This window comes from Emys orbicularis, chromosome 22 (assembly GCF_028017835.1).
Source record: "Emys orbicularis isolate rEmyOrb1 chromosome 22, rEmyOrb1.hap1, whole genome shotgun sequence".
Lineage (NCBI taxonomy): Eukaryota > Metazoa > Chordata > Testudines > Emydidae > Emys > Emys orbicularis.
In genome coordinates this window covers 8,830,409-9,096,764 of record NC_088704.1, presented here as the reverse complement: position 1 = coordinate 9,096,764, position 266,356 = coordinate 8,830,409, and the positions used below count along the sequence as shown (strand labels likewise).

The following is a 266,356-nucleotide window of genomic DNA, read 5'->3' as shown; positions in this document are numbered from 1 at the left end:
TTCTCAGCACCGATGCATTTCATGGTAGTCATGGTGCCCCAAGCCAGACCCTCTGGCGGATGTCTGCACAATCTAGCGAACTCGTGAAGCCGTGGCAGCATGGGCTAGCCATCTGAGTCATTTCCCAAGGTTCTGGATGTGTTTGTACAGCCCGGACTGAAGCATCCACTACCATGGCTTCACAGCGACCAGTACCCCAGCTAGTTAGATTACAGCTGGCTTGAGTGTGTCTACATGGGCTGCAATCACATACCAGGACTTCAGTGAGGACATACCCTAAGAAACCCAGGAGCCTGCTGTGTGCAAGGATCCTCTAAGCTAATCTGATAGATGCTATAAAGCCAGCAGAGGGGAAAGCCAGAATAGTTGTGCTAGGACACGGAGGATAATCTAGCTACCCAGACACACCGTCTCCAGATAGCAAAGGCCAGTCAGGACATTGGGGAAGTGAGATCTGCCAGGTCGGGGAGGAAGGAGGCTGAATCACCTGCCCTAAGGAAGGAAAATGGAAGAAAGAACTGAGTGAAAAAGGAAAATAGAAGGAAGGAGACAGGTTAGAAAGGAGGACAGAGGAGTAAGCCAGGCCTGGCGGATGAGATTTCTCTGCTGTGCCACATTGGAGAGGGGGGTTCAGTCTCCAGTCCTGAGACCTGATTCCCCCCTCACTTATACAAGTGCAGCTTCATTGGCTTCAGCGGAGCTACTCCTGATTTACACTAGGCTAAGTGGGGTCAGAATCAAGCGCCTGGCCTCCTCTTCTGACCGGGGGAAGCTGGGAAGGAGCTCCCCCCGAGGAAGGAGCAGCTGTAGCATCGCCAACAGTGTCTTCTGTGCCTGCTTAACTCCAGCCAGCACATAGGGGCCCTGGGCGGTGAGGTGCTAAGAGGCAGCACAGGCTGTGTTAGAGAGTCAAGAAGAGCTACAGGGGACATTTGCTCCGTAGCGGCCTTGTCTCGCATCCTCCCAAAGGGCCAGACAGAGGACGCGAGACAACGACAAGTGCAGGGGCTTAAAGGAGGATGAGATCATTTATATTAGCTGCAGCCACCACAACTTCTAGTGCCATGGTTTGCTGATTCACAGTCCCTGAGAGCAAGAATCAAAGTGCTCTGGCCAGAGTGGAGGTGCATGAGGGTCTGCAATGAACACTGTCCCCAGCTACCTCAGAGAAGCAGGACAGCCGTGATTCTACTGCTGGGGGAGAATGTAGATGGATTCTCAAGGGCACATGTAGATTGTCAGCTCTTTGGGGCCTGGACTGTCTCTTTTGTTCTGTGTTTGCACAACGCCTAGTGCAACGGGGCCCTGTGTCAGGACGTGGGTTCTTAGGCACCATGGTGACGCAAACAATAACAATCCCATCTGGGGAGAAGGCTGGGGGCCATAATTATTATTATGTGTAGTATGACAGTACTTAGGAGCTGCATGCAGCCTCAGGGCCCCATTGGGCTTGGTGCTTACAATCCATATAGACAAGCCTGGGAGAAAGGGAGGTGTGATGGGATCTATAAACCCCACCCTGCAACCTCTAATAAAGGGTTAAGAGACCTTCTCAGCTGTGGCTAATTGGCAGACCATCAACAGCTGGGGAAAGAGCTGCAGACCAGGCACAAAGCAGTGGCCAGGGAGCCTGAAGAGGACTCTGTATCAGCTGTGAAGTGGGCAGGAAGTGGCTAGCACTGGAAGGAGCCGCTCTGGGAAATGGGCCAGAGGCAGATGAAGGTAGGAAGGGGCCCAGGAAAGCAGCAATGAGTCGGAGGCAGCAGACCTTCGCTGCTTAGTCCAGGGTCCCTGGGCTGGAGCCCATAGGCGAGGGCAGGTCTGTGTTCTCCTCCCTGCCAGCAGGAAAAGAGGTGCGAAAGCTCTCCTGTTGCAAGGGGTTATGGGCTGCTGGGCCCAGGGTGGGGCTGAAGACCTGGCATAAGGTCATTAGACTGTCTGGTTATTGGACTCTGTAGGGGTGGGGACTGTAAGTGATCTGTCTGGAGGGTGAGTGCTGAGAAGGGGCAAATGGCCACAGGGGTCTCTGACAGGAGGTGCTACTGTAGCAGAGGCTGCTGTGTCATGCTGGCCATGAGGGGATGGACTGGCTGGTGAATGACCCCTCCACAAGAGATCTTCGTCCTCCTCCTCCTCCTGGCTTTACAGCTGGGGAACTGAGGGGATGTCTACCCTGCAGTTAGACACCGGGGCTGGCCCATGCCAGGTGACTTGGGCTCGTGGGGCTGTTTAATGTGGGTGTAGACGTTTGGGCTCAGGCTGCAGCGTGAGCTCTGGGACCCTCGAGCTCGAGTCAGCTGGCCTGGGCCAGCCGTGGGCGTCTAGTCACAGTTTAGTCGCACCCTGAGAGAGCACGTGACTCTCACACGTGGAGTCAGTGGCTAAGCTGAGCTCCTGCATTCCAGGCCACTGCCTTCACCACAGGCCTTCCTCCTGAAGAGAAGGGGATGAGAAGTGGGGGGTCCTCCCAGCTCCACCTACATCCCCCCCGCTGCTCTTCCTGTGCACCCATCGCTGAGAGATAATGAAAGGGAAGCCTCTTCTGTACCTAGGCATGAAAAGGCTTCCAGGCTGTGTCTCTGCTTTTCCCAACCTTTCCTGGTGGCCACGAGGGCTGGTGAATCCTACTAGCGTGGAGATATAAACTCCCCGGAGCAGACACCACGCTGCCTGCGGCGGCTCTGCTCCCCGCTGCGGCTGTGAGCGGCTGAGTGCTAACTAAGTGCTCCTAGCGCTCAGAGCCATTGACAAGGACTCAATGGCTCTCAAAAGAGAAGGATTTCTCATTTCCCCCCCCCCCCCCCCCCCCAGGGCCCAGCAGAGCAAAACACTCCTGGGCTCATTCACAGTCAAGTGGGCAGCAGCGACAGCATTCCCGTAGCCGGCTTCAAACCCGCGTGCCCCATCAGTCGTTCCCAAGCGGTGTCTTTTTCATTAGGCTCCTACTGGCTTCCCTTCCTCGTCCCATCCCCCTCCCTTCCAGGTCACACCAGTAGCTACAAGGACCTTTGTTCTTCCAGGGGATGAGCCTTCTTTGTGGCTGTTACCAGAACTGAAACATGAACATGTTTTACTAGCCAGGCCTGAGAGGCTTGGAATAGGCAATGCCTCAGGCCCACGCCCACAACACGGGCCTCCTTTCTGCAGGCCCAGCCTGGGAGCTAGGGAACCAGAGAGAACCACAAGGTCTGTCTGTGTCCAACAGCCTCACTAAAGAAACCCATTTCTAGGCATGACACCCAAGTCCTGCCTCTTATGAGGGGGATGCTCAAGCTGCAGCCAGGTCTGAATTTGGGAGCGACAGGTGGAAGTATTCAGATTGACCCGGCACTGGGAGCCAACCTGCATTTCTTCCACCTCCTCAATGAGCCCACTGGTTCCCCTCCCCCAGCCAAAACCCTCCTGTCTGACTCTGTACATCCCTTTTCCCCTGCAGCAACTGTCCTGGTTTGTCACTTGGCGAATCTGGTTGCTGTAAGGAAGCTGGGAACCCACTGGAGAGGTGTGGGGAGAGCTGGGGGCAATGAGAAGGTTGAGAAGAGAGTCAGGGTCTATTGAAAGAACTGTGGAGATGGAGCTCCAGAGACATGGGGACTAGCTACGGGCAGTTATTCAAACCAAGCCTCTTAGAACCCTGAGATTCCTCCATCCCCTGCTGTATAAACGGCTGTTTCTATCCATGGCCTGCAGGAAGGCATTGGCATGCTAGGGCTGCAGATTACCAGCTTTTTAAAGCTCTCCTTGGAAAGAGGCGCCAAATCCACCTGCAAACCCATTCAAACCCTCCGTTATGTGTTCAAGGGAAGGGGCTGTTAATGCGTTTTGAATAGGTTCAGTCTGTGGCCCCTCTCCTCCCAACCCGGATGAAGCATTTAGGATCTTGGAAAACAGAGAAGTCGCTGCTGCACAGGGCAGCAGATTCCCATGTTACCTAACATGAACACAAGCCACGGCCCCACCACCTCTGTGTTTGACCAATTCCCCGCCTGTCCATTGCAGCCTTGTTGTTGTTAGAAATCCCCCGTGCGCTAGGTGCTGCACAAACTCATGGCGAGAGACAGTCCCTGCCCCAAAGAGTTCACCGTCTGAACAGACCATAGAGAGGGAAAGTGCCTCACCCAGGGGCACACAGCAGAACCAGTTTTAGAACATGGGTCTCTTGACTCAGGCCAAGTCTACATGGGTATAACGATGAGAAATCCACACCCCTGAGCTATGTAGCTATACTGACCTACCGCCTCTCGGGGAGGTAGATTAACTACGCCGACGGGAGAAGCTCTCCTATCGGCGTAGTAGCATCTTCACGAAAGTGCTACAGCTGCACCACTGTAGCGCTGTACATGAAGACAAGCCTCGCAGTCTAATGCCCGATCCACGCTGCCTCCGTAACCAGCCTAGGATAGGACTGGTTATTATCTGCCTCAAGCTGCTCTCATCTGTGAGGGGCACCTCCTCAGACCTGCATTAGGGCTCTAGCGGCACAAACGCTGCAACGTAACCAAGGAATCGCGCCGACGACTCTTTCCGCTGCTTCACCTTCCAAGGCCCTTAGTACAGCAAAGAGACTATGCCAAAAGCTGCTCTGCAAGACACCGTGCAGCTGATCACATCTGAATGGAACGACTGCGTGCTGCAGATTGTGTCAAGCATGCCATCAAGTGTATGCACGGGAGAGGAGAGAATAGGAGGACTAAAAGAGAGAGAATGATGGAGGAAAATGATGGGAAGGATGGTTCTACCCTTCTCTGAGTCCTCAGTCAGACAGCACTGCAAGGGATTTTGTAGTGACTTGGTTAGGAGCAGTGGATGAGAAACTGCCCGCTTCACTCTGCTCTCCGCTAGCTAGGAACTCTGCCTACCATGCTTCCCACTGTGCTCTCTGCTTCTGCACTTTGCTGTCTGAGCCCTACGATTGGTACCTTCTGGCCTCGTCTATGCTCCAGACACTGAGCTGGCGTGATAGCCGACCTTCCCCAAGAGAGCAAAAGGCAGCCCTATTCCACCCAAAACCACGGAGCTGGCTGTGTCCTTGCACGCTCCCTTTTACCGGGCTCCCCTAATTACACATCCACCAGGAGATACAGATTCACTTACGCGCGCAGCAAAGACTGAGTGTAGTGCTGGGGGAAAACGTTTCATTCAAATTTGGCTTTGGGAGGGGGTTCCAAAAAATGCAGATTTGGGTCAACTGCAAAATTCTGTGAATTTGATACAAATTCACAGAATTGTTTCAGTCAAAACAAACAAACAAAATCTTTTGACATTTTCTAAGCAAAAATTTTCAATTTGCCACATCTATTTGTCTTGAAATTGACTTCAATTTTTATGTAATCTTTTTTTTGTTTGTTTAAAAAGATCAAAAACATCCAAAATATTGCATTTGACCCAAAACATTTTTTTTTTTTGTTGGCCAAAAACTTGCTTTCGTTTTTCTACTTCAATTTTTCAGTTCAGCCAGTGAACTAACTGAAAGATCAGTTATTGGCACAGCTGTAACCAAAAGTAAAGTAGGGATGTCTGATCGGCAATGACTGTCCATTGACTAACACAGGGATCGTCATATCTACCTGCTACATTTTGCATAACAGAAAGTAAAGGGAAAAACTCAATGAAGATTCAGTGCTCCAGCAGCTGGACTGGCATTCCCTATACACAGCTGGCCAGCATGCTCCATACATCAGGCATGTTCCATGAATCCACTTTCAAACTGATGGTGAGGAACTGCCAGTGGGGCAGTGAAGTGAAGATTCACTTGTGGTTTGTCAGTCAAACTTCTGGATGCAGAGATGTTGCTGAGGTGCCTTTTCCTGTATTGTTAATGGTCTGATCCTCTGCATACATAATGGTGAGGGAGTTCTATGGAGATGTGAGTTATTGTGCTTTTCATGTGGCGGGGTGACACTCCGGATGGTTTTATGGTGGATGGATGTTCCTCAGGTGGGGGAGTTTTATGGGCATGTGACTTGATGGATTGATATGCGAGAAGGGCAGCACTGACGTGCAAAGTACAGAGCCTTGTTTTCAATAATAAATTTTATTACACACTAACAAGCTTGAAAGTAGCGTTTTATGCCCACTTTGCACAGCAGTGAGGGCCTTTGCCAGTCACTGAAGTCTTTCTAGTGACTGCAATGAGCTTTGCATCAGGTTCTAAGGGCCAGGTTTTTAAAGGTTAGTTGCTTATAGATGCAGATGGGTGCACTTTTGAAAATCCCATCTGCATCTTTAAGCCTTTAAAAATCTGCTCCTAAATGTCTCCTCTATTAAAGAGAGAGGGTACAGCAATCTCTTTAGGGCTTGTTTGCTTCCATTAAATGTCAACAGAAAGACAGACTGGATTGTGATTGCAGGTAGGGCAAGAGCACTTGGTCCTCGCACAAAAGAACTTAGGCTTTTTGTTTTTTGTTTGTTTCTGTTTGCACAATGGGTCCTAGATGCTACTGCAGTACAGTTAATAATAATAATGGTGCCACAGCCTAGCGAATGGGCCAGTAGATACAATGGAGTGTGACTCCTCAGGCAGCCAATATGGGATTGCTTGCAGGAACATTCCCTTATGTTTTATGCTTTTGCCATGGTGGCTGCTACGTTGCTTTCTGAATGGCTGGTCCTGCTTGCAAGCTAAGCCAGCCACTGTGCACCCCAGTCTGAGTCCTGCCCCCCTAACTGAGGGCAGCAGCTGAAAGGAGGTGGTCGGGGAGGATGCCAGAATTTAGGAATGGCAGGGAGAACTGACCCGGGGGTTGGTTGTAACTGCATCCAGGCTGACCTCTCCGCTTTGGAACGGCAGCATTAATAATCGAATTGATAACTTTAATATTTGCAACTGAGCTAGCATTTAAAGTGAGCCCTATTCTGCTAGTCTGTGCTCAGGATGATGGGACAGGACGGGACTTTTAGACCCTACATCAACCCCCCTTCCAAAAATGCATCCTGCTGCCTTCAGCATTTCCTCACTGCTGCCCCCAGCCTTTAGCATCAGAGGAGGCAAAGATGGAAAAGACCCTGATCGGACAAGGGCCTTGTCTTCATGTATACTTATCCAGCACCTAGCACAATGCAGCCTGATCCTGATTGACTCCTCAGTGCTACTGTAATATAAGTAATACAAAGGTCAAAGAGTCAGAACACCAGGCTTTTGGCTTCCGGTAAAGAGCGGATCTGATATTAAACTGTCTCTGTGCATGAACTAAGCCACGCAATGCCCGACTGGCCCCTGCCACGAGCCACTACGTTGCCACACCTCTGTGATTTTTCTGGGCTCCGCACACACTACAGCCGCATCTCCCTGCTGAGCTCTGGGAACCAGAATTCTACTCTCGGGAGTAACTATTTCAATGGAACCCCCCCAGTTGGAATTAAATGGAGAAGGGTCGTGGGCCACATCACAGAAATGCAGCCCTTCCTACAGTGGAACCCAGAAGCTCTTTAACAGCACATGAGAATGCTATGCAACAGTTTAGGGCTGTAGGTGAAAAATACTGCATCCAATTGAAACTACAGGGGAAGTTTTAGCCAGGTGGAATATAATTACCCAGCCAGAAATAGGCCAAGATACCAAGGCTATTGTTCCTACTGTTGCAAAAAGTTCATTGGGATGTTTAATTACCACAAGCACTCGGGACCTCCATTGTAAATCTTTTCAGAAAGATGAGCCCCATGACAGCACAACACCTCCCTAATGCCAGGCTGGGGTACTGGATCAATAATGACTAAGGGAATAGTGGCTTCATTAACTGTACCGTATGGGTTTCCTCGGAGGTCTCTTGTCCAGGAACAGACCAGGCATAGCCCTGAGATGTGAGGAGATCACACCTCCAGATCTCCTCCACATTCAAGCTGCTTTGATGAAGAGAGAGACAGGTTTTCTTCTGCTAGGTAAATATTCCTTCAGCTTCATTTGTATCAATCAACACTGACATCCAGTGGCTTGTCAGGATGATTACAATCAGGCATTTCTTGTGATCTATGAGCATCTCTCCCGGGTTCTGTTGTCTAGACTAAAAACAGAACAGACCTGATGCATTATGGCCATTCATTATTACTGTCATGTCAAAGTGAATTCAGCGGCTGTTCCCACAGGATGGGACTGGCAAATGAAGCCCTATTCATCTGCAGAACCAGTAAAACATAGGCAATAATTGCATAAGCTTCCCGCCAGGCCAATGCACCTCAACCCTCTTTTTGGAAAGCTCACCCCCTAGGGATGAGAGAGAAGTTTAGTCTCCAAAGCCACTCAGACCCTTGCGGCCGCCAGCACGGATGCCAAATGGTGCCTTTGCTATATAGCACAGGATGTTCCTTTCAGCCATTCGTCCTTGTCCGAAGTCGGAGGTAAGCAAGGTCAAGCCTTGCCAGATGCCCAGTGAAAAGTGGAGCTGGAAGTCTCATTTCCAGCTCAGGTAGACACACCCATGCTAGCTCGGATCCAGCCAGCACGCTAAAAATAGCAGTTCAGCCCTGGCCACAGGGGGTGGCAGGCTGCGCTAGTGCCCCAGTACGTACCTGGGGATTGCCCCAGGGGCGGCTCGCTTGTCCTGTCACCTGTGCAGCCGCTATTACACTGCCCTTTTTAGCACACTATCAGTGCTAGCTAATATCTACCTCAACTGGAAACTACATCTCCAGCTCCACTGTAGACCTACCCTTGGGGGAGGACTGCAACGCACGTGAAGATGTGATTGTAGTCTGGGAAGGGACACCCGGGCTAGCTTTAAATTTGCTAGCGGGGTAATGGTAGTGTGCAGGCGGCAGCAGGGGCTTCACTCCAGCACAGGCTAGCCACCAGACCATGTCTGGGTGAGCTTGTTAGCCCCTGCTGCCCTGCCTACACTACCCTTATTACCCAGACGAGCTGGATTAGAGCTAGTGCGGGTATGCTTACTTGTGCTTGCAGTGTAGACAAAGCCTGAGACTCGCCTTGTAGTTTTGCTTGGATATGGTATCTCTGTGTTGCCGTGTGCTGTTAAAAACAGCTGCTGTGTTTCACCTCCCCAGCAGGAGCTGCATTCTAGTGGTGGGTCTTGTAATACGGTGACATGCTGACAAAACAGTAACAACACAGGGCTCCCTTAAAAGTTTTCTGGGTCAGTTGGTGATGCATGTTGTCCCCTATGGTGCTGGCTGGCCTGGCGATGGTCCCCTGCCTGATCTGGGGAGTGGATCGCCACTGACTGAGGTCAGAAGCTGCACATGCTCCAGGCTCTTTCCCAATACTGATTCTTCAGATTCCAGGGTGGGGTGGGGTGGGGCAGGCAGGTGCTGATGGGCAGAGCAGCAGGCTGCAGCTACTGCAGGCCTCCCCTTCAGTGCCATGGCAGCTTGGCCTCCTCTCCTCAAGTTGCTGGACATGGTGGAAGGGGCAGGGCCAGGACTCTGTGCTTTGTTTCCCATGTGCTGCGAGCCAGCGGTGATGATGGTTGGTGGAAGAGGCACTTGAAGCATTGGATTATTTAACCCTAGGCACCTTCTCCCCTAGATCTATCCCAGGCCCTGCTTCATAGTGGAAAGCGGTGTGCTCCCTGGGAAGGGTCATTGCCAGGCTGTATCCCACAGAAACATCTCTAGGAAGAGCCCTGCAGACATGGTTCCTGGCTGGCTTCAGTGTCTCTCTTCCCGGGCAGAAGCCCCTCTCCAGACGTATGCCCTGCTGGAAGGCTGCCCTGGGCTGAGTCAAGAGCCAGGTCTGTTATGTCACTTACACGCTGGCAAGAGGAAGGGGGGGTGGCACACCTGTATGCCCATAAGGCACTAGAGCCCATGAAGATGTGGGGCGGGGGGGTGTCTGGCCCTTCAGTGCCAGCCCTGCCCCAGGTGGCCTGACTGTCGGTGGGAAAGCGAGTCTTTGCCAGCAGATTTTCAGGAGCAATCTGCAGCCTCCCCGGGAGCCCCTGCTCTCCAATCCCAACCGTCCAGCAGCCCTGCCCGGACCTAGCAGGGGGGCTCTAGGCTGCTGCTGCCTGCTGGCCGTCCCTGCAAGCAACCGGGCTGCGACATGCTCTCTGCGAGCACAGTGGGTGTCATTCATCTCTGTCCTGCGGGGCCAGCCTGGTTCCCAGAGCCAGGCACCTGCAATAATCCTGCGGGAACAAAGGCAGGTGTGTCCCTGTGCAGCCAGCTCCTTTGGGATGCAACTGGAAAGCCCCGGGCCTCAGACCCACGAGAGACTGCCCCTTCAACCATCGCTTAGCACCAAGGATGGAGCCACTCGTCCCCCTGGATCAGCGGCCACCAATGTTGGTGCTAATTGGCCCCCTGGAAGGCTAGTCTAAGCAAAGCACTCAGGGCCTGATGGGGCCCAGGAGACGGGCTTGTGCTCTCACCCTTGTGTGTGTGTGTGGGGGGGTGTCTTTTCAGGACAGAGGTGAGGCTCCCTAGCTAGGGGGAGAAGCTCCATCACCTGTTGCCTGTGGGCTGTGTCTGTCCTGCCCAGGCCCTAGGTTCAGCTTTCAGGGCTGCCAAGCAAGCTTGCCACGGTGGGGATTAAAAAAAACTGCTGGGCAGCATTCCCACGCCACGCTGGATGGCAGCAGGGTGCTGGCACGCTCCTGCAGAAGCCAGGCCCTAGTCACTGCAGGGGGAAGCCAGCTCTTGGCCCCAGCGGCCCGCAGTAGCTGGCAGGGGCAGAGGATTCCTGAGGGAGGATGGAGCAAATCAAGCCCCCCTGCAAGTAAGGCCCTGGGGGGGGGTGGGGAGGGCTGCTGGCCAGGGGGAGCCGCTGGCCAAGTGCTGCAGGAGCCAAGCCTAGCAGCACTGTGTGGTGGGGGTGGGCTGCCTTCCCTTCCGTAGCCCGGCCCTGCTCCACCGCCCTGGGCTGGCTCCCAGGGCTCGTCCCCAGAGCTGTGTAATGCAAACCCGCCGCTGCGCTGCGTGATGCGCCCTGGCACGGTCATTGCGCGCCACGGGGAGCGCAAGCAGTGCCCTGGGCAGAGCCTGGCGGCTCCCCATCTACCCCCAACACACACACCCCAGCAGGCGCTAGTGAATCTAACCCCCCCCCACACACACACACACACACACACACCACACCCCAGCAGGGGCTAGTGAATCTAACCCCCCCCACACACACACACACCCCCAGCAGGGGCTAGTGAATCTAACCCCCCTCCCCCCCCCACACACACACACACACCAGCAGGGGCTAGTGAATCTAACCCCCCACCCCCCCACACACACCCCAGCAGGGGCTAGTGAATCTAACCCCCCACCCCCCCAAACACACACCCCAGCAGGGGCTAGTGAATCTAACCCACACACACACACACACCCCAGCAGGGGCTAGTGAATCTAACCCCCACACACACACACACCCCAGCAGGGGCTAGTGAATCTAACCCCCCCCACACACACACACACACCCCAGCAGGGGCTAGTGAATCTAACCCCCCACACACACACACACACACCAGCAGAGGCTAGTGAATCTAACCCCCCACCCCCCCCACACACACACCCCAGCAGGGGCTAGTGAATCTAACCCCCCCCACACACACACACACACACCCCAGCAGGGGCTAGTGAATCTAACCCCCCACACACACACCCCCCAGCAGGGGCTAGTGAATCTAACCCCCCCCCAACACCCCCTCCACACCCTGCAGGGGCTAGTGAATCTAACCCCCCACACACACACACAACCCCCCAGCAGGGGCTAGTGAATCTAACCCCCCCCCCACACACACACACACACACACCCCAGCAGGGGCTAGTGAATCTAATCCCCCCCACCCCCTCACACACACCCCAGCAGAGGCTAGTGAATCTAACCCCCCACCCCCCCCACACACACACCCCAGCAGGGGCTAGTGAATCTAACCCCCCCCCCACACACACACACACACCCCAGCAGGGGCTAGTGAATCTAACCCCCCCCACACACACACACACACCCCAGCAGGGGCTAGTGAATCTAACCCCCCACACACACACACCCCAGCAGGGGCTAGTGAATCTAACCCCCCCCAACACCCCCCCACACCCAGCAGGGGCTAGTGAATCTAACCCCCCCACACACACACACACACCAGCAGGGGCTAGTGAATCTAACCCCCCACCCCCCCACACACCCCCCCCCAGCAGGGGCTAGTGAATCTAACCCCCCACCCCCACACACACACCCCAGCAGGGGCTAGTGAATCTAACCCCCCCACACACACACACCCCAGCAGGGGCTAGTGAATCTAACCCCCCCACACACACACACCCCAGCAGGGGCTAGTGAATCTAACCCCCCCCCACACACACACACCCCAGCAGGGGCTAGTGAATCTAACCCCCACACACACACACACACCCCAGCAGGGGCTAGTGAATCTAACCCCCCCCACACACACACACACACCAGCAGAGGCTAGTGAATCTAACCCCCCACCCCCCCCACCCCCACCCCCACACACACCCCAGCAGGGGCTAGTGAATCTAACCCCCCCCCACACACAGACCCCAGCAGGGGCTAGTGAATCTAACCCCCCCCCCACACACACACACACCCCAGCAGGGGCTAGTGAATCTAACCCCCCCCAACACCCCCTCCACACCCAGCAGGGGCTAGTGAATCTAACCCCCCCACACACACACACAACCCCCAGCAGGGGCTAGTGAATCTAACCCTCCCCACACACACACACACACACACACACACACACCCCAGCAGGGGCTAGTGAATCTAACCCCCCACACACACACACACACACACCCCAGCAGGGGCTAGTGAATCTAACCCCCACACACACACACACACACCCCAGCAGGGGCTAGTGAATCTAACCCACCCCCCCACCCCCCCACACACACCCCAGCAGAGGCTAGTGAATCTAACCACCCCACCCCACCCCACCCCCACACACACCCCAGCAGGGGCTAGTGAATCTAACCCCCCCCACACACACACACACCCCAGCAGGGGCTAGTGAATCTAACCCCCCCAACACCCCCCCACACCCAGCAGGGGCTAGTGAATCTAACCCCCCCCTCCACACACACACACACACACCCCAGCAGGGGCTAGTGAATCTAACCCCCCACCCCCCCACACACACACCCCAGCAGGGGCTAGTGAATCTAACCCCCCCCCACACACACACACACACCAGCAGGGGCTAGTGAATCTAACCCCCCACACACACCCCAGCAGGGGCTAGTGAATCTAACCCCCCCACACACACACACACCAGCAGGGGCTAGTGAATCTCCCCCCCCCCACACACACACACACACACACAAACACACACCAGCAGGGGCTAGTGAATCTACCCCCCCCCACACACACACACACACACCAGCAGGGGCTAGTGAATCTAACACCCCCCCCCCACACACACACACACACACACCCCAGCAGGGGCTAGTGAAAGTTCATTCTCCGCCCAGCGAGCGGGCAGAAGGCGAAGCGAAGAGACGGTTGGGCTTTTCTTACCCCCCACCCTCCCCGGTGGTTGTCACCGGCCCGGGGGCTGGGAGCACGTCCGTGCCCTGCAGCGGGGAGAGGCAGGAGAGCGGCACTTTGCCAGGCTGGGCTCGTGCGCGCAGAAATATTGTGACCGGGATTTTGAACAGCACGGCGCTGCGCTGCGCGCTGCGACGAGGCACCGCGCAGCGCCTGGGAAATGCGCCCACGCTCCCCCCCCCTCGGGCCTGCGGAGCGGCCAGCGCGCTCCGGGAGCGGGCGCGGAAAGTAGCCGGCTGCTTCTCCTACCTTGGCTGGAGGGAGGAGGGGTGGGGAGGCCGGGATCAACTTCACACGCGCCTGCCGGCTCCTGCCATGGTCCGAGCCCGGCTGCTGGGGCGAGCGGCTGCCCAGAAAGCCCGGACAAGCCGGGAGGCGGCAGCAGGCACCGCTTCAGCCTCCTTTTGTCTCTGGAAGCCAGAGAGACAGACCGATCAGGAGGCTGACAGGCATGGGGTGCGGGGGGGAGGCGATCTCTGCACACGGAGAAACCTCAGCAACATGTGGCATTTAGCTATCCCAGCAAGCTTTCCCCCCCCTCCCCCAGTGCGCATCTTGCCCATGCTCCCAGGGGGGTCCTGGCTCCATTGCTACCTCCACACCCCACCGCTAAGTCCTCTGGGTGCCGGGGCTGCCTTACCCTGCAAGCTGCAGCAACATGTGTCCCTCTGCGAAAGCTCTACCGTTCCCCTCCAGCTCCTGGGGGCTGTCTGTGATCCTGTGAAGGCTTCTGCTTCACATAGCAGGGACCTAGCTCCGCTGCCAGCCAGCTGATTAACACACACTTTTCCATAGCTGTTTGGGTGACCATCATTAAGTGGTGCCATTTGTTTTGTCAGAGAGAGAGGTAACCATGACAATCACCCTGTACACACACCACTGTCTTTCTCAGCACCTTCTCCCCCTCCCTCCCCCCCCGTCCCCATCTCTTAAGGACACGGAGCAAGTCTCCAGTTTGCATCATTTCTCTCTGCTTTGTTTGGGAGCATTTAGCTCAGCAGCTGCAAGGGGACAAGTAGCTGACACTCATTTGTGTGTCAAAATGGCCAGTCTCTCTCTGCAGCATTCACACATCTGTGTAGCCAGAGGAGATGAGACCGATAGAGCTAATGTACCTATGGTTCAATAATGTACCTCTTCTGACCATGGCATCTGGACAGATAAGATAAGCAAGAAGGCAGGCTGGTTGAGAAAGTAATAGCAGACAAATATTGCCCTTGAAATCGAGGATCAAGGCACTTCTATCCCAAGGGTGAGTTTTTTCATAGCAATCTATCAGAAAAAAAAACACCCCAAACATTCCTTTATTACATTTCTCCTCCCCCCGCTGCCAACACTCACCCTTAGCCTTTTAAAATAAAAGTGCTATAAATCCTCCCAAGCAGGATGTGTCGGCCATTATTGGCCTCCTCTGAGACTGTCTTGAGACCAGGAAGTTTGGCAAAAAATAAGATCTTCCCTCCTTCCCTCACCACACCGTTCCCTGCTTTCTTCTGAAAACCCATGCCGTCCTGTCCGTGTTCTTTGTCTCCTGGCTTCTGCTCAGTCAGCTGCAGCAGCCACTCTTTGCTTCCTAGACCTGTCCCAGAATCCTTTGCGTGGGATGCAGTGGCTACTCTAAGGAGGCACCTCAGCGGGCAAAGCAGAGGATTGTGGGGCACACGTGAGATCCAAGGTGTCCTCTCCATCAGCGGAAATTATTTCTATTCCAGTAGCACCTAGAGGTCGCAGCCAAGATTGGAACCCTTCTGTGCTGGGTACTGTATAACCAGGCCGTCCCTGCCCTGAAGAGCTTACAGGGCAAACCAGACAAAGGATAGGAGGGGAAATAGACACAGGGAGGGGAAGCGACTTACCCACAATCACACAGCAGATCAGTGGTACAGCTGCGAGTAGAACCCATTTCTCCTGACGCCCTAAATGGTGACCCACTTAATAGGCTGCCCGCCTGGGAGTTAGGGGGCCTGGATGCTCATCCCAGATCTGCCATGGCCCTGCTGTTTGATCTTAGGCAAGTCGCTTCACCTGTCTGTGCTTCTATTCATAGGTGCTGGAACTCGGGGTGCTGGGGGTGTGGCCGTCCCCTTGGCTTGAAGTGGTTTCCATTCTATCCAGGGTTTACAGTTTGGTTCTATGGCTCTCAGCAGCCCCCCACTATACAAATTGTTCTGGCACCCCTGCTTCTATTTCCCTTCCCACCTTTTGCATGTCTTGACTATTTCGACTGCAAGCTCATCAGGGCAGGGAAGGCCTCTTACGATGTGTCTCTATGTGTCTAGGTGGAACTGTAATATAAATAAAATAGTATGGAAGTTGAAAGGAAGTTTAGTATCACTGACGATGTTACCTCAACGTCCCTGTGTTTCCTTTTGGACTAAAGAGTCTCAAAGGCAGCAGAGATATATGGAAGGGCTGGTTTTTCTCTCTTAATACCTGCGTAAATCAGAAGTACTTCTGCTAAAATCAGGGGAGAAAAAACAGTGTAAGGGCCTGATCCAAAGCCTGCTGATATCAACGGAAGTTGTTCCACTAACTCCAATGGGCTTCGGATCAGGCCCTAAGTGAGCCCTGAGTCAAGCCTAGATTCTCCAATCCACCTGTGGTTTCATGGGGCTATTGCTGGAGCTACCCTGGATGGAGCAGGAACAAATGGTCAATGAGAGGCTGTTCTTCAGAACTTTGAAATTTAAATGGATGCTGCTCACACTGTAATGAAAACATGGATTTTCCCGATAAAATCGACCAGTTTATATCTCCTGGCATGTGACAATCCTTGCAACTAAAAACACTTTGCCACTTACTGACCATTTAACTGATTGGGCCCCTCTAGGATAGATTCTTCATGCACCATGGTGTTCTCTGTGCAAGACCATCTCTCTGGGGCGATGTCCCCATGTCTCTGTTTCTCAGCACTCCTTGTCTCTCCCTGATTCTAGGGCTCTCTCGCTTTCTCCCCCTCCGTTTCCAGGTGTGTGTCTGTGCCTGTGTCACAGGAAAACAGGAATTGTCATAATGGATCACACCAGTGGTCTGTCTAATCCAATATCTGGTCACTAACAGTGGCCAGAACAATATGATTCAAAGGATAATGCAACAAATGTTGTAGTGGGCGATTATGGAATAAACTGCCCTTAGAGGAAGTTTTCTTCCGAGCTCCCATCTGTTAGAGGCTGGCTTATGCCCTGAAGCATGAGAGTTGATATCCTTTATTAGATAAATAAGTAAACTCCTAGAGATAGCCCAAGTCACATGTTCCAAATGCTTGCTAAATATTTGCTTATTAAGTCTTTTGGCTCAAACAGAGGAACTAACATATGTCAGAAGAAAATCACTGGGATCCATACCAACAAAGCTGGCACCCGTGCCATATTTATTTATAAAACAGACTGGAGTTTGATGCAGGGCCCCCCCTCCTTCTTTTGCTGGGATGTTGTTGTTTGCTCTCCTCCTTCTTCTGTTACTCGTAGAACATTGCGCGTTAGCGTGTGCTGGTGTCGGGGAGACGATGGAGAGGGTGCATTTCCAATGCTTGCTGCTGATCCTTCTTATGCATGAAATTCAGCTGGAAAAAGCATTTGATTCATATATCTGGAATGGGTTAAACAAATCATTTTAGGGTATAGCAAACATTTCATAATGAGGGATAATGATCAATCATGATTCTTAGCGCTTTGTACTTCCAAAGCTCTGGACAAACATCCATGTCCTTATTTTCAGAAGCACTGAGCATCCAGCGCTCACCTGGACCTATTTGGTGCTTATTACTGCTATTGTTTATTTCTATTGCCACAGAACCCCAATCAAGGATAAAGGGCCCTTGCGCTAGGCACTGTACAAACAAACAACAAAGAAGACAGTCCTGTCTCAGAGAGTGTATACTCTCGGTATCAGAGAGGTCACAATAGGTGGCCAGGGGGTTAGAGATGGCTTGGGAGGATGAGATAACAATACAATGGACAGAGTTTAGCATAAAAACAAAAGTCGTAGGGGAGACAGTGTGGCCTAGTGGATAGATAACTGGACTGGGACTCAAAAAAACTGACAGAGTGGATTGGCCCTTGGCCTGTTAGCTGACCTTGGACAAGTCACGTCACTTCTCCATGCCTCAGTTTCCCCACCTGTGAAATGGAGATAATGATACTGACCTCCTTTGTAAAGCTCTTTGAGATCTACTGATGTAAAGCTCTATATTAGAGCTAGGGATTATTATTATTAGTTCACCATTTGCCTGCCCCGTGCAGTTGTGAGTGTGGAGCATCTCTGAAAATCAAGCCCTGACTCTCCCCCTTGCAGAAAAGCATTTCCAGCCCCATTTTACAGACTGGGGGATGGAGATGTTATATGATTGTCTCAAGGACACACAATGAGTCAGTGGCATAGCCAGAATTAGAATGCAGACTTTCCTGGCTTCCTGCCCAGTGCTCATTTAATTAAATCATGCTTCACTGTTACATGTATAAGCCGTATAGGTCCCTAATGTTTGTATATTCCAAACGCAATCTGTGTCAGATCACTGGGTGGTTTGGGGTATTAAAAAAATTCCTGGCTCTTGCTGGATAGACAAGCAATCAGTAATTCTGATCAACAGTATTTCTGGTTTGTATGTAATGCAGTTTTTCTAGTCTTGGAATGCTCTGAAAAATCACCGTCTACAAGAGGCAGTGGTGGTGGTAAGGGGCAGCAAATTGGTAACCTTCGCTTCCCTTCTCCCCCGGATTTTACACATCTGCCAATGAGGATTCCCCCATTCCATTGTACAGGATCACCCGTGATTAAAATGAAATCAGTGCATATAGATATAGCCAACAAATGGGCCTGAGTAGCTCACAGAAATAGGAGTGATCTATAGAGTCTTTCTCCTCCAGCTTACTGGTTCAAATATAGCCTGTAGTTAGCAAGGGATGGGAGTTATTTATTAGTCATATGACAGTAAAGTCTAGAAACCCTCCCAGAGATCAGGCCCCCATTGTGGTAGGCACTGCACAAATAGCAAGACACAATCTTTGCCCCAATTATCCTTATGGAATAAGGCTCAGTTCATTTTCTAACAGACATAACAGCATAAATCACAAAAATAACCACTAACTGTCACACTTGTTGACAGTCTCTGCGGAGAGGGTAACTACTGAGTGTATCTTCTCCCCCCTAGAGGTAGTCCATTGGTGAAGCGGTGTTCTGCTGTTGCCAATGGTGTGCTTGTTCTATGCATGAAGGATTCCGGATTCAGAAAGCTACTTAAGTATTGAAGTCAATGGTTTGGTATTCGTTGTGGATGTTTAGAGTGGCATATGCTTTAAGCACTTTGCTGAGTCAGGTCCAAAGATAGGTGTCCAGGGCTGCCAGTCTGGTACCTTTCACAAACTTAAATTCCCTGTAAAAGAAAATACATACCAAAAAAGGAAGAGACCATTTTTACAAAACGATTTGCAAACCCAACTGAACCCACCGCCAGTCACCTCTGGGACTCCTCTTTCTTGACCTTCCCTTTCTCTCTCACTTTAGACTCAAATTGATGTTCATCTCTTTCACAAATATGGTGACGCTGCACTTTTATTGCTGTAAATATCGACATCAGAAATTTGCAGAATCATGACTGGTGCTTATGGACAATGTTACTTATGGCAAAGGAACTAACAGTCCTGCCGCAGGTTGAGCTCTCTGCAGCAGTGATTCTCTTCAGCCCCTCGTTGTGGGCCTGAGTTGTGCGTTGAGGATGAAATTCACTCCCATGCAAAGAGCCAGCCCCTCTTAATCTCCATGTTGAGGGCTTATGTGGCCCTGAATTGGTGTATAAACCTCTGGGTGAATTTCACCTTGTGTCCTGTATTTGGGGATCACCTAACTGTCCCGTTTAGGGACTCCCTGAATGCAATGAGCCACATTACCAATTTTTTCACTTCCACGATACCCAGACCTCCACCACCTGACTTTGCCCAGAGGAAAGCATGGGATGGCAGCAGCAGTCTGTATCAGTGAGTGTGTCTACACTGCAAGTGAAGATGTGATTGTACCATAGCTAGGCATACCCATGCTAGCTTTACTCAAGTACACCCAAGTACATATCCAGATTCCCTAGAGGGCTTTGAACTCATGCCACCGCATCTACACTGCTATTGTTACCCCTGCTAGCTAGATTAAAGCTAGCACAGGTATGCCCACCTGGGCTACAATCTCCCCTTCACTTGCAGTGTTGACATACCCGGTAGAGAGCCTTCGGCCATTCAGAAAAGTTTCAGCTAACTTTTTTTCCTATATATGGATCAATTATTTTTATTGCACATTTCCATGTACTTGTAAGTTTCAGGTAGGAGCGAAGTGGCAGAAGCACTAGGGGAAAGGTTATTGTCAAGGGATTGCCAGCATAATCAGAGTAGGATGTGCCTGCAGTCTCAAGGGCACTGGCTCTACTGTGAGATGCAGCAGATCAAAGATATGACAGGTCATCAGATAGCTGCTGTCATGCCAATGGGCTCCAGAGGCTGTAACTGTGAATTTTCCCTCCATACTACTCTTTTGTGAAGAGATGTTATTTGGGCATTCATTCAAAAGCAACGAGCTGATCAGTGCGTCCAACAATTACATAACATTTTGAGATGGCAGGAGACAACACAGACCAAAAGTTGTCTATGGCATTTAGATATACAATTCCCATTGAAATGAATAGGGATCATGCATCTAAAGCCCCTGCAGAACTTTGAAAATCTCAGCCAGTAACTATAGCTAGCCCAGAGTATTGGGGATCAGGGCTCCTGGGTTCTGATCCCAGCTCTGCCATGAACACCACATGACCTCAGGTAAGTCACTTCACTTCTCATACCTCCAATTTTTCCCCACTTGTCAAATGAGGATAACAACCTTTACCTACCTCATGGGGAGATGTGAGTCTTAGTTACTGAATATTTAAATGGAAGGTGCTATTAATATATCCCAACCACCTTTTATATTTTTCTTCTAAGAGTTCTGCCCTTCACCTTTAAAGCAACTTGGAAAGGTCTAGGAGATGGAGCAGGATTAATATGCAAATGGCAGAGGAGAAAATGCAATGCGAGATGAGATTTTGCATGTGAAAGGCAGAGGAGGTTGCAAAGGGTCCATGCAACACCAGAAGCCTTCTGATTACAAAGGTAAGATCTCATCTGTGATTTCCTACCTTTCTAATGTTTCCTTTCTTCTTTTTTCATTCTTAATTTATTACTATTATTATTTTTGGCCTCTCCTTTGTTTGTTTGCTCATTTACCCTGTAAACGGTTTGGTTCCAATTGAAAATCTCCTTGTGCGCCGCTCTTCAGCACCCTCTCAGGCATTGCGATGTGTTGCCATGGAAAGGGCCATGATGTCACATCTACAAATAAATTCAAAAGCCCCCCAAGTTCACTTGTGCAACTGGGCAGAGATTCAGAAGCCCGGGAGACACAGTGGGGTGGTTTGCTTAAAAAATGAAACTTAATTAGGCGAGGGAGAGTAGATTAGAATACAATGCACTCAGTGGTCACAGAGCTCTCCTCATTCCAGGTGGCAAATATTGCCTTGCAGAGAAAGACTGGGAGAGAGCGATTCTCAAACAGGCAGAGAAGGGGAAAGTGACAAATGGAGGGAATGAAAGGAAAGCTGAAATTTAAAAGAGTAGGGACCTGATCTGATCTTGATAAGTGCTGAATGCCATCAAATGCTTATTGACATCAATGGGCACTGTCCAAGCTCAGCACCTCTCAGGATTAGGCACTACTGATGCAAATAGGTGTTCTTACTACCTAGTTACAACGAAGGAAGAAATTAATACTAAAATGGGTGAACTAGAGTGCCTGGCGTGAAATGAGGATATTGATATAATGGAAATTTGGTGGACTGAGGATAATCAGTGGGACACGGTAATACCAGGAGACAAAATATACAGGAATAACAGTGACTGGTAGGAGAGTGGCACTATATGTGAACGAAAGCATAGAGTCAAATAAAGTAAAAATCTTAAATGGATCAAACTGTAATATCGAATCTCTATCGATAGAAATTCCATGTCTGAACAATAAATGTATAGCAGTAGGAGTATACTACCGACCACCTGAACAGGATGGTGATGGGTTGTGAAATGCTCAGGGAGATTACAGAAGCTACAATGGTAGAAAACACAATAATAATAATAATAACAGGGGGCTTCAACTATCCTCCTATTGACTGGGTCTATGTCACCTCAGGAAGAAAGGCAGAGAGAAAATTTCGAGACACATTAATGACTGCTTCTTGGGGCTGCTTGTCCTGGAATCCACAAGGGGAGGGGCAATTCTTGATGCTGTTCTAAGTGCCACACAGGATCTGACCCAAGAGGTGAATATAGCTGAACCGCTCGGTAATAGCAAGCATAATGTAATTAAATGTAACATCCTTTTAGGGGGGGAAATACAAAAGAACCCACCACAGTAGCATTTAACTTCAAAAAGGGGAACTACACAAAAATGAGGAAGCTAGTTAAACAGAAATTAAAAGGAACAATCACAAGGTTGAAATGCCTGCAAACTGCATGGAGACTATTTAAAAACACCATAACAGAGGCTCAAACTAAATGTGTACCCAAAGAAAAAAAAAACAATAAGAGGACCAAAAAAATGCCACCATGGCTAAACAGCAGAGTAAAAGAGGCTGTTAGAGACAAAAAGACATTCTTTAAAAATTGGAAGTTAAATCCTACTGAGGAAAATAGAAAGGCTCATAATCTCTGGCAAGTCAAGTGTAAAAGTATAATAAGGCAGGCCAAGAGAGAATTTGAAGAGCAAGTAGCTAAGGACACAAAAACTAATAGCAAAAATATTTTTTAAGTACATCAGAAGCTGGAAGCCTGCCAAACAGTCAGTGGGCCACTAGACAATCAAGTCACTAAAGGAGCACTCGAGGAAGACAAGGCTGTTTTGGAAAAGCTAAAATGAATTCTTTGCATCGGTCTTCACTGCAGAGGATATGGGGGAGATCCCCATACCGGAGCCATTCTTTTTAGGTGACAAATCTGAGGAGCTGTCCCAGATTAAGGTGTCAATAGAGAAGGTCTTGGAACAGATTGATAAATTAAACAGTAATAAACCACCAGGACCAGAGGATATTCACCCAAGCATTCTAAAGAAACTCAAATATGAAATTGTAGAACTGCTAACTGTGGTATGCAACCTATTGCTTAGATCATACCTATTGCTTAGATCTGTACCATATCACTGGAGGTAGCTAATGTAATGCCTATTTTAAAAAAATGATCCAGAGGCAATTCTGGCAATTACAGGCTAGTACGCCTAACTTCAGTACCAGGGAAATTGGTTGAAAAGAACAGAATTATCAGACCCATAAATTAACATGATATTTGGGGAAGAGTCAACACAGCTTTTGTAAAGGGAAATCATGCCTCACCAATCTATTAGAATTCTTTGACAGGGTCAACATGCGTGTGGACAAGTGTGATCCATTCAATATAGTGCATCTGGACTTTCAGAAAGCCTTTGACATGGTTTCTCACCAAAGGCTCTTAAGCAAACTAAACAGTCATGAGATAAGAGGGAAGGTCCTCTCATGGATCAGTAACTGGTTAAAAAACAGGAAAAGACTGGTTAAAAGAGTAGGAATAAATGGTCAGTTTTCACAATGGAAAGAGGTAAATAGTGGGGACCTCCAAGGATCTATACAGGGACTTGTGCTGTTCAACATATACATAAATGATCCAGAAAAAGGGGTGAACAGTGAGGTGGCAAAATTTGTAGCCGATACAAAATTACTGAAGATAGTTAGGTCCAAACCTGACTCTGAAGAGTTACAAAAGGATCTCACAAAACTGGGTGGTAAAATAGCAGATGAAATTCAATGTTGATATGTGCAAAGTAATACACTTCGGCAAAAATAACCCCAACTATACATACAAAATGATGTGGTCTAAATTAGCTGTTACCACTCCAGAAAGAGATCTGGGAGTCATCAGGGATAGTTCCCTAAAAACATGCGCTCGATGTGCAGCGGCAGTCAAAAACCCTAACAGAATATTAGGAACTATTAGGAAAGGGATAGATAAACCAGCACTGTAAAGAGCTGCAGGAAAGGGCTGGGGGATTGCAGAGAGAAGATACAGGAAGGAACAGTCTCCTGCAGTAGTTTTTGGAAAAGGGAGATTCCATGTGTAGAAAGCCCCAGCTGAAAGTTTTATTTTCCTTTAGTGAGTTTGTTGGTTGGATGGATGGATGGATGGATGGACAATAACTGGAGCTTGGAAGCGAGAGCTAAAAAGTGATTTGGGTGTGGCTGACAATTCCCCAGACTTGTAAGGAAGGCTGTCAATTTACAACCTATTATGATCACATGCATTTAGTACCCAGCACCAAGATGTATTTTACATGGGTTGGATTAGGAGCAGCTAACATTTCTCCTGAAACAGGGAGCAAATACATTACAATCTTCCACTGCATTGCAACATTAAGGGACGGAGATGGAAATAGTCTAGTCAAGGAGTTAGATGCAAGGTGATTTCAGAGTATGCAAAGCAGTTTTTCTTACAATGCATTTTAAATGTGGCCACACCAGGACCGGCTCTAGGCACCAGCAAACAAAGCATGTGCTTCGGGCGGCACAATTCTAGGGGCGGCATTCCGGTGATGTTTTTTTTTTTTTTGCTTTGGCAGTGGTGCTCTCAGAGGGGTTTTGGGGGGTTTTTTTTTTTAGCTTGGGGCGGCAAAAAACCTAGAGCCGGCCCTCGGCCACACTCAGTGTTACACGTATTTCTTGCAAGGATGAATTCCAGAGGTGACTGTCTGTTACCAAAAATTACCTGCCTCTAGGGTTGCCAGGAGTCCGATGTTCGACTGGAACACCCCGTCGAAAAGGGACCCTGGAGGCTCCGGTCAGCTGACCAGGCCGCTAAAAGTTCAGTTGGCCGCAGCGCCAGCGGGGCAGGGAGGCTCCATGCCCAGCTCCGTGCAGCTCCCGAGAAGCGGTGGCATGTCCCTCCAGCTCCTAGGTGAAGGGGCAGCCAGGGGAGCTCCGCAAGCTGCCCCCACCTGCAGGCGCCACTCCGAGTGTCAGCTCCGCAGCTCCCACTGTCCAGGAACCCGTGACCAATGGGAGTTGCGGGGGCAGCTCCTGTGGGCAGAGGCAGTGCACGGAGGCCCCTGGCCGCCCCTCCACCTAGGAGCCTGATGGACATGCCACCACTTCCCGGGAGCCACCTGAGGTCAGCGCCGCCCAGAGCCGACACCCCAAACCACCTCCTGCACCCTAACCCCCTGCCCCAGGCCTGAACTGCCTCCCACACTTGGAACCCCTTGGCCCCAGCCCGGAGCCCCCTCCTGCATCCCAAACCCCTCATCCCTGGCCCCACCCCAGAGCCTGTACCCCCAGCCGGAGCCTCTCACCCCTTCCCACACCACAACCCCCTGCCCCAGCCCGGTGAAAATGAGCAAATGAGCAAGGGTGGGGAAGAGCGAAAGACAGAGGGAGGGTGGATGGAGTGAGAAGGGGCGGGGCCTTGGACAAAGGGCAGGGCAAGGGTGTTTGGTTTTCTGCAGTTAGAAAGTTGGCAACCCTACCTGCCTCTGGCTTGCTTGAACTTTCCCCTTGGTACAGAAAAGTGAAGCACTCTAGATGAATGCAAAGTTGGCTAGTCAGACCAGAGAGGGAGAGGCACCTAGGGAAAAAGGCAAATGAAGGTAACAGAGGATGGGTGCCTCAGTCTACAGTGAGGAAATTCCTCAATATGCTTGACTCAAAAGCAAAACCCAGGATGTTGACATGCCTCATTTTCAAACAGGTCAGCCTGGAAAGGAACATTTCAAGAAAACCGGAGAAGCTGGACCCAGCAGAGAAAGACTCCAAATAAGTCACCTGATGAGGCTAACCCACCAGCAGAGCAGACAGGTAGTGCAGGCTGCAAAAGAGCCATAGAATCATAGAATCTCCAAGTTGGAAGGGACCTCAGGAGGTCATCTAGTCTAACCCCCTGCTCAAAGCAGAACCAATCCCCAACTAAATCATCCCAGCCAGGGCTTTGTCAAGCCTCACCTTAAAAACCTCTAAGGAAGGAGATTCCACCACCTCCCTTGATAACCCGTTCCAGTGCTTCACCACCCTCCTAATGAAAAAGTATTTCCTAATATCCAACCTAAACCTCCGCAACTGCAACTTGAGACCATTACTCCTTGTTCTGTCATCTGGTACCACTGAGAACAGTCTAGATCCATCCTCTTTGGAACCCCTTTGACTTTAAAAAGCAGAAGGAGCCACATTGCCCCCAAACAGTAAGAGCCTCTGGGGGTCACTTACTTTCCCTGAGGCATTTCCCTCATGCTTCTGTTATTTCCCCTTTTCCATTCCACACTGGGAATACAGTTCAGCCCAGCACAGAGAACGAGCACAAGTCTTTATGCCCTGCCTTCATCCTCCCCTTACAGACTTACGGGGGACATGGAACCATGCACAGTCCTTCTGCAGTGCTGTAATGTTCACCGTGGGGTAACAACAACTGGGAAGAGACAACAGACTTTTTCTTCCCACTCTCCTACAGTGCACTGTACCTCACTCTTGCATCTGATTGGCTGAGCTGCCTGGTTATCTTCAACAGCAGCCAGTTAGCATCTTCCCAGGCCAAGGACAACCTTGAACGTTCCAACAGCTGTCAGTTGGAAGTTCCCAACAGTTACCCTATATGGCGGAGTGGCAGCACCATTTGGCCCTAGTCATGGACTGGTACACAAGATACCACAAGGATGTGATTGTCTCACCACGCTTTACAAAGCAGGTAAGTACCTCTCCATCTCCAAAGCTTCTATAACCAGGGATCTTCCACTCCCTGGGTGAAATTAACTCCTCTGCGGAAAGCTTACCTAAAACCATGCACCACTTACAGCTCTCTGCATGGGGTGAATTTCAGCTTCACTGCACAGATGTCAACAGTACAAGAACAGTAATGTCATATTATATATGTTCAACCCCCCTTTTCATCCTCTGTTAGACTGTGCCTTTGTCGTTCAGTTTTAAAAGCCTATGTAAAGTTTGGGAGCCTGGAAGCTTCTGACACATTGTGTCTTTTCATATCTGTACAATGTCCTTTTCTGTTTTAGGTGCTCAGATACTATGGAGATGAGCATTGTATAAACTCAGATATATTGTCCTGATATGCTTATAACAGCAGTATTTACATGCTGCAAACACAGCTTATGACCCTGATCACATGGGTAGCTCGCTACAGAATTGGGGTTGAAGGTAATGCTAACATTATGCCAGGGGACAGCAATTTGGGCACTCCTAAACCTGTGATTCGCTAGAGGGTTATTTTTTTGTTTTGGGGTTGTTGTTTTTTTGTAGTTTTCTATATCTTCTTTTTTCTTCACCTGTACATTGATCTACCACCTGGCAATGTTAGTATCTTGATCACAAATCTCAAGATATTTTGTATTTTTTAATGCCCCAGCTCCTGGAGTCATATAATTATATGGGAATCGCCATTTTAATTAAAAATGTACGTGTCTAGCCCCCATGTTTGGAGAGAAAAGCTTGAAAATGTGACCCGTAAAGGCTCAAAAACCTGCAGGTAAATAAGAAGACCCTTAAACTATTAAGACCCAGACCTTTTATGTTTAAAATCTCATTATTCTTAAGCCAATCTCATGATTTTAGCAGTTTAATGCAGGATTTCTGAATGCCTAAGGGTGACAATACTGATCTTGGTAGGTGACAGTGTAATAACAAAGCCTGGATTCAGCAACCACACAGACCTCAGTGAGCTAACATTGGTCAAGCAAAAGTGGAAACTTTGAGATCTTGAAGAAGTCACATAAAACAGCTGTGCCTAGTGAATATGCAGGTCCTAGTACAGGTTTCACTATGTAGCTTCACACATTTTTTGATCATTCTTTTTGTCATCTTTTGTTTCCAGTACGTGTTGGTTGTCCCTCATTTCCCCAACCCCTCCTAAATTTGTTCCTGTATTGATGTTTAGTGGAGCGCACAGCTAGTAATTGCCAAGTGGTTTTAATTGTTTTGAGTCATACCACACACTTTGGGTTGTATGATTTAATTTTGATTTTTAGATTCCATATTTGAATTTGTCATTATTTATTTAATGGTGCTGTTCTCCAAACACCCTGGAGTGTTGCAGGGCACATTCATTAAATAAAATAATTATTTTTAGTTTATTTTTGTTAAGGCACTGGTGGCTAAAATTAAAGGTAATGATTAATACAAAAGCAGCGAGGAGCATAAAAATCAATGATGACATCTTGTGCACTTAAGGACAATGAATGCAATTTAAAGGAAACAGGTCTCGTTCTTTGTGGATGCATTCCCAATTCAGACAGGACTATCTTTCCTGTTGAAAGAGGGAGCAGGAGGCTAGGGTATTAGTAACAGGCCCTCACTGCTAGGTCACTGGTTTAAATTCAGCCTTTGCCCCAGCTGGCTAAACACCAAAAGTTAGTGGATGGCAAGTTTTCAGGAGCCTATATGCAATGAGTTTGCTGGGTCTCAATCCAACTCCTGATTGACAGCCATCATCACAAATACACCAGCACAATTAGCCCCTGCTGAAGGTCCCATCAGCACAGCGCCTCCCTAAGACAACACCAACACCCCACAAAAAGTGGGAAAGAGAAAGGAGGACGGACAGGGAAGAGGAGGAAAGACTCGGGGGGTGGAGCAGGGTGAGGAGAGAGGGAGGGAGACAGTGAGAGGGGTCAGGGGAGGTGAGAGAAAGAGGGTTGTGGGAGGGGGTAGATAAGAGAGGGGTTGGGGGAAAGGAGGGAGACAGTGACGAGGGTTTGGGGGAGAAGAGGGAGGGGATGAGGGTGAGGGGAGGTTTGCGGGAGGTTACAGAGGAGATGAGGGGGTGGGGGAGAGGAGGGAGACAGTGAGAAGGGTTTGGGGGAGAAGAGGGAGGCAGGGAGAAGGGATGAGGGTGGGGGAGAAGGGTTTGGGGGAGAAGAGGGAGGCAGGGAGAAGGGTTGGGGGATGAGGGTTGGGGGGAGAAGAGGGAGGGAAGAGGAAGGGTAGGTTATAGAGGAGATAACGAGGGCGGTGGGGGAGAGGAGGGAGACAGTGGGGAGGGTTTGGGGGAGAAGAGGGAGACAGGGAGAAGGGATGAGGGTGGGGGAGAAGGGTTTGGGGGAGAAGAGGGAGGCAGGGAGAAGGGTTGGGGGATGAGGGTGGGGGAGCAGGGTTGGGGGGAGAAGAGGGAGGGTAGGTTATAGAGGAGATAACGAGGGCGGTGGGGGAGAGGAGGGAGACAGTGGGGAGGGTTTGGAGGGGATGGGGAGAAGGTTTGGGGAGGGGGAGGTTACAGAGGAGATAATATGGGGGCTGGGGGAGAGGAGACGAGGGAGGGGATCATGGCGGATGGGGGGGCTGAGGAAGGGGGAGCCTTGGAGTGGGGACTGGGGAGGAAGAAGAGAACGAGCGGCCCTGAGGCGCTGCCCCGCGGCTGACGGAAGCAAGGTCCCTGCCTGGACCGGTCGGTGCCGGGAGGGAACGTGGCGCTCCCGGAACTGAAGTGCCGCGGCCTGAGTTTCCCGCCGGCCGGGTACAAAGCGTCCCCCTGGCCGCCGCGCATGTCTCCTTTCCCTCGGCGGCGCCATTGCGGCTACTGGTCCCGAGCCCTGCGAGCTCCCAGCCCTGCCGCCATCACCCGGACCATGGCCACCGACTCCTGGGCTCTGGCGGTGGACGAGCAGGAAGCGGCCGCCGAGTCGGTGAGTCCGGGGGAGGAAACGGGGCCGGGCCGGGATGAGAGGAGGGAAGGGGGGGGGGGGTTGGGTCTCTGCGGGGCAGGACGCGGGAGGCCGAGGCCCTTCGGGGGGCTCCGCTGGGCCGGGGGCCAGAGGCCAGGCCCGTCGGGAGCCCGGGTCTAGGCTGAGCCCGGAGCGGGGGGGGGGGGGGTTGAGCAGGTGCCGCCTCCCACCGTGGCATCGGCCCCAGCCCGCCCGCCGCCGAGTAAGGAGGCGCCCGGGACAGCGGGGGTCTGGCTCGGGTCTGCCCCCTGTGACCCACTCAGCGGGTCCGGGGCTGGGAACCGGGTCAGCGGCTTTCCGCCTTTCTTTATTTGCGGGCCCCTAAAAAATGTTAACCGGAGGGGCGGACTCCTTTGGAAATCTTAGCCCTAGTCTGGGGACCCCAGATTGGAACCCCCCGCCCTAGAGTGGGGTTTCCATGGGCGGAGAAGTGAAATGGCTTCTGCACTAGGCTTGGGCTGTGAGACCCGCTGACAGCTCGGTTCCGCTCTGCAGATCGCTGACCTGGGCCCAAGCCTTTGGCACAGCTAGAGGCTAAAATCCCAATGGCAGCTGTGTTGTAGCAAGTCCCTGGAAGGGGTTGTGTGTCTAGTTTAGGTAGCGTCCTAAATATGAGCGCCCCCCCCCCCCCAAAGGAAAGTATTCCCTTTTCAACCCGAGTCAGAAGGCTGGGGAGGGCAGGTGTGTTAATGAATTTATTTCACCCTACTGGAGTCTTGAAGCTGAAGTCTAACTCAGCTCACAAGTGAAAATTAACGTTGGGTACTGTGAAGACGTAAAGCGCTGTAACTATAAAGTGATGTTGGCTTCCCAGTTCCAGTTTCCCCACCCTCACATAAACAATGAGCAAATGGCATCTTCTGTTTGAGATGTCTGTGGTTAGAATTTGCAGTGTTGTTGTAGTCCTGTTGGTCCTAGGATATGAGAGAGACAGGGTGAATGAAGTAATATCTTTTATTGGACAATCTTCTGTTGGTGGAAGTTAGGATAGCAGTGATTTGGGAGGTCCTGATCAAGTTATATTAGCTCACCATTGCAAAGGTCTATCCCACCCTTTATTTTAGGGTGAATACTTACCTTTTTATTATCACCATTAAAGATGGGCAGGCAGGTTTTTATGAGTTTTACAGGAATGCATTAGTAAAACCATGCGGAAGCTTTTCTAGCAGCTGTGTATAAGCTTAGTCCCTTAAGTGCTAAATGAACAGAAATTTAAAATATTTCAGATTGGTTTACTGTGAGGCCCCTTGATCTGTGGGTAAACACTGGCTTTTGTTAGGCTGCTACTCAGTTACTAGCTTGGATTAACATGAGTGTGTGCCTGGGATGCGGTACTCTCTTCAATTTGCCTCTCCCAAGAGAGGGCAAAAGAGAGATGATTGACAGGACTGGAGTTCTCAATCTGACAGTCAAGCCACATGAATATATACATTCTCCTGGTATATTAGGATTCAGAAGACACCACAATGGCTATTCCTGTTATGTCTGCATCCAGGGAGTGTATTTCTTTGGTGTCTGAGGCAGAGTTGAGACAGCAAATCTGATGTATTTAGTGTGTGTAGAAGCATGAAGTACATGCTGATTTTTATAGTTTCAGGATAATGGAACACCAATTTGTTCTTGGGGTTACTTGTTTGTTGAATCCAAACACACCATGAGGGCATACACTTATTTGCAGAGAATTCCATTGTTGTGTTTACCTAATTTTCAACATATGACATTCAGTAAATCTCCAATGAATCATCAAAATTGCAGGATTCACCACTTCTTCATTTTTAATATCTGTATCACAACCACAATCCTGTTAATTGAGCACAGCTTTGTGGGTGTCTTTTAGTTAGCATTACTGCTTAATCTACCAGAGTGCTGAGCTCACTGACTCTTCAATACTCCACCTCTACCAGCCCAAAAACAAGCAAGAGAGAGACTGAAACCCAGGTTTCCATGTCAGTGCCCAACTCTTTTGCTAAAAATTGCAATTCTGAATTTGACATGTTCCTTTTGTTGCTCCTGTGATACAATTGGGTGTCTTCAAGCACATACAGCTGGTTAATATGTTAGAGTATTTAAAGAAAGTTTCTTTAGCTCTAGGGAATACAAACTTTTTGATGACAAGACATGAAGATTTGTACTCTTCAGAATTTTATTCTGCTACAAACTTATAAAGTATCATTCTTTGGGAAGGTGGCTGTTCTCCAAACCAGTGGTAGACAATTACAGAACACTCTCCTCAGTCTGACGCATACTCCGATCCTGTCCCACGGTGTTCTCTATTCCTGATAAAAAATAAACAACCCTTCAGCTACATTAGATAGTGGTCTCTAATTTGTAATACTGAGTTAACCATTTTCTGTCAGTAGTCCTGTGCCTGCTGTCAGCTCAAATTACTATCTTGAAGCCCAAATTTCAGATGAGTGATGCATGAACAGAAAACAGCAAAATCTTAGTAAAGATTCTGGTGACTCTTTGGCTCTGACTTCTCTGATTGAAAAATACAGTGTAGCAGCTCTCATACCATTGTCTGTGTCCTTGCATTGGATGTTCTGTAAGCCTCCCCGCTCCTGCTAATTTGAGGGTGGATTTTTACACTTCCTACTATGTTTAGAGTTTAAAAATTTTACCACAGCCCATGTTATGCTTTTACTGATCGTGAGTCTGAAATTGTCAACCTTGAGGAAGATTCCACTGCGGGCCTTCTTGCCAAATGAAGGATTCCTGAGCGTAACTATTGCAATTTCCTTGTTTTTCCACACATACAGTTGAGCAACTTGCACCTGAAGGAGGAGAAAACTAAGCCAAGCTCCAATGGTGAGTTTATAGCAACTAATGCTGGGTTAGAAAAGAACATTGTTTCATGGGTGTTTGGTCTGGACTTTATATCTTTTGAAAGGTGGGAAATCCAGTTTAGCATCCACCTTCCAGGAACTAACCACTACTAGCCTTAACTAAATGTCTGGCTTGAGTGCTTATTTTTTGTGGTTAGCTTTTTAAACTGTACTTTCACTGTTCAGTGCTGTTTAGTATTAAAGTGGTTCAGGGATTACTATAGTGACCAGAACTGATGGATTCAGGTTGCTATTGAACTCAAATGTTATGGCATGTTTGACTAAGTTGGGAGCAAACTACACTGCCAACATTCTCATGTTATAACCTGGCTTAGTTTTTCCTTCATAGATGGAGCAAAACTGTTCCTATTACTGATGTGGTTTACAGCTTTGTTTTTTACCTAGCTTTAACAGTAACGTTGCCTCTTTGGATGAGCCTGAGATATGTGAGCTTGCTTGGTCCCATTCCATTTGAGATTGCCCCAGTAACCGCATTGTCTGTCCAAGTGTAGGTGCTGTTGTCAAGACAGATGACAATGCAGAGAAAACAGAAGATGAGGAAAAAGGTAAGCGCAGCTGAGAAGCACTCTGACAAGGGACAGTGGGAAAACAGTTAATTTTGAATCTGTTTAAAGTTAGTCTACTTCATTTCAGAGGATGGGAGAGTCTTGGCATCTGCCCAAAGGAACTCATTCTGATGAGGGTTCTCTGTGCAAGAGGTGTGAGAATACACTACTCCATATTGACTCAGGAGATTGCTATATGGTGATGGGGGAGGGAGAAATAAGGTGATCTCTGTATCTGTCTGCAGTGAGATACAGGAGCAGTTTGTTTGATAACACTGTCTGTATTGCCTTCACAACCAGTGCTCCTTAGCCTTTGGGGCTTCTGGAACATATTGATTTTTTTCTTATTAAACAAACTGTTCATAGTGAGTTAGCAGGTGGGTGGGTACTCTGGCTTCTTTGTGGAGGACAACTTAACTTGTCCAAAGTAGGTTTATCTTATATGGGGGAACTCAAGGATGCAATGGCTATGCTGGATAGAGGCAGAGATATTAAACTGGGAACTCTTAACACTGAGAGCATGCCATTGGTGTTAAAACCCTTAGTAGAGAATCGCCTGTCCACACTTGAAACTCACCAAAGCAATATTTAAGGTGATCAGTACTCCTGCACCACCTATCGGTTAGAGTTTTCACTATCCAGGTAGAGATATCTTAGAAAAGCAGACTTCATAGAATATCAGAGTTGGAAGGGACCTCAGGAGGTCATCTAGTCCAACCCCCTGCTCAAAGCAGGACCAATCCCCAACTAAATCATCCCAGCCAGGGCTTTGTCAAGCCTGACCTTAAAAACCTCTAAGGATGGAGATTCCACCACCTCCCTAGGGGTAACCCATTCCAATGCTTCACCAACTTCCTAGTGAAAAAGTTTTTCCTAATATCCAACCTAAACCTCCCCCACTGCAACTTGAGACCATTACTCCTTGTTCTGTCATCTGGTACCACTGAGAACAGTCTAGTTCCATCCTCTTTGGAACCCCTTTTCAGGTAGTTGAAAGCAGCTATCAAATCCCCCCCTCATTCTTCTCTTCTGCAGACTTCTGTATGTTTGGTAAGGTGGTCCTTAGCCTGTGGCATCCCTCTGCATTAACCCATCTCTCCCACATGTAAAGACTCCCTATGCTAGTTTAAGAGGTATTTCCTGTTTAACTCAGTGACGGTTGGTCACTGAGTAGAATCCCCTCTTTTAATAACGCAGCTTTGGTTTTGGTGTTTGTTTTAATTAGTCTTCTTATAATATCTCTTAATTGTGCAACATCATAGTGGGAGTGTAACTGTCAGAGCTCAGCCAAAACTTCTTAGCTGAATGGCTGGTTCTTTGAGCCTCCTGCTCTTCTGTAAATATAAACAACGCTTCATTTTTTACTTCCTTCCCCACAGAGGACAGAGCTGCCCAATCCTTGTTAAACAAGCTGATTCGCAGTAATCTGGTGGACACAACAAACCAAGTGGAGGTGCTGCAGAGGGATCCTACATCACCTCTCTACTCTGTGAAGTCTTTTGAGGAGCTGCGACTGTAAGTCCCTGTTCTTCTGCTAATTATAGTCTCTTGCAAGGCCGTGATGCAGAACTCTTCCTGTTGGTGCTGAATATCTTGGATTCACCCGAGAGTGATGCTATGAAAGATTTAGGATATTTACAGGTGTTAGGTATCCGGAGAAGTGTTCCAGCAACAAAAGCCATAACTCCAGTCATTCAGCCAAATTTGCTGTGCCCCATTAAACTGTCTATAAATCAAAGATGACTGACTCTTCTGAAAAATTTTAGTCTTCTGGTGACTAAATTTCTAGGTGTGACCTATAGGCACAGCCAGGAGATTGTCAGGGAAATGTCAGTTTTCCAATACTGAGCATTGTACTAGTTGCAGTGCATTGTGTGGTCACTCGTGTTATCCCTTACAGCGTCTACAATGACACCTACAATCCCTTATGGTGTCTACACTTGGGCAGAAATGAGCTCAGGAGAGATCTGTAGCTGTCTCAGGCAACAAAGTAGAAGAAGCCAAACTGAGATCTGCATTCTGTATTTCTGTGTGGCCATATTCCTGTGACTTCTGCAAAGTATGTACAGTGGTCAGTCAAGATTTTTCTACCAGATTCTAGACTACTGCTGTTGAAAATGGATTGTTTACACCATTTGTACTTTGGACAAGAGTTATAGTATTTGAAAACTGACCTAATTTGTACTTATTACAAATAAGACAGGATATTGCAAAGATCTCCCATTATCAGCAAGTCTCTACGGTGAAATGCAGACTATATGACTCCACAGCATCCCATCTGCATTTTGCTAGCACTTTCAAAATCAGCGATGTGCCATCCTCCATCAGAAGTTGTTTCGGGAGAAGGTTCTGGGAAACGAAAGGGGAAAATTCCAGGGCTGAAGGGGGAAGAGAACCTTAAGTGTGCAAAGGAAGTTTTCTTAGAGAACACAAAGACAGAAATCCTACCCTGGGAAAAGAGGGGTGGAGAACAGGGTCAAGATAGTGTTATCAGCTTTCAGCTGCAGCTGGCCTGACTTTTAGATTGCCTATAGAAAATGGCTCTCAAACACCACAGTTAAATAGCATGGAGGAGGGATGAGTGCATCCCTTTGCTAGTATTGAATGGAGACTCTTCATGAAGGGTTTGTGGCAGAAAGACCTCAATTTGTAAAGACTCTGCAGCAGAATGGGCAAGAAACTTAAATTATATTTAAGCTTAGATATTGATGAAATACAGCAAAAATGGTTGAAAGCCTAAAATTAAAAGATCTATGAAATCTTTCCCCGCCCATAGAATCTTCATGTTGCCAGATAAATCTTGTCTCAATGTAGGTCTTTTTGGAAGCTTATTCTTCTAAACTGATTTTTTTTTTTAAATTAGTGTTTTAAATAAATATTCTCCTGTAGTATTTACAATCCAAACATTCCTGCATTGTGCTAGTGCGTGGTAAGATGAAAATGAAACTGACTAAGAACAAAACTGAAACTCACTAGTCAGAGTTTTGTTGTCTGAGCTGAGAGACAGCATATATAATAAATTAAGATTTTTTTAAAAATCAGTTACTCAAAGATGTTTTATGAAATAGGTAAGTATTTTGTAGTCACACATCCCTTCTGATATTAAAACAACTGCCTTTTTCAATAAGCCATAGTTCACAAATGGACAAGCTTCCTAAGTAAGAATTGTTATCCGCTAACCCATGCTTGGGGTGGCTTTCTTTTACTCTTTGCCTCTTCAAGGTTCTTGTAAGGGGACTCAAATAAGGTTTTGAAATTCTGCAACTCTGGAATAAAAGGGTAAACTTACCATCAAGCAGCTATAGCTAGAAACTCCCACTCTGATAGACTCCAAAATGGGAGAGGTCTCCATTTGAACCATGCCTGTGGAATAAAATGGTCCCAACTTTCACTGAGGAAGACCTGTTTCAACTTTACCAAGAATCTGGAAAAACCACTTAAATTTCTAGCTCCTGCTCTTAGTCACTATTTCATTAGCACTCCTCCCCACCAGCAGTCTGCTTTACAGTTCTTGATTTGGTAGCTAATTAGAACTTAACAGGTTCCTAATTAAGTGTTTAGTTTTGTAGATCAATGGAAAAAGCCTTCAGAGGAGAAATGACTTTGGCTTCGGGTTTGTTTTGCAATGTACTTACCTATTGGGCCAACATAGTTGTAGCTAGCACAGTTCTGATTCCATTGTGAACAGGACAGATTTACTTGAACAAATAATACCTGATCATCATTGGTTTAGCTGCTTTTAAGTGGCTTGCGACAGGAGATAATGCATGAGCAGACAGACTTCAAATTCTAGCTGCTGAGGCAATAGCAGTCTTGCTCCGTTGATGGCCTGTTAGGTTTTCAGTCTGGGAAGGGGTATCCCTTGTATCTGAGAAGTGCAGAGGTTTCCATTTCAGATAACTGCAAATTAGTTTTTAGACAATTAGTAAATTAGCATATTTACTATGCGTTTTGCATAGTTTAAACACAAGCAACAGGAAGAATTGCTTGTCGTACAGGTGTTTGGTCTTTTTGTGCCCGAACTGGGCTTATTTTGAGCAGCTTCTTCATGCTCTGCTTTAGCCTTCCTCCCAGCTCATTGCAAGTGTTCTCTGTGCTGACAGTCTAATGGTTTGGAAGATTTTTTTTTTCCACATTAAATCTTATACAAACTTGTATGAGTTGCAGAATGGCAACTAAGATTGCACAGTAGAGCTTGCCTTTAACAGCATGTGCTGAACTGATGGGGGAGGGATGGGAAGGGATATTCAGATGACCTCCATGACTGATCTGGTCACTAACAGGTAAATGGCAAAAGCAAAAACACTTTGTATAAAAGTCTCCATTCCCCCCACTCCCCCAAGTTCCTTCCATAAATTGAGGGACGATCAGACCAGGTATTCCGCATAATGTTTATATTACAAAGCAGCAAGAACACTTCTTGAAAACTGAAGCAGTTCTGGTTTTGTGTATCAGAAGGAGAAGTAAAGAGCTCCATCTTATTACAGTTCGCCTTTAAAATCCCTTGCGAAGATACAAGTGCCCATGAAGAGCACAGGAGGAAGCCAAACCATTCTTCCTCTGCCAGTCCCAAACATGATACCTTTACGGTTCTTCCTGCCTCCATCTTCCCATTAAATACCTGCGTTGCATATGGTGTATGATGATAAACTTTTAAAACTGTGCTAGGGAGTTCTACTCTTGAGGTTCTATTCTTAATTACATTGGTGATTTTGTCACTTGTTTGGAAATGGGTCCTGAAAGGAAACCACCCTGACAGACTTTTCACCTTGGAACATTACAGCTTTGCCTTTCTAAGCTACCGCTTTGTAGCTGAATGACTACAAACAGGCTCCTTAGATCATATACCTTGCCTGTCTGGCTTTTGAAAGATGCGAATTCATCTAACAATCAAAGAAAGCTAATGATGGGAGCACTCAGACTAATTGAGTCTTGGTTCTGCAACTAGTTGTATCCTTGGCAACTGTTGCAGAGAATTGGGCTTTGGAGATCCTTGCTTTTGAACTAACACAAGGTTGCATATTCAAAGAGCTTTTATTTGAGCCACAGACTGCAAATAATACGGGCTTCTTAAAAAGGATGTTGAATCGAGTAGAGAGGTTTAACAAGCAGGAAAAGTGTGGGCAGGAAAATTGCTATTTGCTTTTCGGAAATTGCTGCTAAGCAACATTAACACCTACAAGAAGCAGTTAAACAGGTCATCGGTTAAGAGTTTACAAATACAAATATCTTAACTTTAATTTTAGATTGCTCTGGAGTCTCCTTAGATACACAAGTGTCTGCTGTGACTTGAAAGCATTCTTCATCGATTATAGGTGCCTTGTTAACAGAAGCAGCTAGTAACTTTGGCAATTGAACACTTTGGGTGTCACCACTGCACTTAAAATTGAGTACCATCGTATAGCTGTGTACAGATCAATAGCCTGAATCATGCTGAGCTAGGCATGCCATAACTTACCTCTTTCTCGCACCAGTCAGTATTTACTCTCCTTCTTAGAGGTTGAACATCAAAAATACAAAATCTTAAAAGTGACTTTTGCAAAACTTTAATGTTAAATGGCCCTTGCAATCATATGGAACTTCTTCCTGTCCTGTTACCTCCTTTTGAACTAATGAGTCTGGCAGGGCTGATAACTGTGGTGTTAAGACACTGCTGATAGGACTTCACAGAGACATGGGAATTGGCATACTGGATTGGATCAGTAGTCTCTCTAGTCCAGTATCTGGCAGGAGTGCCTGCACAGCTGCTTTAGAGCAGTGGTTCTCAAGCTATTTACCATTGTGGGCTGCATATGCAGCTCTGTGTTATGTGGGCTGCATCCACACACTATATATACTACCCGTATGGCCCTGAGGGTGTCACATGGGTGATGGGCCACCGCTGTGTTGAGAACCGCTGCTTTAGAGGAAGGTGCCAGGAACCCCATAATGGACAGTTGTGGAATAATCAGTGTGACTGAAGTGGAGTTGCTATGTGATTTATGAACACTCTGAGATCTGGTCAGTGAGGGGAAGTTATCGTATATTGGGTTATAAGACTTCCTGTATGAATGTATTGATCTAGCACAAGAGGGGGCTAGGAGAAGAACAAACATAAAGGCAAAACAGTGCCACCCCAAGTGCTTGGGAGCCAATTACAAGACAATGGCATACTTCCAGGCACCAGTCCAAAGTGCCACAGCTGTTTTGCCAGGCTGGAAACTAGAGCTTAAAAGGACAGTAAACAGTTAAACTCTTCTCAGGAGAGGAAGGGGCAGTGGGTCATTTGTCAGGTGCTGTTCCTGATGAGAACAGACTGGTCCTGCAGGAGTGCCTGAAAGCAAATGAGGCCTTCCCTGCTCCCAGGGAATGGGAAGCTTTAGGGAAGGAAAGTTTAGTCTGGTTTGTTTTTACGATCCGTTTTCCATTCAATGCTTTTGTTCTAAATAAATAATGCTTTGCCGCATGGAGGCTGTTTGGTCACTGGTTGCCAGAGTCATTGTTCCCAAAGCGAACAGATAACTGCAGATACTGAACATAAGTCAAACCTTGCTGTGGTTATGACAGTTGATACACAGGGGACTGCAGCCCAGGGCCCGGGCCGAGAGCAGGAGAATGACGTGATTCTGTCTCAGGGAAGGTGAATCTGCAAGGAATGCACTCGAAGAGACCAGGACGGGGCAGAGGGGCAGTTAGCCCATGAACGGAGACAGCCTGCTCATAGGGGAAGTTTCCTCCCAACTCCATTAGTTCGGGTATGTCTACACTGCAAAAAAAGATCTGTGGCAGCGAGTGTCTGAACCCAGGTCAACCAACTTGGGCTTATGGGGTTTACGCTATGGAGCTAAAAATAGCAATGTAGATCCTGGGGCTGGGGCTCTGAGACCCCCCCTTCCCGCCGGGTTTCACTGCTATTTTTAGCCCTGTAGCGCGAGTCCTGCCAGATGAGTCTGTTGATCCAGGCTCTGAGACTTGCTGCCATGGTTGTCTTTTGCAGGGTAGATGTATCCTTAGCAGCTGGCTTACGTCCCAAATCATGAAGGTTTATATCCTTTATACAATGGTTTTCATCCTATATAATGAACACAATGTTCTCATTCATATACATGTTTAATTCATTAAGGTCTTAGTCTCAATGATAGCTTGTGACAGAGTTCCACATGTTAATTGTGTTGTAAAAAATGTTGTCTTTTATCAGTGGGTTAAATTTCTTGTCTTTTTATTGACTGTTTCCTTGCTCTTGTATTGAGAGGGTCAATAAAAGCTCCAGACTTACCTTCTCTAGCCCATTCATTATTTTATATATCTCAGATCTCCTCTAACCTTAATGTCCCAGTCTATTTAATCTCTCCTCATAAAGAAATTTCTTCAGTCCTCTAATCCTTTTGGTGAATGTCTCCGAACACTCCCTCTTTCTGCTCTCTTAGACACCAGGTGACCAGACCTGCACACAGTGTTCCAGATGTGGGTGCACTGTTGTTTTATAGCAAGGCAAGATCACACTTTTAGTATTGTTTTCTGTTCTGTTCTTTGTACATCCTGACACATTTGCCTCTCCTGATCGCTGCTACATACTGAGCAGAGATTTTAATTGAGCTGTCGGCATTGATGCTTAGAGTGCTTTCTTGAGTGGTTAATTAATTTAGAACCCAGCAGTGTGTATTGTAGCCAAATGACTCCTTCCAGTGTTTAATATTCCTTAAGGTAAAAAAATAGGGTCTTATTGTATGTTCTTGGTTCAAATAAATATTGGGTTCACAGATGTTAATCACAATATCAAAATGATCCTTTGATAGGCTACTAAGTACTGTATTTTGCTCTTAAAAGTAACTAGTTTATTCATTGATAAAACAAGGAGGCACATAGTCTGAAATAGTGTCTCTTCGCTTCCCAATCTGGTTAGATCAGGGGTTCTCAAACTGGGGGTCGGGACCCCTCAGGGGGTCACGAGGTTATTACATGGGGGGTCGCAAGCGGTCAACCTCCACTCCAAATCCTGCTTTGCCTCCAGCATTTATAATGGTGTTAAATATATAAAAAAGTGTTTTTAATTTAAAAGGGGGGTTGCACTCAGAGGCTTGCTATGTGAAAGGGGTCACCAATTAAAAAAAAGTTTGAGAGCCACTGGTTTAGATGCTAACGTTTGATCTAGTGTTTCAGTTCCTATCCGAGGATTGCTGTCCAGAGTTTCATGTGTACAAAGCTGTGCTGTGGATGGGGAACCCCGTTTATCTTACTCTCCCTTAACTGGCTCTCTGCAGTTACCAAACAACCAGGACTCCAGGGCCAGAAGCGGGTGATCTTTCCTGTGGTCACTAGATGGTGCTGCAGCATCACATTTCCCCATTCTCTGGTTTATCCAGAGTTTTGATTATCTGATCTGGCCGTAGTCCCAATTAGACCAAATAAATGGGGTTCTATTGTATTTCTCCCATTTTAGGGTGTGCACAAGCTAATAGTGATTGAGTCACAGATGAACCACTTTGTTAGCAATGTGGAGAAGAAATGGGTTGCCACAGTAGTTTACTATTGGTAAATGTAGTACTAGAGGCATTGCCCCAGGCCTACTTGCTGTTAGGGTTTGCTTTTCAGGCACCTGCCTTTCACTTGCACTCAAAAAAAATCTCCCATTGACTTGACTTCCTGGTTCTAGTGCTGTTTTTTACTAGTTCAGAAACACTCGACTCTCTCTCTTTCCAGGAAACCCCAGCTCCTGCAGGGTGTCTATGCCATGGGCTTCAACAGACCCTCGAAAATACAGGAGAATGCTCTGCCCATGATGCTTGCTGAACCGTACGTATCCATGCTTTCCACTTCCCCTGGGTGTGTACTATTACTGTTAAACTGTAAACACTCTGGCTAGGAGATGGCCTACTTGAAGTGGCCTTGAGACACACTAGTGGCTGTGTGCGCTGTGCTGAAGGGGCTTCCTTTCCATAGGACTGTGCTGCTGAAATTCTTTAGAATGCTGCCTGGCTACCCAGCAAACTTCCATAGGTCCCCATAAGCACCCTTTGCCTAGGGCTTGCACTGCATGTTCAGCCACACTGAAGACAATGCCGTTCTTCCTGGCAGCAGTAAATCTGATCCTCTTGTCAATGTAGGGGAGATAAGGCAGTTCTGCAACAGCCCTGCATAACTCCTGGACAGGACAGAGCAGTCAAAATGCTGTGGACCGTGTCCGCCTTGCTTCTCAGTGCCCTTTAGGTGAAGAGCATGGAGTAGTGAAGCTAACGCTAGGGGGAGATGAACAATATGGAAAACTACTGCAGCATCACAGCAGCTTTCCCTTCAAATCTCCATAGCGCATAGAAGCTGCTTGTGCCAAGATGCATGCGCCCTGCAGAAAATTCACTCGTGTCGTCCTCCTTGTGCAGTCATAGACTCATAGACTTTAAGGTCAGAAGGGACCAATATGGTCATCTAGTCTGACCTCCCGCATGATGCAGGCCACAAAAGCTGACCCACCCACACAGAATCTTCCAGCCTGCGACCCCTGCCCTATGCTGCGGAGGAAGGCGAAAAACAGTCCTGCCCTTATGAAACTAGATGGTGACTTCAGTTAGGATGTGGCCAAGATGCAGGGCCAAATTAATCCAGAACGTATTAAAATCACTTATCTGTGGCTGCCATTCAGTTAATTTAAGCTGTGTTGCCAAATCTCTCACCTGTGTATCTTGTATTAGCTGGTCATAGAATGGATTATATTTAACCTTGTGCCAAAGTGTTTAAAATGTCCCCTTATGTGTTGATCCAGCCCACAGAACCTGATTGCACAGTCTCAGTCTGGTACTGGTAAGACAGCTGCCTTCGTCTTGGCCATGCTCAGTCGAGTTGAACCCGGGAACAAGTATCCACAGGTAGGGGCTACTGGAATCTAATGGTTGTGCTGGTTTTTAGTTGTAGTGCAGTGCCATCTAGTGGAGAGAAGCTATATTCCTTTGATAAGACACTGGTAGCAGCTACATAGCTTCAACTTCCCAGTGGGCTGTGGTGTCTGAGCATTGGGGAGCAGAGTTGAAAATGCTGATTCTTTTTGTGCAGAGGTACTGGGTTCTCCCAGCTCTCCTGACCAGCCCGGTTCCCGCCCTCCCTTCTTTTCTCCACCTCCGTCTTTCTGTACCCGTAACAGCCAAATTGGAGTTACGGTGAGCAGCTGTGCTGTGCTGGGGAACATGGTGGGGTGAGAGTGTGTGGGGGTGTTGAGGCGGGAGCAGCGTTTGGAAGGGAGAGGATCTGTACTGACGAACCACCTGTGGTTGAGGAGCCCTGAGAAGTAGGGAGTAGATGGGGTGCTCATAGACTCATAGACTCATAGACTTTAAGGTCAGAAGGGACCAATATGGTCATCTAGTCTGACCTCCCGCATGATGCAGGCCACAAAAGCTGACTCACCCACAACAGAATCTTCCAGCCTGCGACCCCTGCCCTATGCTGCGGAGGAAGGCGAAAAACCTCCAGGGCCTCTGCCAATCTACCCTGGAGGAAAATTCCTTCCCGACCCCAAATATGGCGATCAGCAGAACCCCGAGCATACAGGCAAGATTCTACAGCCGGACCCTCATTTTACCCGCGATGGCCCGTTAATGCCTAATTGACTAAAATCACATTATCCCATCAAACCATTCCCTCCATAAACTTATCAAGCCTAATCTTGAAGCCAGAGAGGTCCTTCGCCCCCACCGTTTCCCTCGGAAGGCTGTTCCAAAATTTTACCCCTCTGACGGTTAGAAACCTTCGTCTAATTTCAAGCCTAAACTTCCCCACGGCCAGTTTATATCCATTCGTTCTCGTATCCACATTACTACTAAGCTGAAATAATTCCTCTCCCTCCTTGGTATTAATCCCTCTGATATATTTAAAGAGAGCAATCATATCCCCCCTCAGCCTTCTTTTGGTTAGGCTAAACAAACCGAGCTCCTCGAGTCTCCTTTCATAGGAAAGGTTTTCCATTCCTCGGATCATCCTAGTGGCCCTTCTCTGTACCCGTTCCAGTTTGGTTGGTTGGTTGGTTTCTTGCCTCGTCCAGTTTACATTGATACCTTTGTGTTAGAGTGCTGGACTGGGTAACAGGGCCTTTTGCACAGGAGTTCGGCACACTGGATAGGAGTTGGGAAAATTCAGTTTAGGAAGCCAGCTGATGTTTCTAACTACTGCTCCGAAGCAATGCGGAGTAGAGTTCCCACTTTCAGGGCGTGGGCAGCAGCACAGGAGTCACGTCGCTTAGCTGTTCTGCAGAAATGGACTCCGCAGTTTTACCAAGGCAAGAGCTTCCTTGCTAAGGATGCTGTGTTATCTTCACTTCGAGCTAAATTCATTAGAAATGTCCCTTATAAACACGTATCTGTCTTTGTTAATATGGCACTTTGTTTGGCCATATTACCATAGTACTGAGCACTGACGTTCTTCGCAGGGTGTTCTGTTTACATGCTTATGTGGGCAATACAAAATATACAAGCTGTACAAAACTAACCGGTACATGACGCTACACATGCAAACGAACTTCCTTTAATTGGGTGACTTACTAAAAACACTGTTCAGCTGATGAGTGTTAATGAAATTTACCTACAACAGTGTTTATCCTAAAATATTGGTCATCTATTTGCACAGAGGTGAAGTTTCACAACTAAATGTATTTCACAGGAAAGTGTGACGATCTACTATGTGACAATCTAATATACTCTTATCTGCTTTGCTTCCAGTGTTTGTGCCTTTCCCCAACATATGAGCTGGCACTTCAAACAGGAAAAGTAATTGAACAGATGGGAAAGTTTCATCCGGAGCTAAGTCTTGCATATGCTGTCCGAGGCAATAAATGTGAGTGTGAGGGGAAATATGTCCCCTTTTTGCAGATCTAACCAGGGAGACTTACCCCTTTTTCTAGTGAGGTGTGGTAATGGGAATTTAATGCATTACTTTCTCTTAAAATTTGAAAGTGATTGGGTTTGACATCAGATACTCTTAGCACAGTTGGTCTGGAATCAAATTCTGTCAGGTCTGACTGCTGTACAGAACATGAGCTGGTGTAATGGGACTTCACTCTTGGAAGCCCTAAACTGGGCATGGAGTGGGAGTTGGACAGTTCATGATCTGGGTTTTTTACTTGAGTTTCTTCCTCCGTCTCCTCAGAAAATAACTGAACTTTGTAACTATTAGTGAAATGGAAGTGGCTGACGAACTTTATTGGTGGCTGATCTGTTTTGTCCAAGTGAATCTTTCATATTGTGGGTTGCTGGTGCAGATAATTACACATACTACTTGTTTCAGGTGTAGGCACTGTATAAACTGCTAAATTCGTGAAGTTGGGGAGAAGCGGTGGATCTTGTGCGCTTCATAAGGGGTTAGTGTTCTGACAGATTACCTCCCTGACTGGGAAAGCAATGTTGTATGCTGCAGAACTGCCCTATAGAGGATGTAATGACATCTGTTGCTCTGGCACTAATGGGACTGTACTATTCACTACTCTCCCCCCCCCCCCCCCCAAAAGTCAGTCTCCAGAGTAGGGGAAGAACTCTGAGCAAGAGAGTAGGGTGGGGAGTAACATACACAATGATACGGCTTTCACCTCCTCATGGAAGTGCTGTCCACACACCTCTCATGAAAGCCTTTCTTTCTGTCTACTAACAGTGGAGAGAGGTCAGAAGATCTCTGAGCAGATTGTAATTGGCACTCCGGGCACTGTCCTGGACTGGTGCTCCAAACTGAAATTCATAGACCCCAAGAAGATTAAAGTGTTTGTCCTGGATGAGGCTGATGTGATGATAGCAACCCAGGGCCATCAAGATCAGAGCATCCGCATTCAGAGGTAAGGAACATCCCCATGCTGTCATCTGGGCTGTCTGAGGAAAGGGAAAGATACTAGTTCCCCTCCACCACAGCCAGTGGGTTTCTCTCATTGGCCTATTTAATGTCCCATTTCCTCTTCATGGTTGCAGGAAGGGATCTCTTCCAAATGGCAGGACGTGATCATTTGCTGATGACTAAGGCCACAGGCTACAATAGAAATACACTTAACTCTAATCCAGGCAGTTCATAAAGCTGGAATTTCATTGAAAACAGACATTTAATTATTTCAAGGTTCGAGAACAGCCCTCCCTAGCCCCTGAGGAGGATTCATTGCTTAAAATGTCCAAATTTATCTGGATGCCACTGGCAAATTGAGTTGGGATGTGATTAGATATTCATAGGCTAATGTTTAGAAAGCCTAACGGACTGAAAAGGCTGATTCCAAAGGTTTGTAAGTGACATGCTCTGCTGCTGGGCTACCGCAGGTGCCACTGGGCTGATGGTTTCTAATAGGGAAACCCTAACTTGTTTGCCTTGCCTTGCAGAATGCTCCCCAGAGATTGCCAGATGCTCCTATTTTCTGCCACCTTTGAAGATTCTGTATGGAAATTTGCCCAAAAAGTTGTTCCCGACCCCAACATCATCAAACTGAAGCGAGAGGAGGAGACGCTGGACACCATTAAGCAATACTATGTTCTGTGTAATAATCGAGATGAGAAGTTCCAGGCTCTCTGTAATATATATGGAGCCATCACCATTGCCCAGGCCATGATCTTCTGTCATGTGAGTCGTTCTGGAGAATGGCGTGACCTTTGCCACGCCCTAAAGCGAAGGGAGCTCTCGTTAAAACAGCCCCATTCTGAAATAGTGTCTGCAGATGCCAAGAATCCTAGTGACACAGACTCCTTGCAAGATGATTGAGGGCATGATCGTTCTAGGAGCACAAATGGGCAACAAGCCATTCCTTGTCTTGGAAATGGAAAAATGCAGGAGAGTGGCTGGAAGAATCCGCCTTCTCGGCTTGTCTCTGACACTAATTGCCTGTTGGTCCTATCTCTGCTGAGGCTGGAACCCTACTAACAGCCGTTATTTAAAAAAATGGTTCCTAGTGAAGTTTCACTTACTCCTGTGGACACGGAGTTTCTTAAAATCATGATAGCCAAACTGCCCCATGTGAGTCGTGGTAGCCATGCTGGAGCCATCTAGCCCCAGCTGGTCTTAAACATGTTTGTTGCTTGCATGGTTCCAGCCATCGTGTGGCTCACTTTTATTTTTAAAGCGGTCTCTGAAAACCAAAGAATTTAGGGTTCTGTAAACCAGTAAAATACGTCTCAAAACAAAGTGTACAACAAAATGATAAAAATAAAAGCAAGAAGGCTTTAATGGGGTGGAAAAATAAGTCTTGTAGGTAAAAGGACTGCCACTGGCTTGTGACTGCTGGACCTCAGTTTCCCTCTCTGTAAAATGGTGATGATACTCACAGGCATGTTGTGGCACTCTGGGATTCTTGTATGGAAGCTGCTGTAATTGCAAATTTTAATCGAGGCCCATGGTGATCACACTAGCAAAGCTTAGCTCTAGATAGGAAGAAGACTGGTATGTTAAGGCACGTGTTCTGTACCCGAGTGTCCACTAAAGCGAAGAGCCGTTTCCTGCAGTTTTAAAATGCAATGTTTGATGTAGTCAGGACTTTAAAAATGAACTGGCATCTTGAATTTTATAGCGGCTTGACTCAACCCTTCAGCAGAGATTCTCACTGGATGGCCTTAAAGGGAGGTTTTCAACTTGAAATCTAGCCAATTTCCAAAAATGAATAGTTAGTGGTACCACATACTACACTTGTCCCAGTCTTCTTGGTGCAAGACGTGGTCTTACAATAAGTTTCCTATTAAGTCTTTTCCTTGTTGCTGAGAGACCCAGACAAGCAGTGGAGCTGCCTGACTACACACACAGAGCTGTCCTTTGTAAAAGGAAATAGAAAACATGTCTCTAAGCTTTATCATAATGTTAGGCTTTCAAACAGAAATGGGAATGGTTTGGGTTCTTTGTTCCTTTTAAACTATGATGCTAGAATCCTGGAACAAGCAGAGTTGGAGCCCTGAGCATTCCCTTCTGTTAAGAGAGGCCTGTTCCTGTTTGAAGTTCAAAAACTGTCTTCCCAGAAAGATTTTAATTGCTCTTGCTTTACATTTCAGACTCGTAAAACAGCGGGCTGGCTGGCAGGAGAGCTGTCGAAAGAAGGTCACCAGGTGGCATTGCTAAGTGGTGAGATGATGGTGGAACAAAGAGCTGCAGTGATCGAGCGTTTCAGAGAGGGCAAAGAGAAAGTGCTGGTGACCACAAATGTCTGTGCCAGAGGTAGAATACAATGTCACTGCATCTCAGGGAAGGGAAGCGGGTAGTTGTACTTGAGACGGGACTGTGCCGTCTGGTGACAGACATACAAAATATTGCTGTACCTCCTAAAGAAGAATTTGTAACCTGTGATAGATTTGTACAAAAGAGTCCCTAACAAAACCATTCCAAGGGAGACTGACAGACGTGTTGTCCCCCAAAACTTCTGGATGGTCCTTGACGTGTGTGAGTTGGGTTAGGTCCGTCTCTGCTGGAATGGCTTAACGTGGGATTTCCTTAAAGGAGACCTGAAGTAGGTTGAAGAATCTTCCCTTCCACCAGAGTCTCATTTTTCTGTCCTTTGGGCACATTGAGGCATCCCATGGCTGCGCCCTGCCCTGGCTTGTGCTTCACTAGGGGTCAGGCAAAGGAATAAACTCCCGTGCAAGTTACAGCTAAAGGGGACATTCTGGACACTGCTGAACACTTAAATGAAATAAGTTGACTGGCTCTCCTAGCCTGGCTGTTGAGAAGTAGGAGGGGCAATTGACTATATTTTAGAAGTTATTGCAATTTATTAGTCTTTCTAGGCCCCCATAAACATCCATATATAGTTCTGGTATGAAAGCATTAGGTCATGCAAAGGTGCTCAGTTTCTCTATGAGCTGAGGGGTGAAAACATTATCCATCCTCCATTTAATAGCATCCTCTCACTGTTATATCTTAAAGGGTCCTCTATATGCTATGGAAACATACGTTTCCAATTATCCCTGTACGTTTTGCTGAGCACTCACTCTTGACATCGCTGCAGGCTTCATCATGGCACGTAGCTTAACTTTCCACGAAACTTGGCGGCAGTAATAGTGCAGCTCTGGGAAAGGTGTTGAAACTAATGGCTCTGGGTAAGCCCTAGATTCTGGGATCAAAACACTGAAACCATCCTGGACTAAAGCTGCTCTGGCTTAAAATGGGCTAAAGGGAGAGTTGTAATCTCTCGAACGCTTTCCTCCCCAGGGATTGATGTAGAGCAGGTCTCTGTGGTTATCAACTTTGACCTTCCTGTGGATAAAGATGGCAACCCAGATAATGAGACTTATCTGCATCGGATTGGGCGTACAGGTCGTTTTGGCAAGCGAGGACTGGCTGTTAACATGGTAGACAGCAAGCACAGCATGAATATTCTCAACAGAATTCAGGAACATTTCAGTAAGTCCCCTTTAGCTTCATTTCTTTTGCGTAGGTATAGCATTATTTCTATAGAATTTTGAGCAACTGTGTATCAGACAACCCTGACTCTAATTCAGATTTCCCTGTGGTCTTGGTCTTTGATTAGGCTTAACAGAGTTTTGCTTTGCTACATACAGTCTGTCAAGGGTACCACTGCACTTTATGTAGCACCTTGTTTCAGAAATAACTAGGGGAATAGCCAGTTATTTATATACATTCAAATGGGCATAACTTCGGATATAATTGTCTTTATTTTACAGTAGAACAGTGAATACTGTTTAAATGGCAGGTATGATAGCCCATTTTGGAATATCTGAGTAACTTCTACATCTGTCATAAGACAGTAAACTTCCAAAGTGATGCATGACAGAAGTGCCTGGGAGATCTTGCTTGTGTCCTGCCAAGTCAATCAAGTTCTCATTGGCTAACTGGCATCATTATTAAAAATGATATTCCACAAACCATAACGTTACTTAAATGCCCCTCAGCTTACAGTAAAGACATTACCACCACCACCCCCGCCCCCAAGAAATTGCTTCCAATTTGAAACTTGAGTGACCCAGTGATCTACAAGTCACAGATCCAGAGGGTGTGGTCTGTGCCCCAGCCTGTAGCCAGTCCCTTGGAAGTGACCACTTGAGTGGGCCGAGCCCTAGGTACCCACACGGTTCCACTGGGGGAGGCCAGTGACCTCTAGGGGTGTGTCTACACTTACCGGTAGGTTGGCGCTGCTGTAGTCAATGCAGCAGCTGTCAATTTAGCGGGTCTAGTGAAGCTCTCCGGTCAACTCTGATAATCCACCACTCCAAGAAGAGTAAGGGAAGTCGACGGGCAAGCACGGCGTAGACACTGTGGTAAGGTGACCTACACCATGTTGACTCCAGTTACATTATTCATGTCACTGGAGTAGCGTAACTTAGGTCAGCTTATCGCGGTAGTATAGACAAGGCCTAATGCTTTGACACTGGGTCTTTGGGCACCAGCGAACCCTGTCTCTCTCTGGCTCCCTGCAGCGAATCCAGCCAAGCCAGACTCCTGCAGGAGGTTTGTACTGTACTCCTTCAGAGCACAATGCTCTGTATTTGCTTTGACCCCAGACAGCTTTTCCAAAACAAGGTAACAATTCCTTAGTCACCTGGCGTACAGAATCTGAAAGTCCTTGGGTCAGAATAGAGAGGCAAAGATTCAGATAAAGTTCAGAATGGCCAGCGTGGGGTCACGGCTCCCTTGAGCCATGCTGCTGAGGAGCCATCTTAGCGTGCTCTCCCCATCTCTGTCCCTCCTGTCCTTAGTCCCAGGTGAGTGTCTGTCACTCCAAAGGCCAGGTCTTAACCCCGCCGCCTGATGCCTTTGTTCTCCAGCTGGGGCTTTTGCTCAGCTTCCCTGCTGAGAGGTGGGGGCGGGGAAATCTCCTTCCTCTGTTGGTTGCTGGGTGTGAACTTCTTGGCTGTTGGGGTTCCCATTGCCTTTCTGGAGCCTCCACTGATTTGGGTCAGTTTCAGCCTGTTCTTTAAATCACCTAGCCTTCGTACCACTCCAGATAGTTATGTGACACAACACCTCATGTCCCCCCTCTCTGTCCCAAGAGCAGCTTTTTAATCCTTTACATTCTATGCATAGCAATGCAAAGCACAAAGGGAAACTGAGGCATGCATAAGAATGTTTCCAAAATTCCCACTTTGTCACACTAAATTGTTGAGACTTGATTTATAAAACTTAATTTTATTGTGTTGGTCATGGATTGGGATAGATTCATCTTTGACAAGAACAGAAGTGGGATTTAACACAGTAAGGTGGGACCTTGCTTCATCTTCTGGTCTCTCATTGTACAAAGTGAACTAGTTCCGATTCTCTTCTAATCTTCTCTTGTAGACAAAAAGATAGAAAAACTGGATACTGACGACTTGGATGAAATTGAGAAAATAGCCAACTGAAACGCAGCTGCTGGAACTGATGTACGCCCTCCTGTGGTAGCTCTCCCACTACAATTGGCTCAGCGTTCAGATTGGCACACCTTTTGGCCAGTCATGAAAAGGACTCTTAAGATATAAATACACAGAAATTACCTCACTTTAAAAATTGCAGTTGGACTTAAAATTGTGCCGCTCTGCGGAAGAAGAGGAAATGTTTACAGAAGCTTTTAACATTTCTTAGTTTAGCCTTAAAATGGAAACATGTTTTAAATTCTAAGAAATAGATTTGCCAAAAAGTGGCCAATACATAAATATCTAAAAGGAATAAACAAATGCTTTATTTGGTTAATTGGGATATTATTTTTTGACATATGTGATCAGTAAAACAAAACTCAACAGCCAAATATATGGACATTGACTTTAAAAAACAAGGCAGATGGTTTTGGCTAAAAATTAAACTCGCATGAAATAGAATTTATATTTCTAGTGCTGCCTTGTGCTCTAAAGGTTTGTTTTCTGGGTTCCTGATGGATTTGCCCTACTTTTCCTTAAGTAGATTGTCCAGAAGATCTTTCCACTAGCTCATATTCTCAGATAGTGGTGCAGTGTTGCTTTTGCTGGGCAGTATTTTGGTTTTAGTTCGTTTTTAGAATGGCCACTATTCATAAAGCAATGCAATGGTTGAAAGTGTTAATTAACTACTATAGAAACCATATGATGCATTTAACCTTGCCAAACCAAATCTTGGTTCATGTGGGTGGGAGGGATCAGCAGTGTAAGGAGGACTGTACTAATCAATATCCAAAATAAATTCACCCCTACAAATGGTAGTGTCTCTTGGTAGAGGAGTGGGAGTTATAGTTACCTTTACGCAGGTGGTGCCAGTTTTAAAATGCTGCTGTTGTCTGGGCAGTTCCACATGAAGTCTCATATGGAGCTGTTGGACTCTACCAATCAATAATGGAAACAGGAATATTTATCTGGTAAAAAATTATAATAGCTTGTATTGACCAAAAATACCCTTAAACAGAACACCAAATTTGCCTGTTACAGCATGTTTCAGTACCACAGTCTTGAGTTAAATTGCTCAGCCAAAATACTGATGGGAAGCACTCCACTTTCATTGTGCTTGTATCGCAAAGCAGACAGGTCATCAGTCCCTACAAACCTTGCCCCAAAGGTGACCCTTGCCAGTGAAGGTTTTATTTAGAACTTCTAAGTTTGGGCTTTTAGTTGCGTTGGGACCACTTACCGTGCACAAATGGAAGTTTGTGGGTTTTTGTTTCCCCCCCCGATTCCAGGAGAAGTAGGCTCCTAAACATTAACTTTGTGGTGCACAGTTCTTTTGGGAAAAGTGGACATGCGTGAGCAGCCATCGGACTGCTACTCAGTGCAGGAATCACTTCAAAACAAATGTATAAATTGTAAATTGAACTATAAATTTTCTTTGCAATTTTGGCCATCATATTCTGTTCAAAGACAGGAATGTTGATCCTTTTACCAAGTAAAAAAAGGCTCATTTAAAATGTACCTAAAATTTTAGGAAATTGTGCACCCTTTTATCAATTTGTATAAAGTCTTTAGTGAAAAAACTGTTAAAATTAAACTTTTTGTATTCTGGGGTGTATCTATTTTTATTCTGTTGAAAACCTATTTAAAGTGGCAGGTGAGTGAGTGCTTGCGTGTAGAGTGGAAGACTTGTTTCAATCACCTACTTTAATAGTACAGCTGAATGACCTTGTGACAGCAGTGCATTGGGTTGAACTGTCATGAACGCTGCTGCTGGTCCTGTGTGCTGTTTCTAATGTACTTTTAATTGGAATAAAGAACACGTACTGAACTGTGCTTCGGTTCGTCTTTCTCTCTGGCATCCCTGTTTGTTATCAAATGTCTTGTGTAGAGGAGTTGACGGAGATGGAGTTCTGGCAGTGCTGCTTCTTGGAATACTCACAGGTGAATTCCACTGTGAAATATGAGATTAGTGTAACTGAGCTGCTGTATTTCCCAGATGCTTTCAGTGTCGAGTTATGGCAGCATCCCACCAACCATTTATCATTAAACTATATTGGATAACGAATGAGATCAGATTAATTCTATGCTTCCCCAATGTCTCTTTTGATGCCAGGATTTTTCCTGGCATCAGCCTTAGTGGTAACTAAGCACTAAAGGATAAAACTTGAAGGTAGGTACTAAATTTAAATCGTGCGTGGCCATTAAGGCACCTACTTCTTTGTTCTTGGGGAGCCACTCAAAATGCTGCTGCTAGATCGTTCCAGCCAGCCACCCTGATCATCCCCTTCTCTTCACTTCTTTTCTCCACTGGTTGTCCTTTATCAGCTCTCTGGCCTAGCCTTCCCCTCCCTGCTTACATGGTCTTTACCAATGAAATATATAGTCCTATTAATTTGAATTCCAAAACAGTTCACTACCTGCCTACAACACAGGTTAACAACTCTTTCCTGCTGGAAGACAGAGAAAAATCGGGTAAAGCATTTGCAGGACTGCTTGAGTGCAGTGATGTAGGAGTAGAATTGTGGAAGTCTGACTCCTTTCTCTAGAAAGGCTGATTATTACTCTTGCCCAGATGTGTTATAACAGACTATTTGAACATGCTGTTAAAAGTATGAGGAAATGTGGCAAGAGTGAAACCTCTAGTTCACGTAAACCCTTGATTTCAAATCCAAGTTGCACTCAGGAAATCTTTGCTGGTCTTAGCTTCACACTGAAAACAGTTTATTTAACATTGTTTAAATGTAACATCATACACACATCTCAAACAGTAAATTGACTGTACTTGACCTAGTATTTGTTTTATAGCTTAAGTCTGATTTTTCCACCACTTCCCTTAGCCTATTCCTGTATGTCATGTGACTAGCTGATCTGTGGGGGAAGAGATTGTGTCAATGCATAAAATCTGCAGTAGCTACTGAAACAATGCCTGCAACGAGCTATCGTTTCCAGTGAAGTTGCTCACAGATTTTTTCATAGCAAAGCTCTTCAGGACACATCCCTATTTTCCCTTTATCCTAGCCAAGATGTGACTTGAATAGGTGCATTAAAGTGGAAAAGGTTTGAAAACCATCTGGACTCCCTTTAGAGGAGGAAGCAATAGCTGCGGTAACACCTTACGGAGTTTTGGTCACATTTCACAACTAAGTATTTTAAAAGGGGTAGGAAGCCACCAGTTAATAGCACAGATTTATTCAAAAAGAACTGAACACTTCGCTTATGGAGGTGGTTTGCATTCTTTAGCATTAGCGGGCTCTTCTATGCTGCGGTGTGCTGGCCAACAACACTACACTCAGTTCTGCCACTTGAACCAGCCATCTCTCACTAACAGCCAACACTAAGTTCAGAACAGAAGAATATGCTGTATTCTTCCACGTAAAAAATTAATCATACAGTTAGTTCATTCTTCCCACTGCTCTTGGCAATTTTCATAGTGAAACATTCTTTCTACCATGTTCCCAAATAGGTTTCTAATGAGGATTACAACTAAGCTCTGATACAGTTGTACCCCCGAAGGCAATTAAGAATGCTTTTAGCTTAATGTAGTCATCTAAATGCTGCTATTGAAGTCAACAGACCAGTGTCGCCACTTGCAGCATCATATAGTGCTAGTATTTCAGCAGCTGTCTTGTTCTACGGGGCTTAATTGCTGGCCTACGAATATTTGCTTTTGACTGAAATTCAGCATATGTGATCACAGTAAAGAGCAAATATTCTACCACCCTTTACAAAAGGTTGGTTTGGCCATTATAGTGAGGCAAAAACACTGAATTTGTTTCACCTGTAATACTCAAAAGTAGCCTATTATTTGGCAAGCTGTCCAGTCAGGTAGCCTGATCCATTCTTTTATTATACTGGGTGTTCAAACTCAGCTACTGCACATGGACAGTAAGGTTTTCCACTAAAAAATGTGAGGCTTTTTAGCACGTGCACAGCAACTGCATTAATACAGAAAGACAGGACCAAGCCATTCTACTCTCACAGGTTGATTTTTCTGAACTATAGAAAATAAATAGCACAATAGTTTGAGGTACAGTCTATTCGGTAAATAACAGCCCCAGCAGAACTCTTCCTGTACGTATTTAACCAAAACGCAAAAGCAACGGTTAGTTGCTCAGGTTAATGCAGTTCAATTTAAAAGAGCGTTAAATTGCAGTAGCAAACAGCACTGAAATTCAAAGTTACAGCAGACAATCCACCCTTAACTCTGGATTTCCTGATTTACAGGTGTGCATCACAATCATATGCACTTGATGAAGAAAGAAAGCTAATGAGTTTTAAAAAAAGTCCTCTTTGTATCCATACAGGAATCAGACCACCTTAACCATGACTTTCCTTTTATGAGAAGACAAAGCAGTCAGACTCTTGAGGCACTGAGGTTATATGGGAATAGTTTGATTCTTGAATGTACTTTACCCTTGACCTTGTACTTTTAACACATCCCAGCAATGTATTTACTCTCACAAACTCGGTTTGAGTTACTGCTTTGAGACCATTTTCTGTGTATTGACCACTGTAGCTGTTCTTGCAGCTCATAAGCTACTTTATTATGACGATCATTAATGTAACTTTAAGGAATCAAAATAGAAATAAAAATAGTGCTGCTTGTATCTTCCCAGCTCCATGTATTATTCTGACTCGGACTTCATTTGGGGAAGTGGTGCATTCCTGGAACAAAAACAGAGAAGACAAGACAGGCCTCCCACCAGAAGAGAGGGCATCAGAAAAGTGGGTCTTCCCAGAAGAATAGAAACTCTTTTTAAAAAAAACCATTTAGAAATACTATGAAGCCCAGAAGCTGGTGCCCACTCTTAAAGTGAATTGTGATTGTACACATGGAAAAAATAGATACTCTTAATGTGGTGTGTACATACACTTTAAAATAATTAAGAAGTATTTCAGCACACTCTATTTATATACAAGTCTACTTCAAGGGAAGCGCTTGGAAGACAGCGGGACTAAGAAGTAGACCACTGAAACAGATCAGGCTGGTTCAGTTCTTAGACCACTCATCAAAGAAGTCCATGGCATCCAACAGAGTTATATGCTAAAGGGTGACCGAAGTTGTGTAAGAATCATCGTACATTTAGAGATCTCCATCTTGTTCTTCCTGTAGGATGCACAACACTGACTTGTGTGGGATCCCGCACTCTTGCAGGGACTTTGTAAGGTCAGGAAAGCTCCTCCTAGGCACTTCCATTGTTTCAACACTACAGCGTTTGTATTTGGTTGTGTTCTTTTGTTCTGCCACAGCAAGGACCGTTTGAAGGCTGTCTGTAGGCCTGAAGTGATGTTCAAATCTTTGACCAGAAGGAGACCTAACGGCAAGCAGCAGTCTTGGTTCTTTCTTCAGTGGCTCCTCCAAGTTTAAAACTGAGGATGAAGAGCTTTCTTCTCTTGTTTTCCTTAACGGCTTCTTCTCAGAAATGGGAGGCTGGACTTTTGAGCATTCCCCTCTAGCCCCTTCATTCTCTGTCATTACACCAGTGGATTTTCCCTCTCTGGGAAGAGCTTTGGATGGTTGCTGCTCCTCCTGTCTACTACTCATTTTCAGTTTGTTGGTCTGTTCGATCACGGTTTCCACAGCACTCTTCCCCAAGCCCTTCCTGCTGATGGACGGGAGCACTCTGTACTTATTTAGGGAAGAGGAGGTCCTCAAGGGCACTTGCTGGAGGAGCTCTGGGATTTCATCAGGAGACACCTGCCCTGGCTGGTAAGATGGTTTGGTAGATGCTCTTTGATTGCTTGCTGCTTCATAGGGAGCTGCTGGCTGAGGGGAGGATGGCACTCTACAAGAATAGGCCTCCACACTATGGGAGTAATTCAAGCTTGATCTCGTGCGTCCCTTGGCAGATTTCGGCCGGGTGACATGCATATTGATGGTGTTTGACCGCCAAATGAAAGCTTCTGCAGTGCCCAAAGTGGTGTTGCATTCAGATGGTGCTATGTTCAGAGGTGCTACTGTGGCCATTGCTTCTCAAGACACCTGTAGAGGGGGTGACGGGGGGAAGAAAAAAGTTACAGGAATCAGTCAAAAAATCTCTACAGCATTTTACTTCACTAGAGTTACCCCTGTTTTTATGCTGCACTGTGTTTAACATGATAGGGTATCCTGGCATGTGTTGATTTTAGCCACAGGGTATCCTGGCGTGTTGATTCACTGTGTGCAGGGAGATTACAGAACAGCTCTGTTGCTGTGTCAAGTATCAAGTTTGTGGCATGTATTCCCAGATGCTGGCTTTGTAACAGATCAAGGTTCTTTGGTGTAGGGAACAGGCCCGTATGTCTGTAAAACACTAGGTTTGCCTATAGTGTTGTAGGAACAAACAAAAGTGGGTTTCCTCTGGAAGGATCCCAAAGTGCCTTACAAGCTACGTACTTGCAACACGATGCAGCCACATCTGGGATGAAGGGCTGTGGTCAGCTGCACAACAGAGGAAGGGAAATGCTGATAAAGGACACCAGAGCTGTGAAAAGTGCCATGGGATTTTTAATAATAGCAGCACGAATAAGATCAGAAGGACAAATGGGTGAGTCAGTCCCGCTGGGATCAGAACCATGACCAGATAACAAGAGAGAGGTTTTAAGTCTGTTTACATGGTATATGCTGTATATTGTTTGCATAGGACTATATATCAAGTGCTAAGTGTTCTTACTGTTCTTCAAGGATTTAATGTAGGGGAAGCCTTTATTATTTTAATAGATGGAACGGGGTGTTATTTATTATTTGTCTTTCAGTACTTTCTAGAGCCACCAGCTGGGGTTGGGGCCCACTAGTGCTAGGCACCATGCACTACGAGACAGTAACTGCTCCAAACAGCTCATTATCTAAACAGATAAGACACTCTAAGGGTGGGTGAGAGGAAGTATTATTATCCTTAACCAAGATCACACAAGCCTGTGGTAGAGCCAGGAACTCTTGAGTCTCAGACCAATGTTTTAGCCACAGTCTTTCCTCTCTAAGGGTATGTCTATACTGTAGCTTTAGCACGTGCTCCCAAGACCATCCATACACAAAACCATCAAGCATGTGCTTATTTTGCACTTTGAACCCATGCTTGCTTGCATGGCTGGGGGTAGGAGTTGTAGCCCAAGTAGTGCTTTAGCTCTGGCTGGAACTTGCCCATTTTGCAGTAAGGATGCGACTCGTGTAGTCCTTTATGTCCTTCCCACAATTCCCCTTCTCTCCTCCCCGGAGGACAGGCAAGTTCTCCCGCAATTGACAAAACTGTGAAAGGATCCTAGAGCATCTCAGCACAAAGAATCATGGGCTCTGCCCCCAGACATACATGAGGGAGTACAGATGCAGTGGGTAGGGCTTTGCTGTGGGAATGCTCCCACCCAGGCTAGACTAACCTGCGTGCTCCGACCCACACCCAGGATAACTCTGCAGTGTAGCCAACTGTGCACGTGTCAGTTTGCACGAAGGTTTTAGTGAAAAACGTGTAAACCGTTTTTTATTCTGATGTTATTCACTCATTCAATGTGGCAAGCGACTGTATGTGGAGGAGCAGATATGAAATCATTGCTGTCTCTGAGGTGTCGATTAAGTTCCCTGTGTGGACTTTTAGGTACGACTGACGGCACTTTGGCTTTTAAAAAATTTAGAAGTCTTTTATTTAAGTCCTTTGAGCCACTATGGCTGATTCAATCCACTGAAACCTGTTGTAAGTGACCAGTCAAAAGACCTTGAAGCTCATCTCCTTAATGGGTGTTACTATATAGGCCTTCTAATAAAGATGGAGTAGAATTCTACTCAGTGACTCTGATCCTCAGCTGCAACGAGACCACTTTGCTCCAACAATTCAAAGCAGCCTTAGAGCCACGGGAGGATCGTCCAGTGGCTTAGAGGTAGGATAATGATGCCTACATCACCCGCTCGCTTGGTAAGGGTGGTTTGGCCAAGGAAAAAGGGGCAAGTTTTCCACATGACCTGGCAATCCCTGGATGCCATAATGGTACTTTGAGACCATTGTCACACACTGGCTACCCCAAAACCAAACAAAACCTTGGGAATGACCAATCTTTAGCAATGGCAGCTTTATTTGGATTTACACCCCTCTGCAGGGAAAGCTGCCCTCTCCTTCCCCCCCATCTAACCCACCTTCATAATCCAATGTCTCTTCTCAAGTGCATAAACCGTCTGTTACTCCAAGGGGGATGCCAACATTCATGTTCCACCGTATTCATCAAATTAACTAGAGTTGGAAAACCAGATGCTCATGGGCCTTTTGCCAGTGATGTGTTATTTAACACCTTGTTTCTCCGCCTTCCTCTCTTGTCTCAGTGAAATGGAAATGATCAGTAAATTAAACGTCTAGCAAAGAAAAAGTACAGTCTCAATGTACAGGTGTGCTTTGGCATGCTTTCACTATCAAGCTGTTCTAAGGTACAATAATCATCACTCAGCCACCTGAATAAGTGATCTATTTACTTACAACACAATAAATGTACAGGCAAGCAGATTGACTAATAATCTGGACACAAAATCTAAATCACCAATAATAATTTCCTAGGAGTATATTAAAAGAGCAGGAGTGTTATTTGGTTTAGAATACCTTCAAATAAACTCCAAGGCAGCAAAATCAATATGAAGAGCTAAAAGCCATGGTCTTACACCCCTTCAAAGAAGGATTCTTGAACATGGCAAATCAGCGCTACCAGCTGTCTAGAAATATACTGACAGTGAGCAAAATTATGAATAATCCCCTAAGAAATTCGCTGTTTCCATCTTCTGAGTGCTGGACAGCATCATTTCATTTTAAAATAAGTGTTTAGCATTTAAAATTGTCACACCAGTCTTTAAACAAGACATTTTAAACTGGGTTTCTCAATCAGAGGCCCATATTAATAGAGCTGTGCACTGTATCAAGAAGATTTTAAGCAGCGGGAGACCCAAGATAGTAGTTACTGCTTTCCCAAAGGGCATAGAAAATGGAGAGGACAGGGAGTTCTTTTGAATAAATGGGTATAATTACCGAGCAAGCAATCCAATACTCACTTGACTCAACCTTTCTTGACTTTGTGCAATTGTTGCGACATCTAAAGCTTAGTCCAGGGGAGCCCTAATTTGGTGACGGCAGCATTGGCAACTAGCCAGGAGCCCAAGGGCTACATGCATTTTGTATATGTTTACACCGTTGGTTAAATCAACAATAAATGCACAAATCCCCTAGACTGGTGAACAGAAGCTGCATTGTCATTTGAGTGCACTAGTACTCAAACCTGCAGCTGATCTGCTTTGTCCTCATGCTGCATTTACAAGGACAGGACGCCCACTGGTCAGCATTTAGGACTCACTTTGGGTGTGGTACTAAGAGGCCTATGCTTTCAAAAGTGGCCACTAATTTTGAGGCCTTCAAGTTTTGGGTGCCTAACTTCAGTCACATTGGATGTGGTTTTTCAGCTATGCTGAGCTCTCAGCCAGAGCTGCTCACCACCTCTGAAAATCCATGTTTCAAAATAATACCCCCCAGCTCTTAGCTAGCACTTTCCATCAGCTGATCTCAAAGCAAAGCTCCGAATCAGTTCAGACACAACATTTTACAAAGGAGGGTCAGTGGGGAAACTGAGGGGAAGTGACTTGGCCAAGGTTACCCAGCAGGCCAGTGGCGGAGTTGAGAACAGGTCTCCCCTGACTCCCAGTCCCGTGCTCTAACTACTAGGTCACACCTGCCTCCCTTAGGAGCTCAAGTTTGGGGGGGAGCACTCAGAACTGGTGGCTACTTTGGGAAACGTCCCCTTGCTGTCGATCTACCCTCCATGGTGCACCCCAGAGGCACTGCCGCCCAGCCCTGCCCGTCACCCTCTGGGCACCCCGGGGGGGGGGGGGAGGATTTGGCGCTTGTGCTGGTGGGAAGGCCGAGAAGTGTCTGTGTCCTGAGGGTCTCCCCGCCCCCCAGCAAGCCAGAGCCAGGGGTGGAGAGCGGGACGGGCCCTGGCTCAGAACGGGGCGGGGCGGATCCCAGGGGTGCTTGGTCGGGCGAGGGGCTGGGTCGCCAGGGGGCTCCTGAAAGGAGGAGGAATCCCTGGGGGGGGGGGGCAGGGAGGGCACCCAGGTCCCGAGCGAGTCGGCGCGGTGCAGGGGACCCCCCCCCCCAGGGGTGGAGGGGTGGGGTGCAGAGTCCCCGGGGAAGGCCCGAGAAGGGCCCGCAGGTGCACACGGGGCTGATCCCGTCTCTCACCTCCGCGCCGCTCCATCCGGCAGCCCTCGCCCAGCCCCGCTGGTAAACAGCCCCGCGTTGCCACGGCAACCGGCCCCGCCCGTCACCCACTTCCGGCAGTGACCGGAACAAAGCCGACCCCTCCCCGCCCGAACCACAGAGAGCAAAGGGAAGGCTGGCTAGAGCGTACACTCCCCCTCCTTTAATTCAAGGGTGTCCGCTGCCAGGGCTGCCAGCCCGCTCTGGAATGACCAGGGTCCTGGCCCGGGTTCAGCGGGGTGGCCCCTACCTGGCTGGGAGGGTCCTTCCCAGGCCCTATGTCACCATGGTAACGCCCCTGTGGTGCCACAACACAGCACAGTTCGGGGGTGGCAGGGGCTCGGCCCCTCAGGGACACGCTGCCCCCCGGCCGCCCGGGAAATCCGGGAGGCTGCTCAGTGCACGCTGCCCTCTGCCCCTATTATTATTATGGGGGGATATTGCTGCTTATTAGGGCCCCCAGTGGGCCAGCACTGCCTCTGTGGCCAGGTGTGTACAGCACCTAGCGCGCTGGGGGCTCTATCTAGGGGTGCCAGGCATCTGGTTTTCAGCCGGTCGAAAAGGGACCCTGGCGGCTCCAGTCAGCACCGGTGACCAGGCCGCTAAAAGTCCGGTCAGTGGCGCAGTGGGACTAAGACAGGTTTCCTGGCACCCCGCAGCTCCCAGAAGCTGCCGGCATGTCTGGCTCCTAGGCACAGAAGCAGCCACTGGGCTTTGCATGCTGCCCCTGCTCCGAGTGCCAGTTCTGCAGCTCCCATTGGCTGGGAACCGCGGCCAATAGGAGCTGCAGAGGCAGCACCTGCAGGCGCGGGCAGTGCGCAGAGCCACCTGGTCCCTCCGCCTAGGAGCTGGACATGTGGGCCGCTACTCGGAGCTGCCTGAGGTAAGCGTTGCCTGGAGCCTGCACCCTGAACCCTCTCCTGCACCTCAACCCCTAGCCCTGAGCCCCTCCACACCCAAATTCCCTCCCAGGGCCTGCACCCCACATCCCTTCCTGCACCCCAACCCCCTGCCTCAGCCCTGAGTCCCCTCCTGCACCCCAAACTTCTCATCCCCAGCCCCACCCCAGAGCCCACACCCCCAGTTGGAGCCCTCATCCCCTCCTGCACTGCAACCCCCCTTCCCCAACCCAGAGCCCCCTGTACCCTGAACCCCTCATTTCTGCCCCCAAAGCCTGCACCCCCAGCCAGAGCTCTCACCCCCTCCTGCACTCCAACCCCCTGCCCCAGCCCAGTGAAAGTGAGTGAGGGTGGGGCAGAGCAAGCGATGGATGGGAGGGGGGATGCAGGGGACAGGGCCTCGGCCTCAGAGAAGGGGTGAGGCCTGGGGGCAGGGTAAGGGTGTTATTATCTGGTAACTGTTTCCCCTCCACCATTATTTGGGTTGCAGATGGGTATGGTTTGAGAAGGAGGTTGTGGGGACTGGAATTGAAACAAAGTGTTCTTTGAGGATCTGTTGCTCCCTAGAGCTGTGGTCCCCAACGTTTTTAAGCCCAAGATCACTTTTTGAATTTAAGGGCAAACCAGGATCTACCACCCCCCCTTCCCCAAAGCCCCGCCCTGCCCACTCCATCCCCCCCCCAATCGCTCGCTCTCCCCCACCCTCACTCACTTTCACCGGGCTGGGGCAGGGGCTTGGAGTGCAGGAGGGGGTGCAGGCTCTGGGCTGGGGCCAAGGGGTTCTCAGTGTGGGAGGAGGCTCTGGGCTGAGCCTGGGGCAGGGGTTTGGTGTAGAGGAGGGGGTTTGGGGTGCTGGCTCTGGGAGGGGGCTGAGGGTTGGAGTGCGGCCTCCCGCTGGGCAGCACACGAAGATCCCTCCTTGCGGGGGCGTGCTGGCCGCTTCTGGGAGCAGCATGGGGCCGCAGCAGGCTGGGAGCCTGCCTTAGCAGCAGCCCTGCTACACCCCCGGAGATCGCGATCGACTGGTAGAGTCCCCAGGATCGACCAGTTGATCGCGATCGACGGCTTGGTGACCATTGCTCTATAGGATGCAGGAGGGCTTTGGCTGGATTAAAGTTGTGGGGGGTTTATGCACCTGGTTTTGACCCATTCTGTTGGCTACCCCTGATGCTAGAATTTATAAATAAGTGCTTACCAGACAGATCTCACACTATGCAGGCAGGAGTAAAATTATTTGGGGCCACAAAACAGATCTACTTTGCTAGGCGTCATGTCAGAATGATGGCTTTGTTCCATCATTGGAGTGCTGCATCACAACTCAGTGATGTTGTTGATGAATCTTCACCAGGTTGGATTTTGATGTGTGGTTTGTTGTGATGGCACCAGCCCCATTGTCAGTTTTGGGAGAGCAGCAGGATTGTCTTTCAGAACCTGCTGCTTTTTAAAATATGCAGTGCAAAGAAGAACATGTCACTTAAAAAAATAGATGTTTCTGCTTTGCAATAGGATTCTGTTTATAGTTCACAGACTTGCACAATGGCCAGGGTTGAAAATGTAGTGCCAGCTATGCAGAGAGTAAAAAGGTCTGAAAAATCAATCACCAAAGAGTAAGAAGGGAAGGGGAGACCAAAGAGAAAGCTATAGGAAAAGAAGAACTGAGCCATTACAAACATTGAATCTATCTCCCCTTGTAAGTATTCTCACACTTCTTATCAAACTGTCTGTACTGAGCTATCTTGATTATCACTTCAAAAGTTTTTTTTCTCTTACTTAATTGGCCTCTCAGAGTTGGTAAGACAACTCCCACCTGTTCATGCTCTCTGTATGTGTGTATATATATCTCCTCAATATATGTTTCACTCTATATGCATCCGAAGAAGTGGGCTGTAGCCCACGAAAGCTTATGCTCTAATAAATTTGTTAGTCTCTAAGGTGCCACAAGTACTCCTGTTCTTTTTTTAAATAAGGAACCTGTTTCTAAAGAAGATGGATAGAGAAATCCAGGAAATCAGATGTGGAAGGATAGACAAATCAGGAACACACACATCTGTATCTATATCAGAGTTATTGTGCTTGATTCTCCATTGCCTTTTAACTTGTGTCATTATTGACACCTAGGAAAAGGGAGTGTGAGATACTTCAGAATCAGGATGGGAGCATTTTACAGTCAGTTTAAAGTAACTCTCGCCACAAGTTGCAAGGCAATGGGGAATTGGGACCACTAACAAAGCTTCGCCCTGAAAGCACAAGTCACCACCATAAAACAACCAAAAGTAAGCACAGATCTAAAGAAAATAATGCACAAGAACAACTAAGGAAAAGAAATAGCATTTGATCTAGACCACAATGTTGGTGTGGCTTTTGCTATTGCAAAAGAATTGTCAGGGGTCCAAAGTAAAAGGATCTTCTAAGATAGAAAATATACTTAATTTTTTTAAGTTTATTGTCAGGATTGGTATAATATATATTGATTTTGCTCCGAGGCTGTATAACATCTCTAAATGTTCTGAATTATTTTTAAGTCTTGAGTTTGGACCTCCATAAAAGAACAGCCCTTTTTAGAATTGTGGAAGCCTCATTCTTTGTATTTGAATGTAATATATAGCCATTAAAAACCAAGTTCTCCTATGTTAAATATTGTGCCAGGACCTCAGCTAATGTAAAGGATATGGCCCATTAACTTTGAAATCTGAGCTGAGATTTAAAAATCTCTAGCTATGAAAATAATATGTAGAGTAGTAACAAGGTAATATTAAATTCAGAATGCTTATCTCAGACTTCAGTGAAAAAGTTAAATCTGTAAAAAAAAAAAAATGTTTTAAGTGACTGTTTAAGAGATCACTCCCTCCTTAACCATGATAATAGGACAGATGAAGGATACTCCAGGGGGAAAAAGAAGTAAAATATTCAAACAATCAAATGAAGAACATACAACAGTGTAAAGACAAATGGTAGTGTTTTGGCTTCAGTTATGAAATCGTATGTTTTGCTATCAAGAATTAACACACAATGGGCCAAACTGAAGTCTGAAGTTTTACAGCAGGGTTGAATTTGGCCATCTGTTACTTTCTTATTCATCTACAAAGATTTCACATTAAAGTGCAGGTTTATTTTATGGAACCATGTTCTGCTGCAGCTTGCTATGAGTAACCCTCATTCCTTGTATCCTGTGCGGAAAGAATAGAACCCCTCGGCATTACCACAATGCCATTGTTTGGCTTTCCAATATGACAGGGGAAATGTTTTCAATCCCAAATGAAATCTTTTCATTTACATTAAAAACAATTGAAAACACATGTCTCTTCATCTGGGGCCCAAACCTGAAGTTCTCGCTCAGGACCAGGTTCTCAGCTCCATTTACACCAGCTCAGGATATGGTGTTCAGTTTTCACTCAGTTTCTGTGGAGGATTTACTAAGACAAACTCCCACTGAAGTCAATGGGAGTTTTACCTGAGCAAGATCTGTGTAAATTTCAAGGGGTTAATTCTGCCACTCTTAGTTATCTTGAATAATCTCTTATTTACACGATGTTATTGACATTTTGATATCTCTGTATTTTCTTTTTTCTTTGTAAATGTTTCATGTTAACCAAATGCTTTACCCATTAACAAACATACATCTCTGAATAAAAGATGACTGGGTCTCCTAGTAAGGAGCAACAAATAGGTAGAGAAGAGCAACAAATAGGTAGAGAAGAGAAACACAGATAAACTGGGACATCTACCCAACCAGTGTGAGAAGATCAAGGTGTATTGGCACACTAAACATAAATGAGGAAATATTGCTTAACAACAAACAGATTACAATAATGTGTCAGATCAAAGCATCTCAGAATGCTTGTCATATTCAAATTTACTGATCATCCTTGAGCAGGCATCTTCACTTTGACATCTCCGGCACACAAATGTTTAGATTTAACACCACTGTTTGCTTGCTGTGTTGAAAGGATCTTTTATCAGTTGTCAATGGAATAATAAACTGTCCCAAATATTATTTAAACTCTGGGCTAATGGTTCAGAGCAGATACACCTTTGAAGAGAAGGTTTGATTTTGTTTGCTCTCTATTTTCAGGTCCATTATAGAGATGAATAGCCTGTTGATATTTGCTGTGTTTGTTGCCTGCTGTGAATATAAGAAAGTCTTTCAAACTGGAACGTACGTTGAGGTAATTTATGAGCTCCCAGATACCTGTAGTCCCCATGCTTCAGCTTACAAAGTTCACATCGGGTTTTCTTTTTAAGATGAACTAATCATTATTCTTCTTAATACTTAGTGCTATAGTCTTCTCTACACCTTGGGAAGTAGGTGTTGTTATTGCCATTTTTATGGATGAGGCTACTGAGGCAAATTTTAAGGGCTTGATTTAAACAACTGCTGAAAACCCATAGCTCCTTTTAAATTCCATGGGAGCTGTGGGTGCTTAACATGTCTTAAAATCTGGCCCCATGTGACTTGCCCAAGGTCGCTGGAGGTTTCAGTGTCCGAGTTCCTGGGTCTCCATCCTGTGCACAGATCTCTGGGTTATGCCTTTCTCAAAGGGCTGCAAAGCTTTTGCTAAAAGCTTTATGAAGAACCTAAAGATTCGCTCAGTTAATTTTAAAGGGAAAGCAGTACATTCCATTCCACTGCTGGTTCCTATGGCTAGGGTTCTGTGTTTTCACTACATCAGTTGCTAATATCACAAGCACCTAAACCAGAGAAAGGAGCTGTTATTTTATGTGCCATCAGCATCTGCAACGCCAGTGCCAATGTAGAATCCTGAACGCAGATCCTAGCAGGTAAGTAAAGAGGAAACTGATTTACAAAGATTCCGTCTGAGCTTGTGTTTGTTGGTAACTTCCCAGACTACACATACATTTTGCTATTGCTCTGGGATTTTAAACTATTTTTGTTAAGTTTTGCAATTTACCTATATCTCTTCTGCTTAATCATTTTGAACATTGGTCCTAGTCCTATAAAGGGGACATTTCCCTCCCTTCCAGTGAATTTAATGTTTCCCTTTGTTCTTTTGCAGATGTCAGCATGGCACATGGGAGTGCTTTGGAGTTTAACAAAATGATTAAAGCTGCTACTGGGAAATGTGCCATGTTTTCCTATTACGGATGTTACTGTGGATTAAGTGGAAAGGAAACTGCACTAGATGTTACTGAAAGGAGAAGCATAAAATTCTGTCTAGCTACAGAAAACACTTTTCTGGGCAAGAGCCAGCTACTATCTGTCTGGGGTCAGGAAGAAATTTCCCTTATGGGCAGGTTATTTTGTAATTGTCCCTTATGGGTTTTTTGTACCTTCCTCTGAAATATCTGATACTGGTCAATGTCTGAAACCTCTATTCTTCACAATCACATTCAAGGGCACAAGCTTAACTCTAACCTTAGCAAATTTAAGATACTCTACTAGGAGGCGTGCTGTCACTTTAAAAGTCTACCCAAAAAGGTGGGGGGTAAGAGGGTAAAGTGTCTAACTTTAACTGAGGGACTGGATGTGTGCATCGTGGGTACTTGTATGCTGGCACTGAAAGAGGGTTTATTGTGCAGACGACAAGTATATAACTGTATTTGGGTATAGTGGGGTTTGGGTGGTAAGGCATGTGAATTGTGGTTGTCTTGGGCATTCATTTTGCTTTACCTGATGGTGGCCTTTTCCCTATAAGGCTTATTTAACTTTTTACTCCAGTTTAGGGTTGAGTTAGGGGGAGAAGGTGTGAGATGACAAGAATAAAATATCCCAACTCTTGTAATATAATGCAGTGTAGAGAAAATTTTGAAACTTTGTGACCCAGGCCTGATTTTTGTATGTTTCTCCCTCAAGGTGCTGCTATATCCCTGACTGCTGTTAAGGCAAACAAAGAGAAAAGAACTTTAAGCCGGTACTGACGAAATAGAAGTTCAGCATCAGCGATGGAAAAATCATCTGCAGTGAGTACTTTTCTGCTGCATGGACAAATTGCATTGCAGTTTCTTTATTGCCCTCAAGTCCATCTCCATTTTATCTTTGGATTAATGTTAGGGGGCCTGGAAAAGCCAAAAGAGTGAAAATTGTTCGAAGGGCTGGGCTAATGTAGCTATTTACAGTATGTGACCAAGGGTAGAAAGAAATGTCAGCTCTCTCTGGTGATGCTACTACAAAAACATCCCAGCGTGCAGTAATGCCAGAGGGTCGATTCTTTGCCCCAGAACAGTGCAGTAAACTCAAGAATATAAATTCCATCCCAAGTTTAAGATAATCTCTCTCTCTTGATAGCCGTATTGCATACTGGGATGTTTTTGCAGCAGCATCCCCACATAGAAAGCTGGTTTTTCTCTTCTTTGTAAGCTTGGTTACATGCTGTAAGTAGGTGGTCTAGATAGATCATTTCTAGGTAATATTAAATGATAGGCAGACTGAAACATACACGTGGTAATACATACGCACGCACACACATCATTGTGGGGGAATAACATAATAATAATAATAGTGGAAAATAGCATACAAAGGGCCAAATTCATCCCTATGATAATTCCATTGACTCCTGCAGATTTGCAGGATGTAGTTGGCCCATTGGCTGTTATTTTCAGTACTGTTTGTACAATTTCTTCTCTCAGCATTCAGCACCGTCTCCACCCACTAACTAAATCAGCTCATTAAAGCAGGTACAGAAGTGTGCTTGTTAAACTTTTATAGCATGTAAACTACTGAATACTCCATTGTTTTTCTTTTAATCTTTCTAAGAATTCCCACCTCCGAGTGATCAAACATTTATAGCTATTGTTATCTTTTCGGTGGCTCATACACAAGGCCTTCAGTTGAAACCCCACCCGCTGTGCTGAGTGGCAAGCAAGAAATTCCACCCTGCGGTGGCTGCCTAAGTAACCAGCACAGCTAGAGATAAGGAATGTACACAGTGAAACAGCAAGGTAAAAACCTTCACCACGTCAACCATGCTGCACATTATGGAGGTTGACGCTGTCAGATCTTGTAGTGTAGCTACAAATCAAAGTGATTGGGCAAAGACTCCACTTCAACCCCACTTCTGTTCGCTCTGTGAATATAAGACTAGTTTGTGGGCTCATTTTCGTCCCACATTGGTGCAAACCCACAATGAGGTCCAAATCGATTCCTGTGTTCCCTTTGGTCGATGGCTTTATGCACTAATAGACTCCACGAGGAGAGCTGCGTGTTATTTGGGGCCCCTTGTACTCCTCTTGCTTGAGGGTCAAGATCAGCTGGGATGCTTGAGCTGACGGGGCATAGATTTGCATGTCAGGAGGCTGGCAGTACGGTGTTCATGGTGACTCTGGAACTCAGCCACCCATCCACCCACCCCCATGCGGCAGAGTCTACGTTGGATGACCTTTCAGGCACTTTGCCTGGGGAAACAGCTGATCTTTGCATTTCCTCGGGGGGGTCACTTGGGTGGGGAAGGCATTTTTCCTTCTCCGTGGAAGTGGGAGGAAAGGTTGTCAGTTACCAGTGTGTCAGTGATACTGACCATTGATGTGTGCTTACATTGTTTTATCCAATGTGCCAAGAAATGCTGTCCTCCAATGAATACCCTCTGATCCCCTACAGGTGCAACTGGCTCTGCACACCCCACAGGGGACACCTGTGTGGGGGGCATTTGGGCTGGGTGACGTTCAGGGTGGGAGGGGAAATAGGACATGGGGTTCTCATGCCCTAGTGATTCTGGCTCATAGGGACCATTGCCGCTGGGGTTTATCTTAGTACGAGAGGTCAAACTGGCCCCAGCAGCCCTGAAGTTGGCAAGGCGCAGGGCACCTCCCCTTCAGCCCTGTCTCAGCCCTTGTACCAGCACAGGGATGAGCTTTGGCCAAGCAGAGGGGCACACACTGAAATCCAAAACATACATAAATTATCCATAAAATAGTAAGGGAAGATAGTGAAGAAGCAGAAAAGGGAATCAGGGTGATAAGGACTCTCTGAATATATAATTTGGAGGCAAAAACTTGTATTAATTAGAAAAGAGATTAGTGATAATACTTAGTACTCCTGATCTAAAGATCTCAAATTCCTTTCCGAACATTAACTAATTCAATGTCATGGCAGCTCTTCCCCCTCCATCCACTACAGAAGTGTGTATGTAGCTAATACAAATACACGTTCATTGATACAGCTGGATTTATCGAAGTACAGACTTGACAGCCAAGTGACTTGGCCAAGGTCACAGAGCAAGTCAGTGGCAGAACCAGGGCTCAGATTCTCCATTGCCCTGAGCCTTGTGCAGTCATTGCACTTACTCTGCCCTGGTGTGAACGAGGATTCAAGGTGCAGGGTATTGGAGGATCAGACCCCAGGACTCCTGACCCACTAACTCCTACAGTTAAAAATGCTTTTAAGATTCAGAGAGGCATTGCAAAGGAAAGAATTAGAGCGGAGGTGGATGCAGCACATCCTCTCTTGAATAACAGTCCTAAGCACAAGAGGCCAGGAGCTGCACATAGGGGGCAGTCGGGGAGCAATATCTTTACATGGGATGTAAATGATGTACTAGCTAAGGGTATGTCTACACTGCCGCGCTAGTTCGGCGGCTGGGGATCGAAGTTCCGGGTTCGATTTATCGCGTCTGGTGTGGACGCGATAAATCGAACCAGGAAGTGCTCGCCGTCGACTGCGGTACTCCAGCTAGACGAGAGGAGTACCGCGGAGTCGACGGGGGAGCCTGCCTGCCGCGTGTGGACCGCGTCTGAACTGCGGTAAGTTCGAAGTAAGGTATGTCGAATTCAGCTACGTTATTCACGTAGCTGAATTTGCGTACCTTACTTCGACTTGGGGGGTAAGTGTAGACCAAGCCAAAGGCAGCAATGGGCTGTAGACGGGAATGTATTCAAAAAGGAGCAAGACAAACGCTACTTAGTAAAGTGACACCGTGATGGTTCCAACTCTGTATGACAGAGAGCTACCTAGCTAAGAGTAGAGCAGAATGTCTGCCCTCCATCTGCAAATAGTACTGTGTCATGCCAATAATCCACTAGATGTCCGATTTGCTCCACACTTATCGATCTCAATTAGCAGACCCTGCTGCCCCCTTGTACAAGGCTGTAGGTGTTTTCCATTCACCATTCCAGGCAATTCGCTGTGTGATATGCCTGTGGTCAGAGAGGAACAGTTACAAGTTCCTAGGTTACCAGGGCAGGATCTACCAGGGACTGGAGCTCCTTCTAACTGAGATGCCTCTGTGGCCCTCTAGATGTCCATCACAAGGTTTGGGGCTGCTGAGATAAGGAAGGGCTGAACTGTCAGTGGAAACATTTGCCAGCCTGTAGCTGGAAGCCCAGTACTGATCACAAAATTGTACATTAACAAAGATAATGGCAATATTGGAAAAGTCTCTAAAGGTCATTATCTGTCTGTCCCCTCTAGGCAGTGACCAGAGCCAGTGCAGGAGAGTGGCCTGATTATGCCACAGGAGCACAGCCCTCTGCTTCCAGAGGATCCTGGTTACTTACAATAAGCCCTACCAGTTCTATTCAAACAGGCAGTGCAAAAGAAGCAAAGCCAGCTGTTAAGCAGGACTGCCCCGCCCTTCGGGGTTGCAGTTGTTGATTGGCTGTGCTCATTTTTAAGGGAGAAATCAAACAAGAAATGCCTGATGCAGAACCCTGAGCCTTTGGAGCCATCCACTCAGCTGCGTCCTAAAGCCTTACCCGGGGATCATGTATCAATATTCAGAGGGTGAGGGTAGCACATCCATTAGTGTGAGATCATAGGAGTGTGTACAAGGAGGATCACTTCGTTAGCAATCTTCTAAGTCTAAGTGGTTCTCAAACTAGGGCCGCCACTTGTTCAGGGAAAGCCCCTGGCGGGCCGGGCCACTTTGTTTACCTGCCGTGTCCGCAGGTTCGACCGATCGCGGCTCCCACTGGCCGCTGTTCGCTGCTCCAGGCCAATGGGGTTTTCCCTGAACAAGCGGCGGCCCAAGTTTGAGAACCACTGCTCTAAACCCCACAGCCACCTTGAGAGGTGCCAGCTTTTGCTTTTATCTCTTTCTGGCATTTCTATAGTATCTTGGCTTCATGTCACAATAAAAATAACGGAATAAATTGCACTGGAGAGGATCTGCAGTGTTTCCAGGGATCTTTGTCAATGGTAAAATACAACAGCCTCCTCGCCCGCTTTATTATGAGTAATAAAGTGGAGTAGAAGTTCTTCAGTCAGTGTGCTGATCACACCCTGACTCTCTGTGGCTCAGTCCCTTCTCTTCTCCAGCATCCAGGCCAAGAGCCTAAGAAGAAGGGGGATCAAGAGTGAGGGGATAATGTAGAGGCCCAGACACAGGAATTGGAGCACTCAGGATGCATGGGGGCTTATTTACTCACCACAAAGTAGAGATAAGACTAAGCCACAGGGCTGATGCATCCATCTCTGGGGTGGAACACAGCAGCTATTTAAAACCCACACCAACATTGCATGGCCGTTCAGGACAGAAGATTTTATTTTAAACTGGGTGGGGGGGGAGAGATAGGTAGGCCATATATATCTTTCCAAAGGGAATTTGGCCAGAACCCTGCCAGCAGGCACTCCCACACACAGATTGTCACCCTGCCAGGAGGTACAGAAATGGACAGGGGCACACAGTCACACTGCTGGGGTGAAGACTCCCATACTGGCACGGATGGATGATAAGGAAACATGCTGATCATGTAAAAGAGAACCTGGAGCACAGATCATTGGAATCGCCTAGCCTCAGCACTATTGAATAGCCACTGTATACTGTGACAGACTCTTCCACTTTAGCCCAGCTGTTTTAAGTCTGCCAGGTCCCTCTATCTATGTACTTATGTGGCCTCCACAACTGTAATATCTGAGTATCTCACACTCTAATATATTTATCCTGACAACATCCGTGTATGATTATCCCTGTATTACAGATGGGAGCTGAGGCACAGAAAGACTAAGGGCCAGATTTTTAAAGGTACTTAAGCACCTCACTCCTATTGAAATCAATGGGAGTTAGGCACCTAAACATCCAGCCCTAAGTGACCTGTCCAAACTTGCACAGGAGACCTGTGGCAGAGCAGGGAATTGAATCGAGGGCTTGAATTAGTCTTCCTCTCCTCCAGCACAGTTCCCTCACTTTAGTTACCAGTCCCTGCATTTCTCAAAACCCACATTATAAAACCTGCAGGCCCCACAGTCCCACTGCTTACAAGTTATTCTTTGTGGAGCCAGGCAGCAGGAGGGCACAGTTGCTTATAACTGTTCAAAACTTACAAAGAGTTTAATTATGACAAGAAAACAGAGTGCAATGAGTGTACATAATGTATTATTATCGGTCATGCCGATCACAGCAATGTTAGGGACCAACCAAGAATGGGTCCACAAACCTCCAATGATTTTCATTGACATTAATGGAAGTTAGGAGCCTACATACGTTTGTGGATCTAGGCTTTACACTCTAAATAGACAAGGTAGATACAGGGTAGGTGTGATGGGGCATATGCCACACACGCGCAAATAAAGGGTTAAAATGGAGTCTGAGGACCCAACTAGCCTATTCAGTGGCACCTGGAAGAGAAACAGCTAATTAAGGATTAGACCCAGCTGGGGAGAACCAGACTGGGTGGGCCTATAAGGGAAGGCCTGCAGGGCTTTGGGTGAGACTGCAGTAGGGAGCTTATACCCTGTGACAGGCCCTGAAAGGAGAAGGGGGTCTAGGCAGCTGCCAGAGAAGCTAGGAGTCGCCTGGAGAAAGTTTCTTAGCACAGACAACCTGCATGGAGAGCTGAAACTGCAGGGAGAGGGGGCTGGTGAGTACAGCTCCACGACAGACACCTGCAAGCAGGTGAAGGTGGGAAGTAGTCCAGGGAGCCAGTGAGGGTTCATAAGAAATAGACCCTAGCAGCTTCTCAGAAGAATCCTGGATAGGAACCCACAGGAAAGCATTCTCCTACACTCCCACGCCCCCCATGGGAGAGGTGACGTAAGCTATGGGAAAGGCCAGAAGGACTAATGAGCCCAGACAGGGGCTGAAGGCCTGCTAAGTGGTCACTAAGTCTCCGGGTTTTTGTTTGACCTTCTTTTAGTTAAGGGGCCTGTGCTGAAAGGTGACCTGGCTGGAGGGCTGGGACATGGAAGATACTGACTGGAGTAGAACTAAACCAGCAATCAGTAGGGAGTGCTAGAACCAAAGACCTGGCCATGCCCTCACCTGACACCAGGAGGTGCTGTGTCAGTGACGGCAATGGATTACAGCAGGGAAGCCATGTGGTGGTGGCACATGTCATGTTAGCTCTAGGGTGGTCAGGGTTTTTTTGGTGGTGGGAGGTGGGCTTTTGTTGGGAGGGGATTGTTAACTGGAAAGTTAGGAGCCAGGAGAGTAGGGCGAAGCAGGGGAGAAAAGGGAGGTGAGGGAGGTCTGAGGGGCAGGTGTGGAGTGAGGCTGAGGTGAAGAGACTGGGATGGGGGTGGGAGGAGGTTCGTGTAAACAGACAATTGTGCACGGCAGAGAAAAATCCATAAAAAACTGAAGAATGTGTTTTCAGTATCTGCGGGTCCCCGTGTGACCTGCTTTCTGCAGCTGTTCTGCTGCCTTGTGTGGTCATCCCAAACTCAAGACACTAATCTTTATTCCACGCTGTCACGGACTCACAGATCGTGCCCACTCTTGGCCCCGTGTGGTCTGTGGAGGGGTGCCCCTTTCAGTGAGACAGCCTTTCTCGGGGGTCCACTCTCTCTTGGGGTTAGGCCCCTCCACCTCCTGGAGTTGCACCTCTCTGAGCCTTAGCACACCTGTTTCTCACCATGGGCCCCCTCAGAGAGTCCACTCGCTCTGGACCCCCCAGGCCTTCACCCCCGAAGGGGATGATGCAACTCTGTTCTCTAGACCAGAGTGACTCTCAGCCAGCGTAAAACAGAGGGTTTACTGAGCGTTGAACACGCACAGGAAACTCTCAGGGCCCTCAGGTCTGGCCTCCCTCAGCACAGCACAGCACAGCACATCCCAGTCTCCCCTGCATCCAGGTGGGCTCTGCCTGCTCCCTTTCTCCAGCCCAGAGCCCCCCTTGCTTCCCAGCTGGGCATCTGATATCACCGGCCCCAAGCCCCACCTCTGTCCATTGTCTTCTCTCCAGGTAAACAGGGTCGCCTGGGCTTACTCTCCCCTCTTCCGTCCTCTGGCCCTCTCTGGCTGGAACCAGCTGGTTAGGTCACTAGGGTCCTCTCTTCGCAGCCCATTGTCCTCCCACTAGCCAGAACCGGCTGTGACTCATGAGCTGGGCCTCTGGGTCGCCGGGTCACCAGTTGCTGAGGTATCCGTCCTCCAGGCCATTGGCTGGGGTCCCAAGTTCCCTCTCCAGTGCTTTGTAACAACAAACTCCCTCTCCCTTCACCTCATTAAACCAGTAACACCGAGGGAAACTGAGTCTCATCCCCTCTGCATGCAAACCATTGGGAAAACACGGAAAAAACAAGAAAATCCCCCACTTCGTCACACACGCCACCGGTACCTTATGATAGCAGGATAAGGTCAAAATCCACCTTCCATTCTAGCCTCCCTCTACCGCATTTATCAGTCACTCAGAACTTCCTCAAATACCTTTCTTTAGGACTGAAATTTCCATTCTTGAACTCTCACCGGAGGTGAATTTCTGAAACTCCTCTTAGGGCCTGATATTTTCCATGCTTGTTCTCAACTGAGTGGTCAATTTCAAGCATCTGTCAGCCTTTTTTTGAGTTCTGCATGTGTATACAAATAACAAGTAGAGTGGGGGGTGGGCAAACTATGGGCCAGATCTGGCCCACCAGCCATTTTAATCTGTCCCTTGAGCTCCCTCTGGGGAGCGGGGTCTGGGGCTTGCCCTGCTCTGGTGCTCCAGCCGGGGAGAGCATTTGGGGATGCTCTGTGTGGCTCCCAGAAGCAGCGGCCTGGCCCCACTCCGGCTTCTATGTGTAGGGGCAGCCAGGGGGCTCTGCTCTGCATGCTGCCCCTGCCCAAGTGCCGCCCCCACATCTCCCATTGCCTGGGAACCGCGGCCAATGGGAGCTTCAGAGGCAGTGCCTGCGGGCAGGACAGCACGCAGAGCCACCTGGCTGCGCCTCCGCTTAGGAGCCGGAGAAGGGACATGCCGCTGCTTCCAGGAGCTGCTTGAGGTAAGCACTGCCCGGAGCCTGCACCCCTGAGCCACCCCCAGCCTTGATCCCCCTCCCACCCTCCAAAACCCTCAATCCCAGCCTGGAGCACCCTCCTGCACCCCAAACCTCTCATCCCCAGCCCTCACTCCCCCACACCCCAAACCCCTGCCCTGATCCCTCTCCTGCCCTCTGAACCCCTTGGTCCCAGCCTGGAGCTCCCTCCTGCACCCCTTATCCCTAGCCCCACCCCAGAGCCCACACCCCCAGCTGGAGCCTGCACCCCTTCCTGCACCCCAATCCCTTGCCCCAGCCCTGATTCCCCTCCTGCCCTCCAAACCCCTCGGTCCCAGCCCAGAGCACAGTCCTACACCCCAAACTACTCATCCCCATCCCTCCCCCGAGCCCGCATCCCCAGCCGGAGCCTTCACCGCCCCACCCCACCCCGCCCCAGCCTGAAGTCCCCTCCTGCACCCTGAACTCATTTCTGGCCCCACCCTGGATCCCGCACCCCCAACCAGAGCCCTCACCCCCTCCCACACCCAACCCAAATTTTGTGAGCATTCATGGCCCACCATACAATTTCTATTCCCAGATGTGGCCCTCGGGCCAAAAAGTTTGCCCACCCCTGAGGTAGAGCACTTAGCACAAAGGGGAGGTAATCTGGTGTAGGTGCTAATGGAACATAAGGGCTGGCCTGTGATTTTAGGCTACATGTCTGTGCAAGGTAGGAAGGAGGAGTAAATGCTGATTTACAGCAGTTGAGGATCTGGCCTACAATTTAAACTTGGCTTGGTGGTGTGTGTGTGTGTGTGTGTGTGTGTCTGTCTCCCTTTTTGAGAGCCCAAGAGGAAAAGAGGGTACAGCACCCGCAGAGTTAGTCCTCATGGTACTGCTCCTCATAGGATTTAACTGGGTGAATGGTGATGACTGTACAGCTCACTAATATCCTGCCTGAGCAACTTCATGTCCATAGCTACTGATACCTCCACAGACAGGGTACATAAAAGCCAGCACCTTCTATTGCTTTAACTGTCTCCAGGGAAGAGATTGCTTCACTTGGCAGCTTGGTGGTCTCTTTGAGGGGTTGAGGAAGGGGCTCGAGTACTTTGGAAAGAGGAAACATCTGTGCTTTGCAATCTGTTGTGTAGCCAGATGGCGAGTAAAACTTTATTTAGCAACTGGGGGTAGATCCTTTGCAGAAGAAATTGAAGTAATAACGGTATCCTTTGTTATAGCTGCTTGCTTCCTTTCTGAAACACAGGACCGCTGTCCGGTCACAGTCACACGCTTGCTTTGCACAGGTGGAGCTAGTTGTATTCCCTGCAGGAACAAAAGCATTTCTCACTCTACAACTCTTGTGCGGTAACTAAAAGGCAAGGAACCCACTCGGAGGCCAGGTGCCGAGCAGTTTGTTCCTTCCTGACCTTCAGCGCTCCAGATGCATGGATGAGGTTTAGCGAAAGAGGAACGAGGCAGCCCTGTTGCTCTAACACTGCCGGGAATGTTGCGACACTGCTGTTGGCATGGCAGCAGCTGGGAACGCTGCACTGGTGCCATCGGCACTGGATTTGCTGCTCCGTTGCCAGCTTAGGTGCCTTTCCAAATTAGCAGAGTGCAGCCGATTCTCCCCTGCCTCGTGTAGCCCACTGGTGAGTGTGTTACAGGCCCCTGCTCTGTACCGATCCCCAGAGGCTTTGTGTTGTAGCTGGGGCAGTAACAGAGCTTCAGCAGCTCGTGCATCTCACTCAGGAGGTCTCCGGCTCAGTTCCCAGTGTGTGGCCAAGATGGCAGCTCTGACGGTTGCAGTCACGCCCACTTGGGCGTTATGGGTACAAAATGCTAGAAAATCAGAATGGCAACATTTTACACCCGTCTTCATAGGTGTAAATACAGTGACCGATGAGGCCCAGTGGCTCTGGCACTGCAGCACTGGAATGCAAAGGCACTGCCGATCCATCACAGCTGCCTGCCTTGGAACTGGCATTCAGTCAGTCACAGCTCAGAGGTCCTTAACGGTCGTCCTTTCCACTTGCTCTGCAAGAGGTCACCTTAATTGCCTTGGAGGTTGTGAGAAGAGGTAGGTGGGGAGGAACCAGAAGGACCTGAAGTACTTTCCCCACCCCCAACGCTAGCTATCCTGGAAGTGCTTTGCTTCTTCCCAAAAGCCCCTCTGACCGTTTCTCTTTAGGACACATTTGTTCCAATGTCATTGTAAAAGGTTCAAGCAAGAGAACGAGGTCCCGTAAATCACCACGGTATCCGTGGCCATTTTAGCCATGCAGAAAATGCTACTCACAGCACATAACGTCTTCGTTGATGATGGAGTATTGATAATCATCAAAAAATGGGTGACAGCTCTGGTTGGTTAACTCCTTATAGCAGCAATCATGGGCATGACAGCACCTTCAGGGAGACAGAAACACAGGAATAGGGTGGAAAATGTGACTAGGTGAAGTAATGTCCAACATCACCACTACTAGAGGGGAGAGTGTGAGTGAGCCTCCCAAGGAACAGAGTTTGGGCTTGGTTTGGAAAAACACCCAGGAGCTCAGATGTTTATCCCAAGTGGTGATCTTAGCGCTGCTCTGTGCCTCAAATCCAGCTCCTGTCCAAAGCTGGGTGAAACTTTTTGAACAAAACTTTTTTTTTTTCCCCAGCAAAAAATGCAGATGTGGGTTGACTGGATCATTTTTGTGAATTTGTGTTGAATTTGCTGAATAGTTTTGGTTGGAGGTGGAGCCTTCAAAACTATTTAGGAAAAATTGCAACATTTCACTTCAAAATGAACTGTTCTGATTTTTGATTCATAACTGTTTTAAAATGTCCTTCAATTTTAATTTAAAAAACCCTAACATGCCAAAAATCAAATCTAAACAAAACATTTAGTTCAACCTAAAACAACTTTTTGATTTGCCAAAACATTAAAGTTTGTTCTGGAGGTGGACTGAAATGACTGGTTGGTTGTTTTGTGGCGGCAGACTGAACCAAAAAATCCATTAGATTGAAAACTCCCTAGGGCAGGGCCTGTCTTTGTTCTGTGTATGTACAGCTCCTAGCACAAAGGAGCCTATCCTGAGCCAGGACCCCATTGTGGTATAATACAAATAAATACTATTACTACTAATCACACAGTTCTACTGGCCCTTTTAAGATTCTGGGGATGAATCACCCCAGCATGCCTTGACTACAAAGGAGTTTCCATTCTCACATAAGCTGGAGAGTTGAGGCGCTCTGCCCCAGAGTGCTAAAGAGTTTAGTGCAGTTACAATCCTAGGATTTAGATGCCCAGCTAACTAAATCAGTGCATTGCTAAAATTAGTATTGATACTAGTAGTAATAATAATGGATGCTAGTATTGATACCAGCAGCATTGACCTGAACCAAAGCTTACCAGTCTGTCTTATCCAGAGGCTGCCCTCTCCCACCCAGTCCACAGTGGCATCCATACCCATTGTAGGAAATGAGGGCACTTTTCCCAGTAATTCTCCGGATCATGAATTTGAAATCGAGGAGGCTGCTGTGGATCATGGTCAAAACTGCGAAAGAGCAGAAAGGGCTTTTCACGAGTTTCCAAGGAGACGTTTTGCCTTCAAGGAGAATCATTTCCCTGATCCCTCACCTGACATACGGAGGGAGGTCAAAATCACTAAGTATTTAGTGACTAAGTAAGGATTGTTATGCTGCTGCTTGCACGTTAGCTATAACCCAGCACAGGGAGGAAGGGTAGTCTAGTGGTCAAACCACTGCCAGGGAATCCGGTAGGGTGACCAGACAGCAAGTGTGAAAAATTGGGACGGGGGTGTGGGGGGGTAATAGGAGCCCATATTAAAAAAAAGGCCCAAATATCAGGACTGTCCCTATAAAATCAGGACATCTGGTCACCCTAGAATCAGGAGATATGGGTTCAATTCCTGCTCTGCTACAGATTCCATGTGTGACCTTAAGCAAGTCACTTAGGGCTGAATGTGAAAAAGAAGATAGGTGCCCAAACCCCAGTTCCATGACCACTGTAATGCACAAAACTCCTGCTGAAATCCTGTAGGTGCCTAAGTGTATGTCTCTTTCTTTCTTTCTTTTTTTTTTTTTGGTTTGGGGGTTTTCTTTTCTTTTTTGCAGTACAAGTTCCTTCAGTGCCTATGTTTGTCTCTGAGCATGTGCACTGCGGCTTCCCCGGGGGTCTAGATGCTTATCTCCCACCTAAGCCCCAGAGCGATTCACAAACCAGGGGCATTCAGCCACCTCATTGGCACAGGGGCCTGATCCGGTAGGGATGCTGAGAGGTCTCCTCCTAGATCAGGCCCCTCAGGCAAGTTCATACAAAATAGGGGGAGCGGGCGGGGCCCAGGATGACAACAGTATCCCTTGAACTTTTAGCCCAGTGGTTAGGGTGCTCACCTTGGATGTGGGAGACCTGAGGGGGAGAAGGGATTTGAACAGGGAGTGCTCTAACCATTGGGCGATGGCATATTCTGATGTGGGGAAATCCCTCAATCTCTCCTGTTGCACTGTGGATAACTAGAGTCAATGGTGCAGGGGGCCTGGATCCTGGTCTCCCACATCCTGGGTGAGTGCCTGTATCCCTGTGAGCAAGGTGGGGCTTAGCACACGCCCCCTGGTCGGCACCTCCCATTGGCTACCGTAGGCGGCTCCCTGCCGATCATGCTGGGTTTGTGGTTCGGGGTCACAGGCGCCCATCTCTCCCCACTCATTGCAGAGGAGCGTAAATGCCTAACTCAGGCTTTGTGTATCGCAGTGGTTTCTCCCAGGTACCTAACGCCTCTTGTGCATTCAGGCCTTAATCTCTCTGCGTCGGTTCCCTGTCTGTATTAGGGTGGTCATAGCTCTTTCTTTCCTCCCGTGGGTGCTGGGAGGATAAAGACACTTGGATGCCAGCGTAATAGGGGCTATATAAGTAGGTCATCTGCCCTGGCGCTGTTTTTTGCCTGTCACTGAAATAGTCTCATGATCTCAACCAGGCAGGTCAGGGGCAGCTTGGAAGCTAATGGCAGCTGTGACTCAAACTGATGCCTCCAGGTATGGGGGGGGGGGGGAGCTGTGAACAGATGGGCTTGTTTTGAGGGGCTGCGATGCCCTCTGCTGTACGCAGTACAAACAAGCTAGCCCCGTCTGCCACGACACAGTTCCAAGGCATCTGATGACGGTGTGACCGTCTCCTAGCAGGAAGGAGCATCTATAGCGATAGGCACCAGTGTGGAGGCAGGGAGGAAAGCGTATTGATAGACTACGTCCTGCAAGGTGGCACTGACCCTTAACCCCAGCGGAGACGCTCAGCAGTGTTGTTTCTTCTGCAATTCTTTATAAAGATGGGCCAGAACCTCTGTTCTGAACAGCCCTGCATTGTGAGCAGGTTTGTAAGCCTAATGCAGAGCTAGAGTTCACTAATGGGCCCAACCCAGGACTAACTTTGGGGCTTTCAAAATATGAACTCGCAGCTTGTGGCTTGAGCCGCTCTGTAGCTCCTTGGCAAGATGGTGGCCACTTTGCTGAGGGAAGCCACGTGGCCTGCCCTCTGGGGATGGGGGTGTGGGGTTTCCGGTACTCACTGCTGGCTGCCAGTATTGCCATTAGGAAGAGTTTCCACATGTCCGTGCAGAACCTGAGGAAGAAATAGACTCTGGGGTCACGTCTGGAGCCAAGTGAAATGTTTCAGATGAGGAGCTTATTTTCAAAAAAAATAAATAAATAAATAAATTTTTTTATTTGACCCAAAATGACTTCTTTTGGGCTAGCAAATTGGAAAAAAAAATGTGTGTGTGGGGTGGGGGGAATCAATTATTCACTCAGCTCTAATCATGTCACAGCTACAGCCCAATGTTCAGTGGCAGCTGCAGAACAACCCACTGTCTGCAAACCAAAGAGATTGCATGAGTTCCTGGAATAATTCCAGACCAAGGCCTCAAACACACCCAGTAACAGAGGGAGTGTGAGGGTGCCCCTCGTTACCCAGTGGTGTTGTCCTTTGCCTTATACAGATCTGATGCCTTAGGGATGAATCTCCCAAAGCCCCTGCCGCAGCCAGAAAGCTGCCTGACCTAAGGGGAGCCTTAGCTGATGCATCAGTTGGCTGTAACTGGGATAACTCAGAGCATCCTTGACGTTCATTAGTTCTCTCCCCCTCCCCCCTGGAATTCACTGACTGTGATGCTTGGAGTGTTCGCACAGCATATGGTCCATGTGTGGAACTCGCTGCTACTGGAGATCAGTAAGAAATGTTGAGAATGGATTTTTAAAAGGTCTGGGTAACTTTATGACCATAGTTAACACCTGCAACTATCAGGTTTCAGAGTGGTAGCTGTGTTAGTCTGTAGCCGCAAAAACAACGAGGAGTCCTTGTGGCACCTTAGAGACTAACAAATTTATCTGGGCATAAGCTTTCGTGGGCTACTATGAAAGCAAGCTAAGGGTAACGATCATGTTTCAGGGTGTACAGTGCTCTCTGGCAGGGCTCAGGATAATAATACCACATAGCACAACTGGCCATAATAAACCTTCAAGGGGGAGAATCACCTTTCGTTGGGAGGGTGAAAGCCTAACGCTAGGCCAGCGCAGTCTGATCCAATCGGAGAATGCCTGTGTTTTTACCCAGTAACCCCAAAGCAACAGCTCAGGGTGGCAATGAAGCTGGATCTCCAGAGCCATCCATTACCTCAGTGATGAAGTGTCACAGTAAACATTCCAACGCCCAGTCCCATCTGCATTCCAGCCACCCCCACTCTCCCCCCCCCCCCCAGGACTCCATTTCCCCTCCTTTCCAGTACTCCTCGTCATGACACTCCACACACCTCAGTCCTGCATTACAATCGTGCCTGTAATTCTCTATCCATGTCTCCAGCCGTTGTTCCCCCTTCATTCCAACTACCCTTGTCTCCATTATTCCCCTCGCCGTTCCAAAACCTCTTGTTCCTGTTCCATTCTGAACCCCATCATTCCAATAGCCTCCCGCACTGTTTGTGTGTGTGTGAGAGAGACACACGTGATGGTTTGCTCTAACATGAGTAGAGGCTTGTGAAACTGGACACGCTGCAGAGCCTACGGATGGGTTGTTGCTCCATTGACGACAGTGCAGCCAGCATTTCGTTCCATGTTTTCTCGGGCATTTAGGACCCGTTCAAGTCAATGGAAAGACTCCAATCAGGACTTGATTTCAAGGATAAAGTTGTTTTGGTTTTTTTTTTTAAATCTTGATGCTGGCTGTAATTAGCTATTTTTCTTGGCCTGTTCTATTGCACCGTATTATCTTGGTGCATGTATTTATCGGATCCAGTGCTTTGATTAGCACTTTGCAGTTAGAAGTCAAATACCAATAAATAATAAAAGGTCTTTTGAGCAGGAGTGCCAAAGAATTCATGTATGGCGCAAAGCTGGAGAAATCTGCCTTTCTAATGGTTTTATATATTTTTTAAAAAGGAGAGAGAGAGAGAGAAAATGCCATCTGGGAATGCCATGTGTACAGCAAGAGATCATCTTACCTGCTGGCATATCCCTCTGGCTGGAGAAATCTGGCAGAAGAGCCCAAGAGGACACCTGTGGCAGCTACAGAGGCTGGAGTTATGGGGCAGCTGCTGCTAAGAGGTGGGGACCTTCCCTTTGAGGGAGCCAGGAGCTGTGGCTGAGATGCACCTTATGCTTGGCTGGTATATCACTCAGACCATATCTGCATTCTCTGGTTGATTTCTCAAATAAGGTAATTCCCCAGTCACATGAAGGGAGGACGATCCCATCTCAGGGCTTCTCGCCAGCCACCCTTTTTCCTGGTTTGTTAAAGGTCACTTTTCAGAGGTATTAAACAACGGTGCATTAAAGCGAAAGAGCAGCTGGGCAGTTTTGCTCATCTTGCCACAGCAGGTCAGGGGATTACATTTGGGTTATGTTCTTCGATTCTGTTGGGATATGTAAGAGTTAAGTATAGGCCTGAGTAGCCCCTAGCATGGTATTAGGGAGTGAAGGCACAGGCAAGCACTATTTCTCCACTTGATTAATAAGTTGCCATCCTTTTCCCTTCCCGTCTGCTTGTTAAGAATTGATAAGCATTGCAGCTGCATAAGGAATGTGGGGGTCTAAAGGATACTCTTTGTATGAAGCAGTGTTATCTCCCCCCTCCCTTCCTTTCCCAGCTACATAAACGAGCTCGGGGTCATGGCCCCTTCCTCCCTCCCCTGTGAACTGCTGATTTAAGGGAATTGGTGGCTACAATTACTGCAAAGAAATGTATTTTCAAGGTACAAATGTCTGTATAATATGCATAATGCCGTAAACAGTAAATAGGGGCGGGTACATACTAATTTAAATAAAAGGAGTGTGCTGTAACTAATCCAGTGCTTACTTGACAATTGGGTCGAGGGGAACAAGTATCGCAGTGAAGAAGCCCGTCTACTCAATCCGCCTTTGGGTCAGCTGCTCCTTCTCTAACAGATTCCCCACTCCATAGCTTCCTCCTCCTCCTTGTGGGGCCAGAAAGGCTCATTTTGCCATACATGTCACCAGGACGCATGAATGCTTGGTGTTCAGCCGTGGAAGTGAGTCTCTTGAAGACTGAAATGCCAAGTCAAAAAAAAAAAAAAAAAGGCTATTTTGTCTTTGCTCTTTTTCTTCTCCTATAGCAACTGTGGAGGGTCAGAGAGTTTCTTCTGTTTTGTTTTGTTTTTCTATTTCATCAGAAATTCCAGGGCCTGACTTTGCTGGAGGACCTTGGGGAATCACTGGAGGCCCTGAAATGGGATATTGCATCTAGAGTCAACCTAGGATGAAGTTTCTCCTCCTCACTCAAATCGGGGTTGAGAGGGCTGCAAAGTCAGGTGTCAGCTTCCAGCTGTGATGCCATATTTCAGGTCCTCCCCAGATTGGTATAGTCCTCCAGGGAAAAATAAGTCCGCACCTGCTATTTCTTATGTAAAAAAACAACCACCCCTGGATAAATTTTTTGAGGCTGCCTATAGGTCTCTTAAGGCTCCAATTCTGCAAACGCTTACACGTGCTTTACTTTGCTACTAAATGAGGTGTCCCTTTGAAATTAATGAAACCGCTCATAAAGTTGAGCACTTGCATGATAAGGGCCTAAAGAGAATTAGGAAATGTCTCAGCCTCCCCTAACCGGGTCAATCTCTGATTTGGTAGCTATGTGCCATGGCTATCAAAGGGCTAGATGTAGGGTGACCAGATAGCAAGTATAAAAAATCAGGACGGGGGTGGGGAGTAATAGGTGCCTATATAGGAAAAAGCCCCCAAAATTAGGACTGTCCCTGTAAAATCAGGACATCTGGTCACCCTAGCTAGATGTGCAACCCTTACTCGTGGTGTTGAGCATTTCCTCATGTGAGTAAGGACTCATCAAACACCTGATCTAGCCCCCATTGAAGTCCACGGCAATCTTTCCAGCCATTTCAGTGGGAGTTGTACTGGGGCCTGGCATAAGAGAGGGTTGCATAATCCAGCCCTGCTAAACCATCCAGGGGTTGAACATCCAAAAAGCCTTGTGGTCTTTCCATCATTCTTTTAACAGGATCTTCTATGGCATTAAAGAACTTTACAGCATTTTGGTTTTCAGCCTAATCTCTCTTCACGCCAACAAAACAGAGCTCTGAGCTGTCTTCCCAATGCTGCAGAGAACTAGTTTCAGAGTCATTATTACACAATGCCCTCATAATAATCTTTTCCCCTGCCAACTGGATTTTGTGAGTAAAGCTATTGGCAGGGCCGCCCGGGGGGGGGGGGGGGCGCAAGTGGGGCAATTTGCCCCGGGCCCCACAGGGTCCCCCATGAGAATATAGTATTCTATAGTATTGCAACTTTTTTTTATGGAAGGGGCCCCCAAAATTGCTTTGCCCCAGGCAAATCCCCTCTGAATCCTCTGGGTAGCTCTGGCTATTGGGCCAAATTAATTCCAGGTGTGATCCAAATGCAATCACACCATAGATAGTGTGATGGGGTATATACCCCATCCTAGCTTGTAAAGGGTTAATGTGGGTCTGGGAAGCCAATTAACCCACCCGACTGCACCTGGAGGATTGGCCAGCCCCAACTGGGAGAGGAGCTGAGCGGTTGCTATAAAAGCAGGAAATCTGGATCATGTTGTTAAATTAGAAACTGAAATACAAACAAGTATGAGGCGCACAGGTTTTGTGATAGCCGTCTTTCTAGCTATTGAGACGGTGTATAATGATATGGAGGGAAGGCTTGTTCTACAAAGTAGATGCACTAGGGATAAGAGGAAGAATGTGTGGGACCATGCTGGTTGGAGGTGGGAAAGTTATGTCAAATACATATAATGTTAAAAACTATACAGGCAACAGTTATCAGCCTGGCCTTATTTAATACTATGACAAATGATCTCCCCAAACAAATAAGTAGTGAGGTAGGTGTTGCGCTGTTTGCAGATGACTCTGCTCTGTGGGTTAGGAGCAGGAATATTGAAGTGGCAGAAAACAGAATCAGCAAAGTGTTACAAGAGACCTCTGATTGCAGACATGCCTGGGGCTTCAGGTTCTCCATTGCTAAAGCCAAAGGATTGGTCTTTACAAAAAGGAAAGTTACAAAGGAATGTAAACTGCATCTGTATGGAGAACAAATAGACATTGTTACAAGATTTGAATTCCTAGGGGACATTTGATACTAAATTACTTGAGGAAGATCATATAGACTAAGTTAAAGATAAATGTACAGGAAGGATTAACCTGCTTAAAAATCTTGCTGGGGCTACCTGGGAGGGGTGGATAAGAAAATAAGGCTCTGTATGCAATCAGCAATGATCAGATCAGGTTTCAGAGGGGTAGCCGTGTTAGTCTATAACAGCAAAAACAACGAGGAGTCCTTGTGGCACCTTAGAGACTAACACATTTATTTGGGCATAAGCTTTCGTGGGCTAAAACCCACTTCATCAGATGCATGGAGTGGAATATACAGTAGGGAGGTATAAATACACAGCATATGAAAAGATGAGAGTTGCCTTACCAAATGGTGGGGGGGGGGGGGGGATCAGTGCTAACGAGCCTATTCAGTTAAGGTGGAAGTGGGTTATTCTCAACAGTTGACAAGAAGGGGTGGAAATCACTTTTGTAGTGCTAATGAGGCCAGGGTTGTGAGTTCAATCCTTGAGGGGGCCACTTAGGGATCTGGGGCAAAAATCAGTACTTGGTCCTGCTAGTGAAGGCAGGGGGCTGGACTCGATGACCTTTCAAGGTCCCTTCCAGTTCTAGGAGATAGGATATCTCCATTTAAAAAAAAAAAAATGCAATCAAGGTGGCCCATTTCAAACAGTTGACAAGAAGGTGTGAGTATCAGCAGGGGGAAATTAGTTTTTGTGGCTGCCAAGCTTTTAGGTCAGCATCAAAATCAGAACTTAAAAAATTAGATTTAATACAAGCCCAGGCGCTATAAATTGTGAGTGTGTGTTTATTGCAATGCCTATAAATGCACTACAGATAACTTGTATTTCCCTAGAAGTCATATTATGAATGAAACTACTGGGCCAAAGTTAATGGGGATGACAATGATGAAAGTGCCAACCAAATATATTGTTGGGAATTTGATAGGTGAATGATAGCACACAATGTTAGAACTCCCCTTGCCGTTTGAGTTAATGTGCATGCAGAAGTTGAAAGATAAGGAAAAGCTAAATGAAGTCAAAACTTTTAGTCATGGGAACATCAGTTATGGATGGAAAGTTGCATGCCCAAAGGTGGATACAGATTTATTTTATAAACTTCAGGGTGGAAAAAAAAAAAGACGGTAGATATTAAAACTGAAGTGTGCCAGTATATAGATGACAAGTGGAGTTGGTTTTGTCAAATACAGAGAGATGAATCCAAACGAGAAAAAACGGAGGTGACACATTTTATATACCAACATTGGGAATTAGTTCATCTAAAATAATATCAGATTTTGTAGCGGTTATGACAGCCTAACTAGTCGCAATAATGCAGGCGTTACACTGGGTCTGGGATGTACACCCAATAGCTGCTCATTTTAAAAAACAAACAAACCTCAGTCTCAGGCCTTATGGCAATAAAAAAGGGTGTCTTAGTATGCAGAAGTGATTTAATCAATGAAATTATATTTCTTAGAAAAGAGTTAGTACAACTGGGGATACATGTAGCATTAACATGGATCCCAGTGCATACTGGGATATCAGGGAACAAAATGATGGACAAAGCAGCTAAAAATGTTGTAAGAAATGAAGGCATCGACATAGAAATATCCTGAGTAAACAGGAATTCAAAAGCCTAATATAGAAAAATCTAAAAGGGGAATGACAAAAACTTTGGATTGCCAAAAAGGAAGAAGAAGAAGGTGTGTGGGTTTTTTTTTTGTTTTGTTTTCTTTTTCTTTTTTAATTGTGCCCTAGACTTGACGATAGCAACGTACTTTTGGGCCTGATCGGGAAAAGTGAAGTGACTTTGTTTAGAGAACTGACTGTTTGCTGCTTAAACAAAAATCTTTTTAGAATAAGCAGACACGCAGAAGGCCTATGTGAGCTCTGTAAGCAATTGAAGAAGCAGTCAAGTGCCTTTTATGGGTATGTGAGGAGTTGGATAAAGAAATGGAAAAGCTTTCTGAAGAATAATTCAAATGTCTTGAGGTAACAAAAGTTATGTTATTTAGTAAAAACAGAAGTGGGGTATTATTAGAAAGGCGTTCCTAAGTTACCTGAAAGACTCAAGGCAGAGTGAGAGAATATAAACCGCTCGGGATTTAGGAATTAGACCTGGTGGCGTTTATAGGTTACTCAGTCAAGTCTGCTTTGCCTGGAAGTCTACACAGCAATGAAACAGCCCTCCAGTCCGAGCCCTGCAAACCCAAGTCGGCTGGCACAGACCACCAGCAGGTTTTTCTTTGCTGTGTAGACATATTTGTACAGTTCTAATGGTGTCCAGTTGGCCTGATGTAAAACAAAATGAGGGCTGAGAATGGGAGCCTGGGTCAGAGGATTTCATTATTTTAGTCCCTTTCCTGATATCTAATCCATCCTGTGAATCATTCTCCTGTGAGCGACACAAGTCTTCAGAAGGGTTGTGTGTAGTGAGCACTGACTTTTGTTCTGTGTCCTCAAATACACCCAGACTCAGAGTGTTTAATTCAGGAAAAGTCTACATTCACATGTCCAGGGCTGGAATTTCCCAGAGGAACAGGGGAATAATGCTACTTTGGAGTGAACAGCAGGAGAAAGAGCCAACACAGGAGAACCTAAACTGAAGATTGGGGAGGTGTCTAAGTGCTGAAACCTACTTCATTGTGGGAAAGTCCCCAACCCAGGGAGATGAGGGAATACCTTCTGCTTGAGGCTGGGCAAAGCACCCATGGTTCTATAGCAAAGTGCCCAATCCAGCTCCCATTGGGAGTCTTTCCTTTGACTTCACTGGAAGTTGGATTGGGCCTAGCATGTCTTTCTAAAACATACTCAACCTCAAATGATTGGGCTCAATGCAGAAGGTACTGAGTGAGGTTCTGTGGCCTGTGGAAAGGAGGGAAGGTCATAATGGTTGCTTCTGACCTTTAAAATCTATGAATCTACATGTATCAGCTGGCATAACGGTAACCCCCATAGGCATGTGAATGGAGCCAAAGAGAGAACATAAAGAAGTGGAAATGGAAAGTGAGTTTGGAGGCCCTTAGCCAGCTGTATGGATTTCAGGCACTTCTAGTCTGAAATCTGGTTCAATTAAAGGTTGACCTTCAATGAACATGCTCTTCAGGTGCTTCGGCATACTGCAGGCCATTCTCCTTCAACTGCGGGGATGGTGTCAGAAATGGCCATCAAGATACACGTGTATCATGGGACCCTAGTTATTCATGTCTCTGAGTGAGATGATAGTTTTGTGCTTGGCTAAGAATAAGTTGGCGACTCTGGGGATGAGTTGCCTGCAGGATTTGGCTTTTCCATAAATGGGCCCCAGGAAATCCTTCAGGCTCCAGGGCTTCCTGACTGTGTGCCCAGAGGAAAGGGAGAGGAGAGGAGAGGAGGGATGGGAAGAATAAACCTTCAGTGGAGCTCTGCCAATTTAAACCAGCCGAGGCTCTGGCCCCCAATGTACTTAACATTTCAGGCCATTACCCCAGGGTAAATTTGAAATAAAGGAAGCTTTATTCATATACACACAGAGAAACCCCACTGTTTCCCCCACTTCACGGCTGCTTAGCTCCTCCTACTCCTTGAAAAAACAACGAGGAATCCTTGTGGCACCTTAGAGACTAACACATTTATTTGGGCATAAGCTTTCGTGGGCTAGAACCCACTTCATCGGATGCATGCAGTGGAAAATACAGTAGGAAGATATGTATGGCATGGTAAAGCTGTGTTCATGGTATCCAGGGTGTGGCAGGCTGAATGGTGGAGATGTTGGGAAATAAGTAGATTTGAAATGTTTCACGGAAGCACACAGCATCAGGGCCTATGGAGCACAGCCTGGGATCTACATCGAATTCTCCAATAGGCTTTGCTAGTTTTGTTGGTGCGCAACTCGGGTTTCCTTGAAACTGGTCCCAGCTGCTCTAGCCCAGTGATTCTCAACCAGGGGTATGTGTACCCCTGGGGGTACGCAGAGGTCTTCCAGGGTGATAACAGCTCATCTAGCTATTTGCCTAGTTTTACACCAGGCTACATAAATAGCGCTAGTGAAGTCAGTCCAAACTAAAATTTCATGTAGACAATGACTTGTTTATACTGCTCTATATCCTATACCCTGAAATGTAAGTGCAATATTTATATGCCAATTGATTTATTTTAATTATATGGTAAAAATGAGAAAGTACGCAATTTTTCAGTAGCTGGGTGCTGTGACACTTTTGTATTTTTATGTCTTATTCTGTCAGCAAGTCATTTTAAAGGGAGGTGAAACTTGGGGGTACACAAGACAAATCAGACTCCTGAAAGGGGTACAGTTGTCTGGAAAGGTTGAGAGCCACTGGCCTAGCCTACGCCAGGGCTCAAGGCAGTGCAGATCTGCCCTGAGATGGAAGCTGTAACCACTTCCCTGCTAGGGTGACCAGACGTCCCGATTTTATCGGGACTGTCCCGATATTTGCTTGTTTGTCCCGCGTCCCGACCGATGTTCGGTCGGGACACTGGACAAACAAGCAATTTTGCCCTCCGCTCCGGCGCACAGATGGAGCCCGGAGGGGCTCTCCCCCCCCCGCCCCCAGCCCTGCCTCCTTCTTCCCCCATTGGATCCCTCCTCAAATCCCTGCCCTGGCCCTGCCCCCTCACTGCCCCATTGGATCCCTCCCCAAATCCCCGCCCTGGCCCGCCTCTTCCCCAAGCACACCGCATTCCTCCTCCCTCCCAGGCTTGCGCTGATCGGCTGTATGGCGGCACAAGCCTGGAGGGAGGGGGTGGCCCCCAGCACTCACCCTGCGAACTGCTCCAGTCCAGCTTCTCCAGGAAGGTGAGCACGGCCCGGCAGAGATCCCGCAGCGGCTCCCTCCGCCCGAGCCCCCGGTAGAAGGCGAGGCAGGCCTGGGCCTCCTGCGCCGCGCCCATGGCTCACGGAGCGGCCCGGCGAGGGCGGCCGGGAAGCGAGCCAGGCTGCCCCGGGGATCTAGCGCAGCACGTGGGCGTGGCTGCTCCAGGCCAGGGCGCGCTCAGCTGTTGCGGCCACCATAGAGTCGGGTGGAGACAGGGCTGTGCCGCCTGGCGGTGGCTGGGGGGGGGCGCACTCCGGCGGCTTTTTTTCCTCCGCCGCTCTCCCCTCCCCCCACGTCCCGATATTTCATCTTTGTCATTTGGTCACCCTATTCCCTGCTAGCCTGGCATGTTCCTGCTGTGCCAACCAAAAGTTCAGTGCAGCACAGAAGCTGGGTCCATGTTTTAAGATGAAAAGCTGTGTCTTTAAAACCCCTGACCTTCTGTCACCAGTCTCTGCTGGGGCCCGTGGCGCTCTGAAACAACAGCCTCTCTGTGCAAAGTCATTCAGTGGGGATTGATACCCCGAGGCTTCAGCAGATAAGGAGCACATGGAAAATGAGTGCCATTGTGCGGGATCCCTGATGTGACAGCACCCAGGGGAAGACGTTCTCCTGGCAGGCTTGATTGGCTGCTCAGGAGTGGTCAGCCGGGTCAAAGCCTGATATGACAATAAACACATTAATAATGGTACAGCGGAAAACCTTCAGGAGATCTCCCTTGGGGAGAAAGAGAGTCCCAGCGATACCAGGTAAAAAACACCTGCCCTGGCGTCCATGGAATCTGCATGGGGTGAATTTCACCCAACTGAGATCCAGCCCATAGGCCCAAGGGATCCCTGAACTGGCTGGGATAGACCAGGGTGCGGTGTGCTCTGGCTCTACCCTCTCCCACCCCTAGAGGTGTGGGTGGGGGGCATAAAGCCAGCCATACTGTGGCCACATCCACACCATAAATTTACATCAATATAACTACATCGCTCAGGGGGGTGAAATATCCACACCCCATAGTTACAAAATTATACCCACCTAACCCCCGGCTTAGACAGCACTATGTCAACAGGAGAGCTTCACAGAGGTGGACTAACTACGCTGATGAGAGACGCTCTCCCGTAGGCGTAGCAGCTGCAGCACTGTAGAGAAGCCCGAGAACTCTCTGCAGCCCCTTTAGAGCTGGTGAAAGGTCCCTGGGACCTTACGTTGGGCTAGAACCCCCAACCCCTGCTAACTCCCTACACTGGAAATTGCCTCTAGGGCTAACTCACCTCCACTTGCAGAAAGTACAATGGGATCTTAACCCCATTCAGTCATTAAAGGACTTCATTTTACATCTCAGCCAAATGCCAGCTTCTCTGGCAGCACAGAGCCCTGCACCCCAGGTGGGACACTGGGTTTGTGGTACCTCAGAGGGAAGAGCATCACCTACTGAATCACCATTCTCGGGAAGTCTCAGTGACTGAGCTCTGAACCCTTCTTAGCTTGGCTCATGTGCCACACTCGCAGCATACAGTACGGTATAGTAGCAGGCTTGTGGCCTTTTTTAACCGTAGGGCTGTTGACCCATTCTGCGTTTGGAGTGGACTGCTGGGACTCTGTTCTGCTCCTTTGAGGGCGTGGGGATTGACATGATTTCTGATGAGTAAGTTCAGAGTTGTTCTTTGGTAAGGAAGGCTGATCTTGCGGTGGAGGCACTGAACTGGGACTCAGGAGATCTGGCTTCAGTCCCCCAGTGCACAGACTCTTTGTGTGACCTTGGGGAAAATATTGATGGTCTTAAATGAGGGCTGAGCACTCTTGAAAATCTGGATCTGAATCTCTGTGACTCCATTTCCCAGCTGGAACATGGGGCTGATGATACTTCCCTTGTCTATTTAGGGGCAGAAATAGTCTCTTACTATATGTTTGTACAGCGCCTAGCGCAATGGAGCCCTGCTCTTGCTACTGCACACAATAGTAGGATGCACAGAGCTTTTCAGATCTGGGTGCTTAAGAATTAAAATGTATTTGTATCATAATAAGTTGGCTAGAGGCCACATTTCTCCTCGCCCACCACCCTTATCCGAGCCGTTCTGGGGCATAGGGTGCTTTCCACTACGTAATTTTGTCTGCTTGCAGTTTACCCATCCAGCACAGGAAAAGGGAAGTCTGTGCTTCAGATTAAGGCAGGGGGAACTCCTGTAGCCCAACGTACCATGCTGCTATGGAGTTCTGTAAATATTTCAGTAAATCTGGGAACCACCCCTGCTTGGCTGTAACCACACAGAGAATGGGAAGTCTTTTCCTGGCCTGCCAATACCACAAATCACACGCCTTTGCCTACTCAGCCATTGGAGCCCAATTACCCAAGACTACAGCTCTGTATAACTAGAAGGCTTCTGCTAATAGCTCCTGTGTCTGATGAGTAAAGATTTCATGCCGGAAGAGCACGTCCAGCAGCTCGCTGGGCACCAATGACCCACTTGCTAATTTATACTGTACTGAATGTTAGCAAAACGCCCCCTTCTTTACACAGGTATGTTTGCTTTTAGATAAAGCAGCCTTGGATGTGTTTCATTTAAACATGGGGATTGGATTAGATTACGAACTAGTTTAGAAAAGCATGTGCCATTGTAAGACGGTGTCAGTTCTCTCAGTCCTGCCACATCATACTGAACGATTGGGAGAAGCAGCATATTGGGAGACGTAGGGTCTGATTCTTCTCTTACTGATGTTCGCACAGAAAATGAGTAAATCCATCAAAGTCAATGGAGTTTCAGACGTGTAAAATTCAGCACCGGTGAGGCCACACCTAGAGTATTGCGTCCAGTTTTGGTCCCCCAACTACAGAAGGGATGTGGACAAATTGGACAGAGTCCAGCGGAGGGCAATGAAAATGATCAGGGGGCTGGGGCACATGACTTACGAGAAGAGGCTGAGGGAACTGGGGTTATTTAGTCTGCAGAAGAAAAGAGTGAGGGGGGATTTGATAGCTGCTTTCAACTACTTGAGGGGGAAGTTCCAAAGAGGATGGAGCTCGGCTGTTCTCAGTGGTGGCAGATGACAGAACAAGGAGCAATGGTCTCAAGTTGCAATGGGGGAGGTTTAGGCTGGATATTAGGAAACACTATTTCACTAGGAGGGTGGTGAAGCACTGGAATGGGTTACCTAGGGAGATGGTGGAATCTCCTTCCTTAGTGGTTTTTAAGGTCAGGCTTGACAAAGCCCTGGCTGGGATGATTTAGTTGGGAATTGGTCCTGCTTTGAGCAGGAGGTTGGACTAGATGACCTCCTGAGGTCCCTTCCAACCCTGATATTCTATGATTCTAAGAGGACAATCCAGACTCCTAATGTGGTAGCAAATGGGAGACTATCACTCTCCAAAATAGTGGAGACTTGGGCTGATGATCAGAGAGTCTCAAGAGTCTGCAAGACTTAATAAGAGTTCTAAGCATTTCTTTAGCTAATTCTTCTGGTTGGTGACCACATCTCAGATCTAATATACATATTTTTGCTTTTGCTCGCTTTATTGAAATAATCCTGAAGAGCTAGCGAGCATGTGCATGTCCTCTGCATGTGTGCGCATGCACTCGTACAGGATGGAAGGGAAAGGAGGGCTAACGACGTTAAACAAGAGTAGAGATTTGCTGACTCAGATCCAAAGTTCCCAACCTTCGAGTGGTTCAGAGTTGCTGTCCTTTAACAGGTGCATCTATAAGTGCGATAGTATTGAAATGACGCATTCACCTTATTTTTAGGCTGGCTCTCATGGCACTGAAGGCGAACTATGTCGGTCATCCTGCGTGTTTGCATCTCCCTGCTGAAAACGTTCACTGGATACGTAGGTACTTTTCTTGCATGTGCCCTATCACAGCCCCCTTCCTGGTGTTCAACTCACTCAAACATCAATCATTTTCTGGCATTTCCTTCCGATTGCACCAACGTGGCCAGTAGGCAATGTCACTATAAACTAAACACACTGGGCCAGATTCTCCAGTCCACTAAGGCCACTTTGCTCTGTGTAAGTGGCATAATGTGGCTTTAAAGCAACCAGATGTGGCCAGTGGAGAACTCTCTGCCGGAGGTGGCTCTGCTGTCTCCTGTAGAGGTATCCCCCTCACATGGGTGAAAGGGCAGGAGGGGTGCATGTTACGGGAGTGGGGTGGGTGGAATAGGGAGCAGAGGCGGCATGGAAGAGCTTAGCTCCGTTACACGCCATTTTCCACTATAAATTAGATCGGCTCCTGTGCAGGTCTAGCTTGTGCTAAGGCTAAGTGGCTGAGGATCAGAGAGCTGCACTAGATGCCTGAAACCCTCTTTCTCCACTTCATACAAGTGGAGCTCAGGAAGGGTGGAGAATCTGCCCCAATGGGCCTAATTCTGATCTCATTAATATCCGTGTAACTTAGGTGGAGTCACTCCTGATTTATATCAGTGACCGTGAGATCAGAATTAAATATAGCTGCCTCCAGCAACTCAAGGAACTTGTTTTATCAATAGACCACCAAAACCCTGTCAGAGTACCAGAAGCCCAGGCCCCCAAGGAGGATGTTCTGCCACCAGCCATTGAGAGTTTAACCCAGCAGCTGGCAGTGGGCCTGTGTGAAGGGACAGGCCCTCACCCTGGTATAGAAGAGGCTAACTACCTCCTCTGGGCCAGTTCCATGCTTTCTAGGGGGCCCTTTGACTGTTCTGCCCTGGGGCCTGGGATTGCTGTCGGCAGGCCTGGTGCTGGGCACTGATCTCAATTGGGGCTTCAAGTTGCTAGGGATAATGAATAATAAGTATATAGAGGAAGAAGGGTTTCTCCACTGATGAATAGGTTGGAGTGCCTCGTCATTTCCATCAGGAAGGGAATGTGATATTGAGGTGTTTGTAGCAGCAGATGGAGGACTAGATGTTTTGGTGAGAGAGGGAGAAAGCTGAGAAGGTCTCTGCAGTGGACGTAGATGGAGTGGGGCTTGTTACTAGTTGCTGAATCATAGACTATCAGGGTTGGAAGAGACCTCAGGAGGTCATCTAGTCCAACCCCCTGCTCAAAGCAGGACCAATTCCCAACTAAATCATCCCAGCCAGGGCTTTGTCAAGCCTGACCTTAAAAACCTCTAAGGAAGGAGATTCCACCATCTCCCTAGGTAACCCATTCCAGTGCTTCACCACCCTCCTAGTGAAAAAGTTTTTCCTAATATCCAACCTAAACCTCCCCCACTGCAACTTGAGACCATTACTCCTTGTTCTGTCATCTGCCACCAGTGAGAACAGTCTAGATCCATCCTCTTTGGAACCCCCTTTCAGGTAGTTGAAAGCAGCTATCAAATCCCCCCTCATTCTTCTCTTCTGCAGACTAAACAATCCCAGTTCCCTCAGCCTCTCCTCATAACTCATGTGCTCCAGCCCCCTAATCATTTTTGTTGCCCTCCGCTGGACTCTTTCCAATTTTTCCACATCCTTCTTGTAGTGTGGGGCCCAAAACTGGACACAGTACTCCAGGTGAGGCCTCACCAATGTCGAATAGAAGGGAATGATCACGATCACGTCCCTCGATCTGCTGGCAATGCCTCTACTTATACAGCCCAAAATGCCGTTAGCCTTCTTGGCAACAAGGGCACACTGTCGACTCATATCCAGCTTCTCGTCCACTGTGACCCCTAGGTCCTTTTCTGCAGAACTGCTACCTAGCCATTCGGTCCCTAGTCTGTAGCAGTGCATGGGATTCTTCCGTCCTAAGTGCAGGACTCTGCACTTGTCCATGTTGAACCTCATCAGGTTTCTTTTGGCCCAATCCTCTAATTTGTCTAGGTCCCTCTGTATCCTATCCCTACCCTCCAGTATATCTACCACTCCTCCCAGCTTAGTGTCATCTGCAAACTTGCTGAGAGTGCAGTCCACGCCATCCTCCAGATCATTAATGAGACTGTACAAAGTGAATTCTTCTGAAGCTCGAATTTCAGGCTGCAGACCCTAGGGAGAACATCAGAGAGGCTACTGTGACAGACTCCACCTCTGTATTCACACCCTACACACAATCAGAATAACCTGTGAACAAACTATGCCTCGGGAGGTATCAATTGAAAACTCCTAATTTGCTGGTCATTGTTGTCTGGTAAAATATGCCTGGCACTGGCAACTTCGTATGTGAAGTTATAAGATTCCGCAGTGTGATGTTATGAACACACGTTCCAAACCCCACGGCCCTGCCCAGGCAACAGTCCGGTCTGTCCTAAACAAAGGAAGGAATGTGTGCTTGCCTTCATTTGCATTTGAGCAGTAAATGTCCTCGTCAAACAGAGAGGGAAAACAAAGGAAGTTCAAACAGGTGAAAAAAAGCCATCAGGGAATATCCTTCCCCATAGACTTGTTGTCTCCTGGGTCTGAGCTAGAAATGTTTTTCAAGAAGGGGACTGAAACTTTAGAAAGGAGGGAGAAACACCCAAGGCCCCTCTGTCTGTCTTTCTCCTCCTGCCAACATCATCCTCTGCACCTGAGAAGACAAAAGGAAACAGGTGTTAGACTCTGGGGGAGGGTTCCTGACCGAAGAGTTTGGTCAGGAATTTGCTGGAGTATGTGGCGAGACACTTTGCTTTGCAACTAAGAAAGCTTCTTAGGTAGATACTAGTGAGCACTTTATCTTTATTTTTCTTCTATCCATTTCTGACTTTTATGCCTCATTACTTGTACTCACTTAAAATACCTGGCCTGTTCGTGCATCAAAGGATCTTTAGACTTTTCCGTGTCTTACTGTTTATCCATCAGATGGCCAATGCAGAGGGGAACAGCTTAACAACCTTCGGTCAAAGTCAACAGATGTTGGCTGTGAAATGTAGTGGCAGTCTAGATGATTGCATGGTCACTAACTCTAGCAAGCAAAGCGGATAAGAGAGAAATCAAACTTCATGCTTCAGGGCATAAGCTGGTAAAGACAAGAATCAGGAAGGAATTCTACCACTGTCCCTTCTGAAAACACTGTATCGCAGTGCACAAGTGCCACGTGACTTAGAGATGGGTAAGGGAACTGGGGCAGCAGGAGGAGCCTAACGTTACTAGCAAGATGGCTATTCATTATCTACCCTTCTCAGGCTCAGCTTCTGGCTTCTTCAGGGGTCTGATACAACTGCCTTTCAAGCCAATGGCTGGACTCTGACATCAGTTGGTGTTGGCTTAGGCTTTAGATGAACTCAGAATTATGTATGTGATCATGCATGATGTCTGATTACTCATTATCTATAATCAGTTTGCAGCCCGGCCTCTGCAGTGGCCCAGCCTTGCATGGGAAATACCCTTTGTGCCTTGAAATGGGGAAGACTAGAAACGCTGTTTGACAGAGAAGCCACACAACAGAAGTTTTATGAAGTTTGAATAGTCGATAACGAAGTCAGCATGGATGCAGTCACTGAATTCCCAAAGGGGAGGGACAGACCGTCTATATAAGGTAAATCTGTCACTCTCCGAGATCAGAAGTCACCCTGAGCTACAGAGACTTTCCCAAGCCCAGAAAAGGTGAGTAGAGACCGATCACTGATATTTTAATCGTTATTGTGTCCAGTAGTTAAAACGTGCAAGAGGCTGCGTTGGAGATTGGGAAACATGTGAATCATTATTGGCGCGGAATCAGATCCATTCCTGATGCGGCCCGACTGAAGCTCAATGGGGATTACACCAGGAATGCATCTGATCTGATGTATCCAGCGTGGGGAAATGGACAAAAGTGCGGGATTAACAGGTTAGCATGGCTCCCATTCCAGTGAATGCACTTGCTGGGTGTGTACCCGGAGACTCCATCTGGGGCCCTTGGGATCCACAGTGAGCATTACTACCAGGTTGTCGGGGGGCACATGACTACGCCACACGTCTCCTCTGGGCTGAGGAGCAGGAGCACCAGGGCAGCGGTGAGTGAGCACCTGGGGGAGCCTCTCCTGGCAGCTGGGCTCCGTGGGCAGAAGCCGGCTCCAGGGGGCATCGCTGGCTGGTGTTGGGCTCCTTCGGGGGAGAGGCAAGGGCGCGTCACGGCGCAGCTCGGAACTGGGCTGCCCGCCCTGCTTGGGGAACGCTCAGCTGTGCAGAGGCAGCCCAGCTTGGGGAGCAGGGCAGGGAGGGCTGCTAGGCAGACAGACAGCATCCCAGCTCCCACAGCATGGAGAGCCAGGGGCCCGAGTGAGCCGGGCAGCTCCTACCAGCTTCCAATCCACCAGCTCCTGGCAGAAGGCAATGGTTTTCAGATCGTCGGGTGCACCCTCTCATAGGGCGACGTGCCCCACAGTTCAAAAACCTCTGTGCTAAATGGAAGGCAGAAATCTGGGGCGGGGGGAGATGCATGCTGCCCCATTTTTCTGGCCCCATGGCTTTGCACCCTGGGCAGCTGCCCTCCTTCCCTGGTTACGGCCCTGGTGCGAAAGTGATGTATGAACATTGCCCTTTGCCTGCTCAAAGGCAGAGCAGAAGAGAGAGATCTCGGGCAAGAAGTCTCCCTGATGAACCATTGTTCCTGAGCAGTAGGTCCTATCCCCTCGTTTGCAGGTAAGGGTTTTTGCACTGTAGCGAGCCATCTGGCACGGTGCCGCACTGTTCTTTAAGCAAAGTTGGGTACAAGGTGCCAGGTCATCGTGGGATCCAGCTACTTCTCTCAGAGTTTCAGGCCAGAAGAGAACTACCAGCTCCTCTAGTCTGACCTGTACAGCAGAGGCCACTAAACACCACCCAGCCTCCTCCACACCACACCCAGCAACCAGAACTAGACAAAAGTAAAACCGCTCTTAGGAGATTAAACTATTATGTGCCACAGGCAGATAGCAGGAGGGCCTGAGATGCACCAATGCCCGAGGCTCCTGCAGTGCAAGGAATTGATTTAGTGAGCGAGATGCAGGTGATAGTGACCCACACCTGCTCTTTCTTTTCAGTGCCCTCTGTCCCTTGCTTTCCTCTCCTGTCTCCATCTCCCATTGCTTTCCTGCCCTCCCTGTTCCTTTTCAATTTCTCCCGTTCGATCCACAAACCAATACAGTGCGGCTGGGGATCTTTTGTCTATAAAGGAGCTGACAATGCTTTTACACTGGCAGGGTCTGTTGTGAACATTTGCAGCCTGTGACCCTGACTGAGCCTTCGCTCTCCTAGTCCTCAGATCTGTGAAGTGTTTTGTGCCCCAGGATGAAACAAAAGCTGCATGCGGGAGACAGGAAGAGAAACCATTTATGGTAAAAAGGCCCCTGCAGTAAATAGGATCCCTCACACTGAGAGCAGAAATGAACGTCCTTGCTCATGCCGCAAGTGAAGTCCCACTGGAGTCACTAGTGTCCGTGTGCATGAAGCAGGGGAATTATGTCACAATCCTAAAGTGGCATCAGTCTCTTTGCTCTGGTGTTGGCTTCCTACCAGCCAATACAACCAGGCACCGTGACCGGAAGGGGGAGAATATAGAAAGGCTGCATAATATTAGAATCACTGGATGAAATTCAGCCTTGTGCAGAGAGCCTACAAGATGTCCATGCACCACTTAAGACCAGAGAGGACTTCAGTGATGTATTAGCTTCCTGCAATGTGCCTAGACTGCCACAAGGGCCAAGTCTCCCACCGGCACAGATAGACTTACGAGTTTGCATGCTTAAAACTAGCAGTGTGGATGGTGAGGCTCTGGTAGCGACTTGGGCTAACTCCCCGAGCTCAGGGCCAGGTGACTGGGTGGGCTTGAGCCCAAGATGCAACATCCGCACTGATATTGTTAGCATGCTAGCACAAGCCTGTCTACCCAGGCTGGAAGGATCGCTCCCAGCTGCAATGTAGGCCTACCCCTGGGGTCCTGCTGCACACGGTTGGATTTCACCCATCCTGGTTTAGGCTTTGAAGCTAAATCTCCACTTCCCAGTATAATCTCTGCTCCTTGTGACCGGGGTCTCATGCTCCATTAATTCAAACCGTCGAAAAACCTTGCTTCTGCTCTCTTCTCAGCTGCTTTCGAGGCAATGACTTATCCAGGTTGCCCATACCTGGATGTTAATATGTGTCATTGAATTCTTTGCCTGAATGGAAGATCAGGGTGTTTTGGGTTTCTTCTTCCAGGCCCTGCATGAAGATGAAGAATCTCTTAGTATTTGCTGTGCTATTTGCTTATGGTAAGTGCAGTACATTCACTGATTTCACTTACAGGTGTAAATCTACTGATGTGAATAGCATTATAGCAGCGTTAAACCAATGAATCAGACCCAGGCCCACTCATTCTCTAACTTTTTCCAATTAATTGGTAGTGGGGGAAATACTGGCTTGGCCTGCGAGCTGAAAGCTTGCTACAAAACCTGCCTCCAAATTCTGCACATCTGGATCTACTTCTCTTTCTCGTTGCATCAGTACAGTGCCGTTAAAATCAATGGGGTGGCACCAGTGTAAATGCAGGGAGAATTTGACCCACAAGCTAAAATCCGTGGGTCTGGCTCCCATGTCAAGCAAGAGAACACACAACTGGGTCCATGGAGAAGATCCACAGGAGATCTACAAAGTCCGTAAATGGGGGTGTGGCCTCAACCAATTGTGGGAGAAGTCAGTGCAAAAGTTCTAGGGCTCCCTACTATAAGTTACTACAGAAAATAGATCACAAGTTGGTGCTGCCATGAGCAGAATTAACTCTGTGTCAGCAAAAACCTGCACGTCAGGAGGATGAAAGTTGATCGATACATTTCAAATTTTGAAATTTGAAGCAAAATTAGGGAAAATAGTAATGAAACTTCTGCATTATTATCACCCTAGTGTGTGTGGGGCGGGGGGAGTTGTTTTTTAAACCACCTATAGAGCTGGTTGGAATGTTTTAAAAGCCTGAACCATTCTGAAATTTGGAAAAATGCCAAAAGTCCAATTGTTTTAAAATAAAAGGGGAGGAAGTTTGATTCCCCCACCCCCACTTCTTAAAAGCAGCTGTACTATGGCCCTGCCAGTAGCTGCCTAACCACGCAGAGATCATCTGAACATAGGGTGGTTGGGCTCCTCTGAAACGGAGAGAGGCCTGAGAAAGTTCGCTGCACCTTTCCATGCACCACACCACCTTATTAATGGTACTACCATGTGATAGCAGCGCTACCATCCGTATCTTCCCCGACACAAGATCTGTCCCTTCCATTGGTGTTTCTAGATGTGCCCCCTGCCAGCTAATACACTTTTTGCCTTCTAATGACTCAATGGCATGATATATAAGACCTTTTGCAGCTAGGATTTCCAGTACGGGCCTGAGGATCTGAATTGTTCCTGCAAGTCTCTTCTGCATATGTCCCATTCTTATTACAGAGTTGTTACCATGGAGCTCATGGATTTATGAGGAGAGGCTGAGGGAACTGGGATTGTTTAGTCTGCAGAAGAGAAGAATGAGGGGGGATTTGATAGCTGCTTTCAACTACCTGAAAGGGGGGGTTCCAAAGAGGATGGATCTGGACTGTTCTCAGTGGTACCAGATGACAGAACAAGGAGTAATGGTCTCAAGTTGCAGAGGGGGAGGTTTAGGTTAGGTTGGATATTAGGAAAAACTTTTTCACTAGGAGGGTGGTGAAGCACTGGAATGGGTTACCTAGGGAGGTGGTGGAATCTCCTTCCTTAGAGGTTTTTAAGGTCAGGCTTGACAAAGCCCTGGCTAGGATGATTTAGTTGGTGTTGATCCTGCTTTGAGCAGGGGGTTGGACTAGATGACCTCCTGAGGTCCCTTCCAACCCTGATATTCTATGATTCTATACCAACATACTCCTCCCGGGGCATAGGGATTTGCCTGCCTTTACAGGACTATTCTTGTGCAGTGCTAATCTCTGGGATGATCACGAATAGCTGTAAAGTAGAGAATGCAATTTGAGTTATAGTGTCAGGAGCCCACTGACCATCTTATTAGTCTTCAACCTAGACCCAAGCACGTGGGTTGTGGCAGTGCTGCCAATATAAACTTTCACACAACACTGAAACGGTTTGTGCAATACAGACCAGCAGCTAGATCTGGTAAAGGACAGGAGAGGGGAAGGTAATTAGTAAGGGCTGCACCTGAGAGTGATGGAGGGAGCTGATATACGTGTTAATGACAGATATTAGAGAGATACATCCAGTCACGTAAAATCTCTCCCCATCAGCCTTTCTGCCCACATAACTGTACCCCTCACGTGTGTAATGAGATGAAAAGAGACACAGGGTTTGATTCCTCTCTTGCTTACAGCGGTTGTGGAATTCTATTGAAGACAATGGAGCTCCTCCACATTGACTCTGGTATAAGGAAGAGAGGGGTGTGTAATATGAATCTAAAAACAGTTTTAGATGTGAGGAGAATCAGGCCTGATGATGGGGTGACCGGAAAAATTGGGATGGGGTGGGGGGCAATAGGCACCTATATAAGACAAAGCCCCGAACATTGGGACTGTCCTATAAAATCGGGACATCCGGTCACCCTACCTGATGAGCTCACAAAGCAGCTTAATAAAGGCACAGGAATAAGTGTCATTTCTTTTTGGGAAGCCCTCCTCTCCCAGTGCTGGATACCCTTTGGCTGTTTTCCAGGCGCAGTTATGACACAGGGGAGTCTCTGGGAGCTTCAAAAGATGATTAAGCAAGTCACTGGGAAATGTGCCTTATGGAATTATTCCAACTACGGCTGCCACTGCGGATTGGGTGGCAAAGGGACGCCAAAGGATGACACTGATCAGTAAGTTGCGGTCTTAAAAGCCTGCCAGGAACGTCAGTTGGGATAACACTTGCAAAAGGGCCTAAAGGCCAGATTTTCAAAGGCATTTAGGTTCCTGCAGATGCGCACCTAGTGGGATTTTCAAAAGCGCCTCGGTGCCTAACTCCCATTGAAATCAATAGGATTTAAGCACATGAGTATCAAGTGGGATTTTCAGAAGTGCCTATCTGCTTCTTTAAAAAGAACAGGAGTACTCCTGGCACCTTAGAGACTAACACATTTATTTGAGCATAAGCTTTTGTGGGCTACACCCCACTTCATTGGATGCATAGAATGGAACATATAGTAAGGAGAAATATATACACATACAGAGAACATGAAAAGGTGGAAGTTGCCCTACCAACTCTAAGAGGCTAATTAATTAAGATGAGCAATTATCAGCAGGAGGGGGGAAAAGAACTTCTGTAGTGATAATCAAGTTGGCCCATTTCAGATAGTTTGACAAGAAGGTGGGAGGATACTTAACATAGGGAAATAGATTCAATGGGTGTAATGGCTCAGCTTCTTTAGGCACCTAAATACTTTAGAAAATCTGGCCCCCCGGGCCGAACTCACTTTTGAAAATAGAACGTAGGCTCCTGAGTCACTTAAGCACATCTGAAAATTTTACCCCAAGTCTGTATTTACCCAAGATGCTCTCCATCAAGTAAGGCCAATAGGCCAGGTACTCAGCTTGTGTAAACTGGCATGGCTCTCTCGAAGTCACTGGAAGTATGTCAGTCTACACCCAATGCATTTGCAAAAGAGAGGTGGATTTGAGTTATTAAGGAGGCAGGATTCATAAAGAGAGGTTCTTCCACCAGCTCATCCAAGGCAGATAGCTGAATCTACCTGCCCATATTTCCTAGAATGGGGTGTCCCCGTGTGTTGGAGTTAGGAGGAAGGCTACCACCTTCCTTTGGGATTAAATGCAAGAGCATTTTTTTCCCTTTTGGGATCGAAGAATTAAGGAATCAGAACCATACCACTCCACTGGGTGTTTTAAGAGGAGCTTCTCATTGGTTTCAGATATTTCTGTTTAAGGATGAATGGCACAACAAAGCCCCTAAGAAATGTACCTCTGGAAAAGACCTGTTAGATCACATAGGCACGCTCTAAGGACCCATGCATAGCTGGTCCTTATTTTAAAGCTATTTGCACACCATCCCAAGTAGTTTTAAATATCTCAAGCAATGGGGCTCCCACCCTGGGTGGATTGAGGGAGAACGGAGCATGGGGCACCGTTTTCATCCCCCACCGTGGAATGAAGAATTAAGAAAAGGCCATGATCGTTAGGAAAAATCAGGCTACGACAGCCCCCTCTTCTCCCTCCCCCTCTCCCCGTCTCTGTGAAAGTTATTTTACATGCTGAGGTCAGAGTCCCTTCAGCTGACAACTGGCTGTTCCTACCAGGCCTTCCTAACACAAGAGCATCCTGTGCTGGAGATTAGAGAAGAAGCTTGAAATCTACTCAGTGGCCTGTCTGAAGAACAATAAAGAAAGCAAACTTGATATCTGTGCTTTCTCCCGTGTGCTCAGTTTAGTTACCCCTTCTCCCCCGCCCCCTCCACCCAGCCTGTCATGTATATAGATGGGAAACAAACTGAGAACCTAAACCTGTTAATGTCAGCGGTATTACTCCTGATTTACACCAGTGTAAGAAGAGAATCTGGCCCATCGTGTCAAAACATGTCTCTCTTTTACGTGCACTGGAAAAGTGTCAAAGGGGATTTTTTTTTTTGCTCGTGTTTTAAACCTACGTGTACGTGTCTCTTTGCTGAGTCCTTCCTTCTCCCCAAGGTGCTGTTATTTGCATGACTGCTGCTATAAGAGGCTCAAGCATCATGGATGTAATGCCAAATTTAAAACGTACAGCTACTTCTACCTGAGTGGAAGGATATACTGCGGTGAGTTGGCTCCTGGACAGAAAGATGGTGATTCGGTTTTGTTTCTTCCCCTAAATCAGCAAATTGCTTTGCTACTTGGCTTTTAAAATCTGTATCCCGAGCCCAGTCTACTAGAGCTTTTGTTCTTATACGTAAGGAACAGGACAAGAGAACCAGAGTCACTGGCTGGCTGAACCTCGGGATGCAGGCCCCAAATCAAGCAAACACTTAAACACGTGCTTATGTGCTGTCCTGAATAGTGATTTTTTCCCCCCTGACCATAGGCTGCACTGATTACAAGGAGATGTCTTCTTGCTCAGAGCCTCTGCTCTCAGCTAGGAGTTCTCAAAACCAGTGGGCAGGGTTGGGAGTCAAAGTCCAACCAGCCCCCAAGCACAGAATCCCAACAACAGGAAAGAGGCAGAAGAGGGGGGAAACCAATAGAAATTTCATTTGCTTCCCACTGCGAGAAGGGTGGAGAGAGGAGAAATCAGTGGGACGAATTCAGAGGGGAGTCTAATTGGAACTGGATTAAAATTGGAGTGATGCAGCGGTGAATGGTGCTCCGTTTCATTTATAAGAAGCATAAGCTAGTGTAATTTAGGTCTTCAAGGCCTTTCAATGTGGGTTATGCCATCTGGGATCCCCTGACACTCGTTTAGATTCATGCCCACTTACTAACATGTAACTTACACACTCACCTGAATCTGACTCAGTAACTTTACTGAATCACTCTCAGAGATGGGAACTTGCACAAGGGATTAATGACTAGAACAGATGCTACTCCCTTTGGGTATGTCTACACTGCGAGTCTCAGAGCCCGAGGCTACAGACTTGGGCCCGCGCTACAATGCTAGAAATAGCTGTTTGGGCTTGGGTTCTGAAACCCACCCCGATTCCGGGCTTCAGGGCCCAAGCTCCAGCCCGAGCCTGAACATCTACACAGCTACTTTTAGTGCCACAGCACAAGCCTCACCAGCCCGAGGCTGTAGATCCAGGCTCCGAGACTCGCTGCCATGGGTTTTCTTTGCCATGCAGGAATACCCTAATGTGCTTAAAGCTCAATCCTCCGAGTGAGCCACTTAGGAACAACAAGCAATCAATACTGATAAATCATGAGCAGTCAACAGTTGAGTTTAAGAGGGAAGAACACTGACATTCTAATGGGCTTCCTTTATGTGGAAAGGGCAAGTAGGCTATGGGGCTAGGCACTTTCTTAATCCCCAGAATAGAATATGGGATCAAAGGAGAGTCCGGTTACCCATTTTATTATTGTGTGTTTGTATTACGGTAACAACCAGAGGGCAGGCAATTTAGAGACGGAACTTGGTTTTTACAATGTGGAGGAAACCTGCTGGCTGGCTGAAGGTTTGAACACAGCTGTCTTACCCGTGTTCTGGAAGTGGGGCTACGTCTGCGTGTCATGATAGTTTGCTGCTTTATCAGTCACATCCCTGTGCATGCGTCTCAATCCACTAAACCGGTGGTCTCCAAACTTTTTTGATCGCACACCCCTATCAGTAAAAAAATTTTGAGCACGCACCCCCCGCCGCGCCGCAGGGCTGGCTCTACCATTTTTGCCGCCCCAAGCGCAAAAAAAAAAAGGCTGCTCGGACTCCCGCCCCAACTGCCGAAGCAAAAAAAAAAAAGCCATCCGAACTGCCGAAGCGGCGCTGCTCCGGCGGCGCTCCTCCTGCCGCGCACCCCCAAGGATCCTCTTGCGCACCCCCTGGGTTGCGTGCACCCCACTTTGGAGACCACTGCCCTAAACTAGGAAGCTGGATGCTGGGCTGAGGGCTACTCCCTAGGGACTTGTCTAACTGGGAAATTCCATTGCTTTAGAGCGCACCCCTGTGGAATCAAGGTAATTGACATGATGTTAAACCCGACAGTTCCTGTCTACGGTGAGTACTATGCCATGTTTAACGCTGCATCCGTTACCGTCCTGCCACAAGTTATAACATGATGGACTTTCACATTGTAGACCAGCTCCTAGGTGTCAGCATGTGCTCTCTTGGGGTATGACTACACTGCAATCACAGGGTGAGATTGTAGCTCATGTAGATGTACCTGAGCTAGCAGTTATCTAGCTAGCTCCGGTAGTGATAGTATGTGTGTGTATATATATCTCCTCAATATATGGTTCACTCTATATGCATCCGAAGAAGTGGGTTGTAGCCCACGAAAGCTTATGCTCTAATAAATTTGTTAGTCTCTAAGGTGCCACAAGTACTCCTGTTATTTTAGTGAAGTCACAGCAATGTGCGCTTCAGTGCAAGCTGCCCTGCAAGTAATTAGGGTTCTTGGGTTGGCCCATGCTGAAGTGACACTACCATGGTTTCACTTCAGGATCCCAACTAGCTAGATTAAAGCTATCTTGGGTATGTCACATCCTGGGATTACAGTGTAGACATACTCTTATGTGGCCCCATCACCGTCTCAGCAGCCAGCGTTGCCAGCCTCTCTTCTTCTCCCCAAGGCCCTCCTCTCAAACACGCATCCTGTTACTGTTTGTCAGCAGGCTTGGGGAGCTGGTGCAAAAGGGAGAGCTGCCAGTGTGACAGTGACCTTGTGCTCTGCTTGAAGAAACACTTAAGCAGCTACAAGACGGGTTATCGCTTCTATCGAAAGAGACGCTGTGGGGATAAGGCGCCCACGTGTTAAAAAGTTGCACAGATGCTTTACCTGCCATATCAACGTACTCTATATTTGCACAAGGTAAAAGCAATGAAATGTGATTGTTTCATTATAATGTCTGTTTATTACATACACACATTTATAGATATACAATTTTGCATGGACTGTTTAATGTATTTTCATAATGTTTTTGCTTGGATCATTTTATAACTTTGATCCCATTTATATGTAGCAACATTTTTTGCTGTATTTTTTTAAAAAATTGAAATAAAAAAACGTGTGTCTGAACTGGGATTGGTGAATGGAATGATTTCATGATTTTGTTACTGCTTTTGACAGGATAGAAATCTCAAGAACTGCTTGTGAATAGCCAACATGATCCACCTTAAACCATGTCATGAATTAGGGACTTAATGAGTCTGATTCTGCTCTGGTTTAATTATGTTATTAATTAGGAGTAACTTCCTGGAAGTCCGTGGAGATACACTGTGCCAGATTGTCCTCTGTTACACCAGGGCAAATCTGGAGTAAATGAGATGAAGTACTTTGCATTTACACACGTGTAAATGGTAGGAGAATTTATCCCACTGCAGTAAAAACAGTAAAATCAGGTCACTTCGTTGGTTGCTTTCTTATTTACATGTATGTTCCCCTTTTGCAATGCTGGACAGTGTCATCCTAGTTGAAACTTCCAATCTCAGCTGCTCTGATGCCATGTGGTTTCATGCCTAGTTTCAATACAATTCAGAAACTTTTCCAGAGAGGCATATGTATTAGCCAGATCTTGAAAGATTTAGAGTATTTGGGTTAGGCGAGGTTGGAGGGGGGTGGAGAGGTTGCTTAGTATTAAAAAGCATGTGAGCTGGAAGAGTAGCATAACAACTCCCTTGAGGAGAGACTGGGTTTTCTGCCAGATCATTGGAAAAGAGGGGAATTCTCTCCCTAGTGCATAACTGTCCAGCCATCCAGAGTATTATGAAATTCAGCTGTGTGTGGTAACAGGCTTCCTGGGGAGCAGGAGATCAGGATATAAAAGGTAAGTGGGTGACCAACGCAAGCCAGAAGCTACTCCAGCTGTGGAGACGTTCCCAAGCCCAGTGCAGGTGAGAATTACTGATCATCTTCACTGTCCTTATTCTTGCAATATTTTATCTAGCTCAGCAGTTCTCAAACTTTAGCAACCTGAGGACCCCCGTTTTGATTTAAAAATTTTCAGGGACCCCCAAACCCCCCACTCAGCCCCAGTCCCCACCCCCACTCTACCCCTTCCCCCAAGGCCCCACTCCTGCCCCACCTCTTTCTGCCCCCGCTCCACTTATTATGAAACCAGCAGGATTATTTGAAGATACTCCTGATTTCAATCAGGGAGTTGTGTTGACAACACCTGTGAAGTATGGCTTTGATGAACTCCGGCTAGAAAAGCAGCTTCTGTTTGCTCTGTGCTTCACCGGAGAATTTGTGAAAGAAGAGATTCCCTTCTGAGAGATGTGATTTAACCAGAGCAGTGAAATGATACTGCTGGGAAGAGCTAAGGTGAGCTATTTAACACAGCATCATATAGAGATGGTCTGGAACTAAAAGACCCTCATGAAACACGTCAGAGGATGTGGAGAGATGCTTTGTTAAGACCAGAGAACGTCAAATGGATGTTACTGAACGGCAATAAAGCTGTTGGCCGGGAAACTTCAACCTGAGAAGGAACTTGGGGTTGTGCAAAGTTAATCAAAGAGGTTACAAGACCACAGAGCCATGTATGGCAAAACAAGGGAAGTTCGGGGCAGCTGTACATCAGTTGCCTAAACCCTTGATATTTTGAAAGCAGAACTTAGACTTTAAGTGTAAGAGTCTTGAGACATCTGTCAGCTCTGGTACTAAAACCACAGTAACCATGTGCAATTACAACTGTGACATTGCCAATGCAAGGCCCTGTTTTCTCTGGTTGGAATGTGCAAAGGCAGCACCACCTCTACTCTGATTGGTCAACATTGGTATTTTGAAAATGGGACCAATCAAATTACAGTCCAGAGAGTATGTCCAAACATGGAACCCCCGTCGGAATGGAATAAATAAGCCTAATCATCAGTCTGCTTCCCCATAGCTAACAACTCTTGGAGAAGTACACTGGATCTGTAGGCTGGCTGCTGAGGACTCTCTGTACAGGTAACAAACTAAGACTTATCATAGATAAAAGGCAGAGTTAATAGTATTTTTAAGACCGCAGTGTTAGTAGAACAAGCCTTACAATACTACTGGCTGAGGTCCACTGGCCTGCAGTGTGAAGGAGGTCAGACTAGATTATCATAGCGGTCCCTTCTTGTTTTAAAATCTGTGAATACTACCTCACATTGAAACAGGCCACCAATGACCTGGAGAGTTCACCTACAGTGCCTCCATTTGACAAGTAACAAGGACTTTTATACGTACGTTTCTTTTCAGTCAAGTGGCCATTTGCCATATTCTAGGTTAAATGTGTGAGTTACAAAGTTTGTAAATAGCTTAGTTATATGGTGCCATGCAGGGGCGCTGGGACAATTTGTAGTGGCGGGGGCTGAGAGCCATTGAACCAAACTGTAAACCCTGCATATGATGGAAACCACTTCCAGCCACGGGGTGCGGCTGCACCCCCAGCACCCCTCATTCCAGCACCTCCGGCATGTCTTGATCCTGTTGAACTCAAGGAAAGTTTTGCCACTGATTTCAATGGGGCGAGAATCTGGGCCTTGGCCCATTATGTGTAGTTGTGTCACTAGCAAGCTTCATCCTAGATTTAGTGCGATTTCATCTTTTTGTTATATTTTAACTCCCTGAGCCAGATCCTCAGATGGTGTCGATCGGCATTGCTCCATTGACATCAGTGGCGTTGCACTGATCTACACCAGCTAAGGATATGGCCCCCTGTATTAGATTCATTCATTTGAACTCTATAGAGGGCATGTGACCTCTATCATATGATCATTATATTTTACTCCCAGTGAGTACTGATTTTACTGCAAATTCATGAGAAACTCAGTATGGGTAACTGGCTAATTACAGTTGCTTAGTCCTTGGGTATTTTATACTTATCTATGTTTTCAAAGGGCCTCCACCCCTGTTAACAAGGGGTCTCGCACCCAGCAGTGGAACCATTGATAAAACCTGTGTAACCCTTCTGCCAGGGCCAGGTTCAATAGCTAGGGGTTCCTCTTCAAGAATACGACACAGAACCGGCTTGAGCCCGCACCCAGTAACCTGGGAAAATTACACACCACCCCTGGGTGCCACTGAGCAGCAATCCTTCCCCACTCGCAAGCACAGAGTCTGAGTGGAGAAAAGAAACTTTTAATGAAAGGAGGGAAGTCACCTAACATTAATTAGGGAAAATGCCACAAGCAGGATTCATAATCCTAAAACTGTGAGCAGGACGCCCACCCCAGAGTGCATGGGGTAGAGTCTTCTGCCTCATGTTCTTGAGTTCTACAACCAAAAGTTCCTTTTCTGTGCCTCCCTCTGCTCCATCACCACACCCCAGTCACAGAGGTTGTCCTTGGTCAGTGAGGACCCAGGGGTCAGAGGTGCAGCTGGGTGAGTTCATCTCCCACCTGGGGAAGAACCCACCTTGTTTGCTCCACCATCTGAGCACTTGCTCTGGTTGGCCGCCCCGCCAGCCATGGTTCCTCTCCACCGGCCGCCCCGCCAGCCGCTCGTTCCACTCCCGCCGGTCCACTGCTCGCCGCTCCCGCCGGCTGACTGTCAGTTACCTTCTGCTGCCACCTACCTTTCTGCTGGTCAGTCTCTTACTGATTGTCAGCTCTTAGTGATTTTCAGCTTTTAGCTGGCTGGGCAGAAACGCTGTCCCACCACAGGTGATGTCAGCTCTCATTTAAGTACTTAAAATAACAAAGTGCTATCTTTGAACAACAGTGGGGAGAAACAGGTTAAGCCAGACTGGGGACCCTTAGGGAGCATCCACACCTCCTGGCTGGGACATCTGTCCCCTCCCCTTTTACTTTCACAGGGGTCTGGCATTGGAGCCCCTGGCTTAACGAGGTCCTTTCAGCCAAGGGTGACCCCCTCATTTGGGACAGGTTCAGCACAGTTCTGCTCCCCTTTATTCATACAATAAAGACAACAACACTGATAACAGCATTTCACTACCCCTGCATTCAGTACTCAAGTGATTTGTAACCCAACACCAGCCAAAGTTGATCACTTTGAGCAACACTGCTCTCCTGCTGGATATCTAAGCAGAGTAGGTGTGTTCTTGTAAATACAGTTTGCTCCTGATGTCTCTCCCGCTCCCAGCTAGCTGTCAGGGGAGAGTTCATTCAGACCCTGCTTACACCTGCTTCTCTTTCTCTTGTTAACTGCAAGTCCCTTACTCCAGTAAAAGGCCCATTCAGCTCAGTGGGAGTTTGCCTGACAAAGCGTTCCAGCATTGGGCCATATGCCTCACAAAGCATTCCATTGGGCCGTACGGAGTAGTCTGTTTTCTAAAGCCTGCTAGAAAACCCTTTGAATAGACGATCAGGGTGGATTTGTTTTTTCTTCCAGGTCCTGACTAGAGGAAGATGAGGCTTCTCTTGGCATTGGCTGTGCTGTTTTCCTGCAGTAAGTGCAGTGATTTGGCAAACCCTCTAACGTGCTAATTATCCTGAGCCTGTTTCTGATCTCATTGACATTGGAGTAGATTCTGTATAACTCCATTGAGTCAGTGCAGTTGTCCCGGTATGGAACTAGGGTGAGAGTAGAACCTGCGGGTCAGATTCTGTGGTGCCCTGTGCTGCTGGTGCAGCCAGCTGGGGGAGGATTGCCACACAATTAGAGACTCCTCTGGTGGCATAGAGCTAGTGTTGCAGATCCAGTGGCACACCCCTGCCAGGTGCTCATATAGGGGGCATAGCCCAAGGGGGGCATGCTTCCAGCCTCCATTACAGACCCTTGTTAGAACAGCCTGGGGACCATCCTGGTTTGCAGCCAGCCTAGGACTGGGTGGGCTATGAAGGTGTCTACATCATCTGTTGCAGGCACACACCCCTCCAGCTCCATGCTACACTCTCCTCAGCTGCTGTTTAGGGTTGGGGTGTGGTGTTTTGGGGATCCCCCACACCAGTAAGAGGCTCTGTCACCACCTGCCTTGTAACTTGGGTGCCTGAATGCCTTGTGTGTCCCCCACAGATTTCTTTGCTTCCCTGCAGAAAAATGACTTTCTGAGGGGGAAACAAAGGGAAGCCACAAGAGCGGTCATGTGACCCTCCCCAGCAGTGTATTTTGGGTGCCCAGGGCAGAGAGGTAAATCACTGTGGGGCAGGGGGAGGGACTGGGGAAGACCCGGCTGGTGGCTCCTACCCTGCGCCGGGATCAGCTGCTAGACGCGGCTGAACTGGGGAAGACGGTACTTCCTCTTCCCCTGCACGGCATCCGGGCCGTGTCAGACCCACCCCTGGATTTCTCCCCTGACTGTAGGAAGCTCTGCAAACACTCCCCTCCCCTGCACTTCCTGCACCCATCGCTCCTCAGCTGCAGGGGGAGGGATCACTGTACAGGGAGCTGCTCCCCCATCCGCCCAGCCCCCGTGCATCCAAATCCCCTCAGTCCCAGACCCTCCCACCAAGCCTGACCCCCACACACACCCAGAACCCCCCCGATGAGCCCCACTCCCCCTGCCCCTGGACCACTGCAACAAGCCACCCGGATCCCCACCCTACCGAGCCCCAATCATCTGCACCTGGATCCCCATCCCACTGAGCCCCATTCCCCCAGACCCACCTTATGAGGTCGATCCCCCCCCACACCCAGACCCCCCCCTTGCTGAACCCCAAACCCCTTCACCTGGACCCCCCTGCAGAGTCCCATTACTGTTGCACTCAGAACCCCCCAACAAGCCCCTGAGCATCCGGATCCCCCCCTGAGTCGCCTGCACCCAGATTGCCCCACACAGAACCCTCTCAACCCACACCTGGATCCCCCCACACTGAGCCCCTCCACACTTGGAGCCTGCCTGCCCACACCTGGTGCACCTGGCACGGAGGGGCAGGGCCCTGGGGTGTTTCTGGGGCAGGTCCGGTCCTTGCGCTGTGTCAGGGTTGGGTGCAGCCTCACCGCTGAGTCCACGTCCCGGAGCGGGGAGCTGCGCAGTGATCTCCCACCTCTGTGCAGCCACTGGCCTGTGCTCCCCACTGCCATGCTGGAGCCTCCACATTGATTTGACAAATAATATTTTGCAGAATTTTAAAATATTGTGCGCAGAATTATTAATTTTTTGGCGCAGAATTATTAACTTTTTGGTGCAGAATGCCCTCAGGAGTAATTACAAGCTTTCATAAAAGACCATACTTGATGCATTTCTATACACAATAATGTATACCGCCAGTTGATTCAATTGCTTATTCTTGGGGGGCCTTGTTCTCCCCTTGAGGTGTCGGGACCCTGATTGCCACATGGGGGTAACCCGTTTCTTATCATGACACTGGCTCTGTAACCAACATGTCACTGCCAGGGCTGCTTGGGCGCACAGGGTCATTCCCACCCAGAGTCAATGACTGTGATGGGAATGAGCCCCAGTACAAATATCTCTGGGGAAATGTCAACACAAAAGGTTAAGCCTTCTAATGCCCACACTGGGCCAGATTCATCCTTCGTGTAATTCTATTGACTGGTATCTCACCATGTGGAGAATCAATGCTATTCCCTATAGGAAACGTCTCCTTCCCTAATGTATAAGGTGGCCTGTGACAGGTATGACAAAATCCTGGACAGACTTCACTGAATGAAGTTTAAGTATCTTAGGAGCTCACTGTGTAAAAAACGAACTGTTCGTGTACTGTTAGGGGAGTGTATGTAACTTCTTTCAAGGGGAAGACAGGACCCAGGCAAACAATGGGAACTGTTAGCTTCAAAGGACTGTTTGAAACAATGGACAAAGACAAGAATGAACTTTTAAGTATGTTTCCCAGGAAATCTCTAGGAGGAGGGTGATGCAAAAACTCTAGGTATACGAAAACTCAGCCTTTTGAAGCTTTGCAAGAGGGGACTTTTTTGGCTACTGGTCACTGGCTACATGAGGATAGATCAAAGACCCCAAAAACGGTATAAAGAAGTAACTCATTGACACAGGAGTGGGTCAGTTCGGGGCTGAGGCTATGATGAACCAGTGACCACAGGAGGAAGAAACCCTGTGTGGGGTTCAAAGGGCTAATCGCCAGCCAGAGCCTTTGGGATGGGGGGTGGGAGGGTGATCTCTGGTAAGCTGATCAGCATGCGTGTAGGTTCTTTTATTATTTTTTAATATGTTTTCTCTGTAGTGATTTGTACCTTAAGGACTAAATGTGATTGCTTAGAAAGCTCGGTGTCATAACTTACAACTGTGGGCAATTACAGTGTTCCTACTCTCGGATGAGAAAGCAAAGGACTGGTGCTGGCCATTAGGCTGTCTGCCTTGCTGTGGGATAGCGCCGTGTAAGCCGCCTGGAAATACCCTAGTCAGGATGGAGAGAGACACGTCTCTGCCCAAGAGACTGGGTGCCCTTGCTGGACCACAGAGGAGGAATACAGGCGCAGAGGCCCTGAACTGTGATGTAACCCTCTGCTGTTATTTTGCAGGTGAATTCGTGGTGCATGGGAGTCTCTTGGAGTTTCGCAAGATGATCAAACAAGCAACTGGGAAAAGTGCTCTACCGAATTATACCACCTATGGATGCCACTGCGGTGTGGGAGGCAAAGGAACGCCTAAGGATGCAACCGATTGGTACAGTAGTTACTGATTACAGCAGTATTTTAAAAACGCAGGCACCACTGGTGAATTACGGTTCTATAATCCTTGCTCTAGATGCCAAACAACTTGAGCTTGATGAGTGTCAGCTGCATCCCAGCTGCATCCCAATAGGTAGGGCCCTACCAAATTCACGGCTGTGAAAAACACGTCCTGGACCATGAAATCTGGTCTTGTGGGCTTTTACCCTGTCCTGTACAGATTTCACAGGGGAGACCAGCACTTTTCAGATTGGGGGTCCTGACCCAAAAGTGGGTTGCAGGGCAATCACAAGGTTATTTTAGGGGGGTTGTGGTAAATAATAATAAAAAAAATGGGGATATACCTATCTCATCGAACTGAAAGGTCATTGAGTCCAGCCCCCTGCCTTCACTAGCAGGACCAAGTACTGATTTTGCCCCAGATCCCTAAGTGGCCCCCTCAAGGATTGAACTCACAACGCTGGGTTTAGCAGGCTAATGCTCAAACCACTGAGCTATCCCTCTGAAGGCAGAGCTGCTGCCAGCAGCAGCACAGAAGTAAGGGTGGCAATACCATACCATGCCGCCCTTCTACGCTGCTGCTAGCAGTGGCTCTGCCTTCACAGATGGGCTCCCAGCAGCCGCCGCTCTCCAGCTGCCCAGCTCTGAAGGCAGCACCGCCACCAGCAGCAGTGCAGAGTAAGGGTAGCAATACCACAACTCTCCCTACAATAACCTTGTGACACCCTCCCCCCAACTCCTTTTTGGGTCAGGATCCCTACAATTACAACACCGTGACATTTCAGATTTAAATAGCTGAAATCATGAAATTTACAATTTTTCAAATCCTATGACTGTGAAATTGACCAAAATGGACCGTGAATTTGGAGGGCCCTACCCATAGGCTTTGCAGAGTGAAACACGGGTACAGGAAACAGAAAGCAATAGCAGAAGGAGAAAGGGAAAAAGGTTTAAGCCAGAGAGAAAAGATGGGATCGAATTCATCCTTATTGTAACTCCACTGAAGTCAATTGAGTTACTTTATGGATGCATGGTATCAGAGGGGTAGCCGTGTTAGTCTGAATCTGTAAAAAGCAACAGAGGGTCCTGTGGCACCTTTAAGACTAACAGAAGTATTGGGAGCATAAGCTTTCGTGGGTAAGAACCTCACTTCTTCAGATGCAAGTAATGGAAATTTCCAGAGGCAGGTATAAATCAGTATGGAGATAACGAGGTTAGTTCAATCAGGGAGGGTGAGGTGCTCTGCTAGCAGTTGAGGTGTGAACACCAAGGGAGGAGAAACTGCTTCTGTAGTTGGATAGCCATTCATAGTCTTTGTTTAATCCTGATCTGATGGTGTCAAATTTGCAAATGAACTGGAGCTCAGCAGTTTCTCTTTGGAGTCTGGTCCTGAAGTTTTTTTGCTGTAAGATGGCTACCTTTACATCTGCTATTGTGTGGCCAGGGAGGTTGAAGTGTCTCCTACAGGTTTTTGTATATTGCCATTCCTGATATCTGACTTGTGTCCATTTATCCTCTTGCGTAGTGACTGTCCAGTTTGGCCAATGTACATAGCAGAGGGGCATTGCTGGCACATGATGGCATATATAACATTGGTGGACGTGCAGGTGAATGAGCCGGTGATGTTGTAGCTGATCTGGTTAGGTCCTGTGATGGTGTTGCTGGTGTAGATATGTGGGCAGAGTTGGCATCGAGGTTTGTTGCATGGGTTGGTTCCTGAGTTAGAGTTGTTATGGTGCAGTGCGTGGTTGCTGGTGAGAATATGCTTAAGGTTGGCGGGTTGTCTGTGGGCGAGGACTGGCCTGCCTCCCAAGGTCTGTGAAAGTGAGGGATCATTGTCCAGGATGGGTTGTAGATCACTGATGATGCGTTGGAGAGGTTTAAGCTGAGGACTGTAGGTGATGGCCAGTGGAGTTCTGTTGGTTTCTTTTTGGGGCCTGTCTTGTAGCAGGAGGCTTCTGGGTACACGTCTGGCTCTGTTGATTCGTTTCTCTATTTCCTTGTGTGGGTATCGTAGTTTTGAGAATGCTTGGTGAAGATCTTGTAGGTGTTGGTCTCTGTCTGAGGGGTTGGAGCAGATGCGGTTGTACCTCAGCGCTTGGCTGTAGACGATGGATCGTGTGGTGTGTCCGGGGTGGAAGCTGGAGGCATGAAGGTAGGCGTAGCGGTCGGTGGGTTTTCGGTATAGGGTGGTGTTAACGTGGCCATCGCTTATTTGTACTGTGGTGTCTAGGAAATGGACCTCCCGTGTAGATTGGTCCAGGCTGAGGTTGATGGTGGGGTGGAAGCTGGATGCATGTAGCCTGATACATGCTCACATGAGTTTGGAAAGAAGATTGAGGTCCAGATCCCCAGTTGAGATAAATGAAAGTAATTCCTTGGAGCTACACTGATCTACGGGAGCTGCGGACCAGGCTCTGAGAAAGGAAGAACTGCAAAGGGACATAAAGTCTGTTCCAGATGCCAGGAGATGCAGAAGAGAAGGCTCTCACACCAAGACCAGACAGAATGTGTGGAAAAACAGAAAGAAGGCCAGTAGAGGGAGCAAAGAAAGTACAGTAATAAGAAAAGCAAAGAACCATGTGTCAAGGCTGTATCCCCACTTTGAACTTTAGGGTACAAGAGTGGGGGCCTGCATGAGGACTTCTAAGCTTAACTACCAGCTTAGTTCTGGTCCGCTGCCACCATTCCCTACCCTGGGAAGCTTTTAGAAACCTCTCACCAATTCCCTGGTGAATACAGATCCAAACTCCTTGGATCTTAAACAAGGAGAAATTGACCCTCCCCCCCTCCTTCCTTTCACCAACTCCTGGTGAATACAGATCCAAACCCCCTTGGATCTTAAAACAAGGAGAAATCAATCAGGTTCTTAAAAAGAAGGCTTTTAATTAAAGAAAAAGGTAAAAATCATCTCTGTAAAATCAGTATGGAAAATAACTTTACAGGGTAATCAAACTTAAAGAGCTCAGAGGACCCCCCTCTGTCTTAGGTTCAAAGTACAGCAAACAAAGATAAACACTCTAGTAAAAGGTATATTTACAAGTTGAGAAAATAAAGTAAAACTAAGACGCCTTGCCTGGCTTTTTACTTACAAGTTTGAAATAAGAGAGACTTGTTTAGAAAGATGGGGAGAACCTGGATTGATGTCTGGTCCCTCTCAGTCCCAAGAGCGAACAACCCCTTCAAACAAAGAGCACACACAAAAGCCTTTCCGCCCCCCCAAGATTTGAAAGTATCTTGTCCCCTTATTGGTCCTTTGGGTCAGGTGTCAGCCAGGTTACCCGAGCTTCTTAACCCTTTACAGGTAAAAGGATTTTGGAGTCTCTGGCCAGGAGGGATTTTAGTACTGTACACAGGAGAGCTGTTACCCTTCCCTTTATAGTTATGACACCATGATATCAGAAAGAGCAAGTCCATGGAAGGTTTAGATTGAGAGGAGAATAAAATCCATTGACTTCAGTGAGACTATTTGTATGAGTACGTTTTGCTAACTGCTTAATTCTTCTTAGCCGTGAAGCTGCAGGATCTGCTTGTTTTATGTAACTTAGAAACTGATTGAGGGGAGGGGTGTTTGGGGAGTGGGTTGTTTTGTTTTACACAGCATAGTATGTGGAATCAGCTTCAACCTGATTCTCCCTACAGGTGTTGCCTGCATCACGACTGCTGTTACTCACAGTTGATGGCTCAAAAATGTCATGTCAAAACTGACAGATACCATTACACTTACAGGAGAGGAGTCATAACGTGCGGTGAGTAGCCAGGCCCATAGAAAGATAGGCACTTCCTTTGTCTCTGCTCCCAAATCAGCTCATTGCTTTGCTGTGTCACTTTCTTAAAATCTGTGGGGTCAGAACCTCAGCTGGAGAGCCTTGAGCCTAGGCCAACTTCCCCCAGCTGGGCATCGGACACACAGTCCGACTCCAGACAGCCAAAGGTAAATAAGTTTCAGAGTAGCAGCCGTGTTAGTCTGCATCCGCAAAAAGAACAGGAGTCCTTGTGGCACCTTAGAGACTAACAAATTTATTTGAGCATAAGCTTTCGTGGGCTACAGCCCACTTCATTGGATGCATAGAATGGAACATATAGTAAGGAGATATATATATATACACACACAGAGAACATGAAAAGGTGGGAGTTGCCCTACCAACTCTAAGAGGCTAATTAATTAAGATGAGCTATCAGCAGGAGGAAAAAAAACTTTTTTAGTGATAATGACAAGAAGGTGACAAAAACAGACTCCAAAGAGAAACTGCTCAACTTGAATTAATATGCAAACTAGATACCATCAATTTAGGCTTGAATAGAGACTGGGAATGGCTGAGCCATTACACACATTGAATCTATTTCCCCATGTTAAGTATCCTCACACCTTCTTGTCATTATCACTACAAAAGTTTTTTTTCTCCTGCTGATAATTGCTCATCTTAATTAATTAGCCTCTTAGAGTTGGTAGGGCAACTCCGACCTTTTCATGTTCTCTGTATGTGTGTGTATATATATCTCCTTACTATATGTTCCATTCTATGCATCCAATGAAGTGGGCTGTAGCCCATGAAAGCTTATGCTCAAATAAATGTGTTAGTCTCTAAGGTGCCACAAGTACTCCTGTTCTTTTTAAAGGTAAATAAGAGGAAAATAAAATGGAAGTGATAGAAGTCATCTATACTGGGATTTCAGACCAGCAGAGAGAAAGAGAGAGACACACATTCATCTTGATGGTGTATGCAACCCCCTTTATCTGCATTCTGCAAACATCTGCCCGTGCTGAAGTGTTGTTCACACGGTTGTCTGCCGAAAAGGAAAGTGCCGCAATTACTCATGTGAGCATGCACGGGTGCCAGGATTTTGCACAAACATTCACAATGAAAGTGTTCACAAGCCATCTTGAGAGCTTTCTGTAGCTTTGGGACTCTCCCAGTCAGGGAGCAGAAACAACACCAGGTGACTTCGATGGCCAGTGAGAATAGAGAATTAGGAACAGTGACGACAGGCACCAAAAGTTACACCAAATAGTTCGGTGGTAGCAGCCCCTGGGTTGGAATATGTTTTGAAGGAACAACTCGTCAGCTACTCTGGAACCATGAACCTCTAAAGCAGAAATGGTGCTTGTGGAGGAAAGGGGGTGGAGTGGAGATGGGATTTTCAAAAGCACTCAGCATTGGCCTACTATTCTGCCTTCACTGAAGCCAAAGGGAGCTTTGCTTTGGTCTGGATGGGAGCAGAATTAGGCCAATGCTGAACACTTTGGGAAATAACGAATCAGTGGCTGCCTGCAAATAATTCACCCAGCTCTGATGCTCCTGGAATTGGCGCCCCACTCCCTAAGCAATGTGCTTCTTCCCTGGTCTTCCCAGGTCCAGACAGCTGGTGTAAAAGGAGCATCTGTGAGTGTGACAAGGCCGCTGCGTTGTGCATGAAGCGCAACTTACAGAGCTACAACAAGAAGTATCGCTTCTACTCCAACATAAAGTGCACAGGGAGAAAGCCAAGGTGTTAAGCAAAGGCTCCTTGCAATGCTCATTAAGCCATCCCCTATTCTCATGCATTCAGCATTTCCACACTGTTAAGCAATCAAGTGCTTGACCTGGGATTGGGAATTGCTTCCTATCCAGTGGTTCTTGGCTGCTCTCTCCCTAGGCTACTGTCAGGCAGAATCCAAGGAACTGCTCTTAAATAAGAGACCTGATCTGCCTTAACTGCATCACGATATACAGGATCGGAAGAGAAATTATTTTGAGGGAGAAAGCAACACGTGTCAAGTTTTTGATAAAAATATTAGGGAGGACTGGCACGTGTCCTCTGCCATGGTTAAGTTATGATGGGAGCCAGGGGGAGTCTCTCCATTCTCTTCAATAGTCTTTGGATTGGGCCTACGTGCATAAATGAACATAGAGAAATGTCAATTTCCTTTGCTCTTGCTTCAGTGCAGATTCGCTTTCTGCTGCTTCTGAATAAAACGGAAGAGTATAACCATGTTCTTCTCTGCGTTGTGCCTCAGAGGCATTTGACCGAACCAAGCTAGTCACCCTTCGGCGTGAGTGAGAAAGCTGGAAGCAGCTACCCCTCTAGCGTGGTTGCCAATTAAAATATCTATGAGGCCCCGCCGGTTCTGAGCCACAACGTTTAGATCTTGATTTAAATTTCACTCCCAAAATTCGTGATCCAGGGGTTTGGTTCAGTCCACTTTAGGTAATAGGGTTCGCTGTAGAGTTCTGATTCAGATCCCACATCTGGGGTGGATCCGAGCTAGGTCTTTGGTTTAGGTCCATTTCTAACACTTCTCTTTGTTTAGGGTGAAAAAAATCACACCCAGCCACAGCTTCTGGCTAAGGCCCAGAACCTGCAAGTCAATATGCACCGAGCGCCATGCTGACAGCTGGGCTTAGCTTAGGTACGTCTCTGGGCCCAGCACTGTAGTATCTGAGCTCCTCATCATCTTTAATGGATTCATCCTCACGATACCCCTTGTGAGCTTAAAACCACTATCCCTATTTTACAGATGAGAAACAGACACAGAGAGCCTAAGGCCCCAATCCGCACAGGTATTTGGGTGCCTAACCCCCCTAGGCATCCATCTTCCATTTAAGCCTCAGAGCCATTCATACATGGAAAACAGGCATTCCTCCACCTAAGTTGCATGCAGGGCCCAATCCAATAGGCATGCTCAGAGGCCGCCTACCAGCATGAGGCCCACTCAAAATCTGGTTGCAGAAGGAGGTGGTGGTGTCTGTCTCCAGTGGTTAATGCACTTACCTGGGATGGGGCAGACCCAGGTTCAATTTCTCTCCCTCTCCGCCAGCAGGGGAGAGAGGATTTGAACAGGGGTCTCCCTTTTCACCAGAGAGCTCTCAAACCACAGGTGCCTGATTACTCTGGGCCCTGGGGGTGCTCAACCCCCCACCCCGCCTCCCAAGTCCCCACCCCCGTCCTGTCTCTTCCCGCCCTGCCTCTTCCCACCTAGTTCCCCCACTCCCTCAAGCGCGCCCCATCCCTGCTTCTCCCCCTCCCCACCAGCACCTCCTGCACGCCGCAGAACAGCTAATCGTGGTGGGCGGGAGGCGCTGGGAGGGAGGGGGAGGAATTGATCAGCAGGGCCCGCCAGTGCTTAGGAGGCACTGGTGGGGAGGGGTGCGCTGGCTGCCGGTGGGTGCTAAGCACCCACTAATTTTTTCCCCTGGAGCACCCATGGAGTCGGTGCCTATGGCTCTAACCACTGAGCTGTCTCTGGCCTGATGATGACTTAAGTATTATACACAGCGGAACAGTCATTGGGCCAAGAGAAGAAGAGTGTGAGAAAGAGGCTGTAGTCCAGTGGCTAGGATGCCCAGCTGCTCCAATCGCTCTTCCATTATTTCTCCATAGTGGAGCAGCTCCAACAAGAGACGGGGAGGGAGCCCCACACCAGAATATCCCCTGGCTCAGTGGTGGAGCACTCTGATGACAGGTGGGAGACCCGTGTCAGAGAGGGAGGAACTGAACCTGGGCCTTTCACATCCCCAGTGAGTGCTCTAACCATCAGGCTAAGGTGGGCACCACCACCACCTCCTCCTCCAGCTGTTTTATGTGGAGCGAGGCAGGCTCCTATCTCATTCCCGCAAGAAGCAGCTTTGGCACCTACCTGCCTGACTCCAGGAGCCAGGTTGCCGTTCGTGGATCGCTAGCAGAGATAGGCCCCCTCCTCGCAGCTTGGACTGAGGCAGCTCCTGCCAAGAGAGGGGCAGGGCTTCGGACACGTCCCTGTCGTCAGCACCTCTCCTTGGCGTGCTGGCTTTCACGGATCCCATTCTGAGGTGCCTATTTCTCCCCACTCGTTGTCTAGGACCCTGGGCACCTCACTCAGGCTTGGTGGCTCCTGTGAGTTTCTAGGCACTGCAATGCTGAGCACTGCAACGCCGCCGTCCCTTTGTGGAGCTGGTGAGGTGCCCAATATCACATAAGAACTCTGGGATGGAACAGGGCACTAAACCCAGGTGTCCCAGCCTGACTGGCCCCTTTAAGAAGGAATGGAGGTCCAGCACGCCTGCTGCCCACCTGGGCTTAAGGGAAGGTACCTGGGTCTTATAAAGAGGACAACAGCAGCAGGGGCAGGAAGGCAACCCACTGACCTCTCTCAGCCCAAGGGGGTCAGGGTGCTGGTAGAGGTTGCAGTGAGCAGGAGACCCTGTGTAACCAGGAGAGGGGCTTTGCCTCCTGACCTCTCTGAGCCGCAGCTAAAGAAGGCTGAGCTCCAGTGGGGACAGGGCTGGGAGTGGCTGCTTGGTGAAAAGCCGGCTGGAATGGAAGAGCTTCAGGAGTGGCTGAAGATGCCGGAGCTGAGTGTGAGCTTGTGTGTTGTGGTGATGATGGACTTTATTTGGGGTTGTCTTGAACTGTTTTTTGTTATTAAACCAGCCTTGGACAGGGGTGGTGTTGGCCATGAGAGAGCCTCTGCAGAGTTTATTAAGGAGCCTTGAGAGAAGGGGAAACTGAAGCAGGCCTCTGCAAAGCCATGCGTGACCAGGAGGGGGTGCTACAGGGCCAGCACACCCTCTTACACCAGCTCTCGCAAGTCCTAGGCCAGTGCCCTAATCACTTTTCATAAAGATGAGCTGTTTTTCTCTCTCTTGCTGCCTCTTCTCTCAGGGCTCTGGGAAATCTCTTACCCTCCCTGTATTTCTTTCCCTTTATTCTCTGCCAGCCCCCTTAACTCCATCCCCCCACTTCTTGCCAATGAGTCCATCCTTAGCCCCCTCTTTATGGTTCCACTGTTTAGAGTCTGATTTTTCCAGGGCCTCTCTTGTGATCAGGCCTAGGGGAAGCATCGGAAGAGTCCTCGCTTGCTGCTGGCTCTCGATTCCTCTCAATGGCAGAGAATTTTTGCTGGAAGCTGAGTCTGCAAAAGGGACATTTTCTCCACAATGGATCATTATCCACCGCCCCAAATCGCTCGTTAGCTTCTCAGTGAAGTTTGTTCTAAAAACCAGCTGAAGGGGGAACATGTTTATAGTTTAAAAGACTATCTCGACCGTCTACAAGGCTGGAAAGTTGCAGTTCAGGTTCAACTAAACCATAACGCTGCCCCCATCTCCCAGCCCACCAGCTGTGTAAGGGGGATGGAGGTAGGTATACTACCAACAGAAGCACAGAACCCCTCCAATCACTTCACGTGGCCAATTGGCTGGAAATGATTGGTTAATTTTCCCTGGGTCCCGTCACCCTCCTGACTTGAAGGAGTTCAGTGAATTCTAGCACAAGGGAGTTGTACATTGCATCCTTCCTGGATCGCAGGGAGGCTTCGCCCCCAGGGAGTGTAGGTGGCGTAACTAGCTCTCCTGTCCCCACCTGGGTGTTTATGCCGCAAGGACAGCTTTAGATAACAACAGGGGCACCACAGGACCCGCGTTGGGAAGAGGCTACTAAGGGGATGCTCTCAAATGTTCACATCCCATTACAAAAGGCACCACCCTCTTTTTACCCTTTAACCATCATAAGAGAAGTCCTGGGCACTCTGTCATGTCACCTTAACCAGGTTCTCTTCCTTGGAGGCCCTTCCTCCATAGCTTCCATGTTCAGCATGCCTGGTGGAGACAAGAGAAGTGCTCCCCCTCTCGGCGCAATGAAAGTGCGAACACTTGGACCTAGTCTAGTTTTGCCTTCAAACCCAAGCATTGTTTACAAGCACTGGAGCAAAGAGCCCAGTGGGACAAAAAGGGTAGGAGTGACTGGGTTCTCCACCTGGCAACATATCCTGCAGTACGGTGACACATGCTTATGCCCTTATTATCACTGAATTATTGAAAGCCACCAGCGTGCTCCGCAGTGCACAGACGTAAAGGCTGACGTCATCTCTCTTTCATGGAGCTTATGTTCTATTCTAGACAATGCGGCTCACGCACCCAGTGCATATAGTGCAGGGCTAAAGGTTAAGCAGTGTTTTGTTGTTGTTTTTAAATGATAGCTGCTCAATAGCTGATGCAGAAACATCTGGATCCAATCCAAACAGCTCAAATCATCTACAACCTCCACTCCTCTGGGAACCTTCAGCCAGTCAGTTCTGCCCAGTCCATGAACCCAGATCCAGCTCTCACTGCCATCAATGGGCTTTTAGCAGGTGAATTTAATGGCACTAGGAATTGTCCCGAAGTGCATTAAAAGTAGATTATTTCCATCCAGTTACTACAACAACCCCTTAGCCTCAGTTTCAAGCATTGTTGAGACTCGCTGGAGCAGAGCGACCTGTGGAACTCAATATGAAGGCGCTGCTAATCCCTCGCAACTCACCTGGAATGTGATGGAGGTAAATCGGGACTCAAGGGACAGGGGACAGGTGATTGTTCCAGACCTTACAGATGTTGGCACCTACATACTGACTTGAACTACTGTGACTGTCTCAATTCCTCTGACCACAGGTTGTCTGCATGCACTTACTGTCTGTGCACCTGGGCTGCCTATTGTCAATTAAGATAGGAATCTCCACCCCGGTCTGTGGGCTCCGTTGGTGTGTGCCCCTTGAGTTAGTGCATTCAGCGGAACAAATCAGCAGTTGTAATAGCCGTGGGAATGGACGATGAAAACACTCTCCGAATTTGGGCATGAAAAGGTTGACAATAACTCCATGTCAAGGTGCAGCCTCTCGTATGATTCGTTAGTTTGGGATTACTGTAACACCTAGGAGCCCTAGTCACGGATCAAGGCTCAGCTCCTTAAAGGTATTTCGACATCTACCGCCCACTGAAATCAATGAACGTCAGGAACCTAAATACCTCTGAGGCGCTAGGCCCAGGATCGTCCTGCGCTAGGTGCTGTACAAACTGATTTGGAATAACTGTAGTGGGGAGGGTATTTTTGCTGTGCTAATCCCCTTCGCATCTTGGCCTATGGTTGTAGCACCACCACCATTTATCTGTGGTTAAACATAAACCTGCAGTCCTCACGCAGACCAAACTTCCATTGGGTAGCCATAGAATCATAGAACTGGAAGGGACCTCGAGAGGTCATTTAGTCCAGTCCCCTGCACTCATGGCAGGACTAAGTATTATCTAGACCATCCCTGACAGGTGTTTGTCCAACCTGCTCTTAAAAATCCCCAATGATGGAGATTCCACAACCTTCCTAGGCAATTTATTCCAGTGCTTCACCACCCTGACAGTTAGGAAGTTTTTCCTAATGTCCAACCTAAACCTCCCTTGCTGCAATTTAAGCCCATTGCTTCTTGTCCTATCCTCAGATGTTAAGAAGAACAATTTTTCTCCCTCCTCCTTGTAACAACCTTTTATGTACTTGAAAACTGTTATCATGTCCTCTCTCAATCTTCTCTTCTCCGGACTAAACAAACCCAGTTGTTTCAATCTTCCCTCAGAGATCATGTTTTCTAGACCTTTAATCATTTTTGTTGCTCTTCTCTGGACTTTCTCCAATTTGTCCCCATCTTTCCTGAAATGTGGCGCCCAGAACTGGACACAATACTCCAGTTGAGGCCTAATCAGCGCAGAGCAGAGCGGAAGAATTTCTTCTCATGTCTTGCTTACAACACTCCTGCTAATACATCCCAGAACGATGTTTGCTTTTTTTGCAACAGCATTATTGACTCATATTTAGCTTGTGACCCGCTATGACCCTGTAGAAGGGTTCGTCCGGGTTCGTCCCTCTCCGGGGCGGCGGGGAACCAGACCGCCTCGCTACGTTCGTCGGGTTATCTCGGGGGAACTAGCCTGGCCGCGGGGTTTCACGCCGCGGCAATAGTAGAGACCAACAAACAGCTCTATTCCGCAGACCCAGGCCCTAGTTCAGGGCAGGGCAGTCGAGTCTCTTTGGCTCAGGCCCTTAGGAAGGGGCTGAGCAAACAGTTTACACAGGCCCAGGCCCTGGGTCAGGGCAGGGCAACAAACAGTCAGTAGCTCAGGCCCTCAGGCAGGGGCTGAGCAAACAGGTTCAACAGCAAACCCCAGGCTCCTGGCTCTGAGCAGCCGGGGAGAGGGGGAGACGGCCACCCGCGAGGTGGCTGGCAGGGGGGGGACGCAGGCCCACCCACTCCACTGCCTCCCAGCCCGGGGCCCTAGCAGCGGCCGAAGACCCACTGCTGTGTCAGTGGGGATCCTGGCCGCAACAGACTGACATTGGCTCTGGCGGTGCTTCAGCCAGACTCGGGTCGGCTGCCCCCGGGCTACTTCCTACCTCCCCTCTAGAGGTACCTGGGTCCGGACGGCATCCTCCACGGGGTCACACACCATGGGCTCCTCGGGGTAGCTGGCTAGCGGTAGGCCTGGCAGTTCCTCGGGGTAATGGGCGAGCGGTAAGCTTGGTAGTTTCTCTGGGTAGCTTGCCGCAGGCAGGCTTAACAGCTTCCCCGGGGGCTGGTCGGCATCAGTTCTCGGCTAGTCTCGCCAGTCCTCGGGTCGGTCGCAGATTGCAGGAGTCTCCCCACCGGGAGCTAGGCCACAGGCGTCTGGCTTCTCCGGCGGCCGGGCCTCCAGTGAGCTCTGGGGTTGGGCTTTTATACTTCCTGTCCTGTGCCCTGACCTGTGGGGGGTGGGCGCAAGCTCCACTGGCTCCGCCCACTTTGGCGTCCGAAGAGGCTCGTCCCTCTCCGGGCAGCGGGAAACCAGACCGCCTCGCTACGGACCCCCAGATCCCTTTCCACAGTGCTCCTTCCTAGGCAGTCATTTCCCATTTTGTATGTGTGCAACTGATTGTTCCTTCCTAAGTGGAGTACTTTGCATTTGTCCTTATTGGATTTCATCCTATTTACTTCAGACCATTTCTCCAGTTTGTCCAGATCATTTTGAATTTTAATCCTATCCTCCAAAGCACTTGCAACCCCTTCAAGTTTGGTATCATCCGCAAACTTTATAAGTCAACTCTCTATGCCATTATCTAAATCATTGATGAAGATATTGAACAGAACCGGACCCAGAACCGATCCCTGCGGGACCCCACTCGTTATGCCCTTCCAGCATGACTGTGAACCACTGATAACTACTCTCTGGGAACGATTTTCCAACCAGTTATGCCCCCATCTTGTAGTAGCTCCATCCAGGTTGTATTTCCCTAGTTTGTTTATCATAAAGTCATGCGAGACAATATCAAAAGCCTTACTAAAGTCAAGATATACCACATCTGCCGCTTCCCCCCATTCATAAGGTTTGTTATCCTGTCAAAGAAAGCTATCAGGTTGGTTTGACATGATTTGTTCTTGACAAATCCATGCTGACTGTTATTTATCACCTTATTATCTTCTAGATGTTTGCAAATTGATTGCTTAATTATTTGCTCCATTATCTTTCCGGGGACAGAAATTAAGCTGACTGGTCTGCAATTCCCCGGGTTGTCCTTATTTCCCTTTTTACAGATGGGCACTATATTTGCCCTTTTCCAGTCTTCTAGAATGTCTCCCGTCTTCCATGACTTTCAAAGATAATTGCTAATGGCTCAGATATTTCCTCAGTCAGCTCCTTGAGTATTCTATGGCCTTGGCTACACTTGGCAATTCACAGCGCTGCCGCGGCAGCGCTGTGAAGCGCGAGTGTAGTCGCACCGCCAGCGCTGCGAGAGAGCTCTCCGAGGGGAGTAGCTTGCAGCGCTGCGAGCTAGCGTGCAGCGCTGCAGGCGCTGATTACACTGGCGCTTTACAGCGCAGCACTCGCTGCGCTCGGGGGGGGGGGCGTTTTCACACCCCTGAGCACAGCAAGTTGCAGCGCTGTACAGCGCCAGTGTAGCCAAGGCCTATGATGCATTTAATCAGGCCCTGGTGATTTGAAGACATCTAACTTGTCAAAGTAATTTTTGACTTGTTCTTTCCCTATTTTAGACTCCATCCTACCTCATTTTCACTGGCATTCACTATGTTACACGTCCAATCGCCACCAACCTTCTTGGTGAAAACCGAAACAAAGAAGTCATTAAGCACCTCTGCCATTTCCACATTTTTTATTGTTGTCTTTCCCACCTCACTGAGTAATGGGCCTACTCTGTCCTTGGTCTTTCTCTTGCTTCTAATGTATTTGTAGAATGTTTTCTTGTTTCCTTTTATGTCCCTAGATGGTTTGATCTCATTTTGTGCCTTGGCTTTTCTAAATTTGTCCCTACATACTTCTGTTATTTGTTTATATTCATCCTTTGTAATTTGACCGAGTTTCCACTTTTTGTAGGACTCTTTTTTGAGTTTTAGATCATCGAAGATCTCCTGGTTAAGCCAGGCTGGTCTCTTGCCATAGTTCCTATCTTTCCTATGCAGTAGGATAGTTTGCTCTTGTGCCCTTAATAATGTCTCTTTGAAAAACTGCCAACTCGCTTCTATTGTTCTTCCCCTTAGACTTGCTTCCCATGGGATTTTACCGACCAACTCCCTGAGCTGGTGATTCTGGCCCTCTTCATTTATTGTTCCCTGGGACAATCCAGCACGGTCTCACTCTTGAAGACATGGGGTGAAATCTTGGCCCCATTGACGTCAATGGCAAAACTCCTGGTAATTTCAGTGGGGCTGTGATCATTCTTCATTGTTCTGAAGGGAAAAAAAATAGTTTCTTGCCAAATTGACATCAGAATGCAGAGACTCTGCCAAAGGGGTGTGAAACTCCAGCCTGCGAGTTCATAGCACAGTGGAAGTATTCAGAAAGGAGCAGTGTGAAATCGCCAGAAGAGACCGGAGTCTCTACTGGGGGTCTTCAGCATGATCGCTCCTCCCTGCTTAAATACAATGGAAGAGTCCTTCAGACCCAGAGAAAAGAGGGAAACAGGCAACGCCTTCTATTACAGACCTGGCCACTCATCTGGATCATCCTGAATTATGGACCTTGGAGAACAAGATCCACCTGGCGGGGGTAGCAGTGGGAGGGACAGAGTGGAGAATATAAGAGAAACCACTCCAGCAGGTGTTACTCCAGCTGCCAAGGTTTTCCCAAGCCCAGAGGAGGTGAGTGCTTTACAAAAGAGAATGCCCTCTAGTAGGCCTTGCTACAGTGACTTAATTTACCTGGGAAGTGGTTGGGTATTATGATGATTGGTGCTATAGATATTATTTACTGATCTTTTTCTTGCATTATGGGATCAAGCAGCTGATGCCCATTCTGACAAGTTTTAGCTTCTGCTTGTGTGTCATTGTGGGTTATTCCTTCTAACTGGTAACCATACAGGAGAACAGACAACCAGTTCTTTGTACTTGGGACAGACTTCCTACCCTTCGCTGCAGCTGAGATTGGCTTTGGGACCCCGGGGTTCACTAAAGCGTGTCTACACTGCAGCTGGGGGGGTAATTTCCAGCTCAGGTAGACACACCTGTGCTAGCCCTGATTGAGCTAGATCACTAAAAATAGTAGCGGGCAGTGAAACAGGCTAGGTGCCCAAGCTATGTACCTAGGGTCTCAGACAGGATTGTACTTGAGGCAGCTAACCGGTCCCACCTTCCGTGCAGCTGCGGCTAGATTGTTATTTTTAGCATGCTCACTCAATCAGCCTGGGTACATCTGCTCACCCTGAAAATTACACCTACAACTCCACTGTAAACACCCCCTATGTGATCGCTCCCCTCTGCCTGAGCGGGAAGGAGCAGGGCTCAGCTTATCTCACTTGCAGGTTGGCTTATTTACGATCCCCTCCCCCCTAAAAGTGACCTGAGAAGGACAGAGAGACCATATAGCTGAGTTCACTCTGACATCTACATGGAGTGGGAAAGAGGTCATGACCCTTGCTCCCCTTATCTTCCATGTCCCCTAATATTACAGGGGAACTCAGCTAAAGAAATAAAAGAACGGTAGACTCATGGGGTGACGTCCTGACTCCACACATCAATGGGAGTTTTGCCCTCGACCCCAACAGGGCTGGGGTTTCACCCGTGGCGAGACAGATCCTGAGTAGTGACTGTGAATGGCATGCTAGTGAAATACCAGTTAGAGGCGGGCAGGGAGCGGGGAAATGCAGGGTCAAATTGTGCCAGATTCTAAGAGGGGCATCAGCCTCCTGAATTTCAGCACTGACGTGACTTTAGCTCTCTGCTGGCCTGTACAATGTCTCCAGTAGAAGGAGAGGCAGAAAGTGCCGGTGCTGACAGATCACGTCTTTGTAAGAGATCATCCGCTGTATCTCCTTACTGTCCCAGGCAGGGCTTTGACTCATCGTGACGAGTGGGTTCGTGCTCCAGAAGTTTGGACTTGCCTCTCTATCCTCTCAGCAGCTTCCTGTGCAGCAGCCAGCTATCCGAAGCCTGCCTGCTAACTGGAGCAGATCCAGAAATCAATACCACTGAGTTGCTTGCTTGTGTGAAAGATCCGGGTGTTTCTGCTCCCAGGTCCTGCACAAAGATGAAGAATCTCTTTGCGGTCACCTTGCTAATCGCCTGCAGTGAGTACAGCAAACTGGGGACGCCCTAGCCGACGCTAATTATGTGATCGCCTCCGCTCTGTAACCAGCGTCCCCCCTCAGAGCAGAATCCCCAGCATCAGGGCAGCGCAAGTGAGGCTCGGTGCCTGGCACACCTGGCCGCAGCTTGGGGTCTGGACGTCGGGTTTACTCAGCCCTTACCTGAGGTCACTGGGAGCTTTACCCGAGTGAGGCATATTAAAGCCTCAGGCCCCAGCTCATGCATGGCCACACACATCTCTGTGTAAGGGCAGGGGAGAGGGTAAGGTGTTCACCTTGCCCCTTGCATTGCTGCACAGGGGCCTCTTGCAATACAAGTCCCCGCGGTCCAGGGAAGGGCTGTGCATTCCCGCTCTCCCACAGGAGAGTAAGCTGGAGAAAGGGGGCAGGGAGGAGTTGGTGCCGGTCCCCAGAGCAAGAGCAGTGCAATTGTGGGAAGCGTCTATGCCGGTCTAAAGGCTGGAATGAGGATTGTGCATCCCCTTTGCAAGGAACACACCACTAGGGGGCACAAGCTCTCTGGTGCCCCGTGTAGAGCAGCGCAGCGCCATAGCACCTCCTAGCAAAGGGCTGTGGCATTAGAGCCACATGCTAACCCCCAGGATTCAGCTCAGCGTTCTTTCACCAACTCAGTGTGCTCCCCATGTGCACTAACAACAGGAGAGGGGGAAGTGATCTTTCCTTTAGAGGAAACCATCCTTCCTAGTGCTCTTGCTGGTTTGCAGGTCTGTCTGGAACACAGGGGAGCCTTCTGGAGTTTCGAAAGATGATTAATCAAGCCACGAGAAAAAGCGCCATCCTCAGTTATTATGGGTACGGCTGCTACTGCGGGTCTGATGGCAGAGGGGAGCCAAAGGATGCGACAGATTGGTAAATTGCCACTAGATTTTTTTAAAAATATATCATTCCTCAAGCAGCACTGTAATCCCATGGGACTGGTCAAATGCACCTTTGCAAAACACCCGCCAAAAAAACCACTCACCTAGTCAAGCCCCAAGATTCATAAAGGGAAAAGTCCCCCAGAGCCTGTCATGGTGAGAGAAGGGGCTGGTGCTTAAATATCCCTATAAAGTGCAGTAGAGTTTACTATCAAGGGTCCTCTGCAGGAGACCGACTGGATGGAAAGTCTCTTAAGATGCTCACTGGCTTCTGCAGAAAGCTCAGTTTCTACCAGTTACTCACCAGGGCATTTCTGATCTTTAGTTATGGATCCTCAGATATGGCCGTGATTCCGACATGAACAAATACATGTATTAGTGGGAATGTACCGGATATGTACAGTAAATCCAACAAATGCTTAGACAATGGCCAGACATGCTTGCCTAGAAAAGATCGGCTATACTGGATGATAGTCTCTTTCATTGTAAGCAGACCTTTGACGTGTACCTCTGCTCTTCCTTCTCCCTGGAGGTGCTGCCGAGCTCATCACTGCTGTTATAAAAGGCTAAAAGCTAGTGGATGTTATGGGAACAGACAGCGATATAGTTACACCTACAAGGACGGGGACATTCTGTGTGGTGAGTTCTCTCTCCTTGGTCAGGTTGGGACGTGCTTTGCTTCTACTCTCTAATCAACACACTGGTCTGGTTCTTCGCCTTTCTCGCTCGGTGTCCTCCTTCCAAAGGGCCAAACGTTATCATTGATCCAGAAGAGAAGGGTTCGAAGGGGAGGGCAGCACCAGGGTCCCTGGAAGGACTCTGGCTCTCTCCCCTTGTGTCATGGACCCAAGAAGTGAATTAATGGCCCATAAGTATTGGAGTTGCCACACCTTGATTCCTTGAAAGCCCTGGTCCAGCTCCTGACCCAATGACTTCGGCCCCTCGGCCAGCTGATATAGGTTTGAGCACTGGCCTGCTAAACCCAGGGTTATGAGTTCAATCCTTGAGGAGGCCATTTAGGGATCTGGGGCAAAAATCTGTCTGGGGATTGGTCCTGCTTTGAGCAGGGGGTTGGACTAGATGACCTCCTGAGGTCCCTTCCAACCCTGATAGTCTATGATTATAGGTAAATTGGGGTCCATGCAGCTGACTGTAAGGGGGTGTTAGGAGCTCACTTTTTAAGATCTCATCCAATCAAATGTAACCTATCACCAGTGTGAGTGAGGACGCCTGTAGCAGTACTTCATACCCGCTTTGCACTCACACAGCCCGAGTGTAAGTGACTCCACAGGGCCAGCGGGAAGTCAGGCCCTGAGAATTAGTCACCTTCCTCCTCGTCGCAGCGATTGTCCCATGAAAAACGTGCGTCTCTCTCTCTCTGTCTTGGCAGCTTTGGGGAGCTGGTGCGAAGAACAGGTCTGTGACTGTGACAAGAGCACTGCTCTCTGCCTGGAAAGGAACCTGAAGACGTTCAACAGCCGCTACGTTCGTTACCGAGACAACAAGTGTACGGGATTCACACCCATGTGCTAGGGGCCATCCTGTCCCCAGCACATCATTTTACTGACCACCCAGCTGACAAGAGCTTGCACTTGCTGTTTCCCCAGGACCAAGGAGCCAGGAGCCAGGAGTGGGACTGTAGAATGGACTGTGATCTCTGAGTGCTTTGCTGGAGAGGACAAGAGAAATTCCAGGGAACTGCTTGTAAATAGTCCAGCAGCTCTACCTTAAAGCGGGTCACTAGAGCAGACCAGGCCGGACAAGAACCACATCAGATGGCCGGTAGCCAATATAGGAAGGACGGTTGAGACACTGGACTGGTTCAATTCCTGGCTCTGGCACTGACTTCCTGTTTGACCTTGGCCAAGTGCAGATTTTTAAAGGCACTTTGGCACCTAACTCCCATTGGAAACCATAGGAGTTAGGTGCCTAAGTACCTTTATGAAGCTGGGCTGTAATCACTCTATGCCTCAGTTTGCCCATCTGTAAAATGGGGATAATAGTCCTTTCTTTGCCTGTGTATGTAGCGTGTAAGGGACTGTCTCTTCCTATGTATTTGTACAGCACCTAGCATGATAGGGCTTTGATCTCAGTTTGTCCCAAAAGTGCTACTGGGATATATATAATACCACAGTACTAAAAATGGTGACTAGGGACCATTTGGCTGAACTGGGATTCTCCTAGGATTGCTGGCATAAGCTCCCCACTGCTTAATATTCTGGTTACGGATTCATTTCCTTCACTTTAGTTACCATGCTATTTCCTTTCCTTTGCTTCTAAATAAAGGTGAGCAGGACACCTTATTCTGCAGCACAGGACAGTCTGTTGAACTGATTTTTTCCCCCTTTTTATATATATTAGAGCAGAGTTTGTGCAGCACAATGGGGCACGGCTCTGATTGAGTGTTGCTGTGAAGGCTAGTGCAATACTAATCACAAAGCAGCCCTCCGGGCCATGACCTGGCCCACTCTTACCTTCAGTTACAAGCATTGTCGGGACCCACTGGAGCCAAGAGACCTCTGGAATGGAAAGCAAAGGGCTGCCTGATTTCTATACCTGGCATCAGCGCTCTTTTGTGGAAGCACCTCAGGCAAGGATGGGTGAGGCCACACACAGAGAGAGGTTCAGTTTTTACCCTGGGCAGGTACAAAGAGAAGATACTGCTTAATATTTTCCCCAACCAGCAGAGAAATGTTCTGGGAATAAAAGCTCCTGTGTCCTTTCTGCCTTCCCATCAGCAGTATCTCTAGCAACAGCAAAGCGATACATACCCGTGCAAAGGTGGAACTGCATGTAGAGAACAGGGGGCTGGGAAATGCATAAGGTTCCTGTGTTTGTGTTCATAAGGATGCACGCTGTAGGCATTCATGCCCATTTTGGGTACCTCAGTGCACGCTTTGGCACAGGAATATTTTGCATGCAAAACTCAGGCACTGAAGTTTGAAAATCTGATCCATGGGAACTCATTTTTAGTCACAAAGTCACACACACTGATCCTAGGAGGACAAGGCACCTGTTTTGCAAAACGTTCTGTGACAACAGGCCCGTTGTTGAGACTCAAAATGTGGGGAAAACGTTGACTGCGGGGTAGTTTTGCATTTCACAATGCAGCTCTCACCCCCCATTTAACCCACAGCAAAAACACGAAGGCCCAGTTCCTGGGACTTCTAGGGGAGTTAGGTGCCTAACTACCTTTGCAGATCTGGGCCTTAATCCCTACGGCAACAGTGTCCAGGAACCCCAGACACACCGCTGCATAACAAATACATTTTGATGAGAACTGTAAATATTTGCATCTCCTATCTTTCTGTAGTTTAATAAGGAGGAGTGGCACTATGGAATGGCCATATAACCAACAGCAGTAAAGGTGCAGTTAGTCCTGGGCTCTCTTTAAGGCTTAGTGCTTTCTATAGCTGGACAGTTATTTTCTTCTCTAACCTCTCTCAATTGAAATGAAGCGTTTGCCTGGCATCCCGTTACTTTTCCTATGCTGTAAGTAAATCCCCATTCTGTAACACGTTTTTAACTCTCTTGATTTTCCTGTAAACTCTGACATTGCCTAGAAGCTGCTGTCATAAAAAGCCTTAATGGTTTGCTTGAGACAAAGTAGTGCAATGGTGTGCAAACTGAGGGGGGGGGTGCAAGAGGTTTGCGGGGGAAACTGGGATCCTGTGGGTGCTGCAGGACCTGCTGCCATAATAGCAGGAGTGGGATAAAAATAGAGTGGGTATTGCATGGCGGGACGGGAGTGGGATTGAAAAAATAGTCCTCCCGCACCGCAAACAACAACAACGCCCCGGCCGGCAGCTGCCGCTCTCCAGCTGCCCAGCTCTGAAGGCAGTGCCGCCACCAGCAGCAGCACAGAAGTGAGGGTTTACTTCAGATTACAAGTAATGGGCAGGCGGGTGCAACGAATGCCGTGAATGGTAAGGGGGGGCAGGGCGTGACTGGAAAAGTTTGCACACCACTGGTCCAGGGGCTGGGGCACTGGGCTGGAACCCTAGAGAACTGGGTTCTAGTGCTGACTCTGCCACTGACTGCTGTCCTGTGCCGCTGGTTCCCCCTATGTCTGTCTTGTCTCCTTAGCTTGGGAGCTATCCAGGGAAGATGCTGTGTACGTACAGAGTGCAGCACAACCGGGGCGCCAGCTTTAGGCACAATTAACTTTATCTGCATCAGGTCAGGAAATGGTTCTCCTCTCTGGCACTCCCCTTCATTCTGCGGAGGACACTGCAGCCCTGGACTAGCTGGTGTGGAAAGGACCCGCAGTAAATAGGAGAGACACAGGGGAGCTTTGGGTGAGATTCATGATGAGAGCCCGGCGTTCTGAGAGGATGGAGCTCCCCCCACACCTGCCTACAGAAGGATCAGAGAGCCAGGAGTGGCTGCAGTAGGATTGACATGGGAGGCCGGGGGTGTTTTTCCCTGATGTCCCTTTAGACACAGTTTAATTATCCCCAGCTCTTTGGTTGCAGGCCTGCCCTTGGCGGGCAGTAACCTGATTCAGTTTGCGGCCATGACTAAGCAGATGACTGGGAAAAACGCCCTTCTGAATTACAATGGTTACGGATGCTACTGTGGACTGGGAGGATCCAAACAGCCACTAGATGCGACCGACTGGTAAGTCAGAGCACAGGCGCTAAGGGCACTGGGAAGTGCTACCACTGTTCAGCGCCCCCGCTGCCCTCCTCCCCTCCAGAACTGGAGTCGTCAGCATGGCCCTTGATTTGTTACTCAGGGCAGCAATGTGAACAAGTGGTCAGAGCACAGGACTGGGAATCAGGAGAGCTGGGTTCAATCTGCCCACGGGTAAAATGAGGTTACTGCATGTCCACTTTTATGAAGAGCTTTAAGACGCTTGGTAGATACCCACAAAAGATCATTGTGATGATTATTTAGTTCAGTAGCAATCAATCAGAGTGTGTTGACCCCCTCCCACCCCCCAGGAGTAACTATTCTGTCAGCGTGCATTGTATAACTAATGGCATTTACTTTCAAAACCCAGTGGCATGCCAGGAATTCAGAGAAGGGGGGCATTTCAAGGGAATCATGGAACTGCAAGGGGAGATTGGCTCCAAAACCTGCTTCTGGCTCACTTGTTCTTCCACCTTCGGGATTGGTGTCATTGATATAAGACTCCGCCATGTCTCTCAGCTATGTAGGCGAACATCAGGTCTGAGGGACTCATAGGTCTGTGGAGTCCAAAAATAATCTCATAAGGAGAGTAATGGACAGTTGAATGCCAGCAGGTGTTATATGCAAAGACAACAGAAGGTGTCTTCATATCCCAGTCTTGTTGGTCTTCGCTGACTCTATGTCCAAGCAAGGTGATGTGGCTCCTCACAAACTGATATTTGTTTAGTACAAATTTAAACCCTGGTTCCTTAGGAAGATCTAGAACCCATACCATGCCTACCAGACGTCCCGCCCATTTTGGGGGGAACAAATGAAGTCATCTAAGTACGTGAGGATGTCTTCAGTTCTCAAAGCTTGGGTAAGGACAGTCACCAGCCCCTGAAATGCCCCTGGCGCGTTCATGAGTCTGAAAGGCATTCTGCAGAATTGAAACAACCCATAGCATGTCACCAAGGCAGTTTGTTCTCAATCCTCAGCTGCCACTTTAATCGGATGGTATCCAGATACCAAATCAAAACTACTCACGTATTTTACTCCTGGGATTTTATTCATTTGAGTGTATCTGATCTGAGGAGCAGTTGCTAGCTAGTTTGAACTGTCCGTGAATTAGTCAACACACATCCTCAAGTCTCCATTGGGCTTTTTCACAACTACAGTTGAGGATGCTCAAGGTGATGCAGATTGCTCAAGGAGGCCCCCCCTCCAGCTCTTTCAACACTACCTGATCCGCTGTCTGCACAGATCACGCCGGCGTGCCTAAAAAAGCATAGGCCTCTGACTAGAGATCAAATCTCTCCTGAGAACACTGGGTAATGACTCAGCTACCAGACATTAGTTACAGCAGAGAAACAGGAAATCGATCAAAGCAAATGCTGCATTGTTGGGAGGCAAACAGTGAGCGGCATTGAATCATCCCCTTTGTTGGAGCGCCGCGGAAGGTGAATGGCAAGGGGATGCGTTTAACTCCACTTTCCCTGAATGAAAACAGGGAGGATGTTCTGCTAGGAACATGTGCTGTAGATTTGTGAGCCCTTCGGGGCAAGCCCTGGTCTCACTGTGTGCGCACAGCATTTCCCCCCCTGGTGCTCTGATCTCATTTAGGGACCCTGTGTGCTACCGTAATTCAAATAACAACTAGTCATGTTTTTCCTGCCGCCCCCCAGTGCTGTACTAATGCTGACTCTGTTCATACAAGGTGCTGTCATGCTCACGACTGCTGCTACGAGAAGATGTTGGCACGTGGCTGTGATCCCAAACTGGAATCCTATTCTTACTCCATCCAGTCGGGCAACATAGCCTGCAGTAAGTGAGACTATAGAGCCCAAGGCATGGACTGAATGGCTTCGCTCTCCGTAGAGACAGGCAGTCTCTGGGCCTCGCTCCTCCTGAGCACCCTGGGGACTACTAGGCTGGAAAATGCTATTCAGCTGGCTAACAAGTGGAATGTGCTTGACATAGGGAGCAGGCTGTACAGATCCTGGTTGTGATTATTCTTCAGGTGATTTGTTAAGCAAGACAAGCTTCCCTAGGGGTGAAACTCACCCCACCCAGAGGGGTCAGGACGAGGGCCTCCACACTATTTCTGCCCCACTTATGCCCTGTTTTAAAAACTTAAGCGGCGCAAAGGCCTTTTGGTGGCCCCAGGCTGTGGGGTGAATTTCACCCTGAGCTGAGTACAGGCCCAGGGCCCTGCTGCGCCAGAGGGGAATACTTCTTCTAGAGCAACTCGGAGAAGTTGGCAAACAGGGAGGCTGTGCGCTCCCAGCTGTGTCACATGCAGCGTGATTTCTGGCTATTGTCTATTGCCAGGAGGCACTCACCCAGGGAAATTCAGCTGTCGCTGGGTGCATAGGAGACGTGCCGGCCTTCTGCATCTGTGCAAGAAAGGAATTGAGCACGTTCCTCAGCACGGCATGTGCCTGGCTGCTTTGCCGCCAGCACAAAGCGGGGTGCTCCACGCCGGCTCGCATCGTTCCAGTCTTCTCAACAGCAGCATTTTCAAAACAAACAGAGAGATGTTCACCGCAGGCCCCCTGCACCTAGTTATGGAGTCGTGATCTTCCTGTTTGGTAAGAAGCTGTATCCACCATGTAGGTTGTTATCACAGACACCTCTGTAAAGCAGCAGTAGAATTGGTAGGCAAGGGGCCAAGCCCAAACCCACCTCAGTCCATAGAAAGGTTCCCGTGGACTACAATGGGCTTTGGATTGGGCCCAAGTGACTTTCCCACACATAGGATGGCTTAGCTGCAACACTCAGGCATGCAATGAGAGGATCTGCATATGCTCCAGCAGTTGATTCAAGATAATTGCCCCGGGCTCTATTGTACTGTTCTCATGCTTCCCTGCTGGTTTATTTTTCAGGTGGGAAAACCGTCTGCCAGAAACAGACCTGTGACTGTGACAAGGCTGCGGCGATGTGTTTCCAAAGGACCGCCCACACCTTCCGCAGAAAATATCTCTATTACCCAAACATCCTCTGCAAGGGACCCTCTCCCACGTGCTAGGCCCACAGCTGCCCTAGTCTCCGTGCTCTGCAGTGCCAGCCCCATCTCTTTCCTGCGCTAGCTGCTGTTCCTTTTTCGGCAAGATGTTCCAAGTTCTAGCAGCCTTCCTCAGCAGGGTTCTGAGCCTTTCCATTGACTTCAATGGATTTTGGACCAGGCCCTGTAAGTACAAGCAATACCTCCCCCTACTAGTAAAAATAAAAGACAGCTTCTAAAATGCAACCAATGTTTTCAGCTTCTAAGAATCAGCGTGAAATTCCGGCAGCTCTGCTTACCGGCTCGGGCCATTTTGTATGATTTAACTGCTGATGGAATATCTGAAATAAACTTTAGCATGATAGCTATTGTCCTCTTGTGTCCTGTTATACCAAGCTGAGCTCTCTCTCTCCCTTCTCCAATGGAGACGTTAACCAGTCGGCACTGCCAGGCAGTTACAGCGAGGCTTGGTTTTAGTGCCAAGTCTTATTTAAGACCAGCTGGAGAAAGATTCTCCAGAGACAGAGCGGGTGGCTACGTGGGCTTGCAGCTGTAAAGTGGGAAAAGCTGCAGAACTGGAATACTGGTCTCTGCCTCGAGGTCCTGAGCCAAAGTGTGTCTAAATCAGGCTTCCCTGGGCTTTGGATTAGGCCCAAAATCAAGGTACAAACTGGGCCTAAAGCTGTGCTGGGGAGATTAACGATGTGCTGGAGTGTGATTGGATGCATAAACCCCACACTAGTTTAGCAAGGGTTAACAGAAGCCTGAGCCCAATTAGGCCCCTGGGCAGCACCTGGAGGGGTGTTAGGCAAAACTGGTGATCAAACCCAGCTGGGGAGGAGTGGGCTCTTCATCAAAGAAGGAGCACGGGGGGGGGGGGGAGGCCTAGTAGGAAACCAGCTGGTAGTTTCCTCTCATGGGCTTCTCTCTGGCTCCAGGCTGAGAGAAGCCTGGAGCCAGAACTAGAGATGGCTGAGCCAGGAGGAAACTTGGGGGGGCCATACTCTGAAATAAGAGCAAGGAAGAACTTTGCAGGCATTAGGCAGAGCCCCAGCAAGAAGCCTTGAGGAAGGAGGGCATGGGACTGGGAAAGGAATCCTGAGAAGCTGAGGGGGTCTGGGAAGGCCACTAGAGACAGGGCAACAGGAGATGGTGAGTCTCACTGCGGTAGGCCTGAAAGAGGGTTTAGTCCAGAGTTGACAGTCTGAGGGAGTACCAAGCTGGCAAGTGAGGAGCGTTTCTCCCCATGGTGAGCCCGAAACAGGGTTTGGTAAAGTCCTGGGAGTTAGTTGAGTGGGACTAGAAGTACTTGAGCTTTCTTTGAGTGATCTACATAGACGATCCCAGGTGAGGACCCCGTCGGTCTTAGTTAACCCCAGGAGAGGGGGTGAAGAAACTGGAACTTGGGTGGAGTACCCTGAAAGGGCTGTGGAACTAAAATGGGACCTGGCTAGAGAGCTGAGTCGGAAAAAGAGGCAGGCCACCACAGAACCAGGAACACCTGTCAGCAGGGGGTGCCGCAGAGCGAGTCTGCTCCTCCACACCCAGCCATGAGGAGCCATGCCAGAGGTGAGTCAACCCTTCGACGTGGCCATTTCATGTTCTAAAATCTTTTGTGCAAAGACTAAAATGACATTCCAATAGCTCAGTTACAACAACCTCCTTGGCCCTGTCCCCATGAAGGAAAGAAGTGCTCTTTAAAACCGAGTTAGCTTAATGGCGTTACCTTAACATGATTGGAAATCTCCTTTCACACCCAGGTGGACACAGTTTAACACCTTTACAACTCTGCCAACTGGCTGTGTGGCTGCCCTACAAGGCTAACTCCACTGAACTAATTCAATTTTAAAAGCACCCTTCTTCGGGGTCCAGACAGACCCATCCAGCATCACCAGCATTATTCCCAAGCACTCTGATATAAGGAGACAGGCCCCCACAATCATGAGATTTGCATCACAATCAAGAGATTTTAAAAATAACATTGGGGCCTTTTTATTGTCCTTCTGGTGGTTCCAGGCTTTTCTGTACAACCATGAGAACTAGAAACTTACTTTCTCTTAAACTTCCCTGAGGGACTCCTTTAAATAATCAAAGGATTGGCTGGATAACATCATCTCCTTGCAGCTGTTCATGTCTCCTCTATGGAAAGACTTATAAAATAATTGCATTATTTATTTTGACGTGTTGCCTAACCTCTTAGGCCCCAAGTTAACACTGGGATATAAAGCGGGGAAATAGATTGTGAGAATGCTGTTTGCTGGTGGGTTAATGATCTAACAGAACACCTGTATTACAAACATTTTATTAGCAAGGGATATGTTACAGTTCATGCTGCAGCTAACAAAGTTTGTAAGAGGGGAGCATGGATGGCTGAATCAGACACTTGAGAAATCATCTCTGGGGTTTCTTAAGCATGGGGTGCTTTGAGGTAAACTCACAGGATTCATGATGGGGAACGGTCACATTCATTTGGGTAACTCTATCTAGGGTTTATTCTGGACTCCTTTCTTTTGGGGGCTGACCCGGGCAGGTGTCATGCAGATTGATTCAGTTTTGCTTTCTGTCCTGAGTAAACTGTACAAAAGCCACATGCAACTTAAAAGGGTGAGAATTAATGTCACTTTCAGATCTTCCTGCCTTAGTACAATGGCAATAACATTTAGGATCCTAACACCGCATGTTAGGAGTATGTTCAAATCCCTAAACCGGGCTTTCATTGACAGCTTTTTTTGTTCAGTTTCATGGCAATATTATTGTTGATTTAAGGCCCAATCCTGTAAACACTTGCACGTCAGTAACTTTGCACACAAGTAGTCACTGATACTCCATAACGTACTGGTGAACATAATGTGGTACAGACTGAAACAACAAGGTCTTGGTAACATGGACCCAGATCTTCAAAGATATTTAAGCTCCTTACTTCAATTCATTTCAGTGGAAGTTGGAAGCCGAATCATAGAATATCAGGGTTGGAAGGGACCTCAGGAGGTCATCTAGTCCAACCCCCTGCTCAAAGCAGGACCAATTCCCAACTAAATCATCCCAGCCAGGGCTTTGTCAAGCCTGACCTTAAAAACCTTTACGGAAGGAGATTCCACCACCTCCCTAGGTAACCCATTCCAGTGCTTCACCACCCTCCTAGTGAAAAAGTTTTTCCTAATATCCAACCTAAACCTCCCCCACTGCAACTTGAGACCATTACTCCTTGTTCTGTCATCTGGTACCACTGAGAACAGTCTAGATCCATCCTCTTTGGAACCCCCTTTCAGGTAGTTGAAAGCAGCTATCAAATCCCCCCTCATTCTTCTCTTCTGCAGACTAAACAATCCCAGTTCCCTCAGCCTCTCCTCATAACTCATGTGCTCCAGCCCCCTAATCATTTTTGTTGCTCTCCGCTGGACTCTTTCCAATTTTTCCACATCCTTCTTGTAGTGTGGGGCCCAAAACTGGACACAGTACTCCAGGTGAGGCCTCACCAATGTCGAATAGCGGGGAATGATCACGTCCCTCGATCTGCTGGCAATGCCCCTACTTATACAGCCCAAAATGCCATTAGCCTTCTTGGCAACAAGGGCACACTGTTGACTCAAATCCAGCTTCTCGTCCACTGTAACCCCTAGGTCCTTTTCTGCAGAACTGCTGCCTAGCCATTCGGTCCCTAGTCTGTAACCGTGAATGGGATTCTTCCGTCCTAAGTGCAGGACTCTGCATTTGTCCTTGTTGAACCTCATCAGGTAATACCTTTGAGGATCTCGGCCTCGGTATCTGGACGCAGCAGCGTTCGTGTGTTAGAAATGTAGTGGGGAATGAGATTCAATAGCAACACAATCTTTGAGAGGCAAGGCGAGAGCACTGTTCTGGGAAGGTGAATTCCAAGCTGTCTAAGGAGAGCACTGTGGAGTAGTGAGGTTCTAGTGTACACTGGAAATCTGCCATCAAACGTGTAAACTCTCTCGGACACCAGTGAGCATTAAGATACTATCAAATATTTAGAATCAGGGCGTGACCTCCGCTTAAGTGATTAACTTCAATTCTTTCTTGTCTTGAGTAGAGAACACTTCCTTGCCAAACCATACCACCAAGAGACGCATCCTTGCAAGGAAAGAGGTTTGGTTTTCTTGGATTCTCATGAGATAAATATTGTACCAGGGACAGGGCCGGATCCAGGCACCAGCTTAAAAAGCAGGTGCTTGGGGCGGCCAAGGGAGAGGGGCGGCACCAGCGGCAATTCGGGGGCGGCAGGTCCCTCACTCCCTCTAGGAGCGAAGGACCTGCCGCTGAACTGCCGCCGCCAATCGCGGCTTTTTTTTTTTTTTTTTTTCCAATTGCCGCCGGCGATCGCGGCTTTTTTTGTTTGTTTGTTTGTTTTGTTTTGGTTTTTTTGCTTGGGGCGGCAGAAATGCTGGAGCCGGCCCTGACCAGGGATGAGCCCTCTCTGTATGACCCTGGTTAAATAGCACCTAGAAAACTGCTTTCACTTCTGAGCACCTAGAGACCACAGAGGCATAGAAAGACTGAAGGGAATTAAGAGTTATGAAGGGGTTGGAGGGACTGTCTTATAAAAAGAAGCGAAAAGACTCCTGGGACTGGATTCTCCATTGCCCTTCAGGTCATTTACACCAGCGTGAAGTGGGTATTAAAAGCCGCTAATTCCATTTGGTTGCATTTTATACCGACTTTGCACTGGGGTAACTGACGACACACGGTTCTGGGCATGCGTAAATATTAGTGAAATGGGAGCAAACGTGAAATCTGAATGCCCAGTGATTGGGGATCAGACTGGACATCCGGATAGGTTCCAAGACCAGAGACAGCGCAGTCTAGTGGGGAGGGTGCTGAAGTGGGGTTTAAAGAGATCTGAGGTCTGTGTCTGGATCTGCTGCCAAGTCATTCCAGCTCTCCTGCCCCGATGCTCACAGGTATTTAACCTGTGATGAGCTGGGGCCTCCATTTCCCCTCCCACCTATTCTCTCCCTTGGCTGTTCAGACTGCGAGCTCTTCAGAGCAGGGATGATCTCTCACTATGTTTGTGCTAGGCGCTGTACAATGGGACCCTGATCTCAGTGGGACATCCAGCCACTACTGTAATACAAATAGTAATAGAACTAGCAGATACGGGGGTCTTGTCCCCAGGCCTCCAAACATTGGCACGTTATCCCTTCTGAATAGGGTCACCATTTTTTGCCTCATGAGTTCCCCTGATGCAATCTCTGCGCTGAGTGTATCGTGCTGAACTGCAGGGACCCCTCTGCAGGTGGGTGGGAGAGCTGGAGCCAGATCGGGAGCATCCAGCTGAGTAGAAGCAGCAAGGGTGGCTGGCGTAGAACCCTCTCCAGGAGAGGCGCGACGCTTCAAAGGGATTTGGACATGGCCGCTTGTCTGTAGCTGCGTGGGATTCCTTTGATCTGTAGCGAGGAGCTGTTTGTATTACAGAACTGTTCCGAGATCGAGAACATTGTAAAATCTGAACAGGAGAGAAGAGCTGTGGCAGCGTGGTTACTCCACGGGGCAGATCAGACCGCTGAAAGGAAGCTACTGCCTTGAGGTCAAGGGGAAAGGGCCTTATGGGAGGGAGTGCTTGTACTTACTGCCCTTCTCCTTGTCTTATTAAATAATTGTAGCTGAGTTTGCGAAGTTGCCCTTGGTGGTTCTATCAGCTGTGTATGGGGGGCAGGGGTAGTTAATATTGTTGCTGATCGGTTCTATTCTTGTTTTGTGCCTGATCTTACAGCTCCTCTCGTGTTGCCTAGCAGGATAACATCCCTCTGGGCCCTTCCCAGGCAGCTCCCCCCTCCAAACATCTATTCCAATCTGTTGTTTCAACGGGGTTGTATTTTGCATGATCACTGTGTTCTTTACCACTGCTTGGAGGCTGGGAACAAGCTTGGCTGATTGTAGGCCTACCTGACTCTGTGATGTGGGCAGCTTGACCCCATTCTGGCACTGATCAGGCACAACGGGGGTAGCACTGGGAGGACACACACTGCCTTCGCAAGCACCTCTCCCCTACATCAGCACTGCACCATTCTAAGAGAACACAGGCTAGGAACATGCTCAGAGTTGCTCACAGGAAGGCAAACAAGGGATACAGAGCTGCACTGGGGGTGGTTCTAGTAAACGGTGGAGGAGCTCTGTGCACTAATGTTGTTGAGCCTGGCCACAATCATCCAGAACAGACTTGGCCAGTATCAGTGTCGAGGAATTAAATCAATGTGAAACTGTAAATACACCAGCTAAGCTAGGACAGTCATTTCTCCCTTCTAGTTAGCATAGAGACCCTCTCCAGGAATGATGCAGCTACTAATGTATCTCCCACCCGCCTTCCCCTCAAACTTACCCTTCAATTGAACATATTGACTTACCCTTAAACCACTTGCTCACTTTTCCTTCTAATGAACACTCCAGACTCTTCTAGAGCCACTGAAGGGCCTTTGCTTTCCGTTGTAATTTAGGGACAGGGGCTCCTCCCATTATAGTGAGTACTTAAATTTCATCTTAATGGGAATTGCAAACAACTGTCACAGAGAAAGATTAGATGGCTCAATTGCTAGAGAAGATTCATCCTGAACTGCCTTCTAGTGTTGCATACGTGATGGGAGGCTCCAGTTCTTTTATTTTAGGTACCAGCACAGCAAAACGGAAGAGGATAAATGAAAGCAAGTCAAACAAGCTGGATTTATGGCCCAGATTCAGCAAAGTGCTTAAAAGGGATGGGATTACACACATGCTGCAGCTAAGTCCCCTTACCTCCACTAAGGAAAAGTTTGTAGCTGCTTATAGTAACAAATGAGTTGGAAAGACAGATTAGAAAGAGGTGGTTTATCATTTTCCTTTGTGTTTGGCGGTGCTTTGTATCCAGGCAGCTTCACCTGTCTGTAGGTTTTGGCACAGCGACAGACAAGAGAAAATTTTTTTAGAAGACTCATGATTTAAACAACCCACCAGTGTAGTACAGAAAACAGGCCAGATACACTCGGTTAGACTCCCTTTAAAACCGCCCAGATTTCAAGGTGACAATGCTTTTACCAGCTGGGATTCATCTACAGGGCACAAATCACTTCCCCAGACACACCGTCTTGGCAATTGGGGATAACTCAGGGTTCATCATCCTCACTATTGCTCAGAGGAGCTGGGTCTTGCTTGGTGCACTTCCCTGCTTCTTATGCATCTTCAAAATTATTAACATCAGGGAAGTCATTTTGAGCTTCTTTAAAAATAGTGTTTATTGGTTATATGGTGTCAGCTAGCTGTCTAAGGCAGGCCTGCCTTCATTCACTGGTAACTGGTTTGTGGTATCTTCACTGAATGAAGTAACGTAACTCACAGATTGGCTTGTAAACCATGATCGTTAGTGGTAGTCTTTGAGCAGGTCTGGTGCAGATGTAGGAAGTTCTTGGATGTTTGATATAGATAATTTCCTGGATCTACGGTGTAAGAGTAACTTGTTTTAAGGTTAGCACCCAGAAATGCTTAGAATTTTCAAACCACATAGAAATTAGCCCTGGTCTACACTGGGAATGGGGGGGGGGGGGGGGAAGAGAAAGAATCGATCTAAGTTACGCAACTTCAGCTACATGAATAACGTAGCTGAAGTCGACATATTTAGACCTACTCACCACGGTGTCTTCACTGCGGTGAGTCGACTGCTGCCGCTCCCCCATCGACTCCGCCTACGCCTCTCACGGTGGTGGAGTACAGGAGACGACGGGAGAGCACTCGGGGATCAATTTATCGCGTCTAAACTAGACGCGATAAATCGACCCCTGCTGGATCAATCGCTGCCCGCAGATCCAGTGGGTAGTGTAGACGTACCCTTAAAGGGTAGTTTAAGACACACAGGTGGTAATCCTAGAACTAAGTCACTATGGGAAAGTGTACACAATCCATGCCCTGCTCTAGCTTTTCTGCTGCAGGGTTGTTAATTTGGCCCTCTTTATAGCACAATACCATTGTGTGAAGGGGTGGCAAAATGGAGCTAGCCAGCTCCTGAATAGAGTTGGTGTTGCACAGTTCATGCTTGCCTCACACTGGGCTGGTCACTTAGTGTCTCTGGACCTCTGTTCCTCCTCTGTAAAATGGAGATAATACCATTGCTCTACCACACTGGGTGTTGAGGATAAATACATTGAACACTGAGACACTCCCATACTACAGTAATGGGGACCAGAGCAGAACCAGAGAGAATCCGATTGCTTGGGTGTGTCGGCTAGTACATTCTTACTCAACAAAATGAAGTGAACCAGCTTTTAGTAAATCTGAAAATTTTGCCTTTAATCTGTACTTGAGCAATATACAAAAATCCATTCTCATAGTTCATGGCACATCTTTGCAGCGTCTATTGCACTAAGTATTCAATTAAAAGAGACCGACATTTGGTTTGACCGGGGCAGGAGCCCCACAGAATGCTCTGAAGTAGGAAGGAAGAGAAGATTCCCTACTCAGTTTCAACAGAATCCAAGGGAAATTAGGAACATCTGGAGCGTTACTATGGATGCAAATGCTACAGGTCATGTGACTTTTCTAATATTCAGGCACTGCAGATGAGGTAAAACCACTGGTAAGCCAACAGATGGATTGACCACTCTCCAAGGAGGGTTAAGGTATCACCAGAAAGGAACTAGAATTAGTGCACAGCTAACGATAGGGGAAGCCTCCCTGGCACTTACACTCAAACCCAAGCCTGCTTTCGTTACCATGTGCAACCTCCAGCCAAGAGTTTATTACTTTCAATGTAATTTAACTGCTATGGGGGGTGTTTTCTCTTTACGTTTACTGGAGGAAGGTATTGGATTGGTAGCATTAAGGAACAATTGACCACATGCTCAACCTGCATAGTTTGGCAAGAATTGCTTGTCTACACTTACAGTGCTGTAGCACATAATGAAGATGCTACCTATGCCGATGGGGAAGCTCTCCTGTCAGCAGAGGTACTCCACCTCCCTGAGAGGCGGTAGCTATGTTGATGGGAGAAGCCCATAGCATGGTCTACAGTGGGGAGTAGGTCAGTATAACTAGCAACAGTTATACAGACATAGGCTTGGTTTACATTACCAATTTAACGCCATCAAAGTCAGTGGAGCTATGCAAGTTTGCACCTGCTGAGCTAACCTTCTATCCAAATAGGTATATCACAAGCAGCCATAGTAAAATCTTCGGACAATGTTTGCTAAACGTCTCTTGAAGGAGCACCTCTCAGACTCCAGAGGTAACCAATATTCATTCAGTCCCAGGCCTCCAAGTGCCCATGATGATAGTATCTTTCTAGCCGGACTCAAACTTATTCATTTCACCTCAGCCACTAAACAACCACCATTGGTAAAGCTGTATCTGCATCCAGAGAGATCTAGAGTTGGAAGTCTCCATATACCACTGCCTATCCTGAGCTATTTAAGTCCCCATCTAGCATTAAACCCAATGAGTTTTGTACAAAGTAGCCACCTTGATAAAACCAGAGGATTCTCAAATCGCAGGCTTCTTGGATGGAGATGGTCTCTGCTACGGGGGTGGGAACTGACGCTAATGTATGATGGCAAGGGGAAAATCGCTGAGCTAACACCCCAGTGCAAAGACACCCAATACCATGTAGCAGTTGGCTCCATACCAAACAGCTTGACAATAAAAGCTGTAAGGGAATGAACCCAACTCATTCGCTGCTCATTATCCTGCTGAGCTTCTCCCTGTGAAGGCTATTCACAGCCTGCCACCTAGAGGATAACTGCCATCTCATTTAGCCAACAGGCACGAAAGCAAGTTCCTGGAGGAACAAAGTACGGGAAATCCTCTGCCAGAGATGTTCTAGATCTTAAAGGCAGGAGAATTTTCATCAGCCAGACCAGAGAGTCTGTACCACAGAGGGCAGGAGAGTTTGGGACCCTCAACTACTACAGGTTGGATTTCTTGACACAGCTTGCTGGAGTGAAGTTGAGTGCTTTAACAAGACAATCAGTCCCGTGCAATAAGAGCTTATTTAATTCCTTTACACTTACAGATGGAAGCATTTTCTATTGCATAGTCAGTTTCAGATACCATAGTTAAGTATCTTCCCCTCCCACTAAAGATCTGGTAGCGCTACATGAAAAAGCCAGCCCAATTAATCTCTTTAAGAACAAGGTTGGACTTTGCAGGGTCAGGCAGCTTCTGTGCTTATGGTGGAAGCAACCTTCATCTAGTAGCTATATTTTCTTTCAGAACAACTTTCTCCCTACCCCGCATCCAGAATTGGATGGACAAACAATCCTCCAAGGTCAGAGTTCACAGTTTTACTTTTCTCCTACAACCGTTAATATTGCTAGCATACCAAACAGAGCACCATTTCTTCTAGTGCTTCAAATTTTACTGATATACAGGAAGAGGAAACCAAGAACCACTAACGAAGACTTTGACAATTAAGCCAAAAGGACATTTGTATGTTTCACGTCTACATATGTTCTAGTACCAATGTAGGATGATTAAGACATCTAGGATCACTTTTCAAAGCTCATCTCACTCAAATGTTCTGCTTAGACTTTATTCTGAGTAAGGGTTTCCCCCCCCCAATCCTTCACTTTTTAAAGCTTGATGCAGATCCAAACACTTGAATGATGTCCAATGCTTCACACCATCAAGTTAAGAACTATGGAATTTGACCCTAGTTTAGGCCAGGCTCCTAATCTTTGTGGAAAGCAGCAAAGTGTTCAGACTCTAGTTATCAATTATACTGTGTGGTGCTTGGTGACCTTATCCAAGCGGAATCTAAGCTAGGAAAAGCTTGATTTAGGAGGAATAAAGCAGGAAGGTCTCCCAGTGCTTCTTGGAAGCTCATTCCCAGGATTTTTGATCCATTGGCTACAGGTACTTAGTTTGGAGATTAAAGACAGTCAAGTTCCCTTTTTGGACTCTAGCCCTTAATGCTCAGGAGCGAGGTGGAAGATGGTCCAAAACACCAGCACATCTTTGTTACTATACAATAGAAATCTTACACCTGCTTATGGTAAAAGATCATCTTATTAAACCTCACCAGATTGGGCAAATCCACTCGGCAACCTCGGGAATACATTGGCATCTCCCTATTATTACTGGAGCAGCATTGTCAGAAGGGGAACTCAGTTGCTAGCAGATCAGAGCATCTACAAACTTAAGAGTTCACCCTCTCTGTGCAAAAAACAAGCATAGACCCAACCATCCCTATCTCCTCTAATAGTTATGCTAAATGTTGCTATGGCTTAGTGCAACAAAAGCAAGAGCAGTTCTATCTGGACTATAACTTGCTATCAAGTTACAAGTGGGGAGGGAAAGGAATCTAACATGTCTGGTACAGCATTTGGCTGATTAGCTTTGAAAGGGATTTGGGAATTTTGTCCTAATCTATTTTAATTTAAATAGAGAAAGAAGAGTTCCTGAGTTGGGAGCAGTTAAAATGTTCCTGCACAGTAATTTAAAATAAGAGCTCTTCCACGCTTGAGCTTAGTAAAATGTAGTCAGAGTTAACTTAAGTAATATTGTGACACCTCCAAGCAAAATTCACACAAGGCGTGTGGGGTGATGGATCACGGTTGACTAGATTCTGTCTCAAGAATAGTAAAAACAAGTGTCAACCTTTTCACTTTGCTTAACCTCGATTGCCCATCCCTCACAAGCTTGGCTGATGTTCTTTAGTGTTACTGAAGAGTTGTTCTTCCCACAGCAGGAGAACCAAAGACAACTTAGCATATGCTAAGAGAACCCCATAGAAACGTTGTTTAAAAATAGAGGGGTGCTGGGGAATCTGCTTTGAAGATGGCTTTGTCTGAAAGCTCAGTGCCCTTCCTGATCAGTCTTATTTGCCATTCACCTATTCCATCAAAGAACACACAATACATCAGTCATATGTTCAGAGCTGCAAGAGTCTTCACCAGGGTGACTTGTGTATCCGAGTCTGTCTCGCTCCTGTTGTTATCTGCATTGTTACTCCTGTTGACCAGGACTTTCTGCCGGTGCCTTTCTTCTTGCCGCTTCTTCTTCTCTAGCCGCTGCTGCTCCTTCCTTTGTTTATTGGATACCTTAAAAGGAAGAGTCCAACAGTAAATACACCTTCAAACACCCATAGGTAGGGCCCTACCAAATTCACGGTCCATTTTGGTCAATTTCATGATCATAGGATTTTAAAAATCATAAATTTCATGATTTCAGCTATTTAAATCTGAAATCTCAGTGTTGTAATTGTAGGGGTCCTGACCCAAAAAGGAGTTGTGGGGGAGGTCACAAGGTTATTGTAGGGAGGGTTGTGGTACTACTACCACTTACTTCTGTGCTGCTGCTGGCGGCAGCGCTGCCTTCAGAGCTGGGCAGCTGGAGAGCGGCGGCTGCTGGGAGCCCAGCTCTGAAGGCAGAGCCACCGCCAGCAGCAGCGCAGAAGTAAGGGTGGCATGGTATGGTATTGCCACCCTTACTTCTGCGCTGCTGCCTTCAGAGCTGGGCGGCCAGAGAGCGGCGGCTGCTGGGAGCCCAGCTCTGAAGGCAGAGCCACCGCCAGCAGCAGAGCAGAAGTAAGGGTGGCATGGTATGGTATTGCCACCCTTACTTCTGCGCTGCTGCCTTCAGAGCTGGGCGGCCGGAGAGCGGCGGCTGCTGACTGAGGGCACAGCTCCGCAGGCAGCAGCGCAGAAGTAAGGGTGGCAATACCATACCGTGCCATCCTGACTTCTGCGCTGCTGCTGGCGGCGGCTCTGCCTTCAGAGCTGGGCTCCGGACCAACAGCCACTGCTCTCTGGCCGCCCAGCTCTGAAGGCAGTGAAGAAGTAAGAGTGGCAATACTACAATCCCCCTAAAATAACCTTGTGACCCCATCTGCAACTCTTTTGGGTCAGGACTCCCAATTTGAGAAACGCTGGTCTCCCCTGTGAAATCTGCATAGGGTAGGATAAAAGCCCACAAAAGACCAGACTTCATGGAGGGAGACCAGATTTCATGGTCCGTGAATTTGGTAGGGCCCTACCCATAGGCCCTGCTCAAGAGACAGAGGAATATGTTGTCTTCTATAGCATAGGGAGGCAAACAGGATGATATTAAAGCACAAGGTTACAAAGCAGAGGCCTGAACGGACACACACAGCCACTCTCCCAGGATTTTAGCATCTTCTCATTTTGAGAAACAAGAGGCCACATGATAGCGTAACATTCTTGTTCCCCATTGTCAGAAGAGCATGATCTGACACAGATCAGATCCCAACAGTACAGCTAGCAAATTCAGGGAGTGCATTTCTTGCAGCAATACAGCCAGTTTGTATACATGGGGAAAATGTTTCCAGGATTAAACCTTAATCAAGGAGTTCTCCAGAATGTCAGAATTCCACTGAACCTACAGCTGACCTGCTCCCAGCCCTCCCGATGGATACCTTTGGGAAATGTTTTTTGTTGGTTTGATTCTCTTCATCTGGACTAGCCTGTGTCTTGTTGTTTTCTGTTCCATCCTGATGCAATCCCTGATTTCCAAAGATTCTGGTGCCACTTCCATTCTCCTCCCACAAGGCTGAGCTCTGTGACTTCTTACTTTTGGCCTGGGTCTCATATTCCTCTTCAGAATCTATCAAGGGAAGAGATTTCACTCAGACACTGATACAATCCATCTCTTGGTTACAGAATGTCACTGGGTTCCCAATGGGCTTTCTGCAATGTTTTAATTTTGGGGGGTGGCCTATGCTGCTTAAATTACTTAGCTAGTTATGGGGTTGCTCATGGTAACCGGTTTATGGAGCCCACAGAGATTTTTTTTGGACCCCTCAAATTTCACACCCATTGCAAGGTTCAAAAGAGGACCATATGTACAAGAATGCACTTGACCCTTGTTGCCTTTCAGTAGCAGGCTTTTATTAACTTTATGGGGAAGAGATCCTCAGGACCTAAACATCTCAGGTGAAGGGACACCAGAGGCCTGAGTGAATTGCAGGTTTAGAATCAATTAGATCAATTAGTAAACACTGAAAATCCATTTGTTTGAGGGACTGAATGGCATCGTAATCTGAAGTGGAGCCTTGTAAATGTTAAGCCATCAGCACAGGTTGGTTGGGGCTAGCTGCTCGCTGTCCTGGAGGAAATCAGTTGGTGGGCTCACTCGAGTTCCTAGCATAGTCACTGAAACCAGCTTCATAGATGGCACCACACTGGAAGCCTCGGCCGAGTCACCAAGCATTGATCGGAGTAGAAGTTTAACCTTATCCCCTCACAGGTGATCCTTTTAAGCTAGGGCTGAGGCACCCTGGTGGGACAGCTGAGGAGAAGCTTGCACTGTTACTGCCAGTGCTATCCTGTCATGTGGATAACGAGAGCACCTCTGTCTCCAGTGCCCTCCTGCCAGCATTTTTCAGAAACACAAGAGTATTTAAAAAATCCTCCAGTTACTTACAGATTCTTTTCACTTCGTTCACTTGGAGAACAGCAAATATCGCAGAATCAATATCGTAGTTCTTCACTTCCAGAATCTGAATGATTAAATCAACATCCTAGCCACAAATAGAGATGTTAATACGTGGGATAGATTTGAACCCCTCAGACCTGTTAAAACAATTATCTATACATTCTAGCTAAAAGCAAATCTTGTTTGGGGAATTCTTATAAGCTTACACGTTTCTAGTTTTCAGTAGGGCAGAGTAAGTGACAAATCTGATTTAAACTCAGCAGCCGAATCCAAAAACTCAGTTGACTGCACAGTCATGCACACAAGTCTGATGTGCTACGGTATAGCCCGCATAATCGAAGCACTTCAGAGTACTAGAGAGTCCCTGCTCTGTCTGTATGTACCCCAGCACTATAGAGCCCAATTCTTGGTTGGCCCCTAGGAACTACTATAATACAGATGACAATCTACAGGGACAGTGCAGCTGCTAATTACAGCTATGTAACAATGAGGGCCAAAGTGACTAGGGATTTTGGGTGCCCACCTTACGATACCTTAAAGGGCCCGAATTTCAGAGACTGGATGCTCAGCGCTTTCTGAAAATCTGGCACCTTCAAGGGCCCTCAAGCTGGACACGCAAAAAAAAAAAAAAAACCAACCCACAAATCTAGTCATTCCTGAAATACACTTCCTCTGTCACTAACGTACCTGTATTATGAAGCATATCCCTTGTAAGCCCTGACCAGTGACTTGCAGCTCTGATGCTGAAACTGCTCAGCAGCATCAGCCCACGAACCATTTGCAGGTCAACTTTCATGTAATAAGAGGTGCCCTTCATTGTGTGCATCACTCCGAAATGAAGACTAGACTAAATACTGACCGAACACCCGGTTGCATTACAGACTTTTTGTACAGCATCTTCCACTTCATCCTGTAACTCCTCTTCAGATTCGTCCTTCTGTGGCTTGATTTTCTCCCTCTTATTAGATTCATTTTTACACAGCATCTGCAGTGACAAGGAAACCATGAAAAGTACCAGCCTGGGTCAAATCAGGGTCCCATAGCATATGAAGATACTGTCATTTCAAGACATGACAAAGGAAACCTAGTGCTGACCATTGAACTTGGCTAGAGAATTAAATACCTTTGCCTGGGGTGTCCTTTATTTAAAAAAAACAAATTGGATAATTTTCCACTGTTGCTTGAGTCTTGCATTATATGGTGAAAAGCTTCTGATGCTATAGGATTATGTATAGCAAGCAGACTTCATAAAAGAACATTTCAAGGACTTAACCTCACTCACAAGGTGCATGTTGTACAACTGCATGCACCGTGACTCCAGGACAGCTCACTCTAACCCTCCCTAGTTAATGAGGGACAGTGATGGCTCAGGAGTGAGGCTGTTTCACCTTCATCTCCCCCCTTGGTTTTTTACATTGGAGGTGCATGCGCATCACATGTTTACGAGGTACAAGGACATTTGGGCCCTCAGCACTGATCAGAGCCAGGACTAGAATTCAGTAGTTCCCGCATCCCAGTCCTGTAAACGTAGAAACGTTCTCCAACCGTCTGCTAAGTGGACATCACCAACTATAATGACCGAGGGATATTTATGTCCCCAATGCTCAACACCAACACAGTCAATGAGAGGGTGCCGCGTGTGCGCGCACACACCATTGAAGACCACCACTTTTGACACATTCAATCAAATCGAGCTGGCAGAAACTGGAGACCCACACCATGGTTTGATGCCCACACCAGACCAGAGGAGGTCGTTCTGTCATCACCGACCTCTGTTTGAAGATGTGCGGGAGCTTCAGAGTTGTCATTTATTCTCCGCACGCTATCGTAGTGCTCTCCATACCGATAGGCGATGTGAAGTTCCCTTGCGTTGCTTTTATCCGTGCCTCGAATCTGAGGAAGATGGAGAGATTCCCAAAGAGGCCTTGGAATTGAATCAACTTTACATTCTGAAGAGCATATGAATTTTTTACAAGCAGTGCTTAAGATTAATATAAAACATTGACCTAGGAAACTACTTAGATAGCTAAGACCTTTAACTAAGGAACATTTATAGCCAGTAGTCCAGATGTACCTAAAATATCCATAATATGCAAGCTATAGTGTTAGGAAGCCACGTCAGCTGCTTGATTCTTATGACTTTACAAATGCAGTGCTGGTCAATTTGCTCTTTAATACTAGAGCAGGCCTGGAAAACATTAAAGAAAACGAAAGTTTTCATTTGTGCCAGCCAAAGCTTAGCAATATCTGTAGAAAAGACACCTAGCCTGGGAATTAGCCACATCTATGGATGTAACAGCTGCTAGAATAACTCCAGCTCTAAGTATAGGTAGGCACCCTAATATTTTAAGTTACGTAAACTTTTTTACATAAAAGATGTTTAAGATCCCAACTCTGAAGTGGAATGCAGAGAATCAGATCCATTTTCATAACTGAATATTTGTAAGTCAGCTCCTCCTTTACTTACCTGCCAAACCAGATGACCAATATCCAAAGCAGCAAAGAATGCTCACCCCTCCACGTTTCTGAAAGCAACTAAGAGCATTTTCCTGCTCTCCTTTAGACTATATCTGTAGCTGAAGTATACATCTGTCCTGTTAAGGATTTGAGATCTCAAACAAGTGTCCTCCATTTATTTCTTTTAACAACTGTTCAACTTCAAGTCACCAATTCAACAACTTTTCATTTACCTCCCCATTCACATTCCATTATTTTTAAGTTGGTCAACATGCCGGATGGCAACAAGATCAAGCTTCGCTAGCTTTACATCTACATTCCTTTGCAGGAGGGTGAATGGCTACAGATCCTGCAGTTCCAAGAGGGCATCCTGATAGGAAAACATGGACAAACTCTACCTAACAAAAGGGAAGCTTCCTGCTGACACAGTGGGGCTGTAAATAGAGTTTTGCTACAGGAAATGTGACAATATGCGGAAAGTAATCAAAACTCACCTTTATTCAGGAAACAGTTAGGGTGCTAATTTGTACTGTAAATAGACCTTGTTAATGAAAGCACCTTAAGCCAAAGGAGAATGGCAAAGGCATCATTAGGCACAAAGCAAACCCTGTAATTCCATGTGTAATAGGCATCTCAAAAAGCATTTTTTCCAAATAAATCAAAGGGGCTGATCCAAATCCCAATTGTGTCAATGGAAAGATGTCCGGTGACTTCACTAGGCTTTGGAGCAGGACAAAAATGATTGAGAAGTAAGAGTGGGAGGCATTAAGCACTTGCTCTACCAGGTTTTCTCAGGTTGGTTGCTTTGTGCTTAAGGTGGCTCTCTTACAAGTCAACCCCCATCTGGTTCTATTGCTGAGACCAAGTGAAGCATGGAAAATAAACTCCCCTAAAGACAGTCTCTCTGAGGCACAACGGCAGTTGTAGGGAAGAGATCTACACAGCTGCCCCAAAATACTTGTTCTGTGGTAGAACTTCCATCACCAGGGCTGTCAACTAGCACCTTTCATCAGCACTACATTCAGCCACACAAGACAAGGAATCTCATCATAAGGGCATTGAAAATGGTCCATGAATGAGGGAACACTCAGGCAGTAATTGTTGAGACGATACATGATGTACTGATAAGAGTGAGCACATCAACTTGCACATCCAGCTCAAAACAATAACCTGCATAACATATCCATGAACTCCTGCATAGTGGTTGCCTCTACATGCTCTGAGAAACCAAGTACAGTAGAACCTCAGAGTTACAAACACCTCGGGAATGGAGGTTGTTTGTAACTCTGAAATGTTCATAACTCTGAACAAAACATTATAGTTCAGTTGTAAACTTTTGAAAGAACATTGACTTAACACAGCTTTGAAACTTTATTATGCAGAAGAACAATACTGCTTTTCTATTTTTTTTAGTAGTTTACATTTAACACAGCACTGTACTGTATTTGTTTATTTGGTCTCTGCTGCTGCCTGATTGTGTACTTCTGGTTCCAAATGAGGGGTGTGGTTGACTGGTCAGTTCAACTATGGTAGAACCTCAGAGTTATGAGCATTATTCTTGCTGGATTCGTAACTAGCTAATTTAGCATAGTAGAAGAATGCTTTTTCTTTAGAATGGGTGGGTTAGCTACCTAACTTATGTAGGGTCATCTAAACTCTAAATACGCTTTTCTGGTTCTGAAATCCATTCAACAGTTTACTTTACAGCATGCTGGAGTGCATTTAAAATGCCAGTTAGACCTTCCAATTGGTAAGTGTTCTGACTCCTCAGTAGACCTAATCTATGCATTTTGTTGTACTATTTGGGCTACTAAATGTTGTACTAAAGAGCTACTCCTTTACATCCACCTCACTAAAGCACAGACACACAGATGAACGATCCAGGACTGAAGATGCACGCTCACATACTGCTCCTCTGAATACAGAGAGGGAAGGTTCAGTACGGATTCATTCACTATGAGAATCCCTAGAGATAGCTCATTCTTCTGTCATCTCAGACTTTGCCAACCTCCCAAGGGAAATGGTTAACAGATATGCTTGCTGTTGTATTACAGAAGATTGAGGCAAGCTAACAACAAGCTCTCAAACATCTCAGTACCTGCATAGTCCACGTTCTCATGCTGGTGACATTTACCTGAATGTCACTCAAAATACCGCTAGCAAACATGGCAAGTGCAAATACACAGCACATGGTACATCCTAACAATTCATTGATTTCAGTAAAACAGCAATGTAAAGCAGCAGTAGCTTTCAAAGCAGTTCAGTAGTAGTTAAATAGGACACATCTGAGGAAATATACAGAATTCACACAGGGGATCAACCCGACCGATTTCTGCACATCCCAGAAGTTCTACGTCCATGTAGCTAAACCAATACTGCTCTGGCCAATGCTAATTTGGCCTGCAGAGTTACTGCAAGAAGTTTACGGTTCTATCCCCTCCATGTCACCCACAAAAGCACTAATTCAGTCTGCATTTCCCCAAAACACTGACTGATGGAGCTTCACACACACACAAGGCATCCAAGGGCCCCGCCACAACACCCACTCCTACATTAAGTTGACAGCCTTACCACGCTTATTTTTAACTCCTAACGCATGTCAGCGCCAAGAACCTTCCCCAACCTTAACTCAATCTAATATCGACACAGTCATTCTACACATACGCCTGATCCTCAGGTGATGTAAGTCTCACCTCAATGGAGATGTCAGTTTACACAAGATGATCTGGCCTGACATGCTTAAGTTTCAGATGTTCAATAGCTGTTTATTAGCCTAAATTACAGTGTCTTATCCCCCTCCTCCTTGCTTATGTTTTGGGAGAAACTTTGCAGGAGGGAGGGGGAAGCAAAGAGCCACTCAGCATCATACCAAAACCTAGCCAAGAGTGATTTAAAAAAAATAAATAAAAAAAAAATCAGCAAATTTAACACCATCTGTATTAGTCAGCAGGAACCCAGACTAAGATAGGAAAGTTCAGTGTTGATTCTTACCTGCCACAGAGGGGCATTGAGCTGATGAATAACCACATTCATTTGATTGTTCCTTGCAAATGCCACAATAGCATCATTGCCAGCAAATGTACCAGGCTTCGCCAAATTGGCAACTAAAAAAAAAAAAATTCAGAATGGATACAGAAGAGGTTAGAGATTTGGATTTGACACCTACAGAAACACTGGTGGCTAAAGAGAACCACACCTCAACAAGCCTGACAGACTAATGTGATTATTCATGTTGGAATTTGGACATAAAGATTAAGAGGGTCTTTAATCACCATAGAAAATGCTTCTCCCACAACAGTCTCCCCTAACATATGTGAGGTTGTCAGCTCAGCAGTAACTCAGAAAGAAGCATTCCATGTACTGAATCACTAAAACTGCTTCCTGTATCACCTGTGTGTTACTTAGGGGTTTCTCCAGGCTCTTATAGCAAAGTCTAGATAAGGCTCTGTTTTTGCTCTTATCTAGAGTTAGCATTATATAATGTTATAGGGCAAGGCTTCCACTTAATCTGAAGTCCTACTAAAACTAAGCAGCTTAGGGTGAGATTTTTCAAAGGAACCCAAAGAGTTGCGAGGGCACTCACTCACTAAAATTCAATGGGAGTCAGGCACCTAACTCACTTACAATGAGTCTACATTGCAGATGGATGGTGCAATTCTCAACTAGGGTAGACATACATGTGCTAGCTCTGATCAAGCAAGCACATTAAAAATAGCAGTGTGGCCCCGAGAGCACAGGCAGCTGCTTGGGCTAGCTGCCTGAGTACAACCCAGTCCAAGATCCTAGGTACATATGTGGGCAGCTAGCCTAAGCCACCACCCATGCCACTGCAGCCACACGTACATCTACCCGACCTAGGAATTACACCTCAGTGCTACAGTGTAGATATACCCGTAGGCTTCTTTTGCCTCTCCAAACTGCTCCCATATTTGGGCACATACCAAGACCAGTTAGCAGCTCACGTTCCTGGCCTCCCACCCTCCCCTAACGCCTTTTTGGTGGAAAACTCTTTAGTATCTACAAATTGCATCTGAAGAATGAATAGCTACTCTAAGGTAGCTTTGGGATGGGGAAATGGAAGGGCGAGAGGTTTGGCTAGGGGATTAATTACACAATAACTCCTTCTGCCAGCATCCCACGGTTTCCGTACCATGTCTCTCAAAGGGAACATCATCCTCAACAAAAGGTTCAAAATCCTCCCTCTGCTTTATCATGTAATCCACTGTTTCCTGGCGGTATTTGAGGTGGTTTCTGGAGTGCCCCTCAAGCTGGTCACCAAGGGCCCGGAACAAACAGTTGCTGTAGAAAGACAAACACTTCAAATAAGTCTGTCTGACATGTATTTAACATTGGTGAAAGGTATCAGATTAATGCTGAAGTCTGTGATTTACAGATAGGAACAGTGCAGTCATGGCAACAGGAAAGTAAGCTTCCCTGCACATCAGGCCTGTAGTGAGAGGAACACAACCTCCATGCTCACTCAATGCTCAGCATCTCTGCTGCAACTGAAAGTGTTTACCTACTAGCAGCAACAGTGTACTGCTTTTAGTGAAATAGACACCTATCCACTAAGAACAAGATAGAAAACCACTGACTAGTCTCTCATGGGCCAACAACTGTCCTTGAAATCAGGGGGATTTGGGCACCTAATTCCTTTAAATCTCTTCAAAAATCCCAACCAAGAAAGAAGATGGGATGCTACAAAGAGCAAGTCATTGAATAGTGACACTTTCCACACAGTCAACTATTCTGTTAACCCTTCGGGGAGGGGGTGACTACTGCATTAAGGGATAGCTATAGGTATATTTTAAAGAATTTGAATGTTCTCTAACATGATAATCTCTTTAAGGGGTTGAGTCACTCAACCTGCCCACCTCAATCAAGTACATATTGTGACATTGTGTCTTAAGCATATATATGTATAAGTTATAAAAACTGAACTATTTATCAGGCTAGAGAGCATTCGACTGCTATTCAAAATACAAGTAGCAAGACTGATGGGAACATACCAGAGATTAAAAAGTCAATGAGACACCTAACAGGCACAGGCCAATATAAAATATGAGGGTCAGTCCACCACTGAGAACCTAATCTCCACCTGCTGGAACAGAAAAGGAGGCTGAGATTCCCACCACTGTGGCCTTGGCTACACTGGTGCTGTACAGCGCTGCAACTTGCTGCGCTCAGGGGTGTGAAAACACACACCCCCCCCGAGCGCAGCGAGTATAGCACTGTAAAGCGCCAGTGTAATCAGCGCCTGCAGCACTGCACGCTCCCTCGCAGTGCTGCAAGCTATTCCCCTCGGAGAGGTGGAGTACTTACAGCGCTGCGAGAGAGCTCTCGCAGCGCTACTACACTTGCGCTTCACAGCGCGGAAGTCCTGAGTGTAGCCAAGGCCTGTATGTCCTGGGACCCTGGTTCAGGGGCCTCCATCTTCCAGATCTCCCTCTAGCCAATAAAAACCTGATAAATATGAAGGCTGCCCTCCCCCAGACAAAGGACTCCTATGGATGCTAGAAGGAACGAACGCTCCCCCAACCTCTACCCCAGTGCTTCTGATTTTTGGGGTGTCTCCACACTTGTACCCCTGCCTCAGCTTGGATTTTTGGGGGCTCTCTCCTTTGACTCAACTCCATTACTTACCTCTGCTGCAGCTCAAAGCTTTCTAAAAAAAACAAAAAACAAAAACAAAAACTCTGTAAAGTGAAATTGGCAAGATTCTTGCCAGTTTCACAGTTGCAATAGTGTCTTGTCCTATTATAATCAAGGGGATAGACTGTGACCCAATAGTTCTACAAGGCAGCCTACACGCACCCTCCCTCAATCCTCAGCCTCTATTCATGCTGTATTAACACTTCCTACAAGGCTGCACAATCGAAGCGCATACAAGTAATTTCCAGCGTTGTTTGTGGCCAGTACATGAACCACGAGGTCCACGTGGAGGCACATGGGCGGCAGGAGTGCCTGGGGGAGAACTGAGTGCAAAGGGGGCTGTGAGCCTGGAGCTAGTGTGCGGTGCAGAGGAGCTGGATGGCTGGGGCAGGCTGCCCAGGGACAGGTGAGTGGTTTGGGGGCTGGTACCTGGGTCCAGGGGGAGGGCTGTGTGCACAGGACAGCAGGAGTCGCAGGCCTGGATTGCACCCCCAGGGCCGTGTGCCCAGGGCTGGGGGGCGGAGCTGGGTGCCCGGCAGGGCGGGGGGCGTGGCACGGGAGGGAGGGGGGCGGAGTGCTGGAGGGGGGCCCGGTAGGGGGCGTGGCACGGGAGGGGGGGGGCTCAGCAGGGGGGCGTGGCTTCGCCTCCGCGCGCTCACCCGTCGCCCGGCACCTCGCGCAGCTTGAGGCCCAGCGCCTGCAGCTGGTTGCCGAAGCTCACGAACTCCTGGGCCGCGTCGCCGCCGTCCTCCGGGGGCGCCCGGTTCCTGCGCTCCTTGGCCAGCGCCCGGCGGGCCGCCCGCTCGTCCCGCTTCCGCTCCAGCTCCGCCTTCTTGCCCCCGCCACCAGGCCGCGCCTTGGCCGCCTGCCTGCGGGACATGACCCGGCTACTGCCCCAAGCCCCCAACGCTACCTGCACCGCTACACCGGCTGCTGTGCGTACTGCGCCTGCGCCGGAACTCCACCTCCCTAGCCGGCTTCGTTCCGCCGCTGTCACGTGACCGCCTTTCTACCGGTAGCACCATAGAGCGTGCCCAAGAGGGGCCAGAGCGGCTCTTCCCCAACCGTGGCCAATGGGGTCCGCCATCTTGAAGGCTGATCTGGGAGAAAGGACAGGAGGCTGAGTTTGGGGGAAGGGAAGAGGCCGAGCCCGGTGCGAAAGGGGGAATTAGGGAAAGGGGGGATAAGCTTCAGAGATCGAGGGGAGCCTGAGCCTTGGGGGTAGGCGGTGGAGAAGCTGGGCCTGGGGGAGTGTGGGGAGAGAAGCGGGAGAGGAGGGCTGAACTTGGGAAAGGAGGAAGAGAAATGTGAGCCTGGGTCGGGGGAGAAGGGGAGATTCAGCCTGATTGGTGTGACAAGAGTGGAAGGATGAAATTGTGCGAGAGGAAGGGGTGGGGGATGCTGAGCCTGGTTGGGGCAGGGGTGGGAAAGAAAATGGGAGGCAAAAATAATTCAATATCATTATTCCTTAATTCTTTATCTTCTTGAAGGAAATAATTTCAAATCCACTCTCTTCTTTCACTCTTAGTCACTACTGGGCTTCTTTTCACAGGAGTCCATCTGCCTGGCTAGACTGTAGATAAGGACTCTTGATGCAAGCCTCTGTCCACTGCACCTCCCTTTGCTGCTCTAGGTATCCATAGTTGCCACCTGTTTTGATACCTTTCCTCAGGTGGGTGTTGGAGTTCTTCCCCTCCTGATCTCCTTTTGCAGTTATGATCATATAGCATGAACCACTTTGCAGACCTGGCTATCAGCCTCTATTTCATCCCTAAAATATTGCCACAAAGCATAGTTTGATGGAATAACAGATTAATGAAATCCATGTGAGAGAGAGATTTGAATGCAAACTGTCCATGAGATGGCAGCAGAATAACACAGTTTGTGGTGTGATCCCATGATATAGGGATGTTAAGAGTTAGATCCAGTGTGTGAGATGAGAGTTGTGGATTAGCTGAGTTGGTATGGAGGTAAATACAAAGTCCCACATTAAGAATTTTATTTCTACCAATAAAATGCTGTTTATTGTCATCATGTTCAGTGAGCGGCTTATTTCAGTGGGCTGTGAATCAGGCCCTTAATGCAGCATCAGCATTAGTTAATAACAATGGAACACTGCATTTTAGGACCAGCTTTTTCAAGTAGCTATTTTACACCTGAACAACTCCCAAAACATGTGCACAAGTTGGGTAAGTATGAAATTGTACCTTGAAAATCTCTTCTTATATGTTTTACAAATATTAACTAAACTTCACAGTACCCCATAGGGCATGAGTATTTATTAAGCACACAGTTAGCATCATTTTGGTGGCATTCATTTTGATATACATTGCCCGGTCAACATTAAAAAAATTTAGCTAGAACTCTCATGTGCAATTTAGTTGCAATATCCAGAGTGCATACTAAAGTATGAGGCCATGGACTTGGAAACCTAACAGTCCAATTCAACATTTTCTATGTCCATGAGCCAGTTGGTATTAATGATTTCTTTTCTAGTTAGTTTTTTTTTTTATTTGCACAGCTGAGCCTGGGGAAGCACAGCTGTGGCAGGGAAGCATCCTTCTTCCCTTTCCTAGTGAACAAGCAGATATTCACTCTTGTATTTAGATATAATATATGGGCCAAAGGTGTTAACCTATTCACTGACCCACATAAAACAGTGTTAAATAAGGTCCAGAGTTTGAGCTACAGAGACCTCAGCCTGCTTAATACAGTGGCAAACACACTATAAAATTCAGACCAAACACTAGGAATTTATTGATTGAAACACACAAAAGGAAAAGAATCAAAACAAGGTAAAGAGCACTGATACTGAAATTGATTGTGCGAAACAAACTTAAAACCTATCAAAGTCCTATATAGTGGATATTTGTTGAAGTCTCTTATTCTATCAAAGAGTCATTCTTGGTGTGGGAGAAAGGATTAATTCTGTTGTTCAATTCTGAATTGAAAATAATAGTCACTTTTGTGCTTTAGACAAAAAAGACAGACACAGAAGGGAGAGAAGCGATAGAATAGTAAAGATGGGGAAAATATTGCTTTTGTGATGTTCTCAGGATACAAGGCAGCTGGTCAGTCATGGAGGGATGCTTTGGGCTGGCAGTCGGCATGACAGCTCTTAATTTGGACTTCGACTCGCCTCCCTGGTCAGTGACATCATCTTGTTGGTCTGGTCAAGTCCCTCTCATTCACTGATCCTTCTCAGACTGGGCAGAGCTGGATGGTCCGTCTCGTCTCACTATGCTGGTGCAATGCATTACAGCTGATTTCAGGATCAGGTGAAAACTTGAGAGAGAGAGGACAGTAGGAAAATGGGGGGCAGAAAGGAGCACTTGAGGGAGGGCAAGACAGAGAAGGATCTCACATGTATCACATGGGGGTCGTCACTGACACAGTGATGAAGATCAAGTGTCCCCACCCAAGGTCTGGTGTCATGGCAACAACCCTTCCACCACAGCCATGCTGATGGTAAAAGTTCTTGTTGTGTTCTCCCCCAGAGTCTCTTTTAAAGGGCCCAAACAGGCGATGGGTGGAATAATCCATCCTCACTTTATTCTGTCCAGCAATTAGGCCTATTTTCCAACACCCCAGTTTGGTTTCTTGATTTCCAATCCTCTGCTCCTCTTGTTTACCAGTCATCATCTTAACACAGTCCTTGAGTGGTATAATTTGGCCCTTTCTGTTTAAAACAATTCAGTCTTTCTGTCTCCACCTTTTCTTAAACAGTTCTCTATAACAAATCATTGTGATAATTCATGAACCTCTAACCATTTTTCACCAGTTGAGTTTACAGTTAGGATAAATGTGTAGGCCCAGTTATCACAATAGCAACAAAGTGCAGCCTCCTCTCCGACTAGTGAAGCCTACCCCTAAGAGTTTTTTGTTTTGTTATTGATTTCCATCCCACGCGCACACACTTTGGAGGACCCTGCCCTGAGCCAATGTCCTCCCAGCAAACAAACCTGCATTCTTGTGATCCCACCAACCTTTAGCTTCCATAGATCTGCTCCCCAGTCTACACTCCACTGACATCGTAGACCTCTAGTGACAAGCACCCTATGATTCTGCTCATTTGTGAAGCCTTGCCGCTCCCCAATGTGCTATGTGGGTTGCTGTTGTCTGCCTGGAGCCTCAGATGTCTTATTCCTCACAGGACCACAGAAACCTGTGATTAGCTCTGCAAGTGTTCCCCCTTCAGAGAGGCTCAAGAGGGGAGGTTCAGCAGCAAAAGTCCTTTGAGTGAAAGATGGGAGGCTGGATTTTATTAACTCATGGTCATTGTCCATTGTGATCCTTGCCTGAGAGATCATTCTTATAAGCCTTACCCATGCTCTAAAACTTCCTCCCAAAATTAGGAAGTGGGCCAGAAATACCAGAACAATGATTGTGTCTCTTTCCAGAATCCCAAAGGTCACAGATCTCTGTTTCCCTAGAAAGCTATAACTCCAGGAAGCTTTCTCAGCTAGAAAACTTTCTGTCTTTTCTGGAAGATGGTTTGATAAAGAAAACTTCCTGTAGTTTGACATCTAACTCTCCATGGTTCATCTTGAACTGCACCACAAACTTCAAACTATAGAGTACAGTATGTGAAAGCAGAGGCTTTTTATGGCATCTCTGGAGCTTTTATAATCCCTGTTAGGAACTGTGGGCAACAAAGGCATGATTTTTGATAGACAGTCTACCTTATCATGCTGTAACATTCTCAGTGGAGTTCCCCAGGAAGTATTGATGGGTGCTGTGCAGCCTTTAATGCTGTAGAAAAGGTCAAGGAGATGATAAAAACACAAGGACAAAGGAGGAAGTCAAGCCACAGCTCAGTCCCCAAGATTCTCCCGCTTAGGGGGCCAGAGAGAAACTTGCTACTTTTTTATTCTATTTAGTTCCTGATGAATATTCATTTACATCAAGCTCTCCAGCTCCTCTTTTCTCTTTCTTGCTTCCTTTCCTTTCTTTGTCTAATTTCCTCACCTTCTCTTTCCACTCCTCTCCTTTGTTTCCGTCCCTTTAACCACGCTTCCACCCCCCAGATAATGCTCTACTTTGCCAGTCTCCATGGGCCTGATCTGAAATTCACCGAAGTCAAGAGGACTCCCATTGACTTCACTGGGCTTTAGATCAGGCCCCCAAAGCCCTCCTTCATTCTCCTCTCCCAGCTCTCTTCTAGAAGTGGGCACAATTTTTCAGACAAATTTTTTTTTTTTTTTTTTCTTTTCAGATTTGGGGCAACTAAAACATTTCACCAATTTGTGTAGAAATGAGAAAAAAAATCAGAAATGTCAAAAGAACCATGTCAACATTATCAAAATGAAACATTTTGGAGGGCTAGAGTCACAAGGGAATTTGGCATCAATCACAAAAACACAGGAGATGGAGATGCTCCTGGTAACCTCTAGCATAGGGAATAGCGTACTCACCAGGGACATGGGAGACCTGTAGAAGGACCCCCACCACCTTGTTTTCCTTCTTCTCTGGTTGTTGTGAATGTGGTCTCTCGTTTCTTTTGCTTTTATTAAAAATGGCCAAACCAAAATTTTTCTGATTTGATTCACTGAAAATCCCCCTCCCCCCAAAGAAATGGGTTGGGTTTGAACTGAACTATTTTATTTATTTTTCAGAATTGGCTGTGAACCAAACAATCAATTATTCACACAGCTCTGTCCCCTTCTCCCTCTTCTCTCCATTCCTTTCTCTACCCATTTTTGCTCATTCTACCTCAGGGATAAATGGCCGTCAGGTTTGGGGGGGTTTATTTCTTTATGCTTTTCCTAGTTGAAAAAATATGGCCTCCATTCTCATCCAATCGAAGGAACATCTGACCCTGTACTCTGGGTACTGACCCTGCACAGCAAGCTTTACTTTATAGGAAAGTATGATGGCCTTCTGCAGAAATAGCCCCAATACAGTTTACATGATATCTGTGAGATTGCAAGGTCTGGGGCTATTACTGTACAATAGTGTGATGTAAGTGGTGAGTTCAACTCCTGGTATGGCGCTTGAAAGTATGATCTTTTGGCCCACAGGTGAGACAAGATAATGGGCTGGTAGGGGTGCAGCATTTTGGGGTGTGTGGGTGGGTGGTGATGTGAAGTATGAAAGGCAGGGGGGACCCTCATCTGTTAGGTTTACCATCGTGAAATAGAGTGATCAGGACCTCTTTCACTCTGCTGAGAGCAAACAGCACTCCGACCATAAAATATCCTTCCCACCCTTGTCAGTGACAACTGGTTCAAAGACCATCTGGCCATCCACTACTAGTGCAATCATGTGCTGTCCCTACATCAATAACTCATGTTCCATTTATTTATCACCCCTGGACTCTGCACTTTATTTATTGCCCTGTTTTCTTATTAGAACTATGATGACCTTAGCAGGATTTTCCTGCTGTTTTCAGGACCGCTGCATTCCAGATGAATTGACAGCTGATTAATTTCTAGTTCCCTTTGTCTGGGAAGTTGATTGAAGTGACATTGTCTGATGGCCCCCCGGGAAATGCTCAGAATGGTAGAAAAGGACATTGAGGCAGAAAAAGTGAGTCGATTCCCTTGGAATGAGCATTACAAATATGCTGCCTAAGCTTGGCCACGTAGTCCTGCCCCAGAGCAGGACCGACGGGGCAAGCTAAGGTGGCCACTTGTGACTGTGTGTAAAACTGGGCCTGGCTCCCCTGTGTCAGCGAAAGTGAGCCAAATCCAGCCAGTTACAGGGGGCTGGGCTACACCCGTGCCTATAAAGGACTGCCAGAGGGCAGGAAATACTAGAAGTGGGAAGCTGCCAGGAACAAGGGCACCAGAAACCCCTGGGAGGGGTGACCTTGAAGCCTGAGAGCAAAGGAGTGAGTTAAAAGACTGGTTGCTGTTACTTTATTTGCCTGTGTTAAGTGAATAGACCTTTTTAAAGAAGAGAGGGCGTGGCAGCAAGTGGTTGCTAACTAGGGAAAAGCCCTGCGAGAATGTGTCTATGTGGATTTTCAGGTCTTGTCCAGCAAGTTGAAGGAGTCTGATAGAGTGTGGCTTTATTTCTATGCTGAGCTCCATCATCAATACCCTCTTTTTCTTTGTCAGTGTAATAAATTCCTTGGCTTTTAAGGGTAGCCTAAAGGTCCAGCCATAACAACAAACAAGACCTGGGACTGTCTGGGATGCAATACATGGGGTGTCTCACGATAGCCTCAGTAACTCATGGCCTATTTTCACCACTTCCAGCTCCCCAGCAGTAGGATCAAAGGGGCGTGTCCCATGCTTCTGGGGGCTTTGTGAGATTATTATTGTTTGGGATCCCACAAACCATGATGGTATCTCCAGTAGCCTAGGAGAAAGAAGAAAAGAATTGTGCTGCACTCTCTTCTCACTTGCTCTGCTGAAAATCAGGAGTAACTCCATTGAAGTCAGTGGAGTTACACCAGTGTAAAATTGGTGTATGGGGGAAAAGAGAATCCGTTCTAATGTCTGTCCATCTGTAAATATCTCTATTTCCTCTGTTAGGATCATAGAATATCAGGGTTGGAAGGGACCTCAGGAGGTCATCTAGTCCAATCCGCTGCTCAAAGCGGGACCAATCCCCAGACATATTTTTGCCCCAGATCTCTAAATGACCCCCTCAAGGGCTGAACTTACAACCCTGAGTTTAGTAGGCCAATGCTCAAACCACTGAGCTATCCCTCCCCCACATGTTGCTACAGTGTAAGTTGCATTAAAAGTCTGAAGGTGCATTTATATTCGCTGAAGCTTGCTGCTTTATTCATATTTACTGTGGGTGACAGGCAACACATCAAGAGTCTCTGCATCTGAACTGACTGTACAAACTGACTTTTTATCAGCATTGCTGGGGTGGCAGATGGAAGGTGCTTACGTGCCCCTGGTAGCCATTTTACACTAAGGCTGCTGCTTAAGACAGAAAATAAACTGTGGGGCATGTTGAGGAATCAACACAACTGTTGTTTACTCTCTTCACTCGAAAAAAATATTGTTTCAAAACATATCTGTTTCCAAGATCTGGGGAACATGTTAGGTCTGAGGAAAGGTGTGATCATTCTCCTATCCCAAAGTTAGAACATTTGAAATGTATCATGAACAGTAGAAGCAGCTCAGGGGACTATCAATAGGGCCCTACCAAATTCATGGTCCATTTTGGTCAATTTCACAGTCAGAGGATTTTAAAAATTGTAAATTTCATGATTTCAGCTATTTAAATCTGAAACTTCACGGTGTTGTAATTGTAGGGGTCCTGACCCAAAAATGGGTTGAGGTTGTGTGTGTCACAAGATTATTGTAGGGGGGTCATGGTATTGCCACCCTTACTTCTGTGCTGTTGCCTTCAGAGTTGGGCCCTTGGCCTGCAGCCGCCACTCTCCAGGGCGCCCAGCTCTGAAGGCAGCAGCGCAGAAGTAAGAGTGGCATGGTATGGTATTGCCACCCTTGCTTCTGCTGGCAGGGCACTGCCTTCGGAGCTGGGCTCTCCAGCCACTCAGCTCGGAAGGCAGCACAGAAGTAAAGGTGGCAATACTGTGACCCCCTACAATAACCTTGCGACCCCCCCCCCCCCCATGATCCCCTTTTGGGTCAGAACCCTCAGTTTGAGAAACGCTGGTCTCTCCCGTGAAATCTGTATAGTATAGGGTAAAAGTACACAAAAGACCAGATTTCACGGTCCATGACGTGTTTTTCACAGTGGTAATTTGGTAGGGCCCTAATATCAATATTCTCTCATTGGACACCAGGCTTGTGAAGTTGTGAGTTTGGTTATGGTATTCGATGCCCCACAGCAATCCTGTCCTTTGACTTTCCCTGCTTGCTATAAGGAAATCTCATGAGAAGAAACATTCCACAGAAATGCTTTTTTGTATGCAGATGAAGAGAGACGAAGACTGAGGATACCAAGTGATTACAAATGATTAAAGAAACAGTAATAGTATTAAATATTTACCGTACCATAGTCCTATTCTCAGATAAGTGAGTGCAACTTGCAGGGAAGTCATTTGCAGTTGCACCCATGTAGCAAAGGGCATAACTTGGCCAAAAGTTCTTTCCAAATGTTGGGGCAGATCCTTCAAGCCCTCTGCAAACACAACTCCCATACACTGCACTGAGAGTTTCATGCGTGGAAGCTTCTGGGATCAGGCCCATTAAATAGGTGGTTTTTAATCCCATTTAACAGATCTGAAAAGAGAGCTCAGGAGTGCTCTGGCTCCAGCTTCCTGGGCCTTACCCTACCATGCAGCCTCACTTAAGGCTATGTTGTGCTTTTAGGCCTAGCCAGGAGCAAGGGTTAGCATATAAATTGCATCACATGGGAGGCATTGCTCCCCTGAGAAGCAGTGCCTTTCTTGCTTACCCCTTGCTCCAGACAGTTGTAATCTGCCATTGGCCTACATCAGCTACAAATTATAATGTCCCCATGTTACCTCAACTGTTCTGGTTGGTGTGTTGTAGGAGGTAGAGCCAAGACTCCACTCTTTACAGCCCAATTTCCACTGCCTAAGCAGGGGGTGAAAGGTGGGCTGCGAAGACAGGAACACGTGAGCATGCAGTGCCTACATCTTCCAGTGCACCAGGACTCAAGATGCATGTAGCCTTTGCAGGGGGTTGAGAGAGGTACAACCCAGCTTGAAGGACTCACAGTTTGAAGGACTCAAAGGCTTCTTGTTCTAGAATGAACTAATTGGTATCCATGGGTATTAATGAATCACTAACAGACCACCTAGCTACCCATTATCATTGATTAGTTTAGGTAAAGACTACAGGAGAGGTGGCTTTTACCACCAATAAAGAAATGTGTACAGTATATAGGAACTGCAAAGCTCTAGAAATCAGAGGGAGTAGAGAGTAAACCCATAGCATGGGGGCTAATTAATGACAATGAAAGAGCGCATGGCTTACTGTGTTTGTTTGGAGGGTGAGTACAGGCCTCCTCTCCATCCACTTTTTTGGGGCAGGGTTTGTTTCAGAACTGAACTTGTCTGGGCTGCTGTTTCTAATCAATCACCATTTCTGACTTTCATTTTCATTCCCCACCGCAAGCTCATCTGGAAGAGGTGTGGATTTAAAGCGGTTGTAGGTCCCACGGGCAGGATCACCTTGGCATATTCATATACCCCGGTAGTGGCATGTGTTGGTTTTTCTGTAGCACTTGTCTGTCTGGGTTTCAGTATCCATTTCCCATCACACACAAGGGGGCTGGGTATTTGTTTAATGTGGCCCAGCAGATTCAGTAATTCTGGTTTCTCCTACAATTGACTGAGACTGTTCAAATTCTAGGACCTGATTATGGGGAACTGACAGTCTAAATGCGGGAGAGACACGGTGGGCAAGGTAATATCTTTTATTGGACCAACTTATGTTGGTGAGAGAGACAAGCTTTTGAGTTTACACAGAGCTCTTCATCAGGTCTGGGAAACTAGTATTGTGTAAGCTCGAAAGCTCGTCTCTCTCCACAACAGAAGTTGGTCCAATAAAAGATATGACCTCACCCACCTTGTCTCTCTAATATCCTGGGACCGATACAGCTACAACAACACTGCATTATTTTAATGAGTAACTTTGGAAGCACATGTAGAATCAGGCCCATCATTTTCACTTTTCCCTATACCTGCTCTTCTCCTGTGGAACTCCTCTGACTTAAATGGAGGTTCTCCTGATTCTCGCTAGTGTAAGAGCGGTCTATCCACCAGACTGCACTACCTAATATCACTAATAATGCCATCAATCTAATAACACAATTCCTCCAACTCTCAGTCCAACATAGTGGCATTTGAGAACTAATTGAAATTGCTTTCAAAAAACCAAGTACTGCTTTTATGATTATAGTGGTTCTATTGCCAGAGTCTGACCACCTTAGCAAGACTGGTTTGTCACTTCAATTTTATTAATGCCACAAGGTCTGCTTCTTGGAGAGGAATTGCTCTGTGATGTTATCAGGCATTATAAAATATCTTAGCCGTTAAGTTACTGATTAACACAGATTCCCGCCTTGTAAAAACGTCATTGTTGTCATAGAGTACGAGGTGCTTGAAGCCAGCGGTCACTATTCAAACACACATAACAGGAATAAAACACTGTATAAAGAGAGCCACAGAATCAGCAAACACTTTAACTGAGCAAAGTAAAACTGCACCAAGATCTCGCTCCATGGAGGGATCAACTGGCAAGCTACACATCGAAAATGAATCAAGTTCTCCTGGACCATCAGCTGCAGACATGGACAGACTGAGGTCCACTAAAGAAGAAACTGCAGACATTAACAGACTGGAGTCCACTAAAGAAGAAGCTGTAGACAAGGATTGTCCAGGCTCCTCTTCACCATCAGCCACAGAACTGAACAATCCAGATGCCTCTAAACCAGCAGCTTCAGAAATGAACTGTCCAAACTCAAGTAAGCCTCCAGTGACAGTAATGGACTCTCCTGACTCCTGTAAAGTATTAGTTTCAGAAATGGACCACCAACGTTCATCCAAAGCATCAATGGCAGATATGGACTGCCTCATCTGCTTCAACAGGTATCACATTTACAGGAGACCTAAGCTCCTGGCTTGCCAACATGCCTTCTGTGAAGTCTGCCTCAAGCTCATCCTTCAGAACGAGGACAATACCTGGATGATCACCTGCCCTCTGTGCAGAAAACCCACTGTTGTGTTTGGAGGGCTTATCCACACCCTTCTTGATAAAGAAGATATCGTAGGCCGTTTGGAAAGCCCTTGTCCAAATGCTGAGATACACCTCTCTGCTGAAGGGCTACATGGCACTGGTGGTACTCAATCCAGCCATGCCACTGTCTGTGAAAACCAGGACATTCCCAGTATCAATCAAACAGCTGTCCAAAGACTTGTGTTGCTCTTGCTGCTTGTGGTGATCCTGATCATCCTCGTACTCCCATTTGTGTACACTGGACTGATTAAATGGGTCCTCTGCCTTGTGCTTATATTGGGGTTGATCATGTCTTTGGTGCTTTGCTGCAACCCTAACTTCAATTGCAGCTCTTTGGGGATTTCAATTCCCTTCTTCCACAAGAAAGAGAGCCACGTTATATCCATTGCCTGAAAACTGGCGTGTATTATAAAGACAGCGGACTGGCGTTATTTGCAAGTTGCCAAATGGGAAACAATGGCTGATCATTACAATATAGATCTTTAGGAACCACTGTTCTTAAAATAAATTCAAAACACATCCTTAAAGTATCCCGGTAAGAAGTAGCCACAACACACAATATTGCTTAATTTTATTATCTGACCTAGTGAAATATTTGTATTTAATATTTTTGATATGTGAGATACAATTAGTAAGGATTTTCCTTGTTTGGGTTTGGTTTTGTTCTGGCGTATTGCATTTTGACTTGTACTGCAGAATGTTTATTATATGAAATGCTTATCAGCTGGCTTCCTGGGAAGATCAGTAAAACATCTGCCAGTGTGTTTGTAGATACCCTTCTTAGCTTGCATCTGAAGAAGTGAGGTTCTTACCCACGAAAGCTTATGCTCCCAATACTTCTGTTAGTCTTAAAGGTGCCACAGGACCCTCTGTTGCTTCTTAGCTTGTGTATATTTGTTCTTGGTAGAGAGGCCTGGGATAAAGTTAAAAACAACCATAAAGACAATGCTCTTGGTGGGCACATTGAGTCTGTTTTTTAAGTAGGGTTTCTGGTATGTAAAATTTCTCCATAGCCTTGATGGAGACTCTCCTGTGTTCTTTACCAAGCAAATGGTTCCACTTACTTGAACAAAGAACACTAAACTGAATCTGAATTTCTCACTATTCAGTCTTATGCCTGCCCCACCTCTGTTCTTGCCCTCTTCACATAAAGCCTAGAGTATGACATTGTATTCTGAGATGTGTGGTTCCTTAGGCAGGGATCAAAGAGAAGGAACTTGTTAATCACTAAAACACACCTTGTGGTATTTCTGTATGCAATGTGTCCATTAAAGTTTAATAACATTAATTGCTCTTTGACTTCTGTGTCTCATTAGGTTTCACACATAAATTAGCTGTCAGAACACTTCAGAGCTCTCTTCCTGAAGGGAACTGGAGCTGATAAAGCACCTAAGAAATGTAGTGAAATAAGAATCAGCAATTAAAGCTGAGAGATTATGGGCTACCTCTATTGGTGCGGGGCAAACAGTAATTGAGTTGATATGAAGAAAAGACTGTATAACCCAACTAAAATTATTGGTCTGTATTAAACTGGGGGAACTAAAGTTTTCACTAACCAGTTATATTTTGGGGAAGACTTCCACTGATGTCAGTGGGCTTTGGATCAGGCCCCTGGTAACTATTAATATTTGTTAAGGTCAAAACACTAAGAAGGGAAACTGAAGTACCCTAGCTGTGAATGTCTTTGATGGACAGAGAGATTAGTGAGACAGACTGACTAAAATAGATGATGCCCTTTTAAAGGCATCAGCCTTGGCAGTACTATTCTTCTCTGGGATAAGACACAAATCTTTCTTCCGGCTTAAACTCTTTGAAGAGCATAAAATCTCTGGGTCTTCCTATATATTTGGGCACTACTGTAATACTAATAATCCCAAAAAGAATGGGAGTCTCCACTGACACTAAGGAACCCAGCTGTAGATTTGAGGCCCGAGTGTTAACTATTTCAGTAGATGCTGAAAATCCATTTAGTGGGAATAGAAATAGAAACCTTTCTTATGCTTTGAAGGTTAGAAAGCGAGTTGAATAGTAAGAGACTGACAGCCCTGGAGAATGTTGTTCTTTATGGATCCACAGAACATGATCACAGACAGAGGCAGTACTGGTTTCCCTCCCACTGCCTTGTGTCAATATACTTCAAGCCTGACTTGAAGGGCATAGTATGAGAGGGGTAGCCGTGTTAGTCTGAATCTGTAAAAAGCAACAGAGGGTCCTGTGGCACCTTTAAAGACTAACAGAAGTATTGGAGCATAAGCTTTCGTGGGTGAATGCCCACTTCATCATTACTTGCGTCTGATGAAGTGGGCATTCACCCATGAAAGCTTATGCTCCAATACTTCTGTTAGTCTTAAAGGTGCCACAGGACCCTCTGTTGCTTTTTGAAGGGCCTAGAGATCTATCGGATAAGAGGTAGTTCAGCTTAGATGTCTCTTCAGTCCTTAAGAAGACTGCTGACAATGGGTCTGATCACAAGCCCATTGGAGGGAACGGGAATCTTTCAACTAATTTCAATGGGAGGTGGATTGGGCCCTAGGAGCTTGACTCATTTCACAACTGCTGCTAAATCGCACCTGGAGAAACACGCTCCAGTGTGAAAATAAATATTTGCAACAGTGAACAACTAGGTTTTTAGAGCAAAGGACAAATAAACGTTCTATTCATACTGTACAAGACAATAGGACTTTCTTGCGCTCATTATTTATCATACCAATCTTTTCCCTTTTTAGGAGAATTTCAGCTCTTCCTAGTTAGAATTCCTGAGAATTTTTTGCTCTTCCTAGCTTTCAGTCTCTCTTGTTTCTGAATTAGCATAATGATTAGGCAACAGGCTTCAGTCTAACAGGGAGAGAGGTTATTAATGAGAAAAGTGTTGAGGTGGTAATAAGGTGCAAATTACATGCAGAATAAATATCTTGCAACTGTGACTTCAGAACTCAAATCCCATCAAGAGATTCTAAGGGCATGATAAGACCTGACCGTTAAGTTTAAGTAGTTTGTGTAGGCAGCAGAATCTTGAGTCTGAGAATTCAAATTTGCCTGGTTGATCTTTCATATATTAAATTATCCACTCTTCTCCCATCTTCTATTTCTTCTTCCCCCCTGCTGCTTATCCCGCCAGAAAAAGAGCCAAATGTGCTGTAATCATCTTGGAGCTGATCTACAGCTTGTATAAATAAATGGAACTCCATTAATTTCAGTGCTGATTCGCACCATCAGATCTGGTCCCTTGTTCTGATTAGTTGATTTTGACAACTACCTGTAGTGTCATACTTGTGACTTATCAGAAGGTTTCTTCCCTGGGTTAAAATGTGTTTCCCACCGCAGTCCTTTTTATGTCATCATAATTACACTGCTGCTTTCATGTTCCACTTCAGTAACTAACTACCCACTTTGCAACCCACCAATCAACAGGGACAACCTTGTGTCAGACTCCTATTCCTAAAATAATAATTGCACACAACTATTTGCCTTTATAGCCATCAGTGGACTAGTTCATAAAAAGCAATCTCTGGCTTTTGCAGACTGCACCAGAGTTAAGCTATTTGTAGAGGAATTACTGCAGCATAAGTCCACTTGACACCAGCCTGTTCTCTTGCCAACTACAGTAGAGGTGTAAGGCACTGCTAAGTACAGAAGCCTAATTTTATGTTATTTACCCAACTTCAAATCATACTGTAATTAGGTTGGTTTTCTTTATTTTAGTACAATAAAACCATATTATAATGTCCCTAAAGTTTATAACATCAGATAATACTCAGTTGCAACAATCATTCCATTCTGTTTTCTTCACTTACAACATCCCCAGCTATAACTTATGTCTATAAACTAGGGATGTAAATATTGTTTAAAAAGTTAACCATTTAAATGATTAAAATTCTATCGTTTAAATGGTTGACCGATTAAAAGGAGAGGGGCTGGGGTTGCTGTGGCCGGCGAGGTGGGGGCTGCGGTTGGTCGGACGGCCACGAGGCAGGGGTCAGCTGGCCGGCCGCCAGGGCACGGCCGGGGCTGGAGTCCGGCCAGCGGGGCCAGGATCCAATGCTGTGTCGCCAGGGCCAGGGTCTGGTGTTGCGTGGCACAGCTGGGGGCCAGCACTGCTCGGCTGGGGTCCGGCCTGGGGGCTGGGTCGGGGTCTGGCCGGGCCCGGGGTCCGGCCGGGGGGCGGGTCTGGGGTTGGGGTGCGATCGGGGCTGGGGGCCAGGGGCCGGCCGGGGGTTAACTCCCGGCTGGCTCCTGAGTGGCCCTTCACTCAGTTCAAGGCTACCCTGGATTACACTGTGGTTGGCCTGTATTTGGCCTCTGGGAGTCACTTTAGCCACCTGTACGTAAAGGTATTGTGTATTGTGCCTTATGTACTTTAATATATGGTTTTGCCTAGAGATGCGCTCAAGCAAAAATCTCAGAGCAGAACACTCCTAACTTTGGTGAAATACAGATCCAGTTTTTTGCAGCTTGCATCAAGTTATATAATGGACTGGACCAAAATCCTCATTCTGAATGCTTCAAGTTTGTGGCTCTGCATCCAAACTTTGCATTTGGGCCTATTTTTAAAAAAGCTTCAAATATTTGTTCAGTTTCAAAAGCAAATTTTGATTCAGCCAAATTCATGAACTAGATGACTCCTGAGGTCCCTTACAGCCCTACATTTCTATGATCCTCTTGTCACGTCTTACTGCCATTTGAGCACCTAAGTTTTACGAGCACAAATACCCATAACAAATACATTTTAAGACTGAATGTTCTATATTCACCAAAAGTGACATGTTTGAGTTTATAATTCACAATTCACGCTATGTTGGTGAGTTATCTGATTCCTCTAGTCAAGGAACAGAAAGCATTTGATTTACCACATGAATTGTGTAATGACCCACCACAGACCAGTTGCAAGTTTGGGATATTCATAACTAACTGTGAATCTTCTGAAGACCAAGAATTATTCACTGAGGAAATATGTAAATCAGGGGTTTATTGCACATTTTCAATTACCCATTTGCAATTGTAAAGATCTGTCAGTAGATAATTTGAGAGCTGGGGGAAGAAAGACAAGTTAGATCAAGATGGGACAGTTCAATCTTCATAGAATATCAGGGTTGGAAGGGACCTCAGGAGATCATCTAGTCCAACCTGCTGCTCAAAACAGGACCAATCCCCAGACAGATTTTTGCCCCAAATCACCCCCTCAAAGATTGAACTCACAACCCTGGGTTTAGCAGGCCAATGCTCAAACCACTGAGCTATCCCTCCTGTTGGCTTTACCTCTGGCCGAAGGATGAGGGTGGTCACAATCTGTCTCTTAATACATCTTTGCTACAGCCCCTGGGCTTCTGATAAGTTGTCATTGTGGCCCCTGATTATTAAAAAAGTTTTGACACTGTTGTTTTAAATGATCCTCTTAGGTTTTAAATTTCCTTATCCAACTTTAATCTCAAGAATAATGACTGTACAAAGGCTCTGAGTTGTATTATATAAGAAATGCACTCTAGGTCAGTCATCTTTGATTTCGAGGCTGCAATCTCAATACAGAAACCCAGAAAATGTGGGTCTGTACTGAGTAATATATATACTCCTCTCTCCCTTTCTCTTTCTCAGAGGGTGTTGACATTTGCCAGGCCAAGAAATATGTGTCACACTGATTGAAAAAAAGGTATTTTATAATGAGCTTCGCAGGTACTCAAAGCCACAGAACCCTGGCACAGTGAAATCCCACAGCCAAAGCAGGAGACAATGCCATGGAGAAGAATTGAACAATGAAAAAAGCATGGTAAAAGCAGATGGATCAGCAGTGGTGTCCAGCCTCTGAAAAGGAATGAAAGTTGATAGATATCAGGAGGCATTGGCATTTACATAGCACTTTTCATATTCAGCGCTTATAAACCCTGAGTAATCCTGACAACGCACCCATGAGATAGACAAATAAATATGATCATCCCCACTTTACCGATAGGGAATTGAGGAAGTGAAGTTAAAATTGCCTTCCACAAACCACAAAATGAGTCAGTGTCACAGGAGGATGTAGGCCTAGAACACACCCGGATTCTAGTACTGTACTCTGGCCCATAGGCAGTTATACCCTTGGGATGCATGACCCATACGTTTGGCATGTGGCCAAGTAGGACAATACTGACCAATCAGGACCACTTGGTTGGGTGGGCTCATTGAACAACATGAGTTTTAATAAAGCCAGATGCAAGATCTTACATCTAGGAACAAAGATGATGGGGAACTGTACCCTGGAATGCAGTGACACTGAAAAAGACTTGGGGATCATGGTAGATAACCAATTGAACATGAGCTCCCACTATGATGCTATAGCTAAGACAATGTATGCAATCCTTGGATGCATAAAAAGAGGAATGCCAAGTAGGAGTGGGGAGGAGGGATTATCTCTGAATACTGCATTAGTAAGACTACTGGACTCAGTAAGTCCAGTTCTGGTGTCCACACACCAAAAAGAAGGTTGAAAAATTATAAAGGGTTCAGACAAGAGCTACAAGAACATTTTGTGGTCTGGAAAACATGCCCTGTAATGAAAGACTTAAGAAGCTGTAACTATTTAATTTATCCAAACGAAGATTAAGGAATGACTTGATCATGATCAAGGACAGCTGATCAGAAATTTTCCAGCAAAACTACCAATTCGCTGAGGCACACTGATTCATCAAATCTATTACAGAGTCAACAAAACATTCCTTGAAATAGGGCACACAGACTACAGCAGAGAAAGCCAGACAGCACTGGGAACCCCAGCTGAATAGCAGTGGTGGAACTGACAAGAATGTCAATTTCACATATTTCCTTTTGGGAACACGTTTCCCTCTTTCTGAAATGAAATTTTAGGGGGGAAATTTCCAGTTCGCTGAGAAATTTCAATAAATTTACTTTCATTTTGAGTAAGAACAAACAGATTGCAAAATACCGAAATGTCCTGCGAACCAAAGCCCCTGAGTTGGCCAATTCTATCTACAAGTGTCTACAGGGGGAAGAGATTCTGAAGGTAGCTGGCTCTTTAATCTAGCAGAACAAGGCAGCATGAGATATAGTGGTTGGAAGCTGAAACTAGAAAAATTCAGACTCACAATCAGGTACACATTTTTAAATGAAGGCAATTACTCATTAGAACAACTAACCTAGGGATGTAGTAGATTCTCCATCACTTGGAATCTTTAAATCAAGACTGAATATCTTTTTAAAAGAGATGCTCTGAAGGAGCCAGAATTTACCAATGTACATTGCCAAAGAGCCACAGTAATATGTCAGCAGCCCCCCATCAGTGTCTGTGCCCCCCGCCGCTCCCAGCGCCCCCCCACCCACCGGCAGCCCCAACGATCAGTGCCTCCCTCTCCCTCCCCCACCTCCGGATCAGCTATTTCGTGCCATGCAAGAGGCTCTGGGGGGAGCGGGGAGGAGTGAGGTCACTGAGGGGAGAAAGGGGTGGAGTGGGGGCAGGGCCTGTGGCAGAGCAAGGGGTTGAGCAGTGAGCACCCCCAGGCACATTGGAAAGTTGGCGCCTGTAGCTCCAGACCCAGAGTCGGTGCCTAAACAAGGAGCCGCATATTAACTTCTGAAGAGCCGCATGTGACTCCGGAGCCCCAGGTTGGCCACCCCTGCTCTAGCAGCTCAACGAAGCTATGGTTTTGATGCAGAAATTACTAGGTTACTAGAAATTACTTCTGGCCTGTGTTACGCAGGATCACTATGGTCCCTTCTGGTCTTGAAATCGATTCATCTATTAAATTAGAAAGTGTATGCCCCTTGTAGCCTCAAAATCTCTCACACAGTAAACTGTTACTAAATTTACTGTTCATAATATTTTGCTGCCCTAGGAATGTATCTATTCTATTTACATGCCAGAGCAGATTTCATTTCACTGCTTCCGCCTCTCTCTCTCTGCCGCTGCCCCCACTCTAGCAAAACCACCCTTGCACTTCCCATAGGCCTGGTGCAATGGCTCTAGTAGGGTAGCCAAAAGGCAAAGTTGCAGGCCAGTTCCTTTCTCTGGGGGACTGTGTCAGTGGTTCTGCTCCATAGCGCCTGAAAGTGATTGGAGATCCTTCTAATGTGTTTGCAGGATCAGCCTTTGAAACTCAAGTCTACAGAGGACCCGTAGGGCAGGTGACACCTGAAGCTGTGTGAAATGTCCTCAGCAAAAGCCAGGTCTGGCCTGCTTTCAGAGAGCAGCCCAGGCTGGCTGGGAGGATCCTGGCCCATCTGAGTTAGAGTGAGGGGGGGGCCCACTGAGGTTTCTGGCTCCACATGTACCTGAAACTGAGGGTCAGGCTAGGAGCCCCCTGTTCTAGGCTATGGAGAGTTGTGTTGTGATCTCATGCTACTACGATGGTGTTTAATGGGCCCGGCCCTGCCTGGAGCAAGCCACCTCCTGACAAGGGCCCAGCCACACGGTCGAGCTGGAGCTCAGAGTCCAGCCGGAGCGCCCCTCTCCCGTTACGCACTTTGCGTAGCCGTTTCGCTCCTCCGCGCTGGCTACGTCAGGCAGCCGCCGCATTCAACGTTTGGCAATAGCTCCCCCTACGCGATCTGCGTAACTCGGGCCCTCTCGGCGTCCCTGAGCCTCGGGGTGGGGTTGAGCACCGAGCCGGCCTGAGGAGACGGGAGAGCGGGGAGGCGATGGCGGCTTAGCACGGTGCCTCCCTGACGGTTTGCGGGTGGAGACGCACGGTAGGACAAGGGACGGGTTGTTTCTGCCTGGCTCGGACCCGGACATGCGTGGGGGGGCGGGTTCCCCCAGCCCGGGGTCCAGGGGGAGCCCCCCTCACTGGGGTCCGAGCAGGGGGGCTCCCCTCCCCGGGGAGGCGGATCAGGGCGGGGAGTTGCCCTCACGCGCCTAGATCCAGAGGTGGCTCCCCCGCCCCCCCACATTGGGGCTCAGGTTCAGACAGGGCTTCGCTGCCCCCCCCCGATTCACCCCCTAAGGGGCGTGGGGGTGCTGGAGCCGGCCCCCCGAGTCTGAGCCCTTTGGGGAACCGTGCACTCTGCTGCCCCCGGCTAGTTACCCTAGGGGGCCACAGGGGAGCTGCTGCTGTCGGAGCAGGAGCCTGGACGGGGAATTCAGCGTGAGTGTAAAAAGTTTTTGGAAAGGTGTGTGTGTGTGGGGGGGGGGGGAATGGAGGAAATGGGACCCTCACTCCATATCACCCCCAGCCTTGCACCTGTTCAGTGGGTGATAACAGGTCACATGCACACAAGAGCCTTCCTGCACCCTGGGTGGATCTGGTTTCTGGATCTAATCCTGTGTATAAGCAATCTTGTCCATCTGGGTGTTTAGGATTCATGGGGTAAGAATTGTATTTGCACTGATGCATTCCCCACTCAGAGATCCACCATCTGCTTTACTGTGTCCCACAGTACGGCGCCACGTTTAACCATCTTCATGCTTTAATAAGAAGTGCTTTCTCCCCTGGAATCTTACTGAAACACGGCCGCTGCCTGTCACTCCGTCTGGCTCCCTGCTACCTTCCCTTCAAGACACCTTAGAGCAGAACGGTGCAGAGCCTTGGTCTCTGCTCTCATCTCTACTCTCCCTTCACTCTGCCCATGCCTCATACCTAACGTCTCCCTTTCTATTAATCTGTTAGTGCTTCCCCCCCTGGCCTTCTGTAGCAGGCATCTACTCCTTTTTCCCTCCCTCCCCAAAATAAGTTTCCTTCATGTCAATTTCCTCCCCAGGGAAGTGCTATGTGTTTTGTTTTGTTTTTAAATATTATTTTCTAAAATCTTATCTAAAACAATATTTACACTTATTTTACTCAAATAAAAAGCTCTCACATAACTACACAGGAAACACTATAATAAACAAACAAACAAAAACGAGTTGTCCGGTGGCACCTTAAACACTAACAGATTTACTTGGGCATAAGCTTTCGTGGGTAGAAAACCCACTACTACTTCTTGCATCTGAAGAAGTGGGTTTTTACCCATGAAAGCTTATGCCCAAATAAATCTACTAGTCTTTAAGGTGCCACCAGACTCCTTGTTGTTTTTGTGGATACAGACTAACACGGCTACCTCATGATACTATAATAAACACTATCACATATTTATGGATTAAATTATATCCAATTTAAGATCAGATATGGGTCCCCTATTGTCTTAAATGTCTCTGGTTGATCTCTGAAAGTGAAATTCACTCCTCTGAGGACCAGCACAAAGCTGAAGATAGACAAATTCAGACTTGGAATAAGGCATACATATTTAACAGAGAGGGTAATTACGGTAATCATTGGAACAATTTACCATGGGATGTAGTAGATTTTCCATCATTGAATTTTTTAAATCAAGATTAGCCATCTTTCTAAAAACTTGATCTAGCTTGATACAGCTTCAATGGGTGAAGTACTGTGGCCTGAGCTATACATGAGGTCAGACTAGATTATCATAATGGTCCATTCTGGCCTTAAAATCTACGAAAGGTCTATGCACCATGTAAATCCCACTTGATCCCTATTCTGAGGGTTTAAATTAGATGTAAGTGTTCGTTGGCCTTTTGCTGGCCCTTTGTGTACCCCGAATGGAAAAAAGGCCTGATCTAAAGACCAATGAGATCAGTGAGCTTTGCATGAGTTCCCAATAAAATAATACCAATACTGTCAACCCCAAATGTTCAGATTTTGTGAGTCAAGCTGCAAAAATCATGAGTTTATCTTTAAAATAATGAGTTTTTAAATAAAATAGACTTTGGATTGTTTTTATTTGCCTCTTGGGTTTTTGAACCTTTAGGGCTTCTTAGGTGTGGGCAGAGTGAAGGGGGAGTACAGTGAGATGCGAACAGAGACAGCAGGAGCTGAGTTGTACAGAGCCTTGAAGGTGACTTTCTGGGGAAGGCAGTGGAGGGGTGTAATCACTGTCAGGTCTTTAGGATGCTGTGTGCTTTTAAGCTTTTTTCCGCAAGCATGAGTACTAGCAAAAACTTTTTTTTTTTAAAGAAAGCTGAGATTTTCCAGGTACTGTCCTGATTCCAGTACTCTGTGGTTTACATTAAGTATATGGCTCTGCAGCGGAATTCTACATTATATTTGTATGTTTTATGTCGATGTATAATCCATTCTGAAAAGTAAATGTTTATTGTGTGCTTCTGCGTCGTGGACCTAGATTATGCAAGCACTTAAACGTGTGTGTGACTTTACTCATATGAGTAGTCCAATGGAAGTTAATGAGAGAACTCATGTGCGTAAAGCTGCTTATGTTCATAAATGTTTTCAAGATTATGGCCTTAACCAGCTTTTCGAGAGGAAGGGTGGTCTAGCGGTTAGGGCACTGACTTGAGAGATCCAGGTACAGTTCCCTGTTCTGCCACAGGCTTCCTGTGTGACCTTGGGCAAATCACTTAGCCTCTCTGTACCTCAGTTTACAAATGAGGATCATGACACTTCCCTGCCATGTAGGGGTGTTGTGAGGATAACAAATACATTAAAAGGTTGTGAGGAACTTTGAGATCTACTGATGAAAGATAAGAGTTAGGTGGTGTTATAGCAAATTACAATCTTCCTCTGGATAAGATGTTTTTAATGTTGCATTGCATTTTTCTGTCAGCATCTGAAATAACTCTTAGAGGGTCCTGTGGCACCTTTAAGACTAACAGTCTTAAAGGTGCCACAGGACCCTCTAAGAGTTGTTAGTCTTAAAGGTGCCACAGGACCCTCTGTTGCTTTTTACAGATTCAGACTAACACGGCTACCCCTCTGAAATAACTCTTGTGACTGCTATTCTAAAAGCTGTATAAATTAGAATTTCCAAAATACCCATTTGTAGTTCCTTTAATTCGTTTGTCCAAACTGCATATACAGGAATAATAAGGCATTGGTATGAATAGTAAGAGCCTCCACAGTTACATTAGATAAGATTAAAAAATATAAGGGATACAACCCGCATGGTTGAAGGGATAAGCCAATCACTAACTGCCTGAGGTTACAAAGACATTTCCCTTAATGGCAGTTTATTCTATAATTGCCCATTTCTGAGGTTTTTTCACTTTCCTCTGAAGCATCTGAGACTGCTAGAAAGAGGATAGTGGACTAAACGGTCTGTTGGTCTCATACGGTGTGTCAGTCTTTGCATTTCTACACATCCGGTAATAGCTGAGCGATAGAAATTGACAGCAGTGCTTTTGTTTTATCATTGAAAAAGGCATAACTATTCTCTTATCAAAGACATCCATTAACCTTATTGTGCCTTTCCTCCTAAAGACTAAATCAGAGAAACCTAAATAAAATCTCCCTCATTCTATTGACACCAGCAGAGCTCTTTTATGGCCACGTTTCAGGACAGCACCCCAATTTAAGAAAGTGCTCAATCCCATTGAAGTTTACACCATCTTAAAGTTACAAATGTATTTAAATAGTTTCCTAAATAGAAAGGGACTTACACACATGCTAAAGTGTTTTCCTGGACTGGGGCCCATGTGATTAAAGATTATTTACATGAATAAAGTTTTGCAGAGTCAAACCCAATGCTAGGCAATCTGGAGGTATTATTTAATGGTCATGAAGAAGAATATATTATCTGGTTGTAATTTTGTTTGTTAAATATGCTCCCCTGCTTTGCATTGAATCCATCATATGGTCACCTTGTGCTCTGTGTGTCTGTAATATTGTTTAGTGTATGTCTATTATATGCTAATCTTGCAATCGGATCCATGTGGGCAGATCTTTGCTGCCACATAGACCACACTGATTTCAGTGAGTCTCCACATGGTCAGAAAGTCTGCCCAGGCCAACCCAGTTGCAGGCCTTGAGCCTTTTACTGTAAACTGGTTGGGATTTCCTCCATGATCTATACAGCTCTGAGCATGCTGTCAGCTCTTAACAAATAATACGGTGAGAGATAATACAGAGCCCCTCAATGCTACTCAGGTATTGTTGTGTGATGCAAGACAGTCCATCCCTCCAGCATCCGAAGTCCCTGCTTCCTACCTTCTAATCATTCCTGGTCCTTTTTTCTTGGGGAATGAGACTCAGAAACTAAAAGCTAAATTGTGTCTTCCTTTGCACCGATGCAACCCTACTGGGTCAATGAGATGGCTCAGGTGCATTTGAGGGTTCCAAGGATTTAACCCGTTCTGCTGGTTGGCAGTTCCAAGCATCTATATTTTAGCATAGGAGCGAATGTGAAGCTAGCATGCCTGTGTTTGCTTTTCCACCGGTAGGGAACACTCCAGTGTTTTACAGCTGTGGAGCTTTAATGTAGGATTATTATTTTATTTTTTAAATAGGATTGCTGAGGTCATTATATAAAATACAGCACCTTTCAAGACAACAAAGGGCACTTTGTTGCTGGTAAAAAAGCTGCTGGTAAAAAATTTTCAAGTGACAGCTCAGATTATGGAAATGCTTTGGACTGCTGGATTACCTTGCTTGAGACAGGGGCACCTACTTCAGTGAAACAAGCCGAATATAATCCTCAGGATCTGAGCCTGCCTATGGGACCAATTTACTCCCGTTGGAGTCGGTGGCAAAATACCCAGGCCAAAATTTTCAAACTTAGCACCGAACTAAGTGGCCTGATTTTCAGAGGTGTTGAGTTCCTTCAGTTCCCATTGATAGAGCCCTGCGTGGATACAAAATTTGTATCCGCATCCGATCCGTGATCTGCAAACGTGGTTCACGGATATCTACAGATTTGCAGGGCTCTACCCATTGATTTCAATAGCAGCAGAATGTGATTGTTTATCAGGTAGGCCAATATGTTGAATTTGACTAAACCAGATGTTGTTATTCCTGACACTGCACTTCAGAAAATCCAGCTGTTTCTAGATACCTATATATCCACCTCTACCCCGATATAACGCTGTCCTCGGGAGCCAAAAAATCTTACTGCGTTATAGGTGAAACCGCGTTATATCGAACTTGCTTTGATCCGCCGGAGTATGCAGCCCCGCCCCCCCGGAGCGCTGCTTTACCGCAGTATATCCGAATTCATGTTATATCGGGTTGCGTTATATCGGGGTAGAGGTGTACTTAGATACCTAACTGTGGGGTCCCACGTTTGAAAATTATTGCCCATAATATCACCTCAAAGCTCTGACTTGTGGATGGCAGAACACCGAGAATAGGGCTTCTTAGAACCTTAATAACTTTTCAGCAAATTCAACATCATTGGTGCGAAACTCCCAAATCCTTTTTTTAATGATCTGTTTGTTGAGTTTTATGGAATAAGGTTACGTACAAAGAAGCTATTGTAGTGTCATTTCTACAGTTGGTTGTATTGGTTACACTAGCAAGAAATAAAGATTAGATCGTGCAGGTGACTGTACTACACACTAGAGTCAAGAATGAGGTAGATCATAAATAGATTGAAAACAATGTGCAGAAACTTCCTGGACAAACAGGGGCTCCCCATGTGAAGGAGGGGAGAGTGACTTTTAGTAATTGAGGGAGTACACTGAACTTTGTTCAGAATGGGAGCATTCGTGTCCCGGGAATGTATATTCAGTCAAAAAATTAGCAGACACATTATATCTGGAATTAAATGTAAAGGTGAAAACAGCTTCTGCAGATGGCATTTCTCCCAGGATACTGTCTCTAGACCCTGCTCAGCTGCTCCATTTTTGGTGTCAGCCTATGGATGATAGTACCCTATAAATGTGACTCCCCACACCCTTCTAGTGGCTGGCAGGGAGAAGGAACTTTTTGTCTCTTCAAAGACACCTGAATGCTATTTCCTCCCCCTGGAATCTGTCATTCTTAGGGTTTCCTGTAATACCCAGCATCATAATATCCTAAGAGCTGCTCAGGAAAGTTAGGTCTGTATTAAATTCTCCAGAAGTTGCTAGTTTGGGCCCTTTCACTGGCCAAGAAAATCTTTGCTCTTGCTGGGAGCAAGTGGATTTTTCCAGTCATTTGTTTGTTATAATAATATGCTCACATCTGCAAGTCTGTAGGGCTGATAACAGAAATGCCAAGCTATGGTTTGCAAAAACTGCTGGCACTTGAAATATGAGATATTTCATGGGAACAATTTATTCAATAAGTTGGAGTCAGGATGACACTTTAGGGGGATCAGACTCTAGCTAATGCTGTAAAATAGATTTGTTTGCCCCAAAATAGAGCTTTGTGATTAGCTACATGATATGAAGTGTGCGGGTTTTGCTAAGCCTTACACTAAATGGTGTGAGTGCGGTGGAGATCTGCAAGTCACATGTCCACATTTGAAAACCATGGCCGAACACATGGCCTGTCATAGAGACGACAAGCTGCCTGAACTGATAGATCAGCAGCATACAAGGAAAAGGATGTGAGGCAGTGAGACAAATAGGGACTTTTTTATCATTTGAGATTTCATAGAAAACTGTTAGCGAGTGGGGAAGGTATAGCTCCCTTCTTCAGAGTTACAGTTTAACCTAGTAAGTGGTGACTCGGTGCTGACCCAAACATCACATGCCCAAGATGGAACCTCACCCAAGGCCAGCAATGGAGCTGAGGAGACCGCTCAATCCCTTGGGAATCATGTGTCAGCTCCTGCCCTTCTTAGTCCGTACAGAGAATTAGTGCAGTTTTATTATTTTGTTCGTTCATGGACTTTGGGTTCCTGCGTTGTGTTGTTTCCATGGAAATGCACTGAGATACCTCAGACCTGCATGGTCAAGTCACAGAACCAGGAGATGCATACGGGAGGGGCCTCAGTTTCCAGAAAGACAGGGGCATGAGTCATTGCGATCACCAGCTCTTGAAGAGAGCGATGGATTTTCATGGCATTTAAACAGTAGCACTTACATAGGGTAGGACTTGAATTTGCATATTTCTGAAATAACGTCAAGGCGATTCTGAATCGGGAGGAGCCCTCTTCCCCCTTTGCAGACAAACCCAGGTTGCCTTGGGATACTGAGTAATGAATGATTCTTTTTAAACAGAGAGTTTAAGGTCAGAAGGGACCGTCAGATCATCTAGTTAGACCAGTCTATCACAGGCCTCTAATACCACCCAGCCACCCACACGCTAAACCCAACATCTGGAATTAGACCAAAATACTGCAGCCCTCAACAGACTACGCTCTTGTGTGCCACAGGCAGAGAATAGGATAAACCGAGGTGCACCATTACCTGAGGCCCCTGCAGTGGCAGAGAATTGATTAGGTGAGATGTACCGATATGGTCCTAGCAAATGACCCCCAAGGTCACTGTCCTGGGGGGAAATTCCTTCCCAACCCCACCCATGGTGATTGGTCCCATTCTGCACTCCTTTATGAGAAATTGTCACATGGATGCTGTCTGTGCACATCTGCCCACTCTGAAATTCCTAGTCTGATTAATGCTAGCCACAGCAGTCTGCCTTAAAGCTTGCCCTGGACCAGTTAGATCCTCACCGAAAGCCTGGTAAAGTCAATGGGAGTCTCTCCATTGACTCCAATGAGCTTCGAATCAGGCCCTTCATGCCTTGCCCAGCACACACAACGTGATGCACACCTAGAGGGAACATTTTTCACACCTTGACTGGCACACCTAGCCGCAGGTAGCACCCAGCTAGGAATTTAAGCGCGGGCAAGAATACAACTTTCTTGCCAAATCAGGGCCCTAATGCGTTGTTTGGCGGTTTAAAAGCCTATTTTCTACACCACTCTATGATTTCCTTTGTTCTGGTTATTGCCAAAATTATTAGCCTCCTTTCTCTAGCAGCATAGATGTGCCTAAAGCATTACGGTAGCAAAGTTGCATATATCAAAACAGAACAAAAGTTCCTGCTACCACAAATCTTACAAACTCTGATCCTGAAATCACCGCTGATGAAATTGGTAGCAGAACCCCCATCAACTGAACTGGGTGCGGGATTGGACCTTAAAAGCAAAAATAGGTGTGTTATGATTAACACATAGAGCACACAATGGGGGGGGGGTATATAATCAACACACATAAGCATTGTGGAACAGGTGGGTGGGAGAATTGGGGGTAATAGGTGGGGGATTTGAAAGAGGAGCAAGGAGAATATAGGAGGAAATTTATCCCTGTGCAGAGGGCCAGCGCAAGACTATTTTGAGGAAACACGTACTGGGAGGTTGAGCCAAGCAGACTTGAGCTGGCAGTGGACAAAGGCTGCAAAGGGAGCAGTGAAGAATGAGCCTTGAGCAGAGTATAGGAAGCAGGATGGGATGTAGAAAATCCAATAATCCCAACAGGAAAGTCCATTAGAAAACAAAAGTTTTCCCTTTAATCAGAGACTGCTTCTGAGCTGAACTTTCTTACCAGAATAAAATGCTTCCAGCATAATGAACAGAGGGGTAATTGGGTTTTGGGGAGGGGCGGGTGTATAAATTCCCAGACTGCAGTAAATTAGTCATTGTGATAAGTGGCAGGGCTTTTGTACTACATGTTAATTTAGTGGTTTGCCTGTGTGAGGCATATGCTTCATTAGTATTCAATGAGCCCAGATCCTTTGCAGCTTGAAGTGGATTTCTGATCTGTTGTGTAAAGTGTAAATAATTAACTGTATTATGGAAACACTTGATAATTGTTGAAGGTGAAGACAAGGTGAAGCCTGAAGCCACATTGAGTGTATTTTGTACAATGTCACACCATTGGGTAAACACACAAGGCTGCCCTTGGCAGACTCAATCAAAGACAGAGCCAGGAAGTGCAATCACTGGAAAGGAAAATCTATCAGTCACTTTCCTCAGTACTTTCAAATACCTTTGTTTTTTTCATTATTTTGAAATGACAGGTGAGAATGGCCGAGGAACAGAAGTGGAGCAGGTGGGCTTGGAGACGACGAAGGATGGCTGAACAGACAGATGCAAAGGAGCCATGTGAACTTGTGGGCAAACAGCTGGGCGAACCAGGAAGGTTTGCATACGCAGCTCTCTGTGGGATATCTCTGGCTTGCTTGTTTCCTGAAAAGGAGCAAAGGTAGGATGGTGCACAAAGCAGATTTTGTGCAGTAGCTGAGACAGATTCTGATAACAAGCCAATCATGTGTGTGGGATAGATTAGATTATATAGAAAAAGAGCGCCAAGCTGGCTCTAGTGGCGGCATGAGGCTGTGCTTCCAAAGGCCAAGGAAGAGGACTCTTAAGTATGCCATGGGACAGGCTGGTTAAATCAGAGGTTTTAGACCAGCTCCTTTGAGGTGCTGAAATTTATGGGAATTGAGGTTCCACACAGGTTCAGATCCTTTGCTTTTGAAGGTACATCCCTGATTCAGGAAAGGCCCGAGCCTGTGATCTCTCTGAAATCTTACAGAAAAAAGCTTTCTTGTGAGCTTTCCCCAGTGAAATCTTGCAGGAGTTTGTCATGTCCAAGATAACAGTGGCCTGTATTTTTTCTGATCAAAGAGGTTGCACTTACCCGGATCCTGCAAAATGCCTATAGGTCTTCTCAAAATGAAGAAAATGTGCATCAGCTGGGCATCCATGAAAGAGATTTTGGGTAGAATTTTTGGAAGTGCCCGAGTGACTTGGGCGCTTAAATCTCAAGGCTTGTCTGCACTGGGAAATGTACTGTCATGACTGTGCTACTATGGTTATACTGCTATAGTTATAGGTGTAACTCCTAGTGTGGACAGTCTTTTATTATAAGCATGTGCGCATGGAGTGGAATACCTGTATAACTACAGCACTATAGTTATTTCCCCACGTAGACAAGCCCTAAGGCATTTAATGAGACTTAAGCTCCTAAGTCTCTTTTGAAAATGGGAAAATGGCACAAGTCACGTTGGCACTTTTGAAAATTTTACCCTTTCTCCTTACAGTGTCGAATACACCGTACAACCGCAAATAAAACATGGAAACAAATCTTCCCTTAATCTCCTGGACCAGGGGTGGCCAACCTGGGGCTCCGGAGCCACATGCGGCTCTTCAGAAATTAATATGCGGCTCCTTGTCTAGGCACCGACTCCAGCGCTGGAGCTACAGGCGCCAACTTTCCAATGTGCCGGGGGAGGGGGGGGGGCGGCGGGGGTGCTCACTGCTCAACCCCTGACTCTGCCACAGGCCCTGCCCCCACTCCACCCATTCCCGCCCACTCCCCTGAGCCTGCCATGCCCTCGCTCCTCCCCCACCCCCCACGCCTCCAAGCCTCCTGCATGCCACGAAACAGCTGATTGGGAGGTGCGGCGGGGCTGCCAGTGGGCGGGAGGTGTGGGGGGGGAGTGATGGGGGCTGCTGACGTATTACTGTGGCTCTTTGGCAATGTACATTGGTAAATTCTGGCTCCTTCTCAGGCTCAGGTTGGCCACCCCTGTCCTGGACTATCAGGCTGCCTCAGTTGTGTCTTTAGATTCTGGGTCAGGACAGTGGGCATTGCATTCTGCTGGTACAGAGACAGAGGTTAACTATTCTTCCCTGTGAGCATGCCACTTACTCCCATCCCCATTCGCGGCAACTCACAAGGGGAGCCCATATCCCAGAACGTCAATACAGATCTTACAGGTCATAAGCATTTATTTATGTTTGATGCCTAGACAATGTTAATTTCTGGCAGGGAAGAAAATGCAGGTCTTGACTTATATTTTCAGCTGTTTTAAACCCAATTTCTCTGTGATTCCCACAGCCAGAGCCTCTGAAATGTAACAGTATTATTCGTATTGAGTTTGTGCTTCCATAGCGCATTGGAACAGTAAGGAGAAATATACAGCCTAAGACTGATATTAGGGGTTTTCTTGGTTATTTTCTTGACCATATTAAACTTTCCTTTACATCTAAAATTTCCTTATGCTTCACTGCAAAGTGAGTCTCTTAACACTGCTGATGCCAAGCCCCAGGCCTACAAAGGTTAATGGTACTGTCCACTCCAGACTGCTTCCTTACCTACACAAAAGGCTGATCATGTTCAGATACCTCTGCTGACTTTTCATTGGTGGTTTGATTTTTGTGTGAACAACTAGAGATCTTTAGAAGTTGAAAGTAAGGCCCGGTGAAAGGCCAAGAAAAATCAATAAAGATCTCTAAAGTGCTTTACATCAGTGGTTCTCAAAGCTGGTCCGCCGTTTGTTCAGGGAAAGCCCCTGGCAGGCCAGGCCAGTTTGTTTACCGGCCGCGTCCGCAGGTTCGGCCGATTGCGGCTCCCACTGGCCGCGGTTCGCCGCTCCAGGCCAATGGGGGCTGCGAGAAGGGTGGCCAGCACATCCCTCGGCCCTCGCCACTTCCTGCAGCTCTCATTGGCCTGGAGTGGCAAACCGCGGCCAGTGGGAGCCGCGATCAGCCGAACCTGCGGACGCGGCAGGTAAACAAACCGGCCCGGCCCGCCAGGGGCTTTCCCTGAACAAGTGGCAGACCAGCTTTGAGAACCACTGCTTTACATGCATTACATTATGTCTTGCACCACCTTTGTGAAGAATCCAAGTGTTTCGATTTCCTAAAACAGAGAGGGGCACAGACAGGTTAAGTGACTTGTCCTAGGTGACATGAAAGAGCCAGGATTGCAATGCAGCAGTGCTAACTTGTAGTCCTGCACTCTAACATCCAGACCACACTGTCACCTTTAAACAGTGACGTAAAACTTTCGCTTGACAGCCCAGGGCATTTTTTATATCCCTACAAAAATAAATTTCTTTGCTTTCACCGTCTTTCTTTAATAAACTGAAGCGGAGAAGCTGAAGACTAAGGCTGGGCCTTGAATGCCTTTTAATCAGCGTTTCAAATCCTACCTGGAGTCTAAAATGAAGGTGACTTAGGAAAGAGGAAATGATGAATGTTTGACTCGTATTGCTTGTGTTGTCATGCAGCGCCTTTAGGATGGAGTTCATTGAAAGCTTGGTGAAATGGCTTGAGTTGTCAGACGCCGTCTTGCCTGCCATGACTGCGTTCACCAGCGGTTTGGGTGGCGAGGGCGCAGAAACCTTTGCTCAGATTTTACTGAAGGATCCTGTCTTGGCAAATAATCCAGTCGTCATTACACAAGTAAGTTCATCCCTTCCCCTCTTCCATTGGGCTTGTGGATAAAGGCCTTGTCAGAGCTGCCTGTCTGTTGTTGAAATTCTCTTTCTAGTGTATTGGGCATAGTAAATCCTAATTCTATATGTATTTAAAACAGCAGGTTACCTTCTGTTTAAAAATAAACAACGGGGGGGAGGGGGGGCGGCGAATAAAGTGACTGACTTTCCACCCCTCCATTCATTCATTCATCCATCCCTATAGTGAGTGCTAGACATCTGACCTGGCTAGATTCCACTGAATAAGTGATGCCTAGAGTCTTTGATACCTTCTCTGCTTCAAAATGTTCTGTACGCCCAGTGCATAGAGCCCTTCGTTCTAAAGGGAAAACTATTAACCCTTTCACTGCTACCATACTACTGCTGCTCTGTTCTCCTCCTCCCCATCTACATTTGACTGAAATCAGTGGAACACTTTAGGCAGGTCTATACTTTAGTGAAGACATAACTTCGCCACCCAGGAGAGCTTCTCCCATTGGCATAGTTAATCCGCCTCTGCAACATACTTATACCAATGTGAGTTTGTAGTGTAGACCTGGCCTTAGACATGATGGGCCTGATTCTCATTTACACTTAGGCCCCTTTACTCAGCTCAGGCAGTGTAAAGGGTCTTAAAGGAAGCATACATACCTACTTTAAGGCAATGTCTACACTACAGGCTGTAAAAAGCAACAGAGGGTCCTTTGGCACCTTTAAGACTAACAGAAGTATTGGGAGCATAAGCTTTCGTGGGTAAGAACCTCACTTCTTCAGATGCAAGAAGGCTTAAAGGTGCCACAGGACCCTCTGTTGCTTTTTACAGATTCAGACTAACACGGCTACCCCTCTGATACTTGACTACAGGCTGTGTCAGCATAACTTATGTCACTCGGGTGTACAACAGAGACTCTTCTTGAATGTCCAGGGACTTTGTGTCTTTGGTTCAAAGAGAACAGTAGAATATAGGAGTCTTAGCTACTGATTCTCTTGGTGTTTCTGAGACAAGGTTTAGAGTAGTTGTATTTCCTCACTGGAAGAACAGCTGAACTTCTTGAAATAGGCCTGGGCTACTAGCGGGGGGGGTTCAAACTAAGACACGCAACTTCAACTACGCTATTCGCGTAGCTGAAGTCGAAGTCTCTTAGTTCGACTTACCTGGCCGTCCTCACGGTGGCGAGTCGACTGCCGCGGCTCCCCCATCGACTCCGCTTACTCCTCCTGCCAAGGTGGAGTACTGGCGTCGATTCACGGATCGATTTATCGCATCCAGACGAGATGCGATAAATCGATCCCCGATCCGGCAGGTAGTATAGAAGTACCCATAGCTCACATGAGGAATTATATAGGGAAAAGGTCACTATAGGTTGATGCACCTGAGGCTTTTTCTGATGTAGCTGGCAAAACACTTTGGTGGGTGGGAACCACCATATACTCAAACTGAGATCAGCGTTTCCTTGTGACTTGAAGGTAAACAATCTAAGAGACAAACCTTTGACTGCTTTTATCCAGCCATTCTGTGCTTTCCTGTTGTCTCTGTATCCTGCACGTACTCACTTCACTTTTATGATTTGTTTGATTGAGTTCTGATAACCATAGACTTCTGGAATTCAGTGACAAGTTCCTGTTAGTGCTACGGCATGTGCTTTTTTAAGATTGTTGCTTGATAATTGTTCTGCAACGATGCTGAAGGAATGATTCATGAAGGCAGGTAGCTGAGTGGTTTATGGGGATGTACAAAAGTACTTCTTTTTACCTTCTGTTGCACATTGGGCACAGTCTGCCCAGGGCTGAGATTTTCTTTTCTTTGTTGCGAAGTGGCAGGGAGGACTGAACATAAGTCATATCTTGACGCTTGTAAAGACACATGTTCTTGTGGATATTACAGATTAAAGGCCATCTTCTGCTGTCGGTTCTGAATGCTGTATTTTTCTCCCGGTCTAATTTTCTTACACTTCTGCTTTTAAATTCCCAACCCTCTGATGTCTCTCCCCATTTCTTGAATCTGAGAGGAGAGAGGCTGATTCTTATCAATGTCGTTAGCACTCTTCCCCATCTTCACGGTGTATCTTAAGCAGAATCTGTTGATTGAGTGAAATTTTAAGGATTATGGGTATTATTTATGTTCATTTCGAGTGACTAATGCAGTTGAGTGTTGGTAAGCTGAATCTTTTAAGGACAGTTAGCTCTGGCAAGTAAAACAGCAGCAATGCTATGAATGGAGATTGCTTTGCACACATAAAGCAGCTCGGTAAAAATAAACTGTCAATGAAAACTAGTAAACTCTCTCTTGGAATGTATTTAAATAATCTTGTTGTTGTAAGGAACTTCAAGTTGCTAGTAAACTTTTTAAAGAGGGAGTTATTAAAGGTGACCTGAAGAAAGGGCAAAAATGAGCTTGTGCCCTTTTTTGTTTCTTTTTGGTATGTAAAGAAGAGCTGAAAGCTTGTTACTCCTGCTTGACTTTTGGCTTAGAAATATCTAAAATGTCTGTTTTACCCTGTTTTTCTTCAAGAGACCTCCCTTGGGTGACCCTGAAATGTGGATTAGAAGCGCTCTGTTGTAGGGGAAAGGGTGTTGAATCTTTAACAAAACAACTTTTCTTCCAGCTGTTTATTGGGTTTTTGGGTTAAATAAGTTTTAACAAAAATATACAAAATCCAAAGAGTCTGAATAAAAATCACTTCCCTTTCTTCATCGGTTTTCACAAGTTTGGCATCTGTGGTGTCACATAACTACTAGGTCTCTAGTTCAGTGGCTCTCAAGCAGGGGTACATAGAGATCTTCCAAGGGGGTATATCCACTCATCTAGATACTTGCCTAGTTTTACAACAGGCTACATAAAAAGCACTAGTGAAGTCAGTACAAACTAAGATTTCATACAGCCAATGACTTGTTTATACTGCTCTATATACTGTACACTGAAATGTAAGTACAATATTTATATCCAGTCGATTTATTTAATAATTATATGGTAAAAATAAGAACATAAGCAATTTTTCGGTAGTAGTGTGCTATGACACTTTCGTATTTTTAGGTCTGATATTGTAAGCAAGTAGTTTTAAGTGAGGTGAAACTTGAGGGCACCCAAGACAAATCAGACTTCTGCAAGGGGCACAGTACTCTGGAAAGGTTGAGAACCACTGCTCTAGTTGTCCATAGAGTTTTACAGGAGAAGCAGGACGTGAATTTCAAATGTAAAAAACAAGCAGTTATAAGACTGTTTAAAAGAGCCTCTCATGCCAACTTCATACATCATAAAGAAGCAAACAAGGGCACAAAGCCAATTTCATTTTTCTTTTGTAAATCATCTAAACAAAACTGCTGATGAGACAAGGAGAGAAAGAACAGACTATTATTTTTGATCTAAACTAATCGATACTTGTTTTGTTCCAGTTGACAGCACACCCAAGTGTAGTTCGAAGTCTGAGACAATTAGAAACAGGTGGGCACACCTATAGCATCTAATATAAGCATTAGCCCCAGTTTGTCAGTCAGTCGGAATATCTGCACCCACCTTTCGGCTTTTGAGACCTGCTTCAGTCCTCTAAACTCACAGGCCAACAGTTTCAAAAATGAGTGCCTGGAGTTAAGCTCCATATTTAGCCACCTAAATAAGTGGCCTTAGTTTAAAAAACGCTGAGCCTCCCACAACTCCCATTGAAACCACTTCTGCCAATTGAATGTGCTTCCCATCTAGGTCAAACCTATCAAGAATTGTTATCCCGCAACAATCACCCCAAGAGTTTGCTGCCCAAGTCCTTCTCTTTTCTGGGTCAGCGGGTAACATCCACTTGGAAATGATGGCTGGGAACAATGTTGATCATTCACTTAAATTATGTGTAAAGATTTTAAAGTAAATTGACACCTGTTTGCCTGTTCTTCCGTGAAAGACTTTTCCCCAGTCTGTTTATTTCTGCAGGGGTGGCAGAACTGGGAAACGCTGTGGGGTGGCTCCACTCCTGCATAAACTCATGCATGTCTGGGGTAGGCGAGAGCATGACCCAGAGGGGTTAGAGTGGCCACTTTGGGGTCCGGGATTAGGCTGGGGAGCAGGAAGAGGGACCTTGGGGGTCTGGAACATCTCAAAAACAGATATGAACACCGGGAATCCTTCTTCCCAGGCTGGAGCCATCTGCCCTTCCCCTCCACCAAGTCTCAGTACCTCCCGTCACTCCCTTCTTATCCCTCAGCTCCCCTAGCTGCAAGAAGTTCCTTCCTCCATCTGTATTCATGTAACTGATTCGCACATCTGAATTATACAGCAGAACCTTCTCCATCTGGGAATAATATTACGGAGTCCAAGGAGTTACACTGGGTTTGGGAGTATCTATATTTTCCCCCTCTTGCATTAGCATTTGGCTAAGAGCAGCTCACTCACCATTTCAGATTTCCCATACTCGGGAGTGGAAAGAGGGTTGGAAGAGTTTCTAGGACACAAATTATGCTTAGGTGCATGGGGACTAATAATCATAAACTCCCTGGCAGCATCCTGGTTCTTCAGCATCCTGGTTCTTCAGCTGTGCTCTTCATTTCCAAAGAGATTCCAGATTTTCCCTATAAGCATGCACACGTCTGGCTTTTCTTCACAATGTCTTCCTGGTGGGCAAGAGAGAGGCTTGTCGACTGAATCAGTGCTGTATGCTGTGTCTGCACACAACCTTAAACATTGTGAGTGATGAAACAAAAGGAGAACATAGTCATAACAACAGCACTTTGTCCTTCGTTAGCACCCTCCGTCTAAGCTCATAATTAATCCTCACAGCCTATATGTGAAAGGCCTGTATTACTCTGTCCGTTTTCCAGATGGGGAAACTGAGGCCCGAGAAATTAAATTCAAACATCTTTAAAAGTGGCCATCAATTCTGGTGCTCAGCCTGAGGGTATGTCTACACTGCAATTAAACACCCACGACTGGACCGTGTCAGCTGACTCTGGATCTCAGGGCTCAGGCTAAGGGGCTGTTTGATTGTGGTGTAGATGTTCGGGCTCAGAATCCCAAGCCCAAAAGTCTACATCACAATTAAACAGCCATGCATTTTTAACTGCAGTGTAAACCTACCATGAGAGACCTGGTTTTTCAGAGATGCTGAGCACCCGTAACTACCATTGACTTTAGCTAAAGTTATGGAAGCTCAGGGCTTCTGAAAATCAGGCCTAAGGTGCTTCAATTTAGGCATCCAAAACTTGGAGACCGCTGTTGAAAATCTGGACCTGAGTGAGTTGACCAAAGTCACACAGCATGTCTGTGGCAGAGACAGAACCCACATCTCCAGATTCACAAGCCCTGTATCATTGGTTGGTGCTATGGTGATATGATAATGGTGATAAATGATAATCTGATGGTGATATGATAATCTGTGATAAATTTACACACTGCTCCTTTATACATAAGTGAATTGTTCTACCACTTTGCGGGTGACTATTTCTGCCCAATTACATATAGCAGGGTATGGATACCTTTGGGTTTAAAGCATCTGGCTTTGATATATACTGTTTTACTGAAATGATCCACCATGGTTTCTCCTATTCATATACTCACATGCTGAAATCACTCAATTATAGTGTATGTCTAATTTATTATTTTATTTTAGATTTTTGGGTAAAATGCCATCAAATTTAACTTACTTGTTTCTTGTTTTTGTTTTAGGATCTTGTGTCCTTCTCTCTTAAGGATGGTGAGTGTTCTTCTTTGTTTTTAATGAGCTTTTATAATATAGACTTATTGACATCACACACAGTAAAACAAAATCTTATTCCAAAGGTGAATATACCATCCCACCTATTATAATGTTATTTCCGTTCTTTTAATGTCAGCAGCACACTGTTTCCCTACTTTAACTTCAAGAAAACCAATTTTTGTTCTGTAATATAAATGTTTAATAGTAACCTGCAGTTAATGAATCTGTCCTGCTTTGTGATCTCCTGATTCTACAAACTTCTTTACATCATGGTTTAACATGCCCATGTGTCCGGTGTCAGAAAAGTTCTGAAGCTAAATAATTAAAATGATTTTTTTTTTCCTGAAGAGGCTTATGGAATTTAGGTGCCCAACTCCCACTGAAATTCAATCAGGCCATTTTGAAAATCTCAGCCTAAACTATTTATTCTGTAAATTACTTCAAGTACTGGCGACCTGTCCAGGGAATAAATTCTTGATCTCCTGTGAAGCCTATTTTGAACAAATGATAATATTTTTGTTTTCTTTAACAAGCGAATGTTTTGTTTTAATCCAGGAGGTGGATTAAATTACTAGAATGAAATTTCTAATGCTATAAAGAATGCCTAACTGTTGCAAAGTCTTCATGTCAGATCAATGGCTGCACTTGGCAACGGTGTTTTCAATTCACCTTTGCACAGGACTGAAGTTAATTTATTGTTGTTATGCCTCATCCACCTCAGGACAAAGTGGCTTTTTTTCATTGGCTTTCTCAGTTTATTTTTAATGGAAAACTGGAAAGTTAGGCAGCTATTACAAGAAAGGTTACTACATCCCTCTGAAATAATACAAAGTAGTATTTTCATGTCATCGCCTCGCAAGTTTATTTATCCCTGTGCTGGAAAAGCAGAAACCAAGCTGTGAGTTAGCAGAGAGGCAGGATGGCGCTATGATTCTGGCAGTAGCCTGAGACCCTGCTCTGCTACAGACTTCCTGTGTGACCTCAGCAAGTCACTTAGGCCCAGATCCTCAAAAATGTTTAGGTATCTCATCCCAGTGAATCCTGGGTCAGGCAACTGAGCCTGGGTAACTACAGATGCTGTCATTGCTCGTAACTCAGGCACTACCAGATTCACAGCCATGAAAAACGCGTCACGGACCGTGAAATCTGGTCTCCCTCATGAAATCTGGTCTTTTGTGGGCTTTTACCCTATACTATATCGATTTCACGGAGGAGACCAGAGTTTCTCAAATTGCGGGTCCTGACCCAAAACTGAGTTGCAGAGGGCCGCAAGGTTATTTTAGGGGGGATTGTGGTATTGCCACCTTTACTTCTGCACTGCCTTCAGAGCTGGGCGGCGGGAGTGCAGCGGCTGTTGGCCAGGCGCCCGGCTCTGAAGGCAGCACCCCGCCAGCAGCAGCGTAGAAGTAAGGGTAGCAGGACCACAACCCGTCCTACAATAACCTTGTGACCTCCCACAACTCCTTTTTGGGTCAGGACCCCTACAATGACAACACTGTGAGATTTCAGATTTAAATAGCTGAAATCATGAAATTTACTATTTTTTAAATCTTATGACTGTGAAATTGACCTCAATGGACCGTGAATTTGGTAGGGCCCTACTCATAACATTATGCAGCTCTTTAGTCTTTCTGTGCATCAGGTTCCCGTCTGTGAAATGGGGCTACTAATTCTTCCTTACCTTATGGGGATATTGTGAGAATAAATAATTAAAGACTGTGACATGCTCAGATCCTATAGTGATTGGGGTTAGATAAATAACCTATCTGTTTAGATTAGGTAACAGCTGTCCGTGAAGTGCAATCTCCATATTAGGTCTCTCACAGACTTGCCAGATGTTTCAAGCTGGTATCTTCACACGCACACCCTTAAAATGCAATGCCATCTTTCATGCCAGAGTGCACCCAGAATAAGTTACGAAAACAAGAGAACGATGCTGTGGAGATGTGCACAGGACAAGGAGTAGATCTGACACAAAGTGTTTAAAATCTAATCTGCTTAAAATATCTTTTTCTTTAGCGCTCCTGCTTCCCAGCCCCAGAGTAAATCTAAGGTGCCACAAGTACGCCTCGTTCTTTTTACCATTGAATGCTGTCAGATTGAATTGTCCATTCCTTCAGCTCATGCAGTGAAGAATAAGTGCAAACAGCTGTCAGCAATATACATATACCAAAGCTAGCTTGTAACTGGATCTGTTTTTATTATTAAACTCCAGTCTCCCTGTTATAACAAATGAGAAGCACTGAATTTAAAGCTTATATCTGGAGGTGCATTTAGACAAGGTAATAAATCTTGCGTTGTCACTTAGATGTTGGGAGCTGCCTCGTTTTCCCCACGCGTCTATTTCACGTTGTTTTTGGCACTGGTCTTGCTGCAGCCTCTCCCTGCTGGGAATGAAGTTATGACCCACCTCTCCACAACTGCCAGTGCTTCCTACCAACAGTGAGAGGGTGAAGCGAGGGCCTGCCCCAACTCCTGCAGTGAAAGGGGTGGAGATTCTTTGCCACGTAGGCACTCGCCTGTTATAGTGAATCTCTGCTGACAGTGAGGAGTTTTGTGGGACGGAATACTTCACTATAAGGTGACTTAGGTGGGCACATAGGTCCTGATCCTCAGCTCTTATAAATTGGCCCAGGTCCATTGATTTCAATGAAGCTAATGAATTCACAGTCCTGTGCTTTACCATGTTCTAATTGGTGAGCCCTCATTTCTCCCAAATCTGTGGATATGCTAGCATGAACTGAAAGGATAGACAATGCTATCTCAGTACTGAATAAACAGTCACCACCCAGAGCAGAGTGCAACATTTGCTGTTTGATCTGATCTGATTAAAATTGATCGATTCCCTGTGTTTCCATCTATTTAAGGCTATTACGATGCCCGAGCGAGGGTGCTGATCTGCCATGTCACTTGGCTGCTGAGAATCCCTTTAGAGGAGCTGGAAGTCTTGGAGGAGTCTCTACTTGAGAGCCTGAAGGAGCAGAAGGAGGAAGAGTCAGAGTAAGAGCATTTGTAATAGAGCTTTGCGTTGGCTATGGGTTTAAAACAGGCACTGCTCCCAGCATGTAAGCTCACCGTGAATCGCCTGCAGTTTAGTCCGGTCTCTGACACTCCCTCCTGTGACCCTAGGCTAGTCAATTATGGATTGATTTTTTTCAGAGGTGCTCACAGGTCCGGTTGACATGAGTTGGATCTGTGAATGCCCAGCGCTCTGAAAATATGGGCACTGGGGACCAACCCTGCAAGATGCTGAAGGCCGCCCAACACCTCCCAGGATTGGGTCCTTACCTCTCTGCCATCCTTTCTTAAAGTGTGTAGCACCCTAGTTTACAGACAATTTTGATTATTGCAATTGGAATACTCACTAGTAAGGTCCTAATCAGTATAAGTAAAGGTGGAAGAGTGAGGCCCCAAAGTAAGTGCTATGTATTATTATCCTTGTTCAATCCCAGTCTAATCCCCATCTCTACAGTAATGCCTCTGCCTCTATGTCACTACAAACTTTTAGCTTCAGTTCCTCAGCTGGTGACTTCAATGGAGCTACCCCGGTTTACACCAGCTAAGGATCTGGGACTGGGTTTAGAAAGGTGTTTAGGTGCCTAAAGATGCAAATAGGTGCCTGGTGGGATTTGACTTCAGGGGGAGTTAGGCGCTAATCAGTTTAGGCACTTCTGTAAATCTTGCTAGGCACCTGTCTGCATCTTTAGGCGCCCAAATATCTTTGTCAATCTGGCCCTTTGGTCTTAATATTTAAGATAATTCATTTCACCCTCATAATAAGAATCTTCATTATGAAACTGCCAAAGCAGTAGCGCCCATGGGTTGTGCTGGCTTGGGGATAGCGTGGACAGTACTTTAGTTGTCATGCAGAGGGAGCAGGTGGTGGCTTAGCAATGGGGTGGATGGTAAGTGTGTTTTAATTCACTTGCAGGAGTCTACGTAAACACAAGAAGTTTATTAGCTTAATCTAATCAAATGCTAATAAACGCATTAATCAAGCTCTGTGACCCAGTGTTGCTCAGATGTTGCCGTGGGTTTTCTGAACAGCTTGTCATGAATTTCTCGTTAATGACTTTATTGTAAAAATGAATAGTCCAAATAATCTCAAAGGTTGTGAATGGCTGAGCAGGACGGGGTTTTACTGGAATCTGGGAGCAAGGGTCAGTATTGATGGATTTTTTTTGTGCTGCGGCTGGTAGAAATGGACTCCATCTCAGGCGCTAGTGTGAGAATGCACGTAGTGAGGGTGACGTTTTTTGATTAGTTTGCAAAGTTCTTGACCGTTCAAGATGGTATTACAACATGGGTCATTATATTTTGTTCAGACTGGGGCTCAGTTCCTGGGGTCTGATCCGTAGAGGAACCACAACCTAAACCAGTGGGCGTTGCACATGTGCATGACTTCTTAGGCCAGTGTTGACTGCAGAATTGCATTATATACGTTAGAAGCTTTGCTTTGAAAACTTTCCTTTAGGCGCTAACCACCAGATCATAGGGAAGATCATAGGGAAGAGGAGCCTTAAACATTATTCGTAGGGGAGCGGATGGCTTAAGAGATTGGAAATTGGGATATGGAGTCTGTCAACTTCACCTCTTAGTCACTGGTTCAAATCCAGCGATGGTCAGTCAGAATCAGATGTTGTTGCCATTTGAAGCTTTTTGACTAGCAGTCTATGTGAAACAATCTGGTGTCCATATAACAAAAACTATTACCACAATTGGTCCCCTTGTTGGCAGTCTCAACAGAGAGGCCCCAGAGACTGTGGAAACTGAATGTGGAAACTGAGCACAGCATTCATTCCTAGCGGTGGTCCCTCCAGGTCTGGGCTGAGGAATATTGGCAAGGGACAGAGTGAGGAAAATGGCATTCGCTGTGTCCTACCTGGACTTCCGATAAATAGAAAATATATTTGCTAACACTCAGGAAGGGGAGTACGTCGCTTTGCTATGCATCGAAATGAGAACCTGTCCGATGCATCTCTTCACTTGGATATATTCCGAGGGATCCTTTTTGGTCAACCTCAGCTCAGATACCACCAGTCTTTCAAGGATTCCTCCTGGCTTCAGTCAGCAGGAGGGCATGCCTTGGCTGCAGTGGGCCTTACAGTATGGAACTTCTATCTGACTGGCATCAGTCTTAGCCCATTCCTCATGCTTTTCAACAGCTAAAGGCTTCTTCTCCCCAGAGTGTGCTTTGGTATCTCCACAGTCAGCCCCATATTTATAACCTTCCCTTCCCCCCTGTTTTTTTCCCCATGTCAGGTTTCCTCCTCTCTGTCCTGGTGAAGTCACTTTGGCCTTTGCCCCACTATCTGCCTGGTTGTTTTCATGGTATTTTAAGCACTGTGCCTTGGTCTTACTGTGATGTTGATGATGGTTATTTCAGTCGTGCTCTTATGCTGCCATCCACTGATCCTCTCATAGGGTCAGATTATCCCCAAAGATCCAAGCATGGGTGTCTCTTCCCACCCACTCCCTGTACATGAGTTCAGCTACCACTATGTCAGTGCCCACAGAGGACTCTTTGCAGCATTGGAACTTAGCAGGGAGTAGGCGGCCCTGTGTTGGTGGTGAGTAGGGCTAGATGGGGGTGGAAAATACAAAATCACCCCCCACTCTAGCCTCACAGAGTTACTTAGGAAAAGGAGTCCAGCATGAGGCTGCACGGCTTCTGCCTTTTAAAGGGGTTCCCTAGGACAGCCCCTGCCAGCCAAGACTTTGGCAGCCTCTGCATATGCATTTTTACCCTGTACTTGTAACAGAAAAGGTTTGCTCCTGTATCTTCTGATGCAGAAACTTTCACCTGTTGCCCAGTACATGCACAGTTGGATTTTCAATATGGGCATCTGTGACATACCCAGGGCACAGTTTAGAATAATGAGTAGCTGGGTAACCCCTGCCCTCTTACCGGGGGTGCCCTTTACACGGCTTTGCTGCTGTAGCCTCCGGTCTGGACTGTTCACAAACAGCCTCCAGCAAGTCACTCCCAGCTATGTCTGTGTGCGTGCTGCAGCCAGCCACACCTTGGCTCTTACCAGCGTTGGTTATACTGCAGGGTGACCCCAGCAACTCCCAGTCTCAGATTTCCCCCCAGATATGTATGTCCTGTACTGCCCAGCCTTCTCCTGGACAATACAAGTATGTTAAGTCGGTTGTTTCTTGAAGGTAATAATATGACAGCTTATTAATTCAAATAGTTCTTCAGACACTTCCATTTAAACACACTGGATTAGATAAAACAGAAAAACAAGTTTATTAACTACAAAGAGAGATTTTAAGTGAATACAAGTAATGAGACATAAAAGTCAGAAATGGCTACAAGAAAAATAAAGATAAAACTGAACTAATGCCTAACTTAACAAACTATGTTAAATTCAAAGCAGAGTTTTTCTCACCACATGCTCTCACCAGTCTTACTGGCCAAACTTCTTAGTCAAGGACCTCTTCTCCTGTTTAATGGCTGCTTCCTTTGTCCCTTCTCATGCCGTGAAACAATGGACAGAAAGAGAGGAGGGGATGGCACATTTATTCCTCCTTTTTATGGTGTCAGTCCCCCTCTTGGAAAACATTTCTAGCTTAGGTTCAGGAGACAGAGTATTTATAGGTAAGGCTGTTCCTTGCTGGTTTTCCTACCTGTTTGAACTCCCATTGTCTCCCTTCCTGTCCTCCCTTCTGTTTACTGCTTAAATGCACATTAAGCAGAGCACACATGCTCTTGTTTGAGACACACCTGTTTGTCAACCTCAGTTTGGAGCATATGTTAAAACATCAGACAGGGAAATCTTATAACTTCACATACAGTGTTGCCATACACATTTTATCAGGACAATATTGACTAGCAAATTGAGTCTTCAAATGATACCTTACAAGACATATCTTGTACAAACATTATCTCAATAGTGTGTAGGGAATGAATAAAGGGGTAGATTCTGTCACAGCATCTACATAGCAGTGTTCCAAATATTTAAATCCGTGTTATCGGTGTCTGACATGTCTGAATGACAGATGTGAACTTCTGTGTTGTTGCATGGAGCACTACATGTTGTCTTACGAGAAATTGAAAAGCGTGACGAGTTATATATCAATTGCCCAATAAAATCTACTTATTTCCTTTCATCACTGGAGAATGAGCTACAATTCTACTTATAAAATCTGGCTGAAACAGTTTATTGTTCAGGAGAAGTAGTTGCAAATCTGAAGTCACTGAGAGTATAGAAAGACCAAATATAGGCAGGTAATTACCCATGTGGAAACAAAACAGCCTCATAACCCAACTATGAACCATAAAGTACAAGCCACTGGAAAGGCAGGGTGAAATACCAGAAATGTAGGAGTTTTCAAAGGCAGTTGATGCCTGCTGAAACCAGGCTGCAATGAAAGTTAAAGTTCTGCTGATGATAGTTTTATGATGTTGTATTTATAGACAGGATTTAGCCACCAACTATCCCTGAACCCAGATACCTCAAGCCCTCATTACCGAGCGTGAGAGCCAATCAGCTGTGTTCCTGTTCTCTTGATGTCCTTCAATTTCTGGTTAGGAAAACAAGAGGGAGATGTGCCTCTCTGCTTTGTAGAAGATCTGCTGGTACCACCAACATTTCTACTCTTTTCCATCCTCAGATGATAAAGCGTGGCAAATGGTGTATTAAATGTAAATTTGAAATCCACTGAAAGAGACAGGGCAGCATGGTCTTGTGTTCAGGGCCGTGACCTGGCCTGGGGGAGATCCGAGCTCCTCTCCTGACTCTGCCACTGACCTACTGTGTGACCTTACACAAGTCACTTCCCCATCTATAAAATGGGGGTAAAATCTACTGGCCTTTGTAAAGTGCTTAGAGATCCTCAGGTGACCAGCACTGTCAAAGTGCAAAGTATTAGTCTCCCCATTGCCATGATCATGCTAACCTCTTAAGACACTTCTGTAACTTGTAAGCTCTTTGGGGCAAGGACCGTCTTTGTAGTCTGTGGTTTTTACAGTGCCTAGCACAGTGGTTCCTGGCCCATGCCTGTGGCTCATAGGCATTACTACAACATTAATCATAGTGGGTTTGACTACACTGCAGTTACAAACCCGCAGCTGGCCTATGCCAGCTGACTCAGACTTATGGGCTCAGGCTAAGGGGCTGTTGAATTGCTGTGTAGACGTTCAGGCTCGGGCTGGAGCCCAAGCTCTGGGACCCTGCAAGTGGGGAGGGTTAACTGGATAATTGGATAACTGCACATGTAATAGACAAAGTGTCAAAATATCCATTTGCCTATGGAATCATGGCATATGCACTTTTTCATGCAGACATTGTTAAAGATGTAGCCCTTGGTGGCAGCACAGATGTTCTCAGCTTCTAGAGGTTTTCTGTTGCATAATATGCAAAACGAGGTAAAAATAAGTAATGTTTTAAAAAGGATATATATTTATTGGGGAAACCTTAACCCCAATGATGTGGAAGAGAGTTTTGCCATTGACTTCAATGGTGCCAGGATTTCACCCATTGTTTCATTCTCTGCCTGTCGTGTTTAGCAACTCTGCACAGTACAAGAGTTTGGGACTTGCTCTAAAGTTGTCTTTATCAAACATACAGAGTGTTTAGCAGGATTCCAAAAAGGTTAGACCAGTGGTTCCCAAACTTGTTCCACCGCTTGTGCAGGGAAAGCCCCTGGCGGGCCGGGCCGGTTTGTTTACCTGCCGTGTCAGCAGGTTCGGCCGATCGCGGCTCCCAGTGGCCGCGGTTCGCTGCTCCAGGCCAATGGGAGCTGTTGGAAGCGGCTGCCAGTACGTCCCTCGGCCCGCACTGCTTCCAGCAGCTCCCATTGGCCTGGAGCAGCGAACCGCGGCCACTGGGAGCCGCGATCGGCCGAACCTGCCGACGCGGCAGGTAAACAAACCGGCCCAGCCCACCAGTGGCTTTCCCTGCACAAGCGGCGGAACAAGTTTGGGAACCACTGGGTTAGACAATTGTATGGATAATGAAAGTATTCACAGTTATGTTAGCTGGGATTTTTAAAAAATTCCAAGTTTGGAAGGGATATAAACTCTCATGCTTCAGGTCTTAAGCCAAACCATGAGAGGGTTAGGAAGAAACTTCCTCATCTGCAGGCCATTCCATAATTGTCCTCTGTACATATAACTTCATCTGAAGAAGCTGGTATTGGCCACTCTCAGAAATAGGTCAGTGGACAAGTTTGGCAGTTCCCATGCTCCTGTTTACCATTCAGTATTTCCTCAAAGACTGACAAACAAGGGTTGTGGTGTGAACCGATTGACAGTGACTAACAAAACTGATATTGATTCCTCATGTTTCATGACTGGTTTATGATCACCTTACTATATTGCAGCTTAAATGCATACAATAAAGGGCAATAATGACTGTATTTTCATAATAACGTATGTCACAGTTCAAGGCAACTGCACCTGTTTTTCTCTCTTGTGGTCCCCTACTCTAGTCTCCTGACTCGTCAGCTGTCGCCTCTCTTGGGCGGAGACCTGAATCTCCCTCCCTCCTGACTGGGATTTTTCCTGGCTGCACAGTTCTTTGCCTACACTGTATTATTCCAAGCAAGCCAGAATGCCTAACCTGACCAGCGGCTGTGCTTTGCGTACTCTACCAAGGCTCCGAACAGAGTAATTGCCAGCAGTTATGAGTTACCACACAGCTCTTTCTAAGCAAGCACATTTATTCTTAAGGTGAAAAGATTACAGAGAAAACATCTTTAAAACAATGCTAATAAGCTTACCAGAAATCACCCCCAGCGGAGCTCTGGCAGGAGTCAGTCCTTCAAACCCCACCAAGGGGTTTTTCTCTGGTAACAAGTTCATAATAGCTCAGCTCAGAACTGCACAGATCAGCCTGTTTCTTGGGCCATAGATGGCCAATCTTTGGGAACAGGTAATCGGCAGACGACGGTTCCCTCCTTAGGGTTTTTGTGTGACCAAGGGAAGGGATTTGCATTCACCTCCCCATTTGGATCTGCCACGTTGTTTAGCATAGTCCTTTGATCATCCAGGCCCACAATAATACATAATCTTTGCATTTAATACAATGGACTCCAAAGATACTGAACTTAATTCAAGAAGGTTTTTATGGATATTTTAGGAAATTGCCATCTCTGTCACAGCATTCTTATCAAGTGATCTGTAATTTGAAAGTTACTGAATTACACATTGTTGGGAAATATAGTTTGACACTTGGGCTTGTCTACATGGTGCTTTAGTTGGCACCAGAGGGGTATTAAATTTTAGTCCACACTAGCATGTCACGCACTAACTGGCCCATGTCAACCCTGCTGATACGCATTAGAAGTTCCCTAGTGCACAGTAAGCTAGACCAGTCCAGTACTGCTACTACCCTGACGGCCACTAGCAGGGGCGGCTCCAGGCACCAGCGCACCAAGCGCGTGCCTGGGGCGGCAAGCCGCGGGGGGCGGCCTGCCGGTCGCTGTTGGGGCAGCAGTCAGGGAGCCTTCGGCGGCGTGCCTGCGGGAGGTCCGCCGGTCTCGCGGCTTCGGCGTCTATTCGGCGGCGGGTACGCCGAAGCCGCAGGACCGGCGGACCTCCCACAGGCATGCTGCCGAATCCGCGTGACCAGCGGACCTCCCGCGGACGCGCCGCCGAAAGCCGCCTGACTGCCGTGCTTGGGGCAGCAAAATACATAGAGCCGCCCCTGGCCACTAGGAAGCTTTTACGTCCACGCTGGCCAGTTATTGTGCAACACGCTAGTGCGGACTGAAATTTATAGCCCTCTGGTCTAAAGCGCTGTGTAGATAAGCCCTTCCCCGTCTTTAGTTAAGTTTGACTTTTATTACGGTACTTACCCCTGTTCTGTTCAAAACAACATCTCAACTTGCTGATTTGATTTTCTTCCGTATTCCACTATGTTAGCTTATTTTATTTCCTTGTTCCTCCAAGGCATGGTCATGCTTTTTTCTTCAGTAAAGTTTGACAAAGTTGAGTCTTTACACTTTCAGAGACTTGATTTATTTTATTTGAAAGTCACACCAGGTATCATTTAAAAGAAACAGGCCAAATCTTCAGTTGATATAAATTGATGTGGCTCCATTGAATTTAGTGCCAGTTTACATCAGGTGAGGATCTCACCCAATATTTTCCCCCCAAATATACACCAAGTTGAATGATCATAGCAAAAGATTTCTGTATGTTTTCGAAGGAATTTTTGGAATCTAGAACCAAATTCTAATCTCCATTACCACCAATGCAATTCCAGCATAATTCCATTGTCTTCAGTGGCATTACTGTTGATTTTGAACTGGTGTAAATGAAGCCAGAATCTGGTGTGTTTGAAGTAAGTGTAGTGGATCTCAGACTGTGGTCTGTGGCCCACTGGTAGTTTGCAGAGCATTTCCAGGTGGCCTGCAGAGCTTCTTTCACCTCAGTAATGAAGAATTTGTCACTCTTCAAGCATTGATGTTTCCTCCTTCTTGCAGACCAGACTAGAAATCTTTGGGGGATTCCAATAACTTCAGTGATCATTAATCTTGTAAAATAAAGCACCTCTCTGCACTTTCTATGGCTGCTTCATGTTTGTTGGAGCTTTTCAAGAGGAGTAGGAGAGAGAATTTGGTGTAACGTTAACTGTGATCCAGTTTACAGATAGCAGAGTTGGACCAGAAGTAAACCACGCAAAAAAAATATTACAGAACCAGATCGCCATGTGACCTGGAGAAATTAGGTCAGTGTAACGAGAGGAGGTAACGCGAGGAGATTTGGTCCTAATAAATGTAAAGCCCTGTGCCCACAACTGGAAATGAACAGCTCAGGTGCAGAAGGAAGGCATGTAACCAAGAAGGGACGTCCACCACATAAAGCAAGATTCTTTTAAATCATGCCATTTTATTACTTTTTCATGTTGCCAAGCACTCCAGTTACTGCAGAGTTTAAGATTAGGCAAGAGTGATGTCCACATGTAGGTTCCTGTGTTCAGAAGTGGTCCACAATATGGGCATGTTTGTGAATTACTTGAGTAAGTAATCGGAGCAGCACATAGTCGGGCTGATGTGGAAACCGAGTGTCAAGTCAGATAGAAGATGTATGCCTAGATCAAAGTTTGGTTGCTGTCTTTTTATTCTGACTGTATGGCTAGAGAACGTATATGTATGCCCACCATATAGCTGTACTACAAATTGGTATAAGTGAGCTTTCAAAATGCTTAAGTTTTTTAGGAGCATAAGTCCCATTGAGTTTCAATGGAACTTGTGCGTTTAAGTAATGTAGGTACTTTTGAAAATCCCATCCTTCACTTTTGAAAATCCCACCCTTAGCCTTTTGATTTCCTGCTGTATTTGTCCCAGTTGAATATATACATTATTTGCCCTAGCTATGAATACTTAAGATATAGTATAAGCCATTCCATAATAAGTTTACAGTGTTGTACAAGGAGAGCCATGTTGAAATGCGTGTCTACACACAAATTTGAATTTAAATTGGTGCATGCTATTGTGCAGACACCCTTATTTCCATTTGGCTTAAACCTGTTCCAAATCAATTTAAGCTAAACCAGGAAAAGCCATTTTTAAACTGAAATAAGAATGTCCACACTGGCTTGCACCTGTCTAACTAAATCAGTTTTAATTCACATCTTTAGATAAACTGGTGCAATTCTAAGTATAGAGGAGCTGTTAGAACAGAATTGTCTTTAAAAGGAAAGAAAAAAGTTAAACGGTGCTGAATTTCAGATGTATTTATTTTCACTCTGTTCTTCTGGTGCAGACTAGAAATGTTTACGGAGATCATGCAACCTTGGCTCATGCTGCAGCTTGGTTATCAAGACTATCAGACCTTGCACCTTATGATGTGAAGTTAAACTGGTGCTATCCTGTTTTACTGCCATTGCAGTTCACGTAGGAAACCCTATGCAGAGTTATTTCTTTTTGAAATGCTGGGAAGTGGGCTGCTACATGGGGGCAGGTACATCCATCATGAGAGTCTTTGATTTGGAGGAAGGCAAAAATAAAAACCTGTGCTACGCATAGCAATTACGTAGTACTGCACCACTGCAGGAAATCATCTTCTTAGCACAGCTGGTAGTAATAATAATAAATTCCACTTCTAGTGCCTTTCATCCAGAAGGCTCTCAAAGCACTTTACGAACTGCGTAGACAAACATCCACTTAACCTACCGGTGAAATGCAACCACCTCTGAGGTAGAACATGGCAACGCTATGCAACAGTTTGCAACAGGACAGGTAAGGATAATTTAACTAGTGCTGTCCATGTGAGGGTCTCAGCCCCCTTTAACATCAGTGATTTCATCTCACAGTGCCCCTCTGAGGCAAAGTGAGGGTAGATGGGTTGGCCAAGGTCATCCAGGAAATCTTTGGCAGAGTCAGGGATCAAATCCAGATTTCCCAATTCTCAGTTTCATACTTTAAACACGAAGCTATCCTTCTCCTGGGAGAATTTTAGATAGGCACATAATGTATTTACTTAAAGTAGAATTTAGCCAGGATGGCACCGGATACAGGATCTTTAATTAGTGAACAGGAAATAAGTTTTCCATCTCATCTGAAATACAGCCCCTCCAGCAGCACAGTACCCTTAACCCTATGATAATCATCAACGCTGGTGCCTGGGTTTTCTTTGGAGGCCTGCTATCCAAGTACCAATAAGATCTGACTCTCCCTGATGTAGCCTAGTGGTTAGATTGGAGGACTGGGAGTCAGAACTCCTGGGTTCTGGTCCCAATCCTACTCCCTGTGACCTTGAGGCTAGACTGTGCTTCAGTTTCCTCCCCTGTAAAATGGGTATAATAAGATATACCCCAGCTAACTCTCACTTGCTTAACTAATGTTTGCAAAGCATGTTGAGATCTTCAGATGAAAGGCTGTATTGTAAGTGCCTATTTTGAGGAGATCTGATGAGCTAACAGCCCAGGGCAGTATAGCTGCTGGCTGTTCCCTTATCACATGAGGATTGAAAGCTTTGGCCGTTTTTCTCTTAACTAATGTATTGCCAATGCTGTACTCATTCAGGTGTGTTTCATCTTTTTAGAATCTTTATTAAGCTATTTGTTCCGGTAATATCCCAGAGCCATGAATTGCTACTGTATGAGCTTTCCACAAGGCAGTGGCAAGAGCAGCGTATGCATTTACAAGTAGAATCACAAAGCAACTCTTCATTCTCTAGCAGGAGCCCCCATTTTGCAGTCTGGCTACATGTACCTTAAGCTCTCTGGCACATGTTCAGATCTCAGTTTACATGGATGCAAATCCAGAGTAATACCGTAAATGTCAGTGGATTTGCTCTGAGACAGTTGAGTTCAGAACTGATCCTGAGCATTTTCCTAAAGAGCCCAGTTTAAATACAAGCTGATTTGATGGACTTGGGCACCTTAAGTGTTTTGCTTCAGGATCAGACATGAGATGGCAGGGCTCCAGCTGGAAGGAGAGAGTTGTTTGTGAAGTCACACAGGCAATTAGGGGGTGTTGTGGGCTAAGGAAGGATCCTCTGCAGCTTGAGTTTGATCAACAAGGTAACATCATTTTTGCAGCAAAGAATCCTGTGGCACCTTATAGACTAACAGATGTATTGGAGCATGAGCTTTCGTGGGTGAATACCCACTTCGTCCACATGCATCCGACGAAGTGGATATTCACCCACGAAAGCTCATGCTCCAATACATCTGTTAGTCTATAAGGTGCCACAGGATTCTTTGCTGCTTTTACAGATCCAGACTAACACGGCTACCCCTCTGATACTTGACATCATTTTTGTAGCACTTTGTGAATAAACAGAGCAAATACTTTCCTCCAGCTATAAAATCTGAGACCTACTGCTGGTGTCTGAAGTTATGTGGAAGGGGCAATGTCTAGGATGGTGCTGTAGCACTGTGATTCCCAAACACTGATCCCAGTACTAGAACTTTAGGTTCCTCCTTCCTTTGTTAAAGCTGAGTTGGGCACCCATGTGCTGCCACTGCCTGCCTTCTTACTGATTCTCTCTAATACCAGATCCTCAGCAGGTATAAATTGGTGTAGCTCCATTAAACCCATTGATTTACACCAGCTAAGGAACTGCATGCCATCTAACCTGTAACTGGCAAGACCAGACTTCAGAGCAGCCTGTGATCCATTGCTGGTTCGAGGAGCCAATGGGTACTGGCTGACTCAGCCTAGGTCTTACTTAGCTACACTGGTACGGTTGCCTGAAACACTTTGGAACCTCTGTCTCCAGTAAGGTATGGTGGGGTCACTCTCTGCCTGAATTTTGATTGTGTTTAACAGATCTAAGAATAGAAAACTAAGCCCTCCACTAACAACGCTTCCACAGCACAGAGAAAGGAAAGGAAACGATTTGTTTCCCACAATCATTTGTTCTTTAGTATTGTTTTCTATCCCTCCTATTACAATCGGCCCCAATGGGAATCTGGCACCTTCGTATCCGTTAGCCAGTGGGGAATCTCCAGCCGCCACAAAACAACCTCAGGGAGGCAATGCTCCAGCTTACTTCCTGGCCGCAGCGACTCTAGTTTTCGGCTTTGATTTGATTTGTTGCTCTAAGGGCCTAGCAGGCAAGTAGCACTTTTTTCTTTTAAGTGCAGCTTTCATAAAAGCTGTTAAATAGGATTGACTTACAGCCAGTATCTAGGAAGAGAGGGAAATGAGACTACAAATGTGGAGCTTGCTTGTTGTTTTTTATTTGGGAGTGGGGGTGGGGGGTGTTAAGTCCAATTCCAGCCTCACCACCAGACGTAACCTTTAAAACTTCATTCACTGAGCCACAACATTCGCTGCAATCCTAATTCGTTTCTGCTTGGCATCTAACAGGCCTGGTCCAAAAGTAATAGTCTGAGTCAGTGCCATTAACATTAAGGGGAGATTTACTATTGACTGCAGTGGGATCAGCATCAGGCCCATACGGTACACTTAAGGAAAACCTACCCCATGTCAGTGAGGCGCACAGTTGGGGTTTACAGACTTGGGCTTGCAGGGCTCGTAGGATAGCACTAAAAATAGTGGTGTAGACATTCGGGCTCAGGGTGGAGCTTGGCCTCTGAAACCCTCCCCCCTTCCTGGGCTTCAGAGCCTGAGCCTGACCATCCATACCACCATTTTTAGCACCTTGGCACAAGCCCGAGTCTGTAGATCTGGGATCTGAGACTCCCTGACAAGGGGTTTGTTTGGTTTTTTACCATGTAGACATACCTTTAGGAGTGCAATGAGTGCTTCTGAATAGTGAAGGATTCACAGCCCTCGAGACTGTTTATGCACAGAATGTGCATCACCCCAACTTGGAAATGTCCTTCGAGTCCTGAACTGGAGGGGTCCTCTCTAGGGATGAGAACACTTCAGTCCTTGGTGTCTCTGCAGAGACAGCCAACAAGGGTGCCAGGTAGTACAATCTTCGGTGCAGGCACTTGTCTACTGAGAACTGGATCTACACCACCCTGCTCATTTCATAGAGGCTGCTCAACAGCTGGCAAATGATAATCAATCCAAACTGGGCTGGATTCAAACCTGTGACCTAGAAGTGAAAGGCTCTCTAGCCCATAATAGCAATCCCTAAGCCATCCACCCTCATGTTTCATCTGTAGGGCCCCATCTTGTTCAGTGAGACATTTTTGAATGGCATGATCTGCACAGTACTATAAAAAAGGTGTTGCATATTCTGCAAACTTCAAGAGAGCTTGTTGATCACTGTTACGTGCATATAAGCAATATATGGATGTTAAAATGCTTGCTTTTTTCATTGTACAAGCTGCATTCCTGTGTTAGGATGGATTTTCCAGGTGAGTCACTGTGTTGGGGTTTGTCATCAGTGACCTTGTTTCAGTTTAAATCTGTGGCTTTATTTTTATGGTCATAAATCTAAGTGTGTTGCCGTAATGCACACCTGCATGACAGTGTTTACTGTTCCCAGTAGTGGAATTCTATGCTGTGAATCAGGAGAGCACAAACAGATCTGGGTGTTGTGGTGTTATCCGTCAGGCTTTCATGTCCGTGCTCATGATTTTTATTCCCACCCAGAACTGCAGAAGCATCAAGAAGAAAGAAAGAAAGGAAGCGGAAATTGAGGAGATACTTGATGATTGGCTTGGCAACAGTAGGGGGCGGAACAGTGATAGGTGAGGCTGGCCTGCAGTTTCTGGGACCTGACTGGGTTACACAGATGGTGGCAAGAGCAGAGTGGGAGTTCTGAAATGATTCATTGAGCAACAGCAGCTGTGCTTCCATCTTCGCCCAAGTTCTAATTTTAACACATTCATTGCTTGTAATGTCACGTTCCAGGTAATAGTTCAAATCAGATACAAGGAAAACTCCAAAAGCCAGGAAGATTCTTATGGGCTTTGCAAAAACAAAACCTATGGGGTTAGGGGCAGTCAAGCCTCATTTTTTTTCTCAGGCCAGTGGTAAGGTAATGTGACTCCAATGACTTCTGGGGAGTTCCTGTTGATCTGCAAGATGCAGAAGATGGGAGTAAATGTACTTTTCAGCCTTCAGAAGGTGATTTTCCAGGACAAACTTGAGCTCAGTTGCTCAGCTGATCTATTAGGCAGAATTGTTTGGTGATTCAGATGTATGCAAACATATGACCAGTTCCTCAGCTGATGTAAATAGATGTAGAGCCCTTGGATTTAATGGAGCTACACAGATTCATACCTGCTGAGGATCTGGCTCTTTAAACTTATTTCTCCTCATTTACCGTGGTGTTAGAGAGAATCAGACACATAATCTTCTCTAGACTCTCCAAAATCAGGATAATGTGGGATTGGTGCAGGATTTTCTAATAAGAGATGGCTGGAATTTACATTCACTTACACCGATGTTTCTCCTTTGACTTCCGTGGAGTTAATCCTCATTTATACTGGTGATAATAAGAAGACAATCCAGGCTGGAGACTCAGCGAGTGGGGAGGGTCTCTGAAAATCAGGGTTGGGTTTGTTGATGGAGCAGTGTGGGGAAAACCAGACTGGATTTCTGAGGGGAAGGTGATCCCTTCTAGCTTATGGTTCAGGTTCTTCCCTGGGATGTGGTGGGTTAGCTCACTCCCTGGTGCTTGTTAGCTGTTCTCACAATAGGAAGTTATCCCCTCTGCTGACACAGCACAAAGACATGAAAATCTGTTTGTCTTCCACCACGATCATGCACTGAAATTCTCACTTGCTGCACCCCTAGGTTTGACGGGGGGTCTTGCTGCCCCTCTCGTTGCTGCTGGAGCTGCAACTATCATTGGAAGTGCTGGGGCAGCAGCTTTAGGGTCAACGGCGGGAATTGCTGTCATGGCATCACTCTTTGGAGCAGCAGGAGCTGGCCTTACCGGTAAGATAACAGATTTAGATTCTGAACCGCCAAGCCACGGAATAATGTATGCAAAGTCAGGTACTAATGGCTGAGCTTGAGAGTTTGAGGTCTGCAAAGGGAATTGTGGACTAAACAGTCTACTTGTACAGCAGCAGAACTCAACCTCTGGTTCTCCAGCAGCCCCTGATCTTCATAGCCCTGCGCTGGCCCTCTTCTCGAGCCCAAGTTAGATATATAGACCATCTATCAGGGATGGTCTAGACAGTATTTGGTCCTGCCATGAGGGCAGGGGACTGGACTCGATGACCTCTCGATGTCCCTTCCAGCCCTAGAATCTATGAATTGTGCCACACCCTGGTGACAATGCAGCATTTTCCCCTGGGTTAATGGCAACTGGGTTAGACACTGTAGACAAGACACCCTCATGCAGACAAGTTACCTTTGGGATTGTAGCTAACTACAGTAAATAGAAACCTTTTCAGTTTTAGCTTTAAGAACTATGGTTTAATAGAGGACAGTTATTAATTATAGCAGATAATGCCTCCTGCTGCCGTTCCATCCGATCACCCAAACAAAGCGCTAAGAATTTGTTATTAATTTCTGCTGTTGGCAGCCCCTACCATTACTCTGTGATTTCTATACATGCAGGCTACAAGATGAAGAAACGAGTAGGAGCCATCGAAGAGTTCGAATTCCTCCCTTTAACTGAAGGGAAACAACTTCATATCACCATAGCCATCACTGGCTGGTTGTGTACTGGCAAATACGGTAAGAGCAAGACAAGAAATCCTAGACAGAATTTTGGAAAGCCATATTTGTATTGTCAAAGATGGGAAATAGTGTTTATATATGAATCGTGAAATATAGCAGGACCAAGCTGATGTGTTGGAACTTTTAATCCCCATCTGCTTAGGCTAGTGTGAATAGGTTCAAAATGTAAAAGGGAGTATTGGATGGCGCTGGAGGGTTGGAATAGAATTTGTGGAGTCTCACCTCTGGTCATCATGTCAAGTCCATCCAATGTTGATAGTAACTGAAAGTCGTGATGGCCGTTGGGTAGCCTGATGTAAGTTATGTGTTCGGCACAATGTGCAGTGACTCTGGAGACCTCAGTCCAGTTTCTCTGGAGAGGTGTTCACATCACAAAAACTATCAGACCAGCTGACATTCTTTGGAACCTGAAGCAGGACAGAATGACAGAAGAGAAGAATTTGCTAGCGATTTAAGGTTAAATACGAGTCTTCCTCTCTGGGACGGCCTTTATTGCAAGAGTTCTGGTTTAACCCAAATTGGTGCCTTCTATCAATGGTAGTGCACACCAGCTATGAACTATCAAATAGAGCTTCCCCTGCTCCCCTCCCCTCAACTGCAGTAGAACAGAGTTTAGTTACCAGTTAAAAGGTTTTCTTCATCAAGTGTTGAATATTCTGAAAGGGGAGCAGTGTTTAATATAGGGGAGGGGGCGTTACCTCAGCTCTGTTCCTAGGACCATCAGCCTTTACACTTGTAAATCTGGGCTACGATGTCTTTCCAGCTGTTCTCATGTGCCCTTACTGGCAGAGGTGAGATTTAAGCAATCTGAGGGTCCCCACCCCCCTTTAAAACGCAGACTGTAGCCTCATCCAGAAAAGAGAAAGGGTAAAGCACAGCAAACTGCTAGCAGGGATGGTTATAGAAAAATGGGAAGTGTTTCTATTAATATATCCTGCATGTGTGTTTGCTAGAGCTGATCTGACTTGCGTGGATGATGCCTAGTACGTGGCACAAAGTGCTTTCGCCAATTATTGGAGCTTTTTTTGTGCCTCGCATTTATCCACAGGCAATTAATAGAATGCAGTTTCTTTTTCTCTCCCAGTCTCTGCCAGCTAAAGAGGTTTATTGGCAAGAAGGTTCAGTCAAGTAAACCACGTTACATTCAGTGCTGAAGGGGTGAGCTAATAGCCTGCAACCTCTGAAAATTTGTAATATTATATTGTAATTTCAAATACAGTCACAGTTGTAACTTGTCATATGAAATATGTCAACCATCTGCTGTTAATATGTTCAGAGACCCTATTGAACGGCTGCCAGTACATTCCATTGAGGAATATAATAATAAATATTCTATATCATTAATACTATAAGGACATTTTCTGTCGGCCATTTCTTGTTACATCCATTCTCCCATCAGAATCTGGTGTTTTAAAACCTCTGCTTTCCCGTCATGTTGTTCTCTTGTTGATACCACACAAAGGTTTCAGAATTTTCTGGGACTGGAGCGTTATCAGGGGGCTGTTAAGAAGTCACGGTGTGCCTTTCGGTAGATTATTTAATCATTCTCGATCTCACTTTGCCCTTAAAATGAGAGTTATGGAGGATCTGAACTGGGAAGGGAGTTTCCATAACTAGAAACAGGATACACTGTTTAAAACAGCAGAAATAAAACAACCCTTCAGTTGCCTCCTTTAATGTTTTTTTCTGTTTATCTTAAGTATTTGTATGATCCCCGTCACCGTAGTATCTGGGACCCTCTTCACGCTACAGACATGACAGCTGCATGGCTACAGAGCCAAAGTGTAGACTCAGACTATAGCAGTGAAGGGGGTTTTTCCGTTTCTCCACCTCCCCGAGCGATCCACCAACCTAGCCACGTCTACACTGCGGGAGGGGATTGGTCAACATAGCTACAGCACTCAGGGGTATGGATTTTTCATACCCTGGAGCATTTTATAGCTATGTCAATGTAAGTTTTAAGTGTAGACCAGGCCTGAGAGCCTCACAGTCCTTTAATATATTTATCCTCACAACCCCCCGTGAGATAGGGAAGTGCTATTGTCCCCACTGTGCAGCTGGGCATCTGAGGCACAGAGAGACTAAGGGCCAGATTTTTAAAGATGTTTAGATGCCTAAACATGCAGAGAGGTGCCTAGTGCGATTTTTCAAAAGCACCTAGGCACCTAACTACATCTTTGGGCATCCAAATACTTTCAAATACCGACCCTAAGAGACACGTCCAAGATCACTCAGGAAGTTTGTGGCAGAGCAGAGTAGTGAACCGTGGTCTCCTGAATCTTCCTTACCATTGAACCATCCTTCCTCAGTCCAGCTTTCTGTCCCCCTCCTCATGTACAAGAGGCCAGACTCCAATGTTTCCGATTGTGTGACAGTAAAGCAGCATGCCAGCCCTGCTCAGTAAAATACATATGCTATAGGAGTGTAGCAGAGCCAGATGGCACATATTGTACCAGCTTTCAGTCACGGTTAGTCACAGCAACAAGGAGTTCGTTTGGTTTATGGTATAAAAAGTACCTCATCGTACACTTTATATAGCAATTGGATTTAAACTACTCAGTCTCCCTCCATCTAACAACTTTTGGGTGGTCTGTATGAAATGAACTGGTGGTCTCTTTCCAAGTCACTGTTGTTCACATGACAGAACAATTTCAGTTTACACTATTTGCCCTTTGATGGCTGTTTCAGCAGAGAAGCCAAGGAATGAATGGGCCATTAAGACTGAATTACAGTAGAATCTCAGAGTTACGAACACCTCGGAAATGGAGGTTGTTCGTAATTCTGAAATGTTCGTAACTCTGAACAAAACATTGTGGTTGTTCTTTCAAAAGTTTACAACTGAACATTGACTTAATACAGCTGTGAAACTTTACTATGCAGAAGAAGAATGTTGCTTTTAACCATCTTAATTTAAATGAAACAAGCACAGAAACAGTTTCCTCACCTTGTCAAATTTTTTTTTTAAACTTTCCCTTTATTTTTTAGTAGTTTACATCTAACACTCTGCTGCTACCTGATTGCATACTTCCAGGTCCAAATGAGGTGTGTGGTTGACTGGTCAGTTCATAACTCTGAGGTTCTACTGTATAACTAAGTATGGTCCCTTCTAGTCAAGATTGAGGCAGGTTGGTAGGATATTGTGGTGGAAGCTTGCATGGCTTCTGCTAATGCTGTACTTATTCTGTGGCTGCCTCAGTATGCTATGTATTGTTCAGTAAGGGAACAAGGAATAGGTGACCTTAGAATTTTAGGAGGCTAAATTATACTATTCCTCTTTACAATTTAGCTGGCATGTATTAAGGTTGCTGGCGTCCCCTCCTGACCCCTTAGCCCACACTTTTCCACTCAGCTGGCAGCAAAAAAATTGTGCTGACAGGAATTGCTACTGCTCTTGATTTGCGTCTAAGAAAAACTAAACCAAAGAAAAAGGGGTAGTAAACACACAGTCTGGGTCTCTACATGGTCTTCATTCTCACTTTCAGACAGATCCATTAATTCAGTCTAAGCCTGCAAAACCCAAGTACCAGGAGGATAATATACCATAGCATAGCACTTAGGACATTCACAGTGAAGTGGCAGATTTAAGTCCTTTTTTTAAAAGGAAAAGAGCCCCAGAATTGCAGCAAAAATGATTAGGAGCATAGGAAGGGATCTGACAAGAGCCTTAGCACCTCTTGCAAGATAGTGAGCACCCTCTGTTCTCATCAAAGTCTCATGGAAACTGTCTCCACTCATCACCTTCTCATCAGAAATGACTAACAAATGCATTTGAAAACGCTATGGGCAAAATCCTGCCATGTTCCTTCAACTACTTTGGGCTGCATGCCCTGTGAGGTCAATCCAAATTTGGCGTAAATGAGGACACAGTATGAACTATAGGATTTAGTCTTATCTTTGGTGAGGGGAGGAAGGTCCTTAACTCCCATCATAATTAGCACTAATTGATCCCTTTTTGGCAGATTCCACAGCAGTCAAGGCATGAATGGGCCACAGAGACTGAACCTGGAGGTGGTCCCTCCATACTGGGTTAAGACTCATTGGCAGAGCAGCTTGGGGTAGCTGGATCTGTTCTTTTGATAAACAAAAGCTTTCAGTCTCCAGTGCTGTCAATCCATCTTTTAGCAACAAGAAATCCAGTTGAAATGAAGGACTTATGAAGACATGTCCATCATTAATAGCATTTCAGAATATGATCCCTGAATAATGGAGCAGATTAAAGTATTCTGCAGGTTGACATTATCACTCGCTCCTTGTTTGACTCCTGTGGCCAGTCAATAGTTGTTTTTCCTCCTGTGAAACTGAATTCTTTGTGTTCCCATCGTTTCTTAGGCAGTTTCACAGCTCCCTGGAGCAGCATGTTGCAGTCCAGTGAGCAGTACTGTCTGGCCTGGGAATCCAAGTACCTGATGGAGTTGGGCAACGCTCTGGATTCACTGCTAAATGGTTTTGTGAACATCATGGCTCAGGAAGCCCTGAAGTTCACTGTCTTATCAGGTAAGCATCTGAGTTATACCGAGGCTGCTTGGGTGCTGAATCTGCTGGTTTCAGCATTTGTGTTTGTTCAAAGAGGCCTTCCCCCGAATAGGTGAATTTTTCCTATTCATTTGTTGATTATCCGAGAAGCAGTGTCACTTGCAAACCTTACATGTATTGACCCTAGTCCTGCAAAGATTTATGCACCTGCTTCATTTTACGCTCTGTAGTTGTCCCATTGACTTCAAAGGAAATACAAAGTGAAGCCCATCCATAAGCAGGATTGAAGGCATGGTATTCCAGAGCAACCCACCTTTCTTTCATAGAATCATAGAATATCAGGGTTGGAAGGGACCTCAGGAGGTCATCTAGTCCAACCCCCTGCTCAAAGCAGGACCAATCCCCAGACAGATTTTTACCCCAGTTCCCAAAGTGGCCCCGCTCAAGGATTGAACTCACAACCCTGGGTTTAGCAGGCCAATGCTCAAACCACTGAGCTATCCCTCCAATCATTCTCACCAGGGTCAGTGTGAGAGCCTGCTCTTTAGCAGCTCCTGTCGTGTGGAACAGCCTTCCTGGATCATTCCATCTCATCAGTTTGTCATGGCATTTCAAATCTCAGCTGAAAACGTCTTTACTCCCTTACCGGTGTGCCTCAGTGTTTCTTTCCCTCTGCTATTTATTATTGTAACTCTTATCTACGCAATTTTACTCTGTAAGGAGTTTTGGATACAACTTGCACAAAAGACTATCCATATTGCATTGCATTGCATGCTTCATCCACAGCTTCCACATGTTTAAACTGCATCCATACGGGATGCCTGCCTGCTTCCGTTACATCTGTCCCAACATTACAAAGCATTAAGTGCACATGGTCTGCTTGTGCACACTGGATCTTTGCATTATACCTGAATGCACTGTATTCCCTGTGTTCTGCATGTGCACGCCCCGTCCATGCACTATACCTGGACACATCATATCCAACATTCCTATGCAGATGACAATGCATTATAACCTCATGCACTGTATTCCTCGTGTTGTACCTGGCCAATTTACATCTGAATGCATTAGGTTTCTCCTGTTTTGCTTGAGCACATTACATCCATGCATTACACCTGAATGCAGAGCATCTTCCTGTGCATATGACATTTAACAGATTCTGTCTTCTTTTTAATTTTGCAAAACACACCTTAAATCAGTCTTGGGAAAGAAATGTTGACAGTGACAAAGATGCAGTGTTTTTACTCTAGCAAACCATCTGACTTTTGAAATTTGCCCAGATTTGTAACTTTGATTTCCTGTTTGCTTTGTACCTGTCAGGCATAGTGACAGCCCTGACATGGCCGGCTTCACTTCTTACTGTTGCCAGTGTCATTGACAACCCATGGGGAGTGTGCCTGAATCGATCAGCTGAAGTGGGCAAACATCTGGCACAGATATTGCTCAGTCGACAGCAGGTAATTGGCTGAGGGGGCAAAAAATGGCTCCAGTTATTACAGCTGGAAGGGACTGATATCTTGGGGAAGCTCCAGGGGTCTGATGTTTTACAGCATGCTTGTCAAACAACAGGTGGTATTTGTCCATGGGGAAGAAAGTCAATGACAAGCTGAAGAATGCAAAATTGAGGCATGAGGGAGACCAGCATATATCTCACTCTTCCATGCAGGGAATGAGGAGAACATGGGTTGATGAGAGGCTGCCTGCAAATGTTGGTTTAATTTAACCCAAACCTTTGCTAAATGCAGAAGAGGTCAGTCAGCAATCAGTCTAATAGAGAGTTCTGATAGCAAAAGAGATTGTAGCAGTCCTTTGAAATGCTTATACAACGTTCCCTGTGTAACGCCAACAAACCCGGTCGTCGGGATCAAACCGAGGATCTCTGGAGCTTAGTGCATGAGCCTCTACCGCATGAGCTAAAAGCCAACTGGCCGTTAGCTAAGGCTGTAGAGCAGACTCATTAATTGCTTTCTCTCTCTCTAAGTGGTCTCGGTGCCACTAGATGGGACAGAACACCACACCCAGGAAGTGTGTGGGTTACACTTGCAAACAGGGCTTACAGACAGAGTCCAGTACTGAAGGGCAACAAACAAAATCATTGCAGGGAAAAAGCGACAAAGACTGTTGGTCTATAAGGTGCCACAGGACTCTTTGTCGCTTTTTACAGATCCAGACTAACACGGCTACCCCCTGATAATTGCAGGAAAGTTTAACATGAGACATCCTATGGCATCTATTTTTTGTCACGCATCCATTTAATCCAGGAAGCTTGGTGACACACTGGGGTAATAACAAATCTAGCTTTTCACTGCCAGAGACCTGGATTCAGGTCTAATCCAAGTCAGAAGTGCAAATTGGTGTGATTTGTCCACTCGGCCCGATCTTGACAGTGGGGGAGTGAAAGCAGAGGATGAGGCGGGGGAGAAAGGAAGAGAAAAGACAGACAGCTGAAATACCCATCAAGAGGTAAGAGGCATCGGCAGAGTGGGGCAAGGGAAGATTGCATAGCACCTACCTGCAGCAAGGACCAAATTCTGCTCTGAGCTATGTTGGTATAAATCTGGAGTCATTCCAGTGAAGACGCTGGGTCTTACTTCCTTACTAATCCCAAACTGACACAAGCCCGGAAATTCACCAGGCTTCATTCTAAAATCATTATTTGTAAAACCAGCCGTGGAGGGGGAGGGGGGAAGTAAAGAATTGGCTTATTCTAGAGGCAGCCACCTTCTGCCAAGAGGAATTAAATTGGGCACAGGTCCTGTTAGCCTGAATTCTCCTCAACTAGCCCCCATTTCTATTGGACACCCAAGCAAAAAGTTCTCGCACAATGATCCCTGCTTCCTCATGGCGCTGAGGCAGTGGCATAGAACTGGTTGGGGTTGCAGGGTATTAGTCAGATTCAGATGGATGTTGTCTCCTCCAGGAAAGTGCTTTGTTGGAGCCAAGGCACAATTATGTTGAGTGATTGTCTGCTCCTGCTGGACGCCCCTGGAATAAAAGTCAAGGGAAAAGAGGGAAATAAAATGGGAGGTGGAGAGGGAAAGAAACAGAAATGCATACACAAAATGGAGGAGGGGGGTAGTGGATGAAGCAACAGGTTGTGAAGGAATAAGATTCAGAACATAAATCCAAAGGAGATGGGGAAGCAGAAGAGCTTAAGCCCAGAATAAACAAGAAGAAAAGAAAAAGGAGCCAAATAGACACATGGGATGGATTGGCACTGAAAGAAACAGCTCAGTAAAACCAGCCTTCCTGCCAAGTCGTCGTCTTCATCCCCAGCTGCCAAACCTGAAATTAAACTTCTGCCCAGGTCCTGCCATTATTTGCTATGATTACAGGCTGATCTCTGTGTTCATCTTACAGCTACACTAGCCCAGTATCTATTGTAGATGAGCTATTCAGGGCCGAGAGGTAAAGGGAGACATAGCCAAAAACCAAAATGTCATAAATAACTCTGTGAAACAGGAATGTAAGCCAGCAAAGTTGATTTCTAATAAAAACACAGTGCCCAAAAGGCAATAATAAAGGCCTGGTTTGAAGTAAAGATTTGCCCAAGGGCATGTGACGTTGTCTTTTAGCTTTAGTTATGATTAAAGCACAAAATCCTGCTGTGCCAGAGAACCTAAAACTAGTTAACAGGATGTTTCTGAACCCTATTATACCTGATGTGCGTTTAGCCCAAGGAGAAGGCACTTCTTACTGTTAAAATCCCTCCCTGCTTGATTTATAGAAAATCCTATTAAATGTATTTAAGATAAAATCTTGCTCATTGAAGTAGGATGCTCACATCACATTTTCATGATGACCCCACAAGTAGCAGCCATACACCCTTCCAGCTAATGCTGCTTGAAATAATATTTGACCAAAAAAATTTCTGCCAAAAAATAGGGCTTCATCAATTATTTTGCAGGAAGATGTTGCTTTTCCAATGGAAAATTTCAAAGCAAACCAAAATGAAAAATTTTCATTGAGTTTCCATTTGAAATTTTTATTTCATTTTGCGACTTTTGGAAACAGTTTGGGTTTTTAAAATTTAAATTAGGGCTGTCAAACGATTAAAAAAATAATTGCAATTAATCGCGAGATTAAAAATAATAGTTGAGATTAATCGCAGTTTTAATCACACTGTTAAACAATAATAGAATACCAATTTAAATGTATTATAAATATTTTGGGATGTTTTTCTACATTTTCAAATGTATTGTTTTCAATTACAACACAGAATACAAAGTGTTCAGTGCTCACTTTATAGTATTATTTTTATTACAAATATTTGCACTGTAAAAAAGATAAAAGAAATAGTGTTTTTCAGTTCACCTCATACAAGTACTGTAGTGCAATCTCTTTATCGTGAAAAATGTAGATTTTTTTTTTACATAACTGCACTCAAAAACAAAACAATGTAAAATTTTAGAGACTACAAGTCCACTCAGTCCTACTTCTTGTTCAGCCAATCGCTAAGACAAACAAGTTTGTTTACATTTACGGGAAATAATGCTACCTGCTTCTTATTTACAATGTCACCTGAAAGAGAAAACAGGCTCCCAGCTGTTACCTCTCTTGGTAGAGACTCAGGTGTGTCTCTCTCCTGACCAGGGTTTTTCCACACTGCACAGTTGCCTGCCTATACACAGTTGCCAGCAAGCCAGAGTGCCTAAACAAGCCAGCTTCTGCGCTTTGCTTTCTCTCCAAAGGCTATGAATAGCATAATGGCCCACAGTTATAAGTTACCACACAGTTCTTCATAAGCAACCACATTTATTCTTAAGGTGAAAGCATTGCAGAGAAAACATATGAAAACAATACAAGAACATGCATGCTAAAAAGCTTACCAAAGGTCATCCCATCTCCAACCTCGGCTCTGGTACATGTCAGTCCTTCAAAACCCAGAAATGTTTTTTTTCCGTGACTACAAGTTCATAACAGTCTCAGGTTCAGAACCAGAACCACTAGTTCAGTCTTTCTTTTATGCATCTTGGGCCTTTGATCTTGGCCTCATGTAACGCATGAACAGCAGACAGTGGCTCATTCCCCAAGGCATAGCTTCAAAAGGCTGGGGTTTTGCATAACTGGAGGTGGGGTATTTGCACTAAGCTCTCCCGAGATAGATATTCCCCAGGAAAATCCCTTTAACATTTTCTGTTCCAAAAGACCATTCTTGTCTGGCACATTGTTCACAAAAGTCCTTTGAACCCCCAGGACTCACATCTGTCACATCTCCCACCTCGAGAGGTTACATAGAATCCCGGCCCACAATAATACACCATTCATTTCATACAATGGACCCCACAGACACTTAAATTTAATTAAATAAGGTCTCCCAATGATATTGCAGAAAATTGCCATATCTGTCACACAGATCACCACAAATCCCCAAGACCAAGGTTGGGAACCTCATTAACAAATGTCCAACACATGTTCAGTAGAAAGAGCTGAATCCTCTAAACGGTTCCCCATCAAACCAGCATTAGCTCTGGTTTATCTGGATTAAGTTTAAACCAGCTTGCTCGAATCCATATCTCCTCTTGGCTAGAGCTGGTAAATCATCTGTTAATAGAGGCTAGATATGCATACACCCCACTGTTTGCCTTTTCATGGAAAATTGACTGGCTGGCAGTGTTAAAAGCCATGGGAGCCTATTTCACCTGCCAGGTCTATTAACCCCGCAAGCATCGGAAAGGCATGGCACTGCCTTTTTGTCTTCATCTCTGCCAAAGATGGCATTACATTTCATTTCTTGGTGGTTGGGAGCCCCGAGAGAGAGAATGCTTTTGTAAGGCGGAAACAAGTTTCTCTCCTTGCTAGGAAAATGGCAGCAGTTGCTCTAATGGTATTTTACAGCCCTGAAATTAATTGCTTGGGGGTTGGACTTGATTTCCTGCCTTGAAAATGTGTTCCAACGCCTCACTCATTTCCATGTTGTTATATGGGGCTTTGCATTCTTTGAAATTAAAATAGTGGTGATAAGGTGCAATGCATAGCAAATGGACCATTCAATGAAAAGGAGCTTCCTTAGACGATGTGTGAGAAACTTGATATTAATAAAGCAGGAAGAGTGCATTTGGACCCTTATCCAGCTTAATTTTAAGTTAAATGTAACTGTGCTTAACGTTAAGAACATCAGTAATATCATTGAAGTCAATGGAACGGCTCACATACTTAAAATTCAGCACATGCTTACATGATTTGCTGGATCAGAGCCTAGGCACCCCCACTGGCCAGCCCTTTCTTTCCAGGTCTAGCAGACTGTTTGACAGCCATACCATCCTCATTTGTGCCTGTGCCTCTTTGTTCCCTAGGGCAAGCGACCTGTCACTTTGATTGGCTTCAGTCTGGGCGCAAGGGTCATTTACTTCTGCCTGAAGGAGATGGCTCAAGAAAAAGGTAGAGTCCAAACATTTAACCCTCTTATTTATTTTTCCATCACCTTTTTTTTTTTTAATTTAGTGCTGGTAGAAGTTATCATGCCAACAGCTCTAGAGATCGAAGTCCTCTAGAATAGCCACAGAAGGACAGCACAGCCACATGGCATTGCTTTTGTTCTTCACAGCCTGACCTTGATGGACAACCTCTAGGGTTAAGGGAGCAGTTTAGTCTCCAGGGCTCATTCAGTCCTTGGGCTCTTCGCTGAGACAGTCAACAAAGATGCTAGTTAGTGGTGGTTGTGGAGCTGTGTACGCAGCTCCTTAAGAAAGGCTAAGAGGCTCTGATTGTGTTAAGCTGGAGGAAATATAGATTAGTTTTTTCTGCTGATACAAGTTATCCATTGGGCCACCCTAATGCATAAATGGACCACTCGAATGGAGCTACCCCAGTGCACACAGCTAACAGGACACCCTAACTGGGCCACCCCAATGCACAGGCCTCGTTAGGGCAACAGGCACAAAGCTCACATTACATGGCCTTCATTCAGATGGGTACATGTTAACATTAAAAGGCAGCATATTATTCCCTTCCTTGGCCTCACAATACAGACTACTCCTGTCAGTAGCAGAAATAACCTGGTCTGTGAACCAATAGAAGGATGTAGACATGCTGAAATGTATGGATCGCACCTCCAGGCCTTACACCCTGCCCTGGGATACCCCTCCCTAGCTCTGGCTGCAGAGAGCCTGTGAAGCAGCATCTCTGTGGGTTTGAAGGGAAGCAAGAGGCACCATGGATAGTTTCTATCCCATTGATCCCCTCCTGACCACAGCACTTGGATTATGTGCATTCCGAGCCAGTATGTGGCTGAGGGTATTTACTTCCTGAGGTGCAGTCTAAATAGAAACCTACAAAACAGTTTTGAAATATGTTCAGAATTTAATTCTGCTGTCTCCGGTGTAAACCTGGAGTAACTCCACTGACTTCGGTAGTTACTTCAGATTTACACCAGTGTAATTGAGAGCAGAATTTGGCCCTCCATCTGCAAACAGCACTCTTGACGTTCTGTGCCATTTGTCTGGTGAATCAGTCTGTGAGCGGCCCACGCTTCGCTGTGAACTTGGCAGAAGTTGCTTCGCCTTTATTGGAAGCTCTCTGTAGCTACTGTATCTGATCCCATGAGTTGTCCCTCCCATTTAAGTCATTGAAATGCCACTGTCGTCAGCTATTTTCATGGTAATTTTTCCCTAAAGCCGAGCATAAAACCATCTGTCAATTTGTTACCAGTTGTGGTTTTGTTTATTAATAGATTCTATTCTTAATTTAGAAAAAGAATCAAGTCATTCTGATCAATTGATGTAAATTGCATGTTGGAGTTGAGTCAGTAGTAGTTTGTGCTTATCCCTCCCCCTACCTAGCCAATTTTATTAATTAACATTTGCCCTCAGAGAATGTAGCTAATAAGTAAGGAGCTTTATACACTGGCAAACATTCATTAGTAGGTGTTGGCAGGTGGGAACAGATTAAACCAGCATGAGAGGAGGAGGTCAGCTTCCTTTCCGTTTACAGCTGCGTGCCAGGACTTCTCACAGCCCCTGCAATACAAGAGGCCAAATTCTAGTCTTTGTAGCACCAGACTGTATCCTAGTGACTTGATTAGAATCACTCTGAGTTTACCCTGGTAGAACTGAGTTCCGAATCTGGCCCCAGATTTACTCTTTTCTCCTCAGTGCCCTGAACATGTCGGGGCCGTAATGTTTTGAGGCTTTCGGTAGCCGTTAATAGCCCTACAGTCTCTCTCAATGAGTCTGCACAGCACTAGAGCTAAGTAACATATGAAAGGGAATCATTAGGGGCTGTCTGGTTATTTGCCATTCTAAAGAAATCTAAGCATCATAAATACATCTTGTAGCGGCCCCCCCACAGCACACCGATTGTTCAGTCCTTTAATTGAATTATGAAAGCTGAGCTGTTTGAGGGACTAAAAGCAACGTGTTTAGTGCAGATTGCCAATGCGTCCTGCCAGTGCACATTCCAGCAGCAAGCCACAGAAGGAATGGAGCAGCCATCTGGGACATCTGGGTCTGGACTCTGAAGACGCACACATAATAAATACAAGGCCCAATCTTGCGGTCTTTTTTGTATACAATCTTAGTGGCATGACAGTATAAGAATAGAATGTGTGCGAAGGGTTGTAAAGAGCTTCAGAGGACAGTGATGAAAATTCATAGACGCGAAAGACGTCCAAATCAGGAGACATTAAAAAGATTGTGACAACCATACAATGGGGGTAAATGAGATGGGGCATGATGGAAGTATATTAAAATAGCATAGAGAGGAGGTGAGTCCGGAGGTCCTAATAACCCTTTCTCCTAATACAAGATCAAGGAGCTATCCCATGAAATAAAAAGACAAACAATTAAAAACCAATAAAAGAAATACTTAGCTAAAAAATGCTTCATTAACTTGTGGAACTGCCCAGGGTAATATTTGAAGCCAGAAGCTTCATGGCAGTAAAAGAAGGATTATGCACGTACATCTGGTACTGGCCACTATCAGTGGCAGGATATTGGACTAAAAGACCACGGGTCTGATCTTGTATGGTGGTTCCTATGTTCCTAGATGATTAATAAGTATATCCACAGTTAAACTAGGGAGGGTAAAAATTGATAATGGATCTCAGCCCTAGTACGTCAAAACATAAGCCAAGCTGGCTTGGGTTTAGGAAGAAACTTCATCCATTGGGTAGGTTATTGCATAATTATGCGTTTCTGGGCTTTTGTGCCTTTCTCTGACAGCTCTGATGCAAGCTACTATCCGAGATGGGGTAATCTAACTGTGTGAACTGCTGGTCTGGTCCGGTATGGCAAGCCTGTGTTGCTCTGGGATGGAAAATGGTACCTGTGCCTTCTCTGGGGACTCAAGTTAAAATGAATGATATTTTTCAGTGGCTGTTTCAAACATTTTATTTAGGCTTAATAGTTATGTTACTTTGCTAGGCAGGTTTGCCAGTTTGCATTAAATGAGTAGTTTTTACAAATCGTAATAATACTCATAAATAATTCCTTGCTTCTATATCATCCTGAGGAGCCCAATGAGCTTCACAAATTATAAATTACATAAACACTGAAATGCAGCCAACCAGCATTGCAAACAGTGCCCAACAGTGGGCGAGGAGGGGAAATACTGCCCAAAGATACCTGGACAAACCCCTGTTAAGGCAAAACCTTTAAAGGCATGGGATCGTTAAGGCACCAGAGAGCAGACCAGATCTTGGCTTCTACGATGTCCTCAGAAAGCAAATCACCTGTCAGACATCCACTGTTTGGCTCATCTAGGCCTCGGTTCAGGACAGCACTTATTTATGTGCTTGACTTAAATCCCACTGGAGCGCTTAAATCCCACCTAAGTCAATGGGTATGTCTACACAGCCCACAGGAGTGAGCCTCCCAGCCCAGGTCAAGAGACTCGGGCGAGCTGGGCTCATGCTAGTGCTCTCGAAATAGCTGTGTAGCCAGCACTTTGACGTTGTGATTCAGGCTGCAGCTCAGGCTCTGAAGCCTAAGGAGAGGGTGGGTTCAGAGCCTGAGCTCATGCCCACTGTTTTGAGGTTTTAAGTAGCACTTAAGTGATGCATATGTCTTGTACTTGCTCCTCTACGAAGGGTGGATTTCACCTGAATGGCACAATAGTGCCCTGGGTGTGTAACACTTCCAGACCTGGGAACATGGCAACATCTCTCCCTGCTCCCAGAGACTGGTCCTAGCCCCAGGCTCAGTGTGCACCGCATGGGCCTTTTCCAAGATTATTTGCCTGTCAGTTATTGCCTCACGGCAAGCAAATACAGCTGCTTTCATCGCAAAAACCCTTTTTAGTAGCTAGCAGACAATGGGAATTGCCAATCCCTGCCCCATTACTCTCCTATCGAATCCCAATATAGAATTGTGTCTTATCTACTAAGAAGTTGGCCAAGTGGAATAAAAGCCTTTTTTTCTTTTTACACATCCTGCCAGAATTAATGATGTTTCTGAGTCAGAGGCAGAAGGAGGCTGTGAAATGTATTAATCCCAAGAGGGGTTGACTGAGGGTAGAATCTTTTCTTTTCTCATATTATCTAGAATCATTAATTTTTCTTTTCCCTGTGCACATGGGCTTTATTATTCCTTATCAGTATAAACAATTTGTAGCCCACGGGATAGGTATAATTAACTAGCGTGGTAGTATCCATGCAGAGTAGTGATCTATATTCTTAAGCGTCCCTCTTCCTCCATAATCATTCAAAAGAAATGAAGACACAGCCAAGATTGAGCATCTTCATTTCAAACAGGAACAAAATAGAGGAAGGGAGGGAAAGAAACCAGACTTTCCAATGGTTAGTTCCAGTCTTCAGGAGCCTGATATATGAGCTGCTTTTGCTTGCTCTTTCAATTGACCTTACGCTAGAGACTGGAATTATTGCCCTATCCACATGGCTCTGTTTTTTCATGACCCATTTACTGGGGAAGCAGTAGTCTCATTGCCCGTCGAGTTAAGCTAACAAAATCGAATCACTGTTGTTGTTGTTGTTTTTTAATGTGTGTGAAATTTGCTTCATAATTAAGAAATGAAACCAACAGCGCTCATTTCAGATTGTCATCGGGGGGTTGGAATTTACATCATAGTAAAACTGTGTAGAATAATGCTCTCTGCAGGGAGCGCCGGGTTATTATTGCTGTTAGAGAAAGGAAATCAATTGCATTGATTAAAAATCTATCCAGGCATCGTCTCCTTGGCCATGACTTGACGCGGTATGTAATTGCTTTCACATTTATTTCCTCATAATCCCAACCCCCTATTCTACAAACCAGGTACACTCTCCTGAAAATGACCAAAACCCACATATGCTGAGCTGCGCTCTCCAAAGGTCAAGATTCTGGTTTTGGCAGAATAAGCTCTTCAGGGCAGGGACTGTCTTTTTGTTCTGTGTTTGTACAGCACCTAGCACCATAGGGTCCTGGGCGAGGACGGGGGCTCCTAAGTGCTACCACCATACAAATAAATAATAATATATATGGGACTCTAGTTGATAGATAGAATTCCCAGTCATATCAACATACAATTACTATATCGGAAGGCACTTTACTGTCTCTTTTTCACAACTCTACATAAACAGAGAGTCAGTTGTTAAAATTGCACCTTCTTTTTTGATACATACTGTGTAATTAAACATGTATATCTATTGTTTCTATAGACCTAATATGCGTGCATGCACACACGTTGGGATTTTAGTTTGCTTATTAGGAATTGATTTCAACTTTCTCTAACCCATGATGCTCTGGAAGGTGAACTAAAAACCAGAAGCTCTGTGTCCCACCCCCAGACTGAGACTGCTTCGTGGAGCTCTGTCTTGGCAATAGTGAATGTATCATAGCACCTTTTTTATTGAAAAGCACAGAAGTGCTGCCCAATCTTTCTCAATCCATCGCTTGCTTCTACTGGGATTTCTTAGCTGCAGTTTGTCCACTAAGAATAAAAGAGGAGCATTAATTTTGATCAGACTCAACACACCTTTTGAGCAGATTGTACCCAGAGAGTATGAAGAACTAAACTGCTTCAGAGTTGTGATTGGGAATTGCCACTAGGAATTCTGTTGTCGTGCATTCAGTGGACGGTTGCATTAGCAACTTCCAGGGCTGGTCAGGTGGAAGGGTTTATTGAACTTAATTATACATTTGCTTCAGTGGTCTCACTTGTCCCCTCATTCCATATATTGTGAAACAATGCCAATCTCACACTGACTCTACTGATTGGCAGTATGGGAAGAACCTTCCACACTACTGCTTGCGCTATACCTGCTCTGTGACAAGAGAACTTCACTCCCCATTGCTGTCAGCCTGACACCTTTCACAATCGCCAGGGCCTTGATTTTCATAGAGGTTGGGCTCCCATTGGCTTCAGTTGGAACTGTGGATTCTCCATGCTTCTGCAGATCAGACCTGAGAGCTTTTTAGTTTATCTTTACAAATGAATCAACAGAAATAAAGTATTTCTCCAATGTAAGTGAATTCCACTAAATATACTCTCATCCCTCAGAGGGCAAGTCTCACTTGTCTGTATCGTATGTACATAGATGCATTTTCTGGGCTGCCTTCCAAATCCAAGTAACACCCTTTGTCTTGTGGGGGGCTGTTCCCATCTTTATAGACTGTGAGGGGATCGTCGAGGATGTGGTCCTGCTGGGAGCTCCAGTGGAAGGAGACGCCAAGTACTGGAAAGCTTTCACAAAGGTGGTGTCGGGCAGGATCATAAATGGCTATTGCAGGTCTGTACATGCACAACCTCGACGTCTCATTATGGCTGGGTCGCTGTTAGTGGATCTTTTATTTATTGCTTTTGAACATTTTGACAGCCCCAAAGATTGAAGTATTAAGGAGCTCTCAGTAGAGAATCATCTTCTTTAGAAGTCATTGCGTCCATTACTTGGATTTGAAAGTCTTCAGGAGGCAACATAAGGCTGTTCTGTCTTGGGCTTTGATTAACTATTTATGGTGAACTTTAGACTGGAAGCCTGCGCATATAAAGGATTTGGTATTTAGGGACTGTATTTCATTTACACTTATGGCTGCTTTACGACCCTCTGGCAGCGTAAAGGGGCCTCAGACAAGGTGTAAATGTAACTTACATCCACTCTAAAGCCTCTTAAAACTGTCAGAGTGGTGCCAAGGTGTACATGAGAATCCAGCTCTTCAATTCACAGCGGGTATGTCTACACTACAGCAGCACTGCTACAGGACTGCAGTTATGCTGCTGTAGCCCTGCAGTGTAGACACTTCCGATGTCAACAGAAGGGGTTTTTCCATCGATTGTACATAATCCACCCTCTCAAGAGGCAGTAGCTAGGGCAACAGTAGAATTGTTCCATCAACCTGGCAGTGACAGTTGGGCCAACAGCCTTGAGCAATATAGCTTAGGTCGATCTAATGTTTAGGTGTTGACCAGGCCTGAGAGCTAATTTGTGGAATTACTTGTTTTTAACATATGTTAAATCACCTAATTGGCCAAACCTTAACAATGATGCAAATTTGTCTACAAATAAGTATACACAGAGAGAGAGAGGTGCGTGTTAATATACAATATATTCTATTATTTTACATACCTTAAAACAATCAGAAGAGAGAAATTAAAATCACAAGCACTTGAGATTAAAACAAGAAATCTTCATTACTCCCATCCGTATGGCTGAGCTGAGAGATGCTGCTTTTGCTAATTTTGTATCGCTGAGGTCTTATAGATGCAGGATGTGTATGCAAATTACTGCATTTCTTCATGTAACATAGCAAAAAAAGCAACTGCTGTCTCCTGTACAGTAGTTTCTGGGGGATGTTTCTGTTTTCCTCCAGGAAGCCATTCATGATTAGCAATTTACGTGTATAACTGAATTTGCTGTAGTGTGACTATAGATCATCCCAGAACTGCAAAACAACCTCTGCTTATTTCAGTGCAGAAAGCATAGTCTATTCGTTTCCTGTAATATAAGAGAGATAATCTTGTTATCGTTGCAGAGCTTGACTGTGCTACTGAAATAAAATGGGCTATGTGTGTATAATTCAAGTTAGTCTCTTGACTTTGGCAGGCCATATTTCGACTGTTCAACAAACAGCGGTTAATAAATTACAGCTCAGTTGCACACAAACAGGAGTGAGCAGGGGATGAGATCCCAGATACATATCCTAGTACATTTAATCGCTAAAATCCCACAGGATGCTGCAGCTGAGAAGCACCAGGTCCATATGAAGGGTGATGTGAGGTGTTAATTGGAGAGCTATGGGGTGGATTTCGGTGAGAGTATCTGAGACATGAATCAGGGAAATACGTTATTTCCTAATAAGACGTTCACATGGGTCTGGAGATGTGGTGGTTCCCTGCCTTGGTGTTTGCATAAATATTGATCCAGATGGTGGTGGATCAGAAGTAACTTCACGGAAGTTTGTGGACTTACATTGGTGTAAAACGGGTGTGAGATCAGAATCAGGCCCATTTACTTGAGTTTCAGTTCACACCTCTCAACGTTGACGTTTCAATGAACCAAACATCTCGAAGTGAAAGCCAGTTGAAACTGCTACATTGGATTTCGTATCATCCGAACTACCAATGTCCTGTGATCGCCCTGTAATACCATAAGTCAAGCCATGTTTGCATGGCTAGACCTTTCAAACAACCTGGTCTGAGTAATGAGTTAGCAACAAATACAAAACCGAGTGAATTTCATGTGGCCTTGGGAGTGTTGCACACATTTGGCATAGCTCCATGTGGGCTTTATTCACATCTGGTAGTCAAGGACAGTGGTGAACAGGCACAGCTGGAAGTGGCAGCTCTTAGAGTAAAATTCACCTGTGCAGAAGGCCAGCACAAGGTTCTATACACCACTGCAGTCCTACTTAAGCCTTCATCGTAGAGCTCAGTTGGATGTAAGTGATGTCCAGGCTTTGTGCCAGCCCTCTGCACTGGGGAGAATTTCACCTTTCCAAATGCATAGTCATTTTATTAATCTTTAGACCAGCCATGCCATCTCTGCCCCACCACTCAAGATTGGAAGCACGATCTTGCTACTTCTGTTAAAAATCTTATATTTTTACAGCACCTTTAATCCAGAAAGATCCTAAATTACTTTATAATTTGCATATATGTCAGCAGCCACGGTGCCTGTGCTCAACATGTTTACAGATGCTACAGGCTGGCAAACTTCTACGTGTTAACATATTACAAGGAGAGTGTGCAATAGCTGGGTGCAGCCCTGTCTCCCTGCGAATCTGAAATAATTTTAAAGAACTTGATCCGGAAGCCTCTATTCACGGGAGTAGTCCTGGTGAACTCAGTGAGGCTACTCATGTGAGTCAGGATTACTCCTAAAATTTTTACAGCTGGTACCCCAATTATTTTATCCAGCATGATATTCCAGGCTTGATTCCAGGACAGATGAAGCTGCAGCAGCTATTGGTACAGACTTTGCCCAGGTCTACACTAGTGGGGTGGTTGACCTAAGATAGCAACTTCAGCTACGCGAATAGGGTAGCCGAAGTCGGTGTATCTTAGGTCGACTTACCTGGCCATGAGGACAGCGGCGAGTCGACCGCTGCCGCTCCCCCGTCAACTCCGCTTCCGCCTCTCGCGAGCTGGAGTTCCGGAGTCGACGGGGAGTGCAATCAGGGATTGATTTTATCGCGTCTACACTAGACGCGATAAATCGACCCCCGATAGATCTATCGGCGGGTAGTGAAGACCTGCCCTTAGCTGGGCTGCCTGGTCCTGTCATCTCTGTCTTTTCCTGTGTTCCCCGAATGTCTTCGTGCATTTTATCAGTCTTCCAGCAAGGCTTATTAATACCTCTGTTCCATTTTCCTCCTAGGGGAGACTGGCTGCTGAGTTTTGTCTACCGGACCTCCTCTGCTCAGCTCAACGTTGCAGGCCTTCAGCCAGTCAGCCTGGATGACAGGAGGATGGTTAATATGGATCTTTCATCTGTAGTGAGTAGCCCTCTTCATTTCCTTAGTATTTCACTCTGTCCTTACCGGTCATAGCCTTGTGTTCATCTTCCATCCACCTAGCCGCGTCTACACCAGGGACACTTAGGGCACGACATTTTTCACAACCCTGGGTGATGTAGCTAGGTCAATCTAATGTTTAAGTATAGATCAGGCCTAAGAAGAGTGAGTGACTTTGTGTGTAGGGGGGAGGGATAGCTCAGTGGTTTGAGCATTGGCCTGCTAAACCCAGGGTTGTGAGTTCAGTCCTTGAGGGGGCCATTTAGGGACTGGGGTAAAAATCTGTCTGGGGATTGGTCCTGCTTTGAGCAGCGGGTTGGACTAGATACCTCCTGAGGTCCCTTTCCAACCCTGATATTCTATTATTCTTCCCTCTATATGTGCACAAACCTCACAACTCCATGACTTTACCATAAACTCCATGTCAGATAAGCCTTAAGTCTGGACCGACACCTAATGGAAGGTAGAACCTGAATATTATGTAACGTTGTAGGGAGTATTTTGTTTCCACTGTTGCTTTTTTTAAAAAATTCTGTAACATCCTGCATTGGAGAAAATGGTGTTTCTATCCCATCAGATCCTACAGGAGTGGCATCACTTTCAGAAAGACAGTGTGGCCTGGTGCGCTGTCTGCACTTGCCCTAAACTCAAACACTGAGGCTCGGTGGTGCTGGAGTTGCCGGGAGTGCTGCCGCAACCTCTGGCTTGATGTACTACTAACACACACCAAATACCTGGTTGCCATCATCAGCACCCTCACTATAAGAGTTGTTCCAGCGCCCCTGATGAGACCTGATCTACGCTTAAAAACTGAGTGCCATAGTTAGGTTGACCTAACCCCAAATGTAGACATGGCTAGGTCAGTGGAAGAAATCTTCCCTCAGCCTAGCTACCACCTCTCGGAGAGCCCGATTAACTATATCAATGGGAAAGCCCCTTCCGTCAGTGTAGGAAGTGGCTATGGTATGGTGCGTCAGCGGCACAGCTGCAGCACCGTCGCTGTGCTGCTGTCACGACTGTAGTGTAGATGTGGCCTGTGCCTACTCCCCAACAGAGTACCCCACTTGTGAAATTTAACAACCGCTTCATACTCTCGTACAGCCCCTTCACACTTGCACACAGGATACCACCAAAATATCTGCTCTCCCCTACCCACCACTAAATCCATAACCTGCTTTCATATTCCACCTCACTACTACAGTCCCCATGGCATGAAGACTCCAGTACCCTGTTACTTACACAACCTACACAATTCTGTAATGAAATGACGCAGACTCAGCATACATAAGCACCTCTTTGCTTTGATGACATACACGGGGGATTCAGATCCTGATCTCCTCATCTCACAATCACAGCTCTATGATGTTCCTCAAACTGATCCCCAGATCTCTTCATCTCACAATCACAGCCCTTCCAAGCTGCTCCAGCTTATTCCTCCACTATTCAATACAGCTACACTAACACAGTGAATGCAGTTGGAGTGCCTGCAGATAATTCCCAGGAGCTATTGCCAACTGCGGGTTATCTTAACTGTATTTCCTGGTTCACAGAAGTTTGAGTTTTGCTGAACCTGACATTCTGGAAGGACACGAACTCTGACCGGGCGTCCTTAACTTTGCTTTAACTAAGTTTTTGCCATTTAGTTTCCAGTATGGTCAGACTGCTTGCAAACTACTAGTACTCTTGGGGACCATGCCCAGCAGCCTAGCCCAAGAAGGGAACATCTGCAAAGTAGCAGGGCCCCCCTGCTTTGTGTCTCATAATTCGAGCACCGCTATGAGTAGGGACCAGGGGGAACCTGCAGTCTCATCTAGCTGGAGCTTTTGACGGTCTTGAGCAAGTCATTTGACCTTGTGCTTCAGTTCATCCAGCTGGCTTGTCGGGTTCACAGTTGCAATGCTACAGCAGGGGTTAGTATGGCTGGATTTGAGTTTGGAGTTACAGAGCTCAGCGATGTTTGTGGCTGGTTTGATGGCCTTGAATTTCTAGGGCGAGGTCACAGTTGTGGTTTAGTAGTTGGATTCTGAGTTTCTAGGGAACAGAGTAGGTTTCTGAGTTCTGTCCTGTAGATCAGGCATAAATTAGATTCCCCAAAGCTGTTTAGTGTTCTTAATGCTAAACTGCTGTTAGGGGTGTAATATCTTCAACACTATTCAGCTCGGTTGCCCTAAGCAAGCTAATGACATAGATGCCTTCCCTTCCCTCCGGGTGACCTCCTCTGCAGATTTATAGATTATAAAGTCAGAAAGGATCACGGCGATCATCTAGTCTGACTTCCTGTATAACACAGGCCATAGGACTTCCCTAAATTAATTCCTGTTCAACAAGAGCAGATCTTTTAGAAAAACATCCAGTCTTGACTTAAAAATTAGCCAGTGATGGAGTGTCCACCACCACCCTGGACAAATTGTTCCAATGGCTAATTACCCTCACTGTTAAAAATGTACACCTTATTTCCAGTCTGAATTTGTCTAGCTTCAGTTTCCAGCCATTGGATTTTGTTAAATTTTTTTCTGCTAGATTTACGAGCCCATTATGAAATGTTTATTCCCCACAGTAGGTACATATAGGCTGTGATCAAGTCACCCCTTAACCTTCCCTTTGTTAAGCTAAATAGATTTAGGCTCCTTGACTCGATCACTGCAAGGCATGTTTTCAACCCTTTAATCATTCTCAAAGTCTTCTCTGACCCTTCTCCAATTTATCAACATGCTTCAGATCATCAGGAAGAACACAGCATCTTCATACACATTCACAGCAATCTTGAGATCACAATCTACTATGACTTAGCTGTTTTTCTCCCCTTGCATTTTGGGAGTGGAAGATGCTTGGCAGAGCTGTGAAAACAAATCTTATAATAGACACTGTGTAATCCAGACTGCTTCCTCTGTCACTTCTCAAACTGTGACCTCTTCTGAGCACACCTGCGAGCTGGCACAGATTACTCTCCTAGTATTGCTCTGGAACCAGAAAGGGTCTTAAGCACATGATCAGTTTCACATGTTATGATGTGCAAACACATCAAGCCTGCAACTGTTCAGCTGTTACCAGCTCATTTAATTCATACTGACTGAACATTGCTGGTCCCGCTGCAAGAAAAATGCAGGACTGATGAAGTGTGGATAAAGTAGAGATGATACAGAGCAAAGTGTGGACAAAGTGGGTTAACAGAGGCTCTTAGAAACATATAAACCCCTCTGCGACATAGTTAAGCTGATATAAGCCCTGGTGTAGACCCCGCTAGGTCGGCAAAAGAATTTTTCCATCAACTTAGCGACCCCCTCTCAGAGAGGCGGATTTACTACAATGATGGAAGCACCCCTTCTGTCGCTGTAGTAAGTGTCCACACTACAGTGCCCAGTGCTGCAGCTGAGCCGTTGTACCGTTTCTAGAGCCGCCAGACCAGAGGGGAGCAGGGGGAGCGGCCGCTCCCACTGAGCAGAAAAGTGGCGCCTTTTTAATTTTTACTCACCCAGTGGCGCTCCAGGTCTTCGGCAGCACTTCGGTGGCGGGTCCTTCAGCCACTCCAGGTCTTCAGCGGTGGGTCAGTCGGGGTTTTTCTTTTTCCTTTTTTCTTCGCAGCGGGTGACGCCTTTTTTTATGTGTTCGCTCCCCCTGCTGCTAAAACCTGGCTTCGCCACTGAGCCATACCCTTAATGTCCTATCTCTTGCTTTTCCCTGAAGAGCCCTGGTCTGTTCATTTTATACTTACTAAACTTCCAAAGCATATGGAGTGCGGCAGACACCACTCGGACTGACTCTCAGCAGCCTGCCTGCTCTCGCTGAAGAAGCAGTGTGCACATTTAGGCTAAATGGGTGGCCCAAGTTCCAGGTCACCAATCTTCCACCATTACGCATCTGTGTACACACTGCGTGTATCAAATAGAGAATCCCAACACTGCTGTCATCTCTGAGAGGCCTGCCGCTTCCATGATAGCACAGCCTTGCCTAACCTTACTGGAAAGGATGGAAAAGAGGAGCCATCCTGACAAAAAATAGAGCTCTAGGAGACAGGAAAACCGTGTGTTCTATGAGGCGTGTAAAGAAAAGCTTCAGAAACCAGTGCTTTAACAAATGGCATGAAAGCAAAGGTGGTTTGCACTGCAAATGCAATGGAATAGGGTAGCATAAAGGTATATAGAGATGTTCTCAACAGAATGCTAAAAGTGTAGTGCTAGTAAGGCACTTTACTACTTAATCGAGTGCAATAAATCCAGCTCTTTCTTATAAGATACAAAAATTAAAACACTTTTTCTGCAGGTGTGGATGTTTGAACAAGTATTAAAGAGCCTCATTAGTACTAGAATCTACTCAGTAGTAGTAGAATCTATGATTAGTACTAGAATCTACTCAGTAGTAGTAGAATCTATGATTCTACTAGTGAACTAGTATCTTGGACTAGCTGGACTCCTCAAAGATTTCCTGACTCGGATCCATGAAAAAAGTTCAGTGCCACTGTGGGTTAGACGGTTGCTTTGTTTGAAACGTGGCTGACTGGTATCTCCACATCTCATTCTCATAAAGGTCCAGAGGTATGGGAATAGCAGCAGGTCACATAATGCTAGCCCAGTACAATGCAAGTGATCTAATGCTGGACATTCAGTCTAACCTAGCAGAAAAGACTGAGCCGCAATTTCAATTTCTTTTATGCAGACAACGCAGCTTAAAACCAAGGTGTTAGATGTTTCTTAAAACAATGTGGGTGCCTGTTTCAGTGGAACAGGTTGCTTATTGCAGTTTGCTGTGGCACTCTCTGTCCACAGTTGCCCTCATAGTCAATTTTAGCTCTAGGTACTTGAAAATAAATAGACCGGTTTGAGAGAAACCAGGAAATAATAAAACACCTACATTAATGCAGCCCAGCAAATCAGAGTGTTTGCCTGTGCTTGTAGGGACTTGGCCCACTAAGGTGATTGCAGAGCCCATTGTGATGGGTCCTGAGAGCATAAGAAAGTATAGTTGATCCTCATCATCACTATATATTAAGCATCAAAGAAGCTGGTTGTGCTTTTATATTAAGCTCTTGCTGCTTTAGAGAAGAATGCTGATGGGCTCCCTCGTTGCCTGCTTTCTAGCATGTCGAGCAGGCTCTGCACCACGCCTTTCAGGTCACTGGTCATTTCGCATTTCTGTCCCGCCCTCTTGCAAAGCGCCTCAGGGTCCTGTAGAGAAACTACGTGAAAATATAAATGACAGAATTCTGGAGGAGGCTGGGAGTGCTATGCAGTGGCGAGCTCTGCTTCTGGTGAGGGCAGGAGTCTCCTGTGTCGCGCCAGCAGCAACTTCCGCAGGCTCCAGCATAGGTGCTGCATGGGATGGGTTCAGCACAGATTTCTAGTTACGGTGACACAAGGCCATGGGACAGGGAAGGAGGGGAGGTTATCAAGGAGCAAAGTATGGACTTCAGGAAGGTGCTTCGTGCAAAATTCATTCTAGCACCCTTCACGTTCAAGCCATCTCCTAGTTTATCCATGGTGAGGGCCATTTCTCCCTGCGGATCCTTTCAGACTTCGGAACTGAGCACAATGGTTAGAGTTCCCCTTTCAATCTGGGGGGGGGGGGATGCTGGAGTCCAAGGAGCCTGAATCTTGCTGCTGTGGCAATGTAAAGAAGTCTCAAAGTGTGTGGGATATAAGGGATATATAAAGGGCCTTCTGGGGGGAGGGATAGCTCAGTGGTTTGAGCATTGGCCTGTTAAACCCAGGGTTGTGAGTTCAATCCTTGAGGGGGCCACTTAGGGATCTGGGGCAAAATCAGTACTTGGTCCTGCTAGTGAAGGCAGGGGGCTGGACTTGATGACCTTTCAAGGTCCCTTCCAGTTCTAGGAGATGGGATATCTCCATTTATTTCTATTTCTATAAATGAGAATCAGGGCCCAAGGCATTTAGCCTGTGTCTGTTTTGATTAGTATGGTCTGCTTTACCGTTTCCATTTGTCCTGCCAGGGCCCTCTCCTTTCATTCTCCTCCAAACTTTTAAGGCCTCATTTCTCTAAATCTGTCCGTGAGGAAACTAACAAAATGTCCTCCCACTCAGCAAATGCAGTTCTAAAAGCTTCCTGAGCGCTTACAATGAGACTGATTGGTTCAGCGGATTTATTTGACAGTAACTGAAACCGAGGAAGTAATTGAGTTGTAACATATTAGGCTGATTGCTGTTTGTTCAAGTGGGATGCTGGAGATTACGTTTTACATTAGCATCTGAATATCGAAGAAATGTTGTTAAGAGTCGGAATGTAGGCAAAATGCTTTTCATGTGGGCTTGGACGTTACAGGCATTTGCTTAGGTTTCTTTAGGCAATTTTAATGTAACCAAAATCTGAGATGAACTTAAAGGCATGAAAATAGATCTGAAGGTCTGTCTCTGTAGGTCGAGTGATGAACTTCATGAAAGATGCAGGAAGTTAGTACTGCCATGTTGTTAAAGGTGGGAGAAGGGCTATGCAGATCTCTCTCCATATACCATCCCAATAAAGGAATCACAGATTATCCAGGGCTACAAAGTTTATTTTCTGCTTTACATACCCATATAAGCAAACCCCAATTTCCACTTTGGGCCGGTTATAAAATATCTGTTATATAAAGTTTAAAGACCTTTAGCCACGATTAGGACTTGCATTCACCTTGAAATTCCCTGCTTTCCCATGCATTCAAATGGCAGCTGAATTCTCCTAGTTCTACTCTTTATCATTCAGATGTCACCTTCCTAGATGATGATGATGAGGATTATTAATTTCTCTTAAGGTAGCACATAGAATGCCCAGTTGAGATCAGAACCCCATTGTGCTAACCACTGTACACAGGAAAAGACGGCCGCTACCCTGAAGAGTTTTAAAGGGTTAATAGACAAGACAAGACTAAGGGTGTGAGGGGAAACTGAGGCACAGAGCGGTGATGTGACTTGCCTGTGGTTATATAGCAGGTCAGTGGCAGAACCAGTAATAAAACCCAAGTCTCCTGAGTTGGATACAATTTTGTCACAGTAAAATTAGGCAAAATTCATGGAACAGTCATGGTAAAAATGTACAAAATCAGAGTATGGTCTAGGCAACAAAAAATGTGTAACAATAAGGTATTGTGTATCGCGGAGGCGTTGACACTGACCCGCAGGCTGAGTGACCCGCTGAGGTGAGTCAGGGAATAGAGGTGGTACTCCCTCTCCAAGCCCTACCACCTGGGGTTGACATCAAAGCCCAAGCCCTGCCGCCTGGGACTGAAGCCGAAGCCCGAGCCCCACTGCCCAAGGCTGAAGGCTGAACTCAGACATCTCCTAAAATCATGGAATCCATGACCTCCGTGACGGAATCGTAGCCTTAATTATCATTGTAATAACAAAATTGAAAGAAGCGTTGTCCGAGTACCACACTGGGAGCCAGGTACTCCCGAGTTCTAATCCCAGCACTGGAACTGATTCCCACTGCAGCCTTGAGCAAGTCACTTCCCCTTTGTGTGCCTCAGTTTCCCCATCTGTAAAATGGGTATAATACTGCCATCAAAGGAAGGTCATAAAGATTAATCAATGTTTAATGTGCTTTGAAGACTGAAAGCATATCGGGCCAGCTAATCATTATTACTCTGTCATTTAAGACCATTTTAAAAGCACTGATTTACCCTTCTTTGCAATAAGATGTAGTGATGAGATTTTGTGACCTGTTTGACAATCCGATGTTCCTGTAAAATTGGAGAAGCAAGAAAAGGCTGAATAAAAGAGCTCTTTTTGGAATATGCTGCACCAGACATCACCATAGCTCTGGCTTTTCCCCTTGAGATAGTTACAAACCTTTTTGACTTGCTCTTTTCTCGGCTGCTGAAACTGAGCAGTGAAAAGCCAGATCTGTGACAGTGATGATTAAAATGGAATTCCTGCTCTTGCCCTCCAAAACCTTTCTTAGAAGTGATGCCTTGTTACTAGCGTCTCGAGTGATTCCAGGGCAGCCTGGTTCACCACCTGCGTGGGCTCTTTGGATGCAGCAAACAGACAAAAAAGACAGTATTCTAACAATCTATTGATTTAGCACTTGTGTGATTCGGGCTTTTCCTCAAAGGTGCATTAAACTGTGTTCTCATCGTGGGCCCAAAACTTGCAGCAAAGAATGAATTCTGATGCTGAAATTCAGGTTTATTAAGGACCCTGGGGACTGAGCATGGAAGTAGGGTGCCTGGGTCTCATTGCTCCCAGGTGGAATGACTTGTTTCAGATGAGCAGTACCACCTTAGGCAGGTAGGACAGGAATGAATACAATCCAAAGAAGAAAAGCAAGAACGGGAACTTGATTCAATCAGAAGCTAAACATTTCCCTGGATAGGAACTTGTAGCGATTCTATCACGCTGCAGGAAGGAAAAGCAGCTAAAACCACCACTTTGTTGGTGATGTTGGGAGGGTGAGGGACCGGGGGAAAAAACATCACCTGGAAGATTTCATTAAGTCCCTGTAATGTCAACTTCCAGTCCAGCTTCAGTTCTGTTTCAAGGGAGTGCCAGCTGTCACAGGTTCTCAAAAGAGAATAGGCGTGTGGTCACATTTCACAGAAATAGGTCTAAACAGCCCTGTTCCCCCCCCCCCCTCCCCCCCCCGTCACTCACTCTCAGGGCCGCACAGAACTTTTTGGGCACCTGGAGCAAAATCTGAAACTGAGCAGCCCCCCTTCCAAAGAAGGGATGCCCCTGGTAGAGGGGTTGGAGAGCGAGCCCGCCCACACTCACCCGGCAGTAGCGGCTCCTGTCCCGTGGGCCTGTGCCTGGCTCCCCGCTCTTGGCGCTGCACACGGGGTTGCAGCGTTGCTCAGGTTTGGCCCACAGAGGGTCATCTGAGCTCAACGTGAGTGGTGCTGCAACCCTGCATGTCAGGTCACAATGCCACTCTGTTTCGGGGCCCTCTCAAACAAAGGCTCAGGGCAAACTGCCTCTTTTGCCCTCTCCTCCCCCAGGTGGCCCTTTCCTCCCACACAGCTACCAATTTTCCACCCTGAAATTCCTCGTTGTGAGCTGTGCTTGCTAAATGGTCAAAATCTGGAGCTTCTACGGACAGACAAGCAGAGACACAGGCTGTCACATACCAGCTGCAGATGTGGCCTCTTCAGACTATTTTGTATAGAAAACCACTCTCTCGTCACTCTTCCCTATTCTGTCCCACCACTTGTAACTGACTGCGTCAGGGCAGGCCCCAGGGTTACCAGGGCAGAGGGCAGCCGCTGAAGCCATCAGATAACCAGGCCTGAAGGAGCAAAGTGAGCCAGCCCCTCTCAACTAGTTTGCGAACAAAGGCTGTTAGCGTCACAGCTTCGATTCAAGCCTGCAGGGAATTGGCCTGTCTGAGCTTTTTTATCTGTTGAACAACTCACTCTAGCTCTAATTTTCCACTTGATTAAGCTCTCGGAAATGAAAAAGCTTCTTTACCAACGGTCGTCACACCACTTATTCTCTCATCCCTTTGTCAAGCTGCAGAATAGAGAAATACTGTACAGCCCCATTTCCTTAGGCTCTTCAGTACAACAGCAGCCAAGCTAATAACTAGGAGCTCTGAACCTACAGGATCCTCAAGCACTTCACCTGCCACTAGCATGCGGCCACCTCTGGGATGAGAGGTGGAAGCTGTTTAACAAGCATTTCACAGCAGTGTAGGACAGAAAGTGAAAGATAATACTGCATCCATTTGAAAATGCCGTGAGAATTTAGGGAGGCATAAAGTAACTACCGGACTTGGCATTTGGTAGGACGCTGGTATTAACGCCCTTGCTCTTGTAAAAAGTGCTGTGGCATGTTAATTATCAGTATCTTGCTGCCAATACTGTAATGCACTAAAGCAAGACGTACTTCCAAGCGTCTTCTGAATCTGTCCAACGCCATCTGGAAAGGGGAGTGGTTTTTCATCAGAACTTGTTAGACTAGAGAGAGATCCACAGCCACATGTCAAAGGAGAATCCAATGGCTTAAGCATCCTTGTTCACGTCCATAGATTTGTTAAGAAATTAGAATAACTAATAGACGTGTCAGTGCACAATTTGGGCTCTGTAACAGATTAGCCTTAACTACAGCTGTTCAGTGAACTATGTGAGTGAATTGGTTTGCTGTGCTCCTCAAGGATAAGATTTTGTATAGCAAAAAACTCCATCAAATTTGCTGGCATCCTCCGTGGATGTGCCAAAGGTTTAATGGGAATGTGAACTTAATTACCCTTAGAGGTGATTCACGGAGGTCATGAATGAGGCACTTTGGTTAGGGGCAGGGCGTGGTTTGGAATTTAAGGGAAGCTTACACTGCTGTTTCCCACAGTCTGTGCATAATGAGGTTATCAGGCTCCAGGGCTGTCGGCTTAGCACCAGCCACAAAACGCTGCAGAAATGATTTTGAAAGAGAGAAGTGTAGTTTGGGGGGGTGGGGGTGTCATAGTTTAAATAACAACACAATCCAAAGAATGCAATCTCCCACCTGAGATTCTCAGCTAAGTAACCAGGAACGGTTTTAATGTGATACAGGAGCACGTGTTCTCTTCCCCGCAGCACGACGCTTTGCATCATCTCGGGCACCCATGGGAGATGTTTTAAATGTTGGAGAACATTGCATTTGAGACAAACCGTCCTAGTAGATCCCGAAGGCTCAGACTCCGTCGCTGACTGGGCTCACAGTGTATAGGAATAACAGATCATCACACAGATATTAATGTTACAAATAATTGTCCAGATCACGAAGTCTGTGATCATGACGGTCCCTTCTGACCAGAAAGTCTATGAGTCCATTCAGGCAAAACTCCCAGCAAAATCAGTGGGAGTCTTCCCTGAATAAGGATAGCAGGATCAGGCCCCATAAGAGTCACAGCAAGGTGCTTTTAAGGACAGAGCACGTTGTACGTTGCCTGGATATTTTTGCCTTGTGTTTACATTAACGGTATTTCACAAAAGTATTTCCGTTTGGGTTTCATTTCCTTTCTATTTTCTTACGCCAACGTATGAAAAGAAAATTCAGATTTTATAGCCAATTAAAAATGTTAATGAAGTCGAAAATTGACTCCCCTGACTCGCTGTGTTTACAAGGTATATCACCCATCACATAGTTTCCAGACGTGTTTGAGATTTTACAGTTGTACCATAAGATGTTATTGACGCTCATAATGTAGATAAAGTACCGTGGAAAAGTTAGTACTTCCTGTTAGCCTCTGAATTCTTGCTACCTCAAATGATAATCTCATCAGAGTTTACAAGCCAAGCAGAATCAGGCCTGGTCAGGATAAAAGCTGAGGGAAATCCCTGTGCAGTAAGTAATGGCGTTGATGACTAACAGCAGGTGGTACTCCTCCCTCTGAGTCACTATTGATGTCTGCAGAGTGATCCTACGGGTGCTGTGTTGCTGGAAGGTGCCATCTTTCAAGTGAGATGTAAAACTGAGGGCCTCATGCTTACGGTCTCCTGGATAATTATATTCTGTCTGCCTACAGTTCCCCCAGGAATTTCAACTGTGTATGGAATTCTTCAGTTCTTCTCCTAAACCATTGCGTCGAGTTGTTGTATTTATAGTTTATATTGTGGTAGGGCTTAGAGGACTCCACTATATTGAGCCTCATCATGCTAGCCCTCTAGTAAGTGACCATCCCTGAGAGTTTACCATCTAAAAGGCAAGAAAAAACGGGGATGAATAGAGCCCTGCAAATCCGTGGATATCCATCCGCTTTATATCCTCAGCTAGCCGCATCCACGGCTACGGATATCCGCGGACCATTTTTGCGGAGCGGATGCAAGTACACATTTTGTATCTGCGCAGGGCTCTATGGATGGAGCAAACAAGTAGGTAGAAGGACTGATCTGTAGACGCAAGAACTAATGGATATAAACTGGCCATGGACAAATTCAGGCTGGAAATTAGAAGACTGTTTCTAACCATCGGAGGGGTGAGATTTTGGAACAGCCTCCTCGTGGGAGTTGTGGGGGCAAACAACTTAATTAGTTTCGAGAGAGCTAGACAAATTTCTGAGTGGGATTGTAAGACAGGGTTGCTTATGAGGTAAAGGGCATGGTTCAGGCGTCTTGGGACTCAGTTCCGGTTTATGTCTTACATTCCTGAAAGCTCAGGCTTCAGAGTTTCAGCCAGCCACCAGCCAGGATCAGGAAGGGATTCACTACCCCACTACCACCACCCACCATGTATTCTGATTTGTTTCTTTTATGTCCTTCCTCTGAAGAGTCGGGGGTGGCCGTGGCTAGTGATGGGACATTGGGTGGAATGGCCGGGGCTCTGAGGTGGCACCAAGCATTCTCTCATTCAGGTGCCTGGCTGGCTGATCTTGCTCTCATGGTCAGGGTCTAACTGATCGCCACATGTGGGGTAGAGAAGGAATTTTCTCCCAGGTCAGATTGGCAGCGACACTCAGGCAGGTTTCATCTTCGTCCACAGCGTGTGGGTACAGGTTACTTGCCAGGATTATCTGGGTGCATCTCACTTAATTCTGTCCCTGCCATTGTGAGGCCCTCTGGCACTAGTGCATGTTAATCCTTCCTGTTCTCTCCTGTGGCACATAATAGACTAGTCTCCGGTGGGCTCTAATACTTTGGTCTAATTTTGGTTGTTGGGTTTAGTGTGTGGGTGCTGGGCGGTGTTGGTGACCTGTGATATCCAGGAGGTCAGAGTAGATGATCTAGTGATCCCTTCCAGCCTTAAACTCTCTGATTCCATGTAGCTGTAATCACAAGTGGTATGTGCAGATTTAGCTATGCTGCCTTTCACGCCAGAGGCGGCTGCATATCAGTGGTGGGCAAAGTGTACGCACAGTACAAAATTTGTAACACATGAAGGGATTCATTTGGATGACAGGCACTAGAGAAAGGCAAGCTCATTATCTGATCATTACAGCAGCACGGTTCCCAGCCGTAGCAAAAAGCAGCAATTCACACAAAGGACGGAATAGCAACATTTCAGAAGTGAAATGAAGCTGTTTTTAACGCATGGTGATTTTTTTTTAAACCCCACAAGCTATTCATTCTTTGACTGTTACAGAGCTTGACGGTTTGAGCTACTTCATAGAAAAGCTATGTGGAATCCAGGCTGACCATCTGCTTTCCAAGTTTTAGCCTGGTGCAAGTTTAAAGTCGCTGAGTTAGAAACCCCTGTAAATGGAAAGGGTCATAGAGGCAGCAAGAACACTATAAATCTGGTGTCATGAACATTCTGCTGAAATAACACAGCTTCCTCCTGGAAATGCTCCTTACTGTAAAGAGGGGAGTGGAAACGGGGCAGTTTGGATTCTGAATGTCTGATAGTTCTGAAGGGGGGTTTTGTGCATGACCCTGCTGGGGTCTAGAACTCCAGTAACTTTTTCTAAGAGACACTGGCAGACTGGCAACCACCATCTGCTTTCCTCTTATCACTGTCTGCAATCATTTCTATCTTATAATTTTCCTTGACACATTGAGAGTCAAGGGAAATGCAATCCAGAGCCCTTGCAAAGGTGTTCAGTACAAGCAGATGTGACAGTAGAACGGATGAATCTCCTCTTGAGCGGAATTTTGGATGCTGGTGGAGTGGCAATGGCTGTGAAGCTGGTTATTAAGGTCCAGCTGCAGATGAAGGGATTGAAGGAGGCTGCTTCAAATAGGCCCTTCTGAAGTTACCAATTTCCTCTTCTTTCCTGGCGTCTTTGAATTTGAGTCATGATTTGATATATGGAAAGTTAGCAGGATTTCAGAGTCAACAGATCATTAGCTGGTGCCTGTGCTAGAGACAGAAATTTTTAGGAGATTGTGGGGGAAGGATGGGTTGGCATCACAATCTGAGAAAGCTCACGTCCTCTCTCCACCATGGGGCCAGATCCTCAGCTGTTGTAAATTGGCATGGCTTCAGTGGAAGTCAATGGGACAATTCTGATTTATACCAGCTGAAGATCTGACTCAGAGAGCCCTACGCCAATGATATTCAGATGCCAAATCCTGTACGTTCCTGAATCAGGAACAGAATGAGAGAAGGAGCATATGTGTTCCTTGATCAAGAATGGGATGAGGGGGGTGATCAGTCCCCTCCAAGATGACCAAGAAGGAGGCTTTCTCTGAGGTAGCTCATTTCAGGTGACAGAGTTGCTGAATAGTATTGTTGCCACTGATCTGTTGTTGAATGTGTTGGAGTTATTCCTGGGGGAATTCCGTGCCACTGCGTGTCTGCAGAATTTGTGTCCCGCACAGATTTCTTTGCTTCCTTGCAGAAAAATTACTTTCTGATGGGGAAGCAAAGGGAAGCCACAAGAGAGGTCATGCGACCCTCCCCAGCAGTATGTTTCAGGTGTCCAGGGCAGCCGGCAGAGAGGTAAATCATTGTGGAGCAGGGGGCAAGACTGCAGAAGACCCGGCTGGTGGCTCCTACCCTGCATCAGGCTCAGCTGCTAGTCGCAGTTGGGCTGGGGAGGACGGGACTTCCTCTTCCCCTGCACGGCATCCACGGCCATGTCAGACCCATCCCCAGATTTCTCCCCCAGCTGTAAGAAGCTCCGCAAACTCACACACACACACACACACACACACACACACACACACACACACACACACACACACACACACACACACACACACACACACACTTCCTGCACCCATTGCTCCTCAGCTGCAGGGGAAGGGATCTCTGTACAGGGAGCTGCTCCCCCATCCACCCATCCCCCATGCATCCAGACCCCCTCAGACCCAGACCCTCCTGCCAAACCTCACCCCCCTGCACCCAGAACCCCCCCCCCCCGACGAACCCCACTCCTCCTGCACCTGGACCACCCCAAAGAGCCACCCGCACCTGGATCCCCACCCCACTCCAGCATCTGGACCCCCCTTCCGAGTCCCATTACCGTTTCACCTAGAACCCTCCAACAAGCCCCTGTGCATCCAGATCCCCCCTGCACCTGGATCCCCCACTGAGCCACACTCAGATTTCCCCACACAGAACCCTCTCAACCCACATCTGAATCGCCCCACACTGAGCCCTTCCACACTTGGATCCTCCTTGCTGAGCCTGCCTGCCCACACCTGGTGCACCTGGCAAGGAGGGGCAGGGCCCTGGGGTGTTTCTGGGGCAGGCCCGGTCCTTGCGCTGTGTCAGGGTTGGGTGCAGCCTCACTGCTGAGTCCCTGTCCTGGGGGGGGGGAGCTGTGCAGTGATCTCCCACCTCCGTGCAGCCAGTGGCCCGTGGTCCCCAATGCCATACTGCAGCCTCCACATTTATTTGACAAATAAAATTTGCAGATTTGTGCAGAATTTTAAAATATTGTGTGCATAATTTTTAATTTTTTGGTGCAGAACTTTTAATTTGATGGCTCAGGATGCCCTCAGGAGTATGCAGTGATGCTCAAGGGTTACAGAATGCTCCCAGAAAGTGTGCTGTAGAGAGATTCTGCCTTACAATCGCATGGGACAGGCTTTCAAAAGAACTCTGGGACAGATTTTCAGGTGCTCAGCACACACAGTCAGGGCTAGGTTTTCAGAATAGCTCAGCTCCCATCCAGCCACCTAAATAAGAGCAAGATTCGCAAAACATTGTGTGCTCAGCTCTTCGGCAATGGTGGCCTAAGAGTCTCTATCTCTATCTCAGTGGGAACTGGTGGGTGCTGAGCAGTTTGAAAATCTGGCTCAATAGAGGTTTAACTCTCTTTAAATCTGTCTCTTACTGTCTCTTTTGAAAAGAGGGGATCCATTTAGAAGCTTTGTCGCAGACCCAAGTCAACCCAATAGATTTAGCAAAGACCTGATGCGTTGTGTCACTTGTGGATCACACTAGTCCTTGATGCCAGTAAGCTCTGCTCTCCCAAATTATTTCCCAGAAAACTCTGGCCAGATACTCCAATCCGACCCTCCCATCTCACACTCAGGGTGGTTCTTCCGTCAGCACCCCCATGCTCCAGTGTCATGTATAGTCCTTTGCTGAGTCTCTTAAACACTTTTTGCACCATCTAATTTAAAGAACACAGATTTGGATTGGCATTCAGAGACAAGTATTTGATTATAGCAATCCTAGAAATAAATGGCACCTAATATGACCTGGGTATAGCTGGAAAAACTTAGTGTGCTGTGATACCAACTTAAGGACTAAAGAAAAAAGCCTGATTCAGCTCCTGGTACCAGCTAACAGTCTCAGCTCTTCACTTCAGCCTGATTGCCTGGTACATGGAGTGCACTAACTGACAGCAGGAAGGGCATCAGGGAAAACATCTTCCCCCTCAAAAGACTCTCTGGAGCCCTCTGATTAATTTTTATGCATGGAGTTCCTTCCTTTTTTCTTTGTCCCTCCCCATAGCTTTCAGAATGTCTGAGTAGGCTTGAAAGGTTTAGATTTTTAACGGTAAAGGTGGGTGAAAGTCGATTTCACTACACAAACCAAAAAAATATTTCATCAATAGTAATCAGAATGTGCAGGCAGGCAAAGAAAGAAAAATGCTGCCTGAGAACGTCTGAGAGTTTGATTTAAGGATATATTTTAAGGTTGATAAAGCTTTAACTTTTTGAATATCAACATCTGCTGTTATTCAGTAATTATTCTCTGACCCCCCCCCCCCAATTAACTGAGAGAATATCTTTTAATGGACCAACTTCTGTTGATGGGAGAGACAAGCTTTCGAGCTAAACAAAGCTCTTCTTAGACCTGAAGAAGAGCTCTGTCTAGCTTGAAAGCTGATCTCTCTCACCAGCAGAAGTTGGTCCAATAAAATTATTACCTCACTCACCTGGTCTCTCTAATATCCTGGAACTGACACAGCTACAACAGCCCATTGACTGGCAGCCCTCCATAATTTTCCACAGCTGTGAAAATTTAAATCGGTAAACATTTAAAAATATGCTTAAAAATAAACATTGATGTTATCTGTCAAAATTGTATTAAAAAATCCAATTCTGCCATTCCTATGTATGAGCTGTACCCCAGTCACCTCCGGTGGTTTATCAATGTATCTTCTCTTCTCTGTCATCTTTCTTCCCACCCTTAATCCCTCTAATTTTTTCTTTGTCATATTCTGACTCCATTCTTTCTTTCGTCTCTTCTCCTCTCTATTATACTGCCACTTTAGATACAATATATATAAGATTAGACGTAGAGCTCAAAATTTTTCAACAGAACAATTTGCCATCAAAAAATGCAGTTTTGTTGAAATCAGAATGTTGATTTTGACACTTTTTAGATGGGAAAAGTTGAAATGTTTAATTTCAACATCATCATTTTGATTCATTTAGTTTCAACTTTTACATTCTATTAAAATATGAGTGTTGATATATTTATATTTAATACTATGTATACAATGTTATATTTGATATTTTCATTTAATGTAAAAATTGAAGTGACGTGTATCAAGACAACGCTGTCAGTAACATTTTTTTTGAATATTCATTTATGAGAAATGTCTGGTTTCTTGTTTCAATTCAGAAGTCATGTGTCGTTTCCCCCACCTTCCCCCCGAAATGTCAGAATTTCCCAAGGAATGGAAGTTCCAGATTCCAACCATGTCTAGTAAGAAGGTCCCTTTTGGGATGTCTCAGATGCTCTGGTTGGAGACTGATAATTAGCACATTCAGATCCATGTCTGGCATTTGGCAGTCCTGTGCTGTCAAAGTGATGTGGCATTTCCGAAGAGCCAGGGTGGCAAGTCATCTGAGTGAATCATTGTAGCATTTGATTAGCACTCAACTTGCCTTTAAGATTTGACTCCTCCTGGAACGAGAGTGAATTTGGTCTGGTGTTGAAAAAAATTAATCAAAGCAAACTAAGGAGTTTCATGCTGTTAATTTTTAGGTCTGAAAATGGTCACAATTGAATCGATGTGCATTCAGAGAACCTATTGCTGAGCCCAGCTCAGATGAGATGTAAGCAGGTATGATGCTCTTGATTTCAGGGGAATTACACCCATTTATACTAGCCCGCTGTAAGTAGGTAAGTGTATGCATACGTTTAGATAGGCCTCTTGTTGTATTAGCCCTTTGCCATGACGCCTGCTGTGAGAAAACTCTACATGACAGAAAAATGCTTCCCTATCTCTCATTTCTTAGCCAAGACTGTTCTCTCCAGTTAGGATCTAGGAAGATCCCAGAATGAAGGGCAACGTGTATATCACTCTTTTTCTCTTTCTTGAGCACAAACATTCAGCCACAAATGTTACCCAACTCCTTTCTTGGCCATTCCCACTGCAGCCGTCAAACAGTTTAAAGCGAGCTCTCCCTGTGGTTTCCACTGTTCCATGTCTGGTGAGTGGCTAGAATTAAAGCTGGATCAGCCTCTCACTTACATTAATTTAAATCCGTTAAGTCAATTGAGTTACAATCATAGACAACTGGTGTAAGTGCAAGAAACTGAGGCCCACAACTTGCATGAAAGAATTAGCAAGAAGCTGGGACAAATAATTTCGCTGTGTTTGAATATTGTTTTGCAGCAAAAGCAGCCACATTTTTAAATGTCCAGTCTGTCTTCTGCGGGGGCACTGTGTGCCACAGAATGAACGGCAGGTGCAAATCTGAATAATCACACCCACCATTAATTTCTCAAGCATAAAACTGCAGGTGCAAACAACACTTGCCAAAAAGCATGGGCTGGCCTCAGCCCTTCTGCAAAATCAACCCCTAATTAGCGGCCATAGAGGACACTGAGATGAGAAGTACAAACCTCTGAGGCACGGGGGCGGGGTTGCTTATTGCCCTTGCTATCTGTTTCTATGGAGAAGTGCTTCAGATTGCATCCATGTGAAATTGACCTGAGCTGCATCTGGGGACAATATCCATCAGTTAGCATCTCTTATGTAAGAATGACTTTCTCAGTAAGGCTTGGGTCAGAAAGATGATTGCACATAATGATTACGCGCCCCTCCATCTCCACCTACTCCAGAAATGTCACGGTAATTAAAGGGCCACTTTTACCTACAATTCAACCTGCTTTGAAATGAGAAAAAAATGTGGATTGATTGGTTTATTTAATTCATCAGAAATATATCCCTGGGAGAGCACAATTCAGAAAAGAAAATAACTTCTGCCCGGCGGGTCTATCTTTGATGTAGCTCCGTTGTCTTCAGATGAGTCACACTACAGATTAATTTGACCCCCTGATTTTCACTCTATCAGCTTTTGTGTCAGGGAGAGAAACAATAGCAAGGGATAATGTTAATAACATCAGCTTTAACCCTATAATTTGCCTGTACATGAGTTTTTGAAAAAATTCTCTTCTCCTGTATGTTTGAATTGTTAAAACTAGTCATTTTTAAGTGAGAGGGCTCTGGAAAAATTTAGATACCAGATCTACATTTTTTTAAATGGTCATCTAAAATTCACTCCAGCTGCTGAACTACTGAAGAGATTCACTTTCAACTTTTCCAGAAATCACTTCATGTCCTAACAGTAAGTGATGTAATCTAGGTTGTGATCAACATTTGCTTTCATGCCTAACGAAAGGATTTTAACTCTGCTTTAACTGAACTCAACCTTAACTAAGGAGTCACTGCCAGAGACTCCATAATATGTTCTATACAACTCTGCCAGTGCACCTCGATCCTGACCTGTTGGAACTCTGCCTTTCCACGGGTGGGACCCTGTGCATCTCAATACCTCTCACTCCTAGGCTACGCTGCCCTTGCTGTTTCACTTCTAGGTCTGTCGATGTGAGGGTTCAGAGTACAGGGTACTGAGCCTTTTCTGGGACAGGCTGTATGTCCTCTACTCCCATCTTGTGGGAAGTACTCAACACCCTGCAGGATCAGGCTTACAGACAAATGTCACTTTGTGACCAGAGTAATCTTCCCACTGGGCAAAGATTAATGCTCTGCATTTTGGTACTGGAAAGGCTGGCATTGCTCATGTGTCCTACCCTCAGCCCTCGCTGCCTTCTGCTGGAAGAGCAGAGCCGCACTGGTACTGAGGTGGTACTGACGACAACCGTTTGGGGATTTTAGGAGGAGAATATGATAGGGGACTTTGCATTTCCTTCCCTCTATTAGCAGCAGCAGCAGCAAACCTCTGGCAGCTCAACCGATACTTACTTCAGACTCCAGAGTTGTTAATTTGACTCTTGTCATGAATAATAGATTCAATGACACAGTCTGAAAAGGAAAATAATTGAAAATAAATACATGAATTCACAATAAATGAAGGTGCTTACTGCTCCCCCAGCTGAGGCGCTCTGCCCCAACGGTGCTTGCATTTCATTAGCATGGTCTATGCAAGTAGAGCATTTGATGGTCCTTTGGGAAGAACAGTGCTTTATAAAAGTAAGATATGATTATTGTGTGTGCTCCAGAAGCAGCAATTCCCTTTATTACCCCTACCCATCTCACACAGAAATAAATTTTAAAAATATTGTAGATGTTTTGTTTTGTTTTTTAAAGCAAACCCTGTTATTGTGGTTCCTGCAAGATAGTGCCATACTGATCCTACCAAAGCAAGGCAGCCCTGGACTGTCATTTTAGTTTGTGGGGGTTTTACCACATGATAAAGCTGCTCTGTGAATATTACAAGCTGCTCCCTGGATATTACAAGTGTCAAGAAAATCAAAGAAAATGAAATTCTCAGCCATCCAGATGTCCTGGGCTCTTGTAAACAGCAGAGTGTGCCCGTGAGTTCATTGCCAGGGCCATGTGCTTATTGCTTCTTTGTAATCCTCACTGAATACTCAGGAGGCCTCATCAGCTGGAGCAGGGGGAACGTTGCCTAGCTCAGCTGCTCTGCCCTTTATCTCTCCTGTAGCCCATGAAAGCTTATGCTCAAATAAATTTGTTAGTCTCTAAGGTGCCACAAGTACTCCTGTTCTTTTCGTGGATACAGACTAACACGGCTTCTACTCTGAAACTTCCCATCTCTGGTTCCTCTCTCATCGTCTGTCTGTCTTGTCTGTTTGGACTGCAAATTCTTCCAGATACTGACTTTCTCTTGCTTTGTGTTACAATGTATAGTGACTAGCACAACAGGGTTGCAGGCAGGGGTCTCTAGCTGCTACTACTAATTAATGAGACACAGCCTGACTAAGGGTATTGGAATCTGGTTCATACCGATAGTGAGTCAATGATGATGACAAAGCCAAAATTAGAACTGAGTCGCCTGCTTCCTAGGTCACTCCCTGTCCACCACGCCATACACCCTCTCAAGTGTCGCCTCCAGGTTGTACGCAGTTGAAGGTCACGTTTTGCAGTCGTATAGCCAAAAATGCTTTAAAATTGTAATAATCCCTTCCCTGTTCTCAAAGGCTGATCCTTGGGCAAGGATCCTCTCTTATACATATACTGCTGCTTTATCTGTTCCTTCTCAGAGCTTCTCAAACAGCCCAGTCAGTTGAGCAGAGCTGTACGACCAGCAACCGCTTATGACTAACAGAAGGCCGTGCGATAACTGCAAATTGATCCCATTGTCATCACTTTTCAGACACAGCTGTGTATCCCCCTCTCCTCTCCACCTGGAATTGCTGTCATTAATCCAGTCAACAGCATCCACGGCAGAAGGCCCATCACTTGTCTCCAGGCAGAGACCTTCAGTGGTTTGCTTTCAGGCATGGGACAACATTTTGTTTTGTTTTAAAAGCTCCTGCAAATTGAACTGCGTTTTTATGACACCATAACCCCAGGCACTTATTACACTGAGCAGAAATCATTCCGCCTGAATTTATTAGGCACAGCTGAGAATGTACAAGGACATTTCTGGCACTCTTGGATGGGTCTGAATTTTAAAACATTTCCAAAATGTCTCTGATGGGGACTCCTTTAAATTGTACTGTAGTTCAGAGGAGAAGTCGGTAGCTACACCCACAGCTTTCTGCACCCTTGTTCTGTGCTACTCGGGCAGAATTCGTGGTACAGTCCAGCAGCGTTGTGCCGCTGTGGTGATGCAAGCGACTGTAAAACCCACTTTAACGGGGTAAGGCCACCAGTGCATAGCAGTGAATCTGGCCCATGATTTTTATTTTCCTGCCACAAGCTATAAAGTAATAACTTTGGCCAGAAAAGCACTTTTTTAATTGCATTTCTTTTTATAGTTCTTACTGCAGCTGGCCACGAAGAATAACCAAACAGGTGTTTGCATTTTACACTCTCTATTCTTCCATTAAAGCCTTATAACGCTTTTTGAAAAGCACCCTTTAGATTCCCCCTCCTTCCCTGTTTTTAAGGCTCTCCTTGTGCAACAGCTGAGGTGCAACCGCCAAGATTTCTGAAGGATGGATTGCATTTCAAAAGCAGGCTGTCAAGGAGCTAGAACAGCTGCACTTTCCAGTCATGATGGCAGAGGAATTTCCCTGAAACCCTGGCTTCTTCCATTTGGCTAACAGTTTTTGCTGGCAATTCTTTGCTCAGCTCTACAGTATGTAGTGCACTTTTGGGAGAGTCTTGCCTACCATTAAGCTCTGTACAGCGCTTGCATTTATCTGGCTTTTCAGACTCCTGGGCAATCATCTCCAGTTCCATATAAGGCTTCATGGGGGCACAGGTCCCTTGGGAGTACCTCTTCTCCTTAAGGCCCCGATCCACAGCCCGCTGAAGTCAATGTAAGTCCAAACAGTAAGAATTCATGTGCCCCTGGACGCTGGGCTCTGTACCATATGGAATCAGCCCGGTAGTAAGAATGGTTTCAAGAGTTGGCTCACTGAGCAGTCTTGCCCAACTAGAGGAAATCTAACAGCTGTCTTTAAAGGGAGCCCATCTCGGGATGGAAATGGAGCCAGGCAGGAGACTTTACACATTTTATTTTCCAGTAAATCCAGTACCTGTTCCTCTCCACTTAATCCACCTCTCAACTAACGTCCTTTATTTCACTGCCTCCTAAACCGCCATACTGATGAATAAAGGATTCATACTTTTTCTGAGAACAATGTGCACATCTGAACAGTCAATCCATTAGGCCTTTGGTGGTTATTTTAATTAAAGTACTAATCTGTTCAAAATATAACAAGCCTGTTGAGCCATCTGGGCTGATTAAAGTTGCATATTGAATTATTAATGTGCTGATTAAATCCTTCAATTCGCTCCAAGTTCTAAGTGCATCCAAATGTTACCACTCAAAAGCTGCTTTCTACAAATGGCTAGGTTTGAGTTTTGACTTCACATGAAATAATTCTGGACTGGTTTAGTATCTGGAGACTCTATTCACTTTGCCAGTAATTGGGCCAGATCTTTGATTCCGACTAAATCCCCTTTGCAGCACTTAAAAGTGTCCTAAGGATGCAGCTGGGGATCTCCCCGTCCTAAGGGAATTCCCCACTGGTCATATCTCCTGCAGCTCTGCATAGACTTAGCTGGTCGGACATTATTCTAGTGGGGTAAATATCTTCGAAAAATGAAAATCCGGCATTAGACATATTTATTCAAATAACAAGGCTGTTAGTGTTCATGCTTCAGGCTGTTGCTGATTACCAGCTGGGGTAAGGAAGGAACTTCTCTCATGGTGCATTATGAGCCAGTTGTTGGAGAGCGGATTGGCTGCAGACACTAAGGACCCCTAGTATTAAAAATCATACACCTTTAGTCTCTGCTAAAATCTCTACTGCCAGTTGAGCTGGGGGCCATGAAAGCAGTCATGACTCAGGCTCATGGTAATTCCAGTCTGGTTCTCTTCTGCTGGCAGATGCATCCGCACATTTGGCTGAGTAGAATAGAAAAGGATATTTAAAGATAAGTCTTTTCTATTGAGGATCTTAGCTGCACTACTTCAAAAGCCTCACTCCGCAGACGCTGCACTTTGGAGTGAAAAGGCAGCTGGCTGCCATCAGACTGGCGGGTTAGGATCCTTAATGTTCCCTTGTTCCTTTTAAACTGATTATACTTAAACATAATTATTATAATTAAACAGAGGGAAATCTGACTATTTTTTCTCTCTCTTGCTTGCACTGATTTAGGGAGGAGTCCAATATGCCTCTCAGAAGGTAGTTATCTTGTAATTACATGTGATCACAATGTAAGAGAGAGCCCTGCCTTATGTATACTCCAAACACAGTCCTATCTCAGTATGTTCTTAAGGCTAGAACAGTGTTTCAGTAGTGTCTTATTTCAGGTTCCATCCAACAACCTTAAAACTCTTAATACATCTTAATTCTCACTACACACCTTGGATGTAGACACAATTATCTGCATTTTACGGGTGGAGAAACTAAGGCACAGAGAGGTGAGGACTTGCCCACAGCAAATCAGTGGCAGAGCCAGAAACAGAACCCAGACCTCCTGACTCCCAGCCTCGAACTCTAACCACTACAAAATATGTCCTCTCTTAGCCTGACAACATACAAGACTTTTTCTTAAAAGCTAGAGGTGTCCAAGCCTTTAAACACACAGCATAAATAATGCTTATGGAGCAAAGGTGATGAAGAGTGTGGAGTGATGCAGGAATGGAGCAGCCAGTGGGAATCTGCATGTGGCTGGGGTAGTGGTTAATCACCAATAGTCTTGGGGAACTGAATTTTTCAGACGTATTTCTCCCTGTCTTTCAAAGCCGAGGCTGAATCTCCCTGCAGCTGCTGGCCCCCGTGTGCAGAGCTCTGCCTGTCTGGCGTAGTTGGGCGTTAATGGGACTTTTCATACTCACAGGACTATGTTGTTTTTTGCAGGTGAATGGCCACCTGGACTACATGAAGCAAATGGACACTATCCTGAAGGCTGTGGGCATTAAAACCAAGGAGTGTCGTCTGGAGGAGAAGGGGAATCTCAGCCTTTTCTCCAACCAGGGTGAGCAAAGACAGCCGACAGCAGAGAGTCAGGAAGAGGAAAGCACCTTGGGAGATGATAATTCCATCAGCCATGATCACTGGTCCTGGCAACCTGTACCCAGCGAAGGTCTGCACCCTAGTGACAGGAACTCGGATCTTGCACACCCTGAGGTTTCTGAATTTCCAGGCCCTTTGGATGCCAGCAGAGACCAGAACCCAGCCGGGCTGGAAAAACCTTTACCAGCCAACCCTCTGCCCTGCCCTGATTCTGCTGCTCATGTCCTGGGAGGAACCTTCCTTCCCTGCCCAGGCTGTTCAGACACTAATGACCTCAAAAAACTGGCAGCACACCAAGGACTGGACTGAATCCCTGCCTCAGAATGAATTACTGGCTCTTCCCTTGGTCGCTGCATCATGGCCACAGCACGCGATCTGTCCAGCACTCCAGTGCAGAAGGGCATCTACCAAACCCCTCCCCTCAAAACAACACTGGTGCCATTGGCCAGTTCTAGGGGCAGTGACTACAGAACATTCATCCCAGGGGAATCCCAGGACTTGTGGAGCTATAGGACCCTCCAGAAAATGGATGTGACAAACCGGTTG

At 46.4% G+C, this 266,356-nt stretch overlaps 10 protein-coding genes across 10 annotated transcripts; 7 read left to right on the top strand and 3 right to left on the bottom strand.

Moving 5' to 3' along the window:
* Positions 1-28,989: 28,989 nt before the first annotated feature.
* Positions 28,990-52,656, top strand: LOC135893320 (ATP-dependent RNA helicase DDX19B). The gene is made up of 12 exons (XM_065421114.1): positions 28,990-29,143; positions 31,942-31,990; positions 32,520-32,573; positions 33,953-34,088; positions 41,253-41,345; positions 42,310-42,412; positions 44,255-44,369; positions 45,180-45,357; positions 45,884-46,121; positions 47,534-47,696; positions 48,687-48,878; positions 50,772-52,656. Exons 1-12 carry the CDS (start codon positions 29,003-29,005, stop codon positions 50,831-50,833), a joined length of 1,524 nt encoding a protein of 507 aa, XP_065277186.1. The 5' UTR covers positions 28,990-29,002; the 3' UTR covers positions 50,834-52,656.
* Positions 52,657-55,907: 3,251 nt separating this feature from the next.
* Positions 55,908-56,792, bottom strand: UBXN10 (UBX domain protein 10). Its single transcript, XM_065421470.1, has one exon. The coding sequence runs from the start codon at positions 56,790-56,792 to the stop codon at positions 55,908-55,910; it is 885 nt and encodes a 294-aa protein (XP_065277542.1).
* A 20,372-nt stretch (positions 56,793-77,164) lies between these two features.
* Positions 77,165-91,486, bottom strand: LOC135893486 (phospholipase A2, membrane associated-like). Its single transcript, XM_065421316.1, has 4 exons — positions 91,357-91,486; positions 79,385-79,529; positions 78,290-78,396; positions 77,165-77,313 (listed from the first exon to the last, which is right to left on the bottom strand). The coding sequence occupies exons 1-4, from the start codon at positions 91,484-91,486 to the stop codon at positions 77,165-77,167; spliced, it is 531 nt and encodes a 176-aa protein (XP_065277388.1).
* A 9,954-nt stretch (positions 91,487-101,440) lies between these two features.
* LOC135893447 (basic phospholipase A2 Ts-G6D49-like) lies at positions 101,441-108,600 on the top strand. Its single transcript, XM_065421266.1, has 4 exons — positions 101,441-101,486; positions 103,888-104,032; positions 105,851-105,957; positions 108,458-108,600. Exons 1-4 carry the CDS (start codon positions 101,441-101,443, stop codon positions 108,598-108,600), a joined length of 441 nt encoding a protein of 146 aa, XP_065277338.1.
* A 4,520-nt stretch (positions 108,601-113,120) lies between these two features.
* On the top strand, positions 113,121-121,798 carry LOC135893448 (basic phospholipase A2 Sms-N6-like). Its single transcript, XM_065421267.1, has 4 exons — positions 113,121-113,160; positions 116,152-116,296; positions 119,944-120,050; positions 121,656-121,798. Exons 1-4 carry the CDS (start codon positions 113,121-113,123, stop codon positions 121,796-121,798), a joined length of 435 nt encoding a protein of 144 aa, XP_065277339.1.
* A 10,777-nt stretch (positions 121,799-132,575) lies between these two features.
* Positions 132,576-135,044, top strand: LOC135893449 (basic phospholipase A2 homolog Gln49-PLA2-like). The gene is made up of 4 exons (XM_065421268.1): positions 132,576-132,615; positions 133,359-133,503; positions 134,044-134,150; positions 134,902-135,044. The coding sequence occupies exons 1-4, from the start codon at positions 132,576-132,578 to the stop codon at positions 135,042-135,044; spliced, it is 435 nt and encodes a 144-aa protein (XP_065277340.1).
* Positions 135,045-138,027: 2,983 nt separating this feature from the next.
* On the top strand, positions 138,028-141,153 carry LOC135893338 (group IIE secretory phospholipase A2-like). Its single transcript, XM_065421131.1, has 3 exons — positions 138,028-138,131; positions 139,843-139,949; positions 141,011-141,153. The coding sequence occupies exons 1-3, from the start codon at positions 138,028-138,030 to the stop codon at positions 141,151-141,153; spliced, it is 354 nt and encodes a 117-aa protein (XP_065277203.1).
* Positions 141,154-152,887: 11,734 nt separating this feature from the next.
* OTUD3 (OTU deubiquitinase 3) lies at positions 152,888-164,488 on the bottom strand. The gene is made up of 8 exons (XM_065421357.1): positions 164,268-164,488; positions 162,107-162,255; positions 160,948-161,060; positions 157,270-157,392; positions 156,359-156,484; positions 155,488-155,584; positions 154,481-154,668; positions 152,888-153,146 (listed from the first exon to the last, which is right to left on the bottom strand). Exons 1-8 carry the CDS (start codon positions 164,486-164,488, stop codon positions 152,970-152,972), a joined length of 1,194 nt encoding a protein of 397 aa, XP_065277429.1. The 3' UTR covers positions 152,888-152,969.
* A 10,243-nt stretch (positions 164,489-174,731) lies between these two features.
* RNF186 (ring finger protein 186) lies at positions 174,732-175,640 on the top strand. Its single transcript, XM_065421208.1, has one exon. The coding sequence runs from the start codon at positions 174,732-174,734 to the stop codon at positions 175,638-175,640; it is 909 nt and encodes a 302-aa protein (XP_065277280.1).
* An 8,244-nt stretch (positions 175,641-183,884) lies between these two features.
* TMCO4 (transmembrane and coiled-coil domains 4) lies at positions 183,885-266,119 on the top strand. Its single transcript, XM_065421384.1, has 14 exons — positions 183,885-183,923; positions 192,911-193,095; positions 195,911-196,085; positions 201,744-201,771; positions 204,642-204,774; positions 218,749-218,846; positions 219,898-220,041; positions 220,672-220,791; positions 225,124-225,288; positions 226,588-226,724; positions 231,564-231,648; positions 237,814-237,931; positions 241,016-241,133; positions 265,655-266,119. The coding sequence occupies exons 2-14, from the start codon at positions 192,917-192,919 to the stop codon at positions 266,117-266,119; spliced, it is 1,965 nt and encodes a 654-aa protein (XP_065277456.1). The 5' UTR covers positions 183,885-183,923; positions 192,911-192,916.
* Positions 266,120-266,356: the final 237 nt, after the last annotated feature.

Coding starts and splice junctions, on each gene's coding strand:
- LOC135893448 (XM_065421267.1), top strand. CDS start 113,121: ATGAGGCTTCTCTTGGCATTGGCTGTGCTGTTTTCCTGCA. Junction 113,161..116,151: donor GGCTGTGCTGTTTTCCTGCA/GTAAGTGCAGTG, acceptor GTTATTTTGCAG/GTGAATTCGTGGTGCATGGG. Junction 120,051..121,655: donor GAGAGGAGTCATAACGTGCG/GTGAGTAGCCAG, acceptor TGGTCTTCCCAG/GTCCAGACAGCTGGTGTAAA.
- LOC135893320 (XM_065421114.1), top strand. CDS start 29,003: ATGTCTCCTTTCCCTCGGCGGCGCCATTGCGGCTACTGGTCCCGAGCC. Junction 31,991..32,519: donor AACTAAGCCAAGCTCCAATG/GTGAGTTTATAG, acceptor GTCCAAGTGTAG/GTGCTGTTGTCAAGACAGAT. Junction 47,697..48,686: donor CACAAATGTCTGTGCCAGAG/GTAGAATACAAT, acceptor TTTCCTCCCCAG/GGATTGATGTAGAGCAGGTC.
- LOC135893447 (XM_065421266.1), top strand. CDS start 101,441: ATGAAGATGAAGAATCTCTTAGTATTTGCTGTGCTATTTGCTTATG. Junction 101,487..103,887: donor TGCTGTGCTATTTGCTTATG/GTAAGTGCAGTA, acceptor GCTGTTTTCCAG/GCGCAGTTATGACACAGGGG. Junction 104,033..105,850: donor CCAAAGGATGACACTGATCA/GTAAGTTGCGGT, acceptor CTTCTCCCCAAG/GTGCTGTTATTTGCATGACT.
- OTUD3 (XM_065421357.1), bottom strand. CDS start 164,488: ATGTCCCGCAGGCAGGCGGCCAAGGCGCGGCCTGGTGGCGGGGGCAAG. Junction 157,393..160,947: donor TCAATGCCCCTCTGTGGCAG/GTAAGAATCAAC, acceptor CATCTTCCTCAG/ATTCGAGGCACGGATAAAAG. Junction 153,147..154,480: donor ACAAAAAACATTTCCCAAAG/GTATCCATCGGG, acceptor CTTCCTTTTAAG/GTATCCAATAAACAAAGGAA.
- LOC135893338 (XM_065421131.1), top strand. CDS start 138,028: ATGACTAAGCAGATGACTGGGAAAAACGCCCTTCTGAATTACAATGGT. Junction 138,132..139,842: donor CCACTAGATGCGACCGACTG/GTAAGTCAGAGC, acceptor TGTTCATACAAG/GTGCTGTCATGCTCACGACT. Junction 139,950..141,010: donor GTCGGGCAACATAGCCTGCA/GTAAGTGAGACT, acceptor TTTATTTTTCAG/GTGGGAAAACCGTCTGCCAG.
- TMCO4 (XM_065421384.1), top strand. CDS start 192,917: ATGGCCGAGGAACAGAAGTGGAGCAGGTGGGCTTGGAGACGACGAAGG. Junction 226,725..231,563: donor TATTGCTCAGTCGACAGCAG/GTAATTGGCTGA, acceptor TTTGTTCCCTAG/GGCAAGCGACCTGTCACTTT. Junction 241,134..265,654: donor ATATGGATCTTTCATCTGTA/GTGAGTAGCCCT, acceptor TGTTTTTTGCAG/GTGAATGGCCACCTGGACTA.
- UBXN10 (XM_065421470.1), bottom strand. CDS start 56,792: ATGGCCACAGTAGCACCTCTGAACATAGCACCATCTGAATGCAACACC.
- LOC135893449 (XM_065421268.1), top strand. CDS start 132,576: ATGAAGAATCTCTTTGCGGTCACCTTGCTAATCGCCTGCA. Junction 133,504..134,043: donor CCAAAGGATGCGACAGATTG/GTAAATTGCCAC, acceptor TTCTCCCTGGAG/GTGCTGCCGAGCTCATCACT. Junction 134,151..134,901: donor GGACGGGGACATTCTGTGTG/GTGAGTTCTCTC, acceptor CTGTCTTGGCAG/CTTTGGGGAGCTGGTGCGAA.
- RNF186 (XM_065421208.1), top strand. CDS start 174,732: ATGGAGGGATCAACTGGCAAGCTACACATCGAAAATGAATCAAGTTCT.
- LOC135893486 (XM_065421316.1), bottom strand. CDS start 91,486: ATGGGCGCGGCGCAGGAGGCCCAGGCCTGCCTCGCCTTCTACCGGGGG. Junction 79,530..91,356: donor GGACTGGAGCAGTTCGCAGG/GTGAGTGCTGGG, acceptor GCTCTTTCGCAG/TTTTGACCATGATCCACAGC. Junction 78,397..79,384: donor CCTCTGGATAAGACAGACTG/GTAAGCTTTGGT, acceptor GTCTCCCTGAAG/GTGCTGTCATGCCCATGATT.